The sequence below is a fragment of the Oncorhynchus keta genome, chromosome 3 (assembly GCF_023373465.1).
Source record: "Oncorhynchus keta strain PuntledgeMale-10-30-2019 chromosome 3, Oket_V2, whole genome shotgun sequence".
NCBI lineage: Eukaryota > Metazoa > Chordata > Actinopteri > Salmoniformes > Salmonidae > Oncorhynchus > Oncorhynchus keta.
The window spans coordinates 11,907,379-12,142,980 of record NC_068423.1 but is presented as its reverse complement, the minus strand read 5'-3'; the positions used below and the strand labels follow the sequence as shown (position 1 = coordinate 12,142,980).

General features: G+C 42.3%; 5 protein-coding genes, 2 long non-coding RNA genes and 1 pseudogene across 18 annotated transcripts; 4 read left to right on the top strand and 4 right to left on the bottom strand.

The window, feature by feature from the left end:
- The first annotated feature begins 34,750 nt into the window (after positions 1 to 34,750).
- Positions 34,751 to 85,953, top strand: itga3b (integrin, alpha 3b). Its single transcript, XM_035748973.2, has 26 exons — positions 34,751 to 35,137; positions 63,644 to 63,771; positions 64,828 to 64,910; positions 65,653 to 65,902; positions 66,047 to 66,145; positions 66,473 to 66,677; positions 67,373 to 67,566; positions 68,536 to 68,624; positions 69,917 to 70,053; positions 70,267 to 70,356; positions 70,449 to 70,516; positions 71,432 to 71,574; positions 72,188 to 72,334; positions 72,418 to 72,515; positions 73,221 to 73,389; positions 73,512 to 73,586; positions 73,701 to 73,780; positions 73,932 to 74,009; positions 74,183 to 74,285; positions 74,498 to 74,674; positions 79,687 to 79,803; positions 79,976 to 80,089; positions 80,194 to 80,292; positions 80,462 to 80,587; positions 80,994 to 81,157; positions 81,639 to 85,953. Exons 1-25 carry the CDS (start codon positions 34,962 to 34,964, stop codon positions 81,102 to 81,104), a joined length of 3,156 nt encoding a protein of 1,051 aa, XP_035604866.1. The 5' UTR covers positions 34,751 to 34,961; the 3' UTR covers positions 81,105 to 81,157; positions 81,639 to 85,953.
- Positions 85,954 to 88,728: 2,775 nt separating this feature from the next.
- Positions 88,729 to 125,454, bottom strand: LOC118366329 (angiotensin-converting enzyme-like). The gene is made up of 25 exons (XM_035748913.2): positions 125,019 to 125,454; positions 116,504 to 116,671; positions 116,217 to 116,304; positions 113,412 to 113,555; positions 113,062 to 113,253; positions 112,148 to 112,245; positions 111,689 to 111,858; positions 111,381 to 111,604; positions 110,065 to 110,209; positions 109,844 to 109,942; positions 109,494 to 109,616; positions 109,028 to 109,239; positions 106,590 to 106,726; positions 106,200 to 106,358; positions 105,906 to 105,993; positions 102,397 to 102,540; positions 101,994 to 102,185; positions 101,585 to 101,682; positions 101,311 to 101,483; positions 100,820 to 101,043; positions 100,399 to 100,543; positions 99,871 to 99,969; positions 99,456 to 99,578; positions 99,030 to 99,214; positions 88,729 to 89,707 (listed from the first exon to the last, which is right to left on the bottom strand). The coding sequence occupies exons 1-25, from the start codon at positions 125,244 to 125,246 to the stop codon at positions 89,487 to 89,489; spliced, it is 3,879 nt and encodes a 1,292-aa protein (XP_035604806.2). The 5' UTR covers positions 125,247 to 125,454; the 3' UTR covers positions 88,729 to 89,486.
- Positions 89,589 to 111,235, top strand: LOC127914286 (uncharacterized). Its single transcript, XR_008087891.1, has 2 exons — positions 89,589 to 89,721; positions 110,598 to 111,235. It is a non-coding gene; the product is annotated as an uncharacterized LOC127914286 (long non-coding RNA).
- Positions 123,081 to 156,462, top strand: LOC118366338 (ABI gene family member 3-like). 4 transcript variants are annotated; one of them, XM_035748925.2, is made up of 7 exons: positions 123,102 to 123,217; positions 146,370 to 146,460; positions 146,581 to 146,625; positions 154,425 to 154,592; positions 154,789 to 154,968; positions 155,218 to 155,363; positions 155,551 to 156,462. In XM_035748925.2, the coding sequence occupies exons 1-7, from the start codon at positions 123,207 to 123,209 to the stop codon at positions 156,296 to 156,298; spliced, it is 1,389 nt and encodes a 462-aa protein (XP_035604818.2). In that variant the 5' UTR covers positions 123,102 to 123,206; the 3' UTR covers positions 156,299 to 156,462. The 4 variants fall into 4 exon arrangements, with proteins under 4 accessions (XP_035604837.2, XP_035604818.2, XP_052345477.1 ...); XM_035748944.2 differs by lacking the exons at positions 146,370 to 146,460; positions 146,581 to 146,625 and having other exon boundaries at positions 123,081 to 123,217; XM_052489517.1 differs by lacking the exon at positions 123,102 to 123,217 and having other exon boundaries at positions 146,402 to 146,621.
- On the bottom strand, positions 134,993 to 137,749 carry LOC118389711 (putative nuclease HARBI1; annotated as a pseudogene).
- Positions 156,463 to 157,172: 710 nt separating the features above from the next.
- On the top strand, positions 157,173 to 165,858 carry LOC118369230 (uncharacterized). Its single transcript, XR_008087890.1, has 4 exons — positions 157,173 to 157,264; positions 158,127 to 158,302; positions 160,377 to 160,671; positions 161,060 to 165,858. It is a non-coding gene; the product is annotated as an uncharacterized LOC118369230 (long non-coding RNA).
- A 2,804-nt stretch (positions 165,859 to 168,662) lies between these two features.
- On the bottom strand, positions 168,663 to 217,114 carry mpp2b (MAGUK p55 scaffold protein 2b). Of its 7 annotated transcripts, none has more exons than XM_035748868.2 (13): positions 216,708 to 217,114; positions 202,763 to 202,844; positions 183,446 to 183,546; positions 178,705 to 178,857; positions 178,203 to 178,358; positions 177,719 to 177,946; positions 175,764 to 175,895; positions 175,533 to 175,635; positions 173,140 to 173,208; positions 172,753 to 172,914; positions 171,688 to 171,890; positions 171,149 to 171,277; positions 168,663 to 170,742 (listed from the first exon to the last, which is right to left on the bottom strand). In XM_035748868.2, the coding sequence occupies exons 2-13, from the start codon at positions 202,791 to 202,793 to the stop codon at positions 170,566 to 170,568; spliced, it is 1,644 nt and encodes a 547-aa protein (XP_035604761.1). In that variant the 5' UTR covers positions 202,794 to 202,844; positions 216,708 to 217,114; the 3' UTR covers positions 168,663 to 170,565. The 7 variants fall into 7 exon arrangements, with proteins under 7 accessions (XP_035604761.1, XP_035604755.1, XP_052345425.1 ...); XM_035748862.2 differs by having other exon boundaries at positions 178,705 to 178,881; positions 216,708 to 217,113; XM_052489465.1 differs by lacking the exons at positions 202,763 to 202,844; positions 216,708 to 217,114 and adding an exon at positions 199,834 to 199,943 and having other exon boundaries at positions 178,705 to 178,881.
- Positions 217,115 to 217,405: 291 nt separating this feature from the next.
- pyyb (peptide YYb) lies at positions 217,406 to 224,651 on the bottom strand. Of its 3 annotated transcripts, XM_035753676.2 has the most exons (5): positions 224,532 to 224,651; positions 224,260 to 224,329; positions 221,356 to 221,543; positions 217,900 to 217,980; positions 217,406 to 217,664 (listed from the first exon to the last, which is right to left on the bottom strand). In XM_035753676.2, the coding sequence occupies exons 3-5, from the start codon at positions 221,541 to 221,543 to the stop codon at positions 217,640 to 217,642; spliced, it is 294 nt and encodes a 97-aa protein (XP_035609569.1). In that variant the 5' UTR covers positions 224,260 to 224,329; positions 224,532 to 224,651; the 3' UTR covers positions 217,406 to 217,639. The 3 variants fall into 3 exon arrangements, with proteins under 3 accessions (XP_035609569.1, XP_035609562.1, XP_035609555.1); XM_035753669.2 differs by lacking the exons at positions 224,260 to 224,329; positions 224,532 to 224,651 and adding an exon at positions 223,682 to 223,858; XM_035753662.2 differs by lacking the exons at positions 224,260 to 224,329; positions 224,532 to 224,651 and adding an exon at positions 223,693 to 223,855.
- Positions 224,652 to 235,602: the final 10,951 nt, after the last annotated feature.

The following is a 235,602-nucleotide window of genomic DNA, read 5'->3' as shown; positions in this document are numbered from 1 at the left end:
ACCGTGATTAATGGACAGTCTAGCATGCATCAGCTGTGTAGCCAAGTGATTAGTGTCCAGGGGGGCAGCGGTGGATGGGGCCGGGAAGCTGGACTGGCGAGTGTTATCCAGGTTAAAAACAGTTAGAAGTGGCTAACAATGACTAAATAGCTTGTAGCTAGTTAGCTGGTTAGCTTCTGGAGGTTCTTGAGTGTGTTCTAAAAATAAAAAATAATGGCGATTCCGTGAGGCAGGTTACCGGAAGGTATAAACAAATTAAAAATCGAAAAGAGAAAGTAAATATGGGTCCAGTGAGTGTTTGGGACGCGGCAGTTAGTAGGCCAGGGCTAAACAAGGTAGCAGTTAGCGGACCGGGGCTAAACAAGCTAGCAGTTAGCAGGCCGAATTAGCAAACAAGGACGTCGCGATGGGGTGAGTCTGTTTATTCCTCTTCATGCGGTGACATCGATAGACCGGTCGAGGGTCCGGATATTGTAGCCCAGGAGTATGCTTCGGTGGTAGCACAGGAGCTCTGGCCGGGCTAGCTTCAAGCTAAGTGGGTGGAAACACTAGCCAGGAGTAATCATCCGGGGTTGCGGTTAGCTAGATATTTAGTTGTGAAGAATCCAGCTGAAAATGTTCCGTTTGCGGTGGGAATCCGGGGATAAAAAATAATAGGTCCGTTATGCTCTGGTTAGAGTCGCGTTGTTCGAACTGGCGAGAGCTTTCCGAGCTAAAGGTTAGCTGATGACCGGTTAGCTGAAGACCGCTAGCAAAGTAGATATAAGTACTTTAGAAGAAAATAGCTACATTGGGTGAGGCGAGTTGCAGGAGAGTATTTAGAAGTTGAGGTTTAACAAAATGTTTTAAAAGATATGCAAAGAAAAATATGTTAAAAATATATAAAAAACGATATATACAAGGGACACGACACGACAAGACGTTCGACTGCTACGCCATCTTGGTGCTAAACTACACACCAAGTATCCAAAACCATAAGCTATTTCTCAGCCTTTGACTCAGTTGTCAATAGCATAAAACACTTTTTTCAAAACACTACACACAATTCTCTACCTAAAACACAAAAATCTAACAGGAAGTGACTTGCTTTCCTTTTCCAAACACAACAAATCAAAATGCTACACTTATTCACCAGGTCACACACACACTCCTCACATGTGCAAACACTAATAGCTTAACTGATCACTAACCAATCACTGCTTTACTGTAGTATAGGCCTATAAATAGGTCAAAGGTCAGATTACCTGTTTTGATCAATGGATGCCAACAATGGACAGAGAGCACGAGGAGTAGGAGGGAGAGGACGAGGGCAAAGAAGAGAAGGAAGGACTGCCATCTCTGATGAGATTAGGGCAACACTTGTTGATCATGTGATCAACCACGGTTTGACCATGAGAGATGCTGCACTGAGTCCAGCCCAACTTGAGTCGATTTACAACGGCGTCCATAATTCGAACCTTCAGAAATGAGAACAGGTATGCACCTATCTAATGACTATTTTAGCATTACAGTAATGTACTGTAAAATACGTTTTACTGCATAGTATTGCATAAACATTTGTAACTCTAAGCCATCCATTTACTGCACTGCATTGAATGAATGAGATTGGTTATCATGCTGTACTACATTTTTTTGTACATTGTTTACAGTTCCTATGCTGAACACATACTGTGTTTGAATTCTGTACAGAGTGGAAAGGCAAAGACATCATAGAGGACGAGGACGCTTGTTTACAGATGTACAAGAGACTGCAATTATAAATATGGTTTTGGCCAACAATGCAAATAGGATTCGAGAGATAAGAGAGCATATTTTGAATAATGACACGATATTTAACAACATCAATGCTGTAAGCCTGTCGACCATACAACGCATCCTCCAACGGCACCGAGTGACGATGAAACAACTTTACAAGGTGCCATTTGAGAGAAACTCTGACAGAGTCAAGAATATGCGACATGACTTTGTAGAGGTATGTATGCAACACTACTTCCAGTACTTCAGACATACCATATTTACTCATCTGTATATCCTTTTGTCTGTTACAGAGAGTATTGGAGCTGGATGCCCATGTCATTCGCCATGAATTTATTTATGTGGATGAGGTTGGCTTCAACCTCACCAAAACCAGGCGCCGAGGAAGAAATGTAATAGGACAGAGGGCAATTACCAATGTCCCTGGACAGCATGGGGGTAATATAACTATGTGTGCTGCCATCACTCAAAACGGGGTCCTCCATCACAATGCCACACTGGGTCCGTACAACACCGGCCATATGCTCACTTTTCTGGATGCAATTTACACAATGCTTGTCCCTGATCCAGATCAGGAGCCTGCTAGATTTGTGGTTTTATGGGATGTTAGTTTTCACCGAGCTGTTCTGGTCCAAAACTGGTTTGCCACCCATCCACAATTTGTAGTTTTGTACCTACCCCCATATTCACCCATAGAGGAATTGTTCTCAGCCTGGCGCTGGAAAGTGTATGATCGCCAACCCTATGCCCGCATGCCGCTTCTCCAGGCAATGGAGGACGCATGTGGGGACATAGAGGTTGCCTCTGTCCAAGGTTGGATACTCCATGCTAGGAGATACTTCCCTCGATGTTTGGCAAGAGAAAACGTATCTTGTGATGTGGACGAAGTATTGTGGCCAGACCCAGGCCGGAGAAGAGATGAAGCGTAGCTTAGCACTGGTGATATTAGCACAGCACTGGTGATATTTTTAAGGACTACTATCCCCTTCATGCCAAGGAATTGGTATATAAAGGCTGCATAATGTGTCTTTCCCACTGTTGTGAATGTGAACATTTGTTAGGGAGGAATTGCACACTCCAAACAGCAGTGTGTTTGGACAGTATGTAATGCCTATCTGTCAGAAATGGGCAGACGGAGTGAGGATACTTGCATCTTGTTCAGGCGACTGCTCAGTGCAATAGGGTACAAGGCATTGCTTGGTCTGACCAGTCTGGTTGGTCTGACCAATCTGAATCTATGCTTCAAGATTGTTTTGATCTTGTGGACTGGGAAATGTCCTGGATCGCCTCTGAGAATAGTATTGACATATACACTGACTCGGTGACTTGGTTCTTCAGGAAGTGGATGGAGGATGTTGTCCCCACTGTGACAGTCCACGAATTATCCAACCCAAAAACTGTGGATAGATGGCAGCATTCGGGCAAAACTGGAAGAGCGAATAACCACATTTAACCATGGCAAGGTGACTGGGAACATAGACGCTGTATAAACGCCGACGCAGGCCCCCTCCGCTCACGTGGACTGTGTGCTCTCGTTCTCCGTGGCCGATGTACAGGTGAAGTTGTAAGTTTACATATACTTAGGTTGGAGTCATTGAAACTTTATTTTCAACCACTCCACAAATTTCTTGTTAACAAACTATAGTTTTGGCAAGTCGGTGAGGACATCTACTTTGTGCATGACACAAGTAATTTTTCCAACAATTGTTTACAGACAGATCATTTCACTTATAATTTACTGTATCACAATTCCAGCGGGTCAGAAGTTTACATACACTAAGTTGACTGTGCCTTTAAACAGCTCGGAAAATTACAGAGAATTCTGTCATGGCTTTAGAAGCTTCTGATAGGATAATTGACATCATTTGAGTCAATTGGAGGTGTACCTGTGGATTTATTTTAAGGCTTACCTTCAAACTCAGTGCATCTTTGATTGACATCATGTGAAAATAAAATAAATCAACCAAGACTTCAGAAAAAAAATTGTAGACCTCCACAAGTCTGGTTCATCCTCGGGAGCAATTTTCAATTGCCTGAAGGTACCACGTTCATCTGTACAAACAATAGTAGGCAAGTACAAACACCATGGGACCACGCAGCCGTCATAACGCTCAGGAAGGAGACGCGTTCTGTCTCCTAGAGATGAACGTACTTTGGTGCGAAAAGTGCAAATCAATCCCAGAACAACAGCAAAGGACATTGTGAAGATGCTGGAGGAAACGGGTACAAATGTATCTATATCCACAGTAAAACGAGTGCTATATCGACATAACCCGAAAGGCCGCTCAGCAAGGAAGAAGCCACTGCTCCAAAACCGCCATAAAAAAAACAGACTATGGTTTGCAACTGCACATGGGGACAAAGATCGTACTTTTTGGGGAAATGTCCTCGTCTGATGAAACAAGAATAGAACTGTTTGGCCATAATGACCATCATTATGTTTGGAGGAAAAAGGGGGAGGCTTGCAAGCCGAAGAACACCATCCCAACCGTGAAGCACAGGGGAGGCAGCATCATGTTGTGGGGGTGCTTTGCTGCAGGAGGGACTGGTGCACTTCACAAAATAGATGGCATCATGAGAAAGAAAGATTATGTGGATATATTGAAGCAACATCTCAAGACATCAGTCAGGAAGTTAAAGCTTGGTCGCAAATGGGTCTTCCAAATGGACAATGACCCCAAGCATACTTTCAAAGTTGTGGAAAAATGGCTTCAGGACAACAAAGTCAAGGTATTAGTGTGGCCATCAAAAAGCCCTGACTTCAATCCTATAGAAAATTTGTGGGCAGAACTGAAAAAGCATGTCCGAGCAAGGAGGCCTACAAAAGTGACTCAGTTACAACAGCTCTGTCAGGAGAAATGGGCCAAAATTCACCCAACTTATTGTGGGAAGCTTGTGGAAGGCTACCCGAAACATTTGACACAAGTTTAACAATTTAAAGGCAATGCTACCAAATACTAATGGAGTGTATGTAAACTTCTGACCCACTGGGAACGTGGCAAAATAAATAAAAGCTTAAATAAATCATCCTCTGTACTATTATTCTGACATTTCACATTCTTAAAATTACGTGGTGATCCTAACTAATTTTAACTCGGATTAAATGTCAGGAATTGTGAAAAACTGAGTTGAAATATATTTGGCTAAAGTGTATGTAAACTTCCGACTTCAACTGTAAGTAATTTAAGTGTGTTAACCATTGCAAGGCTGCCGACCCAGATGACATCCCAAGCCGAGTCCTCAGATATTCAATATTTCCACCATTGTTCCTGTACCCAAGAAAGCGAAGGTAACTGAACAATCAACCCGTAGCACACTTCTGTCATCATGAAGTGCTTTGAGATACTAGTTCATGACCATATCACCTCCACTTTACCCGACAACTTAGACCTACTAGAATATGCATGCCACGGACAACACAATTGCCATTGCACTGCACACTGCCCTATCCCACCTGGACAAGAAAAAGTACTTATGTAAAAATGCTGTTCCCCAACCTCAGCTCAGACTTCAACACCATAATACCTCCCAAGCTCCTCACTAAGCTCAGGGCACTGGGCCTGAACCCTTCCCTGTACAACTGGGTCCTGGACTTCCTGACGGGCCGACCTCAAGTGGTGAAGGTAGGCAACCACGCTGATCCTTCAATACTAGGGCCCCACATGGGTGCGTGCTGAGCCCTGTACTACCTGTTCACACACGACTGCATTGCCACACACATCTCCAACTCAGTCATCATGTTGGCTGACGATACAACAGGGGTAGGCCTGATTACCAACAATTAGGAGACAGACTACAGGGAGGAGGTGAGGGCTGTGGCGGAGAGGTGCCAGGAAAAATAATCCTCCCCTTCAAAGTAAACAAAAAGGGGATGATCGTGGACTAAAGGAGACTGCAGAGTGAGCAACCCCCCATCCACATCAACAGGGCCACAGTGCAGTGGGTCAAAAGCTTCAAGTTCCTCGGCATGCACATCACTGATGACCTTAAATTGTCCTTTCACACAGTGTGGTGAAGAATGCGCAATATTGCCTCTTCAACCTCAACCCATTAAACAGTCACCACTAGCCGGCCTCCGCCCAGTACCCTGCCCTGAACCTTAATCACTGCTACTAGCCGGCTACCACCCAGTACTCTACCCTGCACCTGTCTAGACTTGACAGTTCATACAGCTTCAGTATTCTGATCATAGAGTTCTGATCATGGAATTCTGAATGCGTCATGTGTCTGCGCCTACATTTAAATGGGTCCACCGTGTCTACGATTCCCTTTTCCTGCTCTATATTGAAATGCCAGTATGCATTCTAAAAAGGGTTGAATACGCTAAATATGATAATAATACAACAACTGATGCAAGTAGCTAACCACTGTAGCTAACTAGTCAGCTAACCTCTATCACTTGGCACAAGCATTTCGCTACACTTGCAATAACATCAGCTAAATATGTGTACGCGACCAATAAAAATGTGATTTGATTTAGCTAGCCAGCAAGCCAGCATGCAATACTAAAGGGATTGCAAACATGTTAGCATAACTGTAGCCAAACCATTTTTTTATTTGAAATAATAGCTAGCTGGCAAGCAGTTCTGAGTGTCAAGTGTAGACACGACCTTAGAGACTGCTTTGCCCTATGTACGTAGAGCCATTGAACACTGGTCACAGCATTATTTCTTCTTCTATGTATACAGTATACTGTATTCTAGTCATGGCTCATCCTATATAACTACTGCTGTACACACCTTTTCTATTCATATAATGTCTATACACACCATTTTATGTATATATGTATACAGTACCGGTCAAAAGTTTGGACACACCTCCTCATTCACATTGCCAAGAGCGTGCAAAGCTGTTACAAAGGCAAAGGGTAGCTACTTTCAAGATACAAAGTTAATACTTTGTAGCGCCACCTTTTGCTGCGATTACAGCTGTAAGTCACTTGGGGTATGTCTCTATCAGTTTTGCACATCGAGAGACTGAAATTCCTCCTTGCAAAACAGCTCGAGCTCAGTGAGATTGGATGGAGAGCATTTGTGAACAGCAGTTTTCAGTTCTTTCCACAGATTCTTGATTGGATTCAGGTCTGGACTTTGACTTGGCCATTCTAACACCTGGATATGTTTATTTTTGAACCATTCCATTGTAGATTTTGCTTTATGTTTTGGATCATTGTCTTGTTGGAAGACAAATCTCCGTCCCAGTCTCAGGTCTTTTGCAGACTCCATCAGGTTTTCTTCCAGAATGGTCCTGTATTTGGCTCCATCCATCTTCCCATCAATTTTAACCATCTTCCCTGTCCCCGCTGAAGAAAAGCAGGCCCAAACCATGATGCTGCCACCACCATGTTTGACAGTGGGGATGGTGTGTTCAGGGTGATGCTTTTACGCCAAACATAACGTTTTGCATTGTTGCCAAAAAGTTCAATTTTGGTTTCATCTGACCAGAGCACCTTTTTCCACATGTTTGGTGTGTCTCCCAGGTGGCTTGTGGCAAAATTTAAACAACACTTTTTATGGATATCTTTAAGAAATGGCTTTCTTCTTGCCACTCTTCCATAAAGGCCAGATTTGTGCAATATACAACTGATTGTTGTCCTATGGACAGAGTCTCACACCTCAGCTGTAGATCTCTGCAGTTCATCCAGAGTGATCATGGGCCTCTTGGCTGCATCTCTGATCAGTCTTCTCCTTGTATGAGCTGAAAGTTTAGAGGGACGGCCAGGTCTTGGTAGATTTGCAGTGGTCTGATACTCCTTCCATTTCAATATTATCACTTGCACAGTGCTCCTTGGGATGTTTAAAGCTTGGGAAATCTTTTTGTATCCAAATCCGGCTTTAAACTTCTTCACAACAGTATCTCGGACCTGCCTGGTGTGTTCCTTGTTCTTCATGATGCTCTCTGCGCTTTTAACGGACCTCTGAGACTATCACAGTGCAGGTGCATTTATACGGAGACTTGATTACACACAGGTGGATTGTATTTATCATCATTAGTCATTTAGGTCAACATTGGATCATTCAGAGATCCTCACTGAACTTCTGGAGAGAGTTTGCTGCACTGAAAGTAAAGGGGCTGAATAATTTTGCACGCCCAATTTTTCAGTTTTTGATTTGTTAAAAAAGTTTGAAATATCCAATAAATGTCGTTCCACTTCATGATTGTGTCCCACTTGTTGTTGATTCTTCACAAAAAAAATACAGTTTTATATCTTTATGTTTGAAGCCTGAAATGTGGAAAAAGGTCGCAAAGTTCAAGGGGGGCCGAATACTTTCGCAAGGCACTGTATATATATATATATATTTATTTTTTAATTTTTTAATTTTGGGATTATGTGCACATTGTTTTGTATTGCTAGGTATTATTATTGAACTGTTGGAACTAGGAACACAGTCACTTCGCTGCACCTGCGATACCATCTGCAAATCTGTACACGTGATCAATAAACTTTGATTTCTTTGGATTGTAAGAGTAATAAGCTCTCCAGATGCACTGTACTGTACATTACCACCTTTCAATTCCTCTAAGTTTTTTCTAAGGAAATTGTTTTGCTGTTCTAAAAATAAAATTAGTTTGGGCCAATTGTGTCAGATTTCTTCTGAAAAAATTGTTGTTGAAAAAAAGCGTCTCCTCGGTGTAGAAAAAGTTGTTATTTAATACTTAATATTATTATTAACTCTAATCAAGTACTTAAGTGGCAGATGCCAAATCTCATGAACTAATTACATAAACTGAATAGCATGCAAACACAACTAGACCTAGCCGTAAATCTTAGTTATAATGCAAATAATAAAGGTTTTAAGTTACATGATATGGATTCCTATGGCGATTCGTGCACGTTTGCGTGCATATTGAGGCCTGGTGCAGGGCCGGTGTCTGGACAAATCTCAGAATATGACATACTGCATTTCATATCAGCACAGTGAGAGACTTGGCTGGACTTTAAATAGACGGCAGTGTCTTCCTCCCCATGCAGCCGCTGCAAGCAACATACTGGCCACATAGCAACTGAGAGCTCCATGGCAACGGATGGCTCTCTCGCTGAGGTGCTGAGAGAACTTGGCTGGCGAGCATGCTGTGTTTCCTATTCCACTAATGACCATCGACCACTGCGTTCGTGCCTCAAGTCAGTCTGAATTCATACTTACAGTATAACGTACGATGTAACCAAAGGCTTTATTATTTTTCTCAAGCTCATTACTGTTATTGTCTGAGGTAGCCATTTTGTAGGCTACTGTCTATTGTCAACTTTTTTCTAGGTGGATGTTTTCTTTTCTTTTTTTCTCTTCATTAATGAGGTGTCCTCTCATTTCCGAGGCCATTTGGTTGATCTGTTTGCTTCCATTTACATGGTCTCCAGTCTATTTACAATTGACCCAGGCATGACGTAACTGAAAGGAAGGGCAGGAGCCAAGGGAGAGAAGAGGAGTATATGGAACAGGCCTTCCCTCTTTCCTTAGTGCACTTCTCTGCACTAGACCCAGCCCAACCACTACCAGATCATGCAGGTCACCCCTGATACAATTCATTATTCAACGTCCATCCATGTCTGAAGACGTCAGGAGATGATGTAAACACCGGCCACTAGGGGCAACAGTGACCGCTGTTAGCTTCAAGTAGGCTTTAGTTTTGCTGGGGCATCGTGGATGGGGATGGCAGACGGGCATAAGCATCTGGTTCCAAAGGTAGCATGTTTGAATCCAGTGATAGAAAGTTGTTTTTGATCTTTTTCTTTTAAGACTATCCCAAACCTTAATCCTTACCTTAACCATTCTGAGTTAATGCCTAACCTTAAGAATTCAGAGTTAATGCCTAACCTTAAGAATTCAGAGTTAATGCCTAAACTTAACCTTCGATCAATACAGAGAAGTAACCAAACACTTCAACATTTGACATTTGGAACAACGTCCAACTTTGACCTTTGAGAAACGTGGATGAACTTCTAATTCTGGCGTGAGACTGTGAGATCTTGTTGCACAGATACACTTGCTATATTCATTCCAGCCATCACATGTTCACAATCAGGAAGTCCTGATACCATACCCTCCCCCCACCCATGCCCACCCCCTGTCCACCCTCTACTCCCTTTGAAAGTGTCTCCTAAAGAAGACTTTATGTAGTCATTTGGGACTGAGTGAACCACAAAGCAAATTCCAAAAGTATTACAACCAAGAGGTAAAATAGAGAAACAATGAGATGGAGGAGTAATTATTGTTTTTCCCCAAATATGGGAATGGAGGGGAAACTGGGAGATAAATGTGCTGTTTGTGATATGGGGCAGGGGGTCTCTAGGTGTCATGGCAGTTGCAGTAAGCCCTTTGTCCTGAAGTTCAGAGAAATTGGTGTTGGCTTCCATTTGGGTCTGGGGAGCACACATTTAAATCAAATCAAATACATTTGTATTTGTCACACACAGTTCACAGCAGGTATAACAGGTGCAGTGAAATGCTTATGCGCTAGCTCCCTCGACAATGCAGTACATTAGTCAATAACAATAATAACAATAAAAATAGTCAAGTCAAAAATAACAAGTAATAAAAGTAATAAGAGGGGTAGTATGCATAGTGAAAATGGACTGTATTACACTGTATTTACAGTTATGCAGTGGAATAAGTAGTATATGAAACAAACTGCAGTGTTGACTGTGTGTGTGCGTATGTGTGTGTGAGTTCTGAGTCCGTGTGGGTGCTTGTGTGTGTGTTTGTTTATGGGGACGTGTTTAACTATACTTGTGGAGTAAACAAACAACATTTCGAACATCTGGGGACATTTTGTTAGGTTAAATGCTATTTCTAGGGGGTTTAGGATTAAGGTTACAATTAGCGTTAGAATTAAGTTTAGGGTAAAGGTTAGGAGCTAGGGTTAGGTTTAGGGTTAAGGTTAGGTTTTCAGGTTAGGGTTAAAGTTAAGGTTAGGGTTAGGGTACGGGTTAAGGAAAATAGGATTTTGAATGGGACAGAATTGTGTGTCCCCACAAGGTTAGTTATACAAGACTGTGTGTGTTTGTGTGTGTGTGTTTGTGATACTCACGGCACGGCAACTCCAGGAGAAGCGCCGTGAACAACATCAGGACCTTTTCCTGGCCTTCGACACTGAGCAGGGAACTACTTTGGGGCATTCTTCTTCAATTTGGCTGTCCAGACATATTTGCCAACATCCTTTTTCCAGTTCCATGATGGGATGATGCCTCGGGTGGCCATAGGAGGGCAGGAGTCAGTGCCCTTTGAAATATGTGTTGGTGTGAGGCAGGGGTGTGTGCTGGCACCTGTACTCTTTAACATCTTCCTCCTATGTGTTACCCAGCTTCTCCACAAGGAGCTTGAGGCCAGCAGTGGGGTTGCGGTGGACTTGGAAACCTATTCAACATCAGGAGGCTCCAAGTAAGCCCCAAGGTTTCGACAGAGCAGGTTCTTAAGCTGAAGTATGCTGATGACTGTGCTCTCATGGCCCACACTCAGGAAGATCTTCAGTCTAACGGCTATGAACATCTATAGCAGGATGGGACTGTCTATCAACACCACCAAGACAGAGGAGGTCTGCCAATGGAGATCCATCCCTCCAACCACCATACCTGTCTTCACCATTGAACACAAATCACGGAAAATAGTCTCGTCATTCAAATACCTGGGCAGCATTGACTTTGAAATCCAAAACAGGATTAAGCAAGCCTCAGCTGCCTTTGGGAAACTCAGATGCAAGGTCTTCCAAAACAGGGATCGCCACCTTCACAGTCACCATAAATCAATGTCACGCCACAATCTGTCTTTGTGATTGTCTCCACCCACCTCCAGGTGTCACCCGTTTTCCCCATTAGTCCCTGGGTATTTATTCTGGTGTTCCCTGTTTGTCTGTTGCCAGTTTGTCTTGTCAAGTCAACCAGCGTGGTTTTCCGTGCTCCTGCTTTTTCTTATCTCTCTTTTGCTAGTCCTCCCGGTTTTGACCCTTGCCTGCCTTGACTCTGAACCCATCTGCCTGACCATACTGCCTGCCCTGACCTCAAGCCTGCCTGCCACTCTGTACCTCCTGGACTCTGACCTTGTTCATGATATTTTGCCTGTCCACAACTATTCTCTTGCCTGCCCCTTGGACTATAATTTATATCAGAGATTCGAATCATCTGCCTCGAGTGTTTGCATCTGGGTCAGGCCCTGTGCCCTTATAATCAAGCCGTCTGCATCAGCATACTTCTTTACAGCTGTGAAGCCTGGGTCACTTACAGGCCTGACCCTGCAGGCCTGACACTGCAGTCGCCACAACAAGCAGCTTGAGCGATTCCACATAATATGCCTGCAGCGCATCCTGGAAATCACCTGGCATGACTGTTTGCCCCATACATAAATACTTGCTAAGACCAACTCTAAGACTATGCAGGCCATGGTCACCCAACACCAACTGCACTAGCTCGGACATGTCGGAATGTCTCAGGAGCACTTTACATGGAAGATCCTGTTTGGCCAGCTACACCTTGGCCGGCAGTCTGCAGGGGGGCAGATGAAGCACTTCATGAACCAGCTGAAAACATTGCTGAAGAAGTGCAGCATCAAACCCACAGACCTGGAGGAACGCAGCTTCCGACTGTTCCACCTTCTGGCAGTTCAGCCAGAGCGGTGTACAGAGGTCAGAGGAGGAGCACAAAGACACAGCCCCTGCCAACACAGACAGCATACTGCAATAAAGTTTGTGGACCTTGTATTGGTCTCTACAGCAACCAAAGAATTCACCATTAACTCTGAAGTGGAAGTCATCATCGGATACGATGGACTAGCATAAGCAAGTAAGTGTGTGTGTTTGTGTGTAAGTTTGTGTGTGAGGGTTGGATGTGTGTGTAGTCAGTGCAAATAATAAGGTGCAATAGTCTCTAAGGTGCAGGTCTGTGCAGGGAGACAGCTAGGGTTAGCTATTCAGTAGCCTAATGGCCTGTTGGTAGTAGCTGTCTCAGAGCTTGTTGGTCCCAGACAAAATGCTCCAATATCGCTTGCCTTATGGTAACATAGTGAACAGTCCATGGCTCTGGTGGCTGAACTCTTTGAGGATCTTTCGGGCCTTCCTCAGACACCGCCTGGAGTAGATGTCCTGGAGGGTAGGAAACTCGCACCCAGTGATCTATTGGGCTGTCCACAACACCCTCTGTAGAGCCTTCCAGTTGAGGCTGGTGCAGTTGCCTTAACAGGCGGTAATACAGCGGGTCAAGATGCTCTCGATTATTCAGCTGTAGAACTTCTTGAGGATCCAAGGACCCATGCCAAATTTCTTCAGTCGCCTGAGGTTGCTTGTCAGGTCATGTCATCTGTTATGTGCACGACAAGGAACTTGAAGCTTTTGACTCTTTCCACTGCAGCACCGTCGATGACAATAGGGGTGTTCTCCTGCCCTGTTTCCTGTAGTCCACAATCAGGTTTTGCTGACCTCTTCCCGGTAGGCTGTCTCGTCGCCGTCGTCAAACTTAAGGATGGTGCTGGAGTTGTTCATGGAAACACAGTCATGGGTTTATAGTAGAGATCTTCACTGGTCCAAAAAGTTGGACCTGGAACTCGAACGGACAGGAAAACAATCATACCTGGACCCAAACGGACAACTCAACCTAGACCCGACCTGTACACTAACAGGTCTGGATCTAGACCAGACCCGATTGGACCCAAGTGACAAAAAAATGATATTTTGGTCTTTTTGTCTTTTGGTCTTTTGGTTATCAAATATGTCTTTATATATTGGCTAGGCCTTCCATAATGCAACAAATTCACCTTATTAACAGCAGGTAGTCTAGTGGTTAAGAACATTGAGCCAGTAACCGAAAGGTCACTGGTTTGAATCCCCTAGCCAATTAGGTGAAAAATTTGTTGATGGACCCTTGAGCAAGGCACTTAACCCTAATTACTCCTGTAAGTTGCTCTGGGTAAGAGCATCTGCTAAATGACTAAAATGTTTAATGTAAATATGCTATAGCTTATGCTGAGCCGTGGTCGGGTTCATTTGGGTCCACTTGGTCTATCAGCTGTAGTTACATAGACCCAAGGCCTGATGACAATCAAACAGGACCTGAAGCAACAGCGCCTCTTCAACTTCATGAGGCTGAAGAATTTCGCCTTGGCCCCTAAGACTCTCACGAACTTCTACAGATGCACCATTGACTGGTACGGCAATTGTATTGTCCGCGACCGCAGGACTCTCCAGAGGGTGGTGCGGTCAACCCATCGCATCATCGGGGGCACACTGCCTTCTCTCCAGGAAATCTACAGCACCCAGTGTCACAGGAAGCCCAAGAAGATCACCAAGGACCTCAGCCACCTGAGCCACAGCCTGTCCACCCCGCTACCATCTGGAAGGAGAAAACAGTACAGGTGCATCAAAGCTGGGACCGAGAGACTGATAAACATCAAAAGTAACAGTCAGTATCTGGTGTGGCCACCAGCTGCATTAAGTGCTGCAGTGCATCTCCTCCTCGTGGACTGCACCCGATTTGCCAGTTCTTGCTGAGATATGTTACCCCATTCTTCCACCTAGGCACCTGCAAGTTCCCAGACATTTCTGGGAGGAATGGCCCTAGCCCTCACCCGCTGATCCAACAGGTCCCAGACGTGCTCAATGGGATTGAGATCCGGGCTGTTTGCTGGTCATGGCAGAACACTGACATTCCTGTCTTGCAGGAAATCACGCACAGAACGAGCTGTATAGCTGGTGGCATTGTCATGCTGGAGGGTCAGGTCAGGATGAGCCTGCAGGAAGGGTACAACATGAGGGAGGAGGATGTCTTCCCTGTAATGCACAGATTGCCTGCAATGACAACAAGCTCAGTCTGATGTTGTGACACACTGACCAGACCATGACGGGCCCTCCACATCCAAATCGATCCCGCTCAAGCGTACAGGCCTCTGTGTAACGCTCATTCCTTCGACGATAAATACGAATCCGACAATCACCCCTGGTGAGACACAACCGCGACTCATCAGTGAAGAGCACCTTTTGCCAGTCCTGTCTGGGCCAGCGACAGTGGGTTTGTTCCCATAGTCAACGATGTTGCCGGTGATGTCTGTTTGTACTCGTGTACTTGTGGCTCGCGAAATATTCAGCCCCTTTGGCATTTTTCCAATTTTTTTGCCTTACAACCTGGAATTAAAATATATTTTTGGGGTGTTTGTATAATTTGATTCACACAACATGAAGATGCAAAATATTTTTGGGGTGAAACACACCTAGAAATAAGACAAAAAAATGAGAACTTGAGCTTGCATAACTATTCTCCCCCCCAAAGTCAATACTTTATAGAACCACCTTTTGCAGGAATTACAGCTGCAAGTCCCTTGGGGTATGTCTCTTAAAGCTTGGCACGTCTAGCCACTGGGATTTTTGCCCATTCTTCAAGGCAAAACAGCTCCAGCTCCATCAAGTTGGATGGGTTTCGCTGGTGTACAGCAATCTTTAAGTCATACCACAGATTCTCAATTGGATTGAGTTCTGGGCTTTGACTAGACCATTCGAAGACATTTAAATGTTTCCCCTTAAACCACTCTTTGTGTTTCTTTAGCAGTATGCTTAGGGTCATTGTCCTGCTGGGAGGTGAACCTCTGTCTCAGTCTCAATTCTCTGGAAGAGTGAAACAGGTTTCCCTCAAGAATGTCCCTGTATTTAGCGCCATCCATCATTCCTTCAATTCTGACCAGTATCCCAGTCCCTGCCGATGAAAAACATCCCCACAGCATGGTGGTGGCAGCATCATGCTGTGGGGATGGTGTTCTCGAGGTGATGAGAGGTGTTGGTTTTGCGGCAGACATAGCATTTTCCTTGATGGCTAAAAAGCTCAATTTTAGTCTCATCTGACCAGAATACCTTCTCCCATATGCTTGGGGAGTCTCCCACATGCCTTTTGGCAAACACCAAACATGTTTGCTTATTTTTTTCTTTAAGCAATTGGCTTTTTATTTCTGGCCAAACTTCCGTGAAGCCCAGGTCAAGTGGTCCTATGGACAGATACTCCTTCGGGGTTATCTTTGGTCTCTTTGTTGCCTCTCTGATTAATGCCCTCCTTGCCTGGTCTGTGAGTTTTGGTGGGTGGTCCTCTCATGGCAGGTTTGTTGTGGTGCCATATTCTTTCCATTTTTTAAATAATGGATTTAATGGTGCTCCGTGGGTTATTCAAAGTTTGCGGCATGATGGATGCATGTACTCATGTGGTTTTCTCCATACCCTAGTCCTCCCTCAGTGTGAAACAGAAGGAACCGGGATTCATCAGACCAGGCAATGCTTTTCCAATTCTCTGGTGTCCAGTGTTGTTGATCCTTAGCCCAGGACAACGACAGTTTCTTGCTTTTTGCTGAAAGAAGTGGAACTCCGTAAGGTTGTCGGCTTCCATACCCCATTTGTGTCAAGGTATGACTTGACACAAATGTTGTGCATTCTATTATGGGACTTTGGGCATCAATGCTGTACTGGACTGTCAGTTGACTAACTGTAGCCCGTAAGTTGCTCTGCACAATTCGTGTCAGCCTCTATTGTTCTCTTTGATCAATGACTCGTTTTCGGCCACTGGCTCTCCAGATGCATTGAACTGTACATTACCACCTTTCCCTTCCACTATTTTTTTTCTCAAGTGATTGTTTTGCTCTTCTAAAAAAATATTTTGTTTGGGCCATTCGTGTCAAATTTCTGCTGAAGAAAATGTACCTGAAAAAAGGGTCTCCTCAATATAGAAATAGTTGTTATTTAATACTTAATATTACGAACTCTAGCCAAGTGCTTACGTGCCTGATGCCAAATCCCATGAACTAATTGCACAGACTGAATATCATGCAAACACATCTAGGCCTATGCGTAAATCTTTTTTATAATGCAAGTAATCAATGCTTTTTGTTACATGATATGGATTCCTATGGCGATTCATGCACATTTGTGTGCATATTGAGGCCTGGTGCAGGGCCGGTGTCTGGACAAATCTCAGAATATGAGATACTGTATTTCATATCAGCACAGTGAGAGACTTGGCTGAAGTTTAAATAGATGGCAGTGTCTTCCTCCCCATGCAGCTGCTGCACAAAACATACTGGCCACATAGCAACTGAGAGCTCCATGGCAACGGCTACTCTCTCGCAGAGGTGCTGAGAGAGCATGCTGTGTTTCCTATTCCACTAATGACCATCAACCACTGTGTTCATACTTACAGTATAACGTACAATGTAGCCAAAGGCTTTATTATTGTTCTCAAGCTCATTACTGTTATTGTCTGAGGTAGCCATTTACTGCAATAAAGTAAGCTAAAGTCTATCATAACTGTGCTTTTTTTCAGGAGGTTGTTTTGTTTGTTTTTCTCTTTATGAGGTTTCCTCTCATTTCCGAGGCCATTTGGTTGATCTGTTTGCTTCCATTTACATGGTCTCCAATCTATTTACAATTGACCCAGGCATGACGTAACTGAAGGGAAGGACAGGAGCCAAGGAAGTGAGGAGGAGTATATATGGAACAGGCCTTCCCTCTATCCTAAGTGCACTTCTCTGCATTAGACGCAGCCCAACCACTACCAGATATGCTTTTTTTTACGGGGTAGATCAGCTTTAATATTGCAGAAAGATTGTAGCTTCCATCAACGTAATTGTACACGTCATTTCCAATACAAATATATATATTTTTGTAAATAGATACAGTACCAGTCAAATGTTTGGACAGGGTTTTTCTTTATTTGTACTATTTCCTACATTGTAGAATAGCTAAGACATCAAAACTATGAAATAACACATATGGAATCATGTAGTAACCAAAAAAAGTATTACACTAATCTAAATATATGTAATATTTGAGAATCTTCAAAGTAGTCACCCTTTGCCCTGATGACAGCGTTGCACACTCAATTAACAGGTGTGCCTTTTTAAAAGTTAACTTGTATAATTTCTGTCCTTCTTAATGTGTTTGTGCCAATCAGTTGTGTTGTGACAAGGTAGGAGTGGTATACAATAGATAGCCCTAATTGGTAAAAGACCATGTCCATATTATGGCAAAAACAGCTCAAAAAAGCAAAGAGAAATGACAGTCCATCATTACTTTAAGACATGAATGTCAGTCAATATGGAACATTTCAAGAACTTTGAAAGATATTCAAGTGCAGTAGCAAAAACCATCAAGTGCTATGATGAAATTGGCCTGTCATGAGGACCGCCACAGGAAAGGAAGACCCAGAGTTACCTCTGCTGCAGAGGATAAGTTCATTAGAGTAACCAGCCTCAGAAATTGCAGACCAAATAAATATTTCAAGTAACAGACACATCTCAACCTCAACTGTTCAGAGGAGACTGCATGAATCAGCCCTTCATGGTCAAATTGTTGCAAAGAAACCACAACTAAAGGACACCAATAATAAGAGACTTGACTGGGCCAAGAAACACTAACAATGTACATTAGACCTGAGAAAATCTGTCCTTTGGTCTGATGAGTCCAAATTTGAGAATTTTGGTTCCAACCGCCGTGTCTTAGTGAGACGCAGAGTAGGTGAACGGATGATCACTGCATGTGTGGTTCCCATCGTGACACATGGAAGAGGAGGTGTGATGGTGTAGGGGTGCTTTTCTGGTGACACTGTCAGTGATTTATTTAGAAGTCAAGGCACACTTAACCAGTATGGTTACCACAGCATTAATTTGTTTTTCAACAGAACATCCTAACATACCTCCAGACTGTGTAAAGGCTATTTGACCAAGGAGAGTGATCGTATCATGACACAAGGCGAGACCCAGATGCAGACACAGGAAGCAGATGGTTGAAGTTTAAGATGTTTAATAATCCAAAAGGAGTAGGCAAGAGAATGGTCGTGGACAGGCAAAAGGTAAAACCAGTTCAGAGTCCAGGAGGTACAAAGTGGCAGGCAGGCTCAAGGTCAAGGCAGGCAGAATACACAGGCAGGCGGGTACAGAGTCCAGAAACATGAAAGGGTCAAAACCAGGAGGACTAGAAAAAGGAGAATAGTAAAAGCAGGAGAATGGGAAAAAATGGAAACATACAAGACGAACTGGCACAGAGAGACAGGAAACACAGGGATAAATACACTGGGGAAAACAAGCGACACCTGGAGGGGGTGGAGACAATAACAAGGACAGGTGAAACAGATCAGGATGTGACAGATCGAGTGCTGCATCAGATGACCTGGCCTCCACAATCACCCGACTTCAACCCAATTGAGATGGTTTGGGATGAGTTGGACCTCAGAGTGAAGGAAAAGCAGCCAACAAGTGCTCAGCATATGTTGGAACTCCTTCAAGACCTTTGGAAAAGCATTCCAGGTGAAGCTGGTTGAGAGAATGTCAAGCATGTGCAAAGCTGTCATCAAGGCAAATGGTGGCTACTTTGAAGAATCACTTTTATAGTTAATACATGATTTCATATATGTTATTTCAAAGTTTTGATGTCTTCACTGTTATTCTACAATGTAAAAATAAAGAAAAACCCTTGAATGAATAGGTGTGTCCAGACTGGTAATGTATATACAGTTGAAGTTGTAAGTTTACATACACTTAGGTTGGAGTCATTCAAACTAATTTTTCAACCACTCCACAAATTTCTGGTTAACAAACTATAGTTTAGGCAAGTCGGTGAGGAAATCAACTTTGTGCATGACACAAGTTTTCCAACAATTGTTTACAGACACATTATATCATGTATAATTCATTGTATCACAATTCCAATGGGTCAGAAGTTTACATACACTAAATTGACTGGGCCTTTAAACAGCTTGGAAAATTGCAGAAAATTCTGTCATGGCTTTAGAAGCTTCTGATAGGCTAAGTGACATCAGTCAATTGGAGGTATACCTGTGGATGTCTTTCAAGGCTGACCTTCAAACTCAGTGCCTCTTTGCTTGACATCATGGGAAAATCTAAAGAATTACAGCCAAGACCTCAGAAAAAAATGTGTAAACCTTCACAAGTCTGGTTCGTCCTTGGGAGCAATTTCCAAATGCCTGAAGGTACCACGTTCATCTGTACAAGCAGTAGTACAGCTTAATCACCATGGGACCATGCAGCCATCATACCGCTCAGGAAGGAGACGCATTCTGTCTCCTAGAGATTAACGTACTTTGGTGTGAAAAGTGCAAATCAATCCCAGAACAACAGTGAAGGTCCTTGTGAAGATGCTGGAGGAAACAGGTACAAAAGTATCTATATCCACAGTAAAACGAGTCCTATATTGACATAACCTGAAAGGAGGCTCAGCAAGGAAGAAGCCACTGCTCCAAAACCGCCACAAAAAAGCCAGACTATGGTTTGCAACTGCACATGGGGACAATGGCCATAATGACCATTGTTATGTTTCAAGGAAAAAGGGGAGGCTTGCAAGCCCGAAGAACACCATCCCAACCGTGAAGCAAGGGGGTGGCAGCATCATGTTGCGGGGGTGCTTTGCTGCAGGAGGGATTGCAAGTTAAACTATTTAAAGGCAATGCTACTAAATACTAATTGAGTGCAAGTCAACTTCTGACCCACTGGGAATGTGATGAAAGAAATAAAAGGTGAAATAAATCATTCTCTCTACTATTATTCTGACATTTCACTTTCTTAAAATAAAGTGGTGATCCTAACTGACCTAAGACAGGGAATTTCTACTAGGATTAAATGTCAGGAATTGTGAAAAACTGAGTTTAAATGTATTTGGCTAAGGTGTATGTAAACATAAACAATTAATGAACATGCACCTGTGGCACGGTCGTTAAGACACTAACATCTTACAGGCGGTAGGCAATTAAGGTCACAGTTATGAAAACTTAGAACCCTAAAGAGGCATTTTTACTGACTCTGAAAAACACCAAAAGAAAGATCCCCAGGGTCCCTGCTCATCTGCGTGAACGTTCCTTAGACATACTGCATGGAGGCATGAGGACTGCAAATTTGGCCAGGGCAATAAATTGCAACGTCCGTACTGTGAGACGCCTAAGACAGCGCTACAGGGAGACAGGATGGACAGCTGATCGTCCTCGCAGTGGCAGACCACATGTAACAACACCTGCACAGGATCGGTACATCCGAACATCACACCTGCGGGACAGGTACAGGATGGAAAACAACTGCCCGAGTTACACCAGGAACGCACAATCCCTCCATCAGTGCTCAGACTGTCCGCAATAGGCTGAGAGAGGCAGGACTGAGGGCTTGTAGGCTTGTTGTAAAGCAGGTCCTCACCAGATATCATCGGCAACAACGTCGCCTATGGCCGCAATCCTACCGTCGCTGGACCAGACAGGACTGGCAAAAAGTGCTCTTCATTGACAAGTCTCGGTTTTGTTTCACCAGGGGTGATAGTCAGATTTGCGTTTATCGTTGAAGTAATTAGCATTACACCAAGGCTTATACTCTGGAGTGGGATCGATTTAGAGGTGGAGGGTCCGTCATGGTCTGGGCGGTGTGTCACAGCATCATTGGACTGAGCTTGTTGTCATTGCAGGCAATCTCAACGCTGTGTGTTACAGGGAAGACATCCTCCTCCCTTATGTGGTACCCTTCCTGCAGGCTCATCCTGACATGACCCTCCAGCATGACAATGCCACCAGCCATACTGCTCGTTCTGTGCGTGATTTCCTGGAAGACAGAAATGTCAGTGTTCTTCCATGGCCAGCAAAGAGCTCGGATCTCAATCCCATTGAGCACGTCTGGGACCTGTTGGATCGGAGGGTGAGTGCTAGGGCCATTCCCCCCAGAAATGTCCGGGAACTTGCAGGTGCCTAGGTGGAAGAGTGAGGTAACATCTCACAGCAAGAACTGGCAAATCTAGTGCAGTCCATGAGGAGGAGATGCACTGCAGTACTTAATGCAGCTGGTGGCCACACCAGATACTGACTGTTACTTTTGATTTTGACGCCCCTTTGTTCAGGGACACATTATTCACATGTCTGTGGATCTTGTTCAGTTTATCTCAGTTGTTGAATCTTGTTATGTTCATACAAATATTTACACATGTTAAGTTTGCTGAAAATAAACGCAGTTGACAGTGAGAGGACGTTTATTTTTTTGCTGAGTTTATGTACATGTTACGGACACAATGTATTTTACAATATTGTTCTCTTTTTTTGTTATTATTTGCAGCCTTCAGCTGCCCTCAACCCTTCCCAACTATCTCCGAAGACCATCCAGTTTTGATTCTATTTGCCATATATTTTTAACTGGGCTGTATCACAAAAGTTCTGAACCTATATACATTTTACGGACCCAGTATATTTTACATTAGTTATCTTGTTGTTTTTAGTCCCAACTTTCAGCTCCACTCAACCCGTCCCATCTATCTCTTAACACCATCCAGTTTCTATTTGCCATATATTTTTCGACTGTGCTGTGATATTTCACCAAAGTTCTGAACCTTTCCTATTCTCATAGTTTCTACAGATTGTAGATAAGACATTATTCTAAATGTATTATTGTATTATTGATCGACTGACTATGCCTTTTCAAATCACCCAGCAGTGCTATTTGCAGGTAAATCTTTGCAATTCGTCAGCCATTTCTGAACCTGTCACCAAAAACAAGCTACATATGGACAGTACCAAAACAAATGATCTCTTCACAGCTAAATCTACAGAGTTGGGACGGTTGTATTCCCCATATATATAACCTTCTTTTGGTTATAGTCATTTTGTATAATAATAGCATTGGAAAATTCTATGTTTTGAATCCGGCATTGTGCCATGGAATCGGTACATCGAAAATCTCTTCCCAACTATTTTGCAATCATATGGCACAGTTGTACATTTTCTGTTCCTTAAATGAAAGGGGTACACTTTTTTATTTATCACAATTTTCTTTGACCAACGTCGGTCTTTAATCAATCAATCAATCAAATGTATTTATAAAGCCCTTTTTACATCAGCAGATGTCACAAAGTGCTTATACAGAAACCCAGCCTAAAGCCCCAAACAGCAGAAAGGCAGGAACCTATGAAGAAACCTAGAGAGGAACCAGGCTCTGAGGGGTGGCCAGTCCTCTTCTGGCTGTGCTGAGCTGAGATTATAAGAGTACGTAACCATCTAAGGCCAGATTGTTCTTCAAGATTTTCAAACGTTCATAGAATAATCACAGTGGTTGTAGAGGGTGCAGCAGGTTAGTACCTCAGGAGTAAATGTCAGTTGGCTTTTCATAGCCGAGCATTCAGAGGTCGAGACAGCAGGTGAGGTAGAGAGAGAGAGTTGAAAACAGCAGGTCAGGGACAAGGTAGCATGTCCGGTGAACTTTTCTGCCTAGCCTCAGGCAGAACAGTTGAAACTGAAGCAGAAGCATGACCAGGTGTACTGGGGACAGCCAGGAATCATCAGGCCAGGTAGTCCTGAGGCATGGTCCTAGGTCTCAGGTCCTCCGGGAGGGGAGGGAGAGAGGGGGAGAGAAAGAATTAGAGGGAGCATACTTAAATTCACACAGGTTAAGACAGGAGAATTACACCAGATATAACAGACTGCCCCCCGGCACATAGACTATTGCAGCATAGATACTGGAGACTGAGACAGGGGTGGGTCGGGGGACACTGTGGCCCCGTCCGACGATACCTACAGTCAGGGCCAACCAGGCAGGATATAACCCCACCCACTTTGCCAAAGCACAACCCCCACACCACTAGAGGGATATCAACAGAACACCAACTTACTACCCTGAGACAAGGCTGATGATAGCCCACGAAGATCTCCTCCACTGCATGAGCCTGAGGGGGCGCAAAACCAGACATGAAGATCACCTCTGTGACTCACCCCACTCAAATGACGCACCCTCCTAGGAACGGCATGAAAGAGCACTACTAAGCCAGGTTACCTTAGTGCCCAAGAACACCAAGGTAACCTGCCTAAATGACTACCAATTCGTAGCACTCAGGCCATGAAGTGCTTTGAAAGGCTGGTCATGGCTCACATCAACACCATTATCCCAGAAACCCTAGACCCACACCAATTTGCATACCACCCTAACAGATCCACAGATTATGCAATCTCTATTGCACTCCACACTGTCCTGCACTCCACACTGTCCCACCTGGACAAAAGGAACACCTATGTGAGAATGCTATTCATTGACTAGAGCTCAGCGTTCAACACCATAGTGCCCTCAAAGCTCATCAACAAGCTAAGGACCCTGGTACTAAACACCTCCCTCCTCAACTGGATCCTGGACTTCCTGATGGGCCGGCCCCAGGTGGTAAGGGTAGGTAACAACACATCCGCCACGCTGATCCTCAACACAGGGGCCCGTCAGGGGTGCGTGCTCAGTCCCCTCCTGTACTCCCTGTTCACTCATGACTGCACTGCCGGGCACGACTCCAACACCATCATTAAGTTTGCCGAAGACAAAACAGTGCCTGATCACCGACAACGACGAGACAGCCTATAGGGAGGAGGTCAGAGACCTGGCCATGTGGTGCCAGGACAACAACCTCTCGCTCAACATGATCAATACAAAGGAGATGATTGTGGACTACAGGAAAAAGAGAGCCAAGCACGTCTCCATTCTCATCGACGGGGCTGTAGTGGAGCAGGTTGAGAGCTTCAAGTTCCTTGGTGTTCACGTCACCAACAAACTAACATGTCGTGAAGAGGGCATGACAAAACCTATTCCCCCTCAGGAGACTGAAAATATTTGGCATGGGTCCACAGATCCTCAAAAGGTTCTACAGCTGCACCATCGAGAGCATCCTGACTGGTTGCATCACTGCCTGGTATGGCAACTGCTTGGCCTCCGGACCGCAAGGCACTACAGTGGGTAGTGTGTACGTCCCAGTACATCACTGGGGCCAAGCTTCCTGGACCTCTATACCAGGCGGTGTCAGAGGAAGGCCCAGCCACAGTCATAGATTGTTCTCTCTGCTACCGCACGGCATGTGGTACCGGAGCGCCATGTCTAGGTCCAAGAGGCTTCTAAACAGCTTTCACCCCCAAGTCATAAGACTCCTGAACCTTTAATCAAATGGCCACCCAGACCATTTGCATTGCCATTCACATTCGCACCCCTGGGCCAGACTACATTCAATCATAGGACCTCCTGAAGAGATGAGTCTTCAGTAAAGACTTAAAGGTCGAGACAACAAGGAGGCTTGCGTCTTGTGACCGTAGCGTACGTGTAGGTATGTACGGCAGGACCAAATTGGAGAGATAGGTAGGAGCAAGCCCATGTAATGCTTTGTAGGTTAGCAGTAAAACCTTGAAATCAGCCCTAGCCTTAACAGGCAGCCAATGTAGAGAAGCTAGCACTGAAGTAATATGATCAAATGTTTTGGATCTAGTCAGGAATCTAGCAGCCGTGTTTAGCACTAACTGAAGTTTATTTAGTGCTTTATCCGGGTAGCCGGAGAGTAGAGCATTGCAGTAGTCTAATCTAGAAGTGACAAAAGCACAAATTATATTTTCTGCATTATTTTCTGACCACATGTTTCTGATTTTTGCAATGTTACGAAGATGGAAAAAAAACTGTCCTGAAAATATTCTTGATATGTTCGTCAAAAGAGAGATCAGGGTCCAGAGTGACACTGAGGTCCTTCACAGTTTTATTTGAGACGACTGCACAACCATCAAAATTAATTGTCAGATCCAACAGCAGATCTCTTTGTTTCTTGGGACCTAGAACTAGCATTTCTGTTTTGTTCGAGTTTAAAAGTTAAACATTTGCCGTCATCCACTTCCTTATGTCTGAAACACAGGCTTCCAGGTAGGCAATTTCTGGGTTTCACCATGTTTAATTGAAATGTATAGCTGTGTCGTCGGCATAGCAGTGAAAGTTGACATTGTTTTGACATTGACATTGTGTTTCCGAATGACATCACCAAGAGGTGGAATATATAGAATATATAGTCCTAAAACGGAACCTTGAGGAACGCCAAAACTTACAATTGATTTGTCAGAGGACAAACCATCCACAGAGACAAACTGATATCTTTCCGACAGATAAGATCTAAAGCAGGCAAGAACTTGTAGACCAATTAGTGTGTCTAATCTCTCCAAAAGAATGTGGTGATCGATGCAGAGTCTGATGCCATAAAAAGGTAATTTACCACCTTCACGAGTGCAGTCTCAGTACTATGATGCAGTCTAAAACCAGACTGAAGCATTTTGTATACATTATTTGTCTTCAGGAAGGCAGTGAGTTGCTGGGCAACAGCTTTTTAATTTTTTTTAGAGGAATTGCAAGGATCGAAGCTGGAGACGAGAAGAAAGTACAGGGAGTGAATATTTAATGAAATACGGACATGGAACAGGACAGTGTCTGGACATGAACACATAGCAACATTAATGCTGACTCAGGGAACAAACGGGGGAGCAGACAGTTATAGACGGGGCAATCAACCAAGGGTAAAGAGTCCAGGTGAGTCCAATGAGTGCTTCTGCGCATAATGTTGATGACAGGTTTGCGTAATGAAGGGCAGCCTGGCACCCTTGAGCACCATAGAGGGAGAGTAGGAGCAGGCGTGTCAGGAATGGGAAATTCGATATAGGCCAATAGTTGTTTGAAATTTTCTGGGTCAAGGTTTGGCTTTTTCAAGAGAGGCTTTATTACTGCCTCTTTTAGTGAGTTTGGTACACATCCGGTGGATAGGGAGTCATTTATTATGTTCAACATAGGAGGGCCAGGCACAGGGAGTAGCTCTTTCAGTAGTTTAGTTTGAATAGGGTCCAGTATTCAGTTTGACAGTTTAGAGGCCATGACTATTTTCATGAGCGTGTCAAGAGATACAGGATTAAAAAACTTGATTGTCTCCATTGATCCTAGGTCCTGGTAGTTCTGAGCAGACTCAGGACAACTGAGCTTTGGAGAAATATGCAGATTCAAAGTGGAGTCCATAATTTGCTTTCTAATGATCATAATCTTTTCATAGAAAAAAGAAGTTCATGAATTTATCACTGCTGAAGTGAAAGCTATCCTCTCTTGTTGAAGGCTGCTTTTTAGTTAGCTTTGCGACAGTATCAAAAATAAATGTTATTTTTCTCCTCAATTAGGTTGGAAAAATAGGATGATCGAGCAGCAGTGAGGGCTCTTCGATATTGCACAGTACTGTCTTTCCAAGCTAGTCGGCTAGTCCAGTTTGGTGGCACGCCATTTCCGTTCCAATATTCTGGAAGCTTGCTTCAAAGCTTGGGGGTATTTTCTGTATACCAGGAAGAACATTTCTTGTGACAAATGTTTTTTGTTTTTAGGAGTGCGACTACATCTAGGGTATTACACAAGGTTAAATGAAGATCCTCAGTTAGGTGGTTAACTGATTTTTGTACTCCGATGTCCATGGGTAGGTGGAGGGAGTCTGGAAGGGCATCTAGGAATCTTTGGGTTGTTTGAGAATTTATAGCACAGCTTTTGATGATCCTTGGTTGAGTTCTGAGCAGATTGTTTGTTGTGATTGCAAACGTAATATAATGGTGGTCCGATATGATTATGAGGAAAAACATTTAGATCCACAATATATTTAATCCACGGGACAAAACTAGATCCAGGGTATGACTGTGGCAATGAGTAGGTCTAGAGACATGTTAGACAAAACCAACTGAGTTGACGGTGGCTCCGAAAGCCTTTTGGAGTGGGACTGTGGACTTTTCCATGTGAATATTAAAGTCACCAAAAATGTGAATATTATCTGCTATGACTACACAGTCAGGGAACTCAATGAGGAACGCTGTGTACTGCCCAGGAGGCCTGCAAACAGTAGCTATAAAAAGTGATTGATTATGCTGCATAGATTTCAAAAGACAAAAACAGAGTCATTTTTAAATGTATTTTAATTTTAATTTGCTGTAATAAATGTTAGCAGCACCTCCCCCTTTGCGGGATTTGTGAAGAATATGGTCACTAGTGTAACCAGGAGGAGAGGCCTCATTTAACACAGTAAATTCATCAGGCTTGAGCCATGTTTCAGTCAGGCCAATCACATCAAGATTATGATCAGCGATTAGTTCATTGACTATGACTGCCTTGGAAGTGAGGGATCCAACATTAAGTAGCCCTATTTTGAGATGTGAGATATCACAATCTCTTTCAATGATGACAGGAATGGAGGAGGTGATTATTCCAGTGAGATTGCTAAGGCGAACACCGCCATGTTTTGTTTTGCTCAACTTAGATCGAGGCACAGACATGGTCTCAATGGGGACAGCTGAGCTGACTACACTGACTGTACTTGTTGCAGACCCCACTAAGCTGGCAGGCTGGCTAACAGCCTGCTTTCTGGCCTGCACCCAATCTCATTGTGGAGCTTGAGGAATTAGAGCCCTGTCTATGTTCATAGATGAGATGAGAGCACCCCTCCAGCATGGATGGAGTCCGTCACTCCTCAGCAGGCCAGGCTTGGTCCTGTTTGTGGGTGAGTCCCAAAAAGAGGGCCAATTATCATCAAATTCTATCTTTTGGGAGGGGCAGAAAAGAGTTTTCAACCAGGGATTGAGTTGTGAGTCTGCTGTAGAGCTCATCACTCCCCCTAATTGGGAGAGGGCCATAGAATCGATGCAGACACATCTTTCTACCTGATTTACACGCTGTAGCTATGTTGCGCTTTGTGAGCTCTGACTGTTTCATCCTAACTTCGTTGGTGCCGACGTGGATAACAATATCCCGACGCTCTCTACACTCGCCAGTTTTAGCCTTAGCCATCAACATCTTCAGATTAGCCTTTACGTCGGTAGCCCTGCCCCCTGGTAAACAGCGTATGATCGCTGGATGATTCTTTATCAGTCTAATGTTGCGTGGGTAATTGAGTCGCCAATGACTAAGGGTTTTCAATTTGTCAGAGCTAATGGTGGAAAGCTTCGGCGGCTCAGACCCCGTAATGTGTAGAGGAGAGACCTGAGAAGGCTCAGCCTCTGACTCCGACTCGTTGCTTCATCGGGATAACCGGTTGACAGTTTCTGTCGGCTGAATGAGCGACACCGGTTGAGTATGCCGACAGCATTTCTTTCCAGAAGCCTTGAGAAAGTTGTCCGGCTGCGGGGACTGTGCCAGGGGATTTATACTACTATCTGTACTTACTGGTGGCACAGACGCTGTTTCATCCTTTCCTACACTTAAATTGCTCTTGCCTAACGATTGCATCTGGAGCTGTGCTTCCAACACGGCTATCCTCACCATAAGGCGATAGTTCTCCTGTATATGATGAATACAGCAACTGGAATTAGATGGCATAGTGTTACTGTTACTACTTAGCTTCGGCTGGTGGAGGTCCTGTAGAACCATATCCAGATACAGCATCTGGGCTGAAAAAGTTCAATGAAAAAAGTTGAGTGAGGAAAAAACTAAGACATTGGTAAATGTTTTAAAAGTAAAAAACGAAGAGTTTGGCAGATAGCCAAGTGTTAATAAACAGCACAACAGCACTGAGACAAGTCCGGAAATTGAGGGCAGGGCAAAAAGGTGAATCTGTCTCCGAGAGGGTGACGTCTGTTTCCAGATCTGTCGGGGAAGCAGAGTTGACTAAAGCACTACAGTCTCAATGAGTGGGCTGGACAGATACGCTTACTATATTAATTCCTGCTATCGCATGTTAACAATCAGGAAGTCCTGATACCATCCCACCCACCCATCCACCCTCCACTCCCTTTGAAAGTACTATATGTCTCCCAGAGAAGACTTTGTGCAGTCATTTGGGACTGGAACTGAGACAACCACAAACCAAATTCGAAACAAAAGTGGAAAACATATACATTTAACCTATTCAATTAGACAGATATTACAACAAAGAGGTAAACAGAGAAATAATGTGATGGAAGACGAGTTCTTGTTTTTCCGGAATATGGAAATGGAGTGAAAACAGAAAAACTGGGAGATAAAGGTGTTAGTTGTGGTCTGGGGTAGAGGGTATCTAGGGGTAGTGGCAGTTGATTTAGGCCCTTTGTCCGGAAGTTCACAGAAACTGGTGTTGGCTTTCATTTGGGTCTGGGGAGCACACATGTAAATCAAATCAAATAAACATGTATTTGTCACAATCACAGTTTACAGCAGGTATAAAAGGTGCAGCCAAATGCTTATGCGCTAGCTCCCTCGACAATGCAGTACATTAGTCAATAACAATAATAACAATAAAAAGAGTCAAGTAAAAAGTAACAAGTAATAGAAGTAATAATAAAGGTAGTATGCATAGTGATAATGGACTGTATTATACTGTATTTACAAATATAAAGTGGGTAGTGACTTGGTTACGCAGTGGAATTAATACTATATACAAGAACAGCAGCGTTGAGTGTGTGTGTGTGTGTGTGTGTGTGTGTGTGTGTGTGTGTGTGTGTGTGTGTGTGTGTGTGTGTGTGTGTGTGTGTGTGTGTGTGTGTGTGTGTGTGTGTATGAGAGAGTTATAACTGCATGTGGGTGTATTTATGGGTGGTTTGTGTATGTTTGTATGTAAGGGTTGGATGTCTGGGTAGTCAGTGCAAATACAGTGCAGATAGTCTCTAAGGTACAATAATCTCTAAGGTGCAGGTCTGTGCAGAGAGACAGCCAGGGTTGGCTGTTCAGCAGTCTTAGTACCCTAACTGGTCTGTGACTAGACCAGACCCGATTGGACCTGAGTGACAAAAAAAGTTAATATTATATAGGCTATGCAGAGCCGTGGTCGGGTCCATATGGGTTTATCAGCTGTAGTTACATAGAACCGATGACAATCAAACAGGACCTGACCCGGACCCGAGGGACAGGTTAGCATTTCAGACCTGAACCCGATAGGGCCTGGGTCGGATCTCGGGTATATTGAGTTGACCTGTGAAGGTATCTAGTGTACAGGAGGGGGCTGAGCACACACCTCTGGGGAGCCCCTGTGTTGAGGTCAGCATGGCGGAGTAGTGGGTCCAGGGTGTCAGGTGAGGTGGAGCTGCAGTGGTCCTTGACCAGCCTCTTGAAGCACTACAGGGCAATAGTCATTTAGGCCAGTTACCTTAGTTTGTTTGGGTACAGGGACAATGTTGGAGATCTTGAATCAGGGAGAGGTTGAATATGTCCTTTGACAATCCAGCCAGCTGGTGTGCACATGCTCTGAGGATGCGGCTGAGGATACAGTCTGGGCCGGCTGCTTTGCGAGTATTCACGTTGGCCACAGAGATGGAGAGCTCACAGTCCTCTAGAGCAGAGGAGGCCCTCGTAGGAGGATCGGTGTTGATTTCCTCGAAGCGAGCATAGAAAGTGTTTCGTTCATCTGGGAGAGAGGCCTCAGTTTTCGCTGCACAGCTGGTTTTCCCTTTGTAGTCCGTTATGGTTTGTAGTCCTTACCACGTGTCTCAAAATGGAGCCGTTGAAATGCGATTCCACTTTGTACCCTGTACTGTATTTTTATGTCTTTTATTGATTTCCGGAGGTCGTAGCTGATCTTTTTGTATTCCTCCATATCCCCAGAAATCGCACCGGATTTAACTGCATTGGTCCACATGCTCAGTTTTATGCGGATGTTGCTATTTACACACGGTTGGGATCTTACTGAAAAGATCTTACTACGGGTACTTCCTGCTTTAATTTCTGCATGTAAGCTGGTAGAAGCAGGATGGAGGCGTGGTCTGATTTATCAAAGGGGGGGAGGGCTTTGTATCCGTCTTGGAATGGAGAATAACAATGATCCAGGGTATTTTTCCCGCGAGTGAGGCAGGAGATGTGTTGGTGGAATTTCGGGAGCATTTTTCTCATATATCCTTTGTTAAAGTCCCCAGCCATATCAGATGCAGCATCAGGATATGTGGTCTCCAGTTTGTATAATGTCCTGAGCAATTCCTTGAGTGGCAGCATGGTGTTGGCCTGGGGGGGATGTACACAGCTGAGATACAAACTGATGTAAATTCTCTCTGGAAATAATGGGGTCGGCATTCATCGTGATGTATTCATGTAGCTTGTCTATTCTCGTTTAGTTATCTCAAATTCCTTTTAAGAGATCAACTCAGGTCTCACACGGACGTCTGTCTTGAAGCGAGTCGGAGAGGTCAAGAGTTGTAGTCTTTGTTTACATTATTGCATGGATCTGTTCAACATCACTGCTGTACAAGATGCATTCGTGATAATGCAGCATCAGGTTGTTGACACTTTATACACAGGCGTGTTATGCACTCACCTTTGGGTTAAATGCTATTTACTGGACCTTGTGAGATAACTTGAGAACAAGTAGACAGATCACTATGAATAAAGCTATCTATGTCTATTTTTACTCAAATACATTTTAGACAGACGTTAAAGAAAAGAATGCATGTGACAATGTTTTAACCATGTTAACCATGTTATATATATGCAGGCTGTATCTCAACCGGCCGTGATTGGGAGTCCCATAGGGTGGCGCACAATTGGCCCAGCGTCGTGCGGGTTTGGCCAGTGTAGGTCGTCATTGTAAATAATAATTTGTTCTTAACTGACTTGCCTAGTTAAATAAAGGTTAAATAAATCAAATCAAATAAATGTGCCACTGTCAACCAAATGGCATGTCCATTTATGGACCTACAGTACAAGTTATATGAGAGATCCATAATATCAGCACCTCTGAACAGAAATATAGACGCAACATGTAAAGTGTTGGTCCCATGTTTCATGAGCTGAAATAAAAGAAATTTGCCATATGCTCAAAAGGCTTATTTCGCTCAAATTTTGTGTCCACCTTTCTTTACATCCCTGTTAGTGAGCATTTCTCCTTTGCCAAGATAATCCATCCACCTGACAAGTGTGGCATATCAAGAAGCTGATTAAACAGCATGATCATTACACAGGTGCACCTTGTGCTGGGGACAATAAAAGGTCACTCTAAAATGTACAGTTTTGTCACACAACACAATGCCACAGATGTCTCAAGTTTTGAGAGAGCGTGCAATTGGCATGCTGACTGCAGGAATGTCCACCAGAGCTGTTGACAGAGAATTAAATATGTATTTCTCTAGCAAAAGCTGCTTCCAACGTTGTTTTAGAGAATTTGGCAGTATGTCCAACCGTCCATTTGTTATTTTTTTGAGATTTTCTTAAAATTGCATTGTTGATTAAGGGCTTGTAAGTATTTATTTTTTAATTTTAAAATGTTTTTAAATTTTTTTTTAATTTACTAGGCAAGTCAGTTAAGAACAAATTCTTATTTTCAATGACGGCATAGGAACAGTGGGTTAACTGCCTGTTCAGGGGCAGAACGACAGATTTGTACCATGTCAGCTCGGGGATTTGAACTTGCAACCTTTCGGTTACTAGTCCAACGCTCTAACCACCTCTAACCATAACTCTAACCACTAGGCTACCCTGCCAGCGCAGGTGACAATTAATTTTTGCTTGATTTGATTTGACAGCCGCAGATCATGTGTATGGCGTTGTGTGGGCTAGCGGTTTGCTAATGTAAACTTTTTTAACAGAGTGCTCCATGGTGGCAGTGGGGTTATGGTATAAGCAGGCATAAGCTACAGACAATGAACTCAATTGCATTTTATCGATGGCACTTTGAATGCACAGAGATACTGTGACGCGATCCGGAGGCCCATAGTCGTGTCATTCATCTGCCGCATCACCTCATGTTTCAGCATGATAATGCATGGCCCCATGTCGCAAGGATCTGTACACAATTCCTGGAAGCTGAAAATGTCCCAGTTCTTCCATGGCCTGCATACTCACCAGACATGTCACCTTTTGAGCATGTGTGGGATGCTCTGGATCGACTTGTACGACAGCGTATTCCAGTTCCCGCCAATATCCAGAAATTTGCACAGCCATTGAAGAGAAGTGAGACAACAATCCACAGGCCACAATTAACAGCCCGATCAACTCTACGAGAAGGAAATGTGTCGCGCTGCATGAGGCAAATGGTTGTCACACCAGATACTGACTGGTTTTCTGACCATTTTGTTAAGGTATCTGTGACCAACAAATGCCTATCTGTATTCCCAGCCATGTGAAATCCATAGATTAGGGCCTAATGAATTTATTTAAATTGACTGATTTCCTTATATGAACGGTAACTCAGTTCAATCTTTGAAATTATTGTATGTTATATGTATATATTTTTGTTCCGTATAAGTGACAACAATTTATTGGTTCACATTGGAATGTAAACTGAACTGTTATCTCCAAAGTCATTATTTATTTGAGGAGGAAAGAGGGGTTTCACCTAGAGCTACAAAACTGCCAGAAAGCAGAAATGGAATTCAGCAGTTAAGTGGGTCAGTGATACAGGATCTGAACCAGGAGTCATCCGCCAAAATGGCAGATATCTTGAGGGATCACATATTGCCTTGCGGTCACAATGTCACCATCGTCAGGGAGGGTGATGGAGTATGGTCTCAGGTCAGGGTGGTCTCCCGGACTCCCTCCAGTACTCTTTGGCTCCAAGAAGAGAGTCAAAAGAAGAAGAATTGGGGGGGCTGGGGGAAACAAGTTAGCAGGCTGGGGAGTGAATGTGGAGGGTGGCTCTTATCAGGGCATTCATGTGAGGTCAGGCGATGCCAATCAGTTGGCCTGGAAGAGGAGAGTCAGGAGCGAGGCTCTTATGAGGCTGGCTCCCACAAACATTCATTAGAGACCAGTTGAGAGCTCTCTCAGTTCAGAATGACCTCCAGTTAGATAAGGCTACTCCAGCACAACAATGAGCAATGAGTCATGGGAAATAGACTGGCCAAACTCTTCTGGGATTATGCTGCACATGTTTGTTTATCACATGGAATACATCTAATTCAACCCCTGTAGAGAAATAAAAAGGCTGCTGTTTGTGTGTGTGGGACATCTAATTACCAAACATTAGAGAAATATCAATAGCATATTTACTGATATGTCCAGAGCTCGGTATGTTTGAAAGTTTGGCAAATGCATATGGTAAAGTCAAGTATTGTGTGTGTGTGCGCGCTCGCGTGCGCGTGTGTGCGATAGAAAGAGAGTCCCTGCTGTGAATTTACACAACTAATTGCATAAAGTGCATTGTCATTATCAAAGTGCTGTGCACTGCAGTACCAACATATTATATCAAGCCAATAATGAATTCCACTGACCACTCACTGTATGCTTCCAACCTACCGGAAAGAACTGGTGAAAGTGCTTCGGCGACAGGTTTGAATTCTGTCCGTGTAGGCTACTTGTTCAAATGGGTGTGGAGGAGCGGACAAGCGGGAGGGGAGGGAGGAGAGGCAGACATCGACACCTAGGCAGTGGCAGTTATATCCACAAGACGAGAGGGGATAGACGTTTCTCAATGGAGTGCGTATTTTGAACCATAGCCTGTACAGGGACCTCAGAGTGGAAAAAAAAAAAACATTTTTCAATCCGGCGTTGATCGTGCAGCTGCGGGAAGGGAAAATTTGCGCGCAAGGAATAAACATGGCCCCAAGTCTATATCTCCACGGGGCCTTGGCTGTGTTTTGTGTGACTCTAACCTGCAATGGATTTAATATAGACTCACGGTTTCCAGTTATCAAAGAAGGGAAAACCAAGGGCAGTTTCTTTGGATTTGCTGTTGCCTTACACAAACAGACGGAAGGGTCCACGAAATACCTGTGAGTATCCGCGGTGTACCTCCTATGCAACTGTTCTATCCTCTTCAGGCGCCATAAATTGTGGCGTTCCACTGATAATTCGATTTGGATAGGCACACTGTGTTTAGAAACGACATAAAAGGAAAACGAGCTACTTAGAAGTTCCATCTGTTCTTGCTCTTTAAAACACCTTTCTTCCTTTCATGTGCACGTCTTTAATGTCGGAAAGGTTCCAAGTTATTTGAAACTTCAATAGTTTTTGATGTAGAGCCTGTTTAGATTAGACCACTTTATGAAGTTCACTAGAACACCTGTCCAAAATAAGCGGGTATTGGCCCCGTTTATTTTGTTTTATATTCTGCTGGCCGCAATCTCATAATTCAGTACAATTTCAGCATGTCAGACACCTGTCCGAACTCGGGAACCAGCGATCCTATACTTTCATTCAAGAGCTTGTTATTTGGTCAATCGTACAAAATGCTTCATTTACATAAACATACATAGCATATAATCTAAAATAACAGGGTTAAAAGAAACATAGGCTATAACATAGACTTCAGTGACCATAGCCTACTGTAGGCTGTCCTTGCTTGCGTGTACGCAATTCATGAAATATGGTCCGCCAATATCGCTACACCTTTTTGTACGGATAAAGTGTAGCCAACACCTGTATCCAGAAAATATTTAGGCAACCCCCCGAGAAGAAGCATACATTTATAGTGTAGGCCGACATTACGATCACTCACATTATTTTCCAGGTTTCCTCAACTTTCTTTAATTTCAGTTAAATTGTTCTCTCTAGTTAGTAAGTGTGAGATAAACAATGAGTTCGGTGGCTGTGGTTAAAAGCAGAACGTGCTGCTCAACGACTAAGGCTTTGTCCCATTATGATAATAAGAATGGTCTTAAATTGATGATGTTGTCCCTCGTTGGCTGTCATGACAATCCATACCCGTCATTCTACACAATGGTTATTACAACGCTGTAAAATGTTAATAATAATAAACATGGCACTGATTCTTGTACCCTGATCTCAACAAGAGATTATAAACGATAAACAACTGCAGAGCTGTTGAATAAGATCAGTACTTAAATGCTTGTTACTTATTGAGTGGGCTGTGTGTTATAGCTGCAGGCAGATACTTCACGCTCACAGGGGCACGTGCCCCCTCAGATTTGTCATGTTCAAAAATAAATACAAATAATAATAATTGGGTTGTTTCTCTGTAATTCTACAAGCCACCTAGCAATCCTATGAAGTTGGCTTTAGCTAGCCCAGATAGGTTCCCAATCTCCCAACCTCATAACTAGCTACCAAGAAGCCATTTCAGGCTATCAATCAAGTTACAGTAGCTAGCTTGTCTAACTATCTTAACTTGTAGGCCTGCTGCCAAGGTTGGCAGACTTGAAAAGCAAGCAATAACTAAATGTACTGAAAAAGACTCACATTCCTTTAAATTTTTGACCCAGTTTCATTAAAAAAAGAAACACCAGTCAGGAGGATACAGACAGCTCAAGAGGTATGCTTAGATATGCAGAAAAAAATACACACACACATATATATATATATATATATATATATATATATATATATATATATATATATATATATATATATATATATATATTTGTTAACCAAGAAATTCAGCACAGTGATTATGGCTGTGTCAGATGTTTGAAACATGCTTCATTCTCAAATTTACAGACAGGGTAGGGTAGCAGCTACTCTTCCTGCCCTCAGGCCCCTACTCCGCCACTATCGCATATCTACAGTACAAAATCCATGTGTACGTGTGTGTATAGTGAGTATGTTATCGTGTGTGTGTATGTATGTGTTTGTTCATATGTTTGTGGTGCATTTTTTTCTGTTTTTTATATCTAATTTTACTGCTTGCATCGGTTACTTGATGTGGAATAGAGTTCCATTTATTCATGGCTCTATGGAGTACTGTGCGCCTTCCATAGTCTGTTCTGGACTTGAGGACTGCGAAGAGACCTCTTGTGTCATGTCTTGTGGGGTGGTATGCATTGGTGTCCGAGCTGTATGCCAGTTGTTCAAACAGACAGCTCGGTGCATTCAACGCGTCAATACCTCTCATAAAGTAGTAATGAAGTCAATCTCTCCTCCACTTTGAGCCAGGAGAGATTGACATAAATGTGATTAATATTAGGTCTCTGTGAACATCTAAGGGCCAGTCGTGCTGTCCTGTTCGGAGCCAATTGCAATTTTGCTAAGTCCCTTTTTGTGGCACCTGACCACACAACTGAATGGTAGTCTAGGTGTGACAAAACTAGGGCCTGTAAGACCTGCCCTGTTGATAGTGCTGTTAAGAAGGTAGAGCAGCGCTTTATTATGGACAGACTTCTCCCCATCTTAGCTACTGTTGTATCAATATGTTTTGACCATGACAGTTTACAATCCACGGTTACTCCAAGCAGTTTAGTCACCTCAACTTGCTCAATTTGCATATTATTTCAAATCAAATTTGATTGGTTACATACACGTGTTTAGCAGATGTTATATATATGCCATTTAGCAGACACTTTTATCCAAAGCGACTTACAGTCATGTGTGCATACATTCTATGTATGGGTGGTCCCGGGAATCGAACCCACTACCCTGGCGTTACAAGCGCCATGCTCTACCAACTGTGCTACAGAAGGATGTAGCGAAATTCTTGTTTTTCTAGCTCCGACAGCGCAGTAATATCTAACAAATAATATCTAACAAATAATATCTAACAAATAATATCTAGCAATTTCACAACATATAGCAAATACGCACAAATCTAAGTAAAGGAATGGAATTAAGAATATATAAATATATGGACGAGCAATGTCAGAGCGGCATAGACTAAAGATACAGTAGAGTAGCATAGAATACAGTATATACATATGAGATCAGTAATGCAAGATATGTAAACATTATTAAAGTGACTAGTGTTCCATTTATTAAAGTGGCCAGTGACTTCAAGTCTATGTATATAGGCAGCAGCCTCTAATGTGCTAGTGATGGCCATTTAATAGTCTAAGGGCCTTGAGATAGAAGCTGTTTTTCAGTCTCTCAGTCCCAGCTTTGATGCACCTGTACTGACCTCACCTCTGGATGATAGCAGGGTGAACAGGCAGTGGCTCGGGTGGTTGTTGTCCTTGATAATCTTTTTGGCCTTCCTGTGACATCGGGTGCTGTAGGTGTCCTGGAGAGCAGGTTGTTTGCCCCCGGTGATGCGTTGGGAAGACCACACTACCCTCTGGAGAGCCCTGCGGTTGGGGGCGGTGCAGTTGCCGTACCAGGCGGTGATACAGCCCTACAGGATGTTCTCAATTGTGCATCTGTAAAAGTTTTTGAAGGTTTTAGGTGCCAAGCCAAATTTCATCAGCAACCTGAGGTTGAAGAGGCGCTGTTGCTGTTTGTGTGGGTGGACCTTTTCAGTTTGTTAGTGATGTCAGTGATGTATTATCCGAGGAACTTGAAGCTTTCCACCTTCTCCACTGCAGTCCCATCGATGTGAATGGGGGGTGCTTCCTCTGCTGTTTCCTGAAGTCCACAATCATCTCTTTTGTTTTGTTGACATTGAGAAAGAGGTTATTTTCCTAGCACCACACTCCCAGAGCCCTCACCTCCTCCCTGTAGGCTGTCTCATCATTGTTGGTAATCAAGCCTACTACTGTTGTGTCTTCTGCAAACTTGATGATTGCATTGGAGGCGTGCTTGGTTTCTCCTCCACTTTGAGCCAGTCATGGGTGAACAGGGAGTACAGGAGAGGGCTGAGCATGCACCCTTGTGGGGCCCCAGTGTTGAGGATCAATAAAGTGGAGGTTGTTACCTACCTTCACCAAATGGGGAGCTGCCCGTTAGGAAGTCCAGGATCCAGTTGCACAGGGTGGGATTCAGACCCAGGTCCTCAAGCTTAATGATGAGCTTGGAGGGTACTATCGTCTTGAATGCTGAGCTATAGGCAATGAACAGCATTCTTACATAGGTATTCCTCTTGTCCAGATGGGATAGGGCAGTGTGCAGTGTGATGGCGATTGCATCGTCTGTGGATCTATTGGGGTGGTAAGAAAATTGTAGTGGGTCTAGGGTGACAGGTAAGGTAGAGGTGATATGATCCTTGACTAGTCTCTCAAAGCACTTCATGATGACATCAGTTATCTTTGCTTTCTTAGGTACAGGAATAATGGTGGCCATTTTGAAGCATGTAGGGACAGCAGACTGGGATAGGGAGAGAATAAATATATCTGTAAACACACCAGCCAGCTAGTCTGCGCATGCTCTGAGGACGCAGCTAGGGATACATTCTGGGCCGGCAGCCTTGCGAGGGTTAACACGCTTAAATGTCTTACTCACGTCGGCCACGGAGAAGGAGAGCCCACAGTTCTTGGTATCGGGCCGCGTCGGTCGTTGGCACTGTGTTATCCTCAAAGCTGATGGAGAAGGTGTTTAGCTTGTCTGGAAGCAAGATGTCAGTGTCTGCGACATGGCTGGTTTTCCTTTTGCAGTCAATTTATTACAAGATTTAGTTGAGGTTTAGGTTTTAGTAAATTATTTGTCCAAATACAATGGTTTTAGTTTTAGAAATATTTCTAACTAACTTATTCCTTGCCACCCACTCTGAAACTAACTGCAGCTCTTTGTTCCTCGACTTCGGCGATGTCATCTACAAAATGGCTTCCAATAATCTACTCAGCAAACTGGATGCAGTTTATTGAGGGTGCCATCCGCTTTGTTACTAAAGCACCTTATACCACCCACCACTGCGATCTGTATGCTCTAGTCGGCTGGCCCTCGCCACATATTCGTCACCAGACCCACTGGCTCCAGGTCATCTACAAGTCCATGCTAGGTAAAGCTCCGCCTTATTTCAGTTCACTGGTCACGATGGCAACACCCACCCGTAGCATGCGCCCCAGCAGGTGTATCTCACTGATCATTCCTAAAGCCAACACCTCCTTTAGCCGCCTTTCCTTCCAGTTCTCTGCTGCCTGTAACTGGGACGAATTGCAAAAATCGTTGAAGTTGGAGACTTTCATATCCCTCACCAACTGTAAACATCTGCTATCTGAGCAGCTAACCGATCGCTGCAGCTGTACATTGTCCATCGGTAAATAGCACACCCAATATACCTACCTCATCCCAATACTGGTTTTATTTACTTACTTTTCTGCTCTTTTGCACACCAGTATCTCTACCTGCACATGACCATCTGATCATTTATCACTCCAGTGTTAATCTGCTAAATTGTAATTATTTGCCTACCTCCTCATGCCTTTTGCACACAATGTATATAGACTCTTTTTTTCTCTCTCTTTTTTTCTACTGTGTTATTGACTTGTTTATTGTTTACTCCATGTGTAACTCTGTGTTGCTGTCTGTTCACACTGCTATGCTTTGTCTTGGCCAGGTCGCAGTTGTAAATGAGAACATGTTCTCAACTAGCCTACCTGGTTAAATAAAGGTGAAATAAAAAATTAAAATTAAAATCTTGCCAATTAAAAAATCATTAAAGTAGTTGGCAAAATCAGTTGGTTTTGTGATGAATGAACCATCTGATTCAATGAATGATGGAGCTGAGTTTGCCTTTTTCCTCAAAATGTTATTTAAGGTGCTCCAAAGCTTTTTACTATTTACATTTACATTTACATTTAAGTCATTTAGCAGACGCTCTTATCCAGAGCGACTTACAAATTGGTGCATTCACCTTATGACATCCAGTGGAACAGCCACTTTACAATAGTGCATCTAATGTAATTTATCTTTGTTTCATAGTGTAGTTTCTTCTTCTTTTTATTCAGTTTATTGACATAATTTCTCAATTTGCAGTACGTTTGCCAATCGGTTGTGCAGCCAGACTTATATGTCATTCCCTTTGCCTCATCCCTCTCAACCATACAATTATTCAATTCCTCACCAATCCGCAGGGATTGAACAGTTTTTAAGGTCATTTCCTGAATGGGTGCATGCTTATTAGTAACTGGAATAAGCAATTTCATAAATGTGTCAAGTGCACCATCTGTTTGCTCCTCATTACACACCATTACTTTGTGCCCCTTCAGATTTGTTTGTGGTGCATGAAGCCCCCGGCTGCAGGTGAAACAGGTGTGGCCAGGTGATCTGTGTTACAGCCTGCAGCATGTCTGTGTGGTGAGTGCACTGAAGGTCCTAAAAGGCATCTATGCCGAAGAAAATGTATCCTCAAGGGTTTAACTTATTATGGCACAAGGAAAAGCAACTATTGATTTTCAGTTGGAATACCATACCATTCCTCTCACACACAAATAAGTTTTCATTTGCTTATGTTCTCTTAAGTATGCTTTATATGCATTGGAGTTTCTCGGTCTTGAACATGTACATTGCCTTCAGAAAGTATTCACACCCCGTTACTTTTTCCACATTTTGTTGTATTACAGCCGGACTTAAAAATGTAGATTACTGGCCTACACACAATTACCCATGATGTCAAAGTGTTCTAGAAATGTCTAGAAATGTTTACAAATTCATTGAAAATGAAAAGCTGAAATGTCTTGAGTCAATAAGTATTCAACCTCTTTGCTAAGGGAAGCCTAAAAAAAATCAAGATTTGCTTAACAAGTCAAATAATAAGTTGCATGGACTCACTCTGTGTGAAATAATAATGTTTAACATGATTTTTGAATGACTACCTCATCTCTGCACGTCAGACATACACTTATCTGTGAGGTCCTTCAGTCAAGCAGTGAATTTCAAACACAGATTCAACCACAAAGACCAGGGAGGTTTTCCAATGCCTTGCAAAGAATGGCACCTATTGGTAGATGGGTACAAATAAAAAAAGCCGACATTGAATATCCTTTTGATCATGGAGAAGTTATTAATAACACTACAAAGATACAGGTGTCCTTCCTAACTCAGTTGCCGTAGGGGAAGGAAACCACTCAGGGATTTCACCATGAGGCCAATGATGACTTTAACAGTTAAATGGCTGAGATAGGAGAAAACGGAGGATGAATCAACAACATTGTAGTTAAAAGAAGGAACCCTGTACAGAATAAAAATGTTCCAAAACATGCATCCTGTTTGCAACAAGGAACTAACGTAATACTGCAAAAAAATGTGGCAAAGAAATTAGTGTTATGTGTTTGGAGAAAATCCAATACAACACATTACTGAGTATCACTCTCCATATTTTCAAGCATTGTGGTGGCTGCATCATGTTATGGGTATGCTTGTAATTGTTAAGGACTGGGGAGTTTTTCTGGAGAAGAAAATACATGTAATGGAGCTAAGGGAAACCTTGTTCAGTCTGCTTTCCATCACACACGGTGAGATTAATTCACCTTTCAGCAGGAAACCTAAAACACAAGTCCAAATCAACACTGGAGTTGCATACCAAGAAGACAGTGAATGTTCGTGAGTAGCCAAGTTACAATTTTGACTTAATTCTTCTTGAAAATCCCTGGCAAGACCTGAAAATGGTTGTCTAGCATTGATCAACAACCAATTTGACAAAGCTTGAATAATTTTGAAAAGAATAATGGGGAAATGTTGCACAATCCAGGTGTGGAAAGCTCTTAGAGACTTACCCACAAAGACTCACAGCTGTAATCGCTGCCGAAGCTGCTTCTATAAAGTACTGACTCAGGGGTGGGAGTATACTTATGTAAATTAGATTTGAATTCATTTTCAACACATTTCCTAACAGTTCCTTGCAGTCATTATAGAACGCATACAGGGGTTCGACACACGTTACTTTCCACATATGCCCAGGCCATTTCACTCAACTGAGACCTTGGTTTGTGTTTTGCAATACAGTGTTCATTGGCCTTGGCCAGTAACCAATGCATGTATGCTGTTATTACCGAAGTGCTTGTATGGAGTAATTTACACAAGAAAAAGTAAGAAATAATTAGCAATTGAAATAGCATCAGCCTTCAGACGGTTCCTTTTTCATTCATTTCATTAGGATGTTTTTGCCTGTTTGAATTGGTGGTTGCTTGCTTCTGTAGGCAAGTTTAACTTGCTCTCTCCTAACAGCTACCTATTGGAGGCTCTAATAGATCTCCCTCCGAACAGCAAACACTGTTGTCCTTATGTGTGCTCTTTGAAGAACCCTAGACTACCTCAGTTGTATTTAGGACTTCCTCTTGCCAATTAAACTGGCCATATCATTCTGCAGCATCCACGAGAGGTTTAGTTCTTTTGATCTCTTGAGTTTTGTTTTGTGCTCGTCGTAATTGCTAGTAATTTCTTGCAGGAAAGAGAATTGTAAACCAAGCCCTGCACTTCCTGTGAGCTAACAGTGGAAGCGCAGAATTGGGAATTGATGACTCCTGCCTTCGTCCGAGTAAGCCTCCGCCTATCTGTTTCATGTGCTCTAAGTGGTGGATTGATATGTTAAACTGAGAGTTCGTTCTTGGTCAGTCAATGCAATGGGATGGTTGCGTCCTGCTGACACCAGATCGATGCACCGTCTTTGCGCTGTCCCCTGAGGGATGGTGTCATCGTCCAGAAGCTGCAACATAAGAAGGGGACCATATGGCCATGGTAATGAGGCTGGAGGCCTGTGGGACTTGGTGACAAGGACCCTGTTTGGGAGCTGTAACAGATTTATCAGTATAGAGGAACAGAAGGAGTGGAAGACCCTTCAGCCAGAATGTCAACAATGGTTTCACCTTAGTGAAGTATTATTTACACTCTTAGCTTAACTCCTTACCTTCAAAAGAGCCCATCCCACTGAAGTCATGATAGATTTATAACAATGCATAAATAAACTAGAATATGTTGTGTAAGTATGTTAGATGAAATATCAGTCTTAATTCTATGCCATTCATGCAAATAATGTGAACTAAGATGCTTTTGTAACATAGTATACCGTATTTACTGTAGGATAAGTTAATTTGGCATGTTTTTGTGACAATTCTGAAGAGACACAAGAATGTTTAAGTTAGGGGGATTTCAATGTCCTGTCTGTTCCATCTCTGTGTTGTCAGGGCTTCACAGTATGGGTCTGTCTAGTGTCACCACACTAAGGGCTGAGCACAAAGTTGTTTATTACACACATTACCCCATTACTAGAGAGAGAGAGAGAGAAAGAGAGAGAGAGAGAGAGAGAGAGAGAGAGAGAGAGAGAGAGAGAGAGAGAGAGAGAGAGAGAGAGAGAGAGAGAGAGTGAATGTGTGAGAGCTTAATAAACCAACCAATCACGACATGTATAACATTTAAAGTGGGCATTTGTGTATGTATGTCAGGTCAAGGATTAAAGGGTTTCGAGACAGTTTGTCTCATGCAATGGAAAAGAGCTGAGATGGTTTAAAGCAGTGCTCACCAACATTTTCTGAGCTGGGATCACCTTCTTAGTCAGGTTAGGGTTAGGGTTAGGGTTAGGGTTAGGGTTAGGTTTAAAATCACATTCATTTTTAAAAAGATACATTGTAGAAATAGGCGGGTTTATGACTTTGTCGCTGTGGTAACTAGTAAGGACTCAGCGGAGAGCATCAGAGGGTCCTCCTCTCACCGTTGAACCATCCCTCACCTCATCCCCCTTCACTAATACTGACCAAAAAGGGGAAACCGTCTTCGATCTGATGACGAACCTCGAGTCACACCGCACTATTTCTTGCTCATGTAGAAATTCATGTTGTTACTCCTATGACCAGAGAAAGTTCCTCCCTATTAGAAACTGCAGTGCTGGTTGCAGCGTGAGTGGAGAAGCGCATTTCATAACCGTGTTGAATACAAAATGTTGACAGTGCTGAATAAAAACTTAAACATTAAACTCACTCATAAAACAGCAGCTCTTTGCTGTATACGTTGACAGTTTCTCTCTAGTCATGGTTTTAGACGTTTTGAAATCACAGTATCAACTTACTTTGCTATGTGATCTGGTGATCACGGTGATCTGAGCAATCCGATTGGCTAACGGTAGGTCTATACTGTAGGTGCACTTGATTTGCTCTCCAGGCACGCCAAGTAGGAGGAATTTGTTTCTTCAGACACATGAAACGGTTCAAAATGGGCACACTACCCGGCGTGCAGGGCAGCTGAAACAAGTGCACCTACAGCTAACAGTGCGAGACAACAAAAAAAGAAGGAACGCAAGGCTTTATCGCTGTTGTTTTTATATACATTTTTCGTGAACGACTAGGAATGCCTTGGAGTTGCCAGTCGATCGCTTTCGACCATTTGGTGACCACTGGTTTAAAGTGAATACCATCATCCAGTTTGACTGATTCCAGGACAGTACTTAAACTCAAGTGAAGCAACGAGATTTGAGAGTTTCTCTGGCCATTGTGGAGAAGCTTGATGGCAATAGAGAAAACCCAGACCCCCCAAGACAAGATCTGGTGCCTGGATAGCGTTGCACGTTCCTCACACAGTACCTGTACCTGTCTGAAGCCAAATATGGCACTCTTCCCTGCACCCTCACACCTCCCTTCCCATCACATTCACATCCACCACCCACTTCAAGGAGGGAGGAGGTAGCAATGCTGTCAGCTGGTCTCTGATTGGCTCCTTTCAGGCCTCTGACCCATGGTATGCCTGGAATGTTTCACCCTTCCCTGTACACTCGACTTGCCAGGTTGCAGGTTGGGACATGGATGAAATGAGTTTGGGGGGAATTCACAATTCAGCAACTCTTGGATGTGTCTTCTATCTTCTGTCTTGTTCAACCTTCAACAGTAGACAGACAATCTTGTCTGTCACTTCTCAACCTAGATGAAGTTTATGAACCACAGCACTCCTAAATAGGCCAATCAATGGTCATAATTCCTCAAGTCTCCAAGGCTTTTAATCAGAGGGGAGAGGTGCAGTTTAGCCATCTCATCTCTGTCTGAGGGCCATGGCCCCTGGCCATGAAAACTCTGCCTTTAATTTGATGGGGCCTTCCCATATTTCTCTCCTCTCTTCACTGAGGTGTAAAGTACTGTAGATTGCTGTCAGACCTTTTATAGACAAACTGCAGGATTTGCTAACAGATTTCCATGTTAGAAAAAGCATTGAGCTTCGGTTCAGTTCATTTCACTTACAGTACCTTCAGAAAATGTTCACTCCCCTTGACCTTATCCACATGGTTGTGTTACAGCGTGAATTTAAAATGGATTATAATTGAGATTTTTTAGTCACTGGCCTACACACAATACCCCATAATGTCTGAGCAGAATTGTCTTTTTAATTGTTTTTACAAATGAATAAAAAATGAAAAGCTGAAATATCTTGAGTCAATAAGTATTCAACCCCTTTGTTATGGCAAGTCTACATACGTTCAGGAGTAACAAGTTACATAACAAGTCACATAACAAGTCACATAATAGTAGTGTTTAACATTATGTTCATGAGTACCTCATCTCTCTACCCCACATATATCGTGTCTTCAGAAAACATTCATACCCCTTGACTTATTCCACATTTTGTTGTGTTAAAGCCTGAATTCTATATGTATTACATATATGTTTTTTCTCACCCATCTACACACAATACCCCATAATGACTAAAGTGAAAACATGTTTTTAGAAATGTTTGTAAATGTATTGGTTGTCCAGCAATGATCAACAACTAGAGCTTGAAGAATTTTGAAAATAACAATGGGCAAATGTTAAACAATCCAGGTGTGGAAAGCTCTTAGAGACGTACCCAGAAAGACTCACAGTTGTAAACGCTGCCACTGGTGCTTTGACAAAGTATTGTCTCAGGGGTGTGAATACTTATGGAAATGTGTTATTTTTCGATTTCAGTAAATTCGCATTTAGATTTAGACATGTTTTCCTTTTTTTCATGACAGGCTATTGTGTGTAGATGGGCGAGAGAGAAAAATCTATTCAATCCATTTTGAATTCATGCAGAATGTGGAGTAAGTCAAAGGGTATGAATACTTTCTGAAGGCACTGTGTGTCACCTCCCTCTCTCACTGTGCTCAGGCACTATGTAAAACAATATGAGGATGAATTGTTGTACATTATACACAACTGCCTGGCCTACCTTTTTTCCTTCCAATTAATTTTCTGCAGCCTGAGAACTGTAAAATATGGACTAACAAAATAATTAGGGCAGAAAAATGTCCTTCTACATGGTAGACAAATGAAGAAGACGGGTTTGTTGGACTTGGCTGGGCTCCCAACATTTCTTCTCAGCGTTCTGGTTGTTGGCTTTGTCTTCGGAAGTAGGCCTTTCAAAGCACCAACGTCATGCCACAGTGACAAGACTGGCTGATAAGTGACGTGCTGCATGTGTCCATTACGCCCACATACATGTATGACATGATATTCTATTCAGATCATGTTTGCTGTCAAATCTTTGTGACGGAACTCATCTCAAGTTTGTTTTTCCTTCGTGAGAATTGCATCAAATATATTTATGCGTCACTGTAACTTACTCTTTATCCATGAAGTAATCTCTTGAAATAAGACCTTAATTGGAAGTCTCGGCAGCTGTGAGGTGTAAATGATGATTATTTGATGCAGTTGAGGGGAAGTGGGATTTATTCATGTCAATAGTTGTCGTTGTCAGTGCATTAGCCTTCTATAACTTTGTCTCTCTCTGTTGTCTAACGTTGTAGTGCATTAGGATATTGGCTATTTCCAAGTAATCTTAAAAAAAGCACAGTAATGCTGAAAATGTATGGGATTTAAGCTACTTGATCTTGTAGCATTGAATCGACAGAAGGATTTATACTTTGTCATTAGCTTAGAGTTTAGATTATGAGCAGTAATTATTAGCCTACACTCTTAGAAAAAAAGGTGCTCTCTAGAACCTAAAAGGGCTGTCCCCATAAGGAGTACCCTTTGAAGAACCCTTCTTGGTTCCAGGTAGAACCAATGATTTATATGTACACAAAATGACTGATAGGGAGGGAGCATTGTGTTGAAGCCACTGTGCCTCCATCTTGGCACTCCCTACTATTGCAAAAAATATTTTGTAACCTATAGAAATGCATTTATTAATATCTACATTTGATTTAGCCACATTTATTATATTACAGACACCTTAATACTTTTAAATTATATTATGTTCGCTAAACATAAATACATTAATAAAAATGTATACAGTACCAGTCAAAAGTTTGGACACACCTACTCATTCAAGGGTTATTTCTTTAGTTTGACTATTTTCTACATTGTAGAATAACATCAAAACTATGAAATAACACATATGGAATCATGTAGTAACAAAAAAAAGTTAAACAAATCAAAATATATTTCATATTTTAGATTTTTCAAAGGAGCCACCCTTTGCCTTAATGACAGCTTTGCCTTCATCCCAAACCATCAATTGGGTTGAGGTCGGGTGATTGTGGAGGCCAGGTCATTTGATGCAGCACTCCATCACTCTCCTTCTTGGTCAAATAGCCCTTACATAGCCTGGAGGTGTGTTTTGGGTCATTGTCCTGTTGAAAAACAAATGATAGTCCCACTAAGCGCAAACCAGATGTGATGGCGTATCGCTCGAGAATGCTTTGGTAGCCATTAAGTGTGCCTTAAATAAATCACTGACAGTGTCACCAGCAAAGCAGCCCCACACCATCACACCTCCTCCTCCATACTTCAAGGTGGGAACCACACATGCGGAGGTCATCCGTTCACCTACTCTGCGTCTCACAAAGACACGGCGGTTGGAACCAAAAATCTAACATTTGGACTCATCAGACCAAAGGACAGATTTCCATGTGTTAATAATGTTCATTGCTCGTCTTGGCCCAAGCAAACTTCTTGTTATTGGTGTCCTTTACTAGTGGTTTATTTGCAGCAATTCTACCATGAAGGCCTGATTCACGCAGTCTCCTCTGAACAGTTGATGTTGAGATGTGTCTGTTACTTGAACTCCGTGAGATATTTATTTGGGCTGCAATCTGAGGTGCAGTTAACTCTAATGAACTTATCCTCATGAGAGCCAGTTTTATCATAGCGCTTGATGGTTTTTGCGACTGCATTTTTTAAGAAACTTTCAAAGTTCTTGAAATGTTCCAGATTGACTGCCCTTGATGTCTTAATGTAAAGATGGACTGCCATTTCACTTTGCTTATTTGAGCTGTTCTTGCCATAATATGGACTTGGTATTTTACCAAATAGGGCTATCTTCTGTATACCACCCCTACCTTGTCACTAACAACTGATTGGCTCAAACACATTAAGAAGGTAAGAAATTCCACAAATTAACTTTTATCATTGAAATGAGAGAATGCCAAGATTGTCAAAAGCTGTCATCAAGGCAAAGGGTGGCTACTTTGAATTATCTCAAATATAAATTATATTTTGATTTGTTTAACTCTTTATTGGTTCTTACTACATGATTCTATATGTGTTATTTCATAGTTTTGATGTCTTCACTATTATTCTATTCTATGTAGATAATATTAAAACTAAAGAAACAACCTCTCCCTGACCGAGTCTGTAATACCTACATGTTTCAAGCAGACCACCATAGTCCCCGTGGCTGAGGAAGCGAAGGTAACCTGCCTAAATGATTACCGCCCCGTAGCACTCACGTCGGTAGCCATGAAGTGCTTATCACTGCACCTGAACATAGCACATCTGTAAATAGCCCATCCAACTACCTCATCCCCATACTGTAATTTATTTTGTTTATTTTGCTCCTTTGCACCCCAGTATCTCTACTTGCACACTCATCTTCTGCACATATATAACTCCAGTGTTTAATTGATATATTGTAATTATTTTGCCACAATGGCTTATTTATTGCCTTACCTCCCTTATCTTACCTCATTTGCACACACTGTATATAGACTTTTTCTATTGTATTATTGACTGTATGTTTGTTTATTCCATGTGTAACTCTGTGTTGTTGTTTGTGTTGCACCACTTTGCTTTATCTTGGCCAGGTCACAGTTGTATATGAGAACTTGTTAATTAATGGTGAAATAAAAATACATTTAAAAAAAGGTTGGTCTTGGCTCACATCAACAGCATCCTCCCGTACACCCTAGACCCACTCCAATTCGCATACCGCCCCAACAGATCCACAGATGACGCAATCTCAATCGCACTCCACACTGCCCTTTCCCACCTGGACAAAAGGAACACCTATGTGAGAATGCTGTTCATTGACTACAACTAAGTGTTCAACACCATAGAGCCCACAAAGCTCATCACTAAGCTAAGGACTTTGGGACTAAACACCTCCCTCTGCAACTGGATCCTGGATTTCCTGACGGGCCGCCCCCAGTTGGTAAGAGTAGGCAACAACACATCTGCCACGCTGATCCTTAACACTGGGGCCCCTCAGGGGTGTGTACTTAGTCCCCACCTGTACTCCCTGTTCACCCACGACCGCGTGGTTAAACACGACTCCAACACCATCATTAAGTTTGCTGACGACACAACAGTGGCCTGATCACCGACAATGACGAGACGGCCTATAGGGAGGAGGTCAGAGAATTGTCAGTGTGGTGCCAGGACAACAACCTCTCCCTCAATGTGAGCAAGACAAAGGAGCTGATCGTGGACTACAGGAAAAGTCGGGCCGAATGTACCCCCATTAACATTGACGGGTCTGTAGTGGAGCGGGTCGAGAGTTTCAAGTTTCTTGGTGTCAACATCACTAATGAACTATCATGGTCCAAACATACCAAGACAGTCATGAAGAGGGCATGACAAAACCTTTTCCCCCTCAGGAGACTGAAAAGATTTGGCATGTGTCCCCAGATCTTCAAAAGGTTCTACGGCTGCACCATCTAGAGCACCCTGACCAGTTGCATCACCGCCTGGTATGGCAACTGCTCGGCATCTGACCGTAAGGCGCTACAGAGGGTAGTGCGTACAGCCCAGTACATCACTTGGGCCAAGCTTCCTGCCATCCAGGACCTATATAATAGGCGGTGTCAGAGGAAAGCCCATAGAATTGTCAGAGACTTTTCTCTGCTACCGCACGGCAAGCGGTACCGCAGTGCCAAGTCTAGGACCAAAAGGCTCCTCATCAGCTTCTACCCACAAACCAATGAATAAAATCGCCACCGGACTATTTACATTGACTCCCCTCCCTTTTGTATACTGCTGCTACTCGCTATTTATTATCTATGCATAGTCACTTCACAAATTACCTCAAATAACCTGTACCCCCGCACACTGACTCGGTACCGATGCCCCCTGTATATAGCCTCGTTATTGTTACTCTTATTGTGTTACTTTTTATTCTTATTTTTTACATGAGTCTATTTGGTAAATATTTTGTTAACTCTTCTTGAACTGCACTGTTGGTTAAGGGCTTGTAAGTAAGCATTTCACGGTAAAGTCTACACTTGTTGTATTCGGCGCATGTGACAAATAACGGTTGATTTGATTTGATTTGAAATCCCTGCAATGAGTAGATGTGTCCAAACTTTTGACTGGTACTGTATATTTTTAAGAACATTCCTTAAAGTATACTTTTTTGAGATAACTAATGTTACTGTCCCCACTAAACCCCCCCAAAAAATACTTAAATACATTTAATTGAAATACTGTAGAATTCCATTCATTCCTATGGAGGACTGCTCCTACTAGGTTATGCCAATATGGTCGACCGGTGGCTTTTTGAGTTCTATGTAGAACACGTGACACAGAGGGTTCTACATGGGACCCAAAAGAGTTCTACTTGGATCTAAAAATGGTTCTCCCATGGGGACAGCTGAAGAACCCAGCTGAAGTGTACACCTGTCTGAAAAGGATGTGTCCTGTGTTTGAAGTATTATGAGTCAGGGGTTATCTACCAATGGATGTGCTTCTTGTACAGCTGTACTATCTTCATTTGAGCCAGTTTGCTACTACAGTAGGACAATAATCCTGCAGCAACAGGAAATATTAATTATTATGTGGATTATAATTAATGGACATTTTTGTAGGGGTTGCTACATTTTTATTAAAATAAAAACTTTCTTAAACCTCAAATACACTACAAGATCAGTATCTCATAATGGAACAAGAATTATCTCTGTTTATGCTGGGTCAAATTTGCTGTAGGCCTATTTACTTTCACTTCCTTGCTATTTCATTGGGTTTCTGAGTGTATTATGACTATCCATTGCAATGAACAATAATCATAATGGCATTTACGATCCGTATCAAGTTGCTTAGAGATAGCATGGCATCCCTCAGTGTGTGGAGCATTAGAATGAATGACTTTCTAATATCATGTTATAATGAATGAACCCCAGCTGGCCCCCCCCCCCGCACTATCACCCAGTATCTCTACCATGGAGAATCCCTCTAGAGGGGCTTTCACTCGGGACTACCTGCAGAGACGACTCTGCTTCTACCCTACAAACACGGGAGAACACATCCTTTGTCCCCTCTCTGGTTGTATAAACAGGTTTTAAAAAAGCATAGAGTTACCACTTGCCATGGTGCCGTAGGCCCCTAATGGGGTATATGTGGTCGCCAAGGGAGCAACATGCTGTCTTTCACTCTGCATGTCATTCTTCATCTCTAGGAAGGGTAATGTGATATGGATGGAGAGATCCGTTTCCACTTGGCATGTCTCTCTGCACCCCTCTCTCTCTACATGGTACAGTTGGGAGATACTGTAGTTTGGCTATGTATGAGACGACCAGTCTGGTGGTTGCCCTTTTAATGAACACAAACAAGCTGTGTCAATGTGTCTCGTGTTGAACAGTGCACAGTATCCCGTAGGTTACGTGCCGTCTTGATTTCAATGCTTTTCTGCAGTTATTCTTGCTAGTTGAGAACAGAACTCGAGACACTTTCCAATGTAACTATTGTGATAGGTTAGTAGGCTACATTACATGTTTCCCGTGACAAAAACTTTGCGGTCTTCAAGTATCATACAAAGTTCACACCGAAACGATCCATTCTATCCACACAGTCAAAGCACAACGACAATTTCCATTAGCCAAACACGCTAACATGGCGTTAGCCAGGTGCAAACAGCCTTTAAATAACCCCCTGAGCCGTCCCACCTATATCCCTCCATCATGGCTAAACTCTGTGGTCAAGACAGGTTTGATCAACTCAGGGTTAACTTGCTGGAAATTCCACTATGTGAAACCTCATGGCTTCGTGGGGGCAGTGAGGGAGGTGGAAGTGGCTGCTCCTGGTTTGCTCAACGTGGGCCACGGATTTTGCGGCCTTGTAAAGATTTGAGACCTTGAGGCCAATGATCTCCCAGGTCAACCCTGAAACACATGTCCAGACTTAAGACTTGCAGCTGTGGGGGTTCTAGTCAGGGGACCAAGGTACAGTGCATGGTTGGGGTATGAATCAAACAATGTTTTTTCTGAGGTTCCCTTTGGGAAAATAAAGTTATTCTAAGTCAATAGATCAGTGTTATGCGTTTAAAGTGGTAGGGTAGGGATTAGGGAACCCCCCCAATGGTCACCCTGTGACATCACTCAGTCTGGTAAAGCACTTACGTGTGAGGCATAGTGGAGTGAGGTGTTCCAGTGCTTTAAGGGCCAAACCATTGATGTCAATGGAATTCAGTCCCTGCTTAAACCACATTCAGTGCCTGTTGTCAGGCCATTGTCACATTTGACTGTTACTGTAAAACGTACGTTGTGTATTATGATAGAGTGAACAACCACACTCTACTTATTTCACAGGCTCCAAATGAGAGTTTGCTCTCCCGTCACTGTTAGACCAATGACACGCTCAGCGGGCCGGTATAAACCGGATGCATGCGGTTTTCACAGGAAATGGAAAAGAGACTGTGACGCGGCATCCGCTTTTGGACTTTAAGAAGGTGACACCAATGATGGTGGATAAATTAATATACAGTACCAGTCAAAAGTGTGGATACACTCATTCAAGTGTTTTTCTTTATTTTTACTATTTTCTACATTGTAGAATAATAGTGAAGACATAAACACTATGAAATAACACATATAGAATCATGTAGTAACCAAAGATGTGTTAAAACAAATCAAAATATATTTAATATTTGAGATTCTTCAAAGTAGCCACCCTTTACCTTGATGAAAGCTTTGCACACGCTTGGCATTCTCTCAGCCAGCCTCATGAGGAATGCTTCTCCAACAATCCCAAACCATCTCAATTGGTTTGAGGTCGGGGGATTGTGGAGGCCAGGTCATCTGATGCGGCCCCATATCACTCTCCTTATTGATCGAATGGCCCTTACACAGCCTGAAAAAAGTGAAAAGAAAAGTGAAAAAATATTCAGTTCCGGTCTACTTAACAGGGTGGGTCTCCCATAGACATCAATGCAATAGCAGCTGGGTCTGGTCTACTGACTTTCAGTGAACCAGAAAAAAACAGTGTGTGTGTGCATTCTTACATCCCTGTGTTCGTGTTCATGTGTGTGTGTGTTTGTGTGTTTGTGTGTGAGTGTGTGTGTGTGTGTGTGTGTGTGTGTGTGTGTGTGTGTGTGTGTGTGTGTGTGTGTGTGTGTGTGTGTGTGTGTGTGTGTGTGTGTGTGTGTGTTCATGTGTGTGTGTGTTTGTGTGTGTGTGTGTGTGTGTGTGTGTGTGTGTGTGTTTGTGTGTGTGTGTGTGTGTGTGTGTGTGTGTGTGTGTGTGTGTGTGTGTGTGTGTGTGTGTGTGTGTGTGTTTGTGTGTGAGTGTGAGTGTGTGTGTGTGTGTGTGTGTGTGTGTGTGTGTGTGTGTGTGTGTGTGTGTGTATGTATGTGTGTGTGTAGGCCTATGCACGTGCATGCGTGTGCAGGTCTGTGACTGTGTGAAAGAGAAACCAGAGGGGGTTATTCAATGTTCCAGTCATGCGAGGCCTAACATGAACTGTTCCTCAAACATGTCTTTGTTCCGTGCCAGGGGGATAGTGTGTCATTTCCTCCTGTGATGTACAGCACCGTATTAAAACGCACATATTCTTCATGTGTATTTCCTGTCCGATTAGATGGACCCCTCAAGGCATTGTTGACATTGATCCCAATGATGCGTTAATTAATTTCCTGTATCCCCGGCTTTCACTGGACGCATTGGATGCATCCTAAATAGCACCCTATTGCTTATATAGTGCACTATATAGGGACTAGGGTGCCATTTGGGACGTGTCCATTGCCTTGTATGCATATCCAAGTGTCTCCTGGAATGTTGTCTAAAATGTCTGACACCATTGTGAAGAGAGATGTTTGACAAGCGGAGTGATGTGAAAAGTGCCTCTGGAAAGAGAAGACTGGAGAAGAAGTGAGAGGGGGAAGCCAACAAAATGCTTGTCCAACTCTCCCCTCAGCAACCAAGCATCAGTGGCAGTCAGCTAGCCTGGAGATATCTAGCTGAAATTTGATCTAGACCCCTATTCAGTGGGTTTATCGAGTTCAAAAAGATCTTTGGCTGGTTTTTGGTTGCAAGAAAACTAGCATCCACCAGAAAACTAGCATCCACCTTCAAAATATGATGTTATTTTGACTATATCCTGTTATAGTTACAGAGTTGTACACTATCTATACACTGCTATCTCTTGTAGTTTTTAAATGAGAAACTGTATTTCAGCCACATGCTGCCACAACAACGACTATTTTATAGTAGGTGGTTCACCAGTAAACACCATTCAACATCCAGGGATCATTCACAAAGTGAATGGAAGTCACTACTGAGTGCATTGATGATGTCATCACTTTCATATCTGGTGGAAGTAGCATGATTTCAGTGTTTCTTATCTGCATAGGGTCATTCAATTAAATAACGTGAGTGCTTTTGTGTATTTTCCATGTATTAATGATGTTAAGGCCTTTTGCTTCACAACGATCTGGAAGGAACAAGTCAACTAAGTCAGCATTGATACCTAGTGGATCAGAGGAGGTGAATAATGTTATAGGCGTGTTTGTCTGCCGACTAACCACAGTTCCAAAGGCAGCAGGTGTTTCAACTAGCCTGTTTCAAATAAACTGTTTGCCTTGTCACGACTCATCTAAAAGCTATGTGTGTGCGCACAAAGAATGTGCTAACAGCTAGGTGTGCACACCGTGAATATTCCGCTAGCAATGTGTACCCTCGTGGGTTTGTGTGCTTTACAAAGAAAAGACAGATATTTGCTGAAAACACATCAATTACAGAGAATGTTGTGTTCAAATAGCCCCCCCCCCCGACACAGAAAATGAGTATTCCTCCTCTCTCTCTCTCTCTCTCTCTCTCTCTCTCTCTCTCTCTCTCTCTCTCTCTCTCTCTCTCTCTCTCTCTCTCTCTCTCTCTCTCAACCACCTACCCACCCACACACACACAACATTTCATATCAAGTGAGGACAGGATGTCCCTTTCCAGTTAGTGTAGAGTCGGACTATTCCTGTAGCTAGCATTTCAACATTACCGCTCTTTCAAAGCAGTCATTACACCATTACAAAGAGACAAATAGATTTTAAACCTCGTTCCCCTTGTTCTAATGCAAAATCGAATCTGATAATTGAGTCGAGCTGAATTCAGTATTACTGCCCCATTTATTAGTTTAGCGGGACAAACGACAATATTTTCCAGGAATCGATCTGGTCGTACTGCTCGTCTATAATGTAATTGGTTTATACTTCAAGGCCCACACACTGGTACTGTTACCTTGCTCTTTGTTTACATTATCTATCTAGTTGTTGTGTTGTTTGCTGTGTCTTGCTGTGTCATCAAAAAAAATACACACTGCTTAACAGCTCAGCTACAGACCAATGTGGCATCCACAGTTACAACTGATAGCTGCCACTAAAATACTAATATATGGACACACTTAATCCGAATAATTCGTAACTCAAACTCCTTAGCCTTTCACAATGGATTTACAATTCTTCCAATGCGCTGTGTGCAAACACACACAGAATATCCTTACACACACATACAGTGGCAAGAAAAAGTGTGTGAACCCTTTGGAAATACCAGGATTTCTGCATAAATTGGTCATAAAATCCAGGTAATTCCAAAGGGTTCACGTAGGTTTTCTTGCCACTGTATATAATACATAAGGTTCTAATGAAATGTCCATATCGACAATCGAAATGACTGAAAAATGCAGTTCAAAATGTTAAAAAAAGGATCTAATCCAAACTAAATTCTTGCTTGATAGTTCAACATGATTCAACTGTAGCCGAACCTGCAAATTGCAAAGGAAAATGCATTTAGGCCTACCTTTGCTTGTAAATTAAGTCCATTAGTCTGGTGAACCTCTCGTGACAGCATTGTAGAAGTCACAGCAGAACCCTCATTATTTTATTCTGCAGGCACACAGCAGGGAGACACATCCCCAAGTTCTCCTTCGGTTCCATTTTCACATGGACACAAAAAGTCCTTCCCATTCCTATTATGTCCACAAAGCAACATTAAATGTCCAAGATGTGTAAAAGTCTGTGTAAAAAGTATTAATTGGTAATGACGTTTCAGACAATTGGACAGTCCAGTACTCACTGTTCGCCTGCCTGACAGCTAGCAGTGAGGGAGATGGTGGTTGCTTGTCATGTCAGGTATTGTCATTATAGTTGTCATTATAGTTGGCGTTCCACTCTTCGAACTCTCCAAACGGCGCTTCAAACATTATTCCAACTTGGAAAATAGTTTGAGGTGCGATTAGTGTCCGTTTGTCAGATTGTTTTTGCTAGCTAGCTAGCTTTGTTAAGTTCAAGGGAAGCGAGGGCCACATTATGTTGACATGCCCAAATGTGCACAGCTTACCCCAGGAAATACCCACGCAACATTGTTTAGACAATATGCATGCGCCAAATATGAAATAGCCTCAATGAAGCTACTTTAAGCTAGGCGAAGCAGCGACGCTAATGCTGACCCTGTCCGTTAACAGTGACTGGACTCAGGAACAGCCATGTTGTCAACGATTTGAATGTATTTGAATGGCTGGAAAGGAAGGCATGGATGCTCTGGCGCCTTCTGGTGCAGTTGTAGCACATTTGGGGATTTTTGTAGCATAAAAACCACCATAATCATTGAGAAAAGACATTAGATATCCAAAAATAGGGACTTAAAAAAATATATAATTGTATTTCTTATTTGGCTTTTCGTAACTGTTTTCTTTATTAGTTTATCTCAGGGTAAGTACTTCCTACTCTGCCTACTACCCTGACTGCACATCACTGGTTGTCAATGAACACTGGGTTATCATGTAAACCTCAATGCTATGCGGGCCCTGTAAGCCTGATCTCAGACCTGCTATTGGTCCCCATGACGAACAGGTTCCCTGGGCTTATCTAGACAGGTGATCAATCACCTGCATATACAGTACATGCATGCTCGCACACACGGGCATGCACAAACACTCACTCATGCACGCACACGCACACACACACACACACACAGGCACAGGCATTAGCACACACACGCATGCAATCACGCGTACACACACACCCACTCACACTTCCAGGCTCTTCGGGCAGGTTGCCAGTCCAGCTGGGCCGATGGCTATCGTCTATTTCCACCAGCCCTGTGTCATACCTTATCACGCCACTGTTTTGACTGGAGAGAGATGGATGCACCCTGACAGGAACTATGCTCCTTTGTAGACCTGTCTCATTGGCACTGTGTGGAGTCTGGACTTGTCTTTGAAGTATTTTGCCGCATTCAGTCGAACAGGAGAGATGACCCAGCAATTCAAACAATTTTTTGGGGTTGTAGTAGGATCTTCTTCCACAGAACGATGTCTTCCAACCAGGTATTCAAAGAGCGTAAGACGTTTGATTTGAAGCTGAAGAGGGAGAGAATCGGCAGTGAAGGAGAGTATATGGCCCCATTCCAACATGTTGTAGGGGTGCGACTGGAAGTGTGTTGGCTTAGGTGTCTGGAAGACAGAGGATTGTTTACCAAAACAAGACACCCTCCGCCTTGCTTGTAGTGTCACTTTCTCCTTTGTCTGGCTATGCAGTTCTCTTTCCCCTCTATTCTCCTCTACCTCTCCCTTCTCATTTCCCCCCATCCCCTCCTCTCCCCCCACCCGCCCTCTCTCTCTCCTCTCTCTTTCTCTCTGTCTCTCCCCTCTCTTCTCTACCCCTCTCTCCTTTCTCCCTCCTCTGTTCTAAGATGACACCTTGTCTTATGCAAGTCTGGCATAGAATGGTCATCTGTGACTCAGCAACTCTTCGTGGAAAAGGTTATCGCATTATTGCAACCATTTTGATAAGAATATGATTCATTCAGACACTCCTCTTTCCAACTTCTTTTTTTCTCTAAAGGGTTCAATCTGCATCGTGGAGGTTCGGCTTTGCAGCGCGGTCGACATGTAAAGGCAGCGTTCCCGCTTTAAGCAGAGACTGTATCACAGTAAACGCTGCACACAATCTGAAATGACCTTACCGTTTCTATCGCGGAATCTGTAGCACTTCAGCAACACAGATTGAATAGAGCCCTACATTTCAAGAATGCAGAGGCGACGCACCTTGTGATCTACAGCAAATGTTTGGTTAAGGAAGGCCAGAGGGGCACATTTCAACATGTCCTTTGAGTTGGAATGCAGCTCCAACCACCTTGTTCCTGATCCAGAGAGAGAGTTGAGACTGTTTATTAAAAGGTGATGAGCAGAGTGGGAAATATGGGTGGCCATATTGTTTCATTTTGAATAAGCGAGAGAATATCAGAGTGAAGGTCAAGAATAGACAACATTTCCATTGGTTTTGAGCTCAACTGCTTACAGGATACAGTGGGTGTTTTATATTGAGAGACTTTGAGGGTTGTGTGTAATCTATCATCTATAAGGATAGCTACAACAATGTCACAACATGCTCATAAGGAGACTATTTGTGTACTTTATTTTTTACAAACGATGAGCGTACATTTCTCTTTCTATTTGGAAAAAAAGACACCGAACAAAACAATAAACACTACAAAAACGGGCTATGTGCCTAAACAAAGTCAACTTCCCACCAAGACAGGTGGAACAAAGGGCTACCTAAGTATGGTTCTCAATCAGAGACAACGATAGACAGCTGTCCCTGATTGCGAACCCTACTCGGCCAAAACATAGAAATACAAATAATAGAGTATAGAATACCCACCCCAACTCACACCCTGACCAAACCAAAATAGAGACATAAACAGGATCTCTAAGGTCAGTGCGTGACAATTCCTTAAAGATGGAAGGGGCAACCAGGCCATCGGTCGCCCAGTGGTTATGAAACAGAGGAGACGAGAGGAGCATCCATCATCGTAATAAAAAAGGATCGTAATACAAACTCTGCTGTTTTATGTGCAATGATGTCCGAGGGGGGGGTTCGTTGTTTGAGGTAAGTTTGTTGTTGTAATATCGCTAAAAAAGGACGTGGCTGTTTCCCCACTATGGATTCCAACTTTAATCTGCAAAGCAACTTTAATTAAATGAAACCGATTAGTAACTCTATTTACATGTTCTCTATGTTGTCTACAGGGGACTTTCAAAAACATGACTACATCAGCAGAGGCTGCTGAGGAGAGGACGGCTCATAATAATGGCTGGATCTGAGAGATTGGAATGAAACCACATAGAAACCATTTGTTTGATACCATTTCACCTATCCGCTCCAGCAGTTACCATGAGCCTGTCCTCCCCAAGTAAGGTGCCCCCAACCTCTTGTGGTCTACATGTAAGAATTGTTATGGGTGAGAAGTCTGTCTAGCAGCAGGGCTGAATTGCCAAAATAAACAAAAGGTGACCCACGTGCTGCAGTACTGGAGATGAGGGCTAGTGAGGACATTCCGTTTTGTGGAATTCACAGACGGGTCTGTGAATGAGGTCAAACTGATCCACTTTTGTTTGGTAGTGTGCTATTCCAGCAGTTCACTGGCCCTAGCTTCCCATTGCCCAGATTAGCGGTTAGTGAACTCTGTGCCCCAATTCCTCACAGCTTTGGACAACAATAATGAATCCAGTGTTTTGTGTATTGTTTTGTTTACTTTATCACAATGAGCAAAGGTCTATAATTCTATTGTCTCCCGGGTATTGTCGAGGTCGGCTAATCCATGTAAATGGTGTTGAGTTTTCCCACAGGAATAGCAAGCCCCATATTTGTCATTTATAGATTTAGACTTTATCCATAAGTCTTTGTATTCACCCTTGGTGTGACTTTTCAATTGAATATCTCCCTGGGTGGCCTTGTCTCAAGATTTAGCAGCCAGACATATATTCAAACAAGCTACTGCACATTCCAGTGTGTGGACACACACACACACACACACACACACACACACACACACACACACACACACACACACACACACACACACACACACACACACACACACACACACACACCCACACAGGTGTCTGACTCTTCTCTTCACGCACGCATGCGCATGCGCGCGCACACACACACACACACACACACACACACACACACACACACACACACACACACACACACACACACACACACACACACACACACACACACACACACACACACACACACACACACACACACACACACAACCCTGTTGCTGCATAATGGGCCTCTCCTCTCCTTCCTTTAAACCTAGTGCTGGGTCCTACTACAGCATATCTGTCTGGTCCCGGTCCTGCGACTGTCTGTGGAATCTCAGATACAGCCTGGCTACAGAGTGACCACCAGAGCCAAAGTCTCTCTGCCTCCCTAAGGAGCCTACTGTGTGTGGGAACACTTCTCGTAAGTCCCAGTAAGAGGCACAGTGTCGTGCACAGTGTGCAGACCTGGGCCACATTGGCCCTGGTTGTCATCACCCAGGCAAGGTAATTCATTAATGGCTGATAATGCACATCGAGAGAAAGGAGGGATAATTGTCTCCCATCGCTGTTTCAGATGAGGCAGTAATTGCTGTTGTAGCTGAAGTATGTCAGAGCCATGTTCTCGGGAGAGGGGATGCCAGTAATTCCTGTAACGGTTGGGCGCAGGATACCCTTACATCAGTAATCTGTCTTTATATCTATTTCGGGTCCATGTTTATTGTATAGTCTCATGTGGGCTGAATTACCTTGGTCCATTTAGTAGTGGGAGACTTCTGTACATTGTCACTGTGTGACATGAGACAGGAGGTTTCTCCTCCTCAGGTCACATGACCAGGAAAACCCCCTTGGCGTATGACATAGTATAGTTCTGTTATGTGTAGACTGCTGTTTGTGTTCACCTTTCTAATGGGGTCCTATATGGCTCAGTTGGTAAAGCATGGTGCTTGTAATGCCTGGGTTCAATTCCCAGGGCCACCCACAGGTAAAATGTGTGCACACATGACTGACTGTAAGTTACTTTGGATGAAAGCATCTGGGAAATGGCATATGCTATTTTTGATAAGCAGTAAGGGTGCCTGATGTAGGCGTTTGGGAAGGTCGGCTAGCCATCCTGTGTCGTGTTAAGTGAATAAACACTGAGGCCTTTGTAGGACTGGTGGTGCCAGGCACACGGTCCACAATCTCCACTTTATACACACAAAACTACCCCTTAATGTTTTCACCAGTATGACTCACAAGGTGAACTGTATGTTATCTGAGTCATTTTTATCACGTCTGGACATCTTTGAAATATTCACCTGGACTATCTCATCCTCCCTTCAAATGCCTATACCTCAAATTAAATCCTGCCACTCCCCTCAGAAGCTTAAGACATTTACTTTGAAACTCTCTTTGTATTTCTCAACATAGAGCACTCTCCTTGAATGTAGGCTGTGTTTCTTCTTGGGCGGCTCCTATCTCTCCACTCAGTGCAATGGATTTACTTTTACTTCTCAGTGAGGTATGAACCCTGATATTTACATGGGTGTGAGACTTGATATTTACATGGGTGTGAGACTTGAGTTTTAACTCAAGGCACCAAAAACACTCAACCCACTTCCCGTAAACACTTTGTGAAGGTTGATTTTGGAAAATGAACCATTTGAAGTCAAATTGAGCAATGGAGTAGGATATTTTGACCATTGAGCTGGGACTGTTCACAACAGACCCTAGTCCCACTCAGTGCTTTATTTCTTCATTGACAACATTGATTCATTTTTAGCATCTTAGCTAATCGCTAACCATATTTCATACAAATGTATCTCATGCTTACATACTTAGTTAATTTATACAAATGAGGTTTGATAAATCGTATGCTGACTGTGAATGCTGCGGCTAGCCACAGGGTCAGTTCCCTTGTAGGTAACGCTGGCTGCTTCACAGCTTTTTGACCCTGGTGCTAATGTTGTGGCTGTCCGGGTGAGTGAAGAAAAAGACAGGGTTGGCTCCCTAAGCCGCTGTCTGTTGCGTCCAGACTTGTACCATGGTTCATGCTTTGGCTCCCCCACACTCTGATCTCCTCCCTCTGAGAAATTTTAAAGGTCATGTGGTTGCTCTCTCCCAGCCCAGAGGCTTTGTGGGTGGTTTTGGGGAAGACATGGTCAGGGTAGGCTAGAGAAGGCTGACCAAATCATTAAATGAACTCAAACATCTCTAGCTACGTGTCCCAAGTTGTTGTACAAGATGAACAATAACAGTTTTGCTGTATCAAATAGTTTCTTAATCAAATAGTTCCAACTTCCTAGAGTGATAGTTCCTAATCGTGAATATCCATGAATTATAGTTCCTGTCATGAATGCCCATGTTGATATACAGTAGGCTATATTATAAACCTGACATACTTTATGGCTCTGTTATGTCTGTCTGTCTGTCTGTCTGTCTGTCTGTCTGTCTGTCTGTCTGTCTGTCTGTCTGTCTGTCTGTCTGTCTGTCTGTACTCAGTCTCCTGTCAGGAGCACCCAAGGAGAAATCCCTGGCTCTGAGGAACGTCAATGAGACGGGCGCCATCTACTCCTGTCCTGTCACCACAGAGCTTAACGACTGTGAAAGGATGGACTTGGTCAGCTCCAGTAAGTACTGGCACTCTCACTGTCATTGAAGTGTCCTCTCTATATAAAATGGTTCTCCTGGTTGAATGGGTGACATGGGGCTTGGTTGGGAGGTTCTTTAGGTGGCTAGATAAGGATGTGTTTGTTAGAACCACTGAATTATGCTTTGTATGTTATGTGTTACTGTGGGGATTCACCCTTGAGTCGAATTTTCTATGTGGAATTTTCAAAATTGCAAAAACAATCCATACAAACTTGCCAAAGCATTTATTGTCAGTTTCTGACACTGCTCTGTATCTAAAATAATACATTTTTAAAAACACTGTAGGATAGCCTGTATTTGATATCAAGGTCTAGCTATCTCATACTTATTCCAGACCAAGCAGAATACCTCCTGCTCCCAAAGGTAGACTATCAAATTAGACAAATTCCCCCGCTTCCCAAACCCTTACCTCTGCCCTGATAGGCTAAGCCCAACCAACAAGTATTAGCCTCTGTCATCTCTGAAAGACATGCTCCAAGTAGGAACATATTGAATTAGTCTTAATTAAAGGTTACGGTAGACTGACTCACCGAGGAGGCAATTATAGCCTCAGAGGCTGAAAGTAAGAATGATAATGCACTTTTTGATGTTAGTCAGTCTCTGTACATTTTTGGGGTTTACACTTGTTCAGGCTTGATCCACATTGGATGAGACTGCTGCTGGTTTTGTTGCTAGGTGTCTTACTTTCATGATGAACATCCTGTGGTTATATTTTGGGGTTTGTTCAGTTGGAACCTTAAGTTTCAAATAACAGTCAGACATTGTCGTATGTATATGTCTGCTCTGTTGCTACTTTTCATGTAAGTGTAAAAAAAAAGTACATCTGGAAGCTTTATAGTCTTTTAATTTCATTGAATACACGATTCATTCTTTGTCATTGAGTCAACCAGTAACTTATTATTGATCACTTCTGATGTGACTATACGGTCATGATAATTAACAGTCGCAGAAGACAACGGTTCACAGCGTTATGTTTCTATTGAAGATAAAGCATTCCCTTTTAAAGCAATGAGTGCGATGTGTGTCTCCCACAGCGGACTCGTCTGAGATAGTGGAGGGGATGTGGCTGGGAGTGACTGTGGCCAGCCAGAGAGACCTGCCAGGGGGTCGAGTGTTGGTGAGAGTGGGACAACACCCTTTGGTTCTCTTTCCTCACTGAAAGTGGACCGTCTCCTATCTTGAGATACTAGATGCTTATAACAAAACATTTCGCACAGATCTGTCTTTGACAGTGACATCGGTTCATGATTTATGAGTTGAGTTATGGACATCAAGTTTGTTCCTGATAAAGCTAGCCATGTGAGGGTAAGATAAGGTCAATTTAAGACCATAGATAAAGCATAGGCTTAGACACTAGATACGATACAATATACGATGCGATATACTTTATTGTCCATTGTGAAACCTACATACAAATACACAAACACAATACACTATATACATGCAGTATGAAAAACACTGGTAAGTTAGTACATACTGTAGGTCACATATTCAGAGTCTCTGGCCTGCTGTTTGACCATGTATTTAGTTTGCATATGTTCTGTGTCCCAGGGTTCAGCTGCATTGACAGTTCAGGATTCACTACAGTGATATGACCACATTGCAACAGTATGGGCAGAAAAGGTTGTTGTTTGGTCAATAAAGACATAATATTAAATACAAAAAACGATGTTCTAATTGACATATAAAGACAGGAAATTCAAATGAGCAGCCCTACCTACATTTGACATAGGCACTAAGGTTTTACAGCAAACTCATCTTATTACACCTGCTACTGTAAAAGATGTCAAATTTACTCAATTATACCACTACTAGAACAAAAAGTTACTCCTGCGTTGTAATGTCTAATTCGTGTCCAGGCTTGCGGGCATCGCTACGTGAAGGTGGTGCGGGGGGGCGCGGAGGAGCAGCTGCGGATGGTGGGGAAGTGCTACGTCAGGGGCAATGACCTGACCTTCGACCCCAACGACGAGTGGCAGGACTACAGCTACGAGGTGTGCAACCCCAACTTCGACATGGAGCTGGAGGGCTTGTGCAACATGGGCATCTCGGGGGGCATGACCGACACGGACGTCTACATCGGCTCTGTGGGCAGCTACGTGTGGCAAGGTGGGCACCAAAAGAAGTTACATCCCGGTCTCATAGACTAGACGTAACATAGTAAACAAGGCTTCTTCTGGATGCGTTTCTGGAAGGTCATGGCTTAAAAGTTCATGTGAAACTGTATTGTTTTCTTTTGTCTTTGTTACCTAGGCAACGTTCATGTAACGTGGAGAGACCCTGATCCAGGAAACGCGTGGGACTCAAGTGACAAAGACTTTGGGCAACTGAACAGACGATACAGCTACATGGGTATATCAGTGACCTGGCTAGTAGAGGGTAACAGGGTAGACTAGGAAGCTTACTGTAAGGGAGTGTCTCTTGTTCTTCCATTTCAAAACACTCTCAAACATAACCACTCCCCCATTCAGAAAGATAAACATCTTTTTGAACGTATGAATTGAAAGAGAACTAGAAAAGGGAACTACCGATGCTATCTAGATGGCGGCGCTCCGTTTAGCATAGTGGCAACTGTATCACAGGAAGTTACCTTTGGCCTTTGTGCAGAAGGGCGATGATTAGCCCTACCTGCCATAAATGGTACTGTAACATTGTTTTAATGTTGTTTTAACACCACAGGTTACTCTGTCAATGAGGACAAGAAGCTGCTGAGTCAAGACTACTTCACGGTAGTGACGGGGTCTCCCAGAGATGAATCCAAGGGCTCAGTGATGCTGGCTAAGAAGGGCAGCACAGCGTTGGTGACCGAGTTCATCATCCCAGGAGAACAAGTGGGCTCGTACTTTGGGAACAGCCTAGCTGTCACCGACCTCAACAATGACAAGTATGTCATCACTGTCCATAGGAAATCCCCAGCTTTAGTGCGTCTCTCGGTGTGCCATATGCCAAAAGCTTGATTATCTAGAACAAAACAATAGCAAACTCAGAGGCAAAAGAATAGCATATGCTAATATTTTAAGAATAGTATTGAGAACAGTTTGTTATTCTTTTGATACGGGATTGATTGAGTTTGAATTGTATCACTCAATAAAATGCACATTTACCGATAGCCCGTCATCTGTAGCGTTTACCTCTACTATTTGGAGTAGACGCTCTACCTGACCAGTGATGCCGAGAATACTGTACTGTAGTGGTTGAATTGGAGCGGCTGTCCTCGTCGTTTCACCACCTCTGATACGGTATCTGACATGACATTATGGCTGAGGCATGTGTGCTCTCAATTTCTCACAATACATGAATAAAACCTTGAGCATTTGTGTTCATGGTCTGTCAGCATGTCCGAGAAAAAGATTATAACACATTGTCAAGAAAATATTTTGGCTGAACAAAAGACAAGCCAAAAGATATAAAGCACGTCATAGGCTTCGTTGCCCTTTCTAAAAGCCAATTAGAATGAAGTATAAGGTGGGTAAAATGGTTGGAAAACCATATCATGATTATGATCCTATATGCTACAATGATACAGAATGTGTACGGTTGTGTGTTAATACTTTCGTGTTTTCATTTGCACCATCCTAGCTGGAATGACCTGATCGTAGGTGCCCCATTCTACTTTGACCGTCAGAAGGAGGAGGGAGGAGCGGTGTACGTCTTCATGAATGAGAACGGCTCTTTCCAGAAGACACCTAGCATGGTACTGAAGGGTCCTACGGCATCTGGTTTTGGATTCGCCGTGGCAGCCATTGGCGACGTCAACCAAGATGGATTCCAAGGTAGGCCTACCATAACGGGTAACCTTTTGGGCATTGTTCAAATTCCTTCAAAGGGAATAATTCCTTCCTCCTTTACTTGAAGTAATCACTGATTTCACATGATTGGGCAGGTGAACACAAGGGCTCCACCACGTGGCTTTCACCTGTCCGGTCAATTCTAATCAGTGATTTCTACAAAGAAGGGAGGAGGAAAGATGCACTTTTAAAGAATTTGAACGGTGCGGAACTGTACCGCAATGAGGACGTAGAAGAGGAAGAGGATCATGGTTAACTTCCTATCAGAATCCATTGTGTGAAACTGATCCAAGCTCAGACTCTTATTGTTGGACGTGCGTGGTTAAATGTTACAGTCTCACCGATATGATAGAGGGAAATAGCATTGGTGTTATCAGACAGGTTACAAATGGGTTTTCTGGGATCTTGGGATGTCCCTAACCTAACCATAAGCCATACCTAACCCTAACATTAACCCTTACCTAAACCATTTTACCTTCAATGGGGTTAGAGTTGGACATCCAACGGATTCCGGATAGCAAGGAATGGCACAAATGGCTCTCCAGGTCATTAAAAACATTTCTACTGTCATCCTGCTGTCACCTAGTGGTGAAATACAGCCAGCACAAGGGCTTATACTGGAACTATAGGCAGAGATCTGTAAATAATGATGAGATGATCATGTCTCCGCCCTAACAATGGGAGTCGTTTTCCAAAAGGCGGAAAGGCAGGCAACAAGCTTAGGTCCAAAATAATCCCATAGAAACACATTTTGGCGGGAGTAAAACCTCTCGCTTTGCCTCTTCCTCTCTGCTCTCGCTCTGCTCTCTGCCTATCAGAGATGGTATTCTACACACTACTTACTTCATGTATTACATGCATCAAATATGTAGATTATGAATTGTTGAAGCAAACTTAATTGGTCATTTTCAAAATGTATGGTCATGTATTTCCAATGTCTATTTTTCCTCTTAGACTTTGCAGTAGGAGCCCCATTCCATGAGACTGGGAATGTCTACATCTGGATGGGAAGCAAGAAGGGAATCTCTGAGGAGCCGAGTCAGGTACACACTGGCATACTTATCATCAGGCAGAATAGGCCTCACATCATCATGGGGCCTCGTGAGCTGGGCAATAAAAAAAAGTACCTGTATATAATTGTATATATATAATAAGTAATTCACCTTTTTAAACTAGAGATATCAGTTTTTTTGCATGGTCTCAATGTCGGCCTTCTGAAGGTGGCAGAGCCACAGCGGGGTTTGCCAGACCAGGCGGCATCCTTAAAAATCGGTCTTCTCACAAAAACATTGGTAGAGTCCGAATGGTTTGGGCTAGACGCGGTTTGGGTTACCCCTCTATGGAAATATGAGATTCTCACGAACATGTTGGTGTTGTCCGTTTTGCTCTATGACCCCCACAAGGGTCACGGAACTTGAATAGAAGTGAATAGGGCATTTCCATTTAAAAAGTATACGGGTAAAATGTATTTATTTCTTTTCCTGATTTATTTTGTCCGTCCTATATATCTCAGATATAGGACAGACATTTCAAAACATACTTCCTTTTGATTACACTTTTGATTACATCTTTTTTCCCATGGGTGAATCTGTTATTCACTGCGTTTCTATGGGCTAATAGCAGCAAGGTCAAATAATGTTTTTATATATTTTTGGGGATACCTGCAGGGGTCCTAAAATTCTAAATCAAATAGCTAAATCATCCTTGGTATGACCATCTTGAAACAATTCCATATAGCTTAGTAGAAACCTAGCCTCGGGCCCTTAGACTCTCGAAGAGGATACGATATGAATTTCTTTAGTAAAAACACAGGTGCTGCTGATAATACTACCCTCATCGTAGAGGCGGAGGACATGTATGTGTAGGCCATGTATCTGATGCGCTCTAGCCAAAATGAGTATGGCATGTCATACTCTTTTTGGCCAGACAGCATCAGATACATGGGCTACGTATAGTAAGACAGGGGGGCGCTGTTTCGCTCGCTCCGATGCTTTCTCCAATGAGATAGTTTCAACCATTTGCGAATTGAAGGAAAGTTGGCGGGTGCGCAGTGCACTGTTCGGATTCTGGAATTAGAATGAACGTGTCGAAGGTAACCTACTTTTTGAAGTGATTTGTTTGACAATCAGATGAAAACAGGTACATTAGACTGGTTTGATTCCTTTTCTACATGAATAGTTCATAGTTCATTAATATTCCCCCAGTAATGCACAATACATTATCTGCTATGAAGCCAAAAGGATGGGGAGAACAGAGTTGAATGCAGGGAAATGGGGGAAAGATACTGTATCACGATCTATGTAGTCGTGTAACGTGTTCGTGTTGCCCCCTATAGGTTATTGAGGGGAAGTCAGTGGGTAGTGGTGGGTTCCAGACCTTTGGCTATTCCATCAGTGGAGGTATGGACATGGATGAGAACAGTTACCCCGACCTCCTGGTTGGTTCTCTGGATGACCGCATCGCTCTGCTCAGGTAAGTTGTGGGCAATAAATACAGTATCTATTGAATTGAATTGAATCAGCTAAAACTGCCATAACAAACTTGGATATATTCATCCAGGATCTGGTTTGTGTCTCACTTTATTTCACCTGTCTCTCCAGCACGTCTTCTCTTGATAATAATATCTTTATTGTCGTCTCTGTCTTCTTATTCTTCGAGTAATCTTTTGACATTGTTCTTTTCCAGGGCTCGTCCAGTGATCCATCTCTCTAAGAACTTCACCGTGCTGCCAGAGATTGTGGACCCTAACCTTTGTCCCCGTGGAAACAAATCCTGGTGAGAAAGGTTCCTCTCAGATCACGCTGTATGAATGAAGTAAATTCATGTCCACTGTTATTTGACTAATGTTTCTTCTTTGTCTTCTACAGTGTGACTGTGACAGTGTGTTTCTCCTACACACTCAGCAATGGAAACAAAGATTTCAAGAAAAACATCAGTGAGTTTCATTCCCTTTCTAATACGGATGAATGCACTCGCCTTTTTATGTATTTGGACAGCACAGGAGGCTGGTGAGGAAATCATGGAAATCATGTGTTTGATGTAGTTGATACCATTCCACCTATTCTGCTCCAGTCTGTCGCAGCCGGCCGCGACTGGGAGACCAATGGGGCGGTACACAATTTGTCCGGGTTGGGGGGGGGTTTGGCCGACAGGGATGTCCTTGTCCAATTGTGCTCTAGCGACTCCTGTGGCAGGCCGGGCGCATGCATGCTGACATGGTCACCAGGTGTTTGGTGTTTCCTCTGAAACATTGTTGTGGCTGGCTTCTGGGTTAAGTGAGCAGTGTGGCTTGGTTGGGTTGTGTTTCAGAGGCTGCATGGCTCTCAACCTTTTTCTCTCTGGAGTCCGTACGGGAGTTGCAGTGATGAGACAAAGACTGTAACTAAAAAAAAGGGTTACAAATTTGAAACTGGTAATGCCATAATTTAAAAAAAAGATATGAATAAATAATGATTAGTCAGAGGCTTCAATAAAACATTACCAACAAAGGGGTGGTGAGCATTTTGGGGTACGATCTAACTTTCTCACATATCATTATTCACGATTGATTTAGGAGTATCCATAATTATGGCAGCATTCACATGAATGTAGAAATGTTCAGAATCTTCCACTAGTGTGGAGTTGTGGTCCTGTGGTAACACTCCTAGCTCCATGCAGATATGTGACTCCCAGCTGGAGGCCAGAGTTCAATCCCAGTGTGCTGCCTTCCAACCCAATAATAAGCTTTTGAATACATTATAAGTGAAAAAAGCTTCACTGTCTAAATACATACAGTATGGAGGGGGATGTACTGTATGTACTGTATGTATGGCTGTACATCTAACTCCTTTTGTTTTTCCTCCCTTTGCAGTGGTGAAGTACACAGTGGAAGCCGACATGCATCGCCGGAGCCCTCGAGTTCTCTTCCTTGTCAATAAGCTTGCCACGTACACAGGCCTCCTTACCATGCCATCTCCCAAGACCGAGTGTCAGGTGCTGGAGCTCAGACTAGAGGTAAATACTGCACACACACACACGCATGCACACATGCACGCACACACACACACCCACATACTGTGCATTTGCAAAGTATTCAGACCCCTTGACTTTTTACACATGTTGTTACGTTACATTCTTGTTCTAAAATGTATGACAGATTTTTTTCCCCCATCAATCTACACACAATACCCCATAATGACAAAGCGAAAGAAAAGTTTTTTACAATTTTAGCATATTTACTTATTTACGTAATTATTCAGACCCTTTGCTATGAGACTCGAAATTGAACTCAGGTGCATCCTGTTTCCTTTGATCATCCTTGAGATGTTTCTACAACTTGATTGGAGTCCACCTGCGGTACATTCAATTGAATTGACATGATTTGGAAAGGCACACACCTGTCTATGTAAGGTCCCACAGTTAACCGTATCATGTCAGAGTAAAAACCAAGCCATGAGGTCGAAGGAATTGTCTGTAGAGCTACGAGACAGGATTGTGTCGAGGCACAGATCTGGGGAAGGGTACCAAAACGGAATACTCTCCAAGTGCACTGTATATGACTGCTCACACAGGCACACACACACACACATATGACCACACACACACTCATCTTTATCATCATCTCCAGGACCCTGTGAGGGACAAACTGGAGCCAGTGGTTTTCTCCCTCAACGTGTCCCTGGATGAGCAGAAACCCAAAGTTAGAAAGGCCCTGCAGAACCTGGACTCCTACCCTGTACTGAGCCACAAACAGAAAGTGACTGAGAGGAAAGAGGTATGTTACGGACTTAGGAATAATTCCATTGAGTATGTATGTAGTGATGAGTACGCTTTGGAACTCTTTCCCCTCCTTTGCAGATCAACTTCCAGAAGGAGTGTGGCTCAGACAACAGGTGCACCAGTAACCTGCAGCTAACAGCTGCGTTTGCTAACGAGTTACTAAAGCCTTACCCCAGGTATGTGGAAAACACCGAGGAAGATATGGAAAACACGGGGTATCAGTCTGAATACGTTGAAAATTAAGTTTACTCTAATAACTGTAAGTTGGAATTGAATTAATCGAGACTTGATCAAGCCCCAATCATGTAGAATAGTTGGTGACAATTTCTTTGCATCGTCCACTCTACAGACTATCTACTAACCCTAACCTTAACCATTATCCTAACTCTAACCTAAACCCTACCCGTATTCTAAAACTTACCCGAAAACCCTAACCTAACTTCAGGAAGCAGTTGCTTATCAACAGATAGTCAGTTGCTCATCAACAGATAGTTTGTTGATACTATGACAATCCGTAGAGCATCTACAGATGGACTATTCAAATATAGTGTGACCCCGGTAGACCTCCCCAAAAAACGGCGTGGACCACAGTGCTTCAGATTCAACACGATCTCTCTCTGGTGCAGTATTTTGTATAAGGCCCCTACTAATTTAAGGGACCGAGTAGCGCAGGTGTCACTGCAGACCCGGGTTCGATCCCGGGCTGTATCACAACGGCCGTGATCGGGAGCCCCCATAGGGCGGCACACAATTGGCCCAGTATCGGCCCGGGGTAGGCCGTCATTGTAAATAAGAATTTGTTCTTAACTGACTTGCCTAGTAAAATAAAGGCTAAATAAATCATACATGAACTGTGATAGTTGCTCTCTGTTTGTACGCAGTCAGGGGAAACGCCAATTGCTGCAGTACAGCAGTAATGTGAAAAAGGTGGTGCTACTTGTGGAAATAACTAACGTGCCAGGCCCTGGGAAGGTAGCTGAGGACGCCCACCAGGCCATGCTCAACATCTCCACCCCCTCCACGCTCCGTTACTCTGGCGTGCGCTCCCATGTAAGTCCACCGGAGGGTGACAGAGGGTTAGGGGGAATTCTGGCTGTTGACTTGAATTGCTCCTTTAACTGTAGTATGTCCTGTACATGCAGATAGTAGAACCATACCTATATTATGTGCAGGATACTGGTGTAGAATGCCGTGCTGGAGAGACTGTTATGTGTGAGCTGGGGAATCCACTGAGGAGCAATGAGAAGGTAAGGCCACGGTGTTGTTATTCCACGTATCATTTATACCGTGCATTCATTTGAGCCTATTGGAATATCGATTGGCAGTAGTTCAAATATTATGACCATCCCGGGGTTTCGCAGGTCTCTCTGCAGCTCATCTTTGAAACAACAGGGATCAACCTCCAAACCAGGGAGATTGAGTCTCAGTTGCTGTTGTCCACGTAAGTAACAGGAGGCATTAGTCATCGCTCTATATCGTGAACTCATTACCAGACCGGCAACAGTCAGTCTTTATGTCCAAGGTTGAAATATGAATAGGGTTAAGTGAGTAAGCTAGCTGAATAAACACTTGTGTCGGTGTTGTTTCCCCAGGTTGAGTGAGCAGAATGACCTGTACCCGGTGTCTGTGGTTCTGTTGATAGAGACCTCCATCCAGACCTCCTTCTCCATGTAAGTGGAACTTTAAACACATGTTTGATGTTGTCCTGATGCCATGCTGTGTGGCTGGATTCATTCAAAATTGATAAGGAGGTATAACACTGTAGCCAACTAACTTCTGTTGACCCACCCCCTTATCCTTCTTCTTCTCTCTTCTTCTTCCCCTTCTCTCCCTCTCTAAACAGAGAGAATCCCCTGGTCCAGACCTACTTCAGCGGGGAGGTGATGGGAGAATCAGCTATGAACACGACCAGTGACGTGGGCAGTCTTGTGGAATACACCTTCAAGGTGAGACACCAACTTGTAGGCGTAACAGTTTTGTGAGGTAATATGTGGATGGAAAGACTTTGCCAATTCTTTATGTAGAACAGACATGCTTTGCTGTCACAGAATGAGGAATCCTGTCAGCTCTGTATACATTGTATTTCTATATCGATATATCTGTCCTGTTGCCCTGCGTCTGTCCTGTGGTGACTTTGATACCACCCTGCTACCACCAGGTGTCAGTGGAGGGAGAGCCTCTGGGGGCGCTGGGGATCCTGGCCCTAGAGTTTGAGTGGCCCTTCGAGGTGACCAGTGGGAAGTGGCTTCTCTACCTGACTGAGATCGTCACCAAGGGGACAACTGAGACCCACTGTGTCCCTCCAGGGGACATCGTCAATCTTCTCAACCTCACAGTGAGTTACCAGAGTCTACCTGAGGCTCTATACAGGCCACCGAATTATATTGTATCTCTATGGCCAACTGGGACCAGTGTGTTATAAAAATATGATTAACGTAGGACTCCTCAATCTCTGTTTACACCCACAGTTAATCAGAAATATTTGCAATAGAGAGTACTGTTTGGAACAAAACACCCAATTAAACCAGACTTGAATCTGACTCACAAGTCTAAAAGAGGCTAAATATTCATTATGGCCTAGATTCAATCAGTTCAACCGTTAACCAGTGATAGCCGACACCCGCATAGCTGATATTTTGGCGGTGACGGAGGTGTAACTATGTTGGAGCTGTCAAATCGGTGAGCAGCTGCTCCCCAGCTAACAACAAAGGTTTCTACAACTTTAGAGAACGTTCCCATAATAGTCTCATTAGGTCATGAACTAACGTTTTCATGAGAACCTTTCCATGATGTGCAAGGAATGTCTCCAAGAAACCATTGCCTTAATGTCACATGGAAGTTACCCAGAACGTGGTTACCATGTTCACAGAACATAAGTTATTCATGTTATAGACAAGTTTAATTGTGTGTCCAGTTTTCGGTGGGTTAGGAGAATATTCAATCAACGTCCCACCAAACATACACAGAGCATGGTTGCCATGTTCCCAGAATACAAGATATTAATGTTCAAGACATGTTTCATGGGAGCGTTGCAAGAACATTCATGTTTCCCCCCAAAATGTCATTACACATCACATCTTGTTACTGTTGTTGAGCCAATCAGATCACAATTGCCTAGGGAGGAGGGGCTATGGTTTCTTCTGGTCAGGGCCTAACTATACTGGCCCAATAAGCACATTCCCTATAGATATTGTCACGCTGTATAATAATGGGAGACAGGCGCAGGAATACGTAATACCACTGCCTTAGACCACTGCCTTAGACCACTGCACCAACAGAGCCTTAGACCACTGCACCAACAGAGCCTTAGACCACTGCACCAACAGAGCCTTAGACCACTTCACCAACAGAGCCTTAGACCACTGCACCAACAGAGCCTTAGACCACTGCACCAACAGAGCCTTAGACCACTGCACCAACAGAGCCTTAGACCACTGCACCAACAGAGCCTTAGACCACTGCACCAACAGAGCCTTAGACCACTGCACCAACAGAGCCTTAGACCACTGCACCAACAGAGCCTTAGACCACTGCACCAACAGAGCCTTAGACCACTGCACCAACAGAGCCTTAGACCACTGCACCAACAGAGCCTTAGACCACTGCACCAACAGAGCCTTAGACCACTGCACCAACAGAGCCTTAGACCACTGCACCAACAGAGCCTTAGACCACTGCCTTAGACCACTGCACCAACAGAGCCTTAGACCACTGCACCAACAGAGCCTTAGACCACTGCACCAACAGAGCCTTAGACCACTGCCTTAGACCACTGCACCAACAGAGCCTTAGACCACTGCACCAACAGAGCCTTAGACCACTGCACCAACAGAGCCTTAGACCACTGCACCACTTGGGAGGTCACAGAGTTTGCATTTGACTTAAACGTTGTTCTCTTTCACATTGATTAACTCAAAATAATGGGAGCATTTCAACAAGGAAAAGGCTAAGCGGGGTAAGAACAGAGCTGCCATCTCTCTTTGATTTTCAGCTTTAAAAATATATATAACACACCGGTAGAGGTATGTTTCTGAAAGTAATATATGGCTTACTTGAAAAAGTAACTGTAATAACAATACAGTATTTGAAGACATTAACTCGTTATATCACTCCTACAAATAAAAGTAATACAACTGTAAGTTTACAACTGTAAGTTTACCCCCAACATTGGTCTCAAGTGATTCTGTTGCAATTTGTCAATTTTTTTCCACATTAAAACTTGGAGATGGAACTCTGTGTTGTGTATTGTTTTTGTTACTGGCAGACATGCTACTGTACTGTAAATATACACATTCTGATATTCTGACAACATGGCAACCATGTTCTAGGTATGTTTCTATCAGAAGCAACACTGTCACCTGAGCCACCTTACAGCAACCAATTAGGGCTGATGGAAGTTTTATCAGAGACGTACAGTGCCTTGCGAAAGTATTCGGCCCCCTTGAACTTTGCGACCTTTTGCCACATTTCAGGCTTCAAACATAAAGATATAAAACTGTATTTTTTTGTGAAGAATCAACAAGAAGTGGGACACAATCATGAAGTGGAACGACATTTATTGGATATTTCAAACTTAACAAATCAAAAACTGAAAAATTGGGCGTGCAAAATTATTCAGCACCCTTAAGTTAATACTTTGTAGCGCCACCTTTTGCTGCGATTACAGCTGTAAGTCGCTTGGGGTATGTCTCTATCAGTTTTGCACATCGAGAGACTGACATTTTTTCCCGTTCCTCCTTGCAAAACAACTCAAGCTCAGTGAGGTTGGATGGAGAGCATTTGTGAACAGCAGTTTTCAGTTCTTTCCACAGATTCTCGATTGGATTCAGGTCTGGACTTTGACTTGGCCATTCTAACACCTGGATATGTTTATTTTTGAACCATTCCATTGTAGATTTTGCTTTATGTTTTGGATCATTGTCTTGTTGGAAGACAAATCTCCGTCCCAGTCTCAGGTCTTTTGCAGACTCCATCAGGTTTTCTTCCAGAATGGTCCTGTATTTGGCTCCATCCATCTTCCCATCAATTTTAACCATCTTCCCTGTCCCTGCTGAAGAAAAGCAGGCCCAAAACCATGATGCTGCCACCACCATGTTTGACAGTGGGGATGGTGAGTTCAGGGAGATGAGCTGTGTTGCTTTTACGCCAAACATAACGTTTTGCATTGTTGCCAAAAAGTTCAATTTTGGTTTCATCTGACCAGAGCAGGTGGCTTGTGGCAAACTTTAAACGACACTTTTTATGGATATCTTTAAGAAATGGCTTTCTTCTTGCCACTCTTCCATAAAGGCCAGATTTGTGCAATATACGACTGATTGTTGTCCTATGGACAGAGTCTCCCACCTCAGCTGTAGATCTCTGCAGTTCATCCAGAGTGATCATGGGCCTCTTGGCTGCATCTCTGATCAGTCTTCTCCTTGTATGAGCTGAAAGTTTAGAGGGACGGCCATGTCTTGGTAGATTTGCAGTGGTCTGATACTCCTTCCATTTCAATATTATTGCTTGCACAGTGCTCCTTGGGATGTTTAAAGCTTGGGAAATCTTTTTGTATCCAAATCCGGCTTTAAACTTCTTCACAACAGTATCTCGGACCTGCCTGGTGTGTTCCTTGTTCTTCATGATGCTCTCTGCGCTTTTAACGGACCTCTGAGACTATCACAGTGCAGGTGCATTTATACGGAGACTTGATTACACACAGGTGGATTGTATTTATCATCATTAGTCATTTAGGTCAACATTGGATCATTCAGAGATCCTCACTGAACTTCTGGAGAGAGGTTGCTGCACTGAAAGTAAAGGGGCTGAATAATTTTGCACGCCCAATTTTTCAGTTTTTGATTTGTTAAAAAAGTTTGAAATATCCAATAAATGTCGCAAAAGGTCGCAAAGTTCAAGGGGGCCGAATACTTTCGCAAGGCACTGTATGTTGTTCTACACAGTATATATAAGCCAATCAAATCAACGATAAGAGAACAGTCAAATGAATTGATTACTGGAACACATGGTGGCGTAGCAGGAAGACGTGAACCAAGAGGTTGTGAGTACAAATCTCAGGTGAGGACATGTTGAATAATAATTACTGTGTAAATGAACATGCACAATGTAATCATGTGTGCCAAATATGTATGTTAATAGCACTGTGTGTGTGTGTGTGTGTGTGTGTGTGTGTGTGTGTGTGTGTGTGTGTGTGTGTGTGTGTGTGTGTGTGTGTGTGTGTGTGTGTGTGTGTGTGTGTGTGTGTGTGTGTGTGTGTCTAACCTTGCCAACAGACAAAAATAACTGTGATTTGCTCTGTTTTAACAGTAACAAGGTGTGATGTTTAATGACTTTTTTTTGAGGGTGATAATATGTCTTTGGGACCACGTCCTGACAACTTTAAGCAAATAAATGCACTTGCAACGTTCCCGTGCAACGGGTCTAGAACATTAGTGTTGTGTACTCTGAGAACTTTGTAATCACGTTCTAGATAGGTTCTGTGTGACATTAAGGGAATGTTCTCCTAACTTTAACACACACAAAAAAAACATGGTAAAAAAGGTTCTCAGAAAGTCTGACATAAATGGGATGTTCCCCCTAACAGAACTGGACACTCAAATATCAAGAGAACATTACGGGTAACGTAACAAACATGTTCTCACTCCCTAAAATTGTTAGCTGGGTCTTGATCATTGTCACGAAGCCACACCCGTCCCACTTGCGTTAAAAGTTCAGAACAAGAAAGTGTAGGCTATAAGGAAATAAGGAGGTTAAAGTTGTCATAAACAAAATTATGAGTGTTTCTATCATCCTAATGGAGGTGTAGATTACATCTCACATTCCGGTGTTCCTACTTCTAAACAAGGCTGCATTGGGTTCGACTCCGAAGCAGCCAATGTCTACTTTCGGTATAATGCCAGGAGATTTGACCTCCGACACCACCAAAACAATCGCTAAGCAGATGTCGGGTAAAGCAGATCTGATTGAATCGAGCCCATCCCCACCGCGGACGTTCAGCTTTACACCATGATTGACATTTAAAGGCAATGTTCCCGCTATAGCGGATACTGCATTCATGGTAAACGCTGCGTATGTCTGCTCAATCGGAAATGACCTATACAGTTCTGTCTTGGAATCTGTAACGCTTCAGCAATACAGATTGAATAGAGCCCTATGTCTGCACAGAGATAGACTGAAAAGGTCAATGATATTTTGGGAAGTTAGCAGGAGTTGTCTTTATTTCCATTCCAGTAATTACTGTTGTAACGTGACGTAATGTGCCTCTTTGTCTGTCGCCTCCCCTTCTTTGTATATTCCTCTTCTACCTTTTCTCTCTTTCTCCTCCTCTCCTGTCTGTCTCTCTCTGCCCAGTTGTCCAAGAACAGGAGCAAACGTCCCAAGCGAGCGGTGGAGGGCGAACACCCTCGCATCATCGAGCCACAGGCTGTCCTTACCGTGCTGGCTCCTCGTAAAGAGACCTACCTCCTGGTTAGGACAGGCCATTAGACAATTGAATTATGTCCATGATCTACCAATTCTGATGCTGTGATCATAAAAGCTCATCCAGACACTTACTGTAATTTAAGGGCTCTAGAAGCATCATTGATGAGCCGAGTGTCTAGTGTCCGGTCCTAATTCTGGGCATGTTTTTGTTGTGAAGGATTGTTCGAAGTGGACAGCCCGCTGTGTGACGTTCACCTGTCCCTTGATCAACATGTCTACCTCTGCCAAGATCATTGTGAGGTCACGGGTGTGGAACAGCACTATGCTAGAGGTGAGAGGTCAGATGATACAGCAAGACTCTTTGACCAAAAGGGTCAAATTGCCAAATCCGAATAGGGTCATGACATACCTTTTTGGGTTGTGTGTGTTTGGCAGGACTATAAAAATGCTTTGAGGATTAAGGTTAGAGGTCAGGCCACACTGAAACTTGTGACGGACAACCCCACCATCAAGATGGAAAATGAGACCAGAGAGGTTAGTGTCATAACGATGATGATGATGATGTAGACAAATGGTATTCTTAGTATGGTATGGATGATATATATATTGATTATGATATTCCTCTCTTTCATTCTTTCTCTCTTTATTTCTCTCTCTTTCTTTCTTTCTTTCTTTCTTTCTTTCTTTCTTTTCCATCCTCCAGTTCATAGTGGACATTGACCCAGTCCTTGGGGTGGAAACACCTTACGAGGTTCCCCTGTGGATCATCATCGTTGCCGTGGTAGCAGGAATCCTGCTGTTAGGAGTCATCAGCATCATACTATGGAAGGTGAGAACCCTAATGACTTTCTGATTAATAACTATAACTATACTTTTTGTGGGTATCATGTTTGAATGTAAACATGTTATGACATGTCTGTTGTACACTGCTTGCTTGCAATTGTATCCCATTTACTCCAATGCACCAGTAAAATAAAGGATTCTATGTTGCCTACATTTGTGACTGCCTTTTTATATTGACTGTGTTTGTATCAGGTATGTTATACTGTTCCTATCAGTAATACTCCATTAAACTCAACTGCGCTAGTTTTAGCATGCTACTGCTAGTGACTAGCCTACGGTATGTATAAGTGCTGCCCCATTAAACCCAATAGCACTAGCTCGCTACCGCTAGCTACTGTAGTCGTTAGCTTCTCCATGTAGCTCCAGTCTAACTGTACCGCGTGGTCCCCCAGTGTGGCTTCTTCAGGAGGGCCAGCAGGAGGGAGATGTACGAGGCCAAAGGCCAGAAGGCTGAGATGAAGAGCCAGCCCTCAGAGACGGAGAGGCTGACTGAGGACTACTGAGACAGGAGAGGCCCCCAATGAGGGGCCATGCTACACTCCACTAGGGCGCCTGGGTAATGCAGTCCTCCGGCCTCCGCCGCGGGCAGCGTCTAGCACACTAGATGTAACGCCTTGTAGATTGTGGGATGAAGTTGGTTGTTGGCTAGTAATGTGTCGAAGGGGAATTTGGATTTATTCCATACTAACTCTTCTTCATTGTCAATTCTAACTAGTGTTTGTGTCCCCCTTCTTTTTCAGGCTGATAGTGTGCTGTACCTAATATTTTCTACTTGTCTGTTCTACCATATTTACTAAGTATCTATTCTGCAGCATCTCTCACTCTCCTGATGAATGATTACTCTCTTTCCTCTTCAATCACTTTTTTTACTCTATGGGAAAATACATTTCTAACAGAAATTGTCTAACTTTGTCTAATTCCTGAGTTTAGCCTCCAGATATTCCAATTCTTACATTTTAAAAAATCAACAGTTCAACACTATTTGAATATGTCTTTTCCCTAATGATGTGTTGTCTACTTGTCTGTCTTCTCAACAGCTTGGCTTCTTCAAGCGGGCCATCTACTACCGGATTATGCCAAAGTACCATGGAGTGAAAATCCGTAAGGAGGAACGCTACCAGTTTAACATGGGCTTCCAGCCAGAGGATCCAGACAAGAAGTACTGGATCACCAACTGGACAGAGATGCAACGTTACTACTACTGAAACCCTGACCTATGACCCTGAACTCTGAACTCTTGACCTCTGCCAAAGTTCAGGAGCATTGTGACGGAAGGACACAAGGGTTTTTGGGATGTCACACAGCTTGGAGGGCACAGCAAACAGACCAATTGTGAATACTGATCACTGACCACATTGATTCTGGAACCTTTCTCCTCTGTAGATTTCATCAAAATATTTTTTTGTTCTTTTTTTGTGCAATATGCCAAATATTCTGTTTCAGAAATTGCAATGTTTAAAGTATTTTGATGAAAGCAGTGTTGTACATTGAAAGAGTGTTTAAAAATCACAGTTTGGTTGTAAATTTGATTTATTTTCCTACCACTGCATATTTAAGTACTGAAAAAAAACAAAAAACCTTTGCATGTATATTTTTCTTCCATATGATCTATCTGCAAGTTCCTGAGCAAAGTAGTTTTTTTGTCGTCACTGTTTATTTTTTTAAATCAGGTGAACGAGTCTGTAGAGAGTCTGTAAAAATTCCTAGTGAATGTACTGTTCCTTTCATATCTCTTTGTTTTAGAATGTCACTGATTGTCAGTGGTTTAGCGCTGACGTCACTACAACAGTAGTTTGGGAGATTATTTTGAACTGTGCAGAGCTTTATTGATCATCAGGATGACTTTGTTATGACAGAACAATGACAGTGCCTTAAAAGAGATCGATTCAGTGATGACACTCTACAGTGCCTACAGGAAGTATTCAATACCCCTTGACTTATTCCACATGTTGTTGCGTTACAATGCTTGAAATCAAAAATGGATTAAATAAATAAAAAGTCTCACGCATCTACTCACAAAACCCCATTATGACAAAGGGGAAACATCTTTTTAGAAATGTTTGCTAATATATTGAAAATTAAATACAGAAATATCTCATTTACATAAGTATTCCCACCCGATGGTGGATGTTAGAATCACCTTTGGCAGTGATTACAGCTGTACGTTTTTCTGGGTACGTCTCTAAGAGCTTTGCACACCTGGATTTGACAATAATTGCACATAATTATTTTTTTTATTCTTCAAGCTCTGTCAAGTTGGTTGTTGATCACTGCTGGACAGCCATTTTCTAGTCTTGCCATAGATTTTCAAGCCGATTTATGTCAAAACTGTAACTAGGCCACTCAGGAACATTCAATGTCGTCTTGGAAGCAACTCCAGTGTATTGTGTCTTAGGTCATGTGCTTAGCTCTATTCCGTTTCTTTTTATCCTAAAAAACCTCCCTAGTCCTTGCCGATGACAAGCATACCCATAACATGATGCAGCAACCACCATGCTTGAAAAAATATGTGGTACTCATTGTGTTTTCGTTTACCCGAAACATAACGTTTCGTATTCGGGACATACATTTCATTTCTTTGCCAATTTTTCTGCAGTTTTACTTTAGTGCCTTATTCCAAGCACAATGCATGTTTTATAATATTTTTTAAATTCTGTACAGCCTTCTTTTCACTCTGTCATTTAGGTTAGTATTGCGGAGTAACCACAATATTGTTGATCCATCCTCAGTTTTCTATCACAGCCATTTAACTCTGTTTTAAAGACACGATTGGCCTCATGGTGATATCTCTGAGCAGTTTTCTTCCTCTCCGGGCAAACTGAGTTATGAAGTACGCCTGTATCTTTGTCGTGACTGGATATGGTACATCATCCAATGTGTAATTAATAACTTCACCATGCTCAAAGGGATGTTCAATGTCTGTTTCTTTACATTTTTACCCATCTACTAATAGGTGCCCTTTGCTAGGCATTGGAAAAGCTCCCTGATCTTTGTGGTTGAATCTGTGTTTGAAATTCACTGATTGACTGATGGACCTTACAGATAATTGTATGTGTGGGTTACAGAGATGAGGTCACGTTAAACACTATTATTGCACACAGAGTGAGTCCATGCAACGTATTATGTGACTTGTTAAGCAAATGTTTACTCCTCAACTTATTTAGAGTGCCATAACAAAGGGGTTGAATACTTGTTGACTCAAGAAATGTCAGCTTTTCATGTCTTAAAACATAATTCCACTTTTACACGATGTGGTATTGTGTGTAGGACAGTGACACAACATCTAAATGTATTCCATTTGAAATTCAAGCTGTGACACAACAAAATGTGGAAAAAGTCATGGGGTGTGAATACTTTCTTGAACGCGCTGTATGTCTGTGGATTGCATGCAGTACTCTCCAGTGCAAGATCAAGCAGTATAATGTTGGTGCATTGCACACAGGAAACTTGTATCTGCACAGCTTCAGACAGAGCATATTTTCAGGGTTTAAAGTTAGAGTTTAAAGTCACTGTTGATTCCAGTAGATCTTGGATGGACAGAAAGCACATTTACAGAAGGGAAACAAGAAAAACAAGTTGTATGAAAGCTTATGAGCGTTTTTCGTCATGGACGTCTTGTTCTGGAGGCTGCTCTGCAGAGTGGACACTAGCTAATGACTTCCGGCGCCGACAGAGATGGCCGCCTCGGTTACACGCATTTCGCTACACTCGCATTAACATCTGCTAACCATGTGTATGTGACAAATAACATTTGATTTGATTTGATTTTAGCTGGCACAGCCACAAAGTCATCAAATTGGAATTTAAACAAAAAGCTCATTTTTTACAATATAGCAAATTTCGACTTTGTAGCTGCCTCCAAGGACAAGACATTTACCTGCGGTATGAAATGGCAGTACATACTGTATGTGACCCTACTGGCCCTATCCATCCTCTGCATATCTGCTTCTCACAATGGCCCCTAAGCACTCCAGCAAGACATAGAATAGCCTAGTGGTTGCTTGTTTTTATGCTCCATCTTTGAAACAAGCCAATATTCGGTGGTGGGATGGGACGGTTGTAGTGCACTTGAACTGTGAGTGGCCGACGAGAGATGAACACTTCCCTAAATTAGGATTTATTTCGCTGAACTGTGTGATTTTACGACAGTAGAGCGCCGGTGCGGTTGTTCTTGATGTATTCATATAGAGGGAGTCGTAACACTGAACTTAATGTATAGGTCTTTGGCTTGATTACTGTACATGACAGCAATGTCAGCGGGCTACAGACACTAACTACACTTAGGGCCATATTCAATCCGTATTGTGGACATTCAGCGTTACAGCGTGATTTGAATTGAAAGGCAATTCTCCCGCGTTAGCGGAGACTGCATTCACGGTGAACGCTGTACCACACAGTGTACTGTAGATAGTGAGCGTGAACAACGGGATTTGATGTGTTCATATTCTCGTTGTAAATTACCCTGTGACTGCTCAAATGGAATGACTGACTGCTCAAATGGAATGACTGACTGCTCAAATGGAATGACTGACTGCTCAAATGGAATGACTGACTGCTCAAATGGAATGACTGACTGCTCAAATGGAATGACTGACTGCTTGAATGACTGCATTTCTCCTGAATCATTTACATTGTAACATTTTACTTGTGTAGTTTCTTCCATCGTTCATTACTGTGCTTCATATTGTGAAGTTATGTGGAATGTTTGGTGTGCGGCAGAGCATTTCTTGTTGTGGTCAACCGGCATAACTAATGCCCACAGAGCATTTCTTGTTGTGGTCAACCGGCATAACTAATGCCCACAGAGCATTTCTTGTTGTGGTCAACCGGCATAACTAATGCCCACAGAGCATTTCTTGTTGTGGTCAACCGGCATAACTAATGCCCACAGAACATTTCTCAGTATACAGAGAGTAGACAGCTACTGGAGTGCTTACACAACTGTCTGTCAGCACACCAAATGGCACCCTATTCCCCACGTAGTGCATTACTTTTGACAGTGGTGGAAAGTACTTAATTAAAAATACTTTAACGTACTACTTAAGTATTTTTGGGGGGGTATCTGTACTTTACTGTTTATATATATTTTTTTACAACTTTTACTTCACTACATTCCTAATTAAAATAATGTACTTTTTCCCCATACGTTTTCCCTGACATCCAAAAGTACTCGTTACATTTTGAATGCTTAGCAGGACAGGAATATGGTCCAATTCACTCACTTATCAAGAGAACATCCCTGGTGATTACTACTGCCTCTGATCTGGCGGACTCACGAAACAAAAATGCTTCATTTGTAAATGATGTTTGAGTGTCCCCCTGGCTATCAGTAAATTTTAAAAAACAAGAAAACTGTGCCGTCTGGTTTGCTTAAAATAAGGATTTTAAAAAATTATGTATACTTTTACTGTTGATACTTAAGTATATTTTAGCAATTACATTTACTTTTGATACTTAAGTATGTTTAAAACCAAATACTTTTAGACTTTTACTCAAGTAGTATTTTACTGGGTGAGTTTTACTCAAGTATGACATTTGGGTACTTTTTCCATCACTGACTTTTGAGCAGACCTTATGGGCAGTGGTGTAAAGTACTTTAGTAAAAATATTTTAAAGTACTACTGTAGTATATTTTTGGGGTATCCTTACTTTACTTTACTACTTATATTATTTTGACGACTTTTACTTCTCTACATTCCGTAATAAAATATTGTACTTTTTACTCTATACATTTTCCCTGACACCCAAAAGTACTCGTTACATTTTGAATGCTTAGCAGCACAGGAAAATGGTCCAATTCCCGCACTTATCAACAGAACATCCCTGGTCATCCCTACTGCCTCTGATCTGGCAGACTCATTAAGCACACATACTTTGTTTGTAAATTACATGTATGTCTAAATTTTGGAGTGTGCCCCTGGCTATCCGTAAATTTTAAAAACAAGAAAATGGTGCCATCTGGTTTGCTTAATATAAGTAATTTGAAATGATTTATACTTTTACTTTTGATACTTAGGTACATTTTTGCGATTACAGTTACTTTTGATACTAAATTATATTGAAAACCAAACACTTTTAGACTTTTACTCAAGTACTATTTTGCTGGATGACTTTTAATTTTACTTGAGTCCTTTTTTATTAAGATATCTTTACCTTTAATCAAGTATGACAATTAGGTACTTTTTCCATCACTGCTTATGGGCCCTTGTCAAAGGTAATGCAATAAATAGGGGATAGGGTGCCATTTGGTCTGCAGAAGACAGTTGTGTAACCACTCCAGTAGCCATCACCTGAGGCACCAGAGATATTCTGCAAAGAGATTCTTTAACCGGTCATCTGTAGCCGTTGCTACAGACGTTCCATTGACTCACAAAATGGCTGGGGACGGAGGGGGGATGTCAAATGAAACTTTATTTGTCACATGCGCCGAATACAACAAGTGTAGACCTTACTGTGAAATGCTTACATACAAGCCCTGTATAGCGACAGTGGCGAACTGCTAGGGCCTACATAAAGCTGTCCCAACAGCAATCCCAACGCCTTACCACTGCTACACCTGGCTATCAACGGAGCCTCATTTACTGCCTATTTTTTTTTAAACATAGCTAATATGGCTGACTTGTTAAAAAATGTGGTTTCTACTGACAATTGAGATGTACAAACTATGGCATGAGGGGACGACAAGCGGATGAGGCAATCCATCATTTTGATTAAGACATTAATGAGCGAGCTAGGACGTCCGTTGTCAATATAACTATTTGTTCAGCACATTTGAAATGTACAGCGACATAATTTAGAACATGGGCTGTTCTTACAGTATTCTCCCTGTACACTAAGTCAGAACCGTAGGATAAATAAAGGGACATATAAGCAGACGATGAAAGCGCTTACAATAGTCGATAATTACATTTCTCAAAAACAGGTTAAAGGCTTACATGTGCACCACCAAGTCAGAACAGTAGGCGAAATTAAGAGGTGAAAATATACCAAATTATTAGGGTGAGGCACATGGGCTACTAACAGCTTACTGCACAACATACACTTAGTATTACTTTCTTAGCTACAGTATACATATCTCCCTGGCATGTTACATAATTTATGCAGCAGCATACAATACATTTTTGGACTCACCTTGTTGTGCTGGGCTCACTTGAACAGGAAGGTGGCAAAGTAGTTCTTTGTGGGCAAATTTTGTCATCAGTCTTTGTCATCAAAGTCTGTCATTCTCTGGATTTATGGTTCTTTCAAGACAACTGGAAAATAAAAAATTAAAGTAGAATCATGATGACGTCAGTGATCTTCAGGTCATAGCTCTAGTAAGAGGCCTGAGTTCCGAATTTACAATTACGAGTTGGATGAAAGTTCAAAACTTATTTTCCCAGTCGTAGCTCATTTTTCCTGAGTTCCCTAGTTGTCTTGAACTCACTAAAAGTCAGATTTTGCAGTTTTGAGCGCAGCACAAATCATGCTTCATTGACAGCACAGCAATGTTGAATGTTTATAATTTTACACTTGGAAAAGAGACTTGGGGCCACACAGCCACTCTACTGAATAGCAGGCTAGTGATTGCTATGCAATGCTTGCAGTTACCGACTGATTCCTTCCAAACCGCTCATTGTTGAATTTCCGATTTCCTTCTTGTTGGATAATGTTTATGTCTAATTGCCGATGAGCACCGATACATTTTATCTATAATTTCTCATATGACAAGGATTAAAAAGGATTAGCCAGTAGATTGTCTACTTGATTCATGAGGATGACCGCTAGCTAAGATTTTGAAAGTCTGATGTTGACATGATCAGTCCAATCAAAACTACTGTACATATAACGTGATTTGACGTAATTTTATCTGTGGCCAATGACCTTGAGCCTTCTTGGATGGGCACTCCTAATGTAACTATGGCAGCACCCAATGAGCTTGATTTTTCTTGCTCTACCTTTAGACTTGGAGGTGACGTAGTGTCCCCATGAGTGACAGAACACTTCGCCATTCACGGCGCAGCGCTCCATATTTTCTGCTGGCTTGCCCCACCACCACAGAAAGCACCGAGCGAGGCTGAAACGCATGCATTTTGGAGCTGCTTTACTCAAGAAAAAAAATAAAAGAAAAAAATAAAAGAGACCATATTTGCATGCAGCTTTATTAACACAATGATCTATATATTTTTACAGTGTTTGGAAACTGATATGTGATACGTATTAATGCCAAAATAACATGCAAAACAGGCAAGTCCCCCCAAAAATATATATAAAAATATATTATTTTTTTGCTTAAAATGTGGGACTCAAAACAGGTGGGGCTCTGCCTGAAAGACGGGTCGCCACTGCACTGTAGTGTTATTTTATACCATGCTGTGTCAATGTATTGTAATTAAACAGTTTTTACCCGTTATTAATACCCATTATTTGATTGAATATACAACTTGTTATTATTACCTGCTCGATTAAACACATTGCTATTAAATTGTTTTATCCATCTCATCTTGCCACACAGAACCTCATTGACCAATGAATAGAGAGCAAATGGACATTCCTCTCTCTTTATTCTCAAAAGGCAAAGTATTGAATGAAAAAAAAATCAAATATTTCCAAAAACAATGCATACACAATTAATGACTTTACAAACAATCAGTTGAAACATTTGTTCAGTGTTTCAACTATTACAAATAAATTACATAATTGTTAGATTATTTGTTCTTTGCATAGTAAAAATTATTTTGATTCCAAATTTATACAATAAATATACAAGACATCCAACATATGGGAGAAGTAGACCAAAAATAATAAACAAAACCAATCAGGATGCATGGTACAAACAAACACTGATGATGACACTGCTGTTACCGGGGGAATGTGATTTTCCCAATAGAGTAGTACGTGCAGCCTTACTTCAGCTCCAGCTCAGATGAGGACAGATTTCTTCGTTTTGATTTCTTGTACTTGTAGCCCATGAGGATGGTGGCCACTAGGAGCACCAGGCCCAGGACCAGTAGGACCCACTGGCCTGCTGCAGCCGCTGCACCATCCAGACTCATGCCCAGAAAGTTCACTTTACCATTATCTAGAACTGGGATTGGGGTTGGGGGAGATGTTTTTGAGCCGTCACCTGGAAACACAGAGGTGAGTGATGCGAATCAGAAGACATACTCTTATCCTGTTTCAATCTAGTACTGGGTTTAAATTAACGAACAAGAGACGGAATGCAATATGACATTTTATTAAATAGTTTACTGATGAGGAGTTCCAATGACGGGCCTTAAAAGGAAAGATTCAGCCATTTTGAATGTTAGCGTATTTGTGCATCTGAGTGATATTCTATTAATTTCCAGGGTCATTTCATGTTTGAGTGTATCTGAGCTATTCGTTATTCAAGCAGGCAGCGATACAACAGTTATGACAAGTTTTGCGTCACATTAAAATTACCACAGAAATGACAGAACATCGGTTCATCTTTCATTTTAAAAAAAGGTAGAAAACGATATGACATAGATGCGGAACGAAAACAGCATAGTGGGTACATTTTTCCGCAACAACTAAGACCGTTGAAGCGTGAGGCTCAATTTCTCTGCTGTTTGCTGCCCTGGCTATCACGCTGTGAACAGCATGAAGCGAACTCGTGCACATGCACAACTCCTGTGTGTAAGTCTTGTATCTCGCTCATCTCAATATCTGCGGTACTGCTCTTGGCAACGTCGTTTCGCTGAGTCTACCTTTATTATAGCTGGTGGAGGGTTCTTTAGTTGGTACACAAGTTCTTTCACTTGCGTGTTACTTTGACATATAAATACATCCCAAGATATGTATACCCATTGGTTGAGAGAGAGGAAGGGGATGATTGCAAGTGTGTACCCACCCATAGGTTAAACAACAAGCATAAGGAATATGCATTATTGTGCCGTGCTCATAGTCTAAAAGGGTAAATGGGGTAATGACATTCCACACATGGCAAAGTAGAAAAGAGAACATGAAACAAGACCTATGCTGATGAAACCTTTGTTTCCTATTCTACGGGCATAGTGGTAATGTATACAATGTGAATGACGTTGTACTTAATGGATAAAGTTCAAGAAGAGCATTCAGACCAGGCTTACTGATTGAAAATTCATAAACTACACTGAACAAAAATATATAATGCAACCTGCAATCATTTCAAAGATTTTACTGAGTTGCAGTTCATAAGGAAATCAGTCAATTCAAATGAATACATTTGATCCTAATCTATGGATTTTACATGTCTGGGAATACAGATATCTGTGACCAACAGATGCATACCTTAAAAAAAAAGGTAGGGCGTCGATCAGAAAACCAGTCAGTATCTGGTGTGACCACCATTTGCTGTCGTACACTTCAATACAGAGCATCCCAAACATGCTCAATTGGTGACATGTCTGGTGAGTATGCAGGCTATGGAAGAACTGGGACATTTTCAGCTTCCAGGAATTGTGTACAGATCCTTGCGAAATGGGGCCGGGCATTATCATGCTGAAACGAGGTGATAATGGCGGATGAATGGCATAACAATGGGCCTCAGGATATTGTCACGGTACCTCTGTGCATTCAAACTGCCACCAACAAAATGCAATTATGGTCTTTGTTCGTAGCTTATGCCTGCCTTTACCATAACCCCAACTCCACCATGGGTGACTCTACTCACAACGTTGACATCAACAAACCGCTTGCCCACATGACGCCATACATGTGGTCTGCAGTTGTGAGGCCGGTTGGACATTGGAGGCGGCTTATGGTAGAGAAATGAACATTCAATTCTCTGGCAACAGCTATGGTGGATATTCCTGTAGTCAGCATGCAAATTTCACTTTCCTTCAAAACATGAGACATCTGTGGCATTGTGTTGTGTAACAAAACCGCATATTTAGAGTGGCCTTATTGGCCCCAGCACAAGGTGCACCTGTGTAATGATCATGCCATTTAAGCTTCTTGATATGTCACACCTGTCAGGTGTATGGATTATTTTGACAAAGGACAAATGCTCACTAACAGGGATGTAAACAAATTTGTGCACAAAATTTGAGAGAAATAAGCTTTTTGTACGCATGGAACATTTCTGGGATCTTTTATTTCAGCTCATGAAACATGGGACCAACACTTTATATTTTTGTTCAGTGTACATTACTTTAAGATTGCTTCTGTCAAAACATTGAGACCAAGTCTTAATCTCAGAAAAACGTGTTTAATGCATAATTAGAAAGGAAAGAGTTTATCCTTTCTGCCATTTCATCTTTGTTCAGTCAGTGTGGTCAGAGAACAGAGGTCTCTTCTGCGCTCCCCCTCTTTTTTGACATTCCAGTTTCCCCTCTATCGTGTTCTTTCCCCCTGTCTTTGACATCCCAGTCCATCTCTCTCCATTGTTCTCCACCTGTCTCCTCGCTCTATCTAATCTCAAACTCCTTTCAGCAGGAACTCATCATAAAGGATTGGAGGTATTGATTTCATTGCTAGGAGCCTCTAAACCCACTAAAAACAATGCTTCAGGCCTGACAGTTGTTTCTCTGCAGATTGGTTTCAGCTTAAGTACATTGGAATTTTAGTGGCTCTAATCATTGACCTATAAAAGAACTGGAGACCGTCAAAAATGGCCGACTGTTGTTTTCAACGTAATCTACTCAAATTCGCATATGCAGTTTCGTGGTGGTTGCCATCTGCTTTACAGAGCCCATAACGCTTGTGCACCAGCACTTAGTGTGCACTGGAGGTCAGCATGAGCAGCAATGATGTCATCACAATTTCCAAAAACACGGCAGACACCAGTTGAATATAAAATGTTTATCTTCGGCTAGGAGTAAATTATCATCAAAAAATGATAATAAACGGCCCTAGCACAATGGTGATAATGAAAGTGTATTTTTAGGAATGTTCTAATTGGACTTCTCTATGGGGCTGGGCTGTCTTTTTTTGGCTCGACTTCAGCTAAACTACAGTACTGAAACACTGCCCTCTGGGTACATTGGAAAGAGGGCTATATTTAAGGAAATGTATACTTCCATCTTGTTATCATAATGCGAATATTGAGCTTTAGGTTCTGGCTTTGGTCTCAAAACTGTCCTGAGTCAACTGAACTGCAACTCTGATAAAGTGTCATTAAAAATAAGACGCTACAAGGCCATAGTAGTTTTTTTTCACCCAACACACGTCTCAAGTCATCAAATCGTCAAGCTTAACTACTAAACTATGACTCGTAATTTAGTAATTCAGTTAAATTAATTAACCCTACAAAAAAAAAGTGTCATTAGGGGTCCATTTTGACCCCAAGAGGTTAAACAATGTCCTAATTTCTAAACACTTTTCTGATCCTTCGGAAATGTTAGGAGTTTGTCAAGCAACTATATACCAACAATAAAACATTTATCATAAATGTATTTATCCACTTTACCTTTATTTAACTGGGCAAGTCAGTTAAGAACAAATTCTTATTTTGAATGACAGCATAGAAACAACTGCCTTGTTCAGGGGCAGAATGACAGATTTTTACCTTGTCAGCTCGGGGATTCAATCTCCCGGTTAGTAGTCCAACGCTCTAACCACTAGGCTACCTGAATACAGTGTTAAGATAGGGAAATTAAATATACAGTGCACTAGGAATAGATTCATTTCCCTTCTCTTTTTCCACATTTTGTTACGTTAGTCTTATTCTAAAATTGATTAAATCATATTGTTCTACATCAATCTACACACAACACCCCATAATGACAAAGTGAAAACCGGTTTTTAGAAAGGTTTGCAAATGTATTAAAAATAAAAACACTGAAATACCTTATTTACATAAGTATTCAGACCCTTTGTTATGAGACTCGAAATTGAGCTTTGGTGCATCCTGTTTCCATTGATCATCCTTGAAATGTTTCTACAACTTGATTGGAGTCCACCTGTGGTAAATTTAATTGATTGGACATGATTTGGAAAGAAACACACCTGTCTATATAAGGTCCCACAGTTGACAGTGCATGTCAGAGGCACATGACAGCCGGCTTAGAGTTTACCAAAAGGCACCTAAGGGACTCAGACCATGAGTCCCATGGTCTGATGAAACCAAGATTGAACTCTTTGGCCTGAATAACAAGCGTCACATCTGGAGGAAACCTGGCACTATCCCTACGGTGAAGCATGGTGGTGGCAGCATCATGTTGTGGTGATGTTTTTCAGGGACTGGGAGACTTGTCAGGGTTGAGGGAAAGATGAACGGAGCAAAGTACGGAGAGATCGTTGATGAAAACCTGCTCCAGAGCTCTCAGGACCTGGGGCGAAAGCTCACCTTCCAAAAGGACAATGACCCTAAGCACACAGCCAAGACAACATAGGAGTGGCTTCGGGACAACTCTGAATGTCCTTCAGTGGACCTGCCAGAGCCCAGACTTGAACATCTTTGGAGAGACCTGAAAATAGCTGTGCAGCGACGCTCCCCATCAAACCTGACAGAGCTTCAGAGCAGAATGGGAGAAACTCCCCAAATACAGGTGTGGCAAGCTTGTAGCATCATACCCAAGAAGACTCAAGTTTGTAATTGCTGCCAAAGGTGCTTCAACAAAGTACTGAGGAAAGGGTCTGAATACTTACATAAATATATTTCAGTTATGTATTTAATACATTTCCAAAAACCTGTTTTTGCTTTGTCATAAATGGGTTATTGAGTGTAGATTGATGCACTGTATAATCTCTCTTTAGTATACTATTGGTGCACGCAAGTATGAAAATGTGCTGAAAATGTGGAATCAATAGTCAACTGCACAAAATTTGGCACAAAGTACAGTTGAAGTCGGAAGTTTACATACACTTATGTTGGAGACATTAAAACTCGTTTTTCAACAACTCCACAAATGTCTTGTTAACAAACTATAGTTTTGGCAAGTCATGACGCGAGTCATTTTTCCAACAATTGTTTACAGACAGATTATTTCACTGTACAATTCCAGTGGGTCAGAATTTTACATACACTAAGTTGACTGTGCCTTTAAACAGCTTGGGAAATTCCAGAAAATGATGTCATGGCTTTAGAAGCTTCTGATAGGCTAATTGACATCATTTGAGTCAATTGGAGGTGTAGATGTATTTCAAGGCCTGCCTTCAAACTCAGTGACTCTTTGCTTGACATCATGAGAAAATCAAAAGAAATCAGCCAAGACCACAGAAAATAAATGTAGACCTCCACAAGTCTGGTTCATCCTTGGGAGCAATTTCCAAACTCCCGAAGGTACAAAGATCGTACTTTTTGGAGAAATGTCCTCTGGTCTGATGAAACAAAAATAGAACTGTTTGGCCATGATGACCATCGTTATTTTTGGAGGAAAAAGGGTGAAGCTTGCAAGCCAAAGAACACCCTCCCAACCGTGAATCACGGGGGTGGCAGCATCACTTTGTGGGGGTCCTTTGCTACAGGAGGGCCTGGTGGCATCATGAGGAGGAAAATTATGTGGATATATTAAAGCAACATCTCAAGACATCAGTCAGGAAGTTAAAGCTTGGTCGCAAATGGGTCTTCCAAATGGACAATGACCCCAAGCATACTTCCAAAGTTGTGGCAACATGGCTTAAGGACAACAAAGTCAAGGTATTGGAGTGGCCATCTCAAAGTCCTGACCTCAATCCTATAGAAAATATGTGGGCAGAACTGAAAAAGTGTGTGCAAGGAGGCCTACAAACCCGACTCGGTTACACCAGCTCTGTATGGAGTAATTGGCAAAAATTCACCCAACTTATTGTGGGAAGCTTGCGGAAGGCTACCCGAAACGTTTGACCAAAGTTAAACGATTTGAAGGTAAATGCTACCAAAGACTAATTGAGTGTATGTAAACTTCTGACCCACTGGGAATGCGGTGAAAGAAAAAAGCTGAAATAAATCACTACTATTTTTTTTACATTATAGTGGCAGCCACTATAAGTACAAAAGTTTGCCTCTCAGCTACAGATATTCCTCTTAGCTATTGGAACCTCAGGAAAAGCTAGACTACAATAGCTTGTTGTACACTTCAAGCATTTTATTTACTACTATTAGCCTATCCAGGTGTTACTAGTGGTCCTTCTGTAGCTCAGTTGGTAGAGCATGGCGCTTGTAACGCCAGGGTAGTGGGTTCGATTCCCGGGACCACCCATACGTAGAATGTATGCACACATGACTGTAAGTCGCTTTGGATAAAAGAGTCTGCTAAATGGCATATATTATTATTATTTATACTGGGATTTATCTGTTAATTGAATGATTAGAATATTCCACCCTGAAACCATATCATTGTATGGAATTGATTAGAATGTATGAAATTATAATCAATAATTTTGTAGTTCTAGTCAGAATTAGGGTAGAACAAGGGGTAGCCTTCTGTAGTTGCCTCGATAGCGCACAACCACAAATATCCTACCCCCCCACCTCTAACTGGACCTGTGATCATTGCCTTAACACTTCATTGTCTTTCAAAAGCCACAATGCATGGTAAGTTTCCTCACTAATTAGTGAACATCTAGAGCCTGGGTCTGTCCTCCATTACATGCTCCAGACACAGTTGGAGAAGGACCGGGCCTTCAGGGTGAAGTAGGCTGTGAAGGTGGCATTTTATTGCATTCAATGCATCTTTACTTATACCTTTTTCAAATGGAATTGTTACTTGTATTTTATTTGGGTCCAAAACAGTTTCATTATTCAACCCATTCCATATATGTATACTACAGTAGATTGGTGGCAGCTTAATTGTGGAGGATGGGCTCATAGTAACGGCTGGAACAGAGTAAGTGGAATGGTATTGAACGCTAACACATGGTTTCCATGTTTGATACCATTCCATTTACTCCATTCCAGCCATTATTGTGAGCTTTCCTCTCCTCAACAGCCTCCTGTGATGTATACATTACCATCAACTTCATCCTCAACAGTCAGTAGTTTGTCTTGTCAATTTCAGTGTTCAAGTGTGTTGGCCATTGCTAGTAATTGGCCATACCTGTTCTTAATTGGTTGAGGTCTTGAAAGGTGGTCTGTTTGAACAGTGGGAAAATAAATGCTTGGAAGAGGTAGACTTGCTATATACTCTGCAGAAAAGGTTTTTGTTATTTTAATTCAGTTTTTAGCATGGCGTGTGTGTTAACCTCTTTGAACCCATTGTTTTATAAGCCTAAAATATTTATTCAATTCTGACAACCTTCATCAGTTCAGTTATTATTTTAACATCTTGATGTGCACGGGATATAGCCAGCTCTGTCACACAGGTGGGCATCATCATAACTCTTTGCAGTAGGTAGGTCTGCACTCAGCAGCACAGCTCATTTATTGTCACCATTATCAATTTCATTAGCCTCAAAACATTCCAGCCTTTCAACGTACTCCTCCCAGGAGCTATCATTTTCATCAATAAACTCCACCATGATTGCCACGAAAGAGGAAACTCCACTTTGGCATTTTACTCATGAATCTTCTTCCATTCTAGTCTGTATCCACTTCGTCGCCAAGTATTCTGTACGTGACATGAATGTACAATCCAATAACGAGCAAGCAACAGGGTAAGTTTAGGTGATTTGCTAGATTGCAAACGTGGCTGCCATGTCGGCAGGTGACTGAACTTCAACACCTACGGAGTGTGCACCCCTTAACGTGCCTATCAACACTAAATGTAATCCTTAAGAGTCTGATTCACCCATCTGTCAATCTAAGTAACAGAAAACCACCCCCATCAAAATCTGTCAGTTTAAGATAGACGGATGCACCATAAAAAAAATTAATCTGTCAGCCTTCTGCATCTGTGGTGAAAGGTGACATAGCAGTGGTTGTCAGACCATGGGACATCCCAAAAATCGGTCTTCTCACAAACGTCTTAGCGTCCAAATTGTTTGGCCTAAACTAATATGACCACTCCATGGAACGATGACTCCAACATGTCACGGGACTCGTCTGAGGGTAACCTATACAAATTAATGGAAGTTTGGAGGTAGTTGTGCCAACGAAAATAAGGGGCGAAATGTGTCAAATCAAAATGACTTGCTGAACTTTCTTATGGGGGGGGGGGGGATACCTCAAAATGTAAATCAAATACCAAATGATTCATGGCATGACCATCTTAAAACAATTCCATATGTTAGCTTAGTTGACCCCCTCCCCCAAAAAATATTTTTAAAATAAATAAATCTGCTGATGCGTTGATCAGCTGATTGACAGGTGTACTGTAGAACGATAAACTTTTCTCTAGTGTGGATGCTCGCCAACATGTATAGTTTGTCGTTATCATCCTTGCTGTGGATGGCCCTAAACACAATTGATTGTGAGACAAATGACGACGAACTTGACATTCGAACAATCGCACACTTCACCTAACGCTCCACTCACTATTCATTTGAGTCGGTAAAAAGTAACCTAACGTAGCAGGTTTAAAAGAAACGCCTGAAACCTTTGGGGGGAAAAGAATGTTGAGATTCTCTTCTGCACTGTTCAACCAATCCAGTAAATGTGGAGGAGGAGTTAAGATGGAGTGTCGCCTTAACGTCCAAAAGCAGAAGTCACGTTTTACAAGCTCTTTCTACTTACCCAGAAAACGGGATGCATCCATTTTGGTTCAGCCCCGTTGAGGGTGTGAACTCGCTGTTGGCTGGGCTCCCTGCCTGTGCCATTAAACCCCTACAACTCATCCAGAACGCCGCAGCCCGTCTGGTGTTCCACCTTCCCAAGTTCTCTCACGTCACCCCGCTCCTCCGCTCTCTCCACTGGCTTCCAGTTGAAGCTCGCATCCGCTACAAGACCATGGTGCTTGCCTACGGAGCTGTGAGGGGAACGGCACCTCAGTACCTCCAGGCTCTGATCAGGCCCTACACCCAAACAAGGGCACTGCGTTCATCCACCTCTGGCCTGCTCGCCTCCCTACCACTGAGGAAGTACAGTTCCCGCTCAGCCCAGTCAAAACTGTTCGCTGCTCTGGCCCCCAATGGTGGAACAAACTCCCTCACGACGCCAGGACAGCGGAGTCAATCACCACCTTCCGGAGACACCTGAAACCCCACCTCTTTAAGGAATACCTAGGATAGGATAAAGTAATCCTTCTCACCCCCCTTAAAATATTTAGATGCACTATTGTAAAGTGGCTGTTCCACTGGATGTCATAAGGTGAATGCACCAATTTGTAAGTCGCTCTGGATAAGAGCGTCTGCTAAATGACTTAAATGTAAATGTAAATGTAATGTAAATGGTGGGTAAAGAGACGTGCACTTCATGATAGGTCTAAAACCGTTCGTCATAATTACGAGTATTTCATTTAACAATTCAATATTTTTGGAGGGTAATTTTATTTTAAATGGTCTAAAAATGCATAGCTTAAGTGTCATAGTAACAACTGCTTCAGTCATGCTAAATTTTATTTAACCATTTTTATTTGGATAAAGGACGGTAGGGCGGGCATGGCCTCCTAAGCCCCCCCCACAATACTGGGCCTGGCTATCAGACTTACTTGATGGTTTCCAGTCATATTCCGGCCAGCCTCTGACCTCGCCATTCTTGTTGTTCTCTACCTCCAGCCAATCAGTGAGAGGTTTGAAGTACTGTACCAGTGGCTTGGCGGACATGATAGGCTCTCCAGTGATCATAGCCATCGCTTCAGGCCAGGGCTTACTAAAACCCAGCTTCATCACATCACTGCAAAAACACAGGAAATGGATGAAACAGTCATTCCAAAAGTCTATCAGAAAGATAATTTTTCTACAGTCAAACAAATGTTTCATATGCAACAGTTTATATACACTATACAACACTTCCACATATCTGAACGACAACTTCGAACACATTTACGTAAACAACATTATCACATAAAAAAAAAGATTGACAGTGCTTGTCATGGCGATAGAATGCTACTGGTTTGAGGGTGTACATTACTGACCCTAGAAGTTTCCCTGCCTCTTTGGAGCGGTAGATATCACATTGGTGGAGAGGGCCGACATGCCCGGCGGTGTTACACAGAGCCTGATGAAACTGGAACTGGATGATGAAGCTCACGAAGTACCTGATAGGAAGACACTCCGTCACATGACGTTCCCACCGCATCCCACATACAAAAACGCTCTGTTTTTATGAATGCCATCTAAATCTACTGATCGACACGGTAAGAGTATCAGTAAACGCAATGTAGGCCCACTTGTGTTTTTATGAACAAGACAGAAGTGATCAAATGAAAGTTAGGTGGTTTACAGTTGAACGTTTTGTTCACTTTTCTGCAAGTGCGTTGCGCCACTGATTTCACCAAACGTTCCTTTAGCTTCCTCTAGTTAAAGAGTAATAAACGTCAGACGACGCACCTGACATAGGGCACATTAGCAGGGATGTGGAACTTTGCACCTGGGTCAAAGTCCTGCTCAGTACGGGCGACAGGTGGACACACGCCCTGGTATTTCACTCTGGAAGGGACAGACAGTATAAAGAAATTGTATTTGTTACTTTTACATAGATGGTGAATAACCCCCTTCTCCATCCTCCCCTAAAAAATTTTTTTTGTAGCAGTCAAATCAAATTGTATTTGTCACATACACATGGTTAGCAGATGTTAATGCGAGTGTGGCAAAATGCTTGTGCTTCTAGTTCCAACAATGCAGTAATAACCAACGAGTAATCTAACAATTTCACAACAACTACCACACACACACACACACACACACACACACACACACACACACGTGTAAAGGGATAAAGAATATGTACATAAAGATATGAATGAGTGATGGTACAGAACGGCATAGGCAAGATGCAGTAGATGGTATCGAGTGCAGTATATACATGAGATGAGTAATGTAGGGTATGTAAACATAAGTGACAAAAGTGGTCTTTACCTCATGTTCCACCATTCCTTGTTGTACTCCCCCTGAGAGATGCGTCCATCAAACACTTTCCACCTCCACTGGTCCATCAAGTAGCCGAAGGGCAGGAAGGCAATTTTGTCCAGGGCGATGCTCATGAGGTAATTGATCGTACTCTCTGGAAATGAACAGACACATTTATGTTTAGAGTGGTATTGTGCAATCACAGCATATTGCTAGTTCATTTATGTTCACCACACAGCTTGCTTTAAAATAGATGTTTTGTTAATGCTATGGCTGAAGCTGCACTGTCATCACATAACCCTTTTTGTCCTGTTTGGCAGAAGGTCTTAGTAGTGAATTGAAAATGAGTTATTTAGTTTAGTTATTTTCCTCATTTATAAGAGCGAAAAAATCTGTCCAGGGTCAAAACTAATCATTAGTATACGCTCACCTGGGTTGTCCTCCACCACATCCAGTAAACCAATCTCCTTTAGATGCTTGGGAGTGGCGACGGACAGGGCCAGCACATCACCAATGGCCTCGTGGAAGCCTGGGTTGGCGCCGTCGCGGAAGGAAATAGGTTGGTCCTTGTACTGCAGGAAGTACTGCACATGACCCATCTCATGGTGCACTGTGATGAGGTCATCCATGGTTATCACGGTGCACTGTTTGATCCTGGAAATGAAGGATAAGAATTCATCATTTTCAATGGCCAAAAGGGGCTGTCATCTTTGTTTTTCATAGGGAATGTAAACATCTTGAAAGGTAAAAAACAAAGACTACGGGTGGGGGGGGGAGCTTGGTTGGGACTCATACCTGCAACCAAGTACATGTCAGTTCCAATAGCCAAGTTAGTCGACCAAGAGTTCCAAAGCCCTTGACAAAGTTTCTGGCGTTGTAATGTTCTGAGGAAACTACAGACTCTACGTCCCTCCGAAGTACCTGACATCTTTGCGGTTGTAGAAGTCCCAGGCGGAGGCATGGCATACCACGTTGCGTCCATCATTGGGTTTCTCTAGCATGGACTTGACCCAGAACTCTGGAGGCATGGGCAATAGCCCCAGAGAAGTGAAGAAGTTGTCTGACTCTTGGAACATCCTGGTGGCATTCCAGCCCTGTGGAGAAAACCCCAAAAAGGTTTTCCTGGTCCGGTCACATGGAGACTCAACATACAGCCCTTAAACAAAAACACCTGCAGTGGTGACGGTCTTCTTACCTTGGCTATCATGGCTGGTGTCGCGTCTACTTGAGTGGCATCGGGGTACGGAATGGCCAAGTCCATGATGCCAGACCAGGTCTGCGCCCACATGTTGCCTGATAGGACAAGAGAAACATGGCTGTGCTGTTTTATCCATAACTAAACTAAAAATGTTCAACAGAAACTACTGTATATTCCAGCCTTGCACCACCGACAGAGCTCAAACCAGTCGATTTAGATTCAAAGCCAGGTCAATCCCTAGCCTGTCACTGTCACGTGCAATGCTTCTGAAAGCAAATTAAATCCAGTTGATTCCCCCAAAAAACAGCCACAAATCAGCAGAACATCAATGTGCAGTGGTCATGCAGAACGTAAAAGGAGTTTTGGCCTTTGGTGCTGAATCCACGCTGGATTCTGACAGTCTCACCTAGAAGATGTGCAGGGATGGGTCCCTTCAGGTTGATGTGTTTGCTTCCATACTTCCTGTAAAGAGACCTGCGCACGTAGGCGTGCACATTGAGATAGAGGGGCTCCAGCTCCTTCCACAGATGCTCCAGATCCTCTTCAAAGGAGTGGGTCTCGTACATGGAGCGCCAGAACGCCCCATTGTCAGAATGTCCTACAGTATGAACAGACAGCATTAGGGTGAGGGGAATTCAGTGCCTGAATAGCACACAAGTAATTTGCGGAAATTGACAAGGCTTCCCCCATCACCTATTTTATTTGTGTTAGCACTTGAAACCGGCCTGCACCAATTAGAAGACAGATGCTGGCAGTTGGGGAGGTTGAAACGTCTTTAGGAATGGGTCTGTAATGTTTGAAGACCTTACCGTTAAGAGCGGCAGCTTTGTTGGCCAGTTGGACATATCTCTTGTAGTCCTGTCGCAGTTCTCTGCCAGAGGCATTTCTCCAGCCCTGCCAGGCGAACAACAGCTCATCGTAGTCTCTGGACTCAGCCATGATCTTCTGGAGGTCTGAAACGAGAGAAACCAGAGGAGATGGGAGTCAAGACCAGGGCCCGGTTTCCCAAAAGTATTCTTAAGACTAAGTTTATTGTAAGAACCTTTATAGGAGCATCATTAAATCTCAGAGCTATTTCCCAAAACCCTCGTCATTACACTTGCACTTAAACACTTGTAGAACAGCGTCATTAGATACATCTGCCTTTCTATGTCATTTTATACAGAGAAGATCTCCATTAAAAATAAAAATAAAGTTTGTCTGTGACCGCTGATAACTTCAGAACGAAGTTGACTACAAATACAAAGTTGCCAATGTCTTTGCAATTGTTACAAACAAGAATACAATTATGCTTCAAGTAAAAACAGATGACTACATTATACACTGTGTATACAAAACATTAAGAACATGGCTGACCAGGTGAAAGCCATTATCCCTTATCGATGTCAATTGTTAAATACACTTCAAATCAGTGTAGATGAAGGGGAGGAGACAAGTTAAAGAAGAATTTAAGCCTTGAGACATGGATTGTGTATGTATGCCATGCAGAGGATGAATGGGCACATTTTTTTTACTTTGAACAGGGTATGGTAGTAGGTGCCAGGGGCACCGGTTTGTGTCAAGTACTGAAACGCTGCTTGGTTTTTCCACTGTCAACAGTTTCCTATGTGTATCAAGAATGGTCCACCACCCAAAGGACATCCAGCCAACTTGACACAACTGTTAGAAGCATTGGAGTCAATATGGGCCAGCATCCCTGTGGAACGCTTTCGAACCCCTTGTTGAGTCCATGCCCCGACAAATTGAGGCTGTTCTGACGGGCAAAAGAGGGGGCTGCAACTCAATATTAGGAAGGCGTTCCTAATGTTTGGTATGCCCAGTATTTCAATCATACTGAAATCAATTTCATTCAATTGAGTTCTATTTTGCTAATTGTAGGCTATCAAATTTGCCTCTATAATTTTATTGTTCAACGTGCTCAATGATATGCCATATCTACGATTTAGTGTGTCATTATAGGGTAGGTTAAGCATTAGGCTAGAATAAGCTATTTGCAGCCATGTAGGTGATAATATACAGTTGAAGTCAGAAGTTTAGCAAAATACATTTAAACTCAGTTTCACAAATCCTGACATTTAATCCTAGTAAAAATTCCCTGTCTTAGGTCAGTTAGGATCACCACTTTATTTTAAGAATGTGAAATGTCAGAATGATAGTAGTGATTTATTTCAGCTTTTATTTCTTTCATCACATTCCCAGTGGGTCAGAAGTTTACATGCTACCAAAATACTAATTGAGTGTATTGCCTTTACATTGTTTAACTTGGTCAAACGTTTCGGGTAGCCTTCCACAAGATTCCAACAATAAACTGGGTGAATTTTGTCCCATTTCTCCTGACAGAGCTGGTGTAAGTGAGTCAGGTTTGTAGGCCTCCTTGCTCACACACTTTTTCAATTCTGCCCACAAATGTTCTATAGGATTGAGGTCAGGGCTTTGTGATGGCCACTCCAATACCTGGACTTTGTTGTCCTTAAGCCATTTTGCTACAACTTTGGAAGTATGCTTGGAGTCAATATCCATTTGGAAGACCCATTTGTGACCAAGCTTTAACTTCCTGAGTGATGTCTTGAGATGTTGCTTCAATGTCTCCACATAATTTTGCTTCTCATGATGCAATCTATTTTGAAGTGGACCAGTCCCTCCTGCAGCAAAGCACCCCGACAACATCATACTGCCACCCCCGTGCTTCACGGTTGGTTTGGTGTTCTTTGGCTTGCAAGCTTCCCCTTTTTTCCTCCAAACATATTGATGGTCATTATGGCTAAGCAGTTATTTTTTTGTTTCATCAGACCAGAGGACAAGTAAGATCTTTGTCCCCAAGCAAACCATAGTCTGGCTTTTTTATGGTGGTTTCAGAGCAGTGGCTTCGTCCTTGCTGAGCGGCCTTTCAAGTTATGTCGATATAGGACTCGTTTTACTGTGGATATAGATAAGTTTGTACCCGTTTCCTACAGCATCTTCACAAGGTTCTTTGCTGTTGTTCTGGGATTCATTTGCACTTTTCGCACCAAAGTACGTTCATCTCTAGGAGACAGAATGTGTCCCCTTCCCGAGCGGTATGATGGCTGCGTAGTCCCATGGTGTTTATACTTGCCTACTATTGTTTGTACAGATGAACGTGGTACCTTCAGGCATTTGGAAATTGCTCCCAAGGATGAACCAGACTTGTGGAGGTCGACAAATGTTTTCTGAGGTCTTGGCTGATTTCTTTAGATTTTCCCATGATGTCAAGCAAAGAGGCAATGAGTTTGAAGGCAGGCCTTGAAATACATCCACAGGTACACCTCAAATTAACTCAATGTCAATTAGCCTATCAGAAGCTTCTAAAGCCATGACATCATTTTGTTGAATGTTTTAAAGGCACAGTCAACTTCTGACCCACTGGAATTGTGATAGTGAATTATAAGTGAACTAATCTGTCTGTAAACAATTGTTGGAAAAAAAAAAACACTTGTCATGCACAAAGTAGATGTCCTAACAGACTTGACAAAACTATAGTTTAACAAGAAATGTGTGGAGTGGTTGAAAAATGAGTTAATGACTCCAACCTAAGTGTATGTAAACATTCAACGTCAACTGTATCTCTTGGAGCTTATTCGTAATCAGTATTGTGGAATTATTATAATGTTACAGTAAGATGTGAATGGAGAAAGCTGATCCAAGAGCAGCTATGCCTTTCTTTGGATCCTATCAATATCGACACATGCCCCAACGACGCACTTTCTGCGTGGTGTTTTGGGAAATGTACGTTACATCTTCGGCCATTGTAGGAACGATGCATCGTTAAAAACACTCATAAGCCTGCGTTCCATCGCTATCGGGAAACCAGGCCCAGAACTCGAGACCCAAACCAAGACCCCTGGAGACCCAGTCCAAAACCCAACCTCTTGAGACCCAGAGTATCAAGACCATGATGAGACCAATAAATGTAAAAGACCAAAACCTGGACCAACTATTTAAAAAAAAATGTTCTTGCATCTTGACTACATGAGTTAAGACTATAGAAACTATGGTTTTGTCTGAGACCAAGACCCAGTGTATTGGGACCGGGACCAGGACCGCTAGCTCAAGACTCCATCTCTGATTCAAATCCCCTGGGAAAGTGGAATTCCTTATGAGTTAGTCATGTCACCTCTTTTGTCAAATTTTTCTCCAAATACTTTATTATATTGGATGTAAATAAAATTAAAATAAATCACATGGACTAATAATACAAACCAGTTATATAAATCGACAACAGATGGACCATTCAATTAGGTAAGTGTTTTAGGGCCCTGAACCAGGCATGGGATTGGTCAAATATATTGTGGGATCTTACCTGGGTCCAGTGGATGGCAGGTCCCATTGGCTCTGCACACCTCAGCCACACTGTACTTGGTGTCCATGTTGGCCAGCAAATTGTTGTACTAAGCGAAAAACAATGACCAACGGCATAAGAACTTGCAACTGCCCAATGCAGATTCAAGTTTTGTTAATAGCCCTACTTATTAAATCGCTTTCAAATTTAATTAAAAAGGTCAATATAATATGTAATTTTTGCTCTTGTTTTAGTGTGTGAATAGGGGATTATTTGAAGCTCTTGGGTCAATTAAAGCATTCAGCTAATTCTTACCTCTTTCAGTTCCTCGTCAGGAAGTCCGGCCCTTTCAATGTCACCGAGTTTATTCAAGATCCGCTTCATGGCCCCATCCTGGAAGTCTGTGGTGTCATACTTGCGGGCCTCCTTTCCGTAGATCAGTGTGTGGTTAGACATGTCCAAATTCTTCTGCAGCTGGAGACAGAGTAAACAACACACTTGTCAAAATTGGTTTGTCCAAGTGCAAGAAATGTGCCAGAAAAGATGCAGGTTGAGCCGTAGAATCAAGTGTGTTAGAACAAAAGCCTGTTCATCCAGTAACTGCTCCGAACCATGTTTCAGAAATACAGAGAGGAATTTGTGAGTTAGTTGCCTGTGTACAGTATAAATGAGAGATGCTCCATTCAGACACCAGGCAACTGTTACCATGTTCTGCCTGTTCTTCTCATTGATATCGGTGTTGAAGGCCCATGATGCCTCAGTGTAGGCATTCCAGACCACTTCCGCAGTGCTGTTGTACTCCTCCAGGAAATTCTTTGCCTGCACCTCATCTGCAATCATGTCTGGGTATAGAAAGAAAAGGTACAAGTAGAGTAGAATAGCTTTCATAGCTCAAGCCACAGTGGGGCAAAAAATGATTTAGTCAGCCACCAATTGTGCAAGTTCTCCCACTTAAAAATATGAGAGTCCTGTAATTTATCATTATAGGTACACTTCAACTATGACAGACAAAATAAGAAGGAAAAAAATCCAGAAAAATCACATTGTAGGATTTATGAATTTATTTGCAAATTATGGTGGAAAATAAGTATTTGGTCACCTACAAACAAGCAAGATTTCTGGCTCTCACAGACCTGTAACTTCTTCTTTAAGAGGCTCCTCTGTCCTCCACTCGTTACCTGTATTAATGGCACCTGTTTGAACTTCAGTATAAAAGACACCTGTCCACAACCGCAAACAGTCACACTCCAAACTCCACTATGGCCAAGACCAAAGAGCTGCCAAAGGACACCAGAAACAAAATTGTAGACCTGCACCAGGCTGGGAAGACTGAATCTGCAATAGGTAAGCAGCTTGGTTTGAAGAAATTAACTGTGGGAGCAATTATTAGGAAATGGAAGACATACAAGACCACTGATAATCTCCCTCAATCTGGGGCTCCATGCAAGATCTCACCCCGTGGGGTCAAAATTATCACAAGAACGGTGAGCAAAAATCCCAGAACCACACGGGGGGACCTAGTGAATGACCTGCAGAGAGCTGGGACCAAAGTAACAAAGCCTACCATCAGTAACACACTACGCCGCCAGGGACTCAAATTCTGCAGTGCCAGACGTGTCCCCCTGCTTAAGCCAGTACATGTCCAGGCCCGTCTGAAGTTTGCTAGAGAGCATTTGGATGACCCAGAAGATTGGGAGAATGTCATATGGTCAGATGAAACCAAAATAGACCTTTTTGTAAAAACTCAACTCGTCGTGTTTGGAGGACAAAGAATGCTGAGTTGCAGCCAAAGAACACCATACCTACTGTGAAGCATGGGGGTGGAAACATCATGCTTTGGGGCTGTTTTTCTGCAAAGGGACCAGGACATCTGATCCTTGTAAAGGAAAGAATGAATGGGGCCATGTATCGTGAGATTGAGTGAAAACCTCCGTCCATCAGCAAGGGCATTGAAGATGAAACGTGGCTGGGTCTTTCAGCATGACAATGATCCCAAACACACCGCCCGGTCAACGAAGGAGGGGCTTCGTAAGAAGTATTTCAAGGTCCTGGAGTGGCCTAGCCAGTCTCCAGATCTCAACCCCATAGAAAATCTTTGGAGGGAGTTGAAAGTCCGTGTTGCCCAGCAACAGCCCCAAAACATCACTGCTCTAGAGGAGATCTGCATGGAGGAATGGGCCAAAATACCAGCAACAGTGTGTGAAAACCTTGTGAAGACATACAGAAAACGTTTGACCTCTGTCATTGCCAACAAAGGGTATATAACAAAGTATTGAGATAAACTTTTGTTATTGACCAAATACTTTTCCACCATAATTTGCAAATAAATTCATTAAAAATCCTACAATGTGATTCTGGATTTTTTTTTCTAATTTTGTCTGTCATAGTTGAAGTGTACCTATGATGAAAATTACAGGCCTCTCATCTTTTTAAGTGGGAGAACTTGCACAATTGGTGGCCGACTAAATACTTTTGCCCCACTGTACATGGCTCTGTGACCGTGGCCCGATTCTAACTTAAGTGAGTATAGCTTAAATTTGTATGCAAGTTCATCTTCCAATGTCACCATACACAATTTAAAGAGAGAAGTACATATATTTGTATAGATTTTTCCCATGTTTCAATGCACATTGTAACAATGAGTTCTAAATGTAATGTCCAAACAAGGGAAAAAAATACCCATCACTACTAATAACTACAATAATCATGATCATTAATAACAATTACAACAATCAGAATAATTGCAGTCTACAATTTCATCAAATTTAAGTGGATTCAATCAACAAAGACATTCATGTGCTCATATTATAATTACAGATTTCTTGACCATAATTAAATCAGAAAAGGAACATTTAATGAAAAATGATTTAAAAAATGAATTCATAAATAAGTTTATTTTTATGATTAACGTACAAACAGAACAAAAATTCATAGATTTAAGATGGGTTTTCCTGAATTTGTCCTGCAAATTCTAAGCTGAATTTGATATTTTCTTGTTTAAAGTGGATACTTTTTTTTATCCATTTGCCAAAAGTAGGGGGACAGACATTCAATGCAAAATAACCATGTTAAATTATTATTGAAATATCCATTATTTTATTGAAATATCATCCTCCTTCAGTTAAACCTGTTTACTGGCTCACCAATATCCTCGGGGTAGCCCTCTGGTATGGGTGGAACCCAGTTAAAGTCAGGCCAGCCCAAGGTCTCATTCATTGCTGCATTCTGTTCCTTCAACCATGTGATGATAGGACCAAAGTATTCCATCAGGGAGCTGGCGTCAATCTTGTTTGTTCCGACTGCTTCCTGGAGCACCTGTTCCCAGGGCTTGGATTCTCCAGATTTAAGGACTGTCCTGTAAAAGTCAAGAGGCACTTATAGTAAATTGTGAATGACACATTTCCCTAACTTTGTATGGTTTAGCAAGTCTAGAGACAATGCTTGATGGTTGATTCAGGTAGGGGGAAAATACCGCAGTTCAAATTAGTCTAAAATGTGAAAAGATCAACTTATTTCTTAGGGTCATTAAGAGATTCAAAGGCCATATTTTGTGTCTCATCTCACTTGATCAGGTAACACCATAGTGTAGGTGACTAACAGTGTACATACTCTAAAATTTTTCCAGCCTCCTTGGACTGGTAGATGTCACATGTGTGCAGGGGTCCTGTCTGATTGGCTGCCTGACACAGCTTCTTGTGGAACTGGAACTGCAGAATGAAGCTCACAAAGTACCTGCAGGAGAGAAAAACAACACAGTTAATCAAAGATGTTGTCAAATTGATTTTGATGGTGTTTGAGGATCGATTTTGTATTGATGTGTATTTGAAATATTAATATTCCCTCCGTGACCTTTATTCTTAGTGTTTTTTTTTTGAGAAATGATTATCCATTGTCCATTATAATACCGCTGTATATGGATCTGAGGAAAAGAAGTGAGATGGTTTGAAAGAGAATTCTACCTGATGTATGGGGTGTTTCCTGGAATGTGATATTTGGCTCCAGCGTCCATGTGCTCCTCTGTGCGTTTGGTGGGTGGACATATACCCTGGTATTTTGTCCTTGAAAAGTGAACAAGGGAAGGCAAATTGACAGGGTTTTCTGAAACAGTGCATTTTATATAATGAAACTTATTTTGGATATTAACAATTTCCCTCATGTTAAATATTTTCGTGCCACTCACCTGAGGTGCCACCAGTCTGCGTTGTATCGCTCTGGGGGGGTGCGCCCACTAAACACACTCCATCTCCACTGGTCAATGAGATAGCCAAAGGGAAGGAAGGCCATCTTGGCCAGAGCCATCTTCAGCAGGTAGTTGATGTCACTCTCTACAATAAAACAAGCCAATTAAATCACACACAAAAGAATAAACACAACAATAAGTAACTAAGCACCTTAGTCACTAACACGCTGACAAAATTTGACACGCGCACACTTTGATTTTGTTCACCCACACCAGAAGCATTCAGGACACTCAGATTGAAATATCAAAACAAACTCTGAACCAATTATATTCATTTGGGGACAGGTCAAAAACCATTAAACATTTATGGCAATTTAGCGAGCTAGCTTGCTGTTGCTGGCTAAATTTGTCCCGGTATATAAACATTGGGTTGTTATTTTACCTGAAATGCACAAGGTTGACAGTTTTTACTCCGACAATTAATCCACAGATAAGAAACTAATTCAGTTTACTGTTTTCTCTCCTTCCTTCAGGCTTTCTTTCTTTGGACTTTGTGGCGGTTGGCAACCAACTTCACAACGTTACTACAACCAACCGGAGTGTGGACCTAAATTCCTCTTCCAATCACCCACGTGGGTATGTGCTCCTAAAAACCAATGAGGAGATGAGAGGCCGGACTTGCAGCGCATTGAGCGTCACAAATAGAACCAATTTCTATTTTAGCGCCTGACCATGCAGACGCTCGCGAGGAGTGTGGGTGCAATGATTGAATAACATGTGTGTGTACATTTATTTTGCAACACGAGCGGTGTGGTCAGCATGTAAGTAACTAACTTACTCAGTTACATAGTAACTTACTTAGGCTACTTACTTATGAACTTTCTTACACTCCAAATGTGAGAGAGAAATGACGTATTTACCTGATTAGTTTGATATTAATAGTTAACAGATAAGACATTTCTGTTCTACTAATGCTGTGACTTTATGGTCTCCACTCTAGCTCCCTGCAGCTAATCTGTGTGTATAAGAACCAGGATTCCTCTGTAAGGTCAGGCTCAAGAGTGTTGGGTCAGGTCAGTCTCATTATTGCAGAGCACTCACTCCATTCACGTGTGTGTGTGGTCTGCTTCTTATTAATACGTTTTGAATAAAGTAATATCCTGATAGGTGATTACCCTGGTCTCTCCTCATTATTAATTAGAATTTCTGTGACAAATTTACTTACTTAGAAACACTACCTACTAACCACAAAAGGAAATTGTTTTATGAATTGTATATACACTTCAAAACAAGGTAGCAAATACATTGGAGCATACCGTTGTCATTGGTCGCGTTAGACAATAGGCCGATGCTGGCCAGATGCTTAGGTGTGGACACAGAGAGGGACATGACATCACCAATGGCCTCGTGGAAGCCTGGGTTAGCACCGCGGCGGAAGTTTATAGGTTGTTCCTTGTACTGCAGGTAATATTCAACATGGCCCATCTCGTGGTGCACTGTGAAAAGCTGCTGCATGTTGACTGTGGTGCACTGTTTGATCCTGAATGTGAGGAGACATCACATATGAAGACACCGGAACCTTCTTTCGCATCCCCTCTCTTTGAGTTCAATTCCACTTGCTCACCTGAAGTCCTTTCTATTGTAGAAGTCCCAGGCAGATGCATGACACACCACCTCGCGACCTTCTGGCTTCTCAAACATAGACTTGTCCCAGAACTCTTGGGGCATTTTGATGAGGCCGAGGGAGGTGAAGAACTCTTCAGCCACCCGGAACATGTGAGTAGCATTCCAGTTCTGAGGAAAATCGTTGTATTTCAGGTATATACATACGGTCAAGCTAATGTTAACAGACCTCCAATGGACGAACTTTGACTTTTACCTGAGTTAAAGTGATTAGGAATAATTTGGGAAAAGGGAGTTCAACTAGGCTAGATAACTTTGGGCTTTTATTTTTAACAAACTGAGTTTTGGGATGTAGTTTTATATACAGTAATGTAATTCATTAACTTTCAACTCACAATTTCTCACAGTTCTACATGTAAACTGATCTACAGTAATAAAATCTCATATTTCACCAGCTTACTTTGGCCACCATTTCATCGGTCACGTCCACATTGGGTTTGCCGGGGAAGGGGATCATCATGCCATAGATGTTGTTCCAGGTTTGCGACCACATGTTTCCTGAGGAAATGAAGCCCAGGCACTTAGCATTAGTCAGAGGCTTGATAAATCTACTGGTTGAGCCTTCCTAGTCACAGACACTGAGCAAATACCGCTATTGCATTATAGCTAGCAGCGGGGGGTTCCTGGCGCACGTTTATTGTCATGAATCTTGCCCTGGAGGCAGGACTGAGAGATTTCCGCTAGATGGGCTAGCTGCAAAGTAAAAATGGTCTATATTGTAAAAATTCGTGGGAAAAAATTGCTTTTTGGATATCATTTTAGGTTGGAGTTAGCACTAGCAGTGTGGTTAAGGTTTGGTTTAAAAATCAGATTTTATGACTTTGTGGCTGTGCCAGCTAGTGATCACTCTGCAAAGCTGCCTCCAGGGCAAGATTCGTGACAATAAATGCCAACCTGCTTTCCTGACAGTCACTTGATCAGGAAACATCGGAACCCGTTCTAACCTACCGAGTGGCTGACAGTAACGTATATTATAGGGCCCAGATCAGGGGACAAGTAATAATGAAAAACTCAGGGCCCTAGCTAAAGCTAATGCTAAGCTAAGATGACTGAGTTAGTTTGAAAAATGGCTGATAAATCAGTGACTGGTCATTGTGCATGGGCTGTAGCTCAGTTGGTAGAGCATGGCGCTTGTAACGCCAGGGTAGTGGGTTCGATCCCCGGGACCACCCATACATAGAATGTATGCACACATGACTGTAAGTCGCTTTGGATAAAAGCGTCTGCTAAATGGCATATATTATTATTATTATTATTATTATTATTATTATATTATTACTATAAGTTAACACAGACTTGTAAAGGTAAACTCACCTAGCAGGTGAGCAGGGATAGGTCCTTTAAGATTTATGTATTTCGGTCCGTAATGGTCGTAGAGCTTGCGGCGCACAAAGGCGTGAAGATTCTGGTAGAGCGGCTGCACCTGTTTGTAAATAGCCTCCAGATCATTCGCAAAAGTCTTTGACTTGTACCACGAACGCCAGTATGCTCCAGTGTCATCGAAACCTATAGAGGACATAACCATAATATTTATCAACAATGACATTTCACCTCGTCCACTCCTCTCTTTCATTACAGCTATGGCCATAACTTACAATACTGTATGTTAGAAATGGTGACATTCACAGTGATACACATATGTAAGGTGAACGTGACATTCTTACCGTCAGCTTTATAGGCCTTGTTGCTAAGCTCCACAAACTTTGTATACTCTGCCCTGAGTGGCACACCCGATGCATTGTGCCAACCCTCCCATGCATACAGCAGTGTCTTGTAGCTCCGTGAGTTGGCCATGGTCTCTGTCAGCTCTGTGGAGCCGAAGTCAGACACCCTCAGTTAGAATACAGAAACTGCTAGAGCACGTAGGGGACTACTGGTTTTCCAAACGTTGCCAACGAAGAGAGAACAACAGTTGTAACTTTCCTAAAACAGTGAGGCATTTAAGTGTTCAAATGACTTCCTGATCTCCTCTCCGTGCGACAGGTGGGTTACAGATACATCTAAGAGATTAGCTTTGAGTTATGATGACGCAACAGCGGCAGAGTGGCCAAAAAACAATTCACACACTTTTTGCACATTCTGTTGTGTTACAGCCTGAAGTTAAAAATGAATTCAATTGAGATTGTGTGACTGGTCTACATTTTACACACACAACCCCATAATGTCAATGTGGAAGTATTCAAACCCTTTGTTCAGGAGTAAAAATGTGCTTAACAATTCACATAGAAAGTTGCATGGACTCACTCTGTGTTCAATAATAGTGGTTAACATACTTTATGAATGACTACCCCATCTCTGTACCCCACACATACAGATAATTGTAAGGTCTCTCAATCGACCAGGGAGGTTTATTAATGCCTTCCAAAGGGCACCGATTGGTAGATGTATAAAAATATATATATTTTACAAAGTAGACATTGAATATCCCTTTGAGCATTGTGAAGATATTAAGTAGGTTTTGGATTGTGTATCAATACACCCAGTCACTACAAAGATACAGGCATCCTTCCTAACTCAGTTGCCGGAGGGGAAGGAAACTGCTCAGGGATTGCACCATGAGGCCAATGGTGATTTTAAAACAGTTAAAGAGTTTAATGATTCTGAAATGAGAACTGAGGATGGGTCAACAACATTGTAAATACTCCACAATACTAACCTAAATGACAAAGTGGAAAGAAGGAAGCCTGTATAGAATATAAAATATTCCATAACATGCATCTGTTTTGCAACAAGGCACTTAAGTAATGTGGCAAAGAAATTAACTTTTTCCTGAATTCAAAGCATTATGTTTGGGGCAAATCACTGAGTGCCACTTTTCATATTTTCAAGCATGGTGGTGGCTGCATCATGTTATGGGTATGCTTGTCCTTAGGATCAAAATAAACGGAATACAGATAAGCACAGACTAAATCCTAGAAGGAAACCTGGTTCAGTCAGCTTTGACACTGGGAAACAAATTCACCTTTCAGCAGGACAATAATCTAAAATCTCAAGGCCAAATCTACACTGGAGTTGCTTACCAAAAGACGACATTGAATGTTTGAGTGGCCAAGTTACAGTTTTGACTTGAAATAGTCTTAAATCTAATGCAAGGCTTAAATGTCTTTCTAGCAATGATCAACAACAAACTTGACAGAGCTTGAAGTATTGTAAAATGAATAAATGGGCAAATATTGTACAATCCAGGTGTGCAAAGCTCTTAGTGACTTACCCAAAAGGTGTTTCTAACATGTATTGTCTCAGGGGGTGAATACGTATCTTATCATAGTGTTTTACTTTTTATAAATGTTAGATGTTTTCTTCCACTTTGACATTAAAATATTTTGTGTACTGTAGATTTCAATTTTTCATCCCACTTTGTAGCACAAAATGTGGAAGAAGTCAAGGCACTGTATTTTACAGGCTGATCATAGGAAGTGAAGGTGAGGAAAGTTGAAGGCCACTGAACAAAATGAGTTTGGTGGGGGGAAAAAGCAATGATCCAATGGCTGGGGTCCCTGTTTGTTATTATAATACAACCCAAAGTGTTGTTTTTCAACACCGGTCAGGTTCTTTAGTTACCCAGGACCACCCAATGTTTACTTTAGTAGATTGTGAAATGAGGAATCATCTGGGGTGGAAGTGGACTCTCATTTTGGAGTGTAAACACATTAGCAGAAACCGTTTCCATGAACTGGTTTGAAATGTATATTAGGGCGTCAAAATGTACACAGTGTAGCAGGCCTGTAAGAGCGTTTGATTTACGTCCACTACACTGTATAACATTGGTAAATGACTTACAGTAAGTGCAACGGGGATTGTTTGGGTGCATTACTGAATGTTGCATTGGAAATGGCTCTCACACAATCTTCTCACACATCTACTGTCTTTTGGCAATCATGATAGTTCACAATTATTTTTTGGGCGGGCACAGCACACAAAGCACAGGCCAGGGTTTAAACCAACACGTAGATAATTGGGAATGACTGATGAAGTCGACGTGCTCTGCACTGTAGTCTGATGACCAGTAGCAGGACGTTTCAACGTTCCTAAAGAGCTGAAAGTCAGCCACTTCCCCCAGAGACCTCTTCAAAGTAATTACCCTCATCCTGTTGCTTTTTCTAACTTGATATAATATTTACCGCTTCTCTTGTCTTTCTTTTTTTGGACAACTATACCCCTCTTTGTTAATACGTTTCCCTACTTTAAAAACAAAAATGTTTTACTTTTTGTCTTAGAGATTCTCTGGTACTTTTGTAGTTCTGAAAGCAGCACTCACTAGCCAAAAGTATAGTCTGTCTCTGTCTGTTCTATAATGACACCTTGTCTCATGCAAGTCATTGCTAATTGAGGTGAGACAGTAATTCTGCTCATAGATTATGCATGTAAGAACTACACATGGACACATTCAGCCCAAAGCGGGAGGTTTCTTAGTCGCCAAAGTACCAGAGCATGTCTTTAACTGTAATTACATGAAGACAACCACTTACCTGGCTCAATAGACCAGCATTCATTAGTCTTTGGACACACTTTGGCAGTAGAGTATATTTCAGACATCTTGCTTAGTATGACGTTGTACTGGGGAAAAAAGGAGATTGTGAAAAGACTCAATTACTCTGTGACTTCATTCAGACCTTGCTGACGCCGTCCTTCAACAGCTCAAATAAATATATTGTTTTGTAACATCTGCTACAGATTGTCTGACATTTCAGTATCACATTATACACCACATCTGAGTCCGACTCATCTGATAAGATGTAGACAATAGAAGACTGACCTCATTTCTTTCTCCTGCAGGTAGGTTAGCCGCTCCCAGGATGTTGATCTTCTTGAGACGCCTCTGCAGAGTAGTGTTGAAGGTGGCCAACACAGTAGGAGAGAAGTTATCTTTGGCCTTCTTCCCCCAGGCTTCTGTGAAGGCCTGCTTCATCCCATCAGATTCCACCTGTAGACACAGACCGGTGACCAGGTTATATAATCTAGCTGCCCAACAGCCCTCGCTTCACAGCATCCCGTATTTTGGACAAAGTAGCACACGTAACTAGTAGTCACAGTCCAAGGTGGAAATAGTACACACAGGTACCATTGACATCCAATCATTTGGGACATTGATATGTTTTGTTCAGAAAACGATTAATAACCCTACCTAAACGACATGCCAGACTCAAGGAACCCATTAACTGTAGTTGCCCTTTTTATACAATGGTCAATCACACAATTATTTTCCTACTGTATTTTTTTCTTATTCCCGACTTCTGATCTAGTGTTAGACTGATTGCACCAATCACAGGCAAAGGCCCACAGCATATTGAATGTTAATGTGGATGGTGGCAATTAGCTGTAGGGCCAGAAGGCCCTCATTCTGGTAACAGTTAAAGCACAGGGGTTGAGTGAGAGTAAAGCTAGAGAACCCTGACCGCCGGATCAACAAAAAAAAAAGTGCCTAATACGTAAGTAGTGAAGACGACTACTGCACTGGGAAAGCACCATCGCTCACAGTTCAAGGTTGGCATACAGACATATTGTTCTCTTACTACTGAATTATAACGATGACAAAATGGGTGACACTGGAAGGCAAGGCCGCTCAGAACGTCACACACAGTACATAACATGTTATCCTTTCAGTTCTGACACTGACTGAAGCACATTGAAGATGTATCAAAGGGTTGAGAAGCTCTAGCTAAGCCGCCTCAGTTCAGCTTAGCTTCCTGCTTCTGACAGCTGATTTTTACCAATACTGACAAAAACTAGACTGTCACAAACATATTAAATAGGGTTGTTTTTATTATCAGTTTAGGGTGTTTTTACAGTATAGTGAACTTCGCCTAATGCACACAGTCACACATGCTAATATTACAATGTTTCCCTTTCTGTGAATATGCCACCAGCTACAGTAGTTTGGGGTTTCTGAATACTCTATCACATTTGGGGAAAACAAAGCCACTCCTTTCCCTCCTGTTTGTTCCTAAACCGAGTAGACGGACCTTAGGTAACTTAACTTGCCTTTGTGTACTTTAGGTCCTCTCAATGCATTGCTAATTTAACCCATTTGGGTACCCTTGTTTTTTTTGTGCTATTAAAAACAAATCACCTATTGCCTTTCTCACTTTTTGTTTTCCTACAGGGAATCTGTCTACATCCACTGTGTTAGGGGTTGAAGAAGGTCCAGTAGTTATGTTCTTAACCACAGAGCAAAGAGTCACTGTCAGGACACTGACTACACTGGGGCTGTCTGCAGTCACAGCCCAGGACATAGACATCCTGTCAGGAAAGTAGCTTCTGTTACTGTGATGTTTTCATTGAGTTCCAGCTTAGCTGATGTCTATCTAACACCACTGATTAACAATGGGCTGAACGGAAAACTGGTAACAGTGTTGAGGCCTTAACTCTGACCTTTCTCCTCCCTATTTTCCCCTCTCTCCCCCTCTCTTAACCTCAGTTTTGCTGTCCCACACCCAACTACAGTGGGGCAAAAAAGTATTTAGTCAGCCACTAATTGTGCAAGTTCTCCCACGTAAAAAGATGAGGCTTGTAATTTTCATCATAGGTACACTTCAACTATGACAGACAAAATAAGAAAAGAAAATCCAGAAAATCACATTGTAGGATTTTTTATGAATTTATTTGCAAATTATGGTGGAAAAATAAGTATTTGTCAATAACAAAAGTTTAATCTCAATACTTTTATATACCCTTTGTTGGCAATGACAGAGGTGAAGACATACAGAAAACGTTTGACAAGGTTCACACACTGTTGCTGGTATTTTGGCCCATTCCTCCATGCAGATCTCCTCTAGAGCAGTGATGTTTTGGGGCTGTTGCTGTGCAACACGCACTTTCAACTCCCTCCAAAGATTTTCTATGGGGTTGAGATCCGGAGACTGGCTAGGCCACTCCAGGACCGTGAAATGCTTCTTACGAAGCCACTCCTTCGTTGCCCGGGCAGTGTGTTTGGGATCATTGTCATGCTGAAAGACCCAGCCACGTTTCATCTTCAATGCCCTTGCTGATGGAAGGAGGTTTTCACTTTAATCTCACGATACATGGCCCCATTAATTCTTTCCTTTACATGGATCAGTCGTCCTGGTCCCTTTGCAGAAAAACAGCCCCAAAGCATGATGTTTCCACCCCCATGCTTCACAGTAGGTATGGTGTTCTTTGGATGAAACTCAGCATTCTTTGTCCTCCAAACACGACGAGTTGCGTTTTTACAAAAAAGGTCTATTTTGGTTTCTTCTGACCATATGACATTCTCCCAATCTTCTTCTGGATCATCCAAATGCTCTCTAGCAAACTTCAGACGGGCCTGGACATGTACTGGCTTAAGCAGGGGGACTCTTTGGTCTTGGCCATAGTGGAGTTTGGAGTGTGACTGTTTGAGGTTGTGGATAGGTGTCTTTTATACTGAAAACAAGTTCAAACAGGTGCTATTAATACAGGTAACGAGTGGAGGACAGAGGAGCCTCTTGAAGAAGAAGTTACAGGTCTGTGAGAGCCAGAAATCTTGCTTGTTTGTAGGTGATTAAATGCTTATTTTCCACCATAATTTGCAAATAAATTCATTAAAAATCCTACAATGTGATTTTCTGGATTTCTTTTCTCATTTTGTCTGACATAGTTGAAGTGTACCTATGATGAAAATTACAAGCCTCATCTTTTTACATGGGAGAACTTGCACAATTGGTGGCTGACTAAATACTTTTTTGCCCCACTGTATATTTCTATTTTTTTCTATAGGATAATAAAGATGAGGTGAAAAGCTGTTGACTGCCCTCCTCTCAAGGCCGTTGAATGTGTTCACTCGCTTATGAAAGTTTGCCTCTAATAGTGTATTCAGCAAACAGGGGATGTCCTGAGGCCAGTCGGCGACGTTTCCACCAGGTACCTTAACGGTTTTGGCACTACGTTATCCCTCTGACATTCTGAGAACGTTTTAAGAACATTACATACGGGTTCCAAGGAAATATTATGAAAGGGATTTTTGTCTAGTTCCCTGTAAGTTCCCAGGACGTCATAGAGGACTGTGTCAGGACCTTTTTGTAGGACATTCTCAGGAAGTTTACATTTTACTGTCCTTAGGACGTCGCGTGAAGTTGGGAACGTTTTCTGGGGGACCTTTTTTCTAGTTCCCTTTTTGTCCTGGGGACATCCCCGAAGACGTTTTTTAGGACGTTCTTGGGACATTGTATCATGGTCCTCTGGAGGTTTAGTCTAGTTCCTTGTGTGTCCCTTGGACATCCCTTAGGATGTTTTTAGGACAGTCTTGTTACGTTGTGTTATTGTCTCAAAGCTCCCCTGATTGTCCCGGGTGTCCCAAACCATTATAAGTAAAGTAAAAATGGTATCAGGGTTGTAAGGTACTACGCTGTTCAGCTAAAAATAGTGTAAAGATATTGAATCAATGACAATATGATTGATTACATTTGAAATAATCACTTAGTACTGACTATGTACCCCAATATGATTTAGGGTATGCTGATCTTTCTGCTGCGCCACAAAGTCCTACCTATATTAAATAATTGCACTTAACAAAAGAATTCCATCTGCACTGCTATTTAAATGATCAGTTAATCTGACTATTCTCTCATTGACTTATTTCAACAATTAGAGTTTTAGTATACTTGTCTAATGATGGTGGGCCATAATTATTTTTTATATGTTACTCCTGAATGACTATGTAAATATAATAGTTTGTATTCCGTGTATTTTTAACATAGCCGAGATGTACTTTTAAGTGCAAAGTGTAAGAATTGGCCGATAGGTGAAATCAGTCCTTGATACAGATGGTGTAGCAGCCAAGAGGTTGTGAGGACGTCACAACACCATGGATTTGGACCTGCTTTGACAGCCGTGGGTGCACACACTTTATGTACTTTTTGGGTAGTTGATATTCCATCGGCGTTTCAAAGTAACTGATGATTGCCCAAAACCAGCGGTGCTCTTTGAGAGTTTCGTTTTCAGAGCCTAATTGAGATTTGTCCGGAGGCTTAATATATCCTCTGTTTGATCCTTTGCTCTCCTCGGCATGGGCTAATTTGCACTGAGATTGAAAGGTTATCATAGGTGTGTGTGCATGCGTGCGTCCCTACGTGTGTCTACATAGAGATGCGGGGGGTTGGGGAGGGGATATCTACCCAAATTCAACTACCTAACATGCTTTACTATGGAACGGTACAAGAGTACATTTCGTCTCAGATTCTGCACATCAGCCTAATCCACTTGGACAAAGCTCATGTCTGAGACAAGGACTGAGACAAAGATGAACTCAGTGACGTGGTAATCCCAGCCCAAGTTGAATGGAATGTTGGGGTTAACTCTTCAGTACATCCCCCGCCAGTCAATGTGACGGTCATGCCAATTCAGTGTCGGGGCCTGTGGGGAGGAGACTCGGAGAGAGACCTGGCAGGCTTCCTTCTGCCTGCCAGATCTTATAGAACGCAAAGCCCCTGATTCCCTTTGATCCCATCTTTGATGTGTAAGGAATAATAGCACTCATAACTGGCAACCTACCAGTCAGACCAGAGCTTGCTTTTCTTCCACCTCACATCCTCAGCTCACTGTTGGATAGAGGAAAGCAGCAGGCATTGTGTAAGTTGACACCGGTGACACGGGCTGGGTTCCGGAGAGGTTACACCTGTTGTGGCAAACATGGGGTGGAGCCATCGTTCCATTCTAAGCCTGGCTAGTGGAGGAAAACCCTGTTGAGACAGCCGTCTGGCTAGGGAGAATAACTTTGAGGCATAGACACTCAATGCCTGGTGTTGTGTGTGCTTTTATCTCTCAGCGCTACAGAATACTGCCTCACACCTCTGCAGTTTCATTGATCCCTCCAAATGCCTGGGTGGCTCTACTTTCTCATTTTTCAGTCTCCAGCAAACATAACCAGCCCATACGATTATGCAAATGTTCTCCTGCTATCATATGGTGAGACGGGAGGAGCAGTAAAAGATAAGCTGGTGGCAGTAGCATGCAAATGTCGCATTACTCCTCTCTGAAAAGTCCCATTTAAACCGCACTACAGCCTTTTATTGTTTATCTTAGGAAATCCATGTTATAAAAATGTCAAGTGCATCAACCTGTGAAATTGCATTTTGTACAATGCTTGGAATAAGGAGGCTTCTGAACTTAATAAAAATAACTTGGCCAATTCTTCCCCCCGGGCTTCATTCAAGACTCAGAGACGCTCGAACCACATGTGTTTTTTGATGATTTCAGAAAACACACAAGCCGAGTTGGCAGAAATGAGAGGAACTGAGCATATCATTTTGGATGAGGATGAATAGTGTTGGTTGTAAAGCCGTGCGGGGCTCAACCCAACAAACATCCCTCTATGGGTGCTGTTGTCATACAAGGAACCCCTGGCAAACACAACTCGGTAACACTTTGCAGTGTGAGTGAGTGTGAGTGTGAGTAAATAAAGCCTCTTTTTCTTTACCAGCTATACGACATTCACAAAGCCTTTACTGTATCCTCCCTTATGTAGGCATTCATAAAGTGTGAATGGTAGGCCCCTTACTTGCCCTGAATGGTTCAGGCTGTCTGGCTGGTGTTGGTTAGCAAGGAGAGGCATGAAGTAGAATATCCAATACATGGTTTTTATTTTAAAGTGATAGTTCACCCACATTACACAATGACTTGTTGGTTTCCTTACCCTGTAAGCAGTCCATGTACAAGGTATGACAGCAATCCATCCATTGGTTTAGCTTCCCTGGCAGTGGCTGGAACTGTGGCACAAATCCCATTCATGCCATGGGACTGATATTAGGATTTTTTTGCGCATAATGTTCAAATAATCTAGAAGTGACATTGGTAAGCTTCACAATACAAAGGAGATCATTTCGGATGATTTGGCCATGATGCACAAAAAATGTAAATATCAGTCTGATTACTTGAATGAGATTAAAACATTAGCATTTGGAAGCAATGCCAGGGAAACTAGACCAAATCATGGTTTTCGGTCATTCCTTGTCCATAGACTGCTTACAGAGTAAGGAAGCCAATATGTAATTTGGGTTAACTATCCCTTTAAAGCTCTTGGAGCAAGTGCAGGTATTTACAAAAGGTTCAACTCATCCAACAAGATGCTGGACCAGGCTCAAAGTAAAGTAATGAAACTGATAGAAACTAGTCAAAAGAAGATAAAGACTGAGAATTGATCAGTCGTGACTAGCCCTTGGACTCACAGCAGAGACAGACGGACATTTTGAATTCAATCTCTCAAAGGCCTACACCTGAGCATTTATACTCTCCAGCCACTGGAAACAGTTTAACCCATCCCGTGGTGGAGGCCTTTTAAAAAAGTTATATTGCTTTCTATTTTATTCACTTGTAAGAAAGCCTGTCCCTTTAAGAGTGACTGTCACAGCTAACGGTGTTAATTAGCCTTACTCCCAAATTCAGTTTGCCACCTGTGGTTATGCAGAGAATCTCTGGTTTGCTAACATTATGATACTATCCGTTTTATCCTTTACTGTGTGTGAATGCAAGAACTGTGAGTACATCATTTGTTTCCTGACGAAGTTGTCAATGTTTTAGTCATATTTTCATCATTGTACAGAATGTTATGTTAACTAAGAAACAACTGTTCGCCACATTTTGCCTGTCAATAGACTAATTGTAGCCATGTGTGTCTTTTTTGAGTCACTGGATTGTTCTCTGGAGGATAAATGTTTTCATGTTATTGCTAAATAAAGTAGATGTGCCTTTTTATAGGCAAGTCAACCCCGTTTTCATGATTTCTGGTAACTCATCAAAATAAATCACGTTTTTGGACTAATACAGCAGTTTAGCAGTTTTTTAAAAGTAGAATGTTATTGGAAATTAATGTTGAAAGTTATATTTCTATTGCTAAAACAGGCTGTAAGTTAAATGATATTGTCAATGGGAAGCAGCAACAGTAACTTTTGATAAATATCCCAGTGTCAAAACACCGTTGAAGTGTCTGAATCAATAATCCGTTTGTGATATCTTAAAAACATAAAATGTACTACATACGTGCCACAATAGTAATCATTTATTTTTACGAGCACCTTAATCTGCATATGCACCACTCGTATTGATTAGGGGGGAAATCAAGTTGTATGCGCTGTTGAAACTAACAATTCAAAAACCACATGGAACTGGAAATATTGAGTATCACTCGTTAGAGGACAACATGCCGAAGACAACCAGCATTCTCCAACGCCGTAAGACAAAATCAAAAGGTTAAAAAAAAACAATGATATTGATCTGTTTTAAGCAATCGTTTTTGTGTGATTATGATCACTACATACATCACTAACCAGAGGTAAAAAGGATGTGGTCAAAACATGAGGTTCTGTAACGTAGTAACACGTACTGTCCAAATACATCAACATTTCAATTTAGGCGGATTGTGTACACGTCTCACTAGTTTAACCATTCACAGAGTTACAACATACTCTCATGCACAATTTTAGAAAGAGCTCCTATAGTGACCGTGCAGCAAGCCTGTTCAGTCACCCTGCCTACTTTATTAGAACCCATAGTATTCTATTCATTGTTATTTCAGACCACAATTGTATACATACAGCTTTATTGGACAATCTCACAGCTAAATATTGCACAGAAACCTGCACATTTATGTCCAACTGTAATCAAGGTTAAAGACCAGCAAACTGAAGAACAGCCTCTCTCCTGTGTCTCCAGAGCATAATCTCCATAAATTTGCCTACTCCCACCAGTGATGGTTCTCACACACCATCGTAATATTGGAGGGATTCAAGGCTGCAAGTTCATTTGCAGTGGGACCAACCGAGAAATCCTTTCAGATTTTGGACCCAGTCCTAATGGACTCCTATGCGATTCTAACCTATAGAATTTTATTGTAGGATTATAATCCAATATAAATCTGATAGCATTTTCTATAGCATTTTATTTTACTAGTGTTGTGATACAAACATCCTAAAATATGTAGATATCTTTGTTAGAAATAATATTTCCCTTGACTGAATAATGCTGAATGAAAAAAAAAAAATAGCTCAACTTACCCCACTCTCCCCTACTGTTATTTATCTTCAATGTTCAGGAACGATTTAGTTTAGATTATAGGTATAACCTACTCAACCAAAATGAATGTTTGGTGAGGTGACCAAGCAATATCAACATGTGTAATGCGACTAGAGGTGAAGCACAGTTAGCTTTCACAGTTACTCACAACAAAATGTGTCCATAGTGGTTAGCTTTGGACTGAAGAGGCCAACAATTAAGTAATTAAACAACTGTCAACATTTCATTCAAACACCTCTGTGTGCTGAGTGGGGGAAGGGTCCTACCTTTTTCTTGGCATTGTGGGGCGTAATGTTGGTCTGGTATGTCCAGCTGGCCTCTTGGTTTTGGTAGATGACCAGCTCAGCGGCGGTATTGTAGGCAGTGACAAAGTCTTTGGCCCCGGCCTCTGTGGCAGGGAAGTTCCCTGGCCCCCACTCGGGTGGCAGGACAAAATGACAGAGTCCCAAGAGTGGCAGTAGCACCACCACCGCTTCCCAAAGCATTCTGGCCATTCCGGCCCTAGAGAGAAGTAGAGAAGGCTAAAAATACACTTGTTGCTGTGAGAGTAGAGTAACTAACACCTTCCCTGGGTTTTCTCATCCAAGTCTCCCTCCTGCTTCTCTTCTCCTACTGCCTCTGTCAGTTCCTTAAATTCTGAGCCGCCACAGCCGGCTCCTTTTTAAGTGGCTAGCAGTCTAACCCAGCCCACACTTTTCTGCAGCCTTCCCCTTTCCACTTTCCAGCACTGCCTGCCTGCACACTTACTTTACTAACAGTATGGGAGACTGGGGTAAGTTAGGCCAAAGGGTTAGTTGAGCCACCCCGTGGGAAGATCTCAATCACATACGCCTTGCATGCTCTCGCCTTGTCTCCTTCTCAAAGCCCATTGGAGGAGAAGGTCAGAGGGAAGGGACCTCTGGTGCTCTCACCCAATGGGTTTCGAGAAGGAGAGAGTATGTGAGGAGTATGGAATTGAGATCTTCCCCTACTTTCTAGGAAACCATACACAATGTTTTCATGCGATATTTAGGAAGAGGTCATCATGTAATGGAGTCTGTGAAGGAAGAAACCCCATGGAAAAATGTGTAATAGGTTTCATGATGCTTGTATCTAAACCAAAGTATATAGATCGTTTTAAGATTGTTTTATACATCAGTTGGGGGTCTCTATAAACTACAATAAACCTAGGATGAAAGTGTGTCCTTGTGGCTGTGTGGGCAAATATAGTCCAAATGTTTGCATTGGGGTTGAGCCAATGGCAACCATAACCCATACAAATGATGAGTACATTTTGTCAGTTTTATGCATAGTATTTTTTTATTTCTGCATATGAACTCAATCATGCCCCTTAAAAAATAAAAAGTAAAACAAGCAGGGATCTAGCCCCCCTTGAGCTTCTTGAGAGCGGCCAAGGAAGAAGTCCATTTGAGCAGCAGCAAGGGATGAACAAATGTGACTGAATGACACTGAAGAGGAACATTGACAAAAAAAAAAAAGAACCAATGTGCCTGTGTGAAAGAGAAGCTATGACAGAGTAGCAGAGGCACACAATATCTTATCTGATGACATGGAGTTTGAGCTTGCTGAACATATCAAGAATCTTGCAAACCAGTATCTTGCGTAGCCTCAAATGCTGAGAACTCACGAATTGGCACATCGAAACAACATCCCTGTCCCAGACAACTGTTCAAGAAATGGAAAATGAACAGAGGGCTCTATATCTGAAGGTAGGCATGCATGCCACATCCCCATTCTGTGAATTCAACTTTGACCAACCAGCACATTCACCCACTTACCCCAAGGTGGCTTAACTTCAGCCTGACGACTCCCAGTAAATTCTTCCCCTGCTCTTTCATTTGCTCCATACTGAAGTCTGAGAGTGCCATAATTGAACTAATTTGTGGTCACGAGGGGTGTTGTAAAAAAGAAAGTCATCAGTAATTGGATCATCTCTAAGCAATAGAAGAATCAAAGCCAATGATTCATTTTTTAACTGCCAATTTACCCAAGTGTGTTCCCGCTCTGGCCCAAAACATTGGTTTCTGGACCAATCAGACGGCCCAAATGTGTTCATGTTCCAGAGATACTCAGATCCAGACTTATTACGGAGAAGAAACTAACGTCTGTGGGCGTGGCGTAGCGTTTGGCCAGAGCAAGGAATCTGGGTAGCCAGGCAAGCTAACTTACTCTGTCCCTATGCTCAATTTACTCCATACCCGGTGGGCAATGTTTTCACATTTTTCTGATTATTTCCAGGGATACACAATAGCATGAAATACACTGAACTAAAATATTAATACGACATGTAACATGTTTCATGAGTTGAAATATAATTTTCCATACACAAAAAAAAGCTTATTTCGTGGGGCGACGGGGCTTAAGCCCTATTTGCATGGCACTAATATTACTAGAGAAGGTTGGTTATGTATTTATTAACCAACAATGTCCGTTATTCTAGAGGACGATTCAGACGGGATTCGTTTTTTCAAAACTGGCCCCTATAATTCTATCTATTTATCTATCTACATTTGAAGTCAGACGTTTACATACACCTTAGCAAAATACATTTAAACTCCGTTTTTCACAAATCCTGACATTTAATCCAAGTAACAATTCCCTGTCTTAGGTCAGTTAGGATCACCACTTTATTTTAAGAATGTGAAATGTCAGAATAATAGTAGAGAGTGATTTATTTCAGCTTTTATTTCTTTCATCACATTCCCAGTGGCTCAGAAGTTTACATACACTCAATTAGAATTTGGTAGCATTGCCTTCAAATTGTTTAACTTGGGTCAAACGTTTTGGGTAGCCTTCCACAAGCTTCCCACAATAAGTTGGGTGAATGTTGGCCCATTCCTCCTGACAGAGCTGGTGTAACTGAGTCAGGTTTGTAGGCCTCCATGCTCGCACACGCTTTTTCAGTTCTGCCCACAAATGGTGTATAGGATTGAGGTCAGGGCTTAGTGGTGGCCACTACAATGCCTTGATGTTGTTGACCATTTTGCCACAACTTTGGCAGTAATGCTTGGGGTCATTGTCCATTTGGAAGACCCATTTGTGACCAAGCTTTAACTTCCTGACTGATGTCTTGAGATGTTGCTTCAGTATATCCACATTTTCCTCCCTCATGATGCCATCTATTTTGTGAAGTGCACCAGTCCCTCCTGCAGCAAAGCACCCCAACAACATGATGCTGCCACCCCCATGCTTCACAGTTGGGATGGTGTTCTTTGGCTTGCAAGCATCCCCCTTTTTCCTCCAAACATAACGATGGTCATTATGGCCAAGCAGTTCTATTTTTGTTTCATCAGACCAGAGGACATTTCTCCAAAAAGTACGATCTTTGTCCCCATGTGCAGTTGCAAACCATAGTCTGGATTTTTTTATGGTGGTTTTGGAGCAGTGGCTTCTTCCTTGCTGAGCGGCCTTTCAGGTTATGTCGATATAGGACTCGTTTTACTGTGGATATAGATACTTTTGTACTATATAAGTACTTTTGTACTTCCTCCAGCATCTTCACAAGGTCCTTTGCTTTTGTTCTGGGATTGATTTGCACTTTTCGCACCAAAGTACGTTCACAGAACACATCTCTTTCCTGAGCCGTTCAACGGCTGCGTGGTCGCATGGTGTTTATACTTGCATACTATTGTTTGTATAGATGAACATGGTACCTTCAGGCGTTTGGAAATTGCTCCCAAGGATGAACCAGACTTGTGGAGGTCTACAAATGTTTTTTCTGAGGTCTTGGCTGATTTCTTTTGATTTTCCCATGATGTCAAGCAAAGAGGCACTGAGATTGAAGGTAGGCCTTGAAATACATCCATGGATACACCTCCAATTGACTCAAATTATGTAAATTAGTCTATCAGAATCTTCTAAAGCCATGACATAATTTTCTGGAATTTTCCAAGCTGATTAAAGGCACAGTCAACATAGTGTATGTAAACTTCTGACCCACTGGAATTGTGATACAGTGAGTTATAAGTGAAATAATCTGTCTGTAAACAATTGTTGGAAAAATTACTTGTGTCATACACAAAGTAGATGTCCTAACCGACTTGCCAAAACTATAGTTTGTTAACAAGAAATTTGTGGAGTGGTTGAAAAACGAGTTTCAATGACTCCAACCTAAGTGTATGTAAACTTCCGACTTCAACTGTATCTATCTATCGATCTATCGATCGATCGATCGATAGATCGACAGCTCCAGAGTCCATTTTATATAAATTGACAGTTATGATGGAAGCCTGGAGGTTTTTTTTCTAGGCATGAAGACACCGGTATTTCAACAAATCAGGGAGATAACTGGCTACACTGATAACTCGACCTTGGTTTCCAAGTTTGTAAACCATCTTTGGAATAGTGTCGCCATCATTTTTTAATTGAGGAAGTGTGATCATAATCATTATGATATTTTAGCGGTCCGCAGTTTAAGACGTCCTAAAAGCCCCCCAACCTTCAGATGTGAGCTAAACAGCTCATTTGAACTTGATATGCATTTTCAGGCTATAAAGGAGAAAGTGAACTTGTCATTTCCAAACGTTTAGCTCAGTTTTGTACTGCTTTGTGATCTATTAACAGCAAGGGTTGCATTAAATAGGTGCAATATTTGTTTTGTGATGCATTTGGTGATGTTCAATTCATTTGCACAAAATGTATAAACAAAAGCATACGCTGAGAAAGTTGATACACGTAAGGCCCTTTATACATTGCATTTGGAAAGTATTCAGACCACTTTACTTTTTCCACATTTTGTTACGTTACATCCTTGAGATGTTTCTACAACTTGATTGGAGTCCACCTGTGGTAAATTCAATTGATTGGACATGATTTGGAAAGGGACACACCAGTCTATATAAGGTCCCACAGTCGGCAGTGCATGTCAGAACAAAAACCAAGCCATGAGGTCAAATGAATTGTCCTTAGAGCTCGGAGACAGGATTGTGTCGAGGCACAGATCTGGGGAAGGGTAGCAAACAATTTCTGCAGAATTGAAGGTCCCCAAGAACACATAGCTGGCCGCCCAGCTAAACTGAGAAATAAGGGGAGAAAGGCCTTGGTCAGGGAGGTGACAAAGAACCCGATGGTCACTCTGACAGAGCTCCAGAGTTTCTCTGTGGAAAACCATCTCTGCAGCACTCCACCAGTCAGGGCTTTATGGTAGAGTGGGCAGACGGAAGCCACTCCTCAGTGAAAGGTAAATGACAGTCTGCTTGGAGTTTGCCAAAAGGCACCTAAGGGACTTTCAGACCATGAGAAAAATGATTATCTGGTCTAAATGCCATGCGTCACGTCTGGAGGAAACCTGGCACCATCCCTACGGTGAAGCATGGTGATGGCAGCATGATGCTGTGGGGATGTTTTTCAGCGGCAGGGACTGGGAGACTAGTCAGGGTTGAGGGAAAGATGAACAGAGCACAGAGATCCTTAATTAAAATCTGCTCCAGAGTGCTCAGAACCTCAGACTGGGGCGAAGGTTCACCTTCTAACAGGACAATGACCTTAAGCACACAGCCAAGACAACGCAGGAGTGGCTTCGGGACTATCATTATGGGGTATTGTGTGTAGATTGAGGGGGGGAACAATTTCATCAATTTTAGAATAATGCTGTATGTAACGTAACAAAATGTGGAAAAGTCAAGGGTTCTGAATACTTTACGAATGCACTGTCTGTTTCAAGTGAGAATTAGGCAGGTCTGATACCAAAGAAGAAGTGTAAAGTAGGCAACAATTTCCTATGTTTTATTTTCATTTTGCAAAAATAGTGTGCAGTTCCAGTAGTTAGCTATACCACTACATGGCAGAAAAGTTATTCACAACAGAAAAAACAACCACGATTTGACTTTAAACTACCACCAAGCTACAGCAAAATGTAATTCAATTACTAGTTGAACTACATGACGTTCACTACTCCTCAACACTGTTAGAACGAATACTATATTTCCCTTGGCGTAGTGTTGCTGAATGTAAAAACAAAATGGCTCAACATACCCCACTCTCCCCCATCTCTTTTTCGTTTTATCTATCCCTTTCCACCCCCCTCTTTTCTTCTCTCCCTCCCACCCTTCTTTCTGTCTGTCTCTTTCTTTATTCAACTCTTCCTGGTTGGTCAGCAATAGTAATGATTGGAATGGAAAGCACTCACTCCTTTGCCCAAAGTCAAATCCTGCACCACTGCTGTTGCAGATAGCTCAATAACCTACTGCACAGCGAGCTCGAGGTCTGTAAGGCACTCCACACACTTCTCTCTCTCTTTTTCTCTATCTCTTCTGCTTCCTCTTTCTCTCTACAGTAAGCTGGGGATGGGGAAAGAGAGAAAAGAGAGGGGGCAGAGGAGGGGGAAAGAGGGAGGGAAGAAAGCAGTGGAGGCTCTTGAGAGGAAGAAGGGGTCTACAGTAGCCTCAACAGCACTGTGTAGGGCAGCAACATGGTATAGCCGGAGGACAGCTAGTTTCCGTCCTCCTCTGGGTACATTGACTTCAATACAAAACCTAGGAGGCTCATGGTTCTCACTCTCTTCCATAGACTTACACAGTAATTATGACAACTTCCGGAGGATGTCCTCTAACCTAGCAGAGCTCTTGCAGCATGAACTGACATGTTATCCACCTAAACAAAGAATCAGAGAATGAATCTAGTACTGAAAGCATAAGCTACAGCTAGCTAGCACTGCAGTGCATAAATTGTGGTGAGTAGTTGACTCAAAGTGAGAGAAAGACAATAGTTTTAACAGTTTTGAACAAATTAATTTCTTCAAAAATGAAGGAGAAGCAAGAGAGAGAGAGAGCTATATTTTGTATTTCACTTTCACTTACTTAGCAAATGCATCTAGCTAGTTTAGCCTACTCAAACAGAGAGGGATGGTAATATTACCTGGCTGGCTATGGCTATCCAACACGTGAACTCTTCCAAGTCAAGGTAAGCTTTTGGTTTGATTAATTCATTGCCAACAAGGCCCATCGGTGTAACTGCTAAACTGCTTCCTAACTGTACACTGCACTGCATGATTGTAGTGGGTTTACTAACACGTTAGTTGTAGTAGCTATATTGACTTGACATTAGCTAATACGGTGACAAACATGTAGGCTTGGTGTAGTGGTTATGATATGAAGATTTGGCCTGGAAAGGTTTTTATGCCTGGTCACAGACTGCTAATGTTGTGCACTGAACTCCACAAGTGAAGGGAAAAGGTGAGAGGAGGAGAGAGCATAGATGTTGATAGTCGAATCGGATGATACTCATGATCAGAAAAAAATAAGCGTTTTAACAGGCTTAAAATAGATGTTGGCAAAATACCTCCCTGCATGTTCTCACTGCAAAGAAAGCTGTAGATTAGGAGAAGCGCCAAGGGTTGGGTGTGTATGTGCGCTCCTCTGTGTCTGTGTGTCCTCAACTTTCCCTACCCTTGCTCCACCTGTTAGATATTATACACATTGTTAGCTTGATACATCAAATCAAATTGTTTTGGTCACATGCAATACCATCTGCTAACCATGTGTGAGTGTAGCGAAACGCTTGTGCTTCTAGTTCGAACAGTGTAGTAATATCTAACACGTCATCTAACAATTCCACAACAACTACCTAATACACACAAGTCTGTAAAGGGATGGAATAATAATATATAAATATATGGATGAGTGATGACCGAGTGGCATAGGCAAGATGCAATAGATGGAAGTAAAATACAGTATATACATGTGAGATGAGTAATGCAAGATATGTAAACATTATTAAAGTGGCATTATTAAGGTAACTAGTGACCTATTTTTTCAAGTGGCCAATGATTTCAAGTCTGTATGTAGGCAGCAGCCTCTGTGTTAGTGATGGCTGTTTAACAGTCTGATGGCCTTGAGATAGAAGCAATTTTTCAGCCTCTCTCTATTTTTCAGTCTCTCTCAGGCCCCAGCTTTGATGCATGTGACCTGGACTTCTGGATGGTAGCGGGGTGAACAGGCAGTGGCTCGGGTGGTTGTTGTCCTTGATGATCTTTTTGGCTTTCCAGTGATAACGGGTGCTGTAGATTTACATTTACATTTAAGTCATTTAGCAGACGCTCTTATCCAGAGCGACTTATAAATTGGTGCATACACCTTATGACATCCAGTGGAACAGCCACTTTACAATAGTGCATCTAAATCTTTTAGGGGGGGGGGGGTTGAGAAGGATTACTTATCCTATCCTAGGTATTCCTTAAAGAGGTGGGGTTTCAGGTGTCTCCGGAAGGTGGTGATTGACTCCGCTGTCCTGGCGTCGTGAGGGAGTTTGTTCCACCATTGGGGGGCCAGAGCAGCGAACAGTTTTGACTGGGCTGAGCGGGAACTGTACTTCCTCAGTGGTAGGGAGGCGAGCAGGCCAGAGGTGGATGAACGCAGTGCCCTTGTTTGGGTGTAGGGCCTGATCAGAGCCTGGAGGTACTGAGGTGCCGTTCCCCTCACAGCTCCGTAGGCAAGCACCATGGTCTTGTAGCGGATGCGAGCTTCAACTGGAAGCCAGTGGAGAGAGCGGAGGAGCGGGGTGACGTGAGAGAACTTGGGAAGGTTGAACACCAGACGGGCTGCGGCGTTCTGGATGAGTTGTAGGGGTTTAATGGCACAGGCAGGGAGCCCAGCCAACAGCGAGTTGCAGTAATCCAGACGGGAGATGACAAGTGCCTGGATTAGTACCTGCGCCGCTTCCTGTGTGAGGCAGGGTCGTACTCTGCGGATGTTGTAGAACATGAACCTACAGGAACGGGCCACCGCCTTGATGTTAGTTGAGAACGACAGGGTGTTGTCCAGGATCACGCCAAGGTTCTTAGCGCTCTGGGAGGAGGACACAATGGAGTTGTCAACCGTGATGGCGAGATCATGGAACGGGCAGTCCTTCCCCGGGAGGAAGAGGAGCTCCATCTTGCTGAGATATCCTGGAGGGCAGGTAGTTTGCCCCCTGTGATGCATTGTGCAGATCGCACCACCCTCTGGAGAGCCCTGCGGTTGTGGGCGGTGCAGTTGCCGTACCAGGCAGTGATACAGCCCGACAGATTGCTCTCAATTGTGTATCTGTAAAAGTTACGCCTTCTTCACCACATTGTCTATGTGGAAGGACCATTTCAGTTTGTCCGTGATGTGTACGCCGAGGAACTTAAATCCTTCCACCTTCTCCACTGCTATCCCATCGATGTGAATATGGGTTGGTGCTCCCTCTGCTGTTTCCGGAAGTCTGCTATCATCTCCTTTGTTTTGTTGACATTGAGCGAGAGGTTGTTTTTCTGACACCAGGGGCCTGTTGCACAAAACTAGGATAAGGGATTAAGCCAGGATATCTTGGTGATCCTGGCTCAATTGATCCGTAATCCGGTTGCACTAAAGATGGATAGGGGGCAGGAGGATATGTTATGGTATAAATTACCATGGAGATTTATTCTGTGGAGCTAGCCTGCTCCAGACCAGGCTAAATTCCAGGATCTATTTAATCTCATCCCTAATGTCAGTCAGCAGTCACCACAAATGGAAACCAATAGTTATTTCACTGCTCACTATACATTGTTATCACATATAACTAGACCCACTGTCATTATTTAAACGTTTGTGATCATTAATTTCAATGATTTTGGATAAAAAATGATTTTTAGATGTTGCTATCATTAGATAATTTACAGTTTCCCATAGACTATATATAAAATGATAGAATATTAGGGCCACAGAGGAGAAAAAAAGACAAGTCATAATATTGTAACCAGTTGTTTTAAAGGAGGACAGTTGTTAAAATGACAGATGCGGGGCATTTAGTGAAATTGTACTTCAGTATGGTTTCATAAACAAAGACATGCTGATGTGCCAGAATATTAAGTATCACATTGTCATAAGTATCAAAACTGTAAAAACAATATGTAGCTTTTCTTCAGAAAGAACCAGCCTCATAAATTTATGACTTTATCCTTTTTCTTCAGTGTGGCCCTAGTACTCTGTCATATAAACAAATACACATTCCATATGAATATAAAAACACAATGTGTAACATTATGTTCCTTTATTGAATAAGGACAAAACAAAGCAGGTAAACCATCAGCTCCTTTCGAAACTGAAGTCACAGTGACTCTACAAGATGGAAAGCACAGAATCCAAGCATATTATACAAAATGATACATACACATTCAAAGGTCTGTATATAACACACCCTGCATGTCTGCACACTAAAATAAATGCAGGACAAATCCATACACATCAACTGAACAGACAAATGAATGGATGCAGTAGCCTCCTGCAGCCTTGTATTACACACAGTATACAGCACAAACATCATAAGAGGCCAAATTCGTAAAAAACGAACCCAAAAAAACCCAAATTCCTCTGCCACCGCAGGACATATTTAACCAAAATTGAAAGCACACATACTAACTAAAATAATTCAACACATATTGGTCCCTCAGCAGCCGACCACTGTCGTCATCAGGGAAGATTGCCGGATTGTCCCAGTCCATGGCTGGTGGCACTCTGGGGCCCTCTCCTTCCTCAGGCAGGCCACATTGTGGAGGACAGCACAAGCCACAGTAATATCACATGCCCTAACAGGGCTGACCCTTAATTTGTGAAGGCAGTGAAAGCGTGCCTTCAGGAGGCCAAAGGTCATTTCAACTCTGGCCCTGGTCCTGGCATGGGCATGGTTGTAGGCCTGCTGTGCTTCCTGGGGGTCTGTGAAAGGTGTCAGGAGAAAAGGCTGGCAGCCATACCCCTGTCTCCCAGCAACACACCAGAGAATTCACCTGTCAACACAAAATCTCATCATTACTACCTCATAAACACAGTGATATTCTTGACACAGCCATGATGGTTATAAATAGGGGTTGTGTGGCTTACCTTGTGATAGGCACTGATAGATTTCAGAGGCCCGAAAGATTCTGGAGTCATGGACTGAGCCAGGCCATTTTGCCACAACATTGCTGATCACACAGTCAGCATTGCAGACCATCTGAAATCATAAGATGAGGAATATTACACCAATCAATGCACATCACTGGCAATGCAGAGTGTTCGTCAATGGACAATATCAAAAAGTTATGTTCACCTGAACATTAATGCTGTGAAAGGATTTCCTATTCACAAAATCGGCCTCATGGGCACCTGAGGGGGCTTTTATCCTTATGTGTGTGCAGTCCACTGCACCAATGACATTGGGGAAACCTGTCACACAAAGTAATGAGTATCCTACTATGTGTTAACAGTTGTCCTGTAATTTGTAGATCCTCTTACCTGCAATCCTATAGAACTCCTCTTTGATGTCACAGAGTCTTCTGTGGCCAGGGAAGGAGATGAAGACATCTGCTAATGCTTTGATAGCCAGACACACACTCCTTATTGTGCTGCAAATTGTGGCCTTGTTCAGCTGTTCTGCATCCCCCACTGAGTACAGGAAGGCTCCACTAGCAAAAAAGCGCAAGGCCACACAAACCATTTGCTCCACACTCAGTGCATGGCTCCGTGCAGTGCGGTGCTTAATCCTGGGACCCAGTAGTCTGCATAGATACCTGATGCCATCTGCAGAAAACCTGTATCTTTCATATAGATGGTCGTCAGGGAAGGCCAGTGGGTCCAACCGGTCCCTGAAGACCCTTTCTCGCCTGAAGGCTCTCCTCAGCACAAGTGCTTCTTCATCCACCACATCTCGCACGAATGGGCATGCCATTGTCAGAGCAGAAAGGAACACACAATTTTGGGCCTTCATATAGGCTAGTGGCCACACCTGGTGCTGGGGGGTGGGCAAAGAGGGCGATGCCTTATAACGATGACTTGGTTGTACTGATTGCTGGGAAAATAAAAAACCTTAGAAAGATGCCACCGTCCTGTGTGCTCACAATAAGAGCTCATATGTCATGGCTCACTTGACTTTACGAGAATATACCTAATTTTTATTTTGAGCTGTGTCATCTTCTTGGAGCTGGGGAGGAAATACAAATAATGATTAATACATTTGTGTTACAGTTAGCATACAGTGTACATTGAAGGCATATCTCACCTCCCTCTCAAGTTTTTTTATTTCAAGGTCCAGTTTCCTAATTGTCCTCTTTTTTATTTCGGACTCCAGTGCAAGATTTTCCATCTTTTTCTTCTTGTACTGAATGTCTATGTCTGCCAGTTCTATTTGGCGCCGGAGGTGGTTGCCATACAACTTTCTGATAGCTTGTGAGCTCTGTGAACACAATACAATTAGCGCAGCTGGAATTTGGCAGGATGTGGTGTCCTTTTATTAATACGCACTATGTTGCCAGGCTGGTTTTCCCACTGTATAGCATCTGGGTCCTGTAAAAGAAATGAGATTTTTGATTTTGATGAGGACTCTTCACCATTGTAGAGTAAATAGTACTTTCACAGTCTTACCATGATACCTCATGCCTTCTGGAATCCAGAGAGATGGTCTCCTCCTCATCATCATCGTCTCCATCATGTGCTGTTGCTGCTGCACTGGGGCCTTCACCCTATCACATTTAATCGGATTCATATTGAAGCTAGTAGACAAGACATGCCAGGCCTACAGTATGCCTTTGATGGAGTACTCACTGGATCAGCATCGTCTGGTGCTTGTGCTGGTGGCTCTAACAGGAACACAGTGCTGCCAGACACTGCAAGGCAATAGGTAAACCAAAGTCAGACAGTCCAAATTGATTCAATATGAATGTGGTTGTATCCCATGTAGAGATGGAAGGACATACCTTGAATGAAGCGGGTGGCATCTTGGGAGGAACCTATGCTCGTCTCTTTCCCCCAGGGATCCCCTCTAAGACGGGCCTGCCTTTATTTAGCTCCAAGGCCATGTCCTCTGCTGGGGTAAGGTCAGCCTTTGGTGACCCACCACCCGTGCCTTGTCTGTGGGTATTCTTTTTCACTGCTAAAACAGTACAGACAATGTGTGAGCAGGCACCTTCTGGGTACAATATATGCTTGTGCTTTGTTAAATATTAGTCAGGGACCATACCATTCTGCAGAATGTTCTTGTATTTGATTTTGACCTGCCGCCATGTCCGTTTTGGCCCGTTCATGTTTAATCTACACACACACACACATTTAATGGAGTCACACTGCAAAAAATTACTTGGTATTTTTGTCTTGTTTTCAGTAAAAATATCAACAACAAAAAAAAACTTAAATAAAGATGTATTTTCTTGATTTGCTAAATGACCTAGCAAAATAAGTATAGTTTAGACAAAAATATAAACTTTAAGTAAATGTGTGCTTAAAACAAGCAAATAAAAAATCTGTCAATATAATAAAAATTCTCTTGAAATAAGTTTACTTTTTCCATAAACACTTAATTTTAGAAAAGTTCTCGTTTCACTGGCAGATTTTTTTGCTTATTTTCCTAGGTAATTTTGCTCAAGAAAATATTCAAGATGTTTTTTTAGATATTTTTTTTTACTGAAAACAAGACAAAATACTAAGTAAGAAAGACATTTTTGCAGTGCAGTGAGCAACCGACCTTGGGTCATTTGAAAGGCGCTATATAAATTAAAGTGATTATTATTATAGCTCATCTATTTATTCAATTAAATTTTATTTATATAGCACTTTTCACAATTGTTTCATTCTGTCAAAGCAGCTTTACATTAATGAAAGCAGGAGAAACACAAAAAACGGTGGACAACATAAGAAGCAGAGTACAACGGCTAAGATTAAACCGTACTGAGCGTAGTAACGTTAAATAATAATGTAAGGCTTTAATAATAATTTATCATAGCTTTATACAGTGTGATGGACTTACTTTACACAATTTCACTCATATCTGCAGTGCATTTCAATTAAAAATTTAACCGTTTCATAATTACAGTACAACTGCGTTTTTGGAGATGTGAATTAAATATTTGAATTGTAATTGTGATGTTTCAGCGGAGCGGTGAGTGTGTAATTGTGCACTACTTACGCATTCAGGCGGTCTGCAATACTTTGCCACGCTTTTTCTCTTTATCACTGTGGCGGTGTTGCCTTTCTTCTTAATTATATCTTTTACCTCCTCGTATGCCTCCATGAGGATTTGTGCTTCCGACGGGGAAAAGTACGCGGCTCTAGTTGCCGTGGTAAATCAGTTAATCTGTGATCTGTGGCGGGGTCTATTTGAGTGAGCCGTGAGCGCGCACCTATCCAGGATTGGTTTCACCCGGCTTAATGAATCCGTGTCTGCTCATCCTGGCTTGGTCTTTGTGCAACCAATTAAGCCTGGACGCACATGTTTTGGCTTCATTGAGCTCAGCTTAGTCATTTATCCCGGATGTCTTAATTCTACTTTTGTGCAACAGGCCCCTGACCCCGAGTGCCCTCATCACCTCCCTATAGGCTGTCTAGTCGTTGTTGGTGATCAAGCCTACTACTGTTGTGTTGTCTGCAAACTTGATGATTGAGTTGGAGGCGTGCATGGCCACGCAGTCATGGGTGAACAGGGAGTACCGGAGGGGGCTGAGCACGCACCCTTGTGGGGCCTCAATGTTGAGGATCAGTGAAGTGGAGATTGTTTCCTACCTTCACCACCTGGGGGCGGCAACGTGAGGAAGTCCAGGTCCCAGTTGCACAGGGCGGGGTTGAGACCCAGGGCCTCAAGCTTAATGATGAGCTTGGAGGGTACTATGGTGTTGAATGCTGAGCTGTCGTCAATGAACAGCATTCTTACATAGGTATTCCTCTTGAACAATGGTGGCCATCTTGGAGCATGTGGGGACAGCAGACTGGGAAAGGGAGAGATTGAATATGTCCGTAAACACACCAGCCAGCTGGTCTGCGCATGCTCTGAGGACGTGGCTAGCGAGGCTTAACACGTTTAAATGTCTTACTCACGTCGGCCACGGAGAAGGAGATCCCGCAGTCCTTGGTAGAGGGCCGCGTCGGTGGCACCGCATTATCCTCAAAGCGGGCAAAGAAGGTGTTTCGTTTGTCTGGAAGCAAGACGTCGGTGTCCATGACGTGGCTGGTTTTCTTTTTGTAGTCTGCGATTGCCTGTAGACCCTGCCACAAACACGTCTCGTGTCTAAGCCTTTGAATTGCGACATTGATAGCAATGTCCTTGCCATGTGATTTATCATGGAAGCAGGCTGCAGCAATCTAAGTGATCAAACCCGAAAACATGCGAAGTAAAGGGATCAGGTCTACAGGCAGTGTGGGCAGATAAATACAGCTTCACTCTATCCAATCAAAACAACGGGATCAATGTACGGTTGAGTTATTTATACCGCATATGTCTGACTCAAAGACAGTACAGTATGGTTTAACAACTCTGTGACTGACTGACATGAGAAAGATACTTGCTGACACTCAAAAATTACTTTTTTCCCCGATCACGGATAATTCCAAATAATCCTCAGATCATAATCATATCCAGAGAATTGCCCATATCCGTTACGATACTTGTTTTGAAAGCAAACTGTGTTTCATTCCGCCATTTCTGTTGAAAAACATTTCTTAAATGGAAGCAAACGGATCGAAACAGGGATAAACATACCTGAATTTGTCCAATAGAAACTCTCGTTTGCAACTGTTGGACTAATGGTTACACCCTATATCAGCTAGATGCAGGCAAGAGTGTGCAAGGTAGTATTGAATGTGTCAATGTCTGTCACCTTGATTACTCAAATGTTTCTCTGGACCTGTGCACCTACGTTGTAAACTTTAATTCATAGGCTAGGTTGTAGCAACCTCATGATGGGTATAGGGAACATTAGAGTATCATGTAGTAGCCTAAACCTATTGATGTTACATTGAGCTGGGTGAATGGAATATGAATGACAGTTATCCAACATACTGTAATAGATATAAGGCCATGCTCGTTAAAAAAAAAATCGTCCTCCATTATTTTAAACGGTACCAACCGCCACTGGAAGAGAGAAGGGGGAAACCCAGACAAGAGAGAGAAACCCAGACAAAAATATACCACGATTTGGGGGATTTTCACAAAATGTCATCCATAGATAGAATGGTCCTTTGGAGGAAGGATTGTTGACATACTGTATGTTTCACATTTGTATCTTGAAACATCATTGAGACTTGATTGATCAAAGTTGTCATATTTATGACATTTTGACCTTACCCAGGCCTCCCGTTTCATCTGTAGGTGCTACAAAGCAATCGTTGGTGTCATGTAAAGCTTTACTGCATATCTTAAATAATTATGAAAATATCAACATTTTGATTTGGCTAAATGTTCAATATATTGTTGAACATACTATACACTGAACAGAAATATAAACACAACATGCAACAATTTCTAAGAGTTTACTGAGTTATAGTTCATATAAGGAAATCAGTCAATTTAAATCAATTCATTAGGCCTTAATCTATGTATTTCACATGCCTGGGAATACAGGTATGCATCTGTTGGTACCGGGTACCTTAATAAAAAGGTAGGGGCGTGGATCAGAAAACCAGTCAGTATCTGGTGTGACCACCATTTGCCTCATGTAGTGCAACACATCTTCTTCTTGGTCAGGCTGTTGATTGTGGCCCTTTAGTGTAATGTTGTCCCATTCCTCTTCAATGGCTGTGCGAAGTTGCTGGATATTGGCAGGAAGCTGTCGTACAAGTCGATCCAGAGATGCTCAATGTCTGGTGAGTATGCAGGTCATGGAAGAACTTGGACATTTTCAGCTTCCAAGAATTATGTACAGAAACATTCTTTGGTTGTGCAAACACAGTTTCATCAGCTGTTCTCAGACAGTCCCGCAGGTGAGGAAGACCGATGTGGAGGTCCTGGGCTGGCGTGGTTACACATGGTCTGCGGTTGTGAAGCCGGTTGGACATAGAGAAATGAACATTACATTCTCTGGCAAAAGCTGTGGTGGACATTCCTGCAGTCAGCATGCCAATTACACACGCCCTCAAAATTTGAGACAGCTGTGGCATTGTGTTGTGTGATAAAACTGCACATTTTAGAGTGGCCTTATTGTCCCCAGCACAAGCATGATCATTACCTGTGTAATGATCATGCTGTTTCATCAGCTTATTGATATGCCACACCTGTCAGATGGATTAATTATCTTGGCAAAGGAGAAATGCTCACTAACATGGATGTACACAGATTTGTGCACAACATTTGAGAGAAATAAGCTTTTCACAGAAACTCATCCCTCTCTATTTAGGAGGAAGTAGCTAGGCAAACCTCTATGCATCGATATACAGTGAGTAATGATGTTTTCTTCATGACATGAGCAAGGAGATGGAGCTTATCTCTGCGATTTGATAGCATTTGGTCTCATGCAGCCGCTAATTCGTTTAGTGGAGCAATCAATATTGATAGTAGCTATTATGTGTTATGCAGTTCACAAGATTCTGGAACCTTCCATTACTCGTTTAGCTAGGAACGCATTCAATTTAACGTACAGACTGGTCTGGAGTAGTGTGCTTGTATAGCTACACTTGCTGTTCTGCTCTGAGCTAACCAGAGTATCGCAAGCTCATTAGTGCATGCTGTTGCAAGGACAGACCCGCAGACCAGTTCCTCTGTGGAGGTGGCTTCCGTCTGGCCACTCTACCATAAAGGCCTGATTGATGGAGTGCTGCAGCGATGGTTGTCCTACTGGATGGTTCTCCGATCTCCACAGAGGAACTCTGGAGCTCTGCCAGAGTGACCATCAGATTCTTAGTCACCTCCCTGACCAAAGCCAATCGCCCCCGATTGCTCAGTTTGGCCCAAGCGGCCAGCTCTAGGAAGACTATCTAGGGGATTCCAAACTTCCTCCATTTAAGAATGATGGAGGCCACTGTGTTCTTGGGGACCTTCAATGCTGCAGAAATGTTTTGCTACCCGTCCCAAGGTCAGTTCCTCAACACAATCCTGTCTCTGAGCTCTACGGACAATTCCTTTGACCTCATGGCTTGGTTTTTGCACTGACATGCACCGTCAACTGTGGGACCTTAAATAGACAGGTGTGTACCTTTCCAAATCATGTCCAATCCATTGAATGTACCACAGGTGGACTCCAATCAAGTTGTCGAAACATCTCAAGGATGATAAAAGGAAACAGGATGCACCTGAGTTCAATTTCAAGTCACATAGCAAAGGGTCTGAATACTTTCCAAATGCACTGTACATCACCAAGATTTACATGATTAATTTCTTAATAAATGGTTAAACCTATTTCTACGTGGTGTTTATTTTCTGAAAACAGCTACTCTTTCTGGGGTCTAGCAAAATGAAGGCAGTTATTTAAAATTAACAACATATTACATTTCACAACAGATTTCACAGCACATTGTGTTCCCTCAGGCCACTACTATTGTGTGTGTGTGTGTGTGTGTGTGTGTGTGTGTGTGTGTGTGTGTTTTCTTCACAGTCCCAGCTGTTCCATAAGGTATATTTTTTGTATTATTTATTTAATTTTACTGCTGGCATGAGTTACTTGATGTGGAATAGAGTTCCATGTAGTCATGGCTCTATGAAGTACTGTGTACCTCCCATAGTCTGTTCTGGTTTTGGGGACTGTGGAGAGACCTCTGGTGGCATGTCTTGTGGAGTATGCATGGGTGTCTGGGCTGTGTGCTAGTAGTTTAAGCAGACCGCTTGGTGCATTCAACATGGCAATACTTCCCACAAATACAAGTAGGGAAGTAGTCAATTTCTCCTTTACTTTGAGCCAGGATAGATTGACATGTATATTATGAATGTTAACTCTCTGTGTACATTTAAGGGCCTGCCGTGCTGCCCAGTTCTGAGACAATTGTAATATTCCTAAATCCCTCTGTGACACCTGATCACACGACTTGACAGTTGTCCAAGTGCGACAAAACTGAGGACCTGCCTGTAGGATCTGCCTTGTTCATAACGTTCTTAAGAAGGTAGAGCAGCACTTTATTATGGACAGACCTCATCCCATCTTAGCTGCTGTTGCATCAATTTGTTTTGACCATGATAGTTTACAATCCAGGTTTAATCCAAACAGTCAGGTTCTGTTTGAGGGATTGGTATACATATATGTAGCTTACCGCTCTCACTGCTTGAATGCAATTGTATGTATTGATGCTTTTGCTTGGACCCTGAAGGAGCAGAGCCTATATCACAAGACTTGAATTATTAATTTGTTGATAAATGGTTAAACATTTCTACGTGGTGTTTCCTTTCTGAAGTATTGTAAGATGACACGTGTCTGCAACTAGTCAGCCTCAACCACCTTTAGATTTTTCTTGAAGGTAGGGTTACTTTGAAAAATGTATTGTTATAGCATGAACATGTCCAAACCCCTGCACTTGGGAAACATAACTCCCTGCAGGACTTTCACTGCACCAAATACCCTAGGTACAGACTCCTAATTATCCTTACACCTCTGAAGACTCTAACCAAGTCCATGCCAGTCGGAAGAACTTAAGTGTTTTATCTCTGAACCCTCAAAAGTTGGTTTCTCCACCTGTTGGATAAGGTGAACCACGAGGTGTTAACAACACTCGGTGGAGACTAGAGATCCTGACTGCCAATGTGTCCAGCCTGAGACATGCCATTAAGTTATCCTGACACTCACACCTCACAATTGTTACATCCCGCCCCCCTCACCTCTCCCTTTCTCACAGCCCCAATCAATGAGAGAAGAAATAGACAAGATGATGGTGTACACATTGTTAGATTACTTCATGGAGCGAAAAATATATATTTTAATAACAAAGCATTTTCTACATTCAATTCAAACTGACCCCTGCAAATGGACAAGGACATTTTATGAGACTCCTGTACTATACCTAACAGTACCTAACCTGTAACTACCAATATAATGGATACCAATTCATGATATTTGCACACCTATTTCATGTAACGTATTTCAGAATGCTAAGAACCATCACACAACAACAACCAACACTGATTTCTTAGTTGGACTTGGTACCTGGTTAAATAAAGGTGAAATAAAATATACAGAGGGTACCGGTACAGAGTCACCAGTTAGTCGAGGTAATTGAGGTAATATGTACATGTAGGTAGAGTTACTAAAGTGACTATGCATAGATAATAACAGAGAGCAGCAGCGGCAATGTAAATACTCTGAGTAGCCATTTGATTAGATGTTCAGGAGTCTTATGGCTTGGGGGTAGAAGCTGTTTAGAAGCCTCTTGGACCACTGGTGTTGATGTCAGCCATGGCCAACCTTTCAAAGCACTTCATGGCTACAGACGGGAGTGCTGCGGGTTGGTAGTCATTTAGGCAGGTTACCTTAGTGTTCTTGGGCACAGGGACTATGGTGGTCAGCTGAAAACATGTTGGTATTACAGACTCGGAAAGGGAGAGGTTGAAAATGTCAGCGAAGACACTTGCCAGCTGGTCAGCGCACCCTGCAGCCTTGTGAATATTAACCTGTTTAAAAGTCTTACTCACATCGGCTGCGGAGAGCGTGATCACACAGTCGTCCAGTGCAGCCTGTGCTCTCATGCATGTTTCAGTGTTATTTGCCTCGAGCGAGCATAGAAGTTGTTTAGCTCGTCTGGTAGGCACGTGTCACTGGGCCGCTCTCGGCGGTGCTACTTCCCTTTGTAGTCTGTACTGGTTTGCAAGCCCTGACACATTCAACGAGCGACGGAGCCAGTGTAGTACCATTCGATCTTAGTCCTGTATTGACGCTTTCCTGTTTGATGGTTTGTCGGAGGGCGTAGTGAGATTTCTTATGAGATTCCAGGTTAGAGTCCCGCTCATTGAAAGCGGCAGCTCGAGCCTTTAGCTCAGTGTGGATGTTGCCTGTAGTCCATGGCTTCTGGTTGGGGTATGTACGTACAGTCATTGTGGGGACGACATCATAGATGCACTTATTGATGAAGCCAATGACTGATGTGGTGTACTCCTCAATGCCATCGGAAGAATCCTGGAACATATTCCAGTCTTTTCTAGCAAAACAGTCCTGTAGCTTAGCTTCTGCTTCATCTGACCACTTTTTTATTGACCGAGTCACTGGTGCTTCCTGCTTTAATTTTGCTTGTAAGCGGGAATCAGGAGGATAGAATTATGGTCAGTTTTGCCAAATGGAGGGCAAGGGAGAGCTTTGTACGCATCTCTGTGTGTGGAGTAAAGGTGGTCTAGAGTTTTTTTTTTTCCATCTGGTTGCACATTTAGCATGCTGATAGAAATTTGGTGAAACAGATTTATGTTTCCCTGCATTAAAGTGTCCGGCCACTAGGAGCACCGCCTCTGGATTTCCTGTTTGTTTATGGTGGAATATAGCTCATTGAGTGCGGTCATAGTGCCAGCATCGGTTTGTGGTGGTATGTAAGACAGCAACGAAAAATACAGGTGAAATCTCTCTAGGTAGATAGTGTGGTCTACAGCTTATCATGAGATACTCTATCTCAGGCGAGCAAAACCTTGAGACTTCCTTAGACATCGTGCACCAGCTATTGTTTACAAATATACATAGTCCGCCACCCCTTGTCTTACCAGACGTTGCTGTTCTATCCTGCCGATACAGCGTATATAACCAGCCAGCTGTATGTTGATAATGTTGTCATTCAGCCACGACTTTGTGAAGCATAAGATATTACAGTTTTTAATGTCCCGTTGGTAGTTTAATCTTCCTCGTAGCTCGTCAATTTTATTTTCCAATGATTGCATGTTAGCTAGTAGAACGGAAGGCGGTGGGGGTTTATTCAATTGCCCATGAATTCTCAGAAGGCAGCCTGACCTCCGCCCTCTTTTTCTTCTCTTCACGCAAATGACAGAAATTTGGGCCTGTTCCCGGGAAAGCAATATGTCCTTCACATTGGGCTCGTCGGACTCGTAAAAGGAAAAAAAATATTCTGCCAGTTCGTGGTGAGTAATCGCTGTTCTAATGTCCAAAAGTTATTTTCGGTCATAATGACAGAGCGATATTCACATGACAACACAGCCACAAAGTCGGAACAACTTTGACAACAGATGCCTCTCCATCAGGAGAAATCAAGAGGCGAATATCACAGCCAATCACAAAACTGGTGGGTAAGTAATACTGTGAAATGTTCATTCCACTATTACTGCAGATATATTATGGACATTTTCTTAAATTGCAATTCCAATGTGTAGCACCTTGAAACTCAGCATGGGAAAACAGCCATTTCTTTTTTTTTTGTAAGGGTACACACCCCAAGCTGATCAACAACAGTTCTTTTTTACTAAACTGAGTGGAGAAAAATAAGCCTTGAGGTCTTGAGAAGTCAGCACTGTAAAATTTGAGGCTGATAATTCCAACCAGTTCACCCCTGATACAAGCCAGTATTGGGCATCCATCCATGTCCTCAGACATCGGGAGATGACGTGGAAACCGGTCACTAGGGGCAACAGTAAGCGTTGTTACCTTTAAGTAGGTTTCAACATGGGGTAGGGGATGAGAGAGTTAACACCTAAACTTAACCTTAAAGATGTTATGTTTGCAATCATTTTGAAATTTGACATTTGAAAAACATGGATGAACGTCTAATTCTGGATAATCCATCAGAATTGGATCTAAAGTCAATGTTACTGGGGACAAAAAAAGTGTCCTGGGCCAATAGTGTCAGACAGCAAGCTGGCTGTAATGATGGTGTCTGACTACTACCGTCCATGCAAGGCAACCCCAGTCAATCCTCCCTCCAGACTCAGGACTATAATTGAATTGAGAAGCTGTAATGGAACTCTGTGAAGCGTGACGAAGCCATGATAGCCCTGGGCATCCAATCACTACAAATAAAATAGGCATAGGCTTATTGTGTGTGTGTGTGTGTGTGTGTGTGTGTGTGTGTGTGTGTGTGTGAGAACCCAGTGTACATGGTTCACTCATCGACTCTGTTGTGGATTGTGTCTTGTTTCTCTGCCCATATTGTGAGGCTATAGCAGGGATTGGAGTAAACAGAGATGTTGTCACTGTGTTTATGTCGCGGTCCCCTACACTTTTTTCAATCAATTCGCTATCTTCATTGTTCCGGTGGATTGTGATCACACAATACCATGGTGCACACAACGTTGAAATCATTTTCTGACAGTGTCATCTTAGAAAACATCCAAATACCATCGTTGTCTTTTGGTATGGTTATAGTATAGTAGTACCGTAGATGATAGATGTCACGACTCCGACCGAAGATGGCTCCTCTTCCCGTTCGGGTGGCGCTCGGCGGTCGTCGTCGCCCTCAGCTGCCACTGATTATTTTATCCCCCTCCTTCTGTGTTTATTGATTACACCTGTTTTGAGTTGGTTGTAATGAGTTGGGCTTTATTAGTCAGCCGGCCCGCCCGTTTCTTTGTGCGGGATTGATTATTGTAACCCTGGTGTTTGTTACAGACGAACGTGTTGGTCTGTAACATGTATGTTTGTGTATAGTGCTGGACTGTTTTCGTTCCCCGTGTCTGGGGCATTTTGGTTTTGAGCACCCAGTGTTTAGTGGGGTGGCCGTGGTTCACAGTGTGTGCATTAAAAGAGCACTATATTGAACTCTCTGTTTTCCCTGTGCCTGACTTTCATACTCACGATACCCAGTACGTTACAATAGAAAATAGAAGTGCAACTCACTTCAATAAGGGTACTGCGATCAATTCCTTAACGGAAGTTTCAGGCTCCCTGGCCCTCATCATAAAATAATTACCAAATGTGTTGAGGAAGTTTAATGTCTTGGGAATATTTTGTGATGCACTTTGTTTGCATTTAAGGTTTAACCCAAATAAATGCCCATGGATGGCTGAATTTAGATGGAATGTACATGGCGTATAGGTTCTATAATGACTATTCCCAATGAGTAATATTATATCCTAGCCTCTTGGCTGTAGAAGAAACACATGCATGGGACACTGCTGTGAAACAGATTCTGGAGAAAAAAATAATTGTTTGCCTTGTGGTGGCTATGGGGTTTACTCAACATAGCAGTGTCTAGGTACTATTTAACTTCACTTTCGACTCGATATAAGCCAAACAATTTTTGTCAAATCAAATGTGAAACTGCACCTTATTCACATGCCAAGAGATGATCTTACCATAACACGTGGAACCTTCCGGAACACACACAACCACTGTATGCGATCTTAAAAGCAATCTTTCGTAACATAGCAGCTAGAAAATGCTTCGTCATAGCAAAGTAATCAGTGTTCAGCATAATCATAAAACAGGGTATTAACGGTTCCAAAAGGCCCTTCTGCACTCATCAAGCTCAGAGAGCTACTGATGTAATGACTGGAGGTCAATGGGAACACAGTGAGAGGAACATTGAAGAGAGCAACCTTGAGGTCTCACTTCATTCTCTATGGTGCAGCGGTGGGGTCTCTCTATAGACTGTCCCCGGCATAACAACAAGGGCTTGGTATTATAATGAGTGTTTAAGCATTCATATTTCATTCATTCATTCACAATATTAATAATGGCTTCATTTATTCTAAATGTAGTCAGTGTTATCGTATTGTAACAAGCTCTCTGTGGGTATCCATTGGCAGGGCTTATTAAACGAAGCAGAAGAACAAACACTTGCTATGAAGTAACAGACATTAGTCAATGTCAGACTGTGGGAAAGAACGCTTAGTGCTGCACAAAACACTCCATTAGGAAGAAACGGGACTATTCCTATACAAATTAATGCATCCTCAGGGAGATGCTGCACAGTATGCAGCAAAGTATAGTTTCACTGCTTAATGTTGGACAAGGAAAGGACTCTGACACTTTTCTTTGTATCTACCTCTCAATAGTCTGTCAAGAGTGTACCTACAGAATAAGAAACGTATAATATTTGTATGCAAATCAATTGTAATTCTCTTTGAACAAGGATCGGAGACTTCATTATTATTGTTCACAATTCTTTTCAGCGACAACACCATTCAATGAGCTAAGCAATCTGTAGTTCATTTCATCGCCAACAGATGTACACTGAGTATACCAAACATTAGGAACACCTTCCTTATATTGAGTTGTAGCCCCCTCCTCAGCTTCAATTCGTCAGGGCATGGACTCTACAAGGTGCCGAAAGCATTCCACAGGAATGCTGGCCTATGTTGACTCCAATGCTTCCAACTGTTTTGTCAAGTTGTCCTTTGGGTGTCTTGATACACACGGGAAACTGTTGAACGTGGAAAAACCGAGCAGCGTTGCAGTACTTGACACAAACCGGTGTGCCTGACACCTACTACCATACCCTGTTCAAAGGCACTTCATTCACCCTCTGACTGGCACGCATACATACACAATCCATGTCTCAATTGTCTCAAGGCTTAAAAATCCTTCTTTAACCTGTCTCCTCCCATTCATCGACACTGATCGAAATGGATTTAACAAGTGACATCTATAAGGGATCCTAGCTTTCACTTGGATTCACCTGATCAGTCTATGGCATGGAAATAGTTACATTTTTGTATACTCAGTGTATATGAGTAGGGCAGTGGCGGTCACAAAATTCCACCAGCCGGTGATTGTCAAGCAAATAACTGTCGGTCTCATGGTATTTGACCGTTAATTAACATAAACACATTTAGCATCTCCTCGCTTCCAAACACAGCCTACAAGCCACTGATGCAGACCTTTTGTAACATATTTTTTGCGAAGGCTGTACACTTTTCATCAGTCTCTCATTCACAATTTGACAAGCACTTGATAATGCCTTGGATTTGTGTGGCTGCAATGCACCCTAAAAAAATCCATGCCTTTTGTGGATTTCTGCGTTGTGCCCTTCTTCCTGAGTACACCGCTCACTCACATGGCTCTCCGTCACACGATCGGGTCTTTCTAACAGGCTACAAGTGAAGACAGACACATCGGGGACGCAACAGCGCTCACCCTTATCTAATTGGAGGTGCATATTGAAGATATTGGAAGAACTGTCCACATGTATTTTTCATCAGCCAACAAGATGAGTAGGCCTAACAAACAGCAAAAGCACTAGCCTATGTCAATCTACTATCCCCCATAGTACAAAAGTTGACCTATTCTGTGAGAGAAATAAATATTCCTAACATAGTCTGGGACAGTTGTGGGATGCGATAGATCCCAAATTAATACAACCACTAGCATAAAAAAACCATGGATTTAAAAAATATATTTTTTACCCCTTTTTTCTCCCCAATTTCATAGGTAGTTACAGTCTTGTCTCATCGCTGCAACTCCGGACTCAGGAGAGGCGAAGCTCGAGAGCCATGCGTCCTCCGAAACACAACCCAACCAAGCTGCACTGCTTCTTGACACAATGCTCGCTTAACCCAGAAACCAGCCACACCAATGTGTCAGAGGAAACGCTGTACACCTGGCTACCGTGTCAGCGTGCACTGCGCCCGGGCCCGCCACAGAAGTCGCTAGAGAGATGGGACAAGGACATCCCTGCCGGCCAAACCCTCCCCTAACCCGGACTACACTGAACCAATTGTGCGCCTCCCCATGGGTCTCCCGGTCACGGCCAGCTGCGACAGAGCCTGGATTCGAACCAGGACCTCTAGTGGTACACTGCGATGCAGTGCCTTAGACCACTGCGCCCCTCGGAGGCTCTAAAAAACATTTTTACGCAATGTGGCTGGCACAACAGATTAGAACTTAAAATGTTGATAAACTATTAGGCTATTTCTTCACGTTATAAGCGCAGCAATGCACACACGGCGTAGGCTATAAGCGCGAATGTTCCATTAGCGGGAAAACACCATTATCAAAAGTGACGGCAAATGTGATTATGCATGTAATGCTTTTATTATAAAGGTGCATTTTTATGGTGAAAATGATCTGCCCCAAATTTTAAACTCTGCTTATGTATGTCCGGTTCTAATATAATGTGCTTAATTTTAAGAAGTTATTTGGCCACTTTAGTTAGATACAAACCTTATCAAAACATATAGGCCTATGGGCTAGCCTACATGAGGTGTGCGACTATGATTCACAAGTGATAAGCTAATATTGTCACCCATCAGACTAATTCTCGATTTAATCTTGTCTTTACGTATACTAAATAATATATGTGTGAATTTATTTTGATTTAGAATGGACCATTATCATGCACATATCTCGATAGCGAATGGTAGGCTCTACTCCTGTGGTATAGATAAGCAATGTGCTTAATATTAGGAAAGTTGATAAATAAATATAGTAGGCCTATAGAAAGCTGATGGGATCCTCCTCTTTTTAATAGAGGCCATCATTCTGTTTTCTCGCTCAGTTGTATAGCCATATAAATGTTGCGCAACATGAGCTCATGGGCTCCCATTAAGTTTTTTGATTTTTGATCACATTGGCATTGATGTCAGAGTGATTAGAGGGACAATAGAGTGCTGAATACCAGGCAGTTAGCAATTTTGGTAGGCTGCTAATGACCATCAGCAGCATCACCATAACTAAGCGGTCACATGGAATTTGACTGGATTCATGACTCGTGACCGCAGGTGTGGCGATAATATGGTCAGCCATAAACAATGTGATTAACCTTGGCTGACAACAGACGTACACAATCATATCATCATTTTCTATCCTAAACAAAACGTAGAAATATAAAAGATAAGTCAAGGTAAGGTTACCTTCAAACACGAGTTCATGTAAGCTCTGTAGCTACCCCTATACAATATCTAACAGTGAAAATACTGAATAGAGAAAGAAAGGTGCAGACTTAAATCAATAAAAATATTGTGGTGGTTGAGACTGACTATTTTCAATTATCTGGATTAAAAATATATATATAGTCTCACCTTACAATCAATCAACCAATCAATCAATTTCAAGGTAATTCAAATTGCAACAAGTCTTTTGTTGGACAAAATGCTTCAATCTCATGTATGCATTGGCCTATCTCAGAGGAAACAGCTATGGCTTTACATTTTTTAAATGTACAAGATACCTGACGCACCGCACTTTTGTTCAAAATGGCTTTCGACACATTATCAGGTATTTTTTTTATTGGCTTATTGATAAGCAATCATAGCAGGATCAGAACATTATCAGGGACATTGTACATGGGCGGACAGGGCTAAAAATGGGCCGGCTCATCTGGCATATACCCAAAATGCCAGATGGCCAGTCCGCCCCTAGACATTGATACATGGCAGCACTTCACTGATTGATTGACTTCATTCATGTGGATCAAAGGCTGTATGGTCTTTACAATCTTCGCGGCAGGCTTGTTTGTTAGGAGCCGATCAATGATCATGGCAAGAAGGAAAGTAACAAATATACAGGAGGAAGCTCCCTTTATGGATGCATAAGTTTTTTAAATTCAAAAACATAGATTTGACATATTATCATAATTTTATGCCATTATGGAGATAGAGTAGGGTATTGATTTCGATGGATATATAGATAGAGGTAGGTAGGTAGGTAGGTAGGTAGGTAGGTAGGTAGGTAGGTAGGTAGGTAGGTAGGTAGGTAGGTAGGTAGGTAGGTAGGTAGGTAGGTAGGTAGGTAGCTAATGAGAAGGGACCTATTTGAACTGCTGAGGCCATAGTAGAAAATGCATTATAAGACTGACCTCTAGTGGAGGTTCAGCAGAGAAGGCTATAGCTTTATCCTGTTAATGTATTTATGGACCTTGCACATTTCCTTTCATTTGGGGTCTTTGAAATAAAGACTATGTTAGAAAAATTACCAAAAAGGCGAGCCTAAGCAATGTTATTTAAATAAATGAAATCGATATTTGGGTGCTGACATTAAAAACGTAGGCCTATAAATTACAAATTTTCACTGTATAGAATTGTGATTATTCAAGTAGCCTAGCTTTAGGCTACCTTATTAGATGATTATCAGCCGTGCTGAATCGTATGGTTGTTTTTTAAGTTTAGCCTGTAATATTAACACCGTAGCCTAGTTGAGAGTCAAAACTCATACCTTGCGGTTGTTCCGCATTCAGCAGAAACTCCTTGCAGCAGCATGCCTCGCCTGTCACTTCACCTGGAGTGTATTCATAGTCAGATTCCGTTGCAAAACGTTTGGTCTATTGCAAAACGTTTTGCAACAGAAACCGTTTAGGGTTTACTCTAGGAACCAAAGTGAACCAAACAGAGCAAACTGAACGAACCGGGGAGGAACCTACCTGTATTTGTCTATCAGAAACTATCGTTTTCGTTGCCAAACGTTTTCCGTTTGGAGTAAACGGTTTCCGTTAGAAACAGTTTTGCAAAACTTCTAACTTTTTTCAACGGAATCGGAGTAATGAATGCACCCATGTAGTCAAGCTCGCTGGCGGGACGCTTTCGTTCGTCCTCCTCGACTATTGATATGAGAACACACCCACAGAGTTTGACACACCTTTACTTTGTAGTTAGTTAACTTCTGCACATTCTTTCCGGACCGAACAAAGTCTAAAATGACGGAGCAAACGAAGTGTTCAGAACTTGCTACCCAAATATTAATAGAGGCTCCTGCGTCGAGAAAGGCGCTTATTGACAACTCTAACAACCTTCACAAAGTGGCCGATTACTGTGAAAACAATTATTTAGGCCTACAGGTGAGTATTTTTTGACAATGATAACAGAATTAACCAACTGAATTATTCTAATAGGCTTAGTCTATTTATTTGTTTATTGAATATATTTGGTGGAAATTGTGAATGACTTTTACTTGCTTGCTGTGCTCTTTCTCTTTCTGTCTTTGAAACAAAAACGGTACGATGCCTTCTTTATAACGTAGTTATAAAACATTTGACATTTTAATTTAAAGCCTTAGGCCTACCCATTTTGAGGGAACATTGAGGCATATAAAAGGTCAAGTTGTGCACTCTTCTGTTTATCATAGTATTCTGATTGTGTCGAAAAGTATACGAACACTGTAAGAAGTTTTGCTATATCATACCTTTGCCAAGAAAATAATGCTTGAAACATGATTAAAGGATGAGGACACATGGAAGGGTTTGGAGGAGACCAAGGCTTTGACCACTCAGGCTTTGGCCAGTGTGGCCTACCAGATCAACAGCCTAGCCACTTCTGTCCTGAGACTGCTGGACACCCAGGCCATGCAGCTGAAAGACATGGAGAACTCCATCAACCTTCTCTCTCTGGTGAGAAACACTGTCGCTTTATCCGTCATGAGGCTACACTACAATACGGGGCTTTTGCTCAATAGATGAAATACAGTACAGTAGTGCATCCCACATGGCACCCTATTCCATATATAGTGCGCTACCTCACTATATAGGTAACAGGGTGTCATTTGGGACCTACACTCAGTGTTGTAATACCTGTGCTATCTCCCAGGCTGTAGCTATCCATCAGGAGAAGGTGTCTCGGAGAGAGATGGGAATTTTCACCACAGTAACGAAGTTGGCTTGCGCCAAATTAATGAGCCCTCCCAAAGCTGGCCGGGAGCTCGAGGGTTGCTACATCAGAAGACCCATGTCCTTCACCGGACTGGACACACTGGGCCACAGCTTTAACGTGAGGACAGCTGGGAGAATGTTTTGCTTTATGGATACATTTTATCCCATTAGGCTTAGCATTGTTTTTCTGTAATATGACATTGATCGACAGTCTACATTATTGTAATTACAATTACTAGCACTTAGTTACTTATTAGCACCTACTTACTTTGTAATTCAATCCCGCCAGAGCAATGTTATTGGGCCATCTAGACTTTAGAGCAGTAATATGTTTGTGGTGTTTTTCTCAATTTATTGTCTTTCCCAGCTCAATGAGTCGCAGCCTCGGAAAAGAACAGGGACCACAGAGAGCGTGCGGAGTACAGGGAGCTGTGGCCCTGTGGAGTGTCCCGTTGCTCCTGCTACCCAGCCTGGGGAACCCTCCTCAGCCAGCGTCAATAAGGATCTCTATAGGTAAGCACAGCGCTAGTTAGGGTGGTGAGTGGTGATGGGATAGGACCAGTTAGCATACTGTAGTAAAACTCATCATGAAATTGTGCCCTTAAAACCAGTACCATCTGTTAGTATTACATGGCTTTAACTGTCTCAAAGATAAAGTGATACATCCATTGAATGGAACCTTCTCATTCTACCCTCCCAGGTCCAATCTTGGCATTAATGTGGCCCTACCATCGGTGCCCACCTTGCCAGTCTCCTCAAACCTCATCCAAAACTGCCCACAACCCCCTCCTGGATCCACGTTTGACTCCAACATCCCACCTCCTCCTCCTCCCCCACCTGGCTCCATGGGCACTGGTCCTCCTCCTCCAACACCCTCCATGACCTCATCGAATAACCCCCCTCCTCCTACACCGAATGCATCCCCTAATGTTCTCTCTCCGCCACCCCCTCCTCCACCTCCTGCCAGCGCATCAAATAGCTTCCCTCCTCCTCCTCCTCCTGGTTCAATGGGTAATGCTCCATCTCCTCCCCACCTCCACCTCCTCCCAGCTCATCAAATAGCTTCGCCCCTCCACCTCCTCCTCCTCCACCTGGGTCAATGGGTAATACTCCTCATCCTCCACCTCCTCCCAGCTCATCAAATAGCTTCCCCCCTGCTCCTCCTCCTCCTCCACCTGGTTCAATGGGTAATGTTCCACCTCCTCTGCCACCTCCACTTCCTCCCAGCTCATCAAATAGCTTCCCCCCTCCTCCTCCTCCTCCTCCTCCTTCTCCACCTGGTTCAATGGGTAATGCTCCTCCTCCTCCACCACCTCCTCCTCCTCTCCCTGGTACCTCCACTAAGGTGCCCCCACCTCCTCCACCACCACCCCCACCTCCTCCGCTTCCATAACTTATATTGTTACGTGTCTTCTCTATCTACCTTCTGCTATGTAGGGATTACATGATAACATGGCACAGCAATGAATTGAACTGAGTATGGTATGTAACCTGAATACAGTGTGTGATCATGATTGAGTTTTTATGAATGTGTATAAAACAAATTAGATTTATTTCAATTTGCAAGTATATTGATGACAGGATTCTGCATTAAAGGATGTTTTTAAATCTATATTTTGCTATGTTGTGTTTTGCAGAAGCTACCTCTATGTCCACCACCTATGTTATGGTTCTCCGTTCAGTTATACAGTTATTCAGCCATTCAATTATACAGTTATTCCGTTGTAACTGTACACAACTGCATTTGACAACGCCACACCACTACGAAGACCGTACAACACAAACAGATCTGGGACCAGGCTACTATAGCCTACATATATCTCACAAAATCCCTCCAAAAGTACACATTCCTACCGATGTAAAGCAGCTGTGGGTCTCACTCATCCAAACTTCCGCGACGTGTCCCAACAATGCCCAGACTGCATTCCTCAGTTACATGCCTTAACGTGGACCCCTTGTTTTTCTCATTAGCCTTATATTCTTCATTTCCCTCCCTCTAATAGTCTTACACATCTATATCATATCTCTTATACAGTATGTTTATTAATATCTCCACTTGAGTCTCCATTCCATGTGCCTCAAAGCAATTGGCTGATGTAGGATGTGTCCCAAATAGCACCAGATTCCCTATATAGTGCACTACTTTTGACCAGAGCCCTTTGGGTGCAGTTATGGTCAAAAGAAGTGCACTAAATAGAGAATAGGGTGCTATTTGGGACGCACCCGTAGCTTCAAAGTGTTGTGCGTCACTGATAGCACCTGATAGTACCTGACAGTAAACATGCTTAGGGTCTTTGAACAGGTCAATAAGGCTGTAAAAGTGTGTCTTTGCGTACTTCCTGTGACAAGAGTATGAAAGCAACTCACAGGTCGACATACAGGTTGCCGTACATTCAGAGGTCTTGGTTGTTAAGGTAAGGTGCATTTTGAATACATCTATAAATACAAAATGCAGTAATAATGTAGTAATCATTGGCTACAGGATATTGCATGACTGTTGTCTTACTCCAAATCCAACTGATTTTCATTAGACTTTGAAGTCCGAATGAAACGTAAGTACATCATACAAGGTCCAAATTCATTCAACCCAGTTCAATTATTTTAACATGGTAATGGTTGGGTAGAGGGAGGCACCATAACAACTATGCCTCTCCCTCTTTGTAACAGTGTATAAAGTGTATACTTTTCCATTGGATTGTACCATTGTATTAAATGGTTGTTGACAGGGGCTTTGTAATGATCACACTTGTCATTGGGCATTTATGGACAAAAGGGTCAAAGGTTTATGCTCCAGTTTACTTGTTTTCATTTGTAAAAGAGGTCAAACTTGTACAATTAAATGTAGCTTATTCGGTTGCCTGTGACTTCAGGGGTATAAATCATTACTACGATTCTGTTGCAAAACGTTTTGTTTGCTCTCTTTGCTTCTGATTTATTCTTAAACGGTAAACGGTTTCCGTAATAAATACACCCCTGATCACATCTGTCTCTGCTGATCAGTGGTCAGTGTCCGGGTCAGAATCTGCTCCGTTTGGCCTTTAGAAGAAATGTAAAGGATGCAGACTTTAGATAGACTTGTGTAATTCTTACCTACATTTTATGTCATCTGGAGCACCTAGAAAATGAAATGACTTCTGAGAACGTACTATGTAAGTGGTTCTGAACCGGTCACAAAAAAAGGGTTGAGATGGGTTATTTCTGGGTCGTGAAGCTGAGTCTGACATTGAATAGGAACTGAACATGACCGATTGACTAGCGCTTACTGTTGATTCACAGAGAGCTGTTGAAAGTCCTAATAGTGATGAGGAGGCTGCTGGATAGAAACGTAAGGAAGATCCTTGAACTGTACCTTAGGATTCTCTCTTGTGCGTTCTCCACACGGAGACAGACGCCTGCCACAACAACAGACTGCGCATCATGCTGAATGAAAGTTGGTTACTTGATATGATAAAGTAAGTCTTTCTGTTTTCCATATTATGTTGTGATCTCCACCTCTACCAAACGGAAACAAACATACTGATGTTCCAATTTACACACCGATGTGGATGTACTATATGCTACACATTACAACAGTATGTGTGCAATAACATGAGGTTATATTTAAGCAATAAGGCACGAGGGGGTGGGGTATATGGCCAATATACCACGGCTAAGGGCTGTTCTTAGTGGCCATATACCACAAATCCCTGAGGTGCCTTATTGCTATTGTAAACTGATTACCAATAAATGTTTTGTCCTACCCATGGTATACGGTCTGATATACCACAGCTTTCAGCATTCAGGTCTCGAACCACCCAGTTTATAATTTTAAGAAGTGTTTCACAATTCCTGACATTTAATCCTAGTAAAAATTCCCTGTCGGAGGTCAGTTAGGATCACCACTTTATTTTAAGAATGTGAAATGTCAGAATAACAGTAGAGAGAATGATTTATTTCAGTTTTTATTTATTTCATCACATTCCCAGTGGGTCAGAGGTTTACATACACTCAATTAGTATTTGGTAGCATTGCCTTCAAATTGTTTAACTTGGGTCAAACGTTTCGGGTAGCCTTCCACAAGCTTCCTACAATAAATTGGTGTGAATTATGGCCCATTCCTCCTGTCAGAGCTGGTGTAACTGAGTCAGGTTTGTAGGTCTCCTTGCTCACACATGCTTTTTCAGTTCTGCCCACACATTTTCGATAGGATTGAGGTCAGGGCTTCGTGATGGCCACTCCAATACCTTGACTTTGTTGTCCCTAAGCCATTTTGCCACAACTTTGGAAGTATGTTTGGGATCATTGTCCATTTGGAAGACCCATTTGCGACCAAGCTTTAACTTCCTGATTGATGTCTTGAGATGTTGCTTCAATATATCCACCAAATTTTCCTCCTTATGATTTCATCTATTTTGTGAAGTGCACCAGTCCCTCGTGCAGCAAAGCACCCCGACAACATGATGCTGCCACCCCGGTAATTCACGGTTGGGACGGCTTGCAAGCATCCCCCTTTTTCCTCCTTGGCATTATGGCCAAACAGTTCTATATTTGTTTCATCAGACCAGAGGACATTTCTCCAAAAAGTATGATATTTCTTCTCATGTACATTTGCAACTGTAGTCAGGCTTTTTTATGGCGGTTTTGGAGCAGTGGCTTCTTCCTTGCTGAGTGGCCTTTCAGGTTATGTCGATATAGGACTCGTTTTACTGTGGGTATAGATACTTTTGAACCTGTTTCCTCCAGCATCTTCACAAGGTCCTTTGCTGTTGTTCTGGGATTGATTTGCACTTTCACACCAAATTAAGTTCATCTCTAGGAGACAGAACGCGTCTCCTTCCTGAGCGGTATGACGGCTGCGTGGTCCCATGGTGTTTAAACTTGTGTACTATTGTTTGTACAGATGAACGTGGTACCTTCAGGCAATTGGAAATTTCTCCCAAGGATGAACCAGACTTGTGGAGGTCTACAATTTTCTTTCTGAGGTCTTGGCTGATTCCTTTTGATTTTCCCATGATGTCAAGCAAAGAGGCACTAAGTTTGAAGGTAGACCTTGAAATACATCCACAGGTACACCTTCAATTGACTCAAATCAATTAGCCTATCAAAAGCTTCTAAAGCCATGACATCATTTTCTGGAATTCTCCAAGCTGTTTAAAGGCACAGTCAACTTAGTGTGTGTAAACTTCTGACCCACTGGAATTGTGATACAGTGAATTATAAGTGAAATAATCTGTCTGTAAACAATTGTTGGAAAAATGATTTGTGTCGTGCACAAAGTAGATGTCCTAACCAACTAAGTTATTTGTGGAGTGGTTGAAAAACAACTTTTAATGACTCCAACCTAACTGTATGTAAACTTCCGACTTCAGGTGTACAGTACAGAGAATAGTTTTACAAAGATGTCCAAGAGCAAAACTAAGTGGCAAATCCTTGTCACTTCCATGGTCATCAGTCATCATCAAACCTAAGTGTAATATATACTGTAGTTCTGGCTGTAGTTTACTGACTCCTGACTAAATCCTACATTCCTCAAACTACAATTCCCAGGTTCTTAATCACACCTTTGATGTGCATAGCACTGTACCTGCTGTGTTGCCGTAGAAAATGGCTGTGCACTCAGGAAGAAGAGTCAGATGACTCCTCTGTCTATGTCATCCCTATGCATGAAGAAGAGAGGACAGAAGGTCGAAGAGAGGAGGCAAGTCCCCCCAGTAGACCTCCTCGGCCCTCAAGGGCCCCAACCCCTCCACCGTTACCCACGACTGTCTACAGACCTCCCTATAGAGAACTGCCGCCGTATAGCTCAGTGGATCTCATCAACCCTGCACCGCCATACACTCCGGTACGACATCCCTCCACTGCTAGGTTGACCTCCTCAAACTGTCAACAGACATTTTGATTATAAAGACTTTCAGCGGCTGTCAACACTTTCTCCCATTTTGTAATTTAGGGGGGAAACATCAGCCTTGCAAAACCAGACTGAATGCTGTGCTCACTATGTTTCACTTGAATCAGGCTAGAAAAAAATAACTTGCTTTTAAAAACACGGGCAGTGCAATCTTCTAAGCAGTCTAGTGACCAAACTACTAGCAACATATGATCACTTCACATTCAGTTTTTAAAGAAACAGAAACAACTTGAAGAAACAGAAACTACACACAGACAGAGGTATCAGTGACTATAACCGTTCAACTTGGCACTAACATGAACCTGACTCCTCTCCATTGCAGTTTGACCCAAAGGACCCAGAGGACGTTCCACCTTCCTACCGAGCGGTGATAGAGGACATACCACCCATCTACTCAGCAGTGGTGGTGTCAGATGACCTTCCATCTGTCTGGTATCAGCCACTGCCCCCAGTCTCACCCCCCTTACTCCCAAGTCCAGGTTACGCCCAACTCCCGTTACCAAGACCCTAACATGGACGCGACTTGCACAATTGAGAATTCCATGGTCCCAGATTTGTTTGTGCTGCCTATAGGTGTTGGCAAGACAGCACAAACAGATCTGGGACCAGGCTATGTCTGCTATTCCCTTGCACCTCCATGGGGTTCATATAGAGCTCTGAACATGCATATTCAGGCCGTCCAAAGAACAATGCTGATTAATATACGTTTTTGAGGAAACTTTGGATTTATGTGATACAGGTAGGGCCTAGAGTTGTTCCCGGTTGGTGAAAACTCAGGGCCTGAAATACTGTATAGTGGTACATCTTATTTAAATTGAACACTTTCGTCACTGACGTGACATTGTACTGTAAAGTATCTGGTTCGGCTTGTGTAGAGGACTGGGCCATCATGGAGTCATTGTCCATTTCGTCAACAAAAATAGTGACTAAAATAATCACCCAGGTGACTCTCTTGCTTCACCTTAACCAGTCAACACCACCAGCCTTCTTGTTAGCTAGAATACTCTTTGCTGGTTAAGAAATACAAGCTGCTTTACCAAATGAAAAACAATAACAGCATTGTGTTTAATAGTAAAACAACAGTCTAGCTATGTTTTTCTCTTCCTTGAGTAGGCTATAGAAAAGTAGGCCGTCTTTTAAATGTGTAGTCTCGTTCAACCCTCCCACTTCTCCCACTGCATTTCATATACAGGTTCTATTGTCAAGTGTCCATCTTTTCCTCAGAGAAAACGGCTTGATTTAAGCCCTTAAGTTACCATTTAAAAGACATGACCCATAATACCAGCGCTATGTTTTTTAAATTTAGATTGTGCATTGGCGGGCAGCATTTTACATTCATAAAGCATATCACAGGCCGTTCTTAAACTAGGTTACTTGCGGACCGGACTGTTATTTGTTCAGGCTACACCTTGTTCAGTTATGTTATCTCATTGGCTAGCTAAAGCTAGCAACCTGGGGGAATGTTCAGCAGGACGCAACATTTTGAAACGTTCAGATATAAATATGCTCTGTAGAACAAACATGCCTCTCTGACATGTTGAATAAGAAATAACGTAGCCTCTATTCTTGGAATTTCTATCTGCAATGTTCAAGAACATTTTTCAACTGAATGTGGCCCTGGTAACATTATTGGTAGCCTACAGTGACTGGAAAGTATTCAGACCCCTTGACTTTCTCCAAATGTTGTTACTTTACAGCCTTATTCTAAAATGGATTAAATAAAAATTATCCTCAGCAATCTACAAACAAAACCCTATAATGACAAAGTGAAAACAGGTTTTTAGAATTTTTGGCAAATTTATTTTAAAAAACACATTTACATAAGTATTCAGCAACGAAATTGAGGTCAGGTGCATCCTGTTTTCATTGATCATCCTTGAGGTGTTTCTACAACTTGATTGGAGTCCACCTGTGGTAAATTCAATTGATTGGACATGATTTGGAAAGGCACACACACCCGTCTATATAAGGTCCCAAAGTTGACAGTGCATGTCAGAGCAAAAACCAAGCCATGAGGTCGAAGGAATTGTCCGTAGAGAAAAGTACAGAGAGATCCTTGATGAAAACCTGCTCCAGAGCGATCAGCCTGGGGCGAAGGTTCACCTTCCAACAGGACAACGACCTTAATCACACAGCAAGACAAGACAATGCAAGAGTTGCTTCGGGACAAGTCTCTGAATGTCCTTGAGTGGCCCAGCCAGAGCCTGGACTTGAACCAGATCTAACATCTCTGGATAGACCTGAAAACAGCTGTGCAGCAACGCTCCCCATCCAACCTGACAGACCTTGAAAGAATCTGCAGAGAAGAAAGTAAGAAGCTCCCCAAATACAGGTGTGCCAAGCTTGTAGCATCCTACCCAGCAGACTTGAGCCTGTAATCGCTGCCAAAGTTGCTTCAACAAAGTACTTAGTAAAGGGTCTGTGATATTTCTTTTATATACATTTGCTACAAATTCTAAAAACGTGTTTTTGTTTTGTCATTATGGGGTATTGTGTGTATGTTGATGAAGGAAAACACTTTTTAAAATCAATTTTAGAACAATTTTTGAATAATAAACATAACAAATTGTGGGAAAAGTCTGTCATTTTGTGGCACAGAGAGAAAACAAAAGGGATTGTAAACAATTTATTGAAATTCTTCTTGCCACTACACAAAGTCTGACTGGGTAAATAACTATATTTTGAGTTAATGTGGACCCGGTGACTCAGACTTGAGCACTTGGACCAGGACTCAAGCACTGGTACTCTGACTTCAGCCACTTACTTGTGACTTGGACTCGAGCACAGGGGACTTGGGACTTGATTCGGACTTGAGGTTCAGTGACTCAAATACATCACTGGGTGAAATAGTTATTAGCTCCTTTTCAAAATCATTAGCCCCTGTTCTACTTTTGGAGATCAATGTGGCGTCTGTGAAACATTCATAACAATGGCAATGACGCGACCGAATGATGGCGGTGCAATCCATACTACTTTGCGGCACCATCGGGTGATTAAGTCTTTCTCTCATGTCTGTTTGTTTTGTATGTAATGTGCAATATCTATGTAGGCTGAATTAGGAATTTGCATGGTCAGAGAATTCGAATACAATTTTATTCTTATTTACAGTACCAGTCAAAAGTTGGGACACACCTACTCATTCGAGGATTTTTCTATATTTTTACTACATTGTAGAATAATAGGGAAGAAATCAAAATGATGAAATAACACATATGGAATTATGTAGTAACCAAAAAAGTGTTAAACAAATCAAAATATATGTTATATTTGCGATTCTTCAAAGTAGCCACCCTTTTCCTTTATGACACCTTTATGACACCTTGCCCCGCATTTTCTCAACCAGCTTCATGAGGAATGCTTTTCCAACAGTTTTGAAGGAGTTCCCACATATGCTGAGCACTTGGTAGCGAATTTTCCATCACTCTATACGGTCCAACTCATTCCAAACCATCTCAATTGGGTTGAGGTCAGATGATTGTGGAGGCAAGGTCATCTGATGTAGCACTCCATCACACTCCTTCTTGGTCAAATAGCCCTTACACAGCCTGGGGGTTTGTTTTGTGTCATTGTCCTGTTGAAAAACAATTGATAGTCCCGCTGAGCGCAAACCAAATTGGATGGCGTAATGCTGCAGAATTCTGTGGTTGCCATGCTGGCTAAGTGTGCCTTGAATTCTAAATAATCAGCGACAGTGTCACCAGCAAAGCACCATCACACCTCCCCCTCCATACTTCACGGTGGGAACCACACATGCAGAGATTATCCGTTCACAAAGACACAGTGGTTGGAACCAAAAAGATACATTTGGACTCATCAGACCAGAGGACTGATTTCCACCGGTCTAATATCCATTGCTCATGTTTCTTGGCCAAAGCAAGTCTCTTCTTGTGTCCTTTAGTAGTGGTTTCTTTGCAGCAATTTGACCGTGAAGGCCTGATTCACACAGCCTCAACAGTTGATTTTGAGATATGTCTGTTACTTGAACTCTGTGAAGCATTTATTTGGCCTGCAATCTGAGGTGCAGTTAACTCTAATGAACTGTAACTCTGGGTCTTTCTTTCCTGTGGCGGTCCTCATGAGAGCTAGTTTCATCATAGCGCTTGATGGGTTTTGCGACTGCACTTGAAGAAACTTTCTTGAAGAAAGTTCTTGAAATGTTCCGGATTGACTGACCTTCATGTCTTAAAGTAATGATGGACTGTCATTTCTCTTTGCTTATTTGAGCTGTTCTTTACATAATATGGACTTGGTCTTTTACCATATAGGGCTATCTTCTGGATACCATCCCTACCTTGTCACAACACAATTGACCTACCTTGTCAATTCCACAAATTAACTTTTATCAAGGCACACCTGTTAATTGAAATGTGTTCCAGGTGACTGCCTCATGAAGCTGGTTGAGAGAATGCCAAGTGTGTGCAAAGCTGTCATCAAGACAAAGGGTGGCTACTTTCAAGAATCCCAAATATAAATATCATTTGTTTAACACTTTTTTGGTTACGACATGATTTATTTCATAGTTTTGATGTCTTCACTATTATTCACAATGTAGAAAATAGTTTAAAAAATAAATAAAACCCCTGGAATGAGAAGGTGTGTCCAAACTTTGACTGGTACTGTATGTTTGTCAAATTTTCTTCTGTTGGGAAGACAATAGGATGTTATGCAGAAAAATATGTCGATAGGACCATGTTTTGTACTATATGTTTGTCCACATGGAAATCAGTGATTTGTGTTTACTATAGGTTGAGGCAAATGTGAAGTGACTAAAATGAAAGGGCATTTAGTTGACAAAAATGACCCAGTGTTTTTGTACATTTTGACAACAATTAGACTAAATTAGATATTCAAATGACAAAAATGTGACTAAGACATAATGATATTTTAGTCAAAATTACTAAGACTAGACCAAATAAATAAAAAAAGAGTGCCAAAATGAACACTGTATGGATGATTTTCTCTTTATCTTTTGGAAAGAGTTTCTTGTGAAGAAGGTATAACACTGAAAAAATGCACCTTTGTATTTGTCATATTTTGACAAATATTTCTGATATAAATGACATTGTTTACATTAATGTACATTATTTTGATTTATATGTCATTTCTATTCAAGATGAGAGAAGAAAACGATGCAACACTTACTGTGCAACATGCCTCCTGTTTGTTTGTAATGCAGATAGAGATAGATAGAGCACTCAAGGAAGAAGCTGCAGAAAATCTCAAAACAAAATACATTCACTCCATATGGGAGTGAAACACTGCCCCTTTTAAAAAATATATTTTGATTTATTTATTTAACCAATTCTTATTTACAATGACGGCCTACCTGGGAACACAAAATGATCAACGAGATGGTCAAGATAACATGGGTATTTATAACCTCAGTTATGACCATTGTTAGTTGACTACTTACAACCCTAGACTAACAAACCCTATCTGAGGTCCTGTTGAGACAGGGGCAGAACAACAGATTTTTACTTTGTCAGGTTGGGACAGATTTTTACCTTGTCAGCTTGGGGATTCGATCCAGCAACCTTTCGGTTACTGGCCCAACGTTCTAAACACCTGCCGCCCCTTTGTCGCAGTAGCTTAAATTAATTGTTCCCAAGGTAGGCTGCATGTGCTACCAAATTAAATTCACTCGATTCAGAGCCGCCTCTTCATATACGCAGACTAAAACTCACTCAAACATTTTGCCTGTGAGGTGGGGGGCCCCTCGACCAAATCTCTCTTAGGGCGCTGTCTACTATAAACCCACATACACTTACTTACCATGCTAAAGGACACATGCAGGTAGGCCTCGCTGTCTACTATAAACCCACATACACTTACTTACCATGCTAAAGGACACATGCAGGTAGGCCTCGCTGTCTACTATAAACCCACATACACTTACTTACCATGCTAAAGGACACATGCAGGTAGGCCTCACAAAGATATTTCAATTCATTAATCGACACAGTACCAATGAATGAATTGAAATACCTTTGGGATTGAAATATCTGCGGTAGCAGAGAGAACCGTCTGTGACTTGGGTGGCTGGAGTCTTTGACCATTTTTAGGGCCTTCCTCTGACACCGCCAGTGATGTACTGGTCCGTACGTACTACCCTCCGTAGCGACTTGCGTTCGCATGCCAAGCAGATGCCATGCCAAGCAGATGCCATGCCAAGCAGATGCCATGCCAAGCAGATGCCATGCCAGGCAGATGCCATGCCAAGCTGTGATGCTGTCAATGCTGCAGCTGTAGCACTTTTTGAGGATCTGAGGGCCCATGCCAAAACATCTCAGCCTCCTGAGGGGGGAAGAGGCATTATCGTGCCGCCTTCACGACTGCATTGGTGTGTGTGGAACATGTTAAATACTTAGTGATGTGGACACCCAGGAAGTTGAAGCTCTCGACCCGCTCGGCTACATCCCCTCCGATGTGGATGGGTGCTCTGCCCTCTGTTTCCTGTAGTCCACCTTCAGCTCCTTTTCTTGCTAACGTTGAGGGAGAGGTTGCTGTCCTGACACCACACTGGCAGTTCACTGACCTCCTCTTTATAGGCGGTCTCATTACTGCAGGTGATCAGGCCTACCGCTGTCGTGACGTCATCAAACTTAATGACGGTGTTGGATTCGTGCGTGGGCCACACAGTCATGGGTGAACGGGGAGTACAGGAGGGGACTAAGAGCACACGTTGAGGGGCCCCCGTGTTGAGGGATGATGTGGCGGTTGTGTTGTTGCCTACCCTCACCACCGAGGGGTAGCCTGTCAGAAAGTCCAGGATTGAGTTGCAGAGGAAGGTGTTCAGTCTCAGGGTTCTGAGCTTAGAGGGCACTATGGTGTTGAACCCTGAACTGTAGTCAATGAACAGCATTTTCATGTAGGTGTTCCTCTTGTCCAGGTGGGAGAGGACAGTGTGGAGGGCAATAGAGATTTCTTCATCTGTGGGTCTGTTGGGGCGGTAACTCTACCTACATGTACATATTACCTCAATTACCCTGACTAACCGGTGCCCCCGCACATTAACTCTGTACCGGTACCCCCTGTATATAGCCTCGCTTGTTATTTTATTGCTATTTGTTTATTCGTTACTTTTTTACTTTTTGTTTATTTGTATTTTTTTAGGTATCTATTTTTTTACTTTACACTTTTATAAAAAAAAATCTTAAAACTTCTTAAAGCATTGTTGGTTAAGGGCTTGTAAAGTAAGCATTTCTACACCTGTTGTATCAAATAACATTTAATTTGATTACTGATGCCACCTAGAGATGGAGTGTGGATGTGTAGTGTCCCAAACCAGCCCCTCGCCCCGACCTACTCGCTCGGAGGGCCCTCCCTTGTACCTTCTTCACTGAAGAAACTCAAAGGGTGACTTCCAGAGTGGCAAGCGGATCAAATACAGCCAACTTTGGGACACACTGGTGACTTGAATGATGCAATTCATGATCCATATTTAAATAATAAAACAAGTATGAAATTCAAACGAACATATCCCCCCTGTCCTTTCACAAGATGTGAACCTCAGTAACAGTTAAACGTTTAATTTGGGTGGACTTTCATTTGTTACATGTGTCAAGCCTCGAAATCAGACACAAACAAATGCACGTGACATATAATTATGTTGCATGACATTGCGCAAATTCCAAACATATTGCAGTGTATGTTGGGATAGCACTTCGCCTGGAGCCTCCAGCCTTGCTGGCTCGGTCGAAGTGGCTATCGGAGGTTCGAATTAGCACCGACACCCTCAGCTTTGGGACACTTGTTTATATGGCAGAGGTGTGCGTGAGTGCCCAAATGGTGCGCCGAGGGGCTGATTTGGGATTCAGACTACCTGTGCACCTAACTACGAACTAAACTTGACTAACCTCCATTTGTAACACAAGGAAGAACATTTAGAATTAAATCTACCTTAAGCCATGAGGACCGAGGCAATGTTCTACAAGATATTTCATCTTTAATATTTTTCTATGAAATTCAGAATTACAATCTTGCCCCACTACCTCAACACTGTAGTATAGTAATCCAGAGCACTAAAGTTTTCTTTATATATAACCTTTGTTACAGTACAATATTTACAAAATTCTGAGATAAAATCACTGGAATTATACATCTATATTTTTTTAATCATAGGGAAAGGGATAACATACAGTAATCATGCTGCAGCATGTGAAAAATAGATAACATTTCAACCTATAACTAGTGTACAGTAAGTATATCCTTGGCCTCTGTACCATGTTAAGGCAAAGTAAGCATGTTGGAAGCCACTTATTTTGTATATATACGCTACCTGTCAAATGTTTGGACAAACCTGCTCATTCAAGGGGTTTTCTTTATTTGTACTATTTTCTACATTGTAGAATAAAAGTAAAGACATCAAAACTATGAAATAACACATATGGAATCATATAGTAATCAAGATAGCGTTAAACATATCCAAATATATTTTAGATTCTTCAAAGTAGCTATTTTGGATAAACTATTTCATAATTTTGAAGTAGAAAATAATTATACAATGTAGAAAATAGTCAAAATAAAGAAAAACCTTGAAATGAGTAGGTGTGTCCAAACTTTTGACTGGTACTATATATATATATATATACATATATATATATATCCTGTATAATCAACATTGAAAATAAACTAAATATGTCCATCAAAACAAACATTCTACTCAGAAAGAGTCAGACACTATAAGTAACAGACACTAAAGTCCACATGAAGTAAAACGAACAAGTGTGCAGAGTAATCAAACAATTACACCGTTTCAATTAAACATAGTTTCAATCATCTACAACATTTCTTAGGGCCCTAAATTCACACTTAGCGATTGTGGTCACATCTGTGCTAAAAAGATCACCAACTGAATATTTCCAACATCTCGCACATTAAACACATTTTTTTTTAAACACACATTTGATTTTTTCTTTAAAACATGGTAACAAAGATCAAAGAAATTTAAGATGACATTAAAATATTCAATTCTCAGAGTGTGAAAATAGAGCGTATTGACATGTATGCATTGTTGATTGCTTGTGTGTTTGTCTTTGTGTGAGTGGGTATGCATTCATGCGTGAATTGGTGTATTCGTCTCAGATCATGTATCGCTATGCTATCTTTTTTTCAACAAAGAGAACATAAATAAGAATAAGTACAGTAACATCAGGACAACTGTCAAATATTTACAATCGTACGCTCATATGACAAAATACACAGAATTTCATATGAAGAATAGTGTGACAGTTGGTACCTTTGTATTCTAAATCGGCCACGAAACGAAACACTCAATGTAAACATTGCACTACATAGTTTTTGTAAGATTTGGGAAGGCTAAACATTGTCAGGGAACTCCTGGTAGTATAACAATATCCATTATACTCCAAGACCGCCAGCACAGTATTTGCAAAATATATAAGCCTACTTCAACATATATAATATACTGCCACTCGTATCACTCACACACTACGCACTGTACCTCAAATCCCCTCTAAAGCCTCCTCAACAAATACCAATATATATTTGGTTATTTGTTTATTTTTTACATATTTTTTTTAACAAAAAATTGCAGTTTGACATCATGTCTGCGGAGTATATAATTTGTGCAAAAGCCTACCATGAGGCAGACCCCTTGCACTGGAACATCGGGATTGGCCCCTTACAACAGACCTCCAACCAATAACGTCACAAGCTGTGGAGGGAAGCTCCACCCCTTTACAATTTACTCTCTCCTGATTGGTCCCTCTCTACCTGCGGCCTGTACCAACTCCTCAGGCCTTTGATGCCTATTCTGACCTCCTCATGATGACATCCTGACCTCTTGCTCTGACCTCTGACCGGCCTTTAGAAGACCCAGCTGACAGGAACCCACTGTTGCTCTGCGCCTAGTCTCTCCAGCGCCATCTTCAGGCCGCAGAAGGCCCCCTCCAGGCTGTCGTTGATGATGTTCAGGTCAAAGTAATGTCCGTAGGCCCGCTGGATCCTTTCGCTCTCATCCACTGTCCTCTTCAGCTCTGAGTCCTGCATGGGAGGAACAACAGGGGGATGATAGTGGTTATCATGGACAACTATGACTTGTTTGCATGTGAACAATTGGGCCCGTTCAAAAAGCATCTCAGAGTAGACGTGCTGATCTAGGATCAGATCCTCCCTGTCCATCACAATCTTATTCATTGTGGTCTAAAAGGTCAAACTGATCCCATGGCATGTCCCGAGAAGGTAACACGGGAGGACGTAAACACTGAGACTGGTTGTACACGGTCAGAAATGAATTGCCGTGACTGGGCATATTAAAGATGAATTGCGAGGGTTAATGCATTATGAACATACCAGTCCTACATTTTACCATGTGTCTAACACCAATGTCTGCTAACAGTAACAGGACCAGTGATGTAGCTGTGATACAACTATCCAGTCTGGGACTCACCGTTAACTGTTTGGTCATCACTCCGGCTTCTTTGGCAGACTTATTCATGGCTTTGAGGACCTCGTAATCTGGAGCCTCAATAAACACCACGTAGGGAAGGAACTCTGACGTCCTCAGAACCTTAAGTGCCTGTAGCGTGGAATGGAATCGTTGAAAAGTGGCTGTAGCAATATATTATTATTAACCCGTGTAATGACGTAACGAGCTACTGAAATTGGCCACGAATCACTTGAAAATGTTCTCATTGAAGGAATCCGCTCCTTCCGTTTCATCTCTGTAATTCAAACTCTCGCTTTGGTTAAACAATAAGAACATTATATCATAACCCTATTACTTTACTATGTGCCGAAGTTTGGCATAGTTGTAATGTAGCCAATCTAAAAATAAAACAATATGAATGGGGGGAACGAATTCAGTTCTCCTTTAAATGGAAAAAAAAAAAAGGTCCAAATCAACCTCTTCCCTAGACATTGATACCCCCAAAAATGTATAGAGGATGATATCTGAATGAATATAGATGCCCAGATGCTATAGTCTACCTGTGGGTTGACATCCAGGATGCAGATCTTGCCAGAGTCCACCACCTCGTGGATGGAGTTGATCTTGGTGCCATAGAGGTTCCCGTCGTACTCGCCGTGCTCCAGGAAGCGCCCGTTCTTAATGTCCAAATCCATCTCACTGCGAGTCATGAACGAGTACATCTGTGCATCCTTCTCATCCACCTTGGGTTTCCTTGAGGTAACTGTTGATCAGTGGTGGAAAAAGTACCCCATTTTCATACTTGAGTAAAAATAAAGATACCTTTATAGAAAAAGTCAAAGTGAGTCATCCAGTAAAATTCTACTTGAGTAAAAGTCTAAAAGTATTTGGTTTTACATATACTTAAGTATCAAAAGTAAATGTAATTGCTAAAATATACTTAATTATCAAAAGTAAAAGTACAAATAACAAAACAAATCCTTATATTAAGCAAACCAGACGGCACAATTTTCTTATTTTTAAAATTGAAGGATAGCTAGGGATACACTGGCTATTGTTTACAACACTCAGACAGCATTTACAAAAAAAAAACATTTGTGTTTAGTGAGTCCGCCAGATCAGAGGCTGTAGGGATGACCAGGAATGTTCTCTTGACAATTTTCTGTCCTGCTAAGCATTCAAAATGTTAAGAGTACTTTTGGGTGTCAGGGAAAATGTATGGAGTAAAAAGTACATTCTTTTTCTTTAGGTATGTAGTGAAGTAAAAGTCAAAAATATAGTAGTAAAGTAAAGTACAGATACCCCCCAAAAATACTTAAGTAGTACTTTAAAGTATTTTTTACTTAAGTACTTTACACCACTGCTGGTGATAAATACAGATTGATGGTTGTTGTTTGGTCATGTACATTAAGGTATAGCAACTGACAAATGCAGTGCTGAACAACGCACACAGAATCACAAAATGTAGTTTTTGTAACTCATACAAAGTAAAGGTATTTTGTATTTTTTAATTGTTTATGTTTTTTGTATACTTTTCTAACATGGCATTGTTTACAGAATACCAGAGTACATCAAAGTGTCAGTGTTTCGTAGCTCTGTCAGTGTTGAATGTTAGTACTACTCACAGGGGATGGTGGTCCCATACCGCAGGGGGTCTGACACCAACAGTTTGTTCTTCAGACTACGGCGGCCCACTCCCTGTGCTCCAATCAGAACCAACGTCTTCCGACGGAACGGGGAAACCTTGGCCACCTCCTCGTAGATCCTCAGCTCATGCCGATCAAACTCTGAACAGTCAACATTTTCATGTCAGATATCCGCATTACTAACGGTATTACTTTACCTAGTCGAATTCATGCTGCACCTACTCAATCTAGCATCAATCTAGCATACTGCATTGACAACAGTTTACACGTTTGTCTAATAATGTTTACAACAAGTAAAGACTACATTCGCCGCAGTTTCAAACATTGTTACGTTCACAAATGGTCATGTTGGTACAAAAAACGCACCTGCATTTTTGGTCGTTAGATACATCATCTTTTTCTTCTTCTTCCCGCCCATTCCAGAACAAAGAGGACCTGTGAAAAGCAACACACAAAATGTTCGGTCTTCATTCAGTACCTCTCAGCCCACTTCAATTGAATCTTTATCAATTTAATGAACAGCGCCTGCCAGTCAGGGTCTGTTGCCTTTTCGAGTGCTGCTGTTCTGAATCGTAAATCAGGTCTGCTGAGGGTGCAATAGGTAGCATGTACCACTAGAGGGCAGTATGCCTCTGCATTACAGTAAGGATGACACTCCTTATTTTATTACAACAGTACAACTGGGAATCACTGTTACTGCCCAGTCGTCTCCTCAGTATTGGCCGGCAGGTGGATTTTGAGGACGTTTGTTTGAAGCGGGGACAACAATGGGCATGACATAACCTTTTGATGTTTGTTTTATGAAAAGAAATACGACTTTGATATCGACACAGTGGATCAATATGTTGATGGGATGCATGAAAAGAGCTAGCCATTTGACAATGATCACTTCTGATTTTTAAATATGGCTCAATCACATTAAAATCCTAAACTGCATGCTGGTTCCAATGGCTTAGTCGGTAGCACCATGGCAACGTCACTGTTGTGTGTTTGATTCATACATTCAATACAAGTAGCTTGGGTTAGGCATCTTACATACACTGCTCAAAAAAATAAAGGGAACACTAAAATAACACATACTAGATCTGAATGAATGAAATATTCTTATTAAATATTTTTTTCTTTACATGGTTGAATGTGCTGACAACAAAATCACACAAAAATTATCAATGGAAATCAAATTTATCAACCCATGGCGGTCTGGATTTGGAGTCACACTCAAAATTAAAGTGGAAAACCACACTACAGGCTGATCCAACTTTGATGTAATGTCCTTAAAACAAGTCAAAATGAGGCTCAGTAGTGTGTGTGGCCTCCACGTGCCTGTATGACTTCCCTACAACGCTTGGGCATGCTCCTTATGAGGTGGCAGATGGTCTCCTGAGGGATCTCCTCCCAGACCTGGACTAAAGCATCCGCCAACTCCAGGACAATCTGTGGTGCAACTTGGCGTTGGTGGATGGAGCGAGACATGATGTCCCAGATGTGCTTAATTGGATTCAGGTCTGGGGAACGGGTGGGCCAGTCCATAGCATCAATGCCTTCCTCTTACAGGAACTGCTGACACACTCCAGCCACATGAGGTCTAGCATTGTCTTGCATTAGGAGGAACCCAGGGCCAACCCCACCATCATATGGTCTCACAAGGGGTCTGAGGATCTCATCTCGGTACCTAATGGCAGTCAGGCTACCTCTGGCGAGCACATGGAGGGCTGTGCGGCCTCTCAAAGAAATGCCACCCCACACCATGACTGACCCACCGCCAAACTGGTCATGCTAGAGGACGTTGCAGGCAGCAGAACGTTCTCCACGGCGTCTCCAGACTGTCACGTCTGTCACATGTGCTCAGTGTGAACCTGCTTTCATCTGTGAAGAGCACAGGGCGCCAGTGGCGAATTTGCCAATCTTGGTGTTCTCTGGCAAATGCCAAACGTCCTGCACGGTGTTGGGCCCCACCTGACACATATGTGTCTACAACAGACCTAAGAGGAGTCTTAGCGCCTTAGCAGACTGGCACATCCCCCAACTGTAGATTCTCTTATCCAGAGTGGCTTGCATACATTTTCATACTTCATTGTACTGGTCCCCCTGTGGTAATTGAACCCACGACCCTGGCATTGCAAGCACCACGCGCTACCAACTGAGCCAGAAGTGAAGTGAAGGGAAGCAGCTGCAGGCAAGGCTGCAGGCTGACTCACCACCCACCACGTGTACTGGTGTGCTACAGACAGACAGAGGACACTACAGTATGAATGTGACCTGGCCCCTCTGTTTAGAATGAGCTTAACGAGGAACAGATTGAATCAGCCCGCCTGTCTGAGTCATTCCTCTCTAAGCCTGCTGCTTATTTGCTAGTCCCTCTTCACTGATGAAACAACCGTCTTGAAGGTTGACTGGGGGACGAGCAGGGTTCTAAAGCGTACACATGCACAGTGCACAGCGCAAAACACCCAGAGCCACAAATCTTCCTTTAGTCTCCATTTATGCTTCCTTATTTTTTTTCCCCGTTTTTTTTCTTCTTGTGGACCATATTGTTGCGCATTCAGCCAATAATAAAGTATCATCGCACCTTATCTCTGTTTGAGTTCTTCAGTGTCTTGTGTTATTTCCACGACAGATGTCAGAGGAGTAGACGTGTTCAACTTGTGCATTCAGAGCGTTATCTTTAGCGTGTAGAAGATGTCAAGCTCCTTTGTGTCTTCCAGCCCGTATGGGTTATAACACGGTATCAGGAATGACGCATATATAATATACAGCACCTGTTGTAACCAGCTCCAGATCTCTCTTGACAAAAGCCTTCCTCTTCTCCTCCAGGAGCTGGCTGGGGATGAGGCCTGCACTGCCCCCCTCCAGGTGACATGCCTGTGATGAAAAGAAATGCATAAAGCTGTCCTGTCACCATTTTAAACAACAACACATTGAAAACTATTCGGGATAAACGGGATAAAGTGAACGATTTAAGAGTGGCTCTCCATTCAGAAGTGACTGACCTGCCACCAGTTGAGGTCCTCCTGATTGAAGATCTGCAGGATGTCTCCACTGCTGAAGCCCAGGCCTGCCTCCTTACAGGGAATTAGGTTGTCATGGGACGGGTCGTAGTCAAAGTGACACTTCACATAGGCCTGAGGAAGATGGAGAGGGCACTGGGTAAAATATGTTGTCTACTTAGCTCGGTCACCTCAGCATACACCCGCACACAGTACAGAGAGGCGGTTATTGTTGATACTGTGTAATACACGCAGTTGAACATCTCTTTACTGGACTGGATTTATTTTGCACTTAAGGGGAATTTATCATCTACTATCAACATGTACTGTAGCACCCACCTGCACATAGATCCTTATATGGAATGGAATTGTGTTTTGACAAACAGTTTTTCTTATGATTTGCAATGTGCTGTGATGATGGAGCAGTTTTCCGATGCAAGGGAAATGTCTACACAGACAACAGCGTCTAATCTGTCATCTCTCTCCCTCTCAGAGATAACATTCTGCAGCAGCTCTCTGCTCGGACAGCTTGAAGTCGCCTCCGGCAATCAGAATACTTCCAAATGAACCCGCGTCGGTCGTCAGGAAGAAATTCAAGGGAGTAACCACTCAAAATTTGTTGTCCGAACCTTTTGAAATACGCCCCAACATATTTCAAACGAATAGCCCAGACCTGATGTTATCCAGTCAGCCATGAGAGGCCGATTCAAAGGCACTCTTTCAAAAGGGCGTCTGGCCCAGGGCCTCTGTCCAGCTCATATTGGACCTTGGCTGGTCAGTGGAATGGGATACACAGTACAGAGCTGTGGGTTATTGGCATGACATGAATTACTGTCATTTGAGACAGGTGTCCTGTCCTGTGAGCTTTTCCTTGTTCGCTTCCATTTGGGCCATTCTGTCGCTGAGTACACTCAGTCTATAACACTCTTTGGCTCCTTTGAGACCCTGTGACCATTAGCTAGACTCCAGGGTTAAACACTCACAGAGCTAAGGACACTATACCAACAACAAATTCAAAGGCTGGGCCTCTAAATGGAAAGGGGTTGTTTAAAAGAAGTAATAGTAACCAGTAATGTGTTTTGGGTGTATTCATTCAGGGTGCATACTAAGGGGAACAATCCACTATTTTGAATAACTTACTTACTGCAGTTAAACCATTTGCAAATGGTGTGAAACTCTTAAACACTCTTATATACAACGTTTTTGTCAGCTGAAATACTGAGGATGTGGCTGGAAATCATCGATAACATTTTCTTTCTAGTTGAAACAGATCTACTGTACAGATCAGTTTTTTCCTCTCGGGTTGTTTTTGGTTTGCTCTAAATCCTACTCACTCCAGTAGCTAATTCGTTATTCATGAGAGAAGATAATTGAGTAGGATTATATGGGGTCAATTTCACACCATATGTATTAAATTCAAAATGAAATCAATCGTGAACATGAAAAAATAAAGTTGAGAAGGTAAACATATTTTCCAGGAGGGGTAAAATAATGTATGTTGAAATCAAAAACCAAACAATTGAAAGCATAATATATAGAATTGTGAACAAAAATAAGACATCAAAAGCAAAACCCCAAAACTCATTTTAAAGCGAGAGCAAAACTCTATGACAAATTATTTAAAAAAATACTTGAAAACTAATGCAAAACATATTTTCTGTTAAACTCCTAGCAACCAATCCTTTTGAATTGCATATAGATCTGAAAATATTTGATAGGTATAAGAAAGATGGTAATAGCTCTAACTGTACTCCGACAGACAAAGTGGATCTTTTGGGGCATATTGGTTACACCTATCCAATGCTTTCAGATCTAATGAAGTAAAAAAAAACGGATATGGGCTAGGGTTCCAACTAGAATGAATCATAGGACCCTGGGAATTTCAGCATCTGTTGCTGAGGTCATATGGGTCAATGTATGGGGTACACCGAGGGATCAAGGGCCAGGGCTCAACTCACCTGGCGTGGGGTGTGAGGCTCCTGGTAGCTGGGGAGGATCTTGAGCACCACGCTGCCGCTGGCCTCCTTTAGCATCTGCTGGAGCACCTTGGGGTCATTGCCCACCTCTTTTGCGTTCACCTCCTTGATAATGTCACCCACGTAGAGGAGGCCCTGCTGGTCGATCATCCCGCCATGGAGGATGCGGGCGATCACCAGCTCTCCACTCTCCACCCGAAATGTCACACCCTGCAAAGACAAAGATGTAGCCCTTTATTTTACCATTGGTTTTTATCTACCTGAGCCGAGTCAAAGAAGAGGAAAACATCCAGGACCATGACTAGGAGTACTAACAAAGGTTTAACAAGGACCACCATTTTATTTTTCAGTTTCATAAAGAACCACACCACAACTCAACACACAGTTGCACATGTAAACCACTGTAAAGCCATTTCAAAATGGCTGCCATGGTGTCCAGCATTTCTTGTCCATCACTGAGTCTTACCAGGTGCTCTCCAGACACCTTGCGGATGCCCACCATCCTGACTGCATCTGGGGGCACAGGCTGGTTGTTGAAGGCAGCGTCCATGAAGGAACAGGGGCTGGGAGGAGGAGTCTCAAAGGTCTTGGAGGCCACCGAATCATGGGTTTCCATGAGAGACTGTGGACCAATAGGGACAGAGGATCAAGATGCGGATGATTGCATGGCACATACTGTACGATAGAATTGTTCGAGTAAGACAGTAATATTCACAACTGATCTTAAGAAGACTGCATTGGATACATTAAGCAAATAAGCATGGCACCCATGGTAGCAACACCAGTTAGGACAGTTTCTCTTCAGTAGGGGATTTCTTTGAGAATGGAGTAGAAGTCGCAGAGTTGGAGTGCTGATCTAGGATCAGTTTAGCCTTTTAGATCATGATGAATAAGATTGCATGGACAGATTGCGTGATCCTAGATCAGCTATGATATCGAGCATAAACGAAACCGTCGAGCGTGCAGACCTGGAAGTGTGGCTCCTTCAGTATGCACGCCAGTTCGTCTGCGGCCTTGCTCCTGTGCGTGAGGGGAGTGAGCTCCTTCAGGATGTCCTGCACCAGCTCCATGTTGTTGTCACTCACCGCCTCCAGCCTGGACTCCTCCAGGTTCTCATGGGCCTGCGGGTAGCAGGGAGACGGGAACTGAAGGTCAAAAAGTTATTGTTAATAACTAGCCATCTTTGTTGGTCATTTTAGCCCATTGCAGTAATTATTTATACATACTATTTAGCAGACACGTTTATCCAAAGCAACTTTCAGTGCAGTGAGTACATACATTTTAGTATTCAAACCCACGACCCTGGCATTCCAACTGAGCCACACAGGACCAATAGTACCAAATTAGAGCAAATATATGGCAAATCTCGCGACGCACTCAGGCCGAGCAAAGAGTCACAGAGTATTTACTATGAACTCAGTTACTTTCTAGCAATAAAGTCACTGTCCTGTAAAAACACAGAAAACATCTAAAGAAACACAGTGCAACTCCCATGCAGCAACAAACCACTTTGAGTCACGACTTCACTGAAAAATATGTGTCTGCCCTAAAACAATCAGATACACTGTGTGTTTTCTCCCTGTGCTGTGGAGCATCAATATTTTAGTTTATATGAATATTGCACTTCGTCTTTTGCACTGAGGGCACTGGGCCTACTTTACTGAACATGTCCTCACCTTTTAACACGACTGGCCTCTGGCCCACCACCCATGTGGGACTTATGAACTAAATCATAATGTGCTCGCTCCTGCCCCTCAATCTCCAAGTGTTTATTTCCCATAAACAGAAAACCCTCTAATTAATTTAGAAGTTTGAAATGCTGCATAGTGCTTAATTAAATGGTTCCACTGTATATCAACATATGCTGGCTTCAACCATTATACGGTAGATACAGTGTAATTACAATGTTGAGGCAGTGTTACGGTGTTGAGGCAGTGTTACAGTGTTGAGGCAGTGTTACAGTGCTGAGGCAGTGTTGAGGCAGTGTTACAGTGTTGAGGCAGTGTTACAGTGTTGAGGCAGTGTTACAGTGCTGAGGCAGTGTTGAGGCAGTGTTACAGTGTTGAGGCAGTGTTGAGGCAGTGTTACAGTGCTGAGGCAGTGTTGAGGCAGTGTTGAGGCAGTGTTACAGTGTTGAGGCAGTGTTACAGTGCTGAGGCAGTGTTGAGGCAGTGTTACAGTGTTGAGGCAGTGTTACAGTGTTGAGGCAGTGTTACAGTGTTGAGGCAGTGTTACAGTGTTGAGGCAGTGTTACAGTGTTGAGGCAGTATTACAGTGTTGCGGCAGTATTACAGTGTTGAGGCAGTGTTACAGTGTTGAGGCAGTGTTACAGTGCTGAGGCAGTGTTACAGTGCTGAGGCAGTGTTACAATGTTGAGGTAGTGTTACAGCGCTGAGGCAGTGTTACAGTGCTGAGGCAGTGTTACAGTGTTGAGGCAGTGTTACAGTGTTGAGGCAGTGTGACAGTGTTGAGGCAGTATTACAGTGTTGAAGCAGTGTTACAGTGTTGAGGCAGTATTACAGTGTTGATGCAGTGTTACAGTGTTGAGGCAGTGTTACAGTGCTGAGGCAGTGTTACAGTGTTGAGGCAGTGTTACAGTGCTGAGGCAGTTTACAGTGCTGAGGCAGTGTTACAGTGTTGAGGCAAGTACAGTGTTGAGGCAGTTTACAGTGCTGAGGCAGTGTTACAGTGTTGAGGCAGTGTTACAGTGCTGAGGCAGTTTACAGTGCTGAGGCAGTGTTACAGTGCTGAGGCAGTGTTACAGTGTTGAGGCAGTTTACAGTGCTGAGGCAGTGTTACAGTGCTGAGGCAGTGTTACAGTGCTGAGGCAGTGTTACAGTGCTGAGGCAGTGTTACAGTGCTGAGGCAGTTTACAGTGCTGAGGCAGTGTTACAGTGCTGAGGCAGTGTTACAGTGTTGAGGCAAGTACAGTGTAACTACAATGCTGACCCAAATTAGCACAAGAGAAATGAATAAGAACACTGAGAAAACAACTCAAATAAGGATATCAATACATAGCAGTTAATCTGCTGCTGCACAGCCTATAAAAATAGATCAGATATCATTTAACATTCCACCGCCCTGCTACGTTACTCCCAAACAGACACAAATAGCCATGTTGTTTTATGGGTAGATTTACAGAGACAGTCAATCCCACAGAGACATGCTCCCATGGGCCTGTTGTCTGGTCTGGCAGCTATTGCTGTTTGTTTACGTGACGGAAGAGAACGCGCCCCTGCTGTTGAACAGGATATGAGTACACACAAACACTTGCTCGGACGCAGAAACACACACAGGCTGACAGACGGACGGACGAAACGGACTGACGGACGGACAGACAGACAGACAAACAGACAGAGACACACCCACACAAACACACACACACACACGCACACACACACACACACACACTGTGTAGGAATCTTCTGCAGGAAGACTGGGTTTACTCAATGTGCTTTGGCAAGGGTCTGGCAACCTTGTGGAGCAAGCTGTCAGAAAGCGGTCCTTGGACAGCAGAACAAAACAAATACTGCTGCTTAGATCAGGGGGTGGGGAGACAGACAGACAGAAGGTTCAGCCCTCTTGGAATAGCTACCTTTAGTCTCTGCTGTTGCTGTCTGGCTTTATAAGCTCCTTCACAGGCACATTGAAAATATGGGAGGCTGAAGAATCCAAATAGAGTGAAAGGACTTGCGTGTGCATATTAAGTCTTTGTCCCGTTTAAAATACATTCTGTAGACCCCCTAAATTGACAAGAATACTGTATCTACCTTTAGTCTCTGTTGTTGTTGTCTGGCTTTGTAAGCTACTCGATAAACACATTTGAAGTATTATATGGCAGCATTGACTAAACAAACACGGAGAGGACTGTACTGTATGCACACACTCTTCCAAAATGGTCCTTCGATTGTCCCCATAGGATAATCCTTTTTGGTTCCAGGAAGAACCCCTTTGGTTTCCATGTGCAGCCCTCTGTGGAAACGGTTCTACATTGGAACCGAACCAAGTGTTCTACCATGAACCAAAAAAAAGGGTTCTTCAAACGATGCTCCTATGGGGACAGCTGCGGAACCTTTCTAGGTTCTAGATAGCACCTTTTTTCCCCTAATAGTGTAGCATACCAGGTCTGTGTCGTCTCGTTCAAAAGACATATAGGCCACCTCAAGACGTGAGTGAGCGCGAGAGCCATTGCGCGCTTGTGATCTGATGCGCTATTTCAATGCTTCAACAGTTCTGATGACTCCAACATAAGGAGCCAAGCAGTAGCTGCCATGTTGATAATTGATCGTGATGCACTGTTGCTTTGTGAATGGATTTTGGCATAGCTGCTCCATATACTCTATACCACGAAGAATAACACAATAGACCTGCTTGGAGGTCAATGGCAAGCAACAATACACTGTTCAAAAAGCCTGTTTCAAGTCCTTGAACATAGGACAGTGTTCGTACAGCTTGCATCTGTGAGTGAATCCTTTAGGAGCCTTCCATATATAGATAGACAAAAGGGGGACACACACACACAGATAGACACACACACGCACAGATAATAAATCTCCCCCAGAAAATAAATACATCAGTCTTGAGAGAAGCGGTGGAGAGCAGAGAGAGAGAGAGAGCAGAGAGAGAGATGCAACTGAATGCATTTGATGCAGTGCTCCCCAAAGAGCTCTAATCTCCTTCTCGCTTCCAGAAAACCCTGTCTGTCTGAATGCTCTGAATCGGAGAGAGAGAGAAAGACCACACAGCATTAGTGAGTCTGCGAGTCTGTTCTTTCTTTGAGAGCATGGCAAAGAACAGAGTATCCCCCAGGATTGTAAAATCTGAAAGCTTCTGACAGTTCCTAGGCCTCAACTGCATTAGAATAGATAGCGCAACAATCACGGCTATATTGTCATTTTAATAATTACAATGTTAATGTCAATGTTGATTTGTTAATTTCCTTCTCAAGGTTCTAAACTTAAATTGACGTTTTATTATTTTGTTTATCGATTGTGGACTTTTCATTCTAGTAGCTTTTGGATACATTTTTTTTAAGGGCGCTGAATTTGGAATCATGCTCCTTTCTTTTCGGGAAAAGAAAAAAGACCAAACCCGGAGCTCAGTGGGGCGCTGCTCTCAATAGCCAGTCTGCTACTCCAAACTCCCTTTATCCCTCCCCTCCTCTTTCCCTCCAACCTCAGTCTCTTCAAAAACTGAAAAGCTCAAAGTGTAAAACGAAGAACATGCATCCATTATATGTTGGAAAACTAGTAGCAGTCGTCATTAAAAAGAAAAGTCGATAAGGCAAGTTTTTGTTTTGGTATCTCTTCTCTCACAAGAAAGTAGCTTCTTTGTGCTTTTTGGTGAACTTTGTGAACTGTGTGCCTCATAAGGTTGTGACTTTGTGTCTCAGACAGAAAGTTGATAACATCCTTGAATCAAAACACCCATGACAATGCAGGTGTCTTTTGTTCTTGGCTAAATGTTTTTCTACTTGTAAAATAGTCATTTTACAGACATTTGAGTCCAGTGCAGACAGTTTCTGACAAGAATAGACTGATAAGTTGACTAAACAAACGATTCATGAATGGCAATTCCATCTATGTAAAAGCAAAGAATATAGTCATATGAAGACAACTAGAACTCAACAAGAAAGCTATAACCTCATACCGACAAGCCCAACAGATCCATAGAAAAGTAGGTATACTGTAGGTAAAGGTATATTCTCACCACAGGGCTCTCCATGATGCCCTTGAGGAAGATGAGGTCCAGGTCATTGGCCATGGTGGAGCTGGTGCTGTCACTCAAAGTGTCTAGAACCTGCTGCATAGCTGGAGACAGACACGGGAGAGAAGAGGACAGTTAGGACTACAGGTTACTCACCGCTCCACTTTTCCCCCCTGTGCAGTGAAAATCAAAAAATGTATTACAATTTAAGTAAGCTCTTTGCAGCAACTTTTTTGAGTGCGGAGCTACTATATCGTTTGTATATCTATACTCGCTGGTTGTATACACATACTAACCCTTTGGGAGAGTGCAGTGGTTTTCATTTGATTAGTCACCATTGGTCAGCTCGTAAGGAAAACAAACACATAAAGAGAGAGAGAGTGTGAGAGAATAGACGTGTTCACCGGAAGCATGAGCAAAAGAACCTAGAGAAAAAGTAGCCTAGAGGAAAGCAATACAGAGAGGGATGAAATGCCTCACATCCTTTCCAAAGCAATCTCACCACTGTCAGTGAATTCCCTGTCGATTTTCTTTCTGACAGTGGAGACAGCATCTCACCTCCCCTTCGTCTCTCTCTCTCTACCTCTTATCTCTCTGGGGTAGAGTCACAGAGGGAGGGGTGGGGGGGGGCAGCAGGAACTGTACGATCTGAGGAAGTCACATCAACAACCCTTCAAAGCAACTCCACTTGTATAACTAGGAAGGTTGGCAGTGCAGTTTGTCCACTGATTTTATATAACAAAGGGGACACAGAGCAGTTGACTGACTGACGGACTGTCACGAACCGACTGACAGACTGATGGAGACAGTGGCATTTCTTCTCAGAACACTATCCTTCCCTCATTGTGTTGGATAGCTTATTGTTCATCTCACCGTCTCAACCTATCGCAATGCATCAAACTTGTCAGAGAAGTCCACTAGAGCATGGGTTCTCCATGTCGTAATGCATATATATATATATATACTTTTATATTGCCGTGGACTCCCCCTGCAGTACCTCCATGGACTGGGGGTCCAATGCAGGGTAGCCTAGTGGTGAGAGCGTTGGACTAGTAACATGGAAGGTTGCAAGTTCAAACCCCCCAGCTGACAAGGTACAAATCTGTCGTTCTGCCCCTGAACAGGCACATAACCCACTGTTCCTAGGCCGTCATTGCAAATAAGAATTTGTTCTTAATGACTTGCCTAGTTAAATAAAGGCCAAATAAAAGGCCATATCCCAAAATTGATATACTGTATGGACTACATTTTTTTAAACTGAATATTACTAACAAAAACAGATGAAACATACATATCTGTGAAATAAGCTTAAAGGGTGTAATACAATAACACAATGTAATTTCATTACATATCATTCATCTACAATGTAGGTTCTTAACCAAGGGAAACATGGGCCTGGGAGGCTCACAGGGATATTGGTTTCCACTGCAGTACTACAACAATTATAAAATGTTTCAACTCAATAGTTATTGTACTCCCAAACATAAAAGCATTGCAATTTAAACTTTACAACTACAAAGTTTTCTCTGCCTCAAGGCAACATATGTAGAATTGCAGGATATTAGCTTTAATGCTGCAACAACAAAACATCTCTCTGCCCCATGACAAAATGTGCAAAATTACAGGAAATTAGCTTGAAAACCACAACATTTTCTCTCCGATGCCAAGAGACGGACCTTATAAATGTTCTTCCCCAGGGCCTGAGACTTGGTTCGTCCTGCCATTCACTACCAAAGGCATATTGAAACTCCTTGTTTGCTATTTCTGGAATGTGATACAAAACAAGGCAGCAGTGCGCTTCAGGACAATGTAGACGCCTCTGTGCGTTCAGATAGGCTGTTTGGAGTGTTTATCCAACTGGATAAAAAATATATATACAATAATAATAATTATATCCCCCCACTTCTAAAACCAAAGTAGCGCCCCTGACTCAAGTTGTGTTCTGATTATGAGGGGGTCCCTATCATAAAACGAGTCCCCGACCCCAAAAGGTTTGAGAACCCCTGCACTAGAGTTCCTTTTCCCCATGTCATCACTTGCTAACGAGGCATCATTCCCTAACGAGGCATCATTCCCTAACGAGGCATCATTCCCTAACGAGGGCGTGATATGTAACTCAGAGATGATCTGTGCAATTAGAGTGCAGTTCATCAATTTAATCAGCTCCGTTAGGAGTGACTGTACGGCAAATTTGGAGACACAACGACCCTGCATCATTTACTGCCTCCCACTATAATATTGTTTTCTCATAACCATAGATCAAGGGTATGATTACCGTACCCTACCAGAGACCATAAAAAAAACTATAAAACAGATCCAAACCATAAAGTCCAGTTTTCAGCTCATGTTTCACCTGATTTAGTTAACAAAAGTCACATCTGGTCCAGGTAATCCCAGGTAATTCATGAAATAGCACAAGTGTGGAGGTGGGCCTTCCTCTTCTGTTCTCTATTGCTCCTCTATTGCTCCTCTAGCAAAGGGGGAGGCTTGTGTTTTTTGATCCTAACATGGACGACAATACTGAATATCTAAGGTGGACAACAATAAGCATTGTGAACAATAAGATTTGGAGGACAAGATGCATGATGATGTATGATGACCATAAAATAACATTCTTTTGAAACATATCCAAACGGAATTTTAAAAAAGAAGAAGAAAGCTGGACACTATGAAGTATGTAAATGATGTTAAGTAGTCAAATAACGAACCCATGTATTGATGTGAAAACAGATTTGTATTCATATGAATCTATCATATTTGTTCAAATAAAAAATACATATTTTTTTAAATACATTTTTATTTTGAACAAAAAAGAAAGAGAACATGTGACCCTCTAATAGTGGCTCGGAGAAACTTCAACGAATTCCACTCCATAACACTATAGCTCTGGTTGCACAGACGGGTAAGTAGTTCAGTACTCACATCACCATAGAGACACTTCACAAACACAGCAAAGGCTATAAGGAACTCTGAGGTCAGGCATGCATTGCACATCAGACACAGCCTTGACTTGTGTCAAAATAAATGGAAGTCACACACTCTTGTCCACTCCAAATCCTCGAGTATGTCCTATTTGAAGAGAAACACACTACGAATCTATGAGGAATCACACACTAACAAACACACAAACGGTATGTTACCACAAAATTCTCTGATGGTCGTAATGATAATGTTCATTTTTAAGAGGATACTGACGAATGGTTTGTTTTGCGCTCCCTGTCATTTTTTACATCTGTCCTATCATTGCAGACCTCTCCCCAATAATAGAGACATTACTGTAGTTATACTCATCCTGGGAAACTTCAGCAGTTTCAACACATCCGCCCCCAGCTGTCAATAGCAAAACATAAAGATGCAGCCCTGGTCTTGGTTTGGCTTCCACCGGGACAGGAAGGAAGAACGGAAGGAAGGAAGAAATGCCTCCCTAAACAAATAATTAGATGTAGAGTGCAGTGGTAAAACCTTGTTATCCCTCCCCTCCTCCCCTTATCCTCTCTTCCCCTGGAGAAGAGGTTGCAGATCAAAATCTGGAGCGGTTGCATAGAACAGATCAAAATGCTGACCAAGCTTTTTTAGGCCCTGCATAATTCTCTTTAATCACCAACACTCACCACAGTGTGCCACAGGGTTTGTTTACTTCAGTGTACAGGGCCCTTCTTTGCGTCTCTCTCTCTCTCTCTCTCTCTCTCTCTCTCTCTCTCTCTCTCTCTCTCTCTCTCTCTCTCTCTCTCTCTCTCTCTCTCTCTCTCTCTCTCTCTCTCTCTCTCTCTCTCTCTCTCTCTCTCTCTCTCTCTCTCTCTCTCTCTCTCTCTCTCTCTCTCTCTCTCTCTCTCTCTCTCTCTCTCTGTGTGTGTGTGTGTGGATTTATTGGCATGGGAAAACATATGTTTACATTGCCAAAGAAAGTTAAATAGATAATAAACCAAAGTGAAATAAACAATAGAAAATGTACAGTAAACATTACACTCACAAAAGTTCCAAAAGAAGAAAGACATTCCAAATGTCATATTGTGTCTATATACAGTGTTGAAATGATGTGCAAATAGTTAAAGTACAAAAAGGAGAAAAAAATCTACATAAATATAGGTTGAATTTACAATGGGGTTTGTTCTTCACTGGTTGTCCTTTTCTTGTGGCAATAGATCACAAATGTTGCTACTGTGATTGCAGTTTATCAAAATTGGATTTGTTTTCAAATTCTTTGTGGGTCTGTGTAATCTGAGGGAAATATGTGTCTCTAATATGGTTTGGCAGGAGGTTAGGAAGTGCAGCTCAGTTTCCATCTAATTTTGTAGGCAGTGTGCACATAGCATGTCTTCTCTTGAGAGCCAGGTTTGCGTTAGGCTGCCCTTCTCAATAGCAAGGCTATTCTCACTGAGTCTGTACCTAGTCAAAGATTTCCTTAATTTTGGGTCCATCACGGTGGTCAGGTATTCTGCTACTGTGTACTGCCACTGTGTACTCTCTGTTTCAGGCCAAATAGCATTCTAGTGTACTCTGTTTTTTAGGGTGAGGCCGGGTGCTGGAGACCGTTCTAGTGCCCTCGCCAATTTGTTGATATATATGTTGAAGAGGGTGGGGCTTAAGCTGCATCCCTGTCTCCCTCCCTCCCTCTCTCCCTCTCTCCCTCTCTCCCTCTCTCCCTCCCTCTCTCTCTCCCTCCCTCCCTCCCTCCCTCTCTCCCTCTCTCCCTCTCTCCCTCTCTCCCTCTCTCCCTCCCTCTCTCTCTCCCTCCCTCCCTCCCTCCCTCCCTCCCTCCCTCCCTCCCTCCCTCCCTCCCTCCCTCTCTCTCTCCCTCCCTCCCTCCCCTCACATTTACTCCTGTTCTTATTCCCATCATTCCGACAATGCTGACATCACAGTAGGCTCTTTACATGGCTTGAATAAGATATAAAGGAGAGCTAAATAACAGAGGAGGGGAAAGAAGTAGCCTAGCCATGCTTTTGGAATAGGTTTGCCATCAAGGTAGATTACGAGCGAAGTTGTGAAAACGACAAGAGAATAATGGACCTATTCAACAGCGGTTGGTTACTGCCGCCATTGTTGTATTAGGATTATCACAAATCCAACATGGCCTCCTACTTGTGTCGCAATGCCTTGCTGCTCTGTGTCAGTTGCCAGATTGGGTTGCCTCGCTCACTTTCCCCGACCTATACTACAATAAAAGAGTTGTAGAATTAAGAGTAAGAAGAGTACAGGTCAGAAGTTCACCAACATAGGTAGATTTAGATGTCAGTATTAGTTCAGGTGATCCCTTTCCCATAGTGTATGCGGAATCTGTGTAATGCATGCTATTGTGTTTCAAATTAAAACACAGTATCATCTTTACGTATTAAATTATAGTAGGGGAACGATTACTGTGAAATCCTCCCCTATGAACTGTGTCCAGCTACCATTGGCAGGATTTAATCGTTTCAACCACGCTAAAGAAGTACTCATCTATCTCTATCCCACAATTGATGTACACAGTAAAAACAGTAAAAACGCAAGCATTTGTACAGTAATCAACTAATCAACTATCGTTGAATTACGGTTTGAAGACAGACTCAGCGATATGACATAGACGCAGAAATGAAACAGTATCGTGGGTCAATTTCCGCAACAACTAAGAGCGTTGAAGTGCGAGGCTCAACAACAGGTTTCCAGATAGGACCCTTTTGGGTTCCACGTAGAACCCTTTCCACAGAGGGTACTGAATAGAACCCAAAAGGGTTCTTCCTGGAATCAAAAAGGGTTATCCTGTAGGGACAGCCAAAGAGACCTTTTTTACAAGAAGAGGGGCACAACTTTCACTGGGGACGGGCTTCCCACATTCTGAAATTGCATTTTTGTCGTCCCCCCCCAATTGTATCATTGGAATGTAATACAAAACGAGGCAACGGTGTGCTTTTGGACTATACGAACGCCTCTGAGTGTTGGTTAGGCTGTTTGGAGTGTTTGCCCCCCTTCCTAAACCAAAGTTGCACCCCTGTATAAGCGTGTAGAGCAGTCAGCAAGATTACCACATTCCACTGGCTTTATTAACAGCCTAAGATGGCAGACAGACGAAGGCTTTGGCCACTAGCCCATCACAAAAGATTAAAACTACATCAAAGAATGTTCCCTTCTTGTCCATATTCACCCAAAACAACAGCGTGAGGCCACAGGTGAACAGCCATTGATTGCTAAGCTTCAGTTGATGTCATGGGGAAGCCGCTAAGGTACCACAACGAAAACAATACAATCGGTTGTAATACCGGTTGTAATAACCTCTGTTTGCTTTAGGGGAAAAGGTAGACATCTTTAAACTAGAAAAAAATTATAGGGAGAGGGGACTACCTTGAGTTACACACACACTCATGCATTCCCATGCTATGCGGTTTAGCATTCCCATGCTAACAACAGCTGCAATTAAAGCACCAATGCTGCACATGAAAGTTCTTATTGTTTGTGTTTCAGCACCCTCTGCGGGGATTATTCTCAACCGGATGCATACGGTTTTCAGGGGAAATGGAAAGAGAGCCTGTGACGCAATTTACGCTTTTGGACGTTACCAAGGCGACCCTCCATCTTAACTCCTCCTCCACATTTACTGGACTGGTTGAACAGTGCAGAAGATAACCTCCGCAGATAGTTTTTCTCTCTCGTCAGGACCCGAAAGAAAGAAATGCCGTTTTTACGCCTGCTACGTTAGGTTAGTGCTTCGGGAACACAGTGGGGAACATTAACCTCAGCAATAGAGGAGGCAACCGGTTGTTATGGAGCACTACGGCTCCAGTGAGGGAGGCAGGGGGTGTGGGTGTTTTTGTTGTGTAGTGAATCCACACAGGGAATACACTGGTCTGAGATCTGTCTGTCATTGTCGTACCATACATACAGTACCAGTCAAAAGGTTGAACATACCTACTCATTCAAGTGTTTTTCTTTATTTTACTATTTTCTACATTGTAGGATAATAGTGAAGACATCAAAGCTATGAAATAACACATATGGAATCATGTAGTAACCAAAAAAGTGTTAAACAAATCTAAATATATTTTATATTTCAGATACTTCAAAGTAGCCACCATTTGCCTAATTGACAGCTTTGCACACTCTTGGCATTCTCTCAACCAGCTTCATGAGGTAGTCACCTGGAATGCATTTAAAATGTTAAAAATTACTTTTTGGAATTTCTTTCCTTCTTAATGTGTTTGAGCAAATCAGTTGTGTTGTGACAAGGTAGGGCTGGTATACAGAAGTTATCCCTTTTTGGTAAAAGACCAAGTCCATATTATGGCAAGAACAGCTCAAATAAGCAAAGAGAAATTACAATTCATCATTATTTTAAGACATGAAGGTCAGTGCTATGATGAAACAGGCTGTCATGAGGACCGCCACAGGAAAGGAAGACCCACAATTACCTCTACTGCAGAGGATAAGTTTATTAGAGTTACCAGCTTCAGAAATTACAGCCCAAATAAATGCTTCACAGAGTTCAAGTAACAGACACATCTCATTTTCAACTGTTCAGGGGAGACTGCGTGAATCAGGCCTTCATGGTCAAATTGCTGCAAAGAAACCACTATTAAAGGACACCACTAAGAAGAAGATACTTGCTTGGGCCAAGAAATTAGCAATGGACATTAGACCGGTGGAAATCTGTCCTTTGGTCCAAATTTGATATTTTGATTCCAACCGGCGTGTCTTTGTGAGACGCAGAGTAGGTGAACGGACGATCTCCGCATGTGTGGTTCCCTCCGTGAAGCATGGAGGAGGAGGTGTGAGGGTGCTTTGCTGGTGACACTGTCAGTGATTTATTTATAATTCAAGGCACACTTAACCAGCATGGCTACCACAGCATTCTGCAGCGATACACCAACCCATCTGGTTTGTGCTTAGTGGGACTATCATTTGTTTTTCAACAGGACAATGACCCAACACACCTCCAGGTTGTGTAAGGGCTATTTGACCAAGAAGGAGAGTGATGTGGTGCTGCATCAGATTACCTGTCCTCCACAATCACCAGACCTCAACCCAATTTGAGATGGTTTGAGATGAGTTGGACCGCAGAGTGAAGGAAAAGCAGCCAACAAGTGCTCAGCATATTTTAAAAAAAATAAAAAAAATTATGTGGGAACTGTTGAAAAAGCATTCCAGGTGAAGCTGGTATGCCAAGAGTGTACAAAGCTGTCATCAAGGCAAAGGGTGGCTACTTTGAAGAATCTCAAATATTCAATATTATTTTTGGTTACTACATGATTCCAAATGTGTTATTTCATAGTTTTGATGTCTTCACTATTATTCTATAACGTAGAAAATAGTAAAAATAAAGATAAATCCTTGGTGTGTCCAAACTTTTGACTGGTACTGTATGTCAGAGGGGTTAGCTAAAGTACATACAGATCTGGGGTCAGGTGATATGGGGATTGTGTCACAGAGGAGCAGACACTGGTTTTAGCAGATAGACAGTCATTTCCAAGCGCACACACACACACATACAAATACACACGCCTCTATGGAGCGCCTGACAATAACAACAGGATGTACTGTGGATATTGGTTTTGTAGAGGTTTGAAGGATGTAGGAAATACAGACTAATGATGTCTAGAGACAAAGCGTTTGAAGACAGCCAAAATGTCGGATTTGAATTTGCTAAAGGACTACTCGGTAATTTACACTGGCATGTCTGGAGGGTCTTAACAGGTAGTGTTTCGGTAAGCTATTTGGGTAGTTTCCCTGAAATCCTCTTGCGACATTGCTCCCTCTGAATGAATCAATGAGGTGTTTGATATGACTAAGTAATTGCTGTTCAATTTTTTTGAAGTGAGTGCACTGCTGTGGAGCGATTTATAAATCAAATATCTTCCACACTGACGATGACCGACAAAATCGCCTAGATCACCTATCGGGAGTAAGCTTTTTTTTAAACTTTCCATTTGACAGATATGAAACTGTACTATGATAATATCCCCTGCTTCCTTACAGTTGTGTAATTAAACTAAGGCCTCAGGTAAAGATGAGTGTCAGTGGACAATATTCAGTAGACGTCTTGGAGTGGAGCTTATTCCTGAGTGGTCTGTCACTGTTCAACAACTTATGATGGAACACGCACTTTTAATCAATAGCTTGTCCTCCCTGCTGAAAACAACAGCATAGACCAGCATAGTTCCAGTTTAGATGGTTTAGGTCAGCGGTGTCACACTCAATTTCCCCACGGGCCGAATTCACAATTCACCGAGGACTGGAGGGCAACATTAAAAATGTATTATATTTCCTTGCCGTAAAACATTGCTCAAAATTGTCCTCTAACTATCACTTTTTCCATTTTTGATGGTCCCTGACTGTCTAGCTCTCGTTTCCATGACTGTTAGCAAGCTGGACAGAGTGACGAGACTAAATGTAGGTTCATTATAATTTCTACACCGTTTCGATTTGGTTTAAGTCATTTCTACGTCAATTGAGATCTAGGCTACATCAAAAAGAATCCAAAATGCCATCCAACACAAGGTATTGTATTATAAATTGAGCCAGCCTAGAGTGTCAAAGAGTTCTAGCATGTAGATCTCAGAGTTGAAGTCAACATTCACACAGTGACAATTGATTTGGACTGATATTTGCGTAAAGAATGTGTGCATGCAGTGTGTGTGTGTGTGTGTGTGTGTGTGTGTGTGTGTGTGTGTGTGTGTGTGTGTGTGTGTGTGTGTGTGTGTGTGTGTGTGTGTGTGTGTGTGTGTGTGTGTGTGTGTGTGTGTGTGTGTGTGTGTGTGTGTGTGTGTGTGTGTGTGTGTATATCTGCGTACATTTGTATTGTCATGTGTGCATGCATGTGCCTGTGTCTAATGTGCCTGTGTCTAAATGTACAATATACAGTGGGGCAAAAAAGTATTTAGTCAGCCACCAATTGTGCAAGTTCTCCCACTTAAAAAGATGAGAGAGACCTATAATTTACATCATAGGTACAATTCAACTATGACAGACAAAATGAGAAAAAAAATCCAGAAAATCACATTGTAGGATTTTTTATGAATTTTTTTGCAAATTATGGTGGAAAATAAGTATTTGGTCAATAACAAAAGTTTATCTCAACACTTTGACAGAGGTCAAACGTTTTCTGTAAGTCTTCACAAGGTTTTCACACAGTGTTGCTGGTATTTTGGCCCATTCCTCCTTGCAGGTCTCCTCTAGAGCAGTGACGTTTTGGGGCTGTTGCTGGGCAACACGGACTTTCCAAAGATTTTCTATGGGGTTGAGATCTGGAGACTGGCTAGGCCACTCCAGGACCTTGAAATGCTTCTTACGAAGCCACTCCTTCGTTGCCCGGGCGGTGTGTTTGGGATCATTGTCATGCTGTTTCATCTTCAATGCCCTTGCTGATGGAAGGAGGTTTTCACTCAAAATCTCACGATACATGGCCCCATTCATTCTTTCCTTTACACGGATCAGTCGTCCTGGTCCCTTTGCAGAAAAACAGCCCCAAAGCATGATGTTTCCACCCCCATGCTTCACAGTAGGTATGGTGTTCTTTGGATGCAACTCAGCATTCTTTGTCCTCCAAACACAACGAGTTGAATTTTTACCAAAAAGTTATATTTTGGTTTCATCTGACCATATGACATTCACCGAATCTTCTTCTGGATCATCCAAATGCTCTCTAGCAAACTTCAGATGGGCCTGGACATGTACTGGCTTAAGCAGGGGGACACGTCTGGCACTGCAGGATTTGAGTCCCTGGCGGCGTAATGTGTTACTGATGGTAGGCTTTGTTACTTTGGTCCCAGCTCTCTGCAGGTCATTCACTAGGTCCCCCCGTGTGGTTCTGGGATTTTTGCTCACCATTGTTGTGCATTTTGACCCCACGGGGTGAGATCTTACGTGGGGCCCCAGATCGAGGGAGATTATCAGTGGTCTTGTATCTCTTCCATTTCCTAATAATCACTCCCACAGTTGATTTCGTCAAACCAAGTTGCTCACCTATTGCAGATTCAGTCTTCCCAGCCTGGTGCAGGTCTACAATTTTGTTTCTGGTGTCCTTTGACAGCTCTTTGGTCTTGGCCATAGTGGAGTTTGGAGTGTGACTGTTTGAGGTTGTGGACAGGTGTCTTTTATACTGATAACAAGTTCAAAGAGGTGCCATTAATACAGGTAACGAGTGGAGGACAGAGGAGCCTCTTACAGGTCTGTGAGAGCCAGAAATCTTGCTTGTTTGTAGGTGACCAAATACTTATTTTCCACCATTATTTGCCACAATTGGTGGCTGACTAAATACTTTTCCGCCCCACTGTATGTGTGTAACACCTCCTGGCAGTCAGATATTCCCGACCCCCCCCCCCTTCCCTGTTGAGAACACAACAAACCCTCTGAAGGGCCTGCAGTATACCAGCCACTGAAATCACAACAACATCTCCATGGTGATGGTCATTGTGCCCTGTCTGCGTGCCTCAGAAGGGCTCAGACATCATTACCAAGCTGAAGGTCATCAGTCCAGACAACAACCAGTGATATTTAGTGACATTTCACTCTTGCACCTCCCATTATATTGAATGGTAGTATGTCCAGAAAAAGATGACAGGGTTGAACAACAGCTCTATTATATGATGGCTGTCAGGAAGGTAACAGAAAAATGTGTAGCATTGACACACTTTGTTTTTATAATGACAATTATAATCTATAATTGCGCAATAAGGCCAGAGGAATGTGCGGTATATGGCCAATATACCACGGCTAATGGCTGTTCTTATGACGCAATGCAGAGTGCCTGGACACAGCCCTTAGCAGTGGTATATTGGGCATATACCACCAACCATTGCTATTATAAACCAGTTACCAACATAATTAGAGAAGTAAAAATAAATATTTTTTCATACCTGTGGTACACGGTCTGATATACCACAGCTGTCAGCCAATCAGCATTCAGGGCTCGAACCGCCCAGTTTATAATAACATTTCAATAGCAACATGACACCATTGAGTCACCAAACCATCCATCTATGGGTCTTTGAACCAACCACATAATCAAATCCGGATCACTCAGCAATAATACACTCAACAGTGCTGTCTATGGCCCCACACTTTTATTACTGACATTTGGGACATGTGATTGAGTATTCATCTGACAGGTCCTGGTCCAGAGAGGGCAGAGAGAGACGGATGTTATTTGAAGGTTGTGTCTCTGTCGGTGACACTCCCGAATGTGACCGCTCAGTGAAGCGCACTGTTGCATCTGAATAACAGCAAATACAAAACGCACCAGGTAGGAGGGAGCTCCTCAATGAAGAACTAATGTGAAAGTACTGACAGACTGTCTTGCCTGTCACGTCACCTACTATTAGGAGATTGAAGTCGGAAGTTTACATACACCTTAGCCAAATACATTTAAATTCAGCTTTCACAATTCATGAAATTTAATCCTGGTAAAAAAAATCCCTGTTTTAGGTCAGTTAGGATCACCACTTTGTTTTAAGAATGTGAAATGTCAGAATAATAGTAGAGAGAATGATTTATTTAAACTTTTATTTCTTTCATCACATTCCCAGTGGCTCAGAAGTTTACATACTCTCAATTAGTATTTGGTAGCATTGCCTTTAAATTGTTTAACTTGGGTCAAACATTTTGCGTAGCCTTCCACAAGCTTCCCACAATAAGTTGGGTGAATTTTGGTCTATTCCTCCTGACAGAGCTGGTGTAAACTGAGTCAGGTTTGTAGGCCTCCTTGCTCGCACACACTATTTCAGTTCTGTCCACAAATTCTCTATAGGAATTGAGGTCAGGGCTTTGTGATAGCCACTCCAATACCTTGCCCTTTTAATCCTTAAGCCATTTTGCCACAACTGTGGAAGTATGCTTTGGGAAACCCATTTGCGACCAAGCTTTAACTTCCTGACTGATGTCTTGAGATGTTGCTTTAATATATCCACATCATTTTCTATCCTCATGATGCCATCTATTTTGTGAAGTGCACCAGTCCCTCCTGCAGCAAAGCACCCCCACAACATGATGCTGCCACCCCGTTATTCCCGGATGGGATGGTGTTCTTTGGCTCGCAAGCTCCCCCTTTTTCCTCCAAACATAACGATGGTCATTATGGCCAAAAAGTGATACTTTTGTTTCATCAGACCAGAGGACCTTTCTCCAAAAAGTACAATATTTGTGCCCATGTGGAGTTGCAAACCGTAGTCTGGATTTTGTTATGGTGGTTTTGGAGCAGTGGCTTCTTCCTTGCTGAGCAGTCTTTCAGGTTATGTCGATATAGGACTCATTTTACCGTGGATATAGATACTTTTGTACCTGTTACCTGCATCTTCACAAGGTTCTTTGCTGTTGTTCTGGGATTGATTTGCACTTTTCGCACTAAAGCACGTTCATCTCTAGGAGACCGAATGTGTCCCCTTCCTGAGCGGTATGATGGCTGCGTAGTCCCCTGGTGTTTATACTTGCCTACTATTGTTTGTACAGATGAACATGGTACCTTCAGGCATTTTGAAATTGCTCCCAAGGATGAACCAGACATGTGGAGGTCTACAATTTTCTTTCTGAGGTCTTGGCTGATTTCTTTTGATTTTCCCATTATGTCAAGCAAAGAGGCACTGAGTTTGAAGGTAGGTGTCACGTTCGCCATAAGGATCGGACCAAGGCGCAGCGTGGTATGCGTACATTCTCTTTTTAATGAATGAACAAAAACAACAAACAACCAAACGACCCGTGACGCTATACAAACTAGTGCTGACAGGCAATTAAACATAGGCAAGATCCCACAACTAACAATGGGGAAATGGCTAACTAAATATGATCCCCAATCAGAGACAATGATAAACAGCTGTCTCGGATTGGGAACCATATCAGGCCAACATAGACATACAAAAACCCTAGATGACAAAAACCCTAGACATACAACTAGAGTACCCACCCTAGTCACACCCTGACCTAACCAAAATATATAGAAAAACAGAGAATCTAAGGTCAGGGCGTGACAGTAGGCCTTGAAATACATCTACAGGTACACCTCCAACTGACTCAAATGATGTCAATTAGCCTATCAGAAGCTTCTAAAGCCATTACGTAATTTTCTGTTTTTTTCCAAGCTGTTTAAAGGCACAGTCAACTTAGTGTATGTAAACTTCTGAACCACTGGAATTGTGATACAGTGAATTATAAGTCAAATAATCTGGCTGTAAACAATTGTTGGGAAAATGACTTGTGTCATGCACAAAGTAGATGTCCTAACCGACTTGCCAAAACTATAGTTTGTTAACAAGACATTTGTGGAGTGGTTGAAAAACTAGTTTAATGACTCCAACCTAAGCGTATGTAAACGTCCGACTTCTACATCTCGACCTCACTGTGTTGTACAGCAGTACGTACCTCAAGCGTGATCTTATTCACTCCTCCAACACCTCTCTCTCTCTCTTGCTGTTTATTTAATGTATAGTACAATTACTTATGATCGTCAAGGCAACATTATGTCTAACAAAGGCATATAATTCCAGTACGTCCTGTGAAAGCCTCAACGCATTCAGTTGTGGGACTGACCAGGTATCCAATTTCCTTTACGTTCCATTTCGACCACTATCCATTTGTACAGTGACACATTTCCTTGCAGTATAGCATGCAATAAATGCAACATGAATTAATACCATCAATTATGGATAGAATCTATAAGAGCACGTCCCCCACACACTGAGAGCACATACAGTATTATCAATGTACTATCATTCAGTTGTGTTCTATGGGAGGCTGTCACTATCTATCTCCTGGTTATTGTAACGCACGGCCATTTACTGTTACGGGCAGCCATATTTGTCATGAAGAGTATAATGGTTATTATCATAGAAATAGAATGAAATAGATTGGTTCTATTTCTATGGCTATATGAGGGCTCTGCGTAAAGTAGTACATGTTTTCTCTCTATGCACTCTCTCATTTTCCTTCAGTCATAAGGGACATTGAATCTATACATACAATAGTTTAGCTAGTATGTAATAATTCCATTTGATCAATGATCAAATTAAAGGACAGGAACACCATACAAAATGATAAGTAGTCCCATATGCTTGAGATTCCGCTGTTAGTTATTTCTGACATTGGGTGAATACAGTTTCACACCTTAGCAATGAGTCTCGCACATCCACACCCTATTGCCTTCGGTACTCATTTGTCTCGCTTGTATCTCCCAGATAGCTCATAATTCTCACAACCACACTACACTTCTATTTCTACACCAAAACATACAGGGAGTAAGTGGAACCCATCCAAACATAGATGAACCATAGAATCCAAACCCGCATCCCTTCACCATAGATGAACCATAGAATCCAAACCCGCATCCCTTCACCATAGATGAACCATAGAATCCAAACCCGCATCCCTTCACCATAGATGAACCATAGAATCCAAACCTGCATCCCTTCACCATAGATTAACCATAGAATCCAAACCCGCATCCCTTCACCATAGATGAACCATAGAATCCAAACCCGCATCCCTTCACCATAGATGAACCATAGAATCCAAACCCGCATCCCTTCACTATAGATGAACCATAGAATCCAAACCCTCATCCTTTCTATGACCCCTATCAACAGAGTGCAAACCCTCATCCTTTCACCATAGATGAACCATAGAATCCAAACCCTCATCCTTTCTATGACCCCTATCAACAGAGTGCAAACCCTCATCCTTTCACCATAGATGAACCATAGAATCCAAACCCTCATCATTTCTATGACCCCTATCAACAGAGTGCAAACCCTCATCCTTTCACCATAGATGAACCATAGAATCCAAACCCTCATCCTTTCTATGACCCCTATCAACAGAGTGCAAACTCTCATCCTTTCACCATAGATAAACCATTAAAACCCTAATCCTTTCACCATAGATAAACCATTAAAGCCCTAATCCTTTCACCATAGATAAACCATTAAAACCCTAATCCTTTCACCATAGACAAACCATTAAAACCCTAATCCTTTCACCATAGATAAACCATTAAAACCCTAATCCTTTCACCATAGATAAACCATTAAAACCCTAATCCTTTCACCATAGACAAACCATTAAAACCCTAATCCTTTCACCATAGATAAACCATTAAAACCCTAATCCTTTCACCATAGACAAACCATTAAAACCCTAATCCTTTCACGATAGATAAACCATTAAAACCCTAATCCTTTCACCATAGACAAACCATTAAAACCCGCATCCTTTCTATGACCCCCATCACCATCATCAGCATCACCCCATCCGCCTGTCCTTACCTTTCCCACTGAGCTCCAGGCACTCCAGGGATAGGACAGAGTTCTCCAGGGAGAACCTTCAAAACAGGCTGCCAGCCGTGTGGTACACACACACCTCCACGACACACACACACACACACCTAGCGACGACTTACACACTCACACCTGAGACAGCCTGAGAGAAGCTCCTCTCACCCTCTCTCCTCTCCCCCCCTCCTTCAGAGCGCCTCTCTCTCCTCTTCCTCCTCTTCCTCCTCCCCCTCTCAATACCTGCAGCTCCTGAGAGCTGCCAAGGATGACTGAGCCTCTCCCCCTGAATGGAAGCCTCTCAGAGCAGAGAGGAAGGGGGAGAGAGAAATAAAGGGGGAAAGAGGAGGGATAGAGTGATGCATCTCACGTAGGAGGTGCGATGCTTGGAAAGGAAGGAGGAGTCAAGGCACAATGATCTTCTACTTGCCACTACCGTGTGTGTGTGTGTGTGTGTGTGTGTGTGTGTGTGTGTGTGTGTGTGTGTGTGTGTGTGTGTGTGTGTGTGTGTGTGTGTGTGTGTGTGTGTGTGTGTGTGTGTGTGTGTGTGTGTTGGAAGGGAGGGAGGGAGGGAGTGTGGGAGGGGGGGGGGCTCGGGGGCTTAGGGAGGAATCTTCTGATTGGTGCTTATATCAAGAACGTCCTTCCTGTTTAGTGACATCATCATGGTTCACCCCACGTTGGCCGTGTCCTGATTCTCCACCCTACACTTGGACTCTTTCCCGTATGAATTTAACACTGATGAAAACTCCTTCCAACCAATCCTATACCTTTAAATTCATGACAGGAGTGTGCAAGTGCACGCTTCTGGGAAAGGGTGGAGAATCGAGATGTTGCCAAATTCCAAGTAATAAGAGAGACTGGGAAAGCTATAAAACTCAATAAAGTATTCCTCTGTGTTGTATTATGGCTGTAGCTAGCTATTAGCATTATGCTCACGAAGCAGTGCACATAAAAACATTACGGCTTCATTGACCGAGTGCATGAACCACCTCCTCGCTTCAAATCAAAATGTAATTGTAACCGGCTGCATATCAGCGCCAAACAATAGCCATACTATAAAATGCTAACTTTTTTCATAACTGGGAGACAAGAAATTGTTCCGAGGCACAATTTATTCTTGGTTACAGAAAAAGTCCATCAGGGAGATCTCCCCCTTGGCTAGTTTACAATCAGAGATTGACATGCGGGCCATTTCTAAATACAGATTTAATGCACATTCAATATCTCAGGGGTGTTGAACCGCCATAAATCTAAATTCCCCTCCTCACCTCGCCTGCTCAAACTCATGAGCTACATATACTTCACATCAGAGGCCATACAACTTTCGGTAATACATTGAGTCAGCCAGCCATTGGTGAAAACACTTCAAACGAGAGAATTTCTCCTCTCTTCCATCTCCCAATGGTGAGATAAACAAATTGTCTCTGTCTTTGTCATTGTGTATATGTCTGTCCTGTCCTGTCCTTGTCAATGCCCTTCTCCCACTCCCTCTCTCTGTCAGGGAATTGAAAGGATTTATTTGAAGAGAAATCAGCCCACCCAATCTCAAAACTCCCAAACCCCCATCTCACCCCAACACTAATACCCACTAGAGAAGCCTCATTAGAGGGGGGCACACACCAAGGTCAGTGAGGGTAGTGAGGTCTAATAACAAGCAGATCCTTCCAGACAGCCAGACTGATAAGTCTGAGTTTGAGTCCGAATTCACTGCTTCATTAGGCACATCATTAAGTCACATTAGAGGAGTGGAGATAACTTGTAGGGCCCCACGTGATAAACTGTCCCTACCTGCTCCATCTCTCTCCCTATCTCTCTCCCTATCTCTCTCTCTCTCCCACTTCACCACTGTATCTCTTTTTACCCCTCCATCCTTCTCTGTTTCTTTTTAGCTGTGTTTCTCTCTGTTATGTGGAAATATGCTGGACTGGGGGAGGTCATTCATCCAGTGTCATTCATCAGAGAAGGTTGAAACATCCCTCTCATCTTCTCTTTCTCTTTTTCTCTCTCACCCCTCCTCTCACCCTATTTTTCTCTATCTGTCACCCTCTCGCTTTCTCTCTCCCAAGGTTAAAACCTGTCAACAATTAAAACCTTGGAACTCTATCTCCCTCTCTCTCTCACACACACATACACACACACACATACACACACACAGATAGAGTGGAGGTCGAAAGTCATTAACACTCATTTTTCAACCACTCCACAAGTTTCTTGTTAACAAACTATATATTTGGTAAGTCGACAATTCAACAATTGTATACAGACAGATTATTTCACTTATATCTGTACCACTGTATCACAATTCCAGTGGGTCAGAAGTTTACATTAAGTTATACACTAAGTTGACTGACATGTTGTGGGGGTGCTTTGCTGCAGGAGGGACTGGTGCACTTCACAAAATAGGTGGCATCATGAGGTAGGAAAATTATGTGTATATATTGAAGCAACATCTCAAGACATCAGTCAGGAAGTTAAAGATTGGTTGCAAATGGGTCTTCCAAATGGACAATGACCCCAAGCATACCTCCAAAGTTGTGGCCAAATGGATTAAGGACAACAAAGTCAAGGTATTGGAGTGGCCATCACAAAGGCATGATCTCAATCCTATAAAACATTTGTGGGCAGAACTGAAAAAGCGTGTGCGAGCAAGGAGGCCTACAAACCTGACTCAGTTGCACCAGCTCTGTTAGGAGAAATGGGCCAAAATTCACCCAACTTATTGTGGGAAGCTTGTGGAAGGCTACACAAAACGTTTGACCCAAGTTAAACAATTTAAAGGCAATGCTACCAAATACTAATTGAGTGTATGTAAACTTCTGAGCCACTGGGAATGTGATGAAATTCTCTCTACTATTATTCTGACATTTCACATTCTTAAAATAAAGTGGTGATCCTAAATGACCTAAGACATGGAATTTTTTACTAGGATTAAATGTCATGAATTGTGAAAACTTAGTTTAAATGTATTTGGCTAAGGTGTATGTCAACTTCCGACTTCAACTGTACACACACACACAGACACACAGGTTTCACCCCTTTCTCGCTATCTCTATCTCTTTCTATCGCTCTGTCACGCTGAGGCCAAGCCACTTACCAGAGTCCGAGCTGGATGATGCCACGGGCATTTTGGAAAACTGGTCTTCCCAAATCCTCTTCTTTGAATCTTGTTAGGTCAGCTGGAGAGAGAGAATGAGAGAGGTAGGGAGAAGAACATTGGTAAACAAACATTAATTATTCATCAGTTATGAAAACGACCACCCTCAAACACCCAACTGGAGAAATGGACCAAGAGGAGGGAGGGACGATAAGAGAAGCAGACAAAAAGCGGTAGAGGGAGACTGAGGGAGTTCTCCCTCATGTTATTTACGCCCACCCCAGTCCCAGTATAGTTCCCATGCCCACACATGCCCATTCCCCTGTTGTCAGTGTCTAATTATAGGTAACACCCACACTGTCCAACTCAGTTTCCACGAAGTCAACTATAGCTAGTTAAAGAGATTGGCTACAGTAAGCAGGATAACATGTTGTACTAGTTTGGAGAGGATCGTTAAGGCATCTGATTGAACCCATTGGAATTACGCTTAATGTCATCAGGAACTGACTGGAGAGGCTCAACAACTTCAGACATGTTCTAAATAAATTGTTTGCCGATGGATTTGTGAAGAAGAGTCCTAGAATTGTGTTACATTACAGCAGTGAGAAATCAAGGAAAAATAGCAACGGATTGAAGAGTCGAGTGACACGTTAGTGTGTGAGAGAGCTGGAGAGAGAGAGAGAGAGAGAGAGAGAGAGAGAGAGAGAGAGAGAGAGAGAGAGAGAGAGAGAGAGAGAGAGAGAGAGAGAGAGAGAGAGAGAGAGAGAGAGAGAGAGAGAGAGAGAGAGAGAGAGAGAGAGAGAGAGAGAGAGAGAGAGAGAGAGAGAGAGAGATAGATAGATAGATAGATAGATAGATAGATAGATGAATGGAACAGAGGTGGAAAAAGTGAAGTCGATGAGGGAGAACACAGCATCCAATGATGCTAATGCCTGGTTGCCATGACAATATACAGCAGACTGTGGTCAGGGTGAAGGGGTGGTAGCCAAATAGGAGGGAAAGTCTATCATTCAACCGCCTCATCACATACACACACACACACTTCCTACAGTATAAAGCACAATCATCATCTAAAAAGTGTGTGTCTATGCAGATGAGTAAATTACCACCACATCAATACTTAGACAGAAGCTCGAATTGTAGTTCCTGCTGTGCCATTGAAACACACTGAAACCCAGAGTGTGAAATGTACTCTACCACTGCCCAGGGCTTTGTATAACTCTGATCTAAGCAGATCAGGCTCTTAAAACATTCACACCAGTTCACCCCCTCCAGCTTATCCCTCCCTCCCCAGCCCTCCGGTGTTCACACTGGGAAATGACAGAGCACGCAGGCAAGCACACACACGATAAAGCACACACAGACGCGCACACACACACATACAGTTGCTCTCTCACACATAGGCGCACACACAAACACGCACACACAAATGACAGAGCTTGTTAAAAGTATGCAGGCAGCTTGCAGGCAGCTTGCAGGCAGCCTTGGCCATGCTTGAGCTGGGTTTACAGAGGGTGAAGAGTGTGAGAGAGAGAGGGGTCAGCATTTTCCTGCTTTATTTCGCCAGCTCTCTCCCTCTCTTTTTTTCCCGGAGCGTTTCTTATGCAGGGGCAAAATCAGCCCAATGACGCTGCACACCGAATGATATCATTTTCTTAGCCTATTATGAAAACGGATGAAATTGTAATCAAGCGATTAAGCCTTTATAAAGCACTTTCCACTCTAAACAATAAGGGTATATAAATGTACAATAGTTGCATTAGATTCTACAACAGAGATCGGGGCCTGTAGCTGTGCTCCTGCTAGGTCTTTTTTTTATTGTGGGGACTGCTTTGTCTTTAGGTGTGATCCAAAGTCCCATGTTCTCTGTCATACTGAGCCCAGGCTACATCGACACCACAGCTGCTATGACATCATGCACGCAGCGCAGGCCTGCAATCATCATCTCTCCACCCTGCCAACCAATTAAGAGAAGCGCAACGGTTGAGGTGGAGAGAAACACTGACACTGGGCCAGGGCCACACAAACAGAGGGATGGACGACAACAGGATTAACACAATCTCAGAGAGAGGAGTGCGAAACACTGAGGGTAGCATTTCTATTTACAGGTCTCTGATATATATTTGTGAAAGGTTTTATGTTACATAAGCTAGGTGTCTTGGATCCACATCTTGGCCAGGAGCCAGCACCTACTTTCTTAATGTGTTGTCCTGGCACACAGGTGTTATATTTACCCCCAACAGGTAGGTTGCACCTTAAAATCTGTGATGCCAACACGCACACACACACACAAACCCTTTTTTCTCACCCACACACACTGTTACTGACAGACACAGACTCTTTGACACACACATACTCTGACAGAAACAGACACACACAAACGCACACACACATACATACACCACAACCAAATCCTAATCCACGCGTGGCTCGCGTCACGCCTAAAAATAACCCTGCCTGCACTCCCACAGGTTCCTCTCCTCCTCTCATTGCATCACAGGGGGAAAGCGCTCGTATCCAAGACAACCGCAAGGACCTCTTTTCTTTTTTCCACTGGTTTGCCATGGCAACAAGGAAAAATGCATAAAATAATAATAAGGGGAGAGGGGATTGCAATTTTACTCAATTGGGGAATAATGAAATGCAAATGGTAGTAGTTTAATGTGTCTCTGCTATTGTATTGTAGTTTTTTTTATATCAAAATAATACTGAGAATAAATTGTAGAGGGTGAACAGCACCATTGAAATCCAGAGTATTGCCTTCAAAACGAATCACATTGGAATCGATCACAGGACAGTGAGATACACAAGCTGGATCACAAGGCTTAAACGGCAGTTTAAAAAGGCCAACTCAGAGGTCTATGATGAAAGCTCTCAATGAGAAATGTCTTTGTGAACTTGCTCTCTCACCCGAAAGACTGATTAACTAGATTTCAGATTTCAGATATGCATCATGTCTTACCAAAGTGCTTGAATAAACTTCAGGAGTGTGTGTCTGATTGTACACTTTATATAGTTTATATTCAGATCCACTGGTGCAATATTTGAGTGGCAAGCGTATGGTGTATTTGGTCTGGGGCCGGGGTCGGGGTCTGGGGCCGGGGCGGTATTCATATAGAGTCTTAGAGTAAGAGTGCTGATCTACGATCAGTTTTGCCTATTAGATCATAATGAATGTGATTACATGGACAGGAGGGACCTGATCCCACTCTGACACCGGCCCTGATTTCTCCATGAAAAACTAAAGGTAGAGAATTACAGAACATTTATAAGGAGCTTTTAAATAACAGATGAAAGGTTTTACTTATTTACTTAAGCGCTGTGAAATCAGGTGTGACCTAAATTCCTCCTTAAACAAACTCAAACTTCTGTGAATCTGTGTCACACAACGGGAGCCCGAAATAACTTGAATTCACTACATCAAAACAAAAAATTATTTTGTAGGGAGGCGAAAGAAACGAATTGAAATGTCATTTGAAGCTAGTACGTGCCACATGGTCAACTGAGATCTGCATGTTCAACACTGTTTTCATTCTCACCACCTCATGTATATTGATGCACACAATGTGCTACTATAGTTAGCTACTTAAATGTCCCTGGGATCAACAGTGATAGCCCCAACTCAACTGGAAAATAACATTTTAGCCACACACACACACACACACACACACACACACACACACACACACACACACACACACACACACACACACACACACACACACACACACACACACACACACACACACACACACACACACACACACACACACACACACACACACACACACACTAGCCGTAGCAGTGAAGCAGTTCCACTGCCAGTATTTCAGTCAAGGTCCCTGTTGCTGGTAATTCAGTCAAGGAAGTACTGATTGAATAAGTCTGTGTAATGGCAGGCCTTGGTTCAACGTCACCAACATACCTCTTGACTAAAGACTAAAGTTTCTGACCAAATGTAACAGATAGGATATGGTACAGTATGATATGGTACACATTTACATTACATTTACATTTACATTTAAGTCATTTAGCAGACGCTCTTATCCAGAGCGACTTACAAATTGGTGCATACACCTTATGACAACCAGTGGAACAGCCACTTGCATCTAAATCTTGTTGGGGGAGAAAGGGGGGTGAGAAGGATTACTTACCCTTACTTACCCTATCCTAGGTATTCCTTGAAGAGGTGGGGTTTCAGGTGTCTCCGGAAGGTGGTGATTGACTCCGCTGTCCTGGATTGACTCCGCTGTACACTATACGATATATTTAAGCAATAAGGCACGAGGGGGTGTGGTATATGGCCAATATACCACGGCTAAGGGCTGTTCTTAGACATGACACATTGCAGTATATTGGCCATATACCACAAATACCACATTGCGGTATATGTACCACATATACCACATTGTGGTATATTGGCCATATACCTTGGCCGTGGTACATTGGCCATATACCACAAACCTCCGGGTTGCCTTATTGCTATTATAAACTGGTTATCCACTAATTAGAGCAGTAAAAATACATGTTTTTTTCATACCCATGGTATACGGTCTGATATACCACAGCTGTCAGCCAATCAGCATTCAGGGTTCGAGACACCCAGTTTATAATACACGATACACAATACGATATACAATACAGTATAATATGATCAGATACGAATATGAGGCCTTCAAAGCCAAAGCTGTGATGTGAAACTCTAGTCACAAAGTTTCTAAACCCTGAGGTGCAACATCGTTAGACTTCCGGGAATGCTTGCGAAACAGACCAAGCCAAACCGGGATTTGGGGATTTGACAAATCAGTAACCACATTTCCATCCACAAATTTTATGCAAGTACTTTACTTCATACCATATAATAAAACATATTGACAGCTGTGATGGAAACAGGAAGTCTAGGTACAATGTTATAAATGCAGACAGATCATTTGTTCGTTCGACATGATGGGCTCTTTTTGCATCTGGAAAATGAATTGTGCGAGAAATGGCAATGGACATGCCTTAACGCGCAAATGTTGATATAATAAACATCATATCAAAGTAAACTTGGAGTCACGCGATGATATATTGTGTGTTCCTCCCACTATGATTTGGGAAAGCATGCAATTTATTAGGATACAGATTAGATAAAGTATGATGGAACTTTCAAGGGGTGGTGAAAGTGCACGGTGATGAGCTTGATGCTCCTTTCCAATAAATATCGAGGGTCTTTTTATGGTGACATGGCTCTTATTCATAATAATCTCATCATGTAGACCACATATGTCAGAGTCAAGGCCCGCGGGCCACATCCGGCCCGCGAGAAGGTTTTTTACGGCCCCTGGGATGATCTTGATTTATTATTAGAACCGGCCCGCAGACCGCAGCAAGCCGGCAGCCCGCAGATCTTTTACACGCACCAATACTACATTTCCCACAATGCAACGGTGACGCACCGAGCAGTAGGCTGCTTCATTTCAATATTTATTGGCACAGCAGTTGTCAGCATCACAGTAAAATTAACTTTCAGATACCCATCAAAAATGGCAAAACGGAAGGTGGACACTGAGAACCGGGGTTTCAAACAAGGTGGGAGTCGGAGTATTTGTTCACGGAGGTAGCTGGAAAACCTGTGTGTCTTCTGTGTGGAGAAAGTGTGGCGGTACTGAAAGAGTATAATCTGAGACGACATTATGAAACGAAACACGCGGACAAAAACAAGAATATGGACATGGAACAAAGGCTACAAAAGGCAGAGGAATTAAAACGAGGCCTCAAATCTCGACAGGCTCTGTTCAAAAAAGCCAAATCACAAGGCCAGGCTGCTGTCAAGGCCAGTTTTATTTTGGCAGAAGAGATCGCTAAATCAGCCCGGCCATTTACGGAGGGGGATTTCATCAAAAACTGCATGATTAAAGTTTGTGACGAAGTTTGCCCAGAAAAAGGCAACTCTTTTTAAATGTGAGTCTGAGCAGAAACACCATTGCCGAGAGAGTAGACCAGTTGTCCATCAATCTAAAAGAGCAGCTTGTGAAAAAGGGAAAAGATTTCATTGCATATTCCTTGGCTGTGGATGAGAGCACCGACATTTCTGACATTGCCCAGTTGTCAATTTTCATCCGCGGAGTGGACTCCAGCCTAAGCGTGACAGAGGAGTTTTTGGCTTTACGTCCTATGCATGGCACAACTACGGGGCATGATTTGTATGAAGAGGTGTCAAGATGTGTAAATGAGATGGAGCTGCCTTGGGAAAAACTCGTGGGTTTGACAACCGACGGAGCACCTGCGATGTGTGGACACAGGAGCGGACTGGTGGCGAAGATACGGGAAAAGATGCAAGAGGAAAACGCGACAGGTGAGCTGACAGCTTATCATTGTATCATACACCAGGAAGCGTTGTGCGGTAAAGCCTTGAAAATGGAGCATGTAATGAGCATCATCACGCGCACAGTTAACTTTATCAGAGCCAAAGGTTTGAATCACCGCCAGTTCAAGGCATTTCTGACGGAGTTAGAAACGGAGCATGGTGATTTGCCTTATCACACAGAGGTGCGATGGCTAAGCCAGGGAAAGGTGCTTCAAAGATGTTTCGAGCTTCGTGAGGAGATTTGTCTGTTCTTGGACAGCAAAGGGAAAGACACAACACAACTCCGAGACGAAATGTTTCTGTGTGAAATGGCTTTTCTGTGTGACATTACGAGTCATCTGAATGCAATGAACTTGCAGCTGCAGGGTCGGGATCGTGTCATCTCTGATATGTACAGTACAGTGAAGGCATTTAAAACCAAACTGACTCTGTGGGAGACGAGATGCGGAAAGAAAATTTGAGCCACTTTCCCAGCTGCCAGACCATGAAAGAGAAGCTCTCTACCAGTGCGTTCCCGAGCGCACAGTTGGCTGATAAAATAGGTATGCTTGCCGCTGACTTTCGACGCCGATTTGCTGACTTTGAAGCACAAAAAAGCAGGTTGGAACTGCTCGGTAACCCATTTGCTGTTGACGTGGAAAGCTCACCACCAAACCTCCAAATGGAGTTGATTGACCTCCAATGCAATGATGCACTGAGGGCAAAATATGCGGCAGTGGGTGCTGCGGAGTTCGCCCGTTTCCTCCCGACACAATGCCCCAGCTGCGCATCCAGGCTGCTCAAACGTTGTCTATGTTTGGCAGCACATACCTGTGTGAACAACTGTTTTCTTTGATGAACTTGAACAAAACATCACACAGAAGTCGACTTACTGCTGAACACCTCCACTCAATTCTGAGGATTTCCTCAGCTCAGAGCCTTACCCCGAACATTGATGAACTTGTGGAAAAGATGGGACACCACCAAGTATCACCCTCAACCTCAAACAAGTGAACATTACTGTGCAATCACATATTTAGAGTTTTTACTCAGTTCAAGTTTAAAAGTTAAAGTTTAATATTTGTTTTCACTGCATGTTACTTCTCCTTAAACAAAGTGTTGTTTTTGATTAATAGATTTTTGCACTTTATTTTATTGTATTTCAATCCAATTATATTTTAAAAATATTTCAGTTGAGTGGATGATAGAAAATTGCTATTATTGTTTTTTTCTTTGAAGTAAATTTAGCCCACTTTTGCTAAAATAGAAAATATAGGCTACTGATGGTGCCTTGAATACCGGTTTCTTTCATTTAATGTTCATGTTATGGGGATTTTTATATAAAGGAAATTTGTCTTTTGTGTCTGTTGAAAATTAAAGATTACTGACAGAGCCATAAGAAAATATTGCTTTATTTATCTGATCATATTGGAATATATTTGTTAGGTTTTCAGTAGGTTCAATTAGGTTCACTAGACTATATGCGTCATTTAAAAAATTTTCAATGAACATTCGAACAGTCCGGCCCTCGGCTTGTAGCTAAATTTTTTATTTGGCCCTCCGTCCATTTGACTTTGACACCCCTGATGTAGACGATCCAACCTGCACAGCCAACCCGCACTGTATCTGTGACCTGCTGGCTAGAGCACAGGTGCCAAAACCAGAGTAGGTACATTTACTATTTAACGCAACAGTTTTTGCGATGGAATTGAAAATGTGATGGAAACACATAAAAACGTTGGATTTTTATTCGGTACATGAAAACTTAACATGTTGTGTGCACTACCTCATCCTGCACTCATTTGTATCCGCAACAAGTCCGTTTGGTGGAAACACCACTGGTGGGAATATAGGCATATTTTCTTCGTGGGGATTTTAGAATATTCGCATTCAAATCTGTCGCCAATTGGATGGAAAAAGGTGGTAAGAAAGGTGAAAAATCATTCCTTAGTTTTCCCAAAATCCAAAGGCACAACCTACTACATCCGAGAAAAGTAATTAGTTGAACATGTTATTACTCCAGCTCATGAAAGTGACAAACTGACACGTTTTCATTTCCGTCAAAAACAACTTTATATCGAAGGAGTGCCTTTGATTTGACAACCTGCACACGCGCAGTTTAGCGAGAGACAACATGTTTTTGCACATGAGTTTAGCTAGCCAACATCACCATGACATCGCCTACAAGTGTGATCGGGGAATTATATATCTTCTGGCTATCTTTATACTATACCGTCTTGGATCTAGTGGCCCTGAGTTTTTCCAGAGCATATGAGCTCACCTCAAGTAAAACTCCTGTCCCTATAGAGCCAATCCATACAAAAGAATGCAGTAGTCCAGCCCATTTTACAGTAGCTGTGTCACCATGGTTACGAACCCTAAATTCATCCAGACTGATCTGTTGTGGTAGTGACAGGGGTGACATAAGCATTGTTCACACTGCAGGCCCTAATACTCAAATCAGTTGTTAAAATCCGTTTTGGAACTGACTGTCCAAACAGCAAATTAAAAGTGACCAAATCGGATTACACTAGTTGTCATAGTAACGACTGGTGTGTGCGCTGTGGTGTAAACTGATTGGTGGTGGTGCTCGTGCTTTCTATAATTCCTTATGTAGCAAGCTAAAGTGACAACAGTGCCTGCCATGGACGTTTTCCAGTTGCTTTAAATGTGGGGCGAAGGACGGAGGGGTGCCACTGGAATAGATGCGTTACACCGTCGCCGGTTACCCCCACATAGCCTGGTTCCTCTCTAGGTTTCTTCCTAGGTTTTGGCCTTTCTAGGGAGTTTTTCCTAGCCACCGTGCTTCTACACCTGCATTGCTTGCTGTTTGGGGTTTTAGGCTGGGTTTCTGTACAGCACTTTGAGATATCAGCTGATGTACGAAGGGCTATGTAAATCTATTTGATTTTGATTTTGATTTGATTTGGTTTATCTCTATGCCGACTCACCGTGCCTACAATGGAGGCCCTACCAAATATGGTGGATAAATGAAGATAGTTCACTATTGAAAAAAAAAATGCACTTCCGGTTTACTTAACTGGGTGGGTCTCCCATAGACACCAACGCAATAGCAGCTGGGTCTGGTGTACTTAGCTCATTGACTTTTATTGAAGCAGAAAAAAACAGTCAGTGGGGAGGAAGTCATTGACTTTTATCGAAGCAGAAAAAAACAGTCAGTGGGGTGTCTTGCTTCCTCTTCCATCTCTGGCCTTACCTCTGCACTTTCTCTGCCGACAGCTGATTCAGCCAGAGAAGAAATCAAAGCCTGGGAGGCTCGGTTGTTTCTCAGCAACACAGTATCTCCCTACAGCTAAGGAAACAGCTCTATGGAGCGGCATAAGAAGAATAGTTCATATGAATATAGGCACAATTAGGTTTGGTATTCAAGATAGAAGTAGCCAAAAACATTTCGTGGACAGGCTACATAAACATAAAAGATACAAATTACGTGAGATTTTAGTTCTGGGCTAATGATCTAGGATCCAGTGTTGGGGAGTAGTGAAATATATGTAGTTCAATTAGTAATTTAACTACACATTTTCAGTAGCTTGGTGGTTGGTAGTTGAACCAAATTAAAATCTTGATAGTGTTTTCAGTAGTTACTTTGTTGCCATGTAGCGGTGTAGCTAACTACTGGAACTACACACAATTTTTTGCAAAGTAGGAAAGAATATCCTTTTTTTTTTTTTTTACAGCAGACCTGCCTAATTGTCACTTGAAACAGTTTTTTGTGTTTAATCGGCTAAATTACACATTCTGTTATGTACATATTTGTAAATTGTAACAATTTGTAGTCTATAACATTTCAGATTTAGATATGATTATTTTTCACATAGTAGTTTTTCAAAGTACTTTACTTAAAGATATGCTCCGGAAATGTTTTAAACCTCCCGCTTTGGGCTGGATATGTCAATGTGTAGTTCATACATGCATAATCTATGAGCAGAATGAACGTCTTCAATTAGCCACAAAATCCCTAGTTTGAAAGCGACTGTTTCTGGAAGCTGTGCTGCAACATTTCCCACAAAATTTCCCCCATGTGGGCCAGCCCCCTAGCAATTTAAGTTCTAGACAATGAGCAAGATGCACACACAACAGAGTGAGAGCAATGACCTGGTGCACATATCTGCATATATGTGATGTAATACGCAATTTTTGGGGACCACTTTTGGCATGTGAGCACTACATTCCGAACTACTGGCTAAAAATATATACAAAAGTACCGGAGAATCTATTTAAGTAAACTATATTTGTATAGTTTTTTATATAAAGAAGTAATTGGTAGCTTGGTAAACTACATTTTCAGAGTAGCTTCACCAAAACAAACTAATCAAATCAAATCCAATTTGATTTGTCACATACACATGGTTAGCAGATGTTAATGCGAGTGTAGCGAAATGCTTGTGCTTCTAGTTCCGACAATGCAGTAATAACCATAGCCTCTGCTGAGCCTCTGCTGAGTTGTCAACAACCGGATGTTCCGGTTTTCAAGGAAATGGAAAGAGAGCCTGAGATCCAACTTCCTCATCCACATTTACTGGATTGGTTAAACAGTGCAGAAGAAAACCTCTACTGACAGTTTTGTTCTTCTCGTCAAAAGTATCTGGAGTAGGGCAGGGTTCCTCAACTGGTAGCCCGCGCCCCCCCAAGTTTAATTTTGTTGGACATAAAAGACTATAAAAACACCAGCAAATCAGCTCCAAGTTATTTTTATTTTGGAAATCTGTTCCAAAGTATGCCCACGCTTAATAGAGAGATACTGTATATGTGATCGTACACACATGTGAGCAAGGTTTGAAATGATTATGTTTTAGTCAAATATTATATCTGTTTGGGATTTGTGCGGTCAATTTGCATTATACAAATGATTTCTAAGTATGTTTCCGGCCTCCTGACCATCCGCTCAAGAAAACAAGTTGATGATCCCTGCAGTAGGGGGGGTCTTGTTTCATGCATTTACTTTACGCCTGCTAAGTTAGGTTACCCCATCAAAACATTATAGTTGTGAGATTTGAGGCTGCCCTAGGCCCTGCTTAAATATTTTACAGCTCCTTCCTTCCTTAACCACTGATCTGACACGGTTGGATTGGTGAATGAATAAACTGGTTACCTTGCAGTCATTGCCTCAAGGAAGAAGAGAAGTAAGGATAGAAGGAGGAAGTGAGGGAGGCTCAAGACTGTGGGAGAATCTCAATTAGATTTCCTCTATTCCTCAAGTCCTCTCCTCTGTCCTATCTTCTCCTCACCTCCTTTTGAAAAAGGTCCAAGTTAATCAAGGTGAGGAGGAGAGGAAATGTGGAATTAAATGCGCTTGTATATGAAATGAGGCTATCCTACTGTAGTGTGTCATCAGGCAAATTACGTTTACAGATGTAGAACCCCATAATACATCTGTAAAATGGTCAAATGAAATGTAGCTAGTTGTGCAAGACATTAATAAATGGATAAGTAGCATGTTGTTTTTAAATGTGTGCATGATTTTCTCATCCGATAAAACAACAGCTGTTTCAAAGGAGGTGTGGCGGATTTCAAAACTCTTCCACGGTAGGATACACCTGAACATCCTTCGCCGGGGGAGGCAATCCAGTAGAGGAGCAAACTCCTCAATTTGCCTCTTATTAACGAATTGACACTCCTTCATATGGCGACTACTTATCGGTTTCCCGGTCACAGAGGAGAGGATGACAGAGGAGTCTAGGAGAGGACATACTTTTTACTAATTGAGAATCACCCCAAATCTGGCAGTGTTTTCATGCTGTGTAAGGAAGTGCTTAGGTCACATTTCTGTGGAGCTCATTGATCGTGCAGCATCACACAGCTGTCAAACCCGCCAAAAATCCTGTTGCAGCTGCAAGTTCTCAAAAGGGAGACTATTAAGAAGGATGAAGTTCCTTTAAGCTGAGCTAAAAGCACTCCAAAATAAGACCTATCACAGTTTTGACGTGTAAATCCGCCAGAGTGATTTGGAAAAACTATTAGAAGACTTGAATAACTGCTGAAGCTCATCTCAACCCAAACACCTATGATATGATCTATGATTTTAGACATAACCATCTCACTGTAAGTTTGAGTGTAAAGTAACAAAGGACACTATGATGGTTGAAAAGGACCTCTCTTCCTGCCAGCCGTGTCCTTAGTGCTCATTCAGTAGGCGAGACCAGGGTTTCCCAAACTCGGTCCTGGGGCCCCCCCTGGGTGCAGGTATGGTTTTTGCCCTAGCACTATACAGCTGATTCAAATAATCAAAAGCTTGATGATGAGTTGGTTATTTGAATCAGCTGTGTAGTGCTGAGAGTGGGGGGCAGGACAGAGTTTGGGAAACCCTGGGCTAGACACTACACCCTCTCCCAATTATCTTGTTAGAGAAGATGTCAAAAATGAATGTGTTTACATCACGGTCCCATCCACCAGATATGATGTTCTGATTGAATGGTAAGGTTGAGTTTCAACGTTATTTCAACAAAACATATATTTGTGAAAAACTGATTGGAATTGCTAAAAGGCAAAAATGTAAAGGGAAAAAAATTCACCAAACATTTTATCCAAATCCAATGACGGTGAAATGTTTTGTTGATTTCTCCTTAGTTGACAACTGAACCAACCTGATGTTGAACTGAAGTCTGTGCCAAGTACGGAATTGCAGGAAAGAAACACTATAATTTATATTTTTTGCTCCACTGTCAATAGGGGGACCGCTAAAGTGTTTTGCTCGCAAACGCCCATCCCTGGGTTAAAGTGTTTGCTTGACAGTCGTGGACCCGGGTTCGAGTCCCGGTCGCGGCTACCCCTCATATTTGCTACAATGTCATTACCCAATAACCTACTGTAGGCTATTACTCTCAGAACCAAATGACACATTATCATTTGTTTGTTTATTCATATATTCACATTAAAACTGAAAGAGAAATGTGGTGCGTAGGGAGTGACGTGAGCATGCACCAGGGAACAGGTGCACATGATGTCCGATCCGACTATCCTTATGGCTACATAAGGTCTGGAATTCTGCTATTGTAAAACAGCCATTCTCTCCCAGTCACAAGTACATTTCCAAGAGTATGATTGATAATCCATCATTAACTTGTAAAGTCAGTGATATAGTATTCTAATTCACAAGCGCAAAGGATGGAAGACCGGACACGGGTTAGACTAAATTGTATCTCCTCACACAACTTGGCAGCTATTGAGTGCGGTACGTGAGATAAGAAAATAAATCAGAAATAGCTTGTGCTTTTGCTTAAATGCTTTTCTCTTAGACTATTCCTCACCATCTGTGGGCTTTGTATGCACACCAATAGGCTCCTGCGTAATAACGGTAGCCTAAGCTAGAGGAGGTAAAGTGCCAGGAATATGCTATCATGTGCAAGATCAACATGATTGATATTGCGATGCCACCACTATCAATAATTCACAATGTCCAATCCATTCATTCGTAATATGATAGATTCTAGCGTAAAACAAACCACCTGGTGCCACGGGCGCATCACCGCGGAATCACAATCGATTCTAAATAGCCGGGACACAAAGAAAACGATAGCGACAATAAATTATCTTCTATATCAATAACCATTCTTTCTGTTCAACAAATCACTACTTTATGAGCTCATATTAGGTTACCTTGCTTCTGTTGTTCCCACTGTCCAATTCGAGACGAGAGCGAAGACGGCGCGGCTGAAATGTCAAATCCCTGAGCACCGTTGCTGAAGATTAAAGGGAAAACGGTACGTGTGCCACAGTGCAGAACCCACGGAACTGCGGTTTGAATGCTTCTTGTCGTGCAGGTCTTGAGTCTAGATGACTTAAATATCTAAATGTCACACGTGATAAGACTACAGAGGCTACACGTGCAATATACAATGTACCATAAACAAAGTAAGGAAGTAGTACACTATACTGTGTCCAAAAGTTTAAAAATGATGAGTTTCATCTTCAGCATAGGATACTGTATTAAAATGATGATACTTCAATTACATCCCTACTCTTTTTGAGACCGTTGTGAGGAATTATGGTAAATGTGTAGGCTTGCCACGTCCTGCAGCAAGGTCAGTAGAATATGTGGTCTAATGCATAAATTACAAGTTCCAATGGCAAATAACGTACAGAGAGCATTTTCCTTGTAATATACTGACACCTAGTGGTATGAATATGTCACAAACAATGATATTACTCTTGTAACCATGTTTAATAATAAGCCTGAAGTGATGGTTGGTCTAGGATCATTTCCAATCATGGCTTTTGGATATAAATATTGGTTTGCTTATCTGTTGAGTCACAGAAACGGAAAGGCTTTCAACAAAATTCACTGTGACAAGATGTATTATAACACATTTATTTATTATTCATTGTTGAATTTAATTACAAATTATGTCAACAACCAAAAATAGACAATTATGTGTTGGAATGAGAGAGTGATAAAGAGAGACAGAGATGTTGAACATAAATAGTGGGCCACACAGTCCAGTGAAGGTTGCCAGTTGAGCAGCCTATTTGAGTTGTTGTAAGGCCCACCATTTGAGTGGAACAGCATGCCAGTGGGACGGGACCCAGATTTATCCGAGATCACTGCCACCCGAACTGTTAGAAAAAGACACAGAAAGTCAGTAGCTGGCCTTCCAAACTCACTAAACTCCATATCTAGTGATCAAACTTAGATATTGCTATCCAGGAATCTCTGAGTGGACTGTCACATTCCTACTGCGGGTGTATGCATGAGTCATGTTGATAAACTCAAGGTATGATGAGTCTGTTGTAACAAAGAGCAGACAGTCACGTTGAATCACCCTTTCCCTCAGTCTCTTCATCCTCTCACCGTTGTGTTAAATCGCCTTCCGACTCATCTCTGAACAGCAACCACCCCAGAGCTGACTCAGGTGCAGATCTCTTTCCATACCTATTGGACACAGAGACCATCACATGCTGTATGTCACCAAGAGATACATTACTTGCTGTAGTGTGCTAACAGGGGTCTTAAGATCATATCATGTCCCCTTGTCGCGATGAATAGCCTGGCCACCTGATCGTTGACAGACCCATGAATTGCAAGACACTACCTCAATTAGCCTTTCTGAGTACTGGAAGAGAAGATCCAAGGTCCTTCCCTTCAGAACTCCTTCTCCAATGCGTTTTAAGAAAGAGGCGAGAGGATGCCAGGAATATGAGAAAAATGTATTGAGAAAGAGCCAAAGTTTCAAGAAACTACGCAGACATTACTGGTGTGAATACCCTACTGCCGGGTTCCCCCAATAGGCAGGCCGTGGGCCGGTGATTTTATTTGGCCCACAAGTTTTCTGAGCAAAAAAATATATATAATTTTCATTGTTGGACATAAGACTGTAAAATCAATAGGAAATCAGCTCAAAGTGATTTTAATTTAGGAAATACAGTACCAGTCAAAAGTTTGGACACACCTACTCATTCCAGGGTTTTTATTTGTTTAGCTATTTTCTATATTGTAGAATAATAGTGAAGACATCAAAACTATTAAATAACACATATGGAATCATGTAGTAACCAAAAAAGTGTTAAACAAATATATTTGAGATTTTTCAAAGTAGCCAAGACACACTCAACCAGCATGGCTACCACAGCATTCTGCAGCAGAACACCATCCCATCTGGTTTATGCTTAGTGGGACTATCATTTATTTTTTAACAGGACAAGGTCCCAAAACACACCTCTGGGATGTGTAAGGGCTATTTGACCAAGGGAAGTGATGGAGTGCTGCATCAGATGACCTGGCCTCCACAATCACCCAACCTCTACCCAATTGAGATGGTTTGGGATGAGATGGACCGCAGAGTGAAGGAAAATATGCTAACAAGTGCTCAACATATGTGGGAACTCCTTCAAGACTGTTGGAAAGGAAAAGCATTCTACATGAAGCTGGTTGCGAGAATGTCATCAAGACAAAGGGTGGAAACTTTAAAGAATCTAAAATATATTTTGATTTGTTTAACACTTTTTTGGGGTACTACATGATTCCATATGTGTTATTTCATTGTTTTAAACTCTTCACTAATATTCTACAATGTAGAAAATAGTACAAATAAAGAAAAACCTCAATGAGTTGGTGTGTCCAAACTTTTGACTGGTACTGTGTGTTCCCAAATATTCCCACGCATAAATAGAGGCATATATTTTTGTTTTTGTCAAAAACCATATCTGTTTGGGATTCTCGCTGTTCATTTGCAGTGTGCTAATGGTTTAGAAACGCTGTTCTGGCTCCTCGACCATCCGCCCAAGGAAAAATAGGCCCACGGCTGAATGTAATGTGGACCCTTGCCCTAGTGTGTGTACTCACTACTCGCCTATACCCTTTTTATCTCCAGAGGCAAGAACACATATCTCAAGCAATTAGCTCTAAACAAGGAGAGATTTTAAAGTCCAATGCTCAGCAAGGCAAGCAATCCTTGGTTCCACAGAGAGTGACACAGCTTTTAAATCATCTTTAAATCACTGAAATCAATGCTTTGCCAATGAGGAGTGAATCTCCCTTTGTGTGAGAACAAGAGGGGCTGAACTGCATGGCACACAGCCCTTGTAGTGCATTGACAGCTCCAGCCCACTTAAAGACATGCTCCGATATTTTGGCGACTAAGAAAGTATTTTTTAAACCTCCCGCTTTGCGCTGAATGTGTCCATGTGTAGTTCTTACATGCATAATCTATGAGCAGAATTACTGTCTTACCTCAATTAGCCACGAAATCCCTAGTTAGAAAGCAACTGTTTTCTTGAAGCTGTGCTGTGCATTTTTCCCTAAATTTCCCACCACGTGTGCCTGCCCCCTAGGAATTTGAGTTCTAGCCCATGAGCTTCAGCCCCTCACATTTGAGTGACAGCTAGCAAGAGGCCGGCCCAGTGTTATCCAATGAGGTTGCAGGGCGCACCCAAAGGCTCAGTGGACACAGCACACACACACACACACACACACACACACACACACACACACACACACACACACACACACACACACACACACACACACACACACACACACACACACACACACACACACACACACACACACACACACACACACACACACACACACACACACGACATTAACTTAATGCCTAGAGCAAAACCAGGCTCCTTTTCTTTTCTGTCCATACCATCATTATTTGAAATAACTACACTCTGTTCTCTAAATACTAATCTCTCTGTCTGTGTAATGCTGCTGCATATATGTCTTACCAAAACTGGAATGAAGTTATGTTATAACAGTGTTCAGAACAACTGCCTGTTTGGAGTGCCAAGAGAATATCATTATCCTCAGGATTAATTCAAATATTTCTTGTCTCCTCAGTACTTCTCCCGTGACCTTGGCTAATAGCGGTAATTTGACCCTCTTAAGAACATCAGCAACATTTGATTGGAATTTAGGTATTGGGATTTTTTTGTTGCCTTTGTATTCAAATTGAGTGAAGGAATATGCTATCAGTTTATTGATTGTCAGTAGGAGGTTCCATTCCCATAGAACTGGTTTGAGAAATTGTCCCCCCCCCCCCTGCAATAGGCTGAAACATTGCATTATCTCTGACTATCGTGCCATATCTAAGACAAGGTGTTCCCCTGTTGATAACATGTTAGCCTACAGAGTGCTGAACTCACTCGCCTCTATCTAGTGATGAGGTTGATGCAGTGTCACAGACACACAGACTCAATTGTACTGAGAGACAGGGGCAAATCCTGTTGTGCTTTCATTTTGCCCCCAAGGCACAGAGACAGGACATGAACTTGGAGAGCCAAGAGAATATCATTATCCTCAGGATTAATTCAAACATCTCTTGTCCCCTCAGAGCTTCTTCTGTGACCTTGGCTATAGTGGTAATTTAACCCTCTTCAGAATATCAGCAACATTTTATTGTAATTTGGCAGATGGATTTTTTTTTTTACCTTTGAAAACAAATTTATTGAAGGCATATGCCGAGTCTATTGATTGTCAGTGGGAGGTTCCGTTCCCATAAAACTGGTTTGAGAAATTGTTCCCCGGGTTTCTGTAGCTCAGTTGGTAGAGCATGGCGCTTGTAACGCCAGGGTAGTGGGTTCGATTCCCGGGACCACCCATACTTAGAATGTATGCACACATGACTGTAAGTCGCTTTGGATAAAAGCGTCTGCTAAATGGCATTTATTTTTTATTATTTATTTATTCCCCCCCCAATAGGCTGAAACATTGCATTATCTCGGACTCTCGTGCCATATCTAAGACAAGGTTTTCCCGTGTAGATAAAATGCTAACCTACAGAGTGCTGAACTCACTCACCTCTGTCTATTGATGAGGTTGATGTAGTGTCGCAGCGCTGTGTTGTATCTGGCCCATTCCTCCGGAGGCGCGTTGTCGTCGGGGCTCACCGGCTTGGTAAAGTAGGCATCAGTGAAAGTGCCCAGACAAACCAGCACGCCCAGGACGAGGACGACAAGGATCAACCAGGGTCTCAGTGTGTTGGCCATCTGTAAATAAAGAATGTAGGCTATAGCATTTCCCTGACGTCTGCTGGACTTAAAGAAAAGTTTAACAAAAGCTTGGCATTCTTGGCATCCGAATTTCAAAGTTATCCGTTTTAAGCAAAGCTTTTTGATGACTCAGATGAGTAAGTCTTCGTCTTTTTGAAAGGAGTCTGTATCAGAGACACATTAGCAGTTGCACTGTCTATGGTGCTGAAATGTGTGCCAAAGTTGCTTACGAAATAAACCAATTGGTCTTCAACCTATTGATTCTACAATACTATGGAACATTATATTGTGTTAAGTAATGATAATTAAATAATTGCTTACTCTTGCTAATTGCTACTGCATTTGCGTCCTTTGCCTTTGCAACCATGAAAAACACTTTAAAATTACAAATACTTACACATCAAACATGTTTGAGAATCACTCATTACAAAGATATACAAGGACCTTGAACATTCCCTTCAGATTAGTCAATCCCATTTAGTCATTTAACGATTCCATTGATCGTTTAGTGTGTCTAAATACAAAGTGTCATGCGTGTTACTCAATTTAAATGAAGAGAAATTAAATTGTGAGCAAAATTGATTAATCATATCACTTTAGTAAATGAAAGGTTAAAGGGTTAACGACCTTAGATTTGAGCATCTGTGGTGTTACTACTCCGAGGGTGAAGTCAGCATTATAGGGACACTTTTGGTAAATCGCTATGTAGACAATCAAAATCAGCCTACCCTACTCAAGTAATGTTTATTTTCATTAATTACGGTCTTAATCTACATGTTTATGATGAAAACGAGTGGATAATGGATTATTCAGTGGTTGCTACAATACCTAAAACAACATCAGACCCTTACTTTTGCTAAAGTGTGTCTTTCAGTTGCAGTGGGGCAATTTAGTAGATGAAGTGGGGCACTATTTTCTCATTAGAAATTAATGAATGTCCCACTTCACCTGTCACTTGCTATGAAATTATCAAAGAGGCATTGTAGAGGCTTATAAATAACACACTCTGTTTTAACAATTGTGTCAATGACATTATACTAGACCCTCTCCATGCCCTTGTAAAATGTATTTGGGAACCTTCCAAGCTCTTGGTGAAAATCGAACTAAACGATTCTGCACAGTTTTTACTTGATCACAAAACAGCTCTATTATTCCACAAATGCATAAATCCTTACATAAAATGAGCCTATTTGCAATACTTACTTTCTTACATGTTATTGTCCTTCGTTTCTTTACTCCTCTTGTTATTTCCCTCTAATTTCTTCCACAATCATACTATACTGTTTATGTGCCATATAGCGTCTAGTAGAATCCAGTTTGAGATGTTATAAACTACTAAAACAACATATGTTTATGTAGTTTAGAATATATGAAGGAAATTCCTTCATTAGATACAAATGATGCAGAGTAAACATTCAGCAACAACCCAATAACAGTTGTAGTGATTGGGTTGCAAAATGACCGTAGTACAGCACCCACCTGTAGGGTGTACGAACTACAAAGCAGGATCAAGGAGTTAGCCAACTAGCTTCCCTAAATGTTCTGAATTAACTATTTTTGGGGGGGCATGGTGTAATTGACTCAACAACCAAAAACGCATATCCAAGTTTAGCTTTCTTAATGAACCAGAAAATCAATAGTTATTTATGGTTGTTCATCAAAGTTAGCTGGGTAACTCATTGATCCTACTTTGTAGTATGCGCAAAGTTATCATAATGGTAAAAATGATTAGTCACACTTGATTTGGATAGTCCATCTGGTGGTCACACTATTAACAAACTGTTGATAAGCAACTGCTTCCTGAAGTTAGATTAGGATTGTAGGGTAATGTTTAGAATAAGGGTTATGATAAGGTCTAAGGTTAGAGTTATAGGGCTAGGACAAAGTTTAGGGTTAGGATAAGGGTTAGGGTTAGTAGATAGTTCTACTGTTACTGATAATCGTCATTAAGATGCCAAATTAGTTGATTTAGAATGGGATGATACCAAAATAGCCTACCTTTAAATAAAGAAAAATGTAGTTTATTATTTCCTAAATGGCATTGCCATCGCATTTCAAAAACTACCCAATTGCTAAAACTAATTCAACAGTCAAAACCTCCCAACTCAGCATAGTCACAGAGAGCAAAACGTAACTCATTACTCACTCTGCAGCAGGCTTGCTTGCTTCACCGGTTTTCACTATGTTCTGGTTGTGCGTTTTATTATTCCCAAATCCGGATGGTTTATATGGTCAAGGCTACCTGATGCGCGCGCCTTGAGAGACGGCAAAGTCACGTTTTCAACTCAATCTACGCAAGCGAGAACGAGCGGAGTACGGAAGCACTCTTTCCCTATTGAAAATATCAAATCAAATTCTATTCGTCACATGCTTGTAAACAACAAGTGTAGACTAACAGTGAAATGCTTACTTACGGGCCCTTCCTAACAACGAATAGAGAAAGAAAATAGATACATACTTTTAAAAAGTGTATCACGTAATAATAAAAGCAATAATAAATACAAAATGCGTAAAGATAACTTGGCTATATACACAGGGTATCAGTACCGAGTCGATGTGCAGGGGTATTGAGGTAGATATGTACATTTAACAAATAACTAGGAATACAATGACAGATAGTGAACAATAGCAGCAGCTTATGTGATGGGTAAAAATGTTTTTTAAATTGTCCAAAAAGAGCCAATGCATATATTCCGGGTAGCTATTTGGTTACCTATTGAACGAGCTATTTATCAGTCATGGCTTGGGGGTAGAAGCTGTTCAGGGTCTTGTTGGTTCCAGACCTGAGCAAAGCATAAAATACAACCTTTCAGTGTCAACTAAGGGCATTTAATGTACTTTCATGTCCTTATTATGATTTGGGAGAACATGCCAAACTCAAAATTTAGTGAATATGATCAAACAGCGTTAACTAGGGAATATCATTTAAAAAAATATATCATTGGGAACCCCTGGTCTATGACCCGGGTGGCTGAGATAGCCTACCTTTGTCTGATTTCAAGCAGTAACGATCGACACATAAACTCAGCAAAAAAAGAAACGTCCCTTTTTCAGGTCTGTCTTTCAAAGATAATTAGTAAAAATACAAATAACTTCACAGATCTTCATTGTAAAGGGTTTAAACACTGTTTCCCATGCTTGTTCAATGACCCATTAACAATTAATGAACATGCACCTGTGGAACGGACGTTAAGACACTAACAGCTTACAGACGGTAGGCAATTAAGGTCACAGTTATTAAAACCTAGGACACTAACTAAAGAGGCCTTTCTACTGACTCTGAAAAACACCAAAAGAAGGGGTCCCTGCTCATCTGCGTGAACATGCCTTAGGCATACTGCAAGGAGGCATAAGGGCTGTGGCCAGGGCAATAAATTGCAATGTCCGTACTGTGAGATGCCTAAGACAGCGCTACAGGGAGACAGGACGGACAGTTGATCGTCCTCGCAGTGACAGACCACGTGTAACAACACCTGCACAGGATCGGTACACCCGAACATCACACCTGCGTGACAGGTACAGGATGGCAACAACAACTGCCCGAGTTACACCAGGAAAGCACAATCCCTCCATCAGTGCTCAGACTGTCCGCAATAGGCTGAGAGAGGCTGGACTGGGGACTTGTAGGCCTGTTGTAAGGCAGGACCTCACCAGACATCACAGGCAACAACGTCGCCTATGGGCACAAACCCACCGTCGCTGGACCAGACAGGACTGGCAAAAAGTGCTCTTCACTGACGAGTCGTGGTTTTGTCTCACCAGGGGTGATGGTCGGATTCACGTTTATCATCGAAGAAATGAGCGTTACACCGAGGCCTGTACTCTGGAGCGGGATCGATTTTTGAGGTGGAGGGTCCGTCATGGTCTGGGGCGATGTGTCACAGCATCATCGGACTGAGCTTGTTGTCATTGCAGGCAATCTCAACACTGTGCATTACAGGGAAGACATCCTCCTCCCTCATGTTGTACCCTTCCTGCAGGCTCATCCTGACATGACCCTCTAGCATGACAATGCCACAAGCCATACTGCTCGTTCTGTGCATGATTTCCTGCAAGACAGGAATGTCAGTGTTCTGCCATGGCCAGCGAAGAGCCCGGATCTTAATCCCATTGAGCACGTCGGGGACCTGTTGGATCGGAGGGTGAGGGCTAGGGCCATTCCCCCCAGAAATGTCCAGGAACTTGCAGGTGCCTTGGTGGAAGAGTCGGGTAACATCTCACAGCAAGAACTGGCAAATCTGGTGCAGTCCATGAGGAGATGCACTGCAGTACTTAATTTAGCTGGTGGCCACACCAGATACTGACTGTTACTTTTGATTTTAACCCCCCTTTGTTCAGGGACACATTATTCCATTTCTGTTAGTCACATGTATGTGGAACTTGTTCAGCTTAAGTCTCAGTTTATTTACACATGTTAAGTTTGCTGAAAATAAACGCAGTTGACAGTGAGAGGACGTTTCTTTTTTTTGCTGAGTTTATCATGTGTTTTTTAATTATAAATGGATTGTAGATACCGTCATGAATTATATCAACATAAATTTGTGGACACCTACGGGTCGAACATCTCATTGCAAAATCATGGGCATTAATATGGAGTTGGTTCCCCTTTTGCCCCTTTAACAGCCTCCACTCTTCTGGGAAGGTTTTTCACTATATGTTGGAACATTGCTGCAGGGACTTGCTTCCATTCAGCCACAAGAGCATTAGCGAGGTCGGGCGCTAATGTTGGGTGATTAGGCCTGGCTCGTAGTCGGCGTTCCAATTCATCCCCAAAGGTGTTTGATGGGGTTAACGTCAGGGCTCTGTGCAGGCCAGTTCCATTCTTCCACACCAATCTCGACAAACCATTTCTATATGGACATCGCTTTGTGCATGGGTGCATTGTCATGCTGAAACAGGAAAGGGCCTTCCCCAAACTCTTACCACAAACTTGGAAGCACAGAACCCTTCACTTGAACTAAGGGGCCGAGCCTGAACCATGACCATTATTCCTCCTCCACCAAACATTACAGTTGTTACTATGCATTGGGGCAGGTAGCGTTCTCCTGGCATCAGCCAAACCCAAATTAGTCCGTTGGACTGCCAGATGGTGAAGCTTGGTTCATCACTTCAGAGAACGCCTTTCCACTTCTCCAGAGTCCAATGGCGGCGAGCTTTCAACTACTCCAACCGACGCTTGGCATTGTGCATGGTGGAAACCCATATCATGAAGCTCCTGATGAACAGTTCTTGCGCTTCCAGAGGAACTCGTTAGTGAGTGTTGCAATCGAGGACAGACTATTTTTACGCTCATCAGCCCTCGGCGGTCACTTTCTGTGAGCGTGTGTGGCATACCACTTCGAGGCTGAGCTGTTGTTGCTCCTAGACGTTTCCACTTCACGATAACAGCACTTACAGTTGACCGAGGCTGCTCTAGCAGGACAGAAATTTGACAAACTGACTTGTTGGAAAGGTGACATCCTATGAAGGTGCCACTTTGAACATTTTGAGCATTTCAGTGAAGGCTATTCTACTGCCAATGTTTGTCTATGGAGATTGCATGGCTGTGTGCTCAATTTTATACACCTTTCAGAAACAGGTGTGGCTTCAATAGGAAAATCCACTCATTTGAAGCGGTGTCCACATTCTTTTAGCTATGTAGTCAGTGGTGATTTGAACATGTAAATCTTGGTGGGGCAAATTCCCCATTTTTTTTTTAGATGCATGCCAGAAAAGCCACACAACACAGCATTATTTGCACTATAACGGTGCCAAACGGTGCCCACAAACTGTTAGGGCCTACATAAAGCTGTCCAAACAGCAGAGCTTTCTTTTCAGCCCCATGGAGTAAATCCTTACCACTGCTACACCTGGCTATCAGCGGAGCCTAGTCTGACATTTCATTCAGCCTCATTTACTGCCTTTAAAAAAACATAGCTGATATGGCTGACATGCTTAAACAAATGTGGTTTCTACTGACAACTGAGATGTACAAACTATGGCATAAGGGGACGCCGAGCAGATAAGAGGCAATTCGTAATTTCGATTAAGACATGAATGAGCGAGCTAGAATGGACGTAGTCAATATAACTATTTGTTCAGCACTTTTAAAATGTACAGTGACAGAATTCTAAACATGGGCCGTTCTTACAGTATTCTCCCTGTAGACCTAGTCAGAACCACAAGATAAATAAAGGGGGCATATAAGCAGACAATGAAAGCTCTTACAATAATCGATGATTACATTTCTCAAAAACAGGCTATGGGCTACATGTGCACCACCAAGTCAGAACATTAGGCTAAGTTATGAGGGGGAAAGAGACCAAATTATTAGGGTGAGGCACATGGGCTACTAACATTTTACGACACAACATACACTTAGTATTACTTTCTTAACTTACAGTATATATATCTCCCTGGCATATTACATAATTTATGCAGCAGCATACAATACATTTTTGGACTCACCTTGTTGTGCTACGCTCACATGAACAGGAAGGTGGCGTGGCCGTCTTTCGTGGGCAAATTTTGTCATCAAGCTTTGTCTTCAAAGTCTGGCATTCTCTGGATTTATGGTGCTTTCAAGACAACTGGGGGAAAATGACGTCAGTGATCTTCAGGTCGGAGCTGAAGAAAAGGCCCGAGTTCCAGACATGGAATTCCGAGTTGGATGACCGTTCAAAACGTATTATCCCAGTTGGAGCTCGTTTTTTCCCCTAGTTCCCAGTTGTCTTGAACTGAGATTTCCCAGTTCCGAGATTCCAATTGTTTTGAATGAGGCAGAAGTCATGCTGGATTGACAGCATGGCCAATGTATTCAACCTTTTCTGGCCCATGGCATGTGAATCGTTATCCTTTTAAGCTTGGAAAAGAGACCCTTAAATCCAGACTTTGACCACACACCCACCACTGAACAGCAGGCTAGTGATTGCTTTGCAATGCATGCAGTTAGCCACTGATTCCTTACAAACTACTCATTGCTGAATTTACGATTTCCAACTTGTTGTCTAATGTTTATATCCAATGGCCGATGAGAACCGATATGTTTTATCTATAATTTCACTTCATATGACAAGGATTGAAAAGGATTTGCCAGTAGATTGTCGACTTGATTCATGATGATGACTGCTGGCTAAGATTTTGACATGATCAGTCCAATCAAAGCTACTGTAGATATAACTTGATTTGACATAATTTTATCCTTGGCCAATGACCTTGAGCGTTCTTGGATGGGCACTTCTAATGTAACTCTATGGCAGCACCCTCGAGTTCTCCTCGTAGATTTTGCGGTTACGTAGTGTTCCCATGAGTGACAGAACACTGAGCCATCACGGCTCAACTAGAGAACACTTTTTTTTGTTGCTCTGCCCCACCTGCCCTGAATGAGGGGTCGCCACTGCATGTAGTGTATAGCAATGTCATAGTTGACCTGTTACTTAGCATCTTTGCTGTACGTATGGTCCTGTACATATGGTCTCCCGTCGCTGAAGGAGACATCCCATACCCCAAAAACATATTTATCAGCACAATGCCTTACCAGTCGGTACAGGCTATACAATGTGTGAAAAGAAAAGTTTATATTCACTTTTATAGAGTTTACAGAATTCACACCATATCTCCCTAAAGGTGCGCTGCCATCTGAGATCAGTGAACTTGGAAAAATGTAGATTTAAACATGTATTTTTTACCATAGTATAGCCCGTATCGACTGGTAAGGCACTATAGATTTGCCATCGGTGACTGTAAAAGTGTATCAGAAATAGGTCAACCAGAGCGCTGCTAAATATGTTATCGGGGTACAGGATAAGACCCATTTCTACAGATCTCCCAGAGTGAAGAGGCTACAATCAACTCCATTACATTCAAAAGTTACTTCAATAAGTAAATGCTAGCAATGGCTAGCTATGCTAGTTATTTCACCAGTCTGTCTTAATGATTGTTAGCACGCTAATAGCACACTGTGCACACAATTATTTGTATTTTTTGAAGGGGTAGGCCTATGCAGTACACTCTTAGAATTAGTGGTGACTTGAGGAACCCTGGAGATTCTCAAGGAGCTCTAAAGGCAACAAACCAATCAATATAAATTGCTGCTAGCCTCTATTTCTTACGTGCTACTCGGGGAGTTTCGAGTCATGCCCTGTGGTTTGAAAACAACCACCCTAATATCTTAGTTTTACAGTCCATCAAAAAAACGAATTGCTATATTTTTTCAATGTAACTACTGCGTAAAAAAGTGTAATGTATGTAAAAATGTCTGTACAATGTACACGTAACAAAAAAAGGAAGTTATTTTTGTCCTCCGAAGAGGGGGAGTGGTGGATGGGCCGATAAAAAAAACGTAAATATGAAAGTTGAACACCAAACAAATCCCTCCATTCACTATTCGACGCCTGGTTCTGCATTGCAATGGAAATTCTCCAGTTCTCTTATTTAGAATGATCTTTAGGAGTGAATGGTGGGACTTTGTTTGTAACGTAATAATTTACTTGTTGGTTAAGGGCTTGTAAAGTAAGCATTTCACGGTAAAGTTGTATTCGGCGCATGTGACAAATAAAATGTGATTTGATGAGTAAGTTAATTGAGATGACGTGGAAACAAAGTTGATTCAACAAGTGTGTCCCCAGTGGGATGGGGCAAGCATTCAGCAATACCAGCCTACAGGAGGAGTTTGTGTAAATTAATCTGGAGTATTTGTCTTAATGAGTCGCTGATCAGGAGAAGATTGTAATCGGTGTTCAAATTGTCTCTATTGACTCTGGTCTCATCTGTGCAAATGTAATTGATGGGAATTTAGATCCATGTGTAATATGGTAACAGGATAGGTCAGTGCATAAAAGCCTACATTCTTTAATTTAATATCAAAACTAGGCTTATAAATGTTTTTCTTCAAGAAACGTTACATTGATAACTTTGTTGCATACTTACCTGAATAAGTCAGTTATGTATAGAGAAGAATAGCCAAGAAGTCGTTGTATATGCAATTGCCGAGAACCGTGTAAAATGGTCATAAACGCACCCATATCGGTGTAGGTGTACGTATGAATGACCCTGATGAGTAATTTCTTGTTGAATTATTCATATGAGGTAGCCTATAAAATACACCAGCCGAGGGAAAAAAATAAACCCCAAATAGCAGTAGTTCTGTAGGCCTACACCTACATAATTCCAGATTGCATTATAGATAGAATGACTATATGATGCAGTCTCCATGTGACCTGCTGGAGTGAGAGGTCAGAAGAAAGACTAGTCACAGATTAATAACATGGTTGTTACTCTGATCATATAAAAATACAGCCTTAGAGCACACACACACACACACACATTTATTTTGTACACATCTCTACGTTATCATAGCAAATATAGATGTGTATAACCTGTGATTGCATATAATGCTTCTAATCCTCTAATACCGAACATGATTGTGTGTTCTACGTTGATGTGTTCTACGTTCTATGTACCGCTCCGTCACCACACATGAAGTTCCCTCTCAGGAATTTAATTGAACAAGTTGACTGATATGAATACCCTATGATAAGGACTGTAGGGACATAGGTGTCATGTGAACAGTAGACCATGAAGGTCTAGAATAAACAGAGGCCATTGCCCTGGGTGGGATAAAGGGGAGCTGAGACTTGATATGAGACTGAGTCACAGCAATTGCGTAATAGTATTCTACACACAATACCCCATAATGACAAAGCAAAAACAGGTTTTTAGAAATGAAATACCTTATTTACATAATTATTCAGACCCTTCGCTATGAGACCTGAAATTGAGCTCAGGTGCATCGTTTCCATTGATCATCGTTGAGATGTTTCTACAACTTGATTGGAGTCCACCTTTGGTAAATTCAATTGATTGGACATGATTTGGAAAGGCACACACCTGTCTATATAAGGTCCCACAGTTGACAGTGCATGTCAGAGCAAAAACCAAGCCATGAGGGCAAAGGAATTGTCCCCAAGATCACAGTGGCCTCTATCATTCTTAAATGGAAGAGGTTTGGAACCTCCAAGACTCTTCCTAGAGCTGGCCGCTCGTCCAAACTGAGCAATTGGGGGAGAAGGGCCTTGGTCAAGGAGGTGACCAAGAACCAGATGGTCACTCTGACAGAGCTCTAGAGTTCCTCTGTGCAGATGGGAGAACCTTCCAAAACCATCTCAGCAACCCTCCACCAACTAGGCCTTTATGGTAGAGTGGCCAGATGGAAGCCACTCCTCAGTAAAAGGCACATGACAGCCCGCTTGGAGTTTGCCAAAAGGTCCCTTAAGACTCTCAGACCATGAGAAACAAAATTCTCTGGTCTGATGAAACCAAGATTGAACTCTTAAGGCCTGTATGCCAAGCATCACGTCTGGAGGAAACCTGGCACCATCCCTACGGTAAAGCATGCTGGTGGCAGCATCATGCTGTGGGCATGTTTTTCAGCAGCAGGGACCAGGATACTAGTCAGGGTTGAGGCAAAGATGAACGGCGCATGCAGAAAGAGTGGGGTGCGTGTGTGTGATACATTATTTTGCATGTGAAAGTGCACACATTCTCATGTGTGTGTGTGTGTGTGACATGAAGACTATTTCCTGATTTAAAACTGTTTGTCTGAGAAGTTGACTGTGATGTCGATACGTAGTTTAACCTCCCTCATCTCTCTGTCTGCGACTACTTATCTTTAAGTGTATCTCTCTTATCTAGCCTGAAAAGCAATAAGAAACATGTCAATACCAGGATTATTATTTATTTTTTACCAGGATCATTGTTGAGAACAAATGCTAAATGATATATAGATATAATTTACATTTTTACCACATTTTTACCATATTGAGTAAAGAGAATCCCTCATAAGAATTAGGTATACAAATGAAAAATTCTAGCGTCTGTACAGAGGGGTCACTAACTATTGGCACCCTTGATAAAGATGAGCAAAAAGTGTATAAAAAAACAAATACTGAGCTATATTGTATGCTCAAAAAAAACTGAAAATGTATATTATTTTATATTAATACAGAGAAAGAGATTAGGTTTAATAAGTAATACTAAGCAATCTAAAAAAGATAGGGCTAAAATTGATTGGCACCCGTTTTCCATATTCCAGCACCCTACCCTTGCAAGGATAAGCAAAATAGGCCCCATAACATCAAAGATCCACCAGTATATTTTACAGTAGACAAAGGATATCAGGGATCTGGAAAGATTCTGTATGGAGGAATGGTCTAAGATCCCTCCCAATGTGTTCTCCAATCTCATAAAACATTCTAGAAAAAGACTCGGTGCCGTTATCCTCGCAAGGTGAGGTATTGAAAGGTATTGAAAACAGTGGCATCAATCATTTTGACACATTCTTTTTGAGAAGTATAATTACTTGTTAAACAAAATCTCTCTGAGCAATTGTATTAGTATACATTTAAGAGAATACAATAATATTATAGATTTATTTTTGCCATTTATACTCATCTTTATCAAGGGTGTCAATAATTTGGAGCCCCACTGTACCTTACTCTTGCACCCCTCACATCCGGCCTATGGGATAGCAGTAAAAGCACAGTGTATCCCACTACAACTTGTCCGTTCTCCCGTGATAGTAATCTACTGACTCTTTCTGTTTACCCAACTCGCAATAAAAGTCAATGACAAGAAACAACAGGCAGAAGGCAAACTCATCTCCTCACTCGATCGCCGTCTCCACGGGTAAACATTCAGAAGTAACAGAAAATAAAGAAAAGGCAAACAGTTTAGTTTTTCCAAGGCTCATTGACCCAATAAACTCCTCCAGATAAGTCTCAGGCTAATGCACTCCAAGAAGGCAGCAAATACAACTCAGTCACAACCACACACCACATTTTGTTACTAATGTTGGTGTGCCCATTACTCAATTACAGGTGTAACTAATAACAATGTATGTGCTGATGATCCTTCTTTAACAGTGAACATTTGACATTTACTTTACATAGGAGGTGGTGTGATGGTGCTTTGTTGGTGACACTGTTAGTGATTTATTTAGAATTCAAGGCACAAATAACCAGCATGGTTACCACAGCATTCTGCAGCGATACGCCATACCATCTGGTTTTCACTTAGTGGGACTATCATTTATTTTTCAACAGGACAATGACCCAACACACCACCAGGCTGTATAAAGGCTATTTGAACAAGAAGGAGTGATGGAGTGCTGCATCAGATGACCTGGCCTCCACAATCACCTGACCTCAACCCAATTGAGATGGTTTGGGATGAGTTGGACCGCTGAGTGAATTAAAAGCAGCCAACAAGTGCTCAGCATATGTGAGAACTCCTTCAAGACTGTTGGAAAAGCATTCCAGGTGAAGCTGGTTGAGAGAATGCCAAAGAGTGTGCAAAGCTGTTATCAAGGCAACGGGTGGCTACTTTAAAGAATCTAAAATATATTTTGATTTGTTTAACACTTATTTGTTCACAGCATGATTCCATGTGTTATTTCATAGTTTTGATGTCTTCACTATTATTCTACAATGTATAAAAAATATAAAAAAAATAAAGAAAAACCTTTGAATGAGTAGGTGTGTCCAAACTTTGACTGGTACTGTATGTAAATATAAATATGTATTCCATGGAATACCAGATATGGTAATACTATGTTAGAAGGCAAGACCAAAATCCTCTGTTTGAAAAACCTCTCGCTTTGAAGAGGAGACAATATGATTGTACCCTATTTTGTACTCATGACACTTGCTGCTTCCAAACATAGTAGCATAGTAGAGGGAGGACTAATGCACAGAAAGAAGCCCACGCACTTAATTTCATGGATGTCTCCCCAGAGAAATCTGACTCCTTCCAGTAGTATTGCAAGGCTAATTTAGCGTTATCTTCTGATTGAGGCAGCCACTAATGTGAGCAGAGTGCTTTCCAGTGATCCAGTCAACCCGGTCTGTTTGCACTGCAGACTTCATCAATGGATATCACTGTCTGTTAGTGCAATAATTTATGAATACATGAAATGCCCTGAAAAGCCCTCGAGCGTCACTTAGAAGCACTACCGAATAACAATAATCAAAACAATGAGATGGCATTTCCCAGGGTTTTTCCATTTAACGTGGGGAACATAATCCTTGAGTCACCACACATGGGAGAGATTATATTGGCAGAGTAAGACATGCCTTCCGATCGGTATGTCATTTGTAGCTTATGTGTCCAAAAATGCTTCACTCTTCTTCCACGTAAAACCCTCTACGTACACAGCCTTCAGTTCTGCTAGCTGTGGATGAGAAACGTTGCTTTGATTCCCTCGCAGCAGATGCAGCTTGTCATCTCCACAGAGGAACAAAGCCAGTCTGCCTGTAGAAGCAATTAACCCCCCCCCCTCCTTAAAAAGATCTGACTAATTAAACCAATAGAAAGCCACCTGATATATCTGTTTAAGACAGAAAAGGCAGCCACATAAACCTTATTTCCATGGGTAACTTTATTTACTCAGTCTGTTGGGAGTTAGGACTAATTGATGCCATTGATCTGAATACGTGGGAATGTAGGGTGTCTGGGGAACAAATTGACACAGTGGCTGTATCATGGACACCAATGACACCGAATATTAAATTAGGTGGGTTTTTTCCCTAATTAAAGATTGACGCTAGTGTCACAACAAACAAAACAACAATTACGTAAGAACGTTAAAAGATTCAGAAGCAGAATCAATTCGTGATGGTATTGATTACTCGGAGAGCTCCATGAAACTGACAATGGTTGGGCAATTAGCCTACATGAAATAATTCTCCATTGCGATAGTCTGCATATAATATACACGCATCTACAAAAGCAATTAAGAGAAAATGGTGCATGTTCCCTGTTGGACTTCATCGTTGGGACAGATCATGGGGGACAATAGCTAATATTTTGCTATATGGCAAAACTCAATTTCTTATTCAATTTCTTCCAGCCTTATGTTCTGACAGTGGTGTACTAGGACATGTGTAAAACATCTAACAAGCAGGGCTTCTTGAGTCTTTGATGTACTGCGAAGACAGACTTCAAAGACAGTGCAGGAATGATGAGTGCAATGGTGACAGAGCCTTTAGGCTTTGTTTCATGTACTAAACATGTACATTTT

Bases quoted from the DNA above. Each gene is read 5' to 3' on its own strand.
- itga3b (XM_035748973.2), top strand. From the start codon at position 34,962: ATGGCCCCAAGTCTATATCTCCACGGGGCCTTGGCTGTGTTTTGTGTG. The intron at 67,567-68,535 runs GTAGGCCTACCA...TTTTCCTCTTAG, and splicing joins CAACCAAGATGGATTCCAAG to ACTTTGCAGTAGGAGCCCCA. The intron at 74,286-74,497 runs GTGAGACACCAA...TGCTACCACCAG, and splicing joins TTGTGGAATACACCTTCAAG to GTGTCAGTGGAGGGAGAGCC.
- LOC118366338 (XM_035748925.2), top strand. The intron at 146,626-154,424 runs GTAAGTAATACT...ACATGATTAAAG, and splicing joins GCCAATCACAAAACTGGTGG to GATGAGGACACATGGAAGGG. The intron at 155,364-155,550 runs GTAAGCACAGCG...CTACCCTCCCAG, and splicing joins GTCAATAAGGATCTCTATAG to GTCCAATCTTGGCATTAATG.
- LOC118366329 (XM_035748913.2), bottom strand. From the start codon at position 125,246: ATGGCCAGAATGCTTTGGGAAGCGGTGGTGGTGCTACTGCCACTCTTG. The intron at 109,240-109,493 runs GTATGTACACTG...TGACTTTTACAG, and splicing joins GAGGCTGGAAAAATTTTAGA to GACAGTCCTTAAATCTGGAG. The intron at 102,541-105,905 runs GTAAGATCCCAC...CTCTCGTTTCAG, and splicing joins CTGCCATCCACTGGACCCAG to ACCTCCAGAAGATCATGGCT.
- mpp2b (XM_035748862.2), bottom strand. From the start codon at position 202,793: ATGCCCGTGGCATCATCCAGCTCGGACTCTG. The intron at 175,636-175,763 runs GTCAGTCACTTC...TTTTCATCACAG, and splicing joins AGGACCTCAACTGGTGGCAG to GCATGTCACCTGGAGGGGGG. The intron at 171,278-171,687 runs GTAGACTATAGC...TCCACGCTACAG, and splicing joins TCCTGGATGTCAACCCACAG to GCACTTAAGGTTCTGAGGAC.
- pyyb (XM_035753676.2), bottom strand. From the start codon at position 221,543: ATGGCCAACACACTGAGACCCTGGTTGATCCTTGTCGTCCTCGTCCTG. The intron at 217,981-221,355 runs GTGAGTGAGTTC...TGTGTCCAATAG, and splicing joins AACCTCATCAATAGACAGAG to GTATGGAAAGAGATCTGCAC. The intron at 217,665-217,899 runs GTGAGAGGATGA...TTTTTCTAACAG, and splicing joins GAAGGCGATTTAACACAACG to TTCGGGTGGCAGTGATCTCG.